The sequence below is a fragment of the Chironomus tepperi genome, unplaced genomic scaffold (genome assembly GCF_022539635.2).
Source record: "Chironomus tepperi strain 1889 unplaced genomic scaffold, CSIRO-AGI_Ctep_v1 contig_93, whole genome shotgun sequence".
NCBI lineage: Eukaryota > Metazoa > Arthropoda > Insecta > Diptera > Chironomidae > Chironomus > Chironomus tepperi.
In genome coordinates this window covers 1848-222947 of record NW_027226215.1, presented here as the reverse complement: position 1 = coordinate 222947, position 221100 = coordinate 1848, and the positions used below count along the sequence as shown (strand labels likewise).

General features: G+C 33.1%; 19 protein-coding genes and 1 pseudogene across 25 annotated transcripts; 11 read left to right on the top strand and 9 right to left on the bottom strand.

Moving 5' to 3' along the window:
• Nucleotides 1-7676: 7676 nt before the first annotated feature.
• On the top strand, nt 7677-10967 carry LOC139086902 (leucine-rich repeat-containing protein 15-like). The gene is made up of 3 exons (XM_070635537.1): nt 7677-7743; nt 8410-9010; nt 10409-10967. Exons 1-3 carry the CDS (start codon nt 7677-7679, stop codon nt 10965-10967), a joined length of 1227 nt encoding a protein of 408 aa, XP_070491638.1.
• Nucleotides 10968-19335: 8368 nt separating this feature from the next.
• LOC139086953 (uncharacterized) lies at nt 19336-20540 on the top strand. The gene is made up of 2 exons (XM_070635616.1): nt 19336-19431; nt 19501-20540. The coding sequence occupies exons 1-2, from the start codon at nt 19418-19420 to the stop codon at nt 20441-20443; spliced, it is 957 nt and encodes a 318-aa protein (XP_070491717.1). The 5' UTR covers nt 19336-19417; the 3' UTR covers nt 20444-20540.
• A 24903-nt stretch (nt 20541-45443) lies between these two features.
• Mct1 (Monocarboxylate transporter 1) lies at nt 45444-88342 on the top strand. The gene is made up of 8 exons (XM_070635672.1): nt 45444-45701; nt 66630-67669; nt 81622-81741; nt 86102-86232; nt 86340-86358; nt 86427-86501; nt 86560-87298; nt 87361-88342. Exons 2-8 carry the CDS (start codon nt 67546-67548, stop codon nt 87920-87922), a joined length of 1770 nt encoding a protein of 589 aa, XP_070491773.1. The 5' UTR covers nt 45444-45701; nt 66630-67545; the 3' UTR covers nt 87923-88342.
• On the top strand, nt 60288-61043 carry LOC139086901 (uncharacterized). The gene is made up of 2 exons (XM_070635536.1): nt 60288-60983; nt 61035-61043. Exons 1-2 carry the CDS (start codon nt 60288-60290, stop codon nt 61041-61043), a joined length of 705 nt encoding a protein of 234 aa, XP_070491637.1.
• A 266-nt stretch (nt 88343-88608) lies between the features above and the next one.
• LOC139087015 (fl(2)d-associated complex component-like) lies at nt 88609-92663 on the top strand. 3 transcript variants are annotated; one of them, XM_070635705.1, is made up of 5 exons: nt 88609-88735; nt 88923-89043; nt 89121-90774; nt 90917-91108; nt 91686-92663. In XM_070635705.1, exons 2-5 carry the CDS (start codon nt 88997-88999, stop codon nt 92538-92540), a joined length of 2748 nt encoding a protein of 915 aa, XP_070491806.1. In that variant the 5' UTR covers nt 88609-88735; nt 88923-88996; the 3' UTR covers nt 92541-92663. The 3 variants fall into 3 exon arrangements, with proteins under 3 accessions (XP_070491806.1, XP_070491804.1, XP_070491807.1); XM_070635703.1 differs by having other exon boundaries at nt 88725-88862; XM_070635706.1 differs by lacking the exon at nt 90917-91108 and having other exon boundaries at nt 88725-88862.
• Nucleotides 92664-93779: 1116 nt separating this feature from the next.
• On the bottom strand, nt 93780-105985 carry egh (beta-1,4-mannosyltransferase egh). Of its 2 annotated transcripts, none has more exons than XM_070635575.1 (3): nt 105793-105985; nt 99243-100370; nt 93780-98395 (listed from the first exon to the last, which is right to left on the bottom strand). In XM_070635575.1, exons 2-3 carry the CDS (start codon nt 100044-100046, stop codon nt 97790-97792), a joined length of 1410 nt encoding a protein of 469 aa, XP_070491676.1. In that variant the 5' UTR covers nt 100047-100370; nt 105793-105985; the 3' UTR covers nt 93780-97789. The 2 variants fall into 2 exon arrangements, with proteins under 2 accessions (XP_070491676.1, XP_070491677.1); XM_070635576.1 differs by lacking the exon at nt 105793-105985 and adding an exon at nt 101051-101446.
• A 465-nt stretch (nt 105986-106450) lies between these two features.
• On the top strand, nt 106451-107967 carry brn (beta-1,3-galactosyltransferase brn). Its single transcript, XM_070635671.1, has 2 exons — nt 106451-107080; nt 107136-107967. Exons 1-2 carry the CDS (start codon nt 106589-106591, stop codon nt 107826-107828), a joined length of 1185 nt encoding a protein of 394 aa, XP_070491772.1. The 5' UTR covers nt 106451-106588; the 3' UTR covers nt 107829-107967.
• Nucleotides 107968-108355: 388 nt separating this feature from the next.
• On the bottom strand, nt 108356-110959 carry Ddx1 (ATP-dependent RNA helicase Ddx1). The gene is made up of 5 exons (XM_070635755.1): nt 110695-110959; nt 109741-110636; nt 108921-109681; nt 108694-108865; nt 108356-108635 (listed from the first exon to the last, which is right to left on the bottom strand). Exons 1-5 carry the CDS (start codon nt 110807-110809, stop codon nt 108408-108410), a joined length of 2172 nt encoding a protein of 723 aa, XP_070491856.1. The 5' UTR covers nt 110810-110959; the 3' UTR covers nt 108356-108407.
• A 480-nt stretch (nt 110960-111439) lies between these two features.
• Nucleotides 111440-132063, bottom strand: gol (ring finger protein goliath). Its single transcript, XM_070635754.1, has 6 exons — nt 131540-132063; nt 118570-120037; nt 117349-117425; nt 117155-117251; nt 112224-112352; nt 111440-112130 (listed from the first exon to the last, which is right to left on the bottom strand). Exons 2-6 carry the CDS (start codon nt 119476-119478, stop codon nt 111798-111800), a joined length of 1545 nt encoding a protein of 514 aa, XP_070491855.1. The 5' UTR covers nt 119479-120037; nt 131540-132063; the 3' UTR covers nt 111440-111797.
• Nucleotides 132064-132392: 329 nt separating this feature from the next.
• LOC139087073 (serine-rich adhesin for platelets) lies at nt 132393-140574 on the top strand. 2 transcript variants are annotated; one of them, XM_070635769.1, is made up of 5 exons: nt 132393-132522; nt 132840-135208; nt 135671-137108; nt 137222-137366; nt 138190-140574. In XM_070635769.1, the coding sequence occupies exons 2-5, from the start codon at nt 132992-132994 to the stop codon at nt 138284-138286; spliced, it is 3897 nt and encodes a 1298-aa protein (XP_070491870.1). In that variant the 5' UTR covers nt 132393-132522; nt 132840-132991; the 3' UTR covers nt 138287-140574. The 2 variants fall into 2 exon arrangements, with proteins under 2 accessions (XP_070491870.1, XP_070491869.1); XM_070635768.1 differs by having other exon boundaries at nt 138187-140574.
• Nucleotides 140575-148229: 7655 nt separating this feature from the next.
• Nucleotides 148230-153859, top strand: LOC139086936 (uncharacterized). The gene is made up of 2 exons (XM_070635582.1): nt 148230-148779; nt 149031-153859. The coding sequence occupies exons 1-2, from the start codon at nt 148302-148304 to the stop codon at nt 153068-153070; spliced, it is 4518 nt and encodes a 1505-aa protein (XP_070491683.1). The 5' UTR covers nt 148230-148301; the 3' UTR covers nt 153071-153859.
• A 134-nt stretch (nt 153860-153993) lies between these two features.
• Nucleotides 153994-160483, top strand: LOC139086935 (uncharacterized). Its single transcript, XM_070635581.1, has 2 exons — nt 153994-154872; nt 155287-160483. Exons 1-2 carry the CDS (start codon nt 154380-154382, stop codon nt 159846-159848), a joined length of 5055 nt encoding a protein of 1684 aa, XP_070491682.1. The 5' UTR covers nt 153994-154379; the 3' UTR covers nt 159849-160483.
• A 1293-nt stretch (nt 160484-161776) lies between these two features.
• LOC139086937 (putative fatty acyl-CoA reductase CG5065) lies at nt 161777-167568 on the bottom strand. Of its 3 annotated transcripts, none has more exons than XM_070635583.1 (7): nt 167480-167568; nt 164291-164518; nt 163375-163957; nt 163185-163308; nt 162876-163115; nt 162166-162426; nt 161777-162104 (listed from the first exon to the last, which is right to left on the bottom strand). In XM_070635583.1, the coding sequence occupies exons 2-7, from the start codon at nt 164492-164494 to the stop codon at nt 161939-161941; spliced, it is 1578 nt and encodes a 525-aa protein (XP_070491684.1). In that variant the 5' UTR covers nt 164495-164518; nt 167480-167568; the 3' UTR covers nt 161777-161938. The 3 variants fall into 3 exon arrangements, with proteins under 3 accessions (XP_070491684.1, XP_070491685.1, XP_070491687.1); XM_070635584.1 differs by having other exon boundaries at nt 167471-167562; XM_070635586.1 differs by lacking the exon at nt 167480-167568 and adding an exon at nt 167459-167475.
• Nucleotides 167569-170185: 2617 nt separating this feature from the next.
• On the bottom strand, nt 170186-172654 carry LOC139086994 (putative fatty acyl-CoA reductase CG5065). The gene is made up of 6 exons (XM_070635675.1): nt 172423-172654; nt 171250-171959; nt 170949-171188; nt 170759-170890; nt 170576-170701; nt 170186-170515 (listed from the first exon to the last, which is right to left on the bottom strand). The coding sequence occupies exons 1-6, from the start codon at nt 172609-172611 to the stop codon at nt 170395-170397; spliced, it is 1518 nt and encodes a 505-aa protein (XP_070491776.1). The 5' UTR covers nt 172612-172654; the 3' UTR covers nt 170186-170394.
• Nucleotides 172655-173271: 617 nt separating this feature from the next.
• Nucleotides 173272-175855, bottom strand: LOC139086900 (putative fatty acyl-CoA reductase CG5065). The gene is made up of 6 exons (XM_070635535.1): nt 175661-175855; nt 175023-175129; nt 174421-174822; nt 173990-174229; nt 173491-173616; nt 173272-173434 (listed from the first exon to the last, which is right to left on the bottom strand). Exons 1-6 carry the CDS (start codon nt 175847-175849, stop codon nt 173272-173274), a joined length of 1227 nt encoding a protein of 408 aa, XP_070491636.1. The 5' UTR covers nt 175850-175855.
• Nucleotides 175856-176474: 619 nt separating this feature from the next.
• LOC139086899 (fatty acyl-CoA reductase 1-like) lies at nt 176475-180337 on the bottom strand. Its single transcript, XM_070635534.1, has 6 exons — nt 180134-180337; nt 177856-178565; nt 177560-177799; nt 177352-177483; nt 176675-176800; nt 176475-176613 (listed from the first exon to the last, which is right to left on the bottom strand). Exons 1-6 carry the CDS (start codon nt 180335-180337, stop codon nt 176475-176477), a joined length of 1551 nt encoding a protein of 516 aa, XP_070491635.1.
• A 2185-nt stretch (nt 180338-182522) lies between these two features.
• LOC139086970 (putative fatty acyl-CoA reductase CG5065) lies at nt 182523-187591 on the bottom strand. Its single transcript, XM_070635635.1, has 7 exons — nt 187485-187591; nt 185901-186061; nt 184520-185229; nt 184199-184438; nt 183980-184111; nt 182776-182901; nt 182523-182710 (listed from the first exon to the last, which is right to left on the bottom strand). Exons 1-7 carry the CDS (start codon nt 187519-187521, stop codon nt 182578-182580), a joined length of 1539 nt encoding a protein of 512 aa, XP_070491736.1. The 5' UTR covers nt 187522-187591; the 3' UTR covers nt 182523-182577.
• Nucleotides 187592-187633: 42 nt separating this feature from the next.
• LOC139086898 (putative fatty acyl-CoA reductase CG5065) lies at nt 187634-191924 on the bottom strand (annotated as a pseudogene).
• A 6912-nt stretch (nt 191925-198836) lies between these two features.
• On the top strand, nt 198837-200705 carry LOC139086967 (UDP-glycosyltransferase UGT4-like). The gene has a single exon (XM_070635632.1). It carries the CDS (start codon nt 198886-198888, stop codon nt 200479-200481), a length of 1596 nt encoding a protein of 531 aa, XP_070491733.1. The 5' UTR covers nt 198837-198885; the 3' UTR covers nt 200482-200705.
• A 186-nt stretch (nt 200706-200891) lies between these two features.
• Nucleotides 200892-201814, top strand: LOC139087069 (PSME3-interacting protein-like). Its single transcript, XM_070635764.1, has 4 exons — nt 200892-201005; nt 201057-201301; nt 201359-201526; nt 201744-201814. The coding sequence occupies exons 1-4, from the start codon at nt 200924-200926 to the stop codon at nt 201756-201758; spliced, it is 510 nt and encodes a 169-aa protein (XP_070491865.1). The 5' UTR covers nt 200892-200923; the 3' UTR covers nt 201759-201814.
• Nucleotides 201815-221100: the final 19286 nt, after the last annotated feature.

Below are 221100 nucleotides of genomic sequence, written 5' to 3'. Positions count from 1 at the left end.
AAATCTTTGAAAAGAAAACAGCAAAGAATCGTCTTTCATCAAACGGAATCAAATTAATTTAAGTTTTTTTTTTATGGGATTTCAAAAAGGAATTTCCCAATGGTGGCGGAGAGAAAAGTTTAGGGCCTTATACTTAGAACTAAGGGCCTTATACTTAGAACAAACGTAGAACTCAAGTACTAAATTTATAGAACAAAATGTTTGAATTTTTAAATACCGTTTTTTAATGAAATGAAAATATTAAATTAATGCTGTTTTTCCAATTATAAAAGTTGCAATCGAAATGGACACTGTTTATTTAGTCGTCACTGTCATCCAATTCATAAAAGAAATGAATTTGCGTCACGAAATAACTGAATTTATTTATCTTCAAAATAACGGTCAAAAATATTTTAAAATCCAAAAAATTTGATGTAAATTTGTAACAAGTTTCTTTTCAAAAAATATTTGTTGTAACGTTGACTTCTCTATCCGCCACCATTGGGGAATTTCAATTTCCTCATGAAAAAGTTTTCACCTATTTTTATACATGATGCTTTCTCTTTTTTATTTCATTTAGTACGTGGCAGCATTATGCATTCAAATTGTTCATTATAATGAGCTTATTGCATACATTACGTATTATGAATACATGAACAACTTTTCATTATTAATTTTTTATATTCACACCGTTTTCACGTGTGAATGTATTGAATTTGTTCAGATTGAAAAATCAGTTTTTTATATTTTTCAGCAAAACTAAGCATAATGGCAAGTTTTGTTCTATGGAAAAAAGTTTGTGCCTGGAATTCCTCACCATAATCAAAAAACAGATTTGAAATTGGTTGAGGCATTGCTGAAAAATTCGAAAAATTCGCTTTCTGTAAGCAAGCAAACAAACAAGTTAATCAGCAAGAAATCTCAATAACGAGACATCGTAGAGACTTCTAGTTTTTTGCAATCGATCCGTATTACTCTATAGAAGAGCTGATTAGTTTTTGGGCATGGCAGGAACAGCCGTTGCTTCTAAAAAAGCAAAAAACTTTCGTTTTCATACAAAATTTCAAAATCAATGTTTTCTATGATTTTTTGAAACTTTGAACATTGCATGAAAATTGATTCTGCAAATATGTGCCTACCCGCGTGAGCCTGATTCCTCAAACATTTGCCAAGCGAAGCTTGGCCTACCCGCTGGAGCCTGACTCCTCAAACATTAGTCAAGCGAAGCTTGGCCTACCCGCTGGAGCCTGATCCCTCAAACATGTGCCAAGCGAAGCTTGGCCTACCCGCTGCAGCTTGATCCCTCAAACATTAGCCAAGCGAAGCTTGGCCTACCCGCTGGAGCTTGATCCCTCAAACATTTGCCAAGCGAAGCTTGGCCTACCCGCTGCAGCTTGATCCCTCATACATTTGCCAAGCGAAGCTTGGCCTACCCGCTGGAGCCTGATCCCTCAAACATGTGCCAAGCGAAGCTTGGCCTACCCGCTGCAGCTTGATCCCTCAAACATTAGCCAAGCGAAGCTTGGCCTACCCGCTGGAGCTTGATCCCTCAAACATTAGCCAAGCGAAGCTTGGCCTACCCGCTGGAGCTTGATCCCTCAAACATTTGCCAAGCGAAGCTTGGCCTACCCGCTGGAGCTTGATCCCTCAAACATTAGCCAAGCGAAGCTTGGCCTACCCGCTGGAGCTTGATCCCTCAAACATTAGCCAAGCGAAGCTTGGCCTACCCGCTGGTTTTTTTCCCGCTGGAGCCTGATCCCTCAAACATGTGCCAAGCGAAGCTTACCTACCAAACTGCAGCTTGATCCCTCAAACATTTGCCAAGCGAAGCTTGGCCTGCCCGCTGGAGCTTGATCCCTCAAACATGTGCCAAGCGAAGCTTGGCCTACCCGCTGGAGCTTGATCCCTCAAACATTTGCCAAGCGAAGCTTGGCCTGCCCGCTGGAGCTTGATACCTCAAACATGTGCCAAGCGAAGCTTGGCCTACCCGCTGGAGCCTGACTCCTCAAACATTAGCCAAGCGAAGCTTGGCCTACCCGCTGGAGCCTGATCCCTCAAACATGTGCCAAGCGAAGCTTGGCCTACCCGCTGGAGCTTGATCCCTCAAACATTTGCCAAGCGAAGCTTGGCCTACCCGCTGGAGCTTGATCCCTCAAACATTTGTCAAGCGAAGCTTGGCCTACCCGCTGGAGCCTGATCCCTCAAACATGTGCCAAGCGAAGCTTGGCCTACCCGCTGGAGCCTGATCCCTCAAACATGTGCCAAGCGAAGCTTGGCCTACCCACTGGAGCCTGATCCATCAAACATTTGCCAAGCGAAGCTTGGCCTACCCGCTGGAGCCTGATCCCTCAAACATGTGCCAAGCGAAGCGGCCTACCCGCTGGAGCCTGATCCCTCAAACATGTGCCAAGCGAAGCTTGGCCTACCCGCTGGAGCCTGATCCCTCAAACATTTGCCAAGCGAAGCTTGGCCTACCCGCGAGACTTTTTATTGGACGGTGTGAATATATCCGCATTGGGTTTCTACCCGATACACTAGTTTATAAATTGTATTTTGCTTCTGCCTTCGTGTTTTTATTCCTTAGTTCCTGATATAATTGTTTTCATCCATGATGTTGTATTCATGCAGGCTTGATGCATATTGCAATCTTCGCATTTTAACTCAGTGGTGGGTAACATGTGTGTCACGGGAAACTATTATGTCGCCAATATTCTTGAAAATGTCATGAACCGTGTGTCGTCTGCGGTTTTGGTCGAGATTTACCATCAAGGGAAGGTGACTCATTCAAATACTTACTTCCTTACTTCGCTGGCCGTACAGATCAAGTGTGATCCATGCCCAATCGGCACATATTGAAATGTTGCCACAACGGCGACGAGTCGGTCGTATACTTAAAGCCAAGTGCCAAATCCGATTGTTTTCGCCAAGTGGCAGCCACTTGGCTTTAAGTATACGACCGACTCGTCGCCGCGGTGGCAAAATTTCAATTTGTGCCGATCGGGATGGCCTCCCTCAGTCGGCTTTTGAAGTTGGCTCTATCGCTGGCTACCGTTTGCCAATTACCAATTCCAAATGTGACACTTTCTCTATCGACAGCTTCTTTCCATGAGTTCTTTGATCTATTAAAATACAGGATTAATATAGATTAAATACAGTTCTTTAGGGATGCTGATGTTGTAAAGCGATTTAATATGAAAAGGCTGCGATGGGCTGGACATGATATTTGAAGACCTGTGGGAACTCCATAATTAAGGTCTTTAAAGCTGAGTTTCAAGATGGTAAAAGAGCTCATGGACAACCAAAGAACTCTTGAAAGAAAGCTGTCGATAGAGATAGTGTTGCACTTGATATTGGAAATTGGCAAGTGGGAGTCAGCTTCAGGCGACTCCTGTGGGAGAGGTTATGAATCACAACTGATCTGTACGGCCAGCAAAGGAAGGCGGGCAATCTATGTGTCGTGGCATTCTAGTCAATATTCTTGGAAATGCCGTCTGTAGTTTCAGTCGAGGCTTACCACCAAGGTGTGCCATGGCACAAAAAAGGTCGCCCATCACTGCTTCAACTCATTAATTTTAAAATTGTACTGAAAAAAATGAACAGATCGAGGCACAATGCCTTGCATGAACAATCACAATTTGATTCAATTTACCGTAATTTCATGTTTTGTAACTTAAACCACAACAGATTTTATGGTAAGTTGTTAGTAAATAGAAGTTTTATCCGCATCCACAAAAGTATATCTACTCAAGGCTGAATTTGTGGATGAAAATTGTTTTTTTTTTTCCTTCACGAAAACTTTTTTTCAGTCTTTTTCTTACAATTTACTTCACAAACTATGTAAGAACGATATTTCAAGTACGTAGCAAGTGAGATGGAATGGATGGGAAGATGCCACGATAAGAAAAACTTTTTTTGGCTCAATACACACACATGTACAAGATTCTTTTTTTTATTTTAGGATATGCATGCCACTACTTTGGAAAGATAGAGTTTTTCAATTTATTTTCCTTTCATACCATAACAACATCAACAGCATCTACAACAACAAAGTCCAACAGGAAAGGATGGGAAAAAAATTGCAATGAAAATGAGCACAAATAAGTTATTGCTTTTGCAACTTTTAGATGGTAAGAAATATTGCCAAGTTGTTTAACAGGTTTTATGCATAAAGGTAGATATGTTACAGCAGCTTGTTCAGTTTGGAATGGTTTTATTGGAAATAAATTTTTAATTGTTTCCCGAATAGCACAAGTCGATTAATAGACCCAAAATCTGACACTATGCTGGCACAATTGTGGCCTAAACGGAAATGGGTACCAAATCAGAGTCACGCCTACCAATGACCGGATTTTCGGTCGATTAATAGATTTGAGCTATTCAAGTTGGTTATTTAGGGTTGCAGTTTGAATAATCGATATAAAAATCCAGAAACTATACGAAGAGATAAACTGGAATCACTACTATCCTGATCATCAGTAGAATCAGTTTACTACCTACAGTAGACTACAGTAGACCTGCAGTTTATATTGGGATAATAGCCACTTTTTTGATGACACTGGGGAAAGCTGCGATTCATTCTTAATTTGATTCAAAAAAGGACAAGTAAAAAATTTCTCCTTTTGAGTCTCGAACCCATCACCACTTGATCGGGATCACAATAATCAGCAACCAAAGTACGAAGCCATTCCGCCACCGAGCCACCTCGACTCACATTAGATTACAGCTTAACTCTAGTAAAATGGGAACTTAGCTGATATTATAGTTAGGATTATAAACCTAGAATAAAACTAGGGTTCATTCAAAACTGCAGGCTTGGATGAATTATTCTGTAAGGCCGAAAAATGCAGAATTGCGGTCCACTACCAAATTCTAAATAAAAATAATCTTAACTCGACCAGGGAAGTAACTTAAAAAATTGATGAGGCATTGAGGTGCTAGAGGTAAAAAAAGGAATTTGTCTTCCATACGATCATGCCCATAAAAGATGGTGCCATATAAAGTCTCATATATGATAGATAAGTTCAACATTCACATGCGCTGTAGACAACTGATAACCCTCACTGCATCCTACCTAACTATTTACCTACCAAACTTACAATTTTGCTCTATGCATTTTTTACCCCTTTAACATGAAGTACAACAAGAATGAGAATTTCCGATATATTTTATTCAGAATATCACAGTACATCACGTCCCTACTTTATACTTGTTTACCTGCATCGGAATTGTCTGTACGAGATATGGTTTAAGAAAAAAAATAAGCACAAAAAAAGGAAAATATTAGAAATGAGATGGTAGAATTAAAAAACCCGAGAATAAAAAGGGGAATGGAAATAAAAGTTATGGATAAGAACTTTTTACGATGCTTTTGAAACTTTTCTCTATTTTTTTTGTATACAGTGGAATGGTATGCAGTATAAAATTTTAAATTTGAATAATTTTTATCTCTTATAATGACATCCTTGTGAATATAAATTTAAGATCAACATAAATTTTAAATGCTTTTTCAGGTAAAGTTTTTTTTTTGTGAAAATTAAGATTTATTGACAGTCACTGAAGCTGGATATGAATTTTTGTATAAATTAACCTCAAAAAACTATTAAATTTCAGCACTTAAATCTTTTTTGAGGGTTCAATAAATTATCCTGAGTGCTTATTATGCAGATTTGTTCCGTTGGATCAGTTGTGGGCAACATGTGTGCCATGGCATATTTTATGCCCAGACGAAACCTTAAGCATCACACCTTGTTGGTAAGCCTTGACAAAAAACCCCACACGGCATACAGCTTATAACAGCTTATAACATTTCCGAACAAATAGCGCGGACCGCTAAGGTGTCGCGGCACACAGGTTACCAACCCTTGCTTTAGACCAATGGTGTGCCATGCTACACCTTGTTTGTAATCCAAGACCCAGATCATCCACAACATACCATCCGCGCCATACAGGTTGCCCACCACTGCATAAGAGTCCCTCGACACACAGGTTGGCCTCTCCTGCATTTGAGTCCCACTCCACACAGGTTGCCCACCACTGCTTAAAACATTAATGATAATAATCCTTTATTACTTCTTTTCTACGATGGTTAATGTACTTACAGTCAAAGGTTGTTATTCCTTCTGAAGAGATAATAAAACCCTTCATAATGTATAGTAAATGGAAGGGTTCCTTTAATTTTTGACAAAAATTCTGATTAGTTAAAAAACTTTTTAATGTGATTAATTTAGGAGAAAATTTTGGGTTCTTTTAGTAGATTTTTAAATCTTGCTATTAGATGAGTAATTAGTCTTTGATATCTGCTCCTTATTTAAATTGACATAACTTGGTATTTGATGGGAGGATTATAAATGAACATGACATTTTCTTTCAAGGTTAAAAAGAGTTAAAGATTTGCTGCCATATAATGCGCGTACTTAGCTAAAATGCTTAAAAGCTTTGATAGAATTAAATATTTGTTGAATCAATTATTGTATAATGCGCGCACTATACAATAAAAATTGACTTACATGAAGAAGATTTTTACCTTGTGGTTGTATTTTAATTTGCCACATCGTTAACTTTGCAGATCAATTTTGATCCATGATCTTGCCTGAAGCTTTTTCAATAGATGGTTATCGATTGCTTATTGCTGGTTATTTGACCATAATACGCTTACTTTAGTACAATAAATTAGTTCATAATGCGCGCATTATGTGATATTCTGAACATAATACTCACACTTTATAATGCGTATTATATTAGAATACTCTCTATAATGCGCATATATTAGTACTGAAAAAGTATATTAGTACATATTTGTAAAATCTTAATTAAGTTAGGGTACGTTCGAAGTTACGTAATGCTTATGGGGAGTGGAAACTTTCTAACAAAACTTTACGTGATTTCCAAACGTTCCCTTAGTAGACTATGCTTACAGTTTCAATGGAAAAAGTAAACCGTCCACATTACAATCTATCCATATGAAACTACAAACATCTTCACTGACAACTGTAGTTTAATTGCTTTTCCATGAATTAAAATCAATGAATAGCTGTATAAGCAGTTAGATAAAATAATGTAAGAAAATCAATAGAATAATGTAGAAAAATGTATTGCAATTTGATTCAATCAATTCAATGCTGATATAAAATTTAATTAAAAACGTACAATAAAACCCCATCAATCATTGTAATTGGAATAGTTATGGAATGCATTGACAGGATGTAGATCCTTTTCATTACGTTGAAAAAAAAAAACAGTGTTGGATTACATGAATGAACATTATTCTTGGACGAAGTAGAGTTCAGGAAATTAGGGATAAATTATTGCAAGGGCATATCAATGGAGGGAGGAGTAGGCATTGCAGGACACGGGATATCCTTGGTTATCTTACAAATTATGTACATAAGATTCAAATCTTATCATGTAAAACGAAATAATGCATGTATTATTTGAAGACGTCATTGATTATCAAAAACGGTCAAAAAAATATTCAAAATTTTTAACCTTCTTGACCTTGATATTTTTTGGCAGATTAAAGTATATACAACTTATCAAAAAGTTAGAAATGTAATGTAATTTAATCATCAGTTTTGAAAATAATCCTTATCAATTTGTCTGTGATTTTGATTTTAATTTGATACTTTCAGTTATTAGCGTTATAATAATGTTAAGGGGTTGAAGGGACAAGAATAAGTCATTTTTGTTCGAACTTTGATATGTTTGAAATGTTGCCACCATGGCGCCGAGGAGACAGTACACTCAGGATACTATGGCGTCCAAGTGGTAATTTTCATGTTAACTGCCATAAAAATTGACACCGATGCCATGTGACCGCAACCTGACTGTCATGAAAAACTTGTGCCGATCGGGCAAGAGGCAGTCAATTAGTCTTTTTGGTTGTTTTGACAATTGGCTTGGACTAGGTTCTAACTTAAATAGTATGAATACTAAACTTAATTAAGCTCTAGTTTTGGTGCATATTGATGGTTTGCTCGCACAAGTGTGCCGCGGCGCACAGTTTGGACAACACTGCTGTAAAGATTAATCTTCTCCATTCCTAGTTTTGAAAGTATTTTCTCATCAAAAATTGTATAAAACGAGAAGATTTTGAGATTCCAAATTTATTTTTGGTTAATCAGTTGAATTAGTTATTTGCAAATTGCTTTGTTTAATCATGAAGTTGTACTTGTAAGTATTATAATCAAGTGAACTTTATTTTTGTGTATTTTTTCACAATTTTTGATATGATTGTCTTTTGACATTACTAATAAATAAACACTCTATTTCCTATGTTCAGCTTCATAATTCTAATGTTAATCCAGTTTTTTGGACAGCTAAATTCATTCAATATAGAATGCGAATTTAACTCAGTTAGGATGTACAAGATTTTAGGTCATATATATCGATGCCAACTTCAAAATAATCTTTACATAAATTCCATAAATTCAGCAACAATCACATCTGTTACTGGAGTTCACCAAAATGGAAAAACTAACGATGATGTTATTGGCTTTGATTCTCATTACGAAATTTTAAATTATTTCCCACAAGGATTGGATAAATTTTTCGGAAATTTAAAGTCCATCGTCATTTATTATGGACGCATCAAAGAGATCCATCAGTCTGATTTGAAACCTTTCCCAAATTTGGTGAACTTATATTTAGAAAATAACGAAATTGAGTATCTTGAACCTGGACTTTTCGAATTTAATCCTCATTTGCAAGGTGTTTCATTTTTGGATAATAAAGTCACTAAAATTGACCCAACTGTTTTTGACAGTTTGCCACAACTTCAAAACATCTGGCTTAATCAAAATCCGTGCATTAATTTGGAATCAACTGGTAGTCTAGAGGGAGCACAAACTGTTATAGCTGAAGCCAAAAAACTATGTTCAGGTCAAAAAGATATGGAAGATTCAGAGAAATGTTCAAATGATTGGCGAGTCACTTGTGAGGAACAAAAAGCATTAGAAAATTTAAAATGCCAGCTTAATTTTGATTACAAGATTGAGAGCCTTGCAAATCGTCTTGTTGAAAAAATGGAGAAAATGTTGGAAGAACACCTGAAAAAATTTATGAAAATTTTAAAAATTAATCACTAAATACAGCGCACCTTGATGCACTTTTGTGCCTAAAATTTGTTTCGAATTGATGTTAGGGTTAGGCTTGACACCAGATTAAATCAATAAAAGCAATTAATTGTTAAAAAATGTCAAATTGAGTCAAACAATTATTATTTCTTTTACACAATATCATTCGACATGGCTTTAATGTTAGAGCGCTGGCCTTATGTGCTAATGATCCTAGGCAAAGGGAATTTCAAATGTTTGAAGCCTTTTTTCCAGTTACGAAGCTAGATTAGAGTATTGTGTGCATTTTTGAGATATTTACCACATAATGAGTCTTCATTGCTATAAATAACCAAGAGGATATACTAGTACCTGGATAATTTTCTTTCCGAAATATTGTACACACGAATTGGAACTGGATACATTACAGAATACATCAGGTCTTATGAAGGACTCGTGTCCTTTCAATGCGAAGAGCTTAAAAATTGTTCAGATCCACTATAAACTGTAAGTCTAAAAGGTGTAATACAATAAATTATTAATTGTAGTGCATTGAACTCATTAGAACAGGACCTTGAAGTTTATATGAATATTCATCGGTATTCCTTATCAGTATGTCTGTGATTTTTGACTTAAATTAAACAATTGGAAGTAAAACTTTATTTAGAAAATAAATACTTTATTTAGTTATACATAGTTAAGAGGGTTAAGGGGTAATAAAAACTCTGATTAGTTTGTTGCTACTAAGGCACTAAAACAGCAAGGTACTCTAAACCACATGGCACTCAATTGGCAATTTTAGCTTGTTTTGTCAGTTAACTGTCACTTGGTTATAACTTATAAGTATAATGCAGGAGCGTATTCAAGGGGAGAAGGGGGAATGGAGTGTGATCGTTCAATTGGGGTATGTATAGTGACTATTCCTGGTGATTTTTAATGAATATAAAGCCGATACCATGCTGGATTTCAAAATCCTAAACTGAATATTGATTGTTTAAACTAAAAATTGGCATGTAGGTTACTTATAATAAAAAAGTTTTTAAAATGATACATGAAGGCACACTAATTTGAAATAATTTTTCTTGACTCTCTCTAAATAAATCATCAAAAATTGTATAAAAAGAGGAGATTTAAAGATTACAAATTTATTTTTGGTTTGTCTGTTGAGCCTTAAACATGAAGTTGTACTTGTAAGTATGAAACTTTAGCCTAAATTAGATTCAATCTTTCTTAAATTACTAATCAATTAATGTTATATTCCTTACCTTTAGCTTTATCATTCTAATAACCATCCAGTTATTTGGACAGCTTAATTCCATCAATGTAGACTGCAACTTTAACTTAAATTGGAATTACATGATTATACACAATATTTATAGATGTGAACTTGAAAATAACCTCAACATAACTTCACCGGATTCAGCAGCAATCACATCTGTTACTGGAAAGCATAATGATGAAAGAACTAATGATGATGTTGTTGGCTTTGACTCTCGTCATAAATGTATGAATCACTTCCCACAAGGACTGGATAAATATTTTAAAATGTTATTGTCAATTGTCATTTATTATGGAGGCATTAAAGAGATCCATCAATCTGATTTGAAGCCTTTTCCATACTTGGTGAATTTATATTTAGAAAATAACGAAATTGAGTATCTTGAAGCTGGACTTTTTGACTTCAATCCTCATTTACAAGGTGTTTCATTTTTGGACAATAAAATCACTAATATGGACGGTTCCGTTTTTGACAATTTGTATACGCTTAAAAACATCTGGCTTGACAATAATATGTGCATTAATTTGAATTCAACTGGTACACTAGAGGAAGCAAAGAAAGTCATTGACCAAGCCAAAACACTTTGCTCAGGTATTCCAATGTTAGGTGTGGATGTAATCTCGGATGAGGAAGATTTAATTGATTCTAATGAAGAATAAAATGCATCAGAAAATTGAAAGTGTTGGGACAAAACACCATTTTGACTTCTGTAGATAAAAAATATGAAGGCTGTTGAATGTCGTCTTTAGATGTGCTGGATGTTAGAAAATAGATGTAGGGTTCATAGATTTATAGGCATAAATTTTGTACTTGAAACTAGAAAATATTCAATAAAAAGCATATCCAAATGAACAAAAATACTTTTTATATTAACTAGACCACTGGTAGGAAACCTTTTTAAACCACGGCACATGTTGGTGTTAATCCAAGACCGACGATTACCCATGACATACAATTCATGACATTTACCCCCAAAAAATTGGTGATACTCTAGGTACGATTGTCTACCACTGAACTAGACATTGAATTGTCATTAGAGAGGAGAAGGGCAGGAAGAACAGGAAAGTCTGAAAGGACAGGTAGGGTAGAATGTGACAAGAAGGACAAAAAAAGCAGGAAGGGCAGAAAGGATTGGAAGGTTAGGAATGGCAGGAAGAGCAGGAAGGCAGAAAGGATAGAAAGAACAGGATGAACGGAAAGGGCAGGAAAGGCAGAAAAGACTGGAAGGTCGGGAACGGCAGGAATAACAGAATGGGCAGAATGTTCTGAAATGGCAGGAAAAGACGGACAGGTCAGGTGACAATTGACTAAAGAATCAAATTTTGTTGCTTGAGCTGTCCGCCCTCTATAATTAGTTAATGACCAGAACACCTAGTCTATTCCGGTACGGAAAAGTCCACTTAAGTCGATTTAACTTCTTCTTTCAAAACTTGTCGATTCTCATTCATATCCTACATTAATAAAACATTCTCATCAAATCACAATATTATGCAAGATTCAAAGGTTCTCTTCAGCAACAATTCTCGAAGCTCAAAACTTGTCGATTCTCATTCGTATGCTACATTAATAAAACATTCTCATCAAATCACAATATTATGCATAAACACTTTTGCATCTCAATAATTCATCATGTCAACTCTGCATCCAATAGATTCAATAGCATTCATATTGAGACATAGCTTCACAGCTTGTAAATATTTATGTCAACCTTTACAATAGAATCAAACTTAAATAAAAAAAAGAGAAGCATGCGAACGAATCATGGGATGAAAAAAAATGTTATTGATAGTCAAGCCATTTGATGCTGTCGATCAACGATGATGATAGAAAATATCAATATAATAAAAAATATGTGTTTTTTTGGTGTAGAAGCAAAAAAAAAGGAGTCGATAGATGGATGAGCTAAACAAGACATTAATATTTCATGAATGGAATCAACCATTGTAAAAAAAAGAGATTCCATCACGATATTTCGCATCTTTTACCACATTGATTTTTCCTTTCTTTTTTTTTCTTGAGCTTATAAACTTTTTTTTTCGTTCATGCTGAATTGTGGCTTGTCTCAATTTTTATTTTGTTCCATTCATATAGTTAGATCGCTTTTTTTGGGAGAGAAAGAACAAGTTGAAAAAAAATGGATGAAAGGAAAATACATGAACTGAATTTATAAAATCATTCTATGCTACATAATTCAGAATAACGGAAGCTGAGTAAGGCTGCAATATTGTGAATGAATATGACATAGAAGCGCATTTAACAACAGATTGGCAATAGACTGAACCAGTGGTGGGTATCCTGTGCGCCTCGGTTCCATGAATTCATTGAATCGTATGCCGTCACTGTTCTTTCGGACAAAGCCTTACCACCAAGGTGCATCGCGAAAAATAAAAGGATACCAACCACTGGACTAAACTGACTATCAGAATTAACGAGCTAAACTACCTGACAGACTAAATAAACTGATGGATTAAGCAGGCTGACGGACAACCGGATTAACCTAATTTACGGATATAGCTCGAATATCATACGATGGTAAAATGATCTAAAACATTCCACGTTCTGCAGGACTTAACTCCAAGATTGAATGGACTTAACAAAGTACTGACGGACTAATGGACCTAATTTATTGATGGATAAAACAGATTTATCAGGCCAACGAACAATGGGGACTGAATTGACTGGTGCACTTTACGGACTCAACTATATTACCCCGAAAGCACACGGCCAAGAAAATCTGGTACTATGCATTTACTATTTAGCATTTAGGCTGGCCTGTCTCTGATCTGTGATCAGATTTTATCGAATCTAGACTTGACTGGAATCATGCTTTCTTTGCGCCGGATTTTTTGACATCCATTCGCCAAGTGCCACTCCGATTACTGATTAAACGAATTAAAGGACTTAGTTAATTGGCAGTCAAAACAAACAAGCGAATTGAACTGGTCAATGAACCGACTAATGTACTGAACATACTGAACAGGCTCATCAACGTTACTGACTAAACTGAATGACGGATTATCGAAGTGGACTAATCTGATTAACAGTAAATTAACTGACTCAACATAATCTTAATCCTCTCCCTCCTTAAGAGCACTACGTGATAAGTGTACAGCCCTTAATTGAATGACTCACTAAAAAAACAGACTTACCGACATAGCACAGACAGAATCTCTTTTTTAAACAATACTTCACAAAAAACGAAAGGAAGAAGAACGTAAAAAATAAACAGAGAAAATGAAAATTAATGTGAATGTGAGAATCGTCGGGGTGGTTTTTGGAATGAATGCTGTTTCTGATGCTCCTGCTGCTGCTGCTTGTTTGGTTACACAATGCAATGCATCGATTTGTTTCAACTAAATGACCTCGATGATGTTTTTTTTATTCCTGTATAGGATTTTCTCATTGTCTTTTTTTTGTTTGCTTGTACAGCTGTAGATACTGCTGTAAAGTTCACCAAACCACTTTCATTATCCATACATATTTCTATTTCTCGTTGCTCACTTCCTTCCTATTTTTGTTTAAAAAAAAAAAAAAAACTTGCTACAAAATGTGATACGAGTGAGTTTGACATGTTAATTTAGACGAATGAAGTGCATTTATGATGCTAATTTAATGAATAACTGATTAGATATGACAGGTCAGGTATATGTTTGCGTGGAGTTATGAGTAGATTTTCTTCTTGTCAAACTGTGTGCTTGTCTCGTTAGAGAAAATCATCAAATGTGAAATTGGAATTTATGTGAAACTGGCAGCAAGCTAGTTGACTTGTGTATATAGCAGTATCCTTGTATCACACTTAGTTTAGGGATATCCCTAGATATTCTAGCATTCGCGTATTCTGAGAGGGAAGGAGGTTTTGGCGGTCAACCCAACTCCTCCCCTTTTGGACAAATTCTTCAATTTGCTAGGCTTTTCCGTTTTTATTGATCGACTTGTGTTCTACGAAAGATTCAAAGGACCTAGATACAATTTTCATGTTCCTCAAAATTTTACTTCCATTGCAACACCAGTCAAACTATTTTTCATCCAGCAAAATTAATTCCTTCTAGTAACTAGCTTGTTATTGTGGTTTATTCTGGATCTCGTGGGAAAAATTTACAATTGATGTCAGCTGGATGAATTTGAATTATGAATTGGATGTATTATTAGTCTCGTTAGACTGTGTGCTGTAAAAAATGGTAAGAATGGTTTGTTTTATTCTCCCGGACAACAGAAAAATGATATAATAGTATTGAAAGTTAGTAGCAGTGCTTAGTGAACATTCTGTATTTACAGTACTTTATTTATTGTCCTTATTGTACTTATTAAGTAAGTAATTTCAGTATTGTATTTTAATTTTGAAGAGCTTTGCCTTTACCTTTTTAAATTAAATGTGATTAAGAGCTGCACTAAAGTGTTTCGAGAATAATTATAGCATAACGAATGAGAGTTTGTCAAGTTAAAGTACTCAATCCTTAATCAACAGAATAAAGTGGAATCTGGAAATTTCAGTAGTGCTAATCAAACTACGTTTCGACACATTCTTATTTACTTACTTACTTTGCTGGTCGTAGAAATCAGTTGTGATATATGACCTCCCACAGGAGTCGTCTGAAGCTGGCTCCATCACTGGCTTTCAGTTGCCAATTTCCGATACCAAGTGCAATCCTATCTCTATCGACAGCTTCATTCCGAGAGTTCTTTGGACGTCCACGAGCTCTTTTATCGTTTGAGACATTACAGTCGGTTTATTTGCGACGTAGACAGGGAGTTTGCAGATTATTCATACTAGAATAATACAGACGTAGACAGAGTGTAGTGAGGTTTCCATTATACCCTAATCTCGTCTAAGTATAACTCAATGTGAGGATTTGGTAAGGATCGAAAATAAATTTCTTGTTGAGATTTGAGCCTACGTCTATAGAGAATCAACGATTTATATTTTTATACATACTTACCAAATCGGTTTTACAGACCTAACTTTAGATTTGGCGCAAGTCTGCCACACATGACTTGATGCATCAGACTCTACCCTACTTCAATATCCTATGCCTAATTAATCTCTTCTAAAACTACATATATCAATTAAAATTAGCATGACAAAATTAATTTAAGTACTAAATCTACAAAGGAACAAAAGACACTAAATTATTTGGAATCAGCTGGGCTATAAATGCATATAAAATAATAAATTTTTTTGGTTTGTTAGAGAGTAGTAAACATGTGTTATTCGTATGTTTTATAGTTAAATTAGTAACTAACATGAATCCACAATAAAAGGGGATTTTTTTTTTTATCTACATTTATAGCTATTATGAAATGAAATACATGCAATATACATTTAGAGCTCTAAAGTACACAACAGAGTATTTACATTAGGAATAACTAAAATAAAATACTAAATTAATATTGCACTCAATTATAAATGGAGATGCTTTGTGTGAGTATGAAAGCATCGCCATTATATCAAAATAACATTTTCAATTTTTGTGTATGTGAAATTCATTTTTTTTTGTAAAAACCCGTGCAAATTCTATGAATAAAAGGATATATATGAGCCCATATCCAATGTGTATGTGGATTGCATGGGGCGTATTTAGAAGCAGGTGGAAAGGGGGAGGGGGTGGTGAGTTTTTAAGCCAAACTCAGACCCTTGTTTTTGGTGAAAACTCTCAAAATTCTACAATTTTCAAGGGTTTTATAGACAAAAATCTCGGGGTAGAAGAGAGGGGGAGCAGAGGGGAAAGAGGGGCAGTTGACAAGGAGCGTGGGGCGGCGGATATAGTGATGTTCAGAGGTCAGCCCAACTTTACCTTTTTTTTTGAAAAATTCTACGAGTTTTGGAGACAAAAAACTCAAGATGGGGGTAAGGGGGGGCTAGGGTGTCAATCAGAGGTCACCCCCAAACATTCTTTTTGAAAAATCACACGGTTTTCAAGGATTTTGAAGACAAAGTCGAGAGTGAAGTGAGGAGGAAGGGAGTGAATCGTAGGTTAGGGGTCAACCCCTACCCAGGCTATGGATTTTTGGAGTTTTGTGACTCTTCTCAATTCTGAATACGCTCCTGGTGCATCGTACTTTCTAGATTGACCCTCTGACTTCCCTTAACATTCCTGACTACATTCCAAGTGCATCATACCTGAACTTTTATTATTGTATATCTATACAACATCCATTTTCAGATGAACTGTATTTTTAGGCACTAAACGAGACTTTTTTAATTGAATTTTTTCAAATCTCATGCCTCTTTATATCCTTTTGTTCTAAAAAACAGCACGTATACATATAGATTCTGACAATGAACAAATGGAGCTTTTTTAGTCTCTTTATTATGGATCGCTGCATATATACAACATAATCAGTTTATACTCGCGGCATAATTGCATTTTAGGATGTCTGTGCAGATGGAAAAAATAGGTATTTGTGCTTCAATTTAATGGGACTTATAGAATTGTTTTTTATTTAAATTTTATACGAATGTGTCATAAATAATATTATGTTTTAATCCTATTATTGGAACTAGCCACTCGAAAAATAACTGATTTTAATTTTAAAATTGACTCATCATTTTTAGATGTTATTCGACTTTTGCTTGGTTTTAATTAAATTAAATGTTTTTGGACGCAAATTTTCATTTATTTCGGAACTTAAAAAATTATAGTTTAGAGGATTTTTTGTGACAAATTTTCCATGGCAAAATCTCAATTCCCTAAACGCATTACACATTAAGGTTATAGTCATAGTAATTTCATAGTTTTAGACTTCATTTGTAAATAACTTCCTTCCTAAACGATATAATATGCCTTATTAGACGATCGTGCTTATGAGAATAATCCTGAATAAACTAAGCAGGACAATGGAGTCACAAGGGTATTATTATGACACCCTTAAGGCTGCTTTCATCCTTCTTAAGGTCAAAAACGTTGGGAATATTACTCGAAAAATGGCATTACTAAGGAAAGGTTTCTAGAGTTTATTCCTGTCATATATTCTTGTATATCCATGAAATCGGCCCTAATAGTAGATTCCTCAATAAATCTTAGTCAAGTGTGGAGTCTGATCAGAATGGAATCTTAGGTATCGAGTCATTTTTAGCCGAAACTACCAGTCATACAGTCAAAGCTTCTTGGGTCGAGTGTTTAAGCAATAGACCCAAAATTTGTATCATTCTTTTTGTGTGTAGGAAGGTTTGATTCTTTCCGGAAACTGGCCACCTTCTGAATCCATTCGTACCATAATTCTCAAAATAAGATTTCAGCTTTGAATTTCATTTCTCAAAAAACCTTCCTAATAATGAATATCCAGTTATAACCAAAAACCGACATCACGCTTATCTGCCTTCTTCAACACAAATAAAAACACAATCCAATTCCTCGACAATGATCAAGCATAGTTGGATTACAAAGCACAAACAAAAAGAAACAGTAATGATAATCAATATCCCTCGAAACTAGCCAATTTCCATTCACAATCAACAAAACAGCATTAGTCCCCGAAAAGAAGCAAATTCAATAGCCACAGCCAGCTAAAAATAAAAAAAGAGATTCCAAAATGAGAATTTCTTTGTTTTGTTTCTGACACATCAACATCATTTGGGTCAATTTATTGGGATACAAAGCGATTCGTATGTGAGGGCAGGGGAGGAGTGGGTAGGAAAGATAAAAAAAAAATTCAATTATTCCTTGCCATGTTTCATGATTCTCTCATTCTTTTCAATCCTCAATCTCATTTCATTGCTCTATTTTGTTCATTTATGTTGTTCCTGAAATTGATTTTTTTTTTGTTGCTGTTGCTGAGTTTTAAGTTAAATTGAAAAAAAAAAGAAATATTCATTGTAGGTATGCAAATTGAATTTAAAAATTGATGTTGTGCATTATACTGCATTGTTTTTAAGCTTAAATCATATAGAGTTGGCTGATTGTTGGAGGTGGTTTGTTTTTTATTTTACAAATTTAATTATTCATATCATGTTGGTTGTGATGTTTTGTGTTGGTTTCTGTTTTTATGGTTTGGAGCAGATATCAGCACATTGTATGAGATATGCAAAATTTTAAAGTGATTATAATGTTGATTATTTGCAGTTTGACTTTATGAAGTCAGACACCAGAGTTGCGTAGAGTCGATTTTAGTTACATAAAGTTTCTAATTCTTTGAATTCAGTTGAATATTGTGTAGGCATATATCAAAATTGACACTGCGTTCGATGATCTGTTACCGAACAACACAAATCAAGAAGGCTCCGACACTGAATTTTTAAGGCTCTTCTAAACTTCTTTTATTTATATCAAATGGAAGCAGCCTACGTTTGGCTTCCATTAGAATATGCAATTTAGACACTTCTTCATTTGTATCTACCGTCAGCACCATCCAAAAGTCTCTAAACAATGCCTATGTCCATGATAAAACCAACAATGTCCAAACATTGATGTTTGTCTTTGTAAATCCTCAATAACCGCAAAGTCTGTATCAAAATGCTTAACTCGTAGCAAATTTTAGAACCAAATTTTTAGATCAGTGATACCGGAATCCAAATATCCAAAAAGGCGTCTTAGAGGTTTAATCCTTTAATATCTGTGCCATGAGAAAAAAAAGTTTGCAAAAACCAGACCATCAAAAACATGAAAATGACAAAAAAACATTTTGAACAATTAATATTGCGTAACTCCTATTTATTATCGATCTACGCTACAATTCACTAAGAACAGATTTGTATTAGTGTTATTATACGGGTTTTAGCAAACTCAAATCAGAGCTCGAAGTAGACTCGAATTTTGTATGAAAAACTCGATTTGAGTCAACTCGGTTCCACAAAAGTTCAAGTCAACTTCCATCCCTGACTCAAATCGACTTCGACATCTGATTGTTTACAAATTATCAAAGAGTTGTGAATTTGAAGTTTCATCACAGCTTACTCATCATTTAACAAAACAATCCTTATCAATTTGCTCTACGACTTTTGACATTAATTGCTTGTTGATTAATTAATCCGTACATATTCGTAAATTTTTATATGTAAGTGATTTCTCTCGACTCTCTTAAAATGTCAGTAAAACTTGTATGAAAAGAGGAGATTTTGAGATTCTTGACTTATTTTTAGTGTGTCTGTTGAGTCAGAAGTAAGCAAATAAAGATGAAGCTGTACATGTAAGTATTAATTGATGAAGTACCAATTTAAAATTACTAATGGATTAATATTGTCCTCCTTACCTTTAGATTCATCATTCTTATGTCCATCCAACTATTTGGACAGCTTTATTCCTTCAATATAGACTGTGACTTCAACTCCAATTGGGATTACATGATTGTACACAAAATTTATAGATGTGAACTTGAAAATAATCTAGACATAACTTCACCGGATTCAGCAGCAATCACATCTGTTACTGGATATCACTATAACTGGAAATCCAACGATGATGTTGTTGGATTTGACTCTCGTCACAAAACTATGAATTACTTCCCACAAGGACTGGATAAATATTTTGGAAATCTAAAGTCCATCGTCATTTATTATGGACGTATTAAAGAGATCCATCAGTCTGATTTGAAGCCTTTCCCAAATTTGGTGAACTTCTACTTGGACAATAACGACATTGAGATTGTTGAAGCTGGACTTTTCGACTACAATCCTAATTTGCAAGGTGTTTCATTTTTGGAAAATAAAGTCACTAAAATTGACGCTTCCGTTTTTGACAATTTGCATCAGCTTCAAAACATTTGGCTTGGTAAAAATTTGTGCATTAATTTGGATTCAACTGATAGTGCGGCAGGTGCGAAGAACGTCATTAAGCAAGCCAAAGCTCTTTGCTCTGATGAACCTCCAGAAAAAGACTCAAAAAGCTGCATCGATCGCTGTGCTTTCCAGTATAGTGTAACTGATTCGTTAACTTCTGGCTTTAAAAACATAAAGACAAGTGTCGATGATCTTCATGCTTCGTTTGGAGAGCATAAAGCATCAGAAAGTGGAAAGTGTCAAATTAACTTTAATGATAAGATTGAGAACCTTGAAGAACGCATAGATGCAGGTCAAAGCTCCATTTTGTCATCTGTAGATGAAAAAATTAATGCTGTTGAAAGCCGTCTTGTTGTAAAAATTGAGGAGATTTTGGAGGAAAAACTGAAGAAAGTTTTTGATGCTTTGAATGCTACACATTAGGTGTGCTGTAAATGAAGGATCTTAAAGACTTCATTCTGATCTTGTACTTGACATCGAGAGAGAATCAATAAAAAGCATTGGAATTAATTGAATCAAATCCCATTTTTTAGTACATTAGAACATTTTGCATGCTTATTCTTACTTAGTTATTCCGATGGACATGCAGATCAGCTGTGATCTATGACTTCTCTCAGGTTAACATTTAAAACTGACTTTAAAGCTGGATGCACTTTGTCAATCACCAATACCAAGTGATACACTGTATTTATCAAGAACCTCCTTCCAAAAATTGTTTGGTGCTTATCCAGGAGGTTGTAAAGCCCTTGCTTACCTATTCATATTCATTTAGAAATCATCAACCTTTGCCTTAACTGTTCGTCCTAGAAAATTACTTCAAAATCAGATCAAAATTGACTGATAAGTTCAGCACCCTTGATGGAAATCAACATCCATAATGCTAATCCCCATTTAAATAATCAATAATGCTAATTATCTGTAAAAAGGAGTCTAGACAAACAGATTCAAACTTTCCCTAAAACCAAGTACCGTAAATTATTCAATTTAATGGAATATGGTTCGAAAATTTAATGTGTGGCTTATTGAAAAATTTAAGTTTTGTTTTTAAAATGTCACAAGCACATACACACACACAAGAAGCACAACATCCATTAAACACCACATGATAACCACGGGAAGACACATTTTACATATTTGAGTATGACATTTTTCTATGGTAAATTTAAATTAAACAAGTATGGAATGTAATATGAAGCAGGAATTTATTAGAGAGGTTTGGAAATTGGTGAGAATAACTTTATATAAATTATAGGTGATATATAGAGTTGTTCAATGTAGAGGTATCTGCACTGGAGTCTTAACTTTTGAAAATCCTCCATGTCCTATCTTTTTGAACTTTTGGAGTTCGGACTCACAAAGTGCTCTGGCCTCTGGACTACATGCATGCGTGCCATTGATCCAATTTGATCTTTCTCACAATTCTTCGCCTTATCTACAGCATGTGTCATTCGAGCGTTAGTCATCTGAATAGCACTAATCGGTTAATCTATCAAAAATAAGACCTCAGGTTGACGTGACTCTGATCCAACTTGATGTTGGATTTGGTTTAAATCACGCCAGTCTAGTGTCAGGTTTTAGGTCGATAACCTGCTTTGTGCTTTTTGGGTCTAATTAGTGTCCTTGACTTATTAAGAAAATAATGAACTTCAAGTCTCAACTCTTGCTAGTCACACATTTTATCTTAATTGATATATAACTGGAATGAAGCAAGTAGACTAGTACTTGTCAGACCAGACACTTTTTTCCTTACGTACATATCAATTGTGATTCATGACCCCCTTCAAAATCCTCCTGAAACTGGACTGGTTTCTGCTCGCAAATTTCACTAAACAGACCAGACACAATGCCATCACAGCACCAATTTCCCCAAATTTCAAGCATATCCCCAAAAAAATATATTTTTCCACATAGAAGAATATGTAAATAGAAGTAACAAACATGCATAAGGTATAAAAGTTTTTTTTGGTTAATTTGTCCAATGATGCTATAGCATACATATGCCTGATCACAGATAGAGCAGCAGCATAAGCTTATTTTATTTTTTCTACGAAGGAAGACAGCATAGAGGAAGTAAAAAAAAAAACAAAACTTTTATCATTTGTAATAGAAAGAGGAAGAAAAGGTAGGTAATAGCACACTTGGGTCAAACCACAGTAGAAAGCACTAAAACTTGTTTCCATCCACAACCATCCCTTCAATAACCCAGTATCTTTCTGTGTTTTTATGCATAAAATATTCAGATAAGCTCTAGTCTCGATGGCAGCAATAAATTTTCCAGCCCTTTTTTTTTACTTTCTTTTCATCTGACTTTAAAATAAGAAGGAAGGCTATCGCATTTGAAAGAAAGCAGTCTTTTTTTTCCAGATATCTATCCGATTTTAAGCTGCTTTTTCCTTCGTATGTGTAAAGAGAGAAAAATTATCGGAAATTTAATGACATTTGAAAAATTAATAGGGCTTACATGCTATCCGGAAATCATTGACATTTTGTGCTAATGCGACTGCCTCTCTTGACTGAAGTTTTTTAAAACTGACATGATGAAATGAGGGTGTTGTTAATGCTTGACGTCAATATGAAAATTGGGTTTTTAGACGACTACTACTATTGACGCGTAAAGCTTGGAGTCGATTTGTCTACACATCCGGAAGACACATGGCGTGGAAAAGGAACTGACTCACATAGGGAAGGGAAAGGGGAATTGGAGAAGTCGAAATCTGAATTCAATGCTGATCGAATGTCAAGTATATACCAGTATATATCTTCATGTGATATTCCCTGATATCGGTAAATACACTGCTGTCGAATTTCTAGCGACCTAGTTATGTACCGACATAAAGACGTTCAAGAATAGTGTAAAAGCTTATTCAAAGCACTTTGTAAAGTATGGCAGCACGTCAATCAGGCTAGGGATGGTAAGGCTTACAACCGATTATTTCCAAAATCAACTTGTACAAAGAAAGCAACTTAAAGTATGAAAGGACTAAAGTCAGCGTGTATTAGTCTGACGTGGATCCAGACTCGGAAAATCACTATCGATAAGTCGGAATTTTAGCCATTTCCATCCAATGTGATGTCCAAGTAGTATCACACTTGAAATAGGTAATTAGCAAGTGAAAGTTAGCGATAGAGCCAGCTTTAGGTGCCAACTGAGGGAGGTCATGGATCACATATGATATGTATGGCCAGCAAAGTAAGTAAGTAAGTAAGTGATGTCCGTGACACATATTTTGAGTCAATTTTCAGGCATAGTCAGAAGGTTTGTAGTTTTTTTGACTTAAAACCAAAGGGAATTCAAGAATTTTGCCCCTCCAACACTCTGAATATACCTTTCATACATCTATCCTTTATTCCTCAATTCCTATACATAATAAGTGAACGACCTCAATATATTCAAAATCGGTCTCGTCCCAGATATCCACAAAACTACTGAATCATCAAAGGGCTAACAAAAATCAATAAATTATAATGCATTTTCAATGCCATTCATCGTCACTCAAATTATTCCTGCATTTTCACTCCATTCACTCTATTTTATGGAATTTATTCCAATCTATTCACACATAATACATGATTTGTATCTAACAAAAGAATTTCACAGGATGGAATTCGAATAAAGCAAAATACTTTTTTTGAAGAATTTTAGCCACTGCATAATGTCATGTTGAGAGCAGCAAATGGAATTTCCAATAATTGAAATAAAAGAAAGCAACTTGATAAGTTTATTACAATGGATATTCAACCTTTGCAATTGCATTTGCAGTGAATGGAAAAAAACTTATTTTCATAAATATTTCAATTGAATATAAATTTATGTTAGGTTATAAAAATAAAGGAAGAAGGTTGTATGCAGGAATGTTTAATGTTGGTGCAGTCAGAGCAGTTTTCATAGCTTTTGAAAAGAATAACAATGAGCCAGGATTCAGAATAATTCAGTTAGTGTAGGTGAGGAATGTCAATGAGATCTGGATGCTCGGATCTGTAAAGTATCAATGTCTGGTATTAGTATTAATACCTGGTATTTGGAATTGCGAAAGAACAATCGGTAGCCAGTAGTAGAGCTAGTTTAAGCTTACCTCTATGGGAAGTCATGCATGAATCTTAATTGATCTATAGGGCCAACAAAATAAGCCTGGTTTAGTTACATATGAAATTCGAGTCGACACCGAAATATGGACTATTTTGATAATATCTAGGGCGGATTTGGCAAAAGCCGGGTTTTGACGTCTACCAGCCCGAACGACACAAGTGAAAAAGACTTCGCCACGGAGCTTTTAAGGCTCCTCTAAATCTCTTTTATTAGTACCAAACGGAAGCTCTCTACTTGTGGAAGCCATATGGCCGCTAAACGGTGGTGGAGCCTTAAATTCTGCATGGTGTAGCCTTAAAAGCTCCATGGTTGAGCCTTCTCCATTTGTGTCACTCGGGCAGTCCATCTTCTACCGATGACCCCTTCAGCAGTTTGCCACTTTCTGCCTGAGATTGTCATCTGCCGTCAGCTGGTACCTGCAGAAAGTTGGCATCACTACAATCTAGTCCTGCCAACTCTAAACCAACCCAAAAATTCAATTCCTAAGCCCATTCAAAAAATCCTCAATCCATTTTACCTGCCCAAAAATATCCATTCACTACGGTGAGAAAACTGTTCAAAACGTAATGTAGGTTATGCAACAACAATATCCAAAAGAGGTATGGATGATTTGAAAATTACTTTTATCCCACTTACTCAGAGTTAAAAATTATGTTATATGTGCATTAGCATTACCATCATGGTTTCTATAAATATGAATTTATTATTAATGGAAAGAGTGCCTTGACTAAGAAAATGTTATTTTTAACAATGAATGAGGTAGGTACGTATGTGCAATATGAATTTATTATGAATTGAGTTAAATTTGAAATGGGTTTAAAAAAAGAAAATTTAAATTTGAGAAAATTCATGTGAGAATTGTTTAAAAATATATGCGGAACCGTCATCCTAAATATTTATGTCTCTGTTATTTTTAAAACAGTCCACATGTCTAAATTCGTATTCCAATAGTCATTGCATCGGATGCTCATGATTCATCAATCAATTTACTCCAAAATAAACAATGATATATCCCCAATTGTAATAAAATATTTGCTGAAGGTTTAAGTGCCAAATGGTGCAGAAGACTTCAAACATTATGTTCCATTTCACCAATCTCTCAATGGAAAACTGAAAAAAAGTTCATTTGAGATTGTTCGTAAATGATGTACTCCATCAGAGTGTCCAATAAAGTTGACAAAAGCTCGTCCATCGGCGAAAGATGGCAACTTGCGGAAGAGGTCATCAGCAAAAGTTGACAGCCATCAAAAGGAGTCATCTGTGGAAACCGTTATTAGGTGGGCTTTCGTCCATTATTTCTACATGCATGTGTACTCTGTGTCACACTGTTAAAAGGATGTTGTTTGAAATGTTCGAAGTTATTGCCAAAAATAGGTCCATAGTTTCACTTTTTCATGGGTTCCCGGTTCCCGGGATGCGTCCAAACTTATCTTTTTACTCTACCAGCACTTCAGATCAATTGGGATCCATGACATCCCTTACTTGCCACCTAAAGCTAAATTCATCGTAGAGCTCAAAGCCGACTCAATTTTTTATGGTCGATTTTTCCATACAAAATCCGAGTCGACTTCGAGTTCTGCTTCATCGCTGACCAATTTCAGATATCAACTCAAAAACATTCCAGTCTCTGATAGACATCATTTATTCAAAACCCCAATGAACAGTCGATACTTTTTTTTGGTGTCGTTACAAAAGCACTTAGAAGTAATTTGGTGAAATAAATTCATTATTTATTCAACATTTAGTAATTGTGAAATGATCCTTAAAATTATTTTAATGACATTTACTTAACGCTCTAGGCGTAACGTTTCATTAGAAAAGAAAATCTTCTCAGTTAATGTTATAAATTTGAGAAATGTCATAAATTTAATGGAATTAGGTATCAACTTTTGGGGTTTGTTGAATATAATTTTTAATGGGCAATTGATGACGGTTTTTAATAATGATGTCATTGATTTGATGGAATTTATGAATTTAGGTACTTGAGATAGTTTGGGATTCGTAGATAATAACCGTTGTTTTCCTATATTCTTTACTAGGCAAGGCAAGGTTGATGCTTTCTCTTTTTATTGCATTAAAAAATTAACCTAAAAAGTATGAGCTAGTTTTATTAAAACTGTGCTTTTTATCGCATCTAACGCTGCTATCGCAGCATGATCACAGTTGTATCAGCGAAAAGCGTGTCAAGACAATTGAAAGAAGAGCTCGAAGTCGACATGAGTTGCTTGATTTAGAGTTTTGCTTGAAAGTTTTCGTGAGTTATATGCTTCGCTTACCGGACATATAAAAATAATTAAGGGCTTATCCATGACCTCCCTTAGATGCTGCTTAAAAACGGCTTTATCGTTGTTTACTGTCTACCGACTTCCAAAAATTTATAAATTCGTCGCAAATTTGGTGACTTGGTTGGCAAAACATTCAATAATTGTTCAATAAGCACTCAATAGTCAGGTTCAAAGGATGCATTAAGATTTTGCAAATTATTTTTTGGAAAGTTAGCAGTCAGACTTACCCATTAAGAAAGAATTTTAGCGCCAATCAGGAGGACTTCCTAGATCCGAACCTATAAAGCAGCGCATTGTAAGGCCAAAATTTTTTAGTTTCCCATTCTAGACTTACTGTACAAATTTTCTCAATGAAAAGTTTAAATGAGAACTTTTTGTTCTCAAAGCTTCAAATTTTGAGCTTTTACTCTCACTGGAAGTTCATTCTGTTGCTGTATTTTGAGTAAAATTGTGGAATGAGTATTGCAAAAATTGAATTTTTAAAGTCTAAATTTCATTTTCAATCAAACTCTTTATTAGTTCCTCAAGTTAATGATTACAAAGCATGAATCCTTGAAATTCCATAATTTAAATCCTTAATAACAATCATCATCCTTGAAGCTATCAAATTCTGCCTAAAAATCATCAAAATTTCATTCAAACAATTCTCGCGCGCTCAATTTTCCAACACAAAAGCTCAAATTCCTTCCAATATTGGAAGACCATGTGCGTTTCGGGAATATCGTCATCTCTTTCTGACATAGAAGTAAAAATCACACAGACAGAATAACAACCTGAATGAAGAAAAAAATCTATGAATATAGAAAGAAAAATAAATATTTTGTATGAGTTTTCTTTTCAGTTCCCAACCGTTGCGTTACTAAATAATTAGCAGTGGAAAAAGTCGAAAAGGAACGAAAAACTGAAAAAAATGTTTTTATTCGCTACTCTAGTTTGCTTTGAGTTTTTCGCGGAAGCAATTTAAGTCTGTGTAAATAAATAAAGTATTTAATTAAGACAAAAGAATGTCGATAATTTTGAGAATGATGAGGATAGCCTCAAAACTTTTAAAGCCAAGCAGGCATTAAGTGAAGAAGAACAGAAAGAATTTTCATTGGTTGTGGTGCGGTTGTAAGATTATACACGTGAAATTCTCGTGCGAGGAAAATTTGAGTGAATTACGAGTTGTCGTACATACTTATGAGGAAATTGTGTTTGTAGTGCATGTTAGGTATGTAAGTTGGAGTATTTGATATCGTGAGTACTTGTTGTTCATTCTGCTATGTCTAGTGCTGTTCAATTCTAAAGATTTAATTAACTTTATTATGTTTTTTATGTAATTTGCTAACTGTCTACTTACTTGGAATGCCTTAAAGTTATTTAGTAGTTCAGTTCTTCTGTTAAGTAATCAGCAAGACGCTAGATTCAAATTTGGTGGGTAACTAAAAGATTGTCGGCTTAAATCCAGGGTTTATCCAAAGTTGAGCACATTATGCTTAAATATTGAAGAATATTAATCGCTGAATTTATGAGATAAAGACAAAATTGGAGTTCTGGGCAGGTTAACCCTAGCAGGCAAGAAGCATGCTCTCAAGAGCAAAGTACGTTAAAAAGCAGTGCTCAAGAACGTGCTAAGATTTTACTAAAATTTCTTACAAAAACACCAAAATTCTATTTAAATCTTTGACACTAACTTAAAATATCATTCTGTGCATCCAAGAAAAACTTCAAATCATTCAAATACAATTCAAGAAGATTCAAAATGTATTTTTAAACATTCTAAAATGTTTCGATGTGTTGTGTATTTCCAGAACATCTCATGTTATTTTCGTATTGCTTTTATTTGTTTCTTTACATAATTCTAGCTTGTGTTTACACCCTGTTGAATATGAACAATTTCAATCAGAGTTGTCAAAAGTTGAATTTTTTCGCTTATCCATTTTCTGCTGGTTGCCACTAAGGGTTCTCACTTAAAAGTCCACCTTTCGCTGGTTGTAACTAAAGGTTCCCCATGCCGAGAATTTGTCAAAATTTTACCGAGACTGAAACTTCGGGAAACCTTAATTGCCACCTTTCAGTAAAAAGTTCATAATTATTACCTCGTTTTTCTTAACTTGCTTTCTTATCTGTTTGTTTGTCTTTCTGTTTGTCTTGTTCAAATCTTGCGATCGATTTTTCGACCACTTCTACTGTTCCTATCGAGCTGAAATTTTTCATGCATGTGTATTCTCGATGACAATGCAATATTCAAGCATTAGTTAATCACAATATTGCTTAGTTATGCTATAATTAATTAATTTTTAAAATACGCTTACGTATTACGTACATTTTACGTACGTAATTTTTACGTAGCCCTTAAAAAGATAATTTTTATAAAATTCCAAGCCGGTCAAGGGTTCAAGTCTCAAATTTTCCAACTTTCTTTGACGTACTATTTCAATTTATTTTCATATTGTTTTGATAATTTATAATGTTTTAAAATAGAATTTTTCCATTTTCAAACTTTTCTAAACTATTTCTAATGTTTTCTTGGATTTATATGCTTTTCATCACGCATTTTCACACAAAATTTTATTTTTTTGAAAAGTGTCGAAAAAAATAATCCTAATTATCAGAAGCTAATTTAAAGCTAATATATAAATTTCTTGATAATAATAATAATTATATCAAATAAATCCTTTTTGTTATTAGTATTATCCATTGCCTTTTGTTAAACATCAATAGTAAGTCGTGGTGGCGGAATGGTTTGACTAGAGAATGCAGAATGTCTCAAAAATGAGGCCATGAGTTCAAGCCTAGTCATGAGCAGTCTTTTTTTTAGAATTTACTTTTTCTTTTGATAATTTAAAGCGAAGCTTGGCCTATCGGTCTAGCTTAGTTCTTCAAACTTATGCCAAGCGAAGCTTGGCCTACCGGTCTAGCTTAGTTCTTCAAACTTATGCCAAGCGAAGCTTGGCCTACCGGTCTAGCTTAGTTCTTCAAACTTATGCCAAGCGAAGCTTTTCCTATCGGTCTAGCTTAGTTCTTCAAACTTATGCCAAGCGAAGCTTGGCCTACCGGTCTAGCTTAGTTCTTCAAACTTATGCCAAGCGAAGCTTGGCCTACCGGTCTAGCTTAGTTCTTCAAACTTATGCCAAGCGAAGCTTGGCCTACCGGTCTAGCTTAGTTCTTCAAACTTATGCCAAGCGAAGCTTTTCCTATCGGTCTAGCTTAGTTCTTCAAACTTATGCCAAGCGAAGCTTGGCCTACCGGTCTAGCTTAGTTCTTCAAACTTATGCCAAGCGAAGCTTTTCCTATCGGTCTAGCTTAGTTCTTCAAACTTATGCCAAGCGAAGCTTGGCCTACCGGTCTAGCTTAGTTCTTCAAACTTATGCCAAGCGAAGCTTGGCCTACCGGTCTAGCTTAGTTCTTCAAACTTATGCCAAGCGAAGCTTTTCCTATCGGTCTAGCTTAGTTCTTCAAACTTATGCCATGCGAAGCTTGGCCTACCGGTCTAGCTTAGTTCTTCAAACTTATGCCAAGCGAAGCTTGGCCTACCGGTCTAGCTTAGTTCTTCAAACTTATGCCAAGCGAAGCTTTTCCTATCGGTCTAGCTTAGTTCTTCAAACTTATGCCAAGCGAAGCTTGGCCTACCGGTCTAGCTTAGTTCTTCAAACTTATGCCAAGCGAAGCTTTTCCTATCGGTCTAGCTTAGTTCTTCAAACTTATGCCAAGCGAAGCTTGGCCTACCGGTCTAGCTTAGTTCTTCAAACTTATGCCAAGCGAAGCTTGGCCTACCGGTCTAGCTTAGTTCTTCAAACTTATGCCAAGCGAAGCTTTTCCTATCGGTCTAGCTTAGTTCTTCAAACTTATGCCAAGCGAAGCTTGGCCTACCGGTCTAGCTTAGTTCTTCAAACTTATGCCAAGCGAAGCTTTTCCTATCGGTCTAGCTTAGTTCTTCAAACTTATGCCAAGCGAAGCTTGGCCTACCGGTCTAGCTTAGTTCTTCAAACTTATGCCAAGCGAAGCTTGGCCTACCGGTCTAGCTTAGTTCTTCAAACTTATGCCAAGCGAAGCTTTTCCTATCGGTCTAGCTTAGTTCTTCAAACTTATGCCATGCGAAGCTTGGCCTACCGGTCTAGCTTAGTTCTTCAAACTTATGCCAAGCGAAGCTTGGCCTACCGGTCTAGCTTAGTTCTTCAAACTTATGCCAAGCGAAGCTTTTCCTATCGGTCTAGCTTAGTTCTTCAAACTTATGCCAAGCGAAGCTTGGCCTACCGGTCTAGCTTAGTTCTTCAAACTTATGCCAAGCGAAGCTTGGCCTACCGGTCTAGCTTAGTTCTTCAAACTTATGCCAAGCGAAGCTTGGCCTACCGGTCTAGCTTAGTTCTTCAAACTTATGCCAAGCGAAGCTTGGCCTACCGGTCTAGCTTAGTTCTTCAAACTTATGCCAAGCGAAGCTTGGCCTACCGGTCTAGCTTAGTTCTTCAAACTTATGCCAAGCGAAGCTTTTCCTATCGGTCTAGCTTAGTTCTTCAAACTTATGCCATGCGAAGCTTGGCCTACCGGTCTAGCTTAGTTCTTCAAACTTATGCCAAGCGAAGCTTGGCCTACCGGTCTAGCTTAGTTCTTCAAACTTATGCCAAGCGAAGCTTGGCCTACCGGTCTAGCTTAGTTCTTTAAACTTATGCCAAGCGAAGCTTTTCCTATCGGTCTAGCTTAGTTCTTCAAACTTATGCCAAGCGAAGCTTGGCCTACCGGTCTAGCTTAGTTCTTCAAACTTATGCCAAGCGAAGCTTGGCCTACCGGTCTAGCTTAGTTCTTCAAACTTATGCCAAGCGAAGCTTTTCCTATCGGTCTAGCTTAGTTCTTCAAACTTATGCCAAGCGAAGCTTGGCCTACCGGTCTAGCTTAGTTCTTCAAACTTATGCCAAGCGAAGCTTGGCCTACCGGTCTAGCTTAGTTCTTCAAACTTATGCCAAGCGAAGCTTTTCCTATCGGTCTAGCTTAGTTCTTCAAACTTATGCCAAGCGAAGCTTGGCCTACCGGTCTAGCTTAGTTCTTCAAACTTATGCCAAGCGAAGCTTGGCCTACCGGTCTAGCTTAGTTCTTCAAACTTATGCCAAGCGAAGCTTGGCCTACCGGTCTAGCTTAGTTCTTCAAACTTATGCCAAGCGAAGCTTGGCCTACCGGTCTTGCTTAGTTCTTCAAACTTATGCCAAGCGAAGCTTTTCCTATCGGTCTAGCTTAGTTCTTCAAACTTATGCCAAGCGAAGCTTGGCCTACCGGTCTAGCTTAGTTCTTCAAACTTATGCCAAGCGAAGCTTGGCCTACCGGTCTAGCTTAGTTCTTCAAACTTATGCCAAGCGAAGCTTGGCCTACCGGTCTAGCTTAGTTCTTCAAACTTATGCCAAGCGAAGCTTGGCCTACCGGTCTAGCTTAGTTCTTCAAACTTATGCCAAGCGAAGCTTGGCCTACCGGTCTAGCTTAGTTCTTTAAACTTATGCCAAGCGAAGCTTTTCCTATCGGTCTAGCTTAGTTCTTCAAACTTATGCCAAGCGAAGCTTGGCCTACCGGTCTAGCTTAGTTCTTCAAACTTATGCCAAGCGAAGCTTTTCCTATCGGTCTAGCTTAGTTCTTCAAACTTATGCCAAGCGAAGCTTGGCCTACCGGTCTAGCTTAGTTCTTCAAACTTATGCCAAGCGAAGCTTGGCCTACCGGTCTAGCTTAGTTCTTCAAACTTATGCCAAGCGAAGCTTTTCCTATCGGTCTAGCTTAGTTCTTCAAACTTATGCCATGCGAAGCTTGGCCTACCGGTCTAGCTTAGTTCTTCAAACTTATGCCAAGCGAAGCTTGGCCTACCGGTCTAGCTTAGTTCTTCAAACTTATGCCAAGCGAAGCTTGGCCTACCGGTCTAGCTTAGTTCTTTAAACTTATGCCAAGCGAAGCTTTTCCTATCGGTCTAGCTTAGTTCTTCAAACTTATGCCAAGCGAAGCTTGGCCTACCGGTCTAGCTTAGTTCTTCAAACTTATGCCAAGCGAAGCTTGGCCTACCGGTCTAGCTTAGTTCTTCAAACTTATGCCAAGCGAAGCTTTTCCTATCGGTCTAGCTTAGTTCTTCAAACTTATGCCAAGCGAAGCTTGGCCTACCGGTCTAGCTTAGTTCTTCAAACTTATGCCAAGCGAAGCTTGGCCTACCGGTCTAGCTTAGTTCTTCAAACTTATGCCAAGCGAAGCTTTTCCTATCGGTCTAGCTTAGTTCTTCAAACTTATGCCATGCGAAGCTTGGCCTCCCGGTCTAGCTTAGTTCTTCAAACTTATGCCAAGCGAAGCTTGGCCTACCGGTCTAGCTTAGTTCTTCAAACTTATGCCAAGCGAAGCTTGGCCTACCGGTCTAGCTTAGTTCTTCAAACTTATGCCAAGCGAAGCTTGGCCTATCGGTCTAGCTTAGTTCTTCAAACTTATGCCAAACGAAGCTTGGCCTACCGGTCTAGCTTAGTTCTTCAAACTAATGCCAAGCGAAGCTTGGCCTACCGGTCCAGCTTAGTTCTTCAAACTTATGCCAAGCGAAGCTTGGCCTATCGGTCCAGCTTAGTTCTTCAAACTTATGCCAAGCGAAGCTTGGCCTATCGGTCCAGCTTAGTTCTTCAAACTTATGCCAAGCGAAGCTTGGCCTACCGGTCTAGCTTAGTTCTTCAAACTTATGCCAAGCGAAGCTTTTCCTATCGGTCTAGCTTAGTTCTTCAAACTTATGCCAAGCGAAGCTTGGCCTATCGGTCCAGCTTAGTTCTTCAAACTTATGCCAAGCGAAGCTTGGCCTATCGGTCTAGCTTAGTTCTTGAAACTTATGCCAAACGAAGCTTGGCCTACCGGTCTAGCTTAGTTCTTCAAACTTATGCCAAGCGAAGCTTGGCCTATCGGTCCAGCTTAGTTCTTCAAACTTATGCCAAGCGAAGCTTGGCCTATCGGTCTAGCTTAGTTCTTCAAACTTATGCCAAACGAAGCTTGGCCTACCGGTCTAGCTTAGTTCTTCAAACTTATGCCAAGCGAAGCTTGGCCTACCGGTCTAGCTTAGTTCTTCAAACTTATGCCAAGCGAAGCTTTTCCTATCGGTCTAGCTTAGTTCTTCAAACTTATGCCAAGCGAAGCTTGGCCTACCGGTCTAGCTTAGTTCTTCAAACTTATGCCAAGCGAAGCTTGGCCTATCGGTCCAGCTTAGTTCTTCAAACTTATGCCAAGCGAAGCTTGGCCTATCGGTCCAGCTTAGTTCTTCAAACTTATGCCAAGCGAAGCTTGGCCTACCGGTCTAGCTTAGTTCTTCAAACTTATGCCAAGCGAAGCTTGGCCTACCGGTCCAGCTTAGTTCTTCAAACTTATGCCAAGCGAAGCTTGGCCTATCGGTCCAGCTTAGTTCTTCAAACTTATGCCAAGCGAAGCTTGGCCTATCGGTCTAGCTTAGTTCTTGAAACTTATGCCAAACGAAGCTTGGCCTACCGGTCTAGCTTAGTTCTTCAAACTTATGCCAAGCGAAGCTTGGCCTATCGGTCCAGCTTAGTTCTTCAAACTTATGCCAAGCGAAGCTTGGCCTATCGGTCTAGCTTAGTTCTTCAAACTTATGCCAAACGAAGCTTGGCCTACCGGTCTAGCTTAGTTCTTCAAACTTATGCCAAGCGAAGCTTGGCCTACCGGTCTAGCTTAGTTCTTCAAACTTATGCCAAGCGAAGCTTTTCCTATCGGTCTAGCTTAGTTCTTCAAACTTATGCCAAGCGAAGCTTGGCCTACCGGTCTAGCTTAGTTCTTCAAACTTATGCCAAGCGAAGCTTGGCCTACCGGTCTAGCTTAGTTCTTCAAACTTATGCCAAGCGAAGCTTGGCCTATCGGTCCAGCTTAGTTCTTCAAACTTATGCCAAGCGAAGCTTGGCCTATCGGTCTAGCTTAGTTCTTGAAACTTATGCCAAACGAAGCTTGGCCTACCGGTCTAGCTTAGTTCTTCAAACTTATGCCAAGCGAAGCTTGGCCTATCGGTCCAGCTTAGTTCTTCAAACTTATGCCAAGCGAAGCTTGGCCTATCGGTCCAGCTTAGTTCTTCAAACTTATGCCAAGCGAAGCTTGGCCTATCGGTCTAGCTTAGTTCTTGAAACTTATGCCAAACGAAGCTTGGCCTACCGGTCTAGCTTAGTTCTTCAAACTTATGCCAAGCGAAGCTTGGCCTATCGGTCCAGCTTAGTTCTTCAAACTTATGCCAAGCGAAGCTTGGCCTATCGGTCTAGCTTAGTTCTTGAAACTTATGCCAAACGAAGCTTGGCCTACCGGTCTAGCTTAGTTCTTCAAACTTATGCCAAGCGAAGCTTGGCCTATCGGTCCAGCTTAGTTCTTCAAACTTATGCCAAGCGAAGCTTGGCCTATCGGTCCAGCTTAGTTCTTCAAACTTATGCCAAGCGAAGCTTGGCCTATCGGTCTAGCTTAGTTCTTCAAACTTATGCCAAGCGAAGCTTGGCCTATCGGTCCAGCTTAGTTCTTCAAACTTATGCCAAGCGAAGCTTGGCCTATCGGTCCAGCTTAGTTCTTCAAACTTATGCCAAGCGAAGCTTGGCCTATCGGTCCAGCTTAGTTCTTCAAACTTATGCCAAGCGAAGCTTGGCCTATCGGTCTAGCTTAGTTCTTGAAACTTATGCCAAACGAAGCTTGGCCTACCGGTCTAGCTTAGTTCTTCAAACTTATGCCAAGCGAAGCTTGGCCTATCGGTCCAGCTTAGTTCTTCAAACTTATGCCATGCGAAGCTTGGCCTACCGGTCTAGCTTAGTTCTTCAAACTTATGCCAAGCGAAGCTTGGCCTACCGGTCCAGCTTAGTTCTTCAAACTTATGCCAAGCGAAGCTTGGCCTATCGGTCTAGCTTAGTTCTTGAAACTTATGCCAAACGAAGCTTGGCCTACCGGTCTAGCTTAGTTCTTCAAACTTATGCCAAGCGAAGCTTGGCCTATCGGTCCAGCTTAGTTCTTCAAACTTATGCCAAGCGAAGCTTGGCCTATCGGTCCAGCTTAGTTCTTCAAACTTATGCCAAGCGAAGCTTGGCCTATCGGTCCAGCTTAGTTCTTCAAACTTATGCCAAGCGAAGCTTGGCCTATCGGTCTAGCTTAGTTCTTGAAACTTATGCCAAACGAAGCTTGGCCTACCGGTCTAGCTTAGTTCTTCAAACTTATGCCAAGCGAAGCTTGGCCTATCGGTCTAGCTTAGTTCTTCAAACTTATGCCAAGCGAAGCTTGGCCTATCGGTCCAGCTTAGTTCTTCAAACTTATGCCAAGCGAAGCTTGGCCTATCGGTCCAGCTTAGTTCTTCAAACTTATGCCAAGCGAAGCTTGGCCTATCGGTCCAGCTTAGTTCTTCAAACTTATGCCAAGCGAAGCTTGGCCTATCGGTCTAGCTTAGTTCTTCAAACTTATGCCAAACGAAGCTTGGCCTACCGGTCTAGCTTAGTTCTTCAAACTTATGCAAACATGAGCCTAGCTTTCCAAATTATTAAATTAAATAATCATTTGACTAAAAAGTTGAAAATAAAATACTTTATAAAAAAAACTTTTTAAAAAAACCTCGTTTTTCGCGTGGACTAAAAAGTAAAAAATAAATTTTATTTTGTGTTGTAGAGAAATTGGTTTGAAAGTTGAGACGACTGATGAATTACATACAAGCATCTTAATCTTATCGTATAGTTCTACAACTTAAAACGAGGGCGCTTGTTAACAGAACTTCATCAAAGCTTTGCGCCCTCGTTTTAAGTTGTAGAACTATACGATAAGATTAAGATGCTTGTATGTAATTCATCAGTCGTCTCAACTTTCAAACCAATTTCTCTACAACACAAAATAAAATTTATTTTTTACTTTTTAGTCCACGCGAAAAACGAGGTTTTTTTAAAAAGTTTTTTTTATTTATAAGTTAGCGGATATCCGGCTTACAGGGGAAGAGGGCTATTGACGATCCGTGATTCAGAGGGCCTTTACCGATTAGTTCAACCTCATTCGCTCTGGATTCTGTTCGGAATCTTACTACTTCTAAGGTTTTATGGAAAGGTACAATTCATCATACCATAGCTCCAATAGGACTCGAACCAACGTCCTACGAATTCCGGTCACATGCTCCAACCACTGAGCTACCGGGGGTTGTTTAAATGCGTGGCACAAAGTATCTTTGACTTTATTTCTATATCCAGTGCTTAATGCACAGCTCATGTTTTGGTCCACAGCACAATTCCAACAATTTCAACATCATTATTAGACCCACAAGGAACAAAAAATACCTCAAAATAAAAATCATTTCATGCTTTATTCTACTTGAGATGGTAAACAGCTTAGACATCTGAATGACTGTCGAGTGTCGAAAATTATATAGTATCTAACTTAATGACATACAAACACTCACCATTATTGCTATGAACAGAGAATGTGATGAGGAAATAAAAGATGAAATTGTAAACAGAGCAAAAATTGTTTAAAGGAAAAATCAGTCTGACCTTGAACTCATTTTCTGACTTCACTGCACCATTTCCTACCGCACTGAGTCTATACAAAGTTGCTTGAATAGAAAAAAGAAATTATTTGCCGCCAGCACAATTTTTGTTTCATGAAGGAAGTTTATAGTTTGAACACTGAAATGTGAAAATCAACACAAATGACGTAGAGTATGCATGGCAAGCAGCACACACATACAAAAGTACGAATTTAGTATGAAAGGAAATTTTACGGCTTTTGTGAATAAAAAAAATTAATTTTCTTTTCATTCAATTTAATTATATTTAGGCTTCATGCTATTTTGGAAACGATTCATAACAATGCTGGATGGCTTAAATTCCTCATTAATATGTTTATGATAACAACACAGGGATGGGCATTTCGTTCCTAGATTTTATTGATTAAATTCATACGGGAAATTAGTTTGTTTAAGGTAAAGGACTTTGAAGCAGCCTTGAGACTTAATGGATTGATATTTTTGGGACTTTTTTTGTTCTTGTTGTTGCTTCAAGTCATTAGTTATGTCACAGTTCAGTTTATTGTGACAATTGATTTTTGAGACTTTTTGTTTTCATGTCTGTAAAAATTGTCAAACCTTTTTTTGTGCTTTGAAATGTTCCTCATCATTTTACAAAGTGTCGCATTTTCCACTTGATAATGCGGAAAAATTTAAGCATTGAGGAATTATTGAGAAAGCCTTTAAGAGTAAATAGAGTGTGAAAATTTAAATGTTCTATGAGATTCATGAGATTCTGTGATGTAAAGCATGATTGAAGTACAGAAATTGAATAATTTGATTAATTGCATTTTGTGCTAAAGACAGGCACGGAAAGCACACGATAGGAAAAGGACAATTTGGAAATGGTGTGGATTTGAGTCGAATTCAGGAATTTCAGAATAGGGTCACGTCTTGCTGAGGCTACACCTTTCGTCTTTTCTACGTCTTGTGGCTTCCGGAAAGAGATGTCTGTCCCAGTTTTTCCTTTATACCAGAAACGGAGCTTTGCTCAATTGGACGTAGGTCAAGTTAAAGATTTGTTGTATAGTTGTCTTTTTGTGTGTAATAAATAGCCTTTGGAACTTATATCTTAGACAAATTGCATTTTTGGACATGAAAAAGTTATGACTGTTTAGCCCTAACAGGCAAACAGACCGCTTTTAGGTACCGTAGTATGCTTTCTGTAGCATATAAAATCATTTCAACAGCTTCTGAAAGATTCTTAACTATAAATAGACTTCATATTACTCCACATCAAATAGAAATAGAGCTTTGAGAATTCAGCAAATTACCAGTCTAGACATAATGCACAACAGGTCCTATTTTTGCATTTAAAGCGAAATTCGTCAAAATTATCAGTACCAATAATTCCATAAAATTCCAAAAAATCCATTCATTCTATGAAAAATAATTAATTTCTGTCGCGTGGCCAGTCTTTATTGAAAACATTACCACACAACCTCATCATATTTTTACTAGTGCAACAGCTTTTTTCAATTCCTTGAGTGACCTCCACTGTATTTATGACGACAACTTAATTCAAAGAACCGAATAAAAACAGTAAATAGAGTTGTTTGCACAAAAACAAAAACGTATTAAAAACAGATGACAAGCATATGGCATGGACACGTTTCTATACTTAATATTATTTCAAAAGAAACAAGTTTTTAAATAATCATATTTCGGGATGTTTACAATAATCGATGGAAATGAAAAATATTTTGTTTTAGAATGATGAGTTAATGGATGTTATGTTGAGCAATACAGATGAAATTTCCGTATGATGCTTGAGGTTATACTTAATGGATATGGATGTTGCACAATCCAACAAAGAATTACAAATTATAGAAATTTCAGATTTAGAGCTGTGTGACTTAGGGACACTTAGATTCACACTAAGACCAAATACATAGAATCAACAATCTTTAGCCATAAGCTCACAAAATTGAGCATCCTTAATTATATAGATTGAGTATATTCATAAGCATGTTCATTTGGCACGAGTATGCTTATTATCTGTTAGGGATTATTGAGATCCAGAGCTGCGCTAGAGCTTTTTGTGTCCAATAACTGTCATTTAATGATTGAAGGCCTATCTGCCCATTGAACTCAGTTGATTCAAAATTTTTATCGATATCAGAAGCACTCCTTCGTTGACATTACTGACTGTATCTTGCAAATTAATGCTAGATCCATGTATTCAATCGTTATGGTTCGAAAAAGGACAATTGACAAATTTCTCTCCGCCGAGTCTCGAACTCATGATTATAGGATCGGTGTTACTAAAATAATAATTAGGAACGAAGTACTAACCCATTCCGCCACCAACCCACTTTCCCTCACAATTAAAATCACGTCAGAATCACCATAACTCCATTACAATAATTCCCATTTCTCGTTTCCATCACAAAATAAAGACAAAGAATGATGATTGTTTATCCACAGAAACTGTAATGGTTATTTTTGTACGACACTTCATTTATTTTTAGCGTCTGTAATTCCAATTATATCTCAATTCTGACGTAATACCCGGATCGTCTTGAGTACTTTCGTTTTTATTTGGCAATGAATATTAATTAATTGATGATTAACGAGTAATAATCATCAGATTTATGAATCCATAAAGTTTACAAAGGAAGACAGTTTTTATTGAGTTCGATGTTTACTTTTGAGAATCTGGGACGAAGAAGAAGTGCTGTAAAATGGGAATGAACTTGTTGTGGTTATGGCCAACTGATTGTTTTGAGAAAGTAATTGGATCTGTAGATATGTGGACGTAAAAATGATTGTTTATTGTCTTAAAAGTGCACAAATGTTCAAAATCCATCAATTTTTTCCCATTCTAGTCTGGTATCCAATTCTGGTCTGGTATTCAATTCTGGTTTGGTGTCCAATTCTAGTCTGGTATCCAATTCTGGTCTGGTATCCAACTCTGGTTCCAAGCAATAAGTGAACGACCCCGACCTACCCCTTCATATTCACATCCATAAATTACTCTTTTATCTATCAATAAACCAAATAGTCATCAAAATAAATTGATCTTAATTAAGAAATATATTTACTTACTTTAGTGATTATTGACCAAAAAACAGGTGGCTATGACAATTATGTATGGACATAAAAGTGGACACCCAACAATTTATTTGTGTCATAGCTTATCAATTTAATTGAAATGTTTACGAAGATTATTTTTATTAATTGACAATAATTGAAGATGTTGTGATAAATGAGATTATTTGTGCTCTATGGCTCAATTCTATTTTGGATATTTTATTGATTTTATGAGATTATTTATTTTGATTGACGGATTTATATTGGAGTTTTAAATTACGATTTTTAGAGACTATAGACAATGGTTGACCCCTTCCAAATGATGTAATCATGATTAAATGGTAGCATATTTAGAAGCAAGTGGCTATGAATGAACAAATATGGAATGTGTGTTTATCGGGTAAGGGAAAGCTGTATGCCTTATTCTCGTGCGTTAATCACTCTAAAATTATCCCTAACAAGCTGAGTGACCGCTTTCAGGTACCGTAGTGGTCTTTCTGTAATATGAAGGCATACTCTTTGCCTGCTAGGGATATTTAGAAGCCAGTGGCTATCAATTGAGAATTTTAGAATATGTGTCGATCGGGTACGGAGCTGCTGTTTGCTTTTTTTCAGTGTATTTCCCTTTTTAAGGATATATAATCATAGGGTTGTGGACTAAGCTCGTGTTTAGTCACTTAGACTTTTGAATACTTAATTTGAACTAATTTTGAGCTTTTGTTTACCTCCTGAATACATTTAAATATCGAATGAGATAGTTTTGCTTTTGGAATCGGGAATTGACAATCAGTAGCCAACGATAAAGCTACCTTTAAGCAACATCTATGTGAGATCATGTATTACATGTTTTACAATTTTAGATGACCTTCTGATAATGAATTACAATTATAGACGTGCATCTTAGCCTATGCAAATAGCGAGTATCTTGTTGTCTCATAGCGAGTAAAATGATAAATCTTGTGAAACTTCAAAATTTGTTAATGCAAGACTCGTTCATTCACAAAATCACTTTTTGACATTTTGCCAAATATCTCAAAATATGTTCGAATTATTCTTTGATTAATGAACCTTATTCTAGCTTGACGATAGCTTTAATTTCCACTTTTATTATTAAATCGACCTAAAAATCTTCAAAATTTGCTAAATCATTCTGCAGAATATGAAAATTTGCGCATTCGAGTGGAACAAAGAAGAAAAATTACACCTACATAGGGTCTACATAATATTGATTAAGCTACTGTCATTAATTCGACTCAAAATTCACATAATCCTGCTATAAAAACTCATAACATTATGTCCCACTGACGATTATCATCCGTGCATCCACAATAATAGTTTTTAAAAGGATGAGCAGCACGAGCAAGTCAAATAGTCTTAAAAAGTCCATCTATATTTATGAGATAAAAACTTTATTCCAAGATGCTGCACATTGCATGCTTTTTTTTATTGCACATCGAAGATCTCCTGACTCGTTTTATGTTTTCATTATTCTACTATATCCACAAATGAAACGGATGTTCAAGGATGAATGAATAAAAGATATCTTTATCAATGGACAGAAGGATTATACTTTTAGCATAGAAATGCTAGTTTAAATGCTGAACGTGAACATGAAAACATTTTATAGTTGTCACAATAAACATAGAGAAACTGGAAAGGTGAGGGAGACATGCTTAAATGACGTTGATAAGATTATTTGAATTTTAGTAAACTACTTACTTCGTTGGCAGTACAAATGTCTGTACAATAAACAATGTTTGTCTAATTTTAAGATGATTCAGTGAAATCATGGATGAGGAGAGTAAAACATACTTACCGGGACGATAAGAACAAGCGACCAAGAGACACTAAATTGAATAATTAATCGTGAAAAAAAGCAATGAGGGTTTTGTCACTTTTTAAGAGGGGCGAGACATTTTTAAACATATTTGTCACGTGGTGGTACTGCCTAGCGGTGTTTTACTGTCAATATGCTGATTATCGCATGTTTCTTTCTATATTCTTTAGCCGACGATGAGCATACTCACCTAATTGAGAAAGCACATGAGTATACTTGATTAATATAATTGAGAAATTGGTATTAGTAGTTATCAAAGGACAGCAAACGATAGAACCAGTTTTAGACACTAACAGAGTGAGAGGTCATATATCACAGATGATCTGTACGATCAGCGAAGTAAGTAAGTAATAACTCATCGACATGCCCCTTGTTTGTTTCGGTAAGCATCATCTTATTTTCTATGTGAGTCGATAAGATGGTGATGAGGACAACATCATAGTAAAGCTCAGATAATCATTAAAAATCCAGGAAGTCACAAGACCGTTAAAACGACAGAAATTAGTGTCCCCAAGCCTGTACAACTAATGTCGACTTACTCACGCCGTGTGCTCTTCAGGAAATTAAATCCACATTGACAATGCGACACTACTGTGTTATCTTAATAACTTGACAAATATTACCGTCCATAAGACTGTAATTCAGTTCAAAATCCCCATTTTCACTTCATATGTAAATGACATCACATGTGAATGACACAAAATTAAAAACAATGTCATTACACCAGTAAGAATTCTGAGTAATTTAACCGAAATAAAATTAATGCAATCCTTGAACTTGTTTTAAAAATATCAAAAAAAATTAAAAACGAAAACAGAGAAAATACAAAAAAGTTTGAAATAAACAGAGAGAAAAATGGAAATTTAAATCCACCCTCACACTCTCATTGTCTTCTCTCTGACTGCCGAAAAATAAAATAGAATTTGTGATCTCATTTGACATGCTTATGTAAAATACATTGACAAATCCGATGTATGTAAAATGTTTGTTGACAAAATAATCGAAATAAAATATTAGGCAAACACTTTTATTATTAGACGATGAATTTGCAACAAATATATTATATTTTGGGAACATAACAAACTTTTAGGAGGCTACCTACGCGTAAAATATATGTGAGCAACACGATCAGTATACATTTTGGAAGCAGAGTTATTTTCGGTTGTTGATTGGGAATGAGATTGTTTTAAGTAAAGAGGTATGAATTGCCAAAGTGATCTTCTCAGATGATATGGCTTAAGTGTTCCTTAGGAAACATCCCTGGATACATCTTCATACAAAGTGCATGATTGTGTATATGATAAGGATTTGAAGAATTACAAGACATTACCGTCGAAATTTCATATTGATAACTTGACGCTAGATTGTAACCCGATCGAGCCAAATCATTCATGGAAGTCAATTGTCTGACATATGGCATGCTAATGGCCATTTTTAATTGCCAATAAAATTCAAACGCGGAAGCCATGTGGCCGCCATAAAACTGTTTGCCCGCGTCCTACGATTTCCGTTCTCATGCTCTTACCACTAAGCTATCGGGGTTGTTTGAAGTGCTTGGCATATCGTTATGCTCTGAAGCGTATTGACAATTACCCTTGGTGCTACTTTACCTCTAATGAACAAAAACCTTTTAAGGTCAAAAATCCAATTCGTCACATTGTGCTGCTCGGGTTCATTACAATTATTATTTCCGTTTTCTTTTCTTTATGTGCCATGCCTCCATAAAGTGCAACGACTTGATGATTGCTGATGAATGTTGAACACATGGCCATCAAATAATAAGAACTTTCCAAATATTCATCATAAATCACAAATTTATTTATAAGCACAGCCGGAAATTAAAAACTTTTTAATTATTTTCTATGCTTCCAAAAATAGCACAAAATATTATGCGATCGACTATAATAATCTGCATTTTAACGTCTAGTCATGAATTTCAAAACATTTTCTCGAGGTCATGGATATTTAAAGCGCAAATTTTACAAGAGTACATGCATGAGTGGCAGCAATTTGTGGCTTTTACTTTAAAAAGCCTACGAGCAGTCGAAAATCATTTCTGTGATTGTTTCTCATCCTGTACAGCATGCATAAATTATGAGAACAGCCATAAAAATGAATTTTAATTGTGGCTTATGTGCTGAAATTGACATAAACAATTCAGGTCAGAAGATGAATAATTAAAATTTTTATGCCATTGCTGCAAAACTCAAATCATGCGTAAATATCATGTTAATTAATGCATATGCATCCATGCTTCATGTTTTATGTTATATCCAGCAATATATCTGTCAAAATATGAAAAACAGTGCAAATTTTTATTTCTGGTTGTTTCTTTTTTCTGATTCTTCTTTCAGTCTCTCATTCAATTGTTGGTCGTATTTCTCTGCTTTTTTTTCGCGACATGACTACTCCAAGCGTGAGTTTATTTTTAAACTGAATATTTTTTTGTTATTCTCTCTACACAGTTAGGGGTTCTAGACATGTTATTGCGAATTTTTGTGAGTTCATGGAAAGTCATTTACAGAAAATGTTTAGGGAACGCTACGTATGTAACATGAAATGTGTCAATCGTGTGTAGGAACTAAGAAGAAAATCATGTAAATATTGCCTGTTTTTATTCTGTTTTTTGGCTCAGATTTCCGAATGTTTTGACTTAAATAAGTTTGCTCTTATTTTTAAGAGTTTTTTGTTTACTAAGAGAAGATTGAAGCCACAATAGTGTCAAATGTCTGGCAAAAAGAGTGTTAATGAATAAGATGAACAAGTGTTGTTTTATAGTAGTTTTTAGCATGAACTATTAACATGAAACTGTAGTTTTTGTCCTAAAAATAGTAATTTTTCTCTATTTCCCTATATATAGTTCAACAAATGTAAAATTTGTAACAAGACATCATACGATTGATCGACCAATCGTTGCTAGTTCTACTCGGTGAAAGAGTGTTCGACTGCATTGTGTATCGACTTCGATAGCTCTGCTTTAAAGATTAGACGATTGGATTGTATAAGGAGCTAATTGAAAGAAGTTGTTGATAGAGACAGCATTTGGAACTAATCGGTTCACTTCGTCTCCTGAATTGCTGTAATATTGCCCTTGTAGTGTCGATGTTCAAGCACCAATGCTGATCTTTCCTGGTTCTGATAGCATCCGCAAGTTTCAACTGTTTAGGTTTAAATCGTTAGTCCTTTTCCATTTAGTTTGGGTAGTCGTTGTTTGTTCCAAATCGTCTGTTAGCGTTTGGTCTTAAGGATGGCGTTGTTTGGCCAATGCATCCTGTATTAACCAGAACCTTGTTTAACTTTCCACTATGTCGCTTAGGTTGACGGTCACCACCGCGAGAAGGTTAGGTTGGTATTCTTTGTCGTTAGGCTAAGAGCAGTACGTGATGTTCTGCATTCGCACACCTTACGGAGACCAAATCGATATCACAGTATTGCAAAACATATATCAATTTAATATAAATACATCAATTTTGGAACATAATAAAACACAGCAAACAAAATGACTGTAAAGCACACAATGAGCAAAAAAATCGAACCCCTCAATCCTTCGAGGAATCGCTAACTCAACTGTTTCTCCGCTTTTGCTATATTCTTTCTTCTCTTTGTGCCTTTCTTCAATAATTCTTATAAAGTTTTTCTTTTTTGAGCAATTTAAAGCAGTCGCTCTATAACGCGCGCATCGTTTACATTTATTTTATATTGTATGAAAGTACAAAGTTTTTTTATTTATTCCTCGTGCTGTGCTTGTTGCTTGCATGAAAAATTTTCCATATTTTATTAAAAAGATCAAATAAAAATGATGAAAAGGATGCAAAATGAAGTTATGATTTTTGGGTAGATGAGCATGAAAAAGTGTGTGAATTTACTAAAGTGAAATACGAGAGGAAGTAAAGTTTGCCGGCAGCAAAGAATAAACAAATGACTGCATGTGAGACGAAACATTTGAAATACGATCAAGGGTAAATGCCACTAAAAAGTTACTTAAACTTAATTTAAATCCTTGGAAATAATTTCATTAAAATGCAATTAATTAAGGCTGATAATTGAGTGCTGATACCATACAAAATAAATCTAGCAAGTGAGTAGCTATAGAGTTCAAGGTTTATGCGAGGATTCGTGCTAAATTATAAGAAATGAATGTAGGTGTAAAAATTAAATTTTCTCGTGCGGATAGTTTTGCCTCGATGTGATGATGTTGATGATGATGATAAATAAACTTGATGCAGGTTTACTTTATGAATATGGTTTTTAACCTCTGTTTGTTCATTTGTGGATGATGAGTTGATGATGAGGTGTATTGTAGAAATTAATGGCGTGGTCAATGGACGGTGATTAAGGACTGTGGTGACAATTGCAAGGTACATGCAATTAAGGCTATATGGTTAGTTACAATGCAGTTTAAATTGCCGAGCAACATTTATGGCCGGTGTATTTTTAAACGATCCAAAACAACACAACGCATAAGCAAGGGGAACCGGTACGTCGCCATGGCTACCGATAAGAAGCAAAAAGTCTTTTTAAGTTACACTAATGAAGATAGGTTCTGTACCAAAAGATGTTTCTGCCTGTTTGAAAACTGCCACTTGGGTATTATTCCAGAAAATCCTTTCACCGCTGCATTAAATGGAAGTACTGTAGTTATTTGCTTCTAGCAAGCAGCAGTAAATTTTATTCCTCTTGGCTGTCGGGATGCCTTCATGACACCGCTACGTCCCGCCGCTAGTGATTGTGTATTAAGTAACAATCAAATTCGGTTTTTGTAATAGTCGAGTCGACTCATGACTGACTTTTTCTTACAAAACCTGATTTGTCGACTCCGAGATCTATGATAATAACTAGAAGTGTCCTAAAATTAGAAATCCTATCTGATTAGAGGACTTCAGTTACAACTCTACTACTAGTCCATACTTAACGAGCTCCATTCTCTATTATCACTTTGCTTTAGTTTAAAACTTTTTAATCTGAAGTGACTTGTTGATATAAAATTCTGAATGGTTATTAAAGTTTTTCTAAAGCTTTTCTGCTTCCAATCTTTTCAAGCACTCAATTTTCATTATTGTTTCATCAGTTGAGTATTCGATTTCCATAAATTTGCATCTTGTTAGTCGCTCGCTTTAGTTTTATTCAAAATTATTCGCATCATAAGATAATTTTCGACTAATTTGATTTTTGTTATTATCGAGCTGCACATCTTTAGGTTTAGGATCTGAGTGGATCAGTCTGCGATTAGTCGATCGTATGTCTAATTACAAACTTGAATGGCAAGTTCACGAATTCCAATACAATTCCATTATAACCATACTAATCTCAGTATGTAATTATCATTACCGGTATGTAAACGAACAGCACATTAGCGGCGAATGCGTCAATTTTCCGTAAAATTGTTCGAAAACAGCCGTCATTGTGCCGTTTAGGCAACATCGCTTCTTAAAGTTAATACGACGACGTACCGGTGCCCAAGCAAACCCGCTGTGCTGTTCGGGGTAATTTCCAATAAACATGTGTCACCCGGGACGACTGAACAAGTAATCCTACGAGAAAATGCTAAAATTTTCATCAGCATTTGGATGATTATCATAATAATTTTTTTTCGGCAATTATCCATGAATTATCCAGCAAGTGAAAGTTTTTACAAGCTTCAGATTTGTCTTGAGCATCCAATGACTGCAAAAGCAGCTGTTAATTCCTTTTTAATTTATTATAAGAAATAATGAAATTTTTTTGTGCATTGCTGCAAAATCTGTAGCTTAATCTAAAGATTGCGTTGGTTCGTTTGCTTTTTAGTTAACGACTTTTCACAATTGGCTATGCCATTAGTTCCATAACGATATCTGAAAATTGCTTTAATTCTAAATTCAACTTCAATATCCATTTTTGTGCAGTCTTAATATCCAGCATGAAAATAAATTCTCAAAATCAGAAAGAAAATTGGAATGTCAGTAGTATGTAAAATAGAAAATAAGGATCTACATACATTTAGCATGCATGTTTAAGCATGCATGCATTCACTAAGGAAACCAATACGATGTATCTATAGGAACCAATATCGTGCTTAAATCCTTAAAGATCTAGATATTTATAAATCAATGTCTGAGAGTTTTATGGAAACTTTTGGAAAGTTTCAATCTTTTGCTGATGTAAATGGTCTTCTTGCTGATTTTCTGATGATGATGTAAGGTTGATGGGGACTTTAACAGTAATGTTTGAGTTTGAGGATTGACAGAATTAGGATTCGTCCAAATTTGCAGGATGCAGACAAAAACTGCAGGTTTGTTGCTTTGTACGACCTAAGATGCATCGCATCTACTATGCAGGAAATGCAGCGTTGTTGTGCAGCCCTGCCGAAACCAAGTGTTATGTAATTTCCACGAGAAGCACAATTGTCAGATACTTGAAACCAGACTGACATGAGGTTTGGCTGCACCTGGATTCATCGCAAAACTGCCAACAATACTGCCTCAACGCCCTAACTCTAGCTTGTCTAAACAATCAGCCTCAAACCTCTATTTCCTCATCATCTTCCTTCACAGTATTCTAAGTTCTCGAGACAAAATTTCATCATCTATGTAGGCACTTAAAACATCATGCTGCAATTGCACTCCTCTTTTTTAGAATAATTTCATTAAAATAATCAACATGAAGTTGGCTGTGGTGGGTGAACATCGTTGAATAATTAAAGAGCGAATACTTCACTGTCTACAAGACTTTAAATAGAAATTCTTTTATTGAAATTACATTAAATGAATTAAGTAAAGTACTTATACATAATAGGGCAGGAAGTCATTAAACTTGTTGCAAACTGTTGTTAAGGCAGAGTTGGAAATTGGGGATTTTGGAGATGAAGAGTGGTTTGTGGGTTTAGTGGAAGGGACTAGAGAGCAGAATTGTCAAGAGGTATGTCAAATAGAGATTGTCGGATATGCTCTAAAGTCTCGTTTTGAGGACATAGCAAGCATTTTTGGCATCTGAGGCAACTTTGTTGAATTTGACACCTATTTTAAAGTATGCTTGAGTCTCTTTTAACGGTTCCATTGCCTCTAACCAGTACGGATGGTATCAAAAAGTTCAAAACTGTGGCGTTAGGACAGCGTCATGCAGACTTGGTGTCAAGTTCACACCTAATGTGACTTTACGAGAACCTAAAGTCTGTTTAATGCTGGATCATTTACACTTGTATTTTCCGGGAAATTCCGAGACTTTTAGCAATTTTGCCTTAACAGGCAAAGAGCATGCTTTTGAGAATTTATTCATCTTTGCTCGTGAGCGTTGTTCTCACGCTTACTCTGCTTTTGATAGCAGGCTCTTTGCTTGCTAGGGAGGGTAGTTTAGTAAAAACAAGCATAGACAAAGCTCAAAGTCGACTATAGTCAACTGTTTCATATACATTTGAGTCTTCATGGATCTCTGATGCTTAAGTCCATCATAATATTTACTAAGAATTGAAGAAGACTCTCATGAACCATTTACAGAACTTCTCCAGAAGCACTCTGTGAAAATTCCATCAAACACTTGAAACCATTACAATTGCATCACTCGATCATTACAGCATAGCAACTAACATTTAAAGCCATAACTACAACAACTCTGCTATTATCTAACAGTAATTCCTCAAAATGTATTTACAGTTGACATTTCTCATTGAGACTGTTTTTAAGAATAAGAGATAACAAAATGCAAAAAAAAGAGACAATTGCTATTGCTGCACATCATGTACACAAGACGAAGAATTTCAAAGTTCATTGAAATTTAAAGACACAAAGACAGATAAAAATATAACGAAGACAAAGAGATGAGCTGTGCTGTTCATTTCGTTGAAAAAAAAATAAAGTCATTTACAATTTAATTCATTTGCTGTTTGATTTTTCATCGATTCCTCACGTCTTGTTTAACAGTTTCAGTACTTAAACAATAAACTTTGATGACCTGAATAATGAACTCCTTGGCAGTTGCCACATTTCTTAATTCCGACAATTTTATTGTGAACAAAAGACCTCCTTTGCGTGTCTTTAATGACTACATTGTTGACATATTCAGCGACAGACTGCAAATTCATGAATGTCGATTCTCTGTTAATGAAAAAAATACTCGCTGCTATGGGATTTTTTTTTGGGTTTTGTCTTACTGACTTCCTCTGAAAATGCTCACATTTAATTTGAAAGATATTGGAGCATCTGCGTGTCGAATCACATTTGGTTGTCATATTTTATGACAATTTTTTTCAGATGTGCGATATGTGTATAGCTTAGGTTGTCTGGTATAAACATTTATTGGCAAGATTCATGAAATTAATTTTGGTAGTAGACATTCGAGCGTTGATCTTTAAAGGGGGCTGTTGATCTTTATGGGTATATTCTGTAAGCTGAGATAAGGGAGGGTTCGGAATTACGTATTGCTAAAAATAGCTGTTTTAGATCCCTCCTCTTCCCATCGTAACGCATTGTAACAAAATCATGTACCGAAATTCATGCTCCATAGCAACCTAAGAACCACCTTTCCCGCTCCTAAGCGTTACGTAATTTCCAAACGTTCCCTAAAATCAATCATTTTACTAAGGATATGGTTAATGGTCGTTGACTTATTATGAGTTTTGAGGCGTAATAAAATCCCTCGAAAATAATTGGCACAAGACATAAATCTACAAAGTAAACATTAATACTGTATTTCTCACAATTTCCCGATTTCTGTTCCCGACAAGTTCCCGATGTCATTAAAGTCAAGGTCCAAAGTGCATCTTTGCAAAAAGAGACGAATTAAAATAGTCAATTTAGGTCAATTTATTCATTAACAGTCAAACGTCTACTTGACAGTCAAATAAGCAAAACCAAATGACGTCCGTAAAGCAGCGACAGTCAGTCGGTAGCCACTAGTCTACTTCCCACTATTTAAATGCGTATTAATTGGGTAATTATTGATTCCAAGGATTCAAATTTATTTGAATTCGAACTCCATGTGATCTTCAAATTAAGCGTATTAATAGCTCTGATTACATACATAGGAAGTCGTTTACCAATGACATCATTCTACATCCTTTAAACATTAAAAATCACTTGACAACTTTGTATTAAAAATCATTTTCTATTCAAATCAAATTAAATTAAGTCATGGACAGATTAATGTCTCATTATTATCCTTCAATTGTGATTATTCGACTTCCATTAATCAGATCCTGTCCCCATGAAAACCAACCAGATGGACACTTCATTGGGATTATAAAATATTTACACGATCTTGACTGCTTAATTAACTTAATGCTTTTAATTTTCATTGCTATATTCTGAACAGCACTTTATTTGAATGCAATAAATTGGATTTATTTTACAAACACAAAATATCCAATAATTCAGTTCTATTCTTGAATTTCAAGTAATAAATATTACAAAAAGACTCAAAACAAAGCCATTAAGTAGCCGGCAATGAAATAATTGTTTCAATAGGAAAATCACACAATTAATTTTTTCGCGATCTAAATCCGCAAATAAGCGCAATAATGCACACGTTCCGAACAGTACAGTCTTGTAAGGTTACCTCTACGTCGTCGTATTAAGGGTAGGACATGAAGTTGTCCTGACGACTCAGTGAAGACTGATTTCGACGGCTGATTTCACCGCTAAGTCGCCGAATTAAGACGTGAAATTGCCCTGACGGTACTGTCAAGGCCGATTTCGACAACTGATTACAATGTCATATTGACGGTAACCTGCTTGGACTGCACCCTGACGACTGACATTGACCCTTTTGTTCCGTCAAAAATGCAGTTCACCGCATTCTGCTTCTCGGGCAACAAATGCAACTATGAAGAAGGAAACAGAATTTTCTATTCTTTTATGAATATTAATACAGTCATATCAAGCATGTAAATAAACTCTGAGAGGTATAAAAATAGAAAGGCCATTGGAATAAATCGTACGTAAATATTATTAAGAGTATTTTTGTTATTGTTTATACATGCATAAGACTAATAAACGAAAGTTTGTGAACTATTGCATACGTGTCGGAGACCTCGCAAAAAAGAAATAAGGAAATGAATGTGCACCAGATGTGACTTTTTTGTGTGGCTTGTTCTATTGAGAATGGAAAGTATAATAAAATGGGTTGATGACTTAAGACTGAATTTATTGTGGATTTTATTGAGCTAGGATTATTGTGGATTGTTTAAAGTAGCTAAGGATGTAGAAATGACGGAATTGAGTTGTAACTTCCTGAATAGCAACTTACTTGCTTGCATTCTTGATTATGGTGCATATGTGCTATGGTTCGGATCCCACTTTAAACGGTTGGTCCAAAGGGTGTGGCACAACAGATTAATAATTGCAGTGCCTCCAGCTTATAAGGCTGAGCCCTTCTTCTGTCGCATATGTCGCTTATTGGTAAGTTTAGAACGTCTGAAGCCGACTTTTCATTCCAAACTATCTACAAATTCGATATATTAAGGACTTGTCTATTTTCACACATCAGAAATTAAGATTCAGACTTCAGGACATCCACACGTGTGAGCATTAAGCACTAAGATGTCTAAAATATAATTTTCCCTTTGGGAGTTCAATCAGCTGCCGTCTGCTTACTGCATTATCTTATTAAATTTTGATTACAGCCACAGTTCATTGACAAACATTATAGTCTAGCCAATAGACCACCCATTAAGTCTAGCATCCTTCAAACTTCATAACAAACTAACCTAATAGCTTCATGCACTTCACATTCACTTCCACATGTCTGCAAAAGAAAATTTCACTCTTTAAAATCTCTTAAAGGCATCACCTCCGTTGCCAACGACATTAATACATTCATGTGTAAGTGAATATAATGCGAAAAGCGTGCACGTGTTTCAAAGATGAAAGTAACTAAGATAGAGCGATAGTCGGAGGAGAAAAGAATCGACCTGACATACGAGTCGAAAGCCCATGAGTATCATGTCTATTTTTGTGTTGAGTAAAATAATGTCATAAGGAAGTGTCTTGATTTTCATTTTCATCGAAGACGAGATCTCGTTCGTAAATTCAAATATAAAGGCGACAACAACTCAATTGAGATGCGTTGAAAAATTAATTGAATGTCAATAACATTTACAATTGAATGGCATTTATTAGTATCTAGTTCAGTGCTGTCTAAGCTGTTTTTGGGGTCATGGGACAAATTGGTGGTATGGCAGGACTGAAGCTGCACACAGCAAGCGGTTCAATGGCATTTATTACTATCTATTCTAGAATTGTCCAAGCTTGGTCCATGCTTTTTGGGGTACGGCACATTTTGGAGATAAGCCATGACTGTAGCTTCACACGGCTTGCTGGCAAACCAGGACTGTAGCCACAGGCGGTTTGCTGGCAAATCACAGCTGTAGCTGAACTCGGTTTTCTTTCAAATTAGGTCTGTAGTCACACACGGTATGCTGGTAAGCCACGACTATAGCCGCACACGGATTGCTGACAAGCCTCGACTGTAGTTGCACATGACCTGCTGACAAGCCACGACTGTTGCCGAAACTGGTTTGCGATTCAGGCATTTCGTCGTCACATTTGACATTTTGATGTACCGCGGCACACAGTTTGTGCAGCACTGATCTATTCGATTGCTATTCGATTAAGTTAACCCATTTTTAAGTGTTTAGTTGCTTATAGCCGCAACACAATCACTTCTAGTTCTTTGTTTTTGTTTACATCTTTTACGACTTATTCATATTAATAGGAACCAATTCTTTTATTTACATAGATCGAGTTCTACAAGGCTAAATCCAAAACCCGATACACTTGACCCAAAAAATAAATTATTTGTTATTTTGGCGTCGTACACAATTAATGACTCGCATTTACTCGGTTCCATTCTGATATCGAGTGCAAGCACATGGCAAAAACAGCTGAATAAACTTTCATTACGACTGTATTTTTTTGTTCCGCGCTCTTTTTTCTCACTGCTCGACAAATGAGAGAGACACTTGCTTTTCATTGTATTGACTGTGGATCTCTCTTCGTTATTATTTTGAGATCTGTTCATTAGCACTGCACTTTTAATGATATTAATTTTATTAAAATTAAAAAAATTGCGTGATTTCATTTGATGTTCTTTGTTTAGAGGCTGCATACTGTATGAGATTCTGTGGTTGATAAATGATCGGAAAAGTCAAATTTTAGCTGTTTGTTGTGAAAAAAATACAGAAATAAATTTTGTTTACGAAATATTAAGCATGATGTTGTTGAGATTAAGAATGGCAAGATGCGCAGTTTTAATAAAATATTTTGGGGTGCTTATTTTGATCAAATAGCTTGTTATTATTGTTGAAAGACTCGGGATGATGGGTTTCCCGAAATCTCAGCTTCAACGATTTCTCGTTACCGAAACCGAGAACGAGGTCGGGATGGTGACCAAGACCGCACCAGTAAGCTCAAGTTAATCGATACAAAATCTAGAAACAGGCCAACGTGACTCTTGCATGATGCCGGGATTACGCCAAATCTGGAACCAAGACTTAGACATGCTGATCTGGAACCGGGCAGGGTGGGGAGAGTTTTGTGAAATAAATCAAAACTCAAAACTCAAAATGAGAGTTTGATTTAAATTCATTGAAAAAATGAGTTTGAATTTGAATTTGAGTTTTTTTCATTTCGAAAATGAGTTTGAGTTTTTTTTTAAACTCAAAACTCAAGTTGAGTTGAGTTTTGAGTTTGAGTTTAAACTCAAATCCAAACTCACCTTGAATAAAAAATTCTCTTATGGAGATTTCTTTAGATTTTTCATAAATTAAATTGAATATTGCAATATGATCGGAATTGCACCTGGCTTTAAATTTGTTCCTGGATCTTTTGGTTCCAAAATATTTGAAATAAAAATTACAGCAACCAATGACTTTCTGAACTTTCGTGAGAAAAATATTATTTGTTGATTCTTCTGTTGTTTGTGACTTATTGCTTGCAAGAAATGACTGAATATTATGGATTATTGCTGGATATGACCGCAAATGAGGAACTGGCCACTTCCAGTGCTGAAAAATCTTTTTTCATGCAGTTTTCGCCAAGCAAATATGACAAGTTGTTTGTTATCACTCAGAGTACTGAAAGGGCACTGGAACTGCCTGGTTCCTCTACATCCACAAAAAAATTTTTTGTTCCTTTTTCATCAAGGAATCACCTCTGAAAGTTTGAAAATTTTTGTTGGAACTGACCGGTTCCTTTGGTACCTGATAGTTCCATACATCTGAAAATAATTCTGTATGATTTTGGAACTTCATAAAAGTTGCCAATGTACAGCAGGTACCAAAGGAACCGGTCAGTTCCAACAAAAATTTTCAAACTTTCAGAGGTGATTCCTTGATGAAAAAGGAAAAAAAAATTTTTTTGTGGATGTAGAGGAACCAGGCAGTTCCAGCGCCCTCTCAGTACTCTGAGTGACTAAATCCAATTCAGAACACTTTGCACAATCAAATGGAGTAAAAAATATTTTCTAGCATTGGAAGTGATCTGTTTCTCACATTCAGCTACTTCCAACCATCTTAGATCAAGCTCATCCATGAAAGCTCCATTTTATGCAAGCAATAAGCCACAAATCACGAAAGAATTAACAAATTTTATTTTCCTCGTGAAAGTTCAGAAAGTCATTGGTTGCTGTAATTTTTATTTCAGTTGGAACTCCAGAAAACCAATTTGTTGGACATGAAATGCATAAACTAACCAGGAACAGATGAAATGTTCAGCAAATCATATTAATTCACAGAAAAAGTGAACATCTCTCAAAATTCTTTAGGAATTCAATTAATGAATTATTTACTCAAGGTGAATTTGATTTGAGTTTAAATTCAAACTCAAAACTCAACTCATTTGTATTGAGTTTGAATTTTTTTAAAAAACTCAAACTCATCTTCGAAGAAAAAAAAACTCAAATTCAAATTCAATTCAATGAAAAATGAGTTTATTTTTGAGTTTTGATTTAACTCACCCACCCTGGAACCGGGTTTTCCATAAGTTAACAGATTTCAGTTTTTAGGACCGAACCGAGACTACAAACTGAGACAAGAGGATTCTTCGAGGTCTTAGTCTCGACAAATCCCGAAACTGGAAAGTCTTCGTCTTCCTCTCGATCTCAAGAACTGGTCAAGAACCCTTATCGCGGAATAGCTAGTGACTTATTCTTGTATCACATTGTATCACACGCATTTAACCTTGTATAAGACTCAAAGCCATCATCCTTAGCTGAACTAAATTCATTTTCGATTATACGGTTGAGTATGGTTATTTAAAGTTTTAAATATAACTTTTAATCAAAAACATTGAAAAACACAAGTCTAATTTATATGCTAATATGCTAACTTGTCTGTAAAAATAATATCGTATATCCACATATGTTAATTAAACTAGTAATTATCACTGTATTGAAAAATAGTTTCATATTATCAAGCATCAATATTCACTTCTGAACATCATGTACGGTGTTATCTTTGATGCGGCTTTACTTACGAACCTCCGACGATTTTAACGTGTGCCGATCGGTCAAGCAAATTTACTGTCTGAAAATCATCCAAGACATATTTTTCTAGATCATTGCCAACAAACTGAATAATAAACAACTAGAAGTCATTATTTATGTTTAATAAATTTCTCAAAAAACATACAGAACTAATTTCAAGTGAGCATCAATATTCCGAAATATTCTAGAAGCTAATGAAACATGAGACCTATTAAGGTCTAATAATCTTGTAATTTATGAAATTTGATTTCAAATTAAGCATGAAATTTGAAGAAGTCTGCAAAACAAATAAATTTGGTGCCTCGACGTGATTTTGAATATTTTTTTATAATTCTCATCCATTACTGTTGTTTGTGTGCATTTTATACTACTTGGAAGTGAATTTTGTTTAAATAGCATAAATCTTTTTGGTACTTTTGAAAACAAATTGCTTGTCTTTGAGTTTTGAGATCTTTTGGGCGACATTTAAAATTTGAGTGAGCATATCCCGAGCCATACAAATGAAAATGTTCCTTCTTAAGCTGACTTTTTGACAACCTAATGGATGCCGACTCAATAAGGCACTTACTTACTTCGTTTATCGTAAAGATAAATTACAATATATGATATTCCTTAGATGACTTTTAAAGCTGCCTATATCACTGGCTACCATCTGTCAACTACCGATACTCTTAATGAGTTCGTGAGCTTACCTAATGTTCAACAACATTTGATTTACAGACCTAGTTGAATATAGCTTACGGTGGTCTTCTAACAACATGTCATACTCATCTGCAAATGTCAAATTCTATGATCTGATCTATATAGCGCTACAGGACATGTAAGCATTTTATACAGAGCCTTAGATGCTATGTATACTGCGGAGACTTCTTCATCTGCGTCCCTCGGGATACAAGAAATGCATGGATACAGGTTCAACTCTTCCATAAATTCACTTACACTAGATAACTGCCTTCATAATTGTTGAATATTATGATCATAGAAAACATATTATTATTATCGAAAAGTTATCTGTAGAGAAAAGTTTATCGTGAAATTACATTTTTGTTATTTTAAATATTAAATAAAGCATTTACTATTTATACATTATTAAGAGGTTATGGGCCTTATCGCTATGAATTTTGAAGAAAAAGGATACGCAATGTGTGATCGACTGAGCTGTGGAAATTATCGTGTTTGGGCGTTTCGAATGAAGATGATTTTGATCAAGGAGGATCTATGGGATGTCATCAGTTCAAGAAGCGTGAAGCCAGAGGATGCAGCAAGAAGTTTGAAGGCATTGGCGTATATTTCATTGATGGTTGAAGACGATCAATTAGTGCATATTGCAGATGCAAAAGATGGTAGAGAAGCGTGGATTGCTTTGAAGAATTTTCATCATAATGAATCAGTTGGGCATAAGATGAGACTGTATAAGAAGTTGTTCAAGACTGAGTTACAGATTGGTGGAAATATGCAAAATCATTTGCAAAGCATCCTTGGAATAGCACAGAATATCAAGGATTGTGGTGACAAATTGGATGATGCTTTGATTGTTAGTGCAATTCTCTCAAGTTTAAATGCAGAATATGATAATTTGGTAACCGGCTTGGAATCATGGAAGGAAAAAGAGCTCACTGTGCATAATGTCAAACTGAAACTTATTAATGAATGGGAAAGACGAAGTGATAAATCACAAAAGCAGTGTAAAGCTACTTATGAAGACAGTATAATGTTGACTGAACCTTATTCTAACACTAAGTGCTTTGAATGTAAGAAAAGAGGACACATTAAGCGGAACTGTCCAATGTTGAATCATAGAGCAGAAGGAGAACATAGAGATGAAAGTGCTCAGATGGCGAAATTCAGAGGAAAGCACCAGGGTTGTTTTGATCCTAAGGATCTTATGTGGTACATTGACTCCGGAGCTTCGTCTCACATGACCTACAGTAAGTCCTTCTTTAGTAGATTAGATGAAAATTTTCATGGAAATGTAACTGTAGCTAATGGTGAGAAGGTCGAGTACATTGGAAAAGGGGATATTAATTTGAATGTGTTTGTAGGGAATGAAAGCTTTTCTGTAAATCTGACTGATGTACTTCTGGTGCCATGCATTGACAGTAATTTGATCTCTGTGTCAAAACTCTGCAGCAGGGGTTATAAAACTATTTTTACCCCATCCGGTTGCTTTCTCGGAAAAGAAGGTCTTGATCATTTGCAGATTGCTGAGAAATCAGGCGATATGTATATTGTGAAGGCTAAAGCTGAGAGGACATATTTAATTAATAACAGAGTGGATAGATGCTGTGTACATGAATGGCATCGAAAACTTGCTCATAGAAATTTGCATGATATACTTGCGATGAAGGACATAGGGTTGAAAATTATTGATTGTGATTGCACTGATACGTGCGAATCATGTATTGTTGAGAAAATCTCTCGTAACCCGTTTCCAAAAAAGGCAACGCCTGTAGAAAATACACTTGATTGTATAGTCAGTGATATTTGTGGCCCAATGCCAATTACGTCAATTGGCGGATATCGTTATTTTGTAACGTTTACAGATGTCCATTCGAAATTTTGTGCAGTATATCTTTTGAAAGCAAAGAGCGAAGTACAATCAAAAGTCATTGAGTATTTGGAACTGTTGAAAAATACGTTCGATAAGAAAGTGAAACTGTTCCGGACAGATCGAGGAACTGAGTATTTAAGTGAGGTAGTTCAGAGTTACTTACGTAGAGAAGGCATTAGGTTTCAGTGTACTGTAGCCTACTCACCGGAGCAAAACGGTATTTCTGAGAGAAAGAATAGGACATTGGTAGAAGCATGTAGAACGATGCTTACTGAGTCGGGTATGCCAAGAGAGTACTGGGATGAAGCAATAATGAGTGCTAATTTTACGCTGAATCGTGTTTTGAGCAAAGGTGATCTTAAAACTCCTTTTGAGAAATTTTTCAACAAAAAGACAGATTTTTCAAATTTCAAAGAATTTGGAGTTTCCGCTTATATGATGATTCCTTATCAGAAGAGAAAGAAGTTAGATCATAAGGCTGAGAAACTTGCTTTTGTGGGTTATGACGGTTGGTCTAAAGGGTATCGACTTGCAAATGTGAATCTTCGAAAAATTGTTGTGTCGCGTGATGTTGTGTTTCTAAAAGAGAAGTTTATGAAGGTGAACCAGATTTCGCATTGTGACAAAGAAAATAATAGTGGTGATTTTGTGTTGTTCCCGTATTCATCTGATTCTGATAGAGAGACTCGAAGACCTAATGTGATTAGAAATCACAATGATTCTGATTTGTTTTATGATGCTGAAGATGAGGAAAATGAAAATGTTGAAAGCGAAGACGCTTATGATGAGAATATTGAACAAGATGATGAACATGAAATTTTTGAAGATGATTCAAGTCAAGATCAAAGAATTAATGAGAATTCAATAAATGTACAAGGTGATCAGATTCAGGAGGAGCACGAAGAACATGATCAGATAAGAGTGTCAAGTAGAGGAAATAAAGGTCAAAAGCCAGAACGGTTTGGTGATTTTGTGGCATATACTTCAAAAGTTGATTTTGAGCCTAAGACATTTAAACAGGCTGTGAGTTGTTCTGATGCTAATAAATGGAAGATGGCTATGGAAGAAGAGATTAAATCAATTAATCATAATAAAACATGGGATCTTGTCAAGCTACCTTCAAATAAACGAGCAATTGGCTGTAAATGGGTTTACAAACTTAAGCATGATGAGAATGGCAAGGTTTGCTCTTATAAAGCAAGATTAGTTGCTCAAGGTTTTTCGCAGAAGTATGGAGAAGATTATGATGAAGTGTTCGCTCCAGTAGCAAGATCGGCAACTTTTAGAATATTGATGTCAGTTGCAGGTGTTAATAATTATGATGTAAAGCAATTTGATATAAAGACGGCATTTTTGAATGGTGATATTGAGGAGGAGATTTATATGAGACAGCCCCTGGATTTGAAAAGGAAATCAAGTATGCAAATTAAGAAAAAGTTTGTATGGACTAAAGCAGGCAGCAAGAGCTTGGAATAAAGTGTATAATGAAGCGGTGATTAGCTTTGGATTTAGTCAAAGTGAGGTTGACAAATGCCTGTATAGCATGAAGAGAGGAACTGATGTGTGCTATATGATTGTTCATGTTGATGACATTCTGGTTGCTTCAAATAATCCGGAATTGATAGAAAATTTCAAGGATCATATTGGAAAATTGTTTGAAGTTAAAGATATGGGTAATGTGAAGCATTTTCTTGGAATTGATGTAAAGCGTGATGAAGACGGAAATTTTCATATAAGTCAAAGACATTATATCGAAAAGGTTGTTGAAGAAGCAGGATTAAATGATGGAAAAGTTTCAAAGTATCCTTTAATGACTGGATACTTTAGGCATCATGATGAGAACCATTTAGAATCGAATAATGAGTACAGAAAACTCATTGGGAAATTATTGTACATTAGTACGAATACGAGACCGGATATAGCTGCTTCTGTTGGAATTTTAAGTCAAAAGATTTCAAAACCAACAAAGACCGATTTGATTGAAGTAAGAAGAATAATTCGGTATCTTAATGGAACAAAGAATTTGAGTTTGAAGCTGAGTGACAAGAACGAAGTTGGAAATCTGGAAGTTTATTCGGATGCTAGTTGGGCTGAAGATTCTGTAGACCGTAAATCAACAAGCGGCTTCATATGTCAAATTAATGGTGGAACAGTTTCATGGTCGAGCAGAAAACAAGACATTGTTGCATTATCATCAATGGAGGCTGAATATATTGCACTTTCAGAAAGTTGCAAGGAGGTAAAGTGGGTAAAAATGCTAACGCATTCTTTTTTGAATTTGTCATTCCAGATAAAGTGACTTTGCACACCGATAGCCAAAGCAGTATGAAGTTGATATCCAATCAGAAGTTTAGTAATAGAAGTAAACACATTGATACCAAATATCATTATGTGAAGCAGTTGGTCGATTTAGGAGAAATTGAGCTGAAGTATTGCAGCACTGATGCCAATATTGCTGATATGATGACTAAACCGCTGGGATCTATTAAATTGAAGAAATTCACCTCAGACTGTGGATTAAAATAGTAATATTAACAAGAACCATGTTAATATTAAGGAGGAGTGTTGAATATAATGATCATAGCAAACATATTATTATTATCGAAAAGTTATCTGTAGAGAAAAGTTTATCGTGAAATTACATTTTTGTTATTTTAAATATTAAATAAAGCATTTACTATTTATACATTATTAAGAATAATCTTTTTCATAATAATGTTCCTAAGCTCAATATGCGTGACTATCCCCATAAATATGCAACATAACAATCTTAAGTGTGAAGCTTATCTACTCAATTCCACTACCTGTAGATTCAATAAAACTCGATAATTATTATTTTAATAAATTAAACTGCAAGTTATTCCACAAGTCTATATAAATAATACTCAATTTGTCGATCTTGAGACAGTGAGTGGGAGTAATAAAATATAATCGGATTAAAAAGATAGCAACGCAAGGTGCATGGATGTATTTACACTCTGTAGGAATAAACATCTTTAATGACGTTTATTATCTGTAATCTGATTTCCACCTTGATGCTATCTAATCTAGGATATTTTTACTGATGCAAAGTCATAAAGCATCTAAAAAGGTTAGCAAACATGTCCTTATCGTTTAATCTTATCTAAAGGCAAACCAAAATCGGATATGTGCTTTGTTAAACCTTAAACATCAGATTTCATAATCATATTTAAGGTTAAATGCCTTCAATTTCTATTCTGACTTGCTTAGTCAGCATTAATGAACGTTGAATATTTAAACTGTAAACTTTGCAAATTCTCTGTACTCAAATTCAATATTTTAAACAACGTTTTTCAAGGAGAAAGATGATGATTTTCAGATCAGCTGTTTAAATACGAGAGAAAATCCTCTCTCTCATGGGATATTTGAAGTTACGCGGATATTTTTTATGTCTGTTTATTTCTTATAAATAATGAAAATGAAAATTTTTACTTGAGAGCCGTGCGGTAATAAATTTTGCTGAATATACAGATTAATTGATGTCAATGGCCTCTGTAATGGAATATGGAGGTGACTTGATCGTTAGGCTGTAGTTGTTAAGACACTAGTTTCTGGTACAATGCTGTCGCTTTAAAACAATGGTGCGGAACCTTTTTGAGCTATGGTAAACTAATGTATACCTGTATATCTGCTCAACATTGGTTTTATTGCTATAAAGATCTTCTGTAGTCATGAAACTCAAGAAATTGGCAATAGATTTAAAAATTTACCCTTCTTTGAAACATTTTCTATTCATGTCTGAAATCGCCATGCCGCGGTACACAAGTTAGGCACTACCACATGGTAGCCAATTGGACATAATAGTTAGAAACCAGACGATTTTCCCTAGACAGTGACATTCAAAAGGTTCCTAACTAGAGGGACATAATTGAAGAAGGCTTGGCAACGAAGCTGTGTATGAAGCCTTCACCAAAGTTCTTTTCTTGGCACCAAATGGACATTGTTTCTTTTTAGCAGCCATATGGTTGTTGCGGAGCCTTCTTTTTGTCGCTCGGGATAGAGAGAAATGGAAGATCCTGATCCAAATATTTGGTCTGATTTGCATACATGTGGACAGCACTGCAATGTATGCCGATTGGTTCATAAATTAAGTTTCTAGAGTAGGAAGTTTGAAATTTTATCCCAGAAGAGCAGCAGGAAAATTTAAAAAGTTTGTTTATTCAGACCTATTTTTTGAGAGAAGTTAATGAATCAGCTGCTCAGTCATTTCATGAGAAATGGAGAAAATCTATTTAGAAATCATCAAACTTCCCACAAAACAAAACGTAAATTGTGACGAAAATTGAGGAAAGCACTCTAAAAATTAAACAGACTGTCAGTCTAAGCATTTAATAGTTTTATAATTAACAATACTTACTTAATTAAATGAATCAAACTAATCCAAGAGATCAACTGCATTATGACAATGCCTTCACGTCACTCAGATCAGTTCCATTTGAGAAGGAACTTCCTCTTCAAAAAGTATAAATTTGCTTTTATTTAAAACATAAAACTTTATCATTAAACTCATAACAAATGACAGAAAGGAAACAATTTCTAGGAAATTATAGTAAACGTGATAATTGGCATGACTTTATTTTGTATATTCCAAAATGAAATATGAGTTCATAAGTGGAAGAAGAGATACGAAAAAAGCAAATTTTATGACAAATGTTTGACTTGAAAATTCTTAAATACTTAAAAGAATACAAAATTATTTTTAAATGAGAATTCTAGAATATGCGAGTGGAATGAGGGAAACAAGGAGAACTGAAGCACGTAGGCTGATGTGTGATGAAATTGTGGTTGATGTGGTGGGTCTGCCTTTTCATGCTTGTTTGGTGTTGTGTTTGGAATAAAGTTCTAAGTTAGCACGAATTTCATGATTAATACAAAATCCGGCATTAAATAGGTGTGCTTCTTGCTTGGTTCTGGATCTGCCATGCCGGTCTGGTACTAGATTTTTGATCGATTAACCGTCTTATGCTGTTCAAGAAATGAACCTGACATGACTTGACCTTGCAAAATATAGAAATATTAAGTCGGTTTCCAATTCTAGCTCAAATGTTTCAAAAAGTTAAAGACTTCGCAAGTTATCACTAGTGACACAAAGGAGACAAAGTCCATGGAGTTCATTTGGGTTCATAATGGATTCCAAACTCTATGTGGCTTTCAAATGACTGTTGAATTGAGTGTTATGTCGTCCGTGTAACAAAATCAGACATGAACTTGCCAACTACTTGATTACTACTAACTACTTGATTACTATCTTCGCTGGCCGTAAAGATCAACTGTGAACCATGGCCTCTCTCAGATGTCGTATATAACTGATTCTATCACCGGCTTTCGCCTGCCAATTGTCAATACCAAATGTAATGCTGTCTCTATCGACAGCTTTCTATAACTTCTTATAACGTATTTTTGTCCATTTTTGTCCATTCGTGAATAATTTGAATTTTGTCGGAAAATTCCGAGAAAATCCTTAAAGTCTTCTTAAACTAGACTTTGCAGTCAAACTTCTTGCACTCTTTATCAAGCAAACGATACACATCCAAGCAGAAACATGAATTAAATATCAAGTTATTCTTTTACTTTCTGCATTAAAGTGTTTGTTTTCATTGTTCATTATTCAATGAACTTGAGAAGAACAAGAAAAAAAAATCTTTCCCGCTTGTTATTTTATTAAAATTGAGAAATGAGAAATTTTTACTTTATGAATTTGAGGAAATTCATTACCGAGGAATGAAAAGAATTTTCTTTGCTTCCAGCAAACGAAAGTGAATGATTTTGATGAATTTTGAGGAATGAATCTAATTTTATGAAAAATTCCATGACTTTTCTTGTTTAACAAAACTGAATAATTCTTATATTGCTTCCTCATAACTTGCTGCTTTTGTGCTTTGCAATCATTAGATGGTAATAATCCATTCAGAGCGAAATGTATAATTTGGTCAAAATCAGCCATCACGATGCCGACAGGACAATTTTGCATGTTACTGTTAACGCGACGGCCTATAGGTTCCTAAGAGGTTTCTGTATATCAAAGACTCAATTTTGGTTTTAGATTGACATGCAATATTTAAGAATTGTCCCATCAATATTTTCAAAATGCTTTGTTCATGTCACCTACAGTTGACTGACATGTTTCGATGAATTTGATGGGATCGGCCTAATAAATTTGATTAATTAAGAACACTTATTACTCCTATTACTGTATTCAAACTGTATAATTCGAGGAGGGTCTAAAAAAATTTGAAAACTTACAAAAATGTTTTAGGAATTTTAGACATGATAAGAATTCTAAGCCGTAATATTGAATTTACTTCTAAGTAATGACTGATAACCTTAACCTTCAAATTTGTCACTATTTCACAATTAATTTGTCATTACATTCCTGAACGCTTTAAAATTGTGTCATCTTTAGTTTTAGTGATCTGGTTGATGATTTAATTATTAAAGGTTTAATAAATAATCCTGAGCAGCCAGAATACATCCGCGTAACTTTGTTGACAGCAAAACATCCAAATTGACATGAAAGTACGCTGACATTGTCAATCAGGCTTTCATCCTAGCTCAACCTTTCATTTATGTTACAGCACTCAATATCCTATTTACATGCGATGCCATGTTGATCAAAACATTCAATCATCAATATTATGTACAGCATATTTACCTTACAAATTCAAAATCTTAACAAACAAGCCCCAAAAAGCATTCAATTCCAATTTTATTTACATAAAATTTTCAAATTGTCGCGTAAATTCATTGATATTGAAATATTTCTGCCTTACAAAATCTTCAATGTAATTTAATCAGTCTTCAGTCAAATGACATAATGCGAAATCAGCATTTATGAGCGTAAACAAGACCGTAATAGCTAACTATAAATGTCGTATTTTGCTTCCGAGCTCCTGTAAGAATCAATGGGGTCTATTCGGGTATAATGTATTGCTGTTAGTAACTTTGCATATTTCTTTGGCTGTTCGGTAATCGAAGGTACCGAAATTAATTGTAATTGAAGGTCTTCCTGAGTTTGAAGATGGCTTTATCGCTGGATATCACTTGATAATTACCAATATTATAAACACCCAATTCCTTTGCTGATACAAGAACGGAAGCCATGTGAAGCCGAAAATTGATGGGTATCAGGGGGAATGTGGGTGTAATGTGATGCCACATGAAGCTATGTGAAGCTGAAAATTCTGAAGATGGGACGCCACGGGCGCTTCCGATACTCTAGTTAGCAATATTAATTGCAATTCTGTCACTATGACAGTAACGTACTGTTCGGAACTCGCGTAACGCTTTTGGGAGTGGGATATTTTGCTATGATGTCAAATAGTTACGTTGGGGAGGAGAACATTCCTTTGCATCTCTAAGTAACAATCCCAGAAGGCAAAAGGTGGAAATTGTCCAAAAACTCCGGTCTAAGACTGCCTTAACTGTTGGCTGAGACTGGATTTCATCGAATCAGGCCTGGAGGTCAGAGTCACGCTGGCTTGAACTCAAATTTTTGTGCATTTCTACGCCGTGTGCTTTCTAGGAACTTTTGAGCAACATTTTGCTAGATTTTACAATAAATTCGACTTCAAAAATGCACAATAGTAAGCTAGGCAAGCAACTTGATTTCCAACTATCAATTCATAACTCTCAAACGCCCCCTTTAATTGATAATAGATAGAATCAATTTGTAAATATTTATATCATGCACTCAATCTCCAATCAATCAATCAAACACATTATATTGTATTTAATGAATCATAGAGAGTCGCTAAACTTTACAGACTCTCGACTGACGGAGATGAAAAGATTGTTTAATAATTAAAAATAAAATTCAAAGCAACAAATTTAATTAACTTATCAAATATTGTCAATTTCATTTCAGATCATTAACTCGACTATAAAATATGAAAATCATCATCAATCTGTCAAGATCAGCAGGACTAAATGTGAGACTGAAATTGAATTGAATATTGAGACGTTTTGTGAGCTAGCAGATAAGTTTTTCGTTATCAACAAATAACCTAGTGAAAGATATCGAGTCTCTCTCTGACTCTCTCACCGTACTAGTGTCTCTCATTCAACAGTACAGCACATGTGTGTATTATTTGAGTACGAACAGAAAATATTGCACAGAAGAAAAATGTGCGAAGAGAAACGAAAAGAAAAATGAAATAAAATTGTTCATTGATAATCGTTCCGTTCAGTTGTAATTATAATTTCATGAGGAACAGTTCGTATAGGCGAGGAACTAAATTAAAATATAAAAACCTTGTGTTCTTTGTGTACTTAAAACAGAAACAGAAACAAAAAAAGTTTAATGAATTGTACAAAGACTTTTAGAATTATGTAAAGTGTAAGGAGGATATAAAGGAACAATATCAAGACTTAAAAGACACTAGAAGTGATTCTATGTGGAATAAATCCACAAGTAAAGTCAAAAAATCAGTGATGAATATTAGATAGAATCAAGCGCAAGAACCTTTTATTTTTTTTTTGTTTTTATTCCTCAGTTTTATGCTTATTTTGCCTTATAATCTTCTTACTTATTGTGCCTATTCATCCTTTATTTACAACTTAATCTCGAGGGGTATTTACGATCGGTGTGAGTGTTAGTGTGATCAACAAAATAAGAAAAAAAATACTTTTTGTTATTATATTTATAAAGTCATCAGTTCTTCTATGATTTTCGGCACTGATAGTCAGCATAAGAAGTAAATAATTCAGTTGTTAATTAAGCATTTGCTGGTGAAAATTATTGTATATCCATACGAAGTAATTAGTTTATTGAAAGTGACAAAATGACACATGCACCGGCAGCAAAGCGTAAGGATGGTGAGGAGGCAGAGAGGCCTAAACATCCTGATATTGATGGCGGTTGGGGTTGGTACGTTGTATTTGCCAGCTTCATGATCCACATAGTCAGTAAGTATATTCAGTGAAATCTTATGTATTATATTTGGACACATCTGTGAATGTGTATTACAACTGTGCTTAGGAAGTTGTTTGATCGGTACATGTTTAGTGATGGATATAGGGTGACAAATAGGGTATCCGTTCTTGCAAGTTTGTAGGACGTGAATCTCAAATTTAAAGTGGATCCAAAATTTAAACTTAATAAACATAGAAATCCTTAGAAAATCAGTGATTGACTAGATATGTGAGTAAGGGTTCCCAAGATCAAGATCAAGATTTCTTGGTCTCGGTCTCAAGAATTGTCTCGAACGAGACTTAGAACAATTCCTTTTGTTCTTGGTTCCGGTTCCAATCTTGGCTTCGGTCTCGAATATTTGTTGATTCCGAGACTTCGGCAAACCTATATAAAGTGTTTAAATTACGTCAAGTTTCCACAAGTTTGATAAGACCGGGAAATCGTGAATGCATATGACAGTGATGGCAACCTTTGTGCCGTGGCACATAAGAGTGAATTTTTTAGAAAATGCCATGAACTATATTTTGTGTGCGATTATGGTCGAGGCTTACTAAAAAGATGTGCCGCGAAAATAAAAGGTTGTCCATCACTGACCTATGGCAATCATGTACATAACTTGTAAATCGGACATCAAATAGTAGTCAAGCTTCGACAATTCACAAATTGTGTACTTATCAAGTTTGATTCCACATCCTTAGGGCATGATTCATTCTTGTGTGAACCAGATGTAGACTCGACTTCCACATAAAATCGAGTCAAATAATGCATAAAAAAATCAAAGTCCAAGTCCATCATTAATGAGTAAATATCGGATGATTCAAAATATTGTACTCTATTCCTAAAAAATATTATTGAGTGTCGTACGCTTATCTTTGACCAGAGAGCATTGACGTTATCGTAAAGCTTATCGCTCCCAATATTACTTATTGCTAAACTCAAGCATGTCTATCGACTGTGAATATTCTCACACGACTGTATTGTAAAAAATAAAATATACTCAATTAATTTTTGATAAGAAAAAAAGGGAAAAAAAATACACAATTTTTGTGTTGATGAAAAATTGCTGTCGACAAGAAGAAAAATGGCATTTTTTATTTGATACGAAGTTCAAGTGCGTTGGATTATCGTCATAATTTCGACATTTATACTATGTTGTTATCGAACCTTATCACGTGAAGATACTACGAAATAATTAATCATGTTATTGTTGGAATTTTTTCTGTGAATTAATTTATGAAGATGGATTGAAGGGAGTCTATTTTGTGGAAGCTAGATTAGGAAGCTACTGTTCATACTTCATACCCGAGCGACACATAGTATGTGAAGGAATCCATATAGAGTCCTTCTTCTTTCAATAGATTTATAGCATCGTGTGGCTGCAATATAGATCTTTGTGTCGCTTCCAATTAAACCATTGTATCGCTTGGGGTAGCTTGTAGTTCATGCTTATTTGGATTAGACATTAAATGAATCCGAGAAGGGTAAATTTAATGAATGCAGGGGAAATTTAAGGGTAAATACAAATAAGTCCACAATTTTCTTACCTAGAATGGAAATAATGCCGATCAATCCAATGAAAGCTTCCTCTATTTGACAGCCATATAGATGATCACTGTCGGTGCCTTCTTGACTTGTGTCGCTCGGAATCCCTTCCCCTCAAATTAATTCCCCAATTTTTTAACCATTTTTTCTTAGAAAGAAAATTTTTATTATTTTTCCACTGTTGAGCCTTTAAAACTAATTTTCAATCCCTAAACCTTGAATCAATATTCAAAATTACGTCAATTGATGATCATAACAATGTTGTTGATCAAATTATATCCTATCATTCCATTCAATAAAATCATGACCATACAATGTTAAATAATCAAATTATATCTCTGCTATCATAACATTTCTAAATTGCTCACATGTCGTCCATGTCCTGACTAAAGTGCATATAATGTAAAACATCCGGGGAACGAGAAAGGATGGATTTTATATCCATCTAAAGAAAGGATGTTTATAAAAACACGTGATTGTTGTCTAAGTAACAAAAGCTGTATTAATATTTGATTGACACAGCTTGATTTTTAATTGGACTTAAATGATGAGAAGATTCTTGGATTAATGGATGAAAGAGTTCCATTGAAATGATTTTACATTAATTGTTGGCAACAGAGCTCTAAATTGACATGAATTCTGCATATTTTTTGACGCATTCCATACAAAATCTTAGATGTTTCAAGGCTAAGAGTTTCCGATGCCGAAACTGAGACTGATGGGAAGTCGAGAATTTGTTGAGGCCGGAAAACCCAATTTCAAGGTCTGATCATTAATTCTGCTTTGTTTTGAGTTTGTTTATCGTTGCCATAAAGCTTATCTTAAAATATTATGGACTAAAGTCAATACGAAATTGCTGGATTTAAAAAAGATAAAGATTAAGGAATTGAATGTAAACAGCAAATTCTTATCATATTCTGAATAATCTCTACTGCAATGTAAACATAACGTCATATTTGACTTGATGAATATGCGGAAACTTCGGGTCAAGCTGATCTGACGTCAAGATCAGAGTACGAAGTTGGATTGGATTTTGAATGGAAAATCGAGTCGATTAGAGTCGAAAAGTTTGAATTAAGTAAGAATTCCTTCAAATCTCTAACAGGATCAATACTCATCATGATACATGTGTTCGCATGTTAAGGAGTCTTAATCGGCTTCAACCTCTAAGGAGCATTAAACTCTCATGAGAAATTACATATATTCGATTTAATATGACAGGTTCCATCCTTGACCTAGAGAATCAGTGACGAGAAGAAATAAATATTTATATATACGTGTCGTGCATCTTCATGATCATAATCAGCTGAAGATGTTTATTTAGGTAACATTATCTTTTCTTTTGTTCCTACATACTCTCACTTTTCAAGTAAATTCACAGAATAATGTTTATGACATCTTTCAATAATTTATTACAAACTATTTCCCGAACAGCACAATCTGTTCGATAAGGCACCGATGTCGTGGTTGATTTAATGAGCGGTATTGACGGAAAGACGCAAAGTTGTCGTATTGGAACGTGGCAGCGGATTTCGATTCTTTTTTACGACGGAAATGTGATACTCCTAATTGTGCTGATCGGGCTTTGCACTCCACCTGAAAATTCAATTTATTCTTAATGTGCAATCTCCTCTCTAATCAGGATCTAAATATCAAACCAAAAGCATAGCAACAAACAAAAAATAAAGGTTCATATCTTTTAGGACTTTGACTCTTCTGATAAAAGAAAAATTTCATAAAAATAAAATTCCCCCAAGATCAAGTTAAGCACGACTCTAATTTACGATATCACATTTGAGGAAAGTGTGAGAAATGACGAACAAATTATTCGACATTTGGCATCAAGTTCTACTTACTTTATTTGAAAATCAAAAACTGATTCACTTGCCAGATTTTATTTTATTTCTTTTATTTTTATCTATTTTAATCAGAGTTGTGAAAATTTTTAGTATTGTTGCCGATCGGCACAATGCGCCTTACTTAAATGCTGGTCTTACAATCAGTTGTGATTCATGACCTTCCATAGGTAGTCACCTGTAGAAAATCTATCGCTGGTTTTACTTGAGAAGATACCAAGTGCAATACTATTCTATTCTATTATTCTAAGAGTTCGTTGGACGTCACTAGCCTCAGGGACTCAGTCAGAGGTACTTCTAACTACTGGCTGGATATTAGCCATATTAGCCATATTAGCGAAACTAATCCTTAATAATGCATAAGTATTTCATAAAAGCTTTTAAGCTGTCTTTAACGCGTGTCTGATAAATCTGTTCTAGATAGTCTCTAAGCCTTCTTATTCTATTATCTTATCTAATCGGTAAATCTAATAATTTGCCGGTTTTGCTTCATATTTGAAACAATTGCAGATTCTAGCGACATGAATGAAAAAGATTCCGCCACGGAGATTTAAATGATCCGTCAAAGCTTTTTCATTAACACCAAATGGAAGCCGACTTAACTTGGTAGCCATATGGATGCTACACTGAGTCATAGTAAGACTTCAGGCTATTCATAGCTAAAACTAGAAATTTGCACAATTCTTGATTCTTGACAATGAGCCCTGGTGCGCCCCTAGCCAAGGAAGTAAGTAAGTAAGTCTAGATAATGACTTACTTTCTTACTTCCTTGGCTGGGACGAACGAGGACTCATTGCCATGCGTATGGATTGTCTAAAGACAGCTCTATCTAGAAAATGACTAACGCGATAAACTAAATGACCAACTCTGTCATCAATGCGAAAATATATTGAAATACGTAGAAATGTGATCGACCCGCGAAAGAAATTAAAAACTTTGTTATTATATCTACAAGTCGTGATCGCTGAGTGATATTAAATCGAATTTTTTGATATTTTTTGTTGATTATTTTAAAGCCTCGGCATTCGTAACTATGTAGAACAGTGTTATAATTAGTTGCTAACGAGAAGTTCACAGGTGGAAAGCTGCACAGCTCTTGAAATTTTCAATGTCAATGCTACATTTTAAGCACGAATAGGGAATAGTTTTTTCATGCGATGCTTAAAATATATTTTGTAATTATTAAACAAGTTGATATTTGAAGTTGTTGAATATTTTAACAGCTTGTAACAATGTGTCTGGATATTGAAATATTTCATCACATCCAAAAACACTTTTTTGTGGACAGAAAAATTTGAATAATTTTGTTTTGATTCCAAAAATTCAAATGTGTGACACTTTTGAGTCTTTATTGACAGTAAATTATCAGTGAATCCGTAAATGCCGCAAAATTAAGAGTGTGAAATGATTGGAGATTGTTTACTATCGTCACATTCCAAAAAAGGAAATAAACTTCTGTAATATTGTTTACAGACAATGACAAGGTTGGTAGTTAACGTATGATAATGAAGATAGGTTGGTAATCATCTAGAAAAAGAAAGGTTGAAGTAATGAAATTGATGAAATGTCAATGTAATAAAAAATTATGGTGATTGGCTGTATCTTCCTTAAAAGGAATGAAATAATTCAGTGAAAAGATCTACAGATTTCCAAGATTCATTATGAAAATTGACTTCTACCATTCAATCCATTAAGTGCTTCAGATACTCTCTCGATCGATACATATTGAAATGTGTTATCACTTCGACGAGGTGGCAGTATACCTAGAACCATGTGGCAGTCACTTAAGCCAGAAGGCAAATTTGGTTGCCAAGTTGATTCTGAGTATAGTGCCGCCTCGTTGTTGTGGTGTCAATATTCCAATATGTGTCAATCGGGTCTGAACTATTGAAATACATATCAGTTTCACAACTTCTAACACTAGCTTAGAAATCAGAGTTGTGATTGCCGATGTCGGCGACCGAGAGAATCGGCCATTTCATCGATTTTATCGGCTATTGTTTTATCGCTCGCCGTTTTTTATCGGCGCCGTTTTCCTTTTAATATCTATTTCTATTTTAATCCTGTTGTATTCCAAGTTTCAAAAATATCTCCTTAACCCGGCTTTAAGACGCAAAGTTATCCTATGGACAACGTGAAGACTGATTTAAACTATCTGAGTAATCTGTGTATTTACTCGTTCAATATACAATTGTACCAAAAATAGACTTAGAAGCTGCCATAATTATTATTCATCATCGACCTTATTAAAATTCATAGAAACAAACTCCAATCATAAACAAGCTACGCACTTGATACGCACTTATAAATTTATACGCAGCATAAATATGAAGCCTAATATTTTCATTAGCATAGATTCCTTATTTTCATATTTGTTCAAGCATACATAAATAGCATCCTCATATTTACGTCGAAAAATAAATTGGCGGAAAACAGGAAATTAACTTTATTGAACTTTTACTTCTAATTTCTATTGGAAGCAGTTCAATAAAAAAAAAGTTAAAAGTTCCACCCAACATTTAATTTATTTACTTTCCTAATGTTTCCGGTAACTCATTTAATTAGCTTAAATTAACTTCATAACTAATATTTTAAGAACCGCAAAAATATCGCCCGAAGTTCAGAAAAATTTAATGGAACTTTTTGGCTACCAAACATAAATATTGAATTTTTGGAACTTTTAAAAAGCCTTTTCAAGGTCATGAAATTAAATTGGAATTATTCTTATGTTACGTAGCTTAGTTGCTTTTTCACATGATTATCCGTTAGCTACACAAGCAACAATACATATAAGAAGAGTACGGAATGAAGTCAGTGCTTCAAACAACTGCTAACAACTTGTTGCTACATGCAGAGATACAAAGTAGCTCTTTCATGTATAACATAACATCCTAACGTTCCTAATTGAATGCTGATACATAAAAGGGATGATAGAAACAAGATAATCGAGAGAAAAACATGAACTTAATACGAAGTCATGGGAATTGAGTTGTTATAGAGTTCTTGTAGCTCTTGAGATCTGATTATTAATTGAGTAGCTTTACCCGGAAGATACACGGAGTAGAAAAGGCTGAGAATCCGGGACTTGGCTAGAGTGACTCTGGCTTTAGGGTAGATTCAAATAGGTCCTTCCTCAGGTTCTCAGGTGAGTCGGAGTCAAGAACTCTTAGAAAGAGGCTGTTGATAGCGATAGTATTATACTTAGTATTGGTAATTGAGAAGCAAGCAATTGAGCCAGCTTTAGGCGCCTACTTGACTCTAGCCTGTGGCTAGACTTTCATCCATTTCTTTATCGTATGCTTTCTGGGATACTTGATTATTTTTCCCTCGGTATGAAAACTAGATTAAAAGATACAATTCACGCTGATATTGTTTTCATGAAGACATTGTTGAGTAATAAATATATTATGAAATACATTGTATTGGATGTAATAGTTTATGAAGAAAATATTGCAAGGTTTATTGAATCAAACAGGAATGAGACATGGAAAAACCAGGAATAATTGCTTGAAAATTGAAAATAATATCAAAGATTTACCCGTTTTTCATGACAAAGTGGCACTTTCCAATAGCTGCCACATGGCATCCGAGGTTGCAATTTTTATGGCAGTCAACATGAACATAAACCTCTGACATGTGGACTGTTTCTATTGACCTGTCACAAATTGCAACTCTGATTACCAATCGCTGCCATGAATAATTTGTACTGATCGGCTTAAAATCTCTTTCCATTAACGAAAACACACAAAACCTGCAAATCAAAGCTCAAACTAAAGTCAACAATTCCACCACTCTGCTCCCTAATGCTACAAAACAAGTTCTAGTTACAATCAGCAACACGTTAACAACATATTAAGTTGATTAGTAAGAGTAAACTAAATTTGCATAAAATTTACATTCTACATGACAAAAAAGTCGAGATCAATGACATTAAATTTTTGTTGTTCAAGTTAAATCATTTTGTGTAACTTGACAGTGGAATTAAACATTTATGTCATGTCTCACTAGAATGTTGTTCCATTATTCCCACAGTAAATTTTTACTGTTGCTGTTTTTCAATACATTTTCCTCAATAAACGATTCAAATGCACTTTAAAAATGTCATAAATATCTTGCTTGAGTGGATAATGAGTTGCTAATTGAAGTAATTGGCAGTTGAGTTAGATCTTTAATTTCTAGATTAAGTTGTTTGAATTTTTCAAGAGAATGTAATTAATAAGAGTTTACAATGAAATATTCAAATTTAAAGTTAAATAGCCATAAATAGCAGAGATCGAAGCCGCTGATTTTTTAGTCGACGATCGGTTAAGCCGGCTAGAAACGACTTAGCTAAGCCGATTTTTAGCCGCCGACTTAAGCGACTTCGATCTCTGATAAATAGTAAACTCTCATGAAATTCTAGTGTTATGATGCTTTCAGTTATATAGTTGCAGAAAGGACATAACGTACAAATGGTAAAATTCGACACTAGATCGACTTGACTCTAACTTGAAGCCGGATTGCATCGAATCTGGCCCAAGCAGACACGCGAGAAACCTGGGGACAGATTTTTGATCTTTTGTACACCTTATGCTTTCCGGGAATATAATCTACCAATGATAAGGATCACAGTAATTTTGGCTCATTGAATGGTATGGAAAATCGAGGAAAATCATTGGTATACTTGAACTCTTCACAAGCAGAGTTTTCTTATCCGTAACTAAAGTGATAATCCTTAATCCCAAGAGAGTTATTCATGATATGAAAAGTGGGTTTAAGGAAAATATTCTAAGCTCATTATGTTTACATAGTAGCTTAGTTACCTTACAATTTATAGAAATTTTAATAAAGAAAGATCTATTCCGGGCGACACAAATGAAGAAGGTTACGCCACGGAAGCTTTAAAGGCTCCTCTGAAGCTCCATTTCGTTAGATCACATGCAGGTGTCTTCGAATTTTGTGTTTAATAACACCCGACCGATAAAATGAGGGACCCGACTCCAAATTCTGGCAGTTTTATGGACGCTGAACGGAGACGGCTTCAATTAGTTGGTTAGAATAGAGTATGCTTTCTCGATATCGGGACTGAAAATCCCGGGACTGTCCCGTCCTGAGTCCCAAAATCTTCCTGAACCGGGATTTTGGAAAAGCATAGAATAGTGCTTTAGCGGAGTCTTAATTGCTCTGTGGCGAAGACTTCTCCATTTGTGTCACTCGGACATAAATTTTCCAAAATTCTTTCGTAACTTCCATCAACAACCATAATAATATTTACAAAACAAATCTGTTCCAATCCATAAACAACAAAAAAAGCTCTCACAACAGTGTAGCAAATCCCAATTATAATCAAATGACTGCCAATAAAATTTGACAAAATATTTATTTTTTGTTCATAAATTCAAAGCAGATTATTAAATTAAAAAACAAAATAATAATAATTTTGGTCACACACAATCCATAAGGCAATGACATCACAGCCAACAACTTCCTGTCAATCAAAATAGAAAGAAATTTTCGGCAGTTGTATATCATTAGTATCAGATCATTGTTCACGATAATGACTTTAAAAGCCAGTTTAAGTTCAAAATGACAAAAAAGCAGTCCTCGTACCCAAAATGCTTCAGTGCTGGAAATAAATAATTCAGTCGACGTATTTGTTGTAAACAAATACATGTTTTTTATCGACAAATTATAGTATTTTGCAAAAAATTTAAACTGATGTCACTGGAAATACAGAAGTTTTATTTTTCAATGACGTGAATTTGTATTTGTTCAAACTTACTACCGACAATCTTGGTCTTCACACCCCTCATGGCGTATTTTATTTCATATTGATAAGAAATTAAGTTGTTGTTATCTGTGTTGGCATTTATTTTGGATCATCGACAAGAGTCTCAATATGAAAGAAGAACTTTTTTCGTGACACTAACTCAACCATGAATATAAAGTCATAAATCTTTTACATAATCTATTTTTAGTGATGAATTATTAACGAGTCATTGCTGATAATAAACTGAAACTTTATTTCATATTTTTATATTATTTCTTATCAAATTAAGACGGTGTTGAAGTATGAAGTTAAATGGCAGATACGGAGAAAAATTCACGTTTTTATATTTCGTCGTCATTTTTCAGTACATTGTAAGCGAATGTGCCTTTGCCATGTGGATTGAATGTTGACTGATTTGGATCAGAAAAACGTTTTATGAAATGGAATTGAGATTATGTGTTTTAGGATGAGATTGGATGGTATTCTGTTTGAGAACAAGAAGTTGAAGACTTGAGTAGCTTTAAACATTAACAGACAAAGAGCATCCTTTCATGATACAATAATATCTTTACGATACATAAAAGCATTCTCTTTGTTAGTTAGGGAAATTAGTAGTTCTTAAATGTCAGAAGTCGTCAAGATCCAACACAAGATACTAGCATGAGCAATTAGTGGCTTTTTAGTATAATCCGAACAAAACAGTCATTAATTCCCGTAAGGTCCAACCTATTTAGCATATTTGATTCGAGATATGCTTATTTATTTATCTTTCCTCCCTTAATTTGTGCGATGATACTGGAATCATGGTGGTTTTTCCTACAAAACCATACAGATTATCGATAATTTGAACGGTTTTTGCCTGTAACAGGCACCTGTTTTGTAACTCTGACTGGAACCTTTAAAGTCTATGATTTTGATTAAACATTAATTATTAAATCCTCGTCTGATTCTTTATTATGTTGTATAAGCTCAGGCAGTGCATAATCTTTTCTAAACATTTCATGTACAGCAGCCAATTATAAACTCTGTAAATCTCAAAACCAATGTATACTTATCAGCTTTTGTTCCAATTATTCAATAGATTTTTGTATATCCTGTTCTAATATGTATGTATATCCTGGTATGCTCAAGTGAAAGTCCATGTTGAATTTACAACATACAGGACTAAAGCATTTGATCTCAATATTGATTCAAACAAATCCCCGAACAGCACAACATGCTCGTTAGGTCAGGTGCGAAGCTGCCCTGATAGCTGATTTTGATCCATTTTAAGGCAAAACATTTGGTTCACTGGATTGGGCCCTTCAGGCTTAATATTGACTAGAGCAAGTTCTCGTAATGCAAAATGTGTTCGCTAGGACTCCGTGTCGTTGTCGTATTAACTATAATACACAAAGTTAGCATGACTGCTGTTCTTGATCCATTTTTAATTTGATTTGCAGCAGTGCGCCGCTCGGAATCACGACAATTTAATTATTCTTCAACAAAACCTGTTAATTACATATTTACGATTTCTCGATAATTTTCGGGTTTTTCTCACATGATCAATAATTCTCCTAAAGAAAGTCGGCAAATAAATAACAAGACAAATTAAACAATTTTACGGGTTTTTACTGAAACTGTCACCTGATTTGCATTAAATTATCAACAAACTTTCATAATTAATTAATTATGTTTGCTGTGAAAATTATCACTTTTCTAGTCAAATTTCTATTGATTTGCTGATTCAAACACCCTCGTGCGGCACACTTAACAGAAGTAGGATAGAAATCTTACGTGAGAATCAACAGGTTGTAGCTCAATGTAACGAATATATTGTAAAATTGCCCCAAAAATTAACAATTAAGCAAAATTAGTTCCGCCGATATGTAAGTCGAACTAATTAAGCTAATTCCCAAAATAAATATTTACTAAATGACCGGGATCACATGAGTTAAATTAAATCAATCGAAAAAACAGCAAACAATATTGATAAAATTGAGCATTAAAATCACGTTTTTAAAAACAAAAAATCTTGTGACACAGAAATGTGTCTCCGCAATTGATATGATAAGGTTGTGCTTAATAATAGAACTACCAAAACATGAATATTCATTATTTATTTTTGGCTTTGCAAAACTGTCTATAAATGGAAAGTCATGACTAAAAAAAAGCCAATATTTATGGAACCAAACTGATGTGTTTGTAATGAAATATGATTGATTTATTGCCAAAGTTACAGGCTAGATTTAATGTTGCACAATAACATTTTATGACAAATTGTCGATAAATGCTTTTTAATAAATTTTAAGCCTATTAGACCTGATTAAATTGAAGCCGATAAGACGTCACTATCATTGTTTCCTTAGAAACTGAACAATGCTTTGACTTTTTTTCATCATAAAATGTTGCATGCTTTATGAATCTCGGTGTGGGATGAATGAAAACGTGAAAGCGACTGTCAAGACTGTTAATGAATTTTTCAAAAAGCTTTAGAGAATAGAGATTCATAGCTGACTGAGCATCAACATCAATTATGGATAAATGGAGCTTTTAGTGGATGAGGATTATCAATTTGAGTCATTTTATCCTGTAGAAGTGGTGTGGGAAGGGACGACAATATCTCAAAGAGTCTAATTATTAGTGTAGGATGTCGTTAACTTATGACGTCCATGGACAATTAGATTCTAAATCAGAAATCTAATTTTAAGCGACAAATTGAAATAAATGCTTAAATTCCTCTAAAATGACGAATATAATCTCAATTAAATTCAGTTAATTACCCTCCAATCTCACCGCAAAACTCAATACTTAAAGCAGTGGTGGACAACCTGTGTTCCGCGGCACTCTAATAAGTTTTAACATGCCATGAACCGTATACCGTTCAATTTCAGTCAAGGTTTACTCCCAAGCTGTTCCTCTTAAAAAATAAAAGGTTCCCCACCACTGCCTCAAAGTGACGTGTAATCAAAATGCAAGATAAATAACTGTACTACATTTCCTATCATAAAATACCTATACTTAAATTCGTACCATTCCTTATCACAAGAATAAATGAGAAATGATTTTAACCTTGGCAAAAATTCCGCGCTCTTTCTCTTGCACTTTTATTTTCAAGAGCAGACTATTATAAGTAACCGGAAGAGAAACATGAACTGTTGGTAAACATTTACAAACTCGTAAACAGTTGTAATGACCGTGAACTTGTTTCTGATTTAGTTATTAATTAATTAATTGAAATATTATGCGTTTGATTCTGGTTTGATCAAGTGTTTTGGATAAGTTTCCTGGTAGCTAATCAGCTATGAAGGCTTATTGAGGAATGTCGATAGCTACAGGTAGTTTTTCATGATTCTAAACCAGATTTTGAGGAAATACTCAATGAAAATCACTATGGAAGTATGTCAAAGCGAATGCTAAGTTACAGGACCGAATAATCGAATCTATGTATCAGTAGTTAAGTAATTAAAATTTTAGTAATCTTTAAAAATATTTCTTGAAATTAGAAGGCATTTTAATTCAATATTGACACAATTTACAGCAAAAAACCTTAATCATTTTAATTCAATATTGCTTAATTTAATTCTGATTGGTCAATTTTGTAAACATTACTAATACATAAGCAACAGTATTTCTCAAGTAGTTTCGACAGCAGCACACGATACTACTTATCTAGTGTGAATCTGGTTTGTAATGATTAGTTTTGTAACACACTTGAAAGTTGATTGATGATTCAGTATTTTAGAGAGCATGAATTCGACTCAGATTTCTTCAGACTCTCTTAAATCAAGTGACAGTGTTACTAGAACGTTAAAGCACTACGATTTTTATCCTTAACAATTAATCTCAAATCTATGTTATGTATATATAAGCTCATGTTTACAGCGCATAATGTGTTTTCTGTTATTGATGTGCAGCAGCTAATTTCAAACATTTGGGTCTCAGATTTTGTATGGAAAAGCCGACTCGACTTCATACAAAATTCAAGTATAGTTCGGGTTCATGTATTTTGCTTTAGAGTGCTGTTTCCGAACATGCTCATGATTATGCTCACAATATTGAAAATTCTCAATTCTATTGATGGAGTATGAGCATCCTCATTATCTAATAGGAGTTTAAGTAGCATTGGTGCACAACTTAAAATCAACAGTCCAAAGTCTCTCATCTTCCAATTATTTTTCAGAGCACTGCAAACCAAACTTTTAATTGAAAAAGCCGACATCAATCTTCATGCCTGTCGCTTAGTTACTCATCAACTTTTGTTTTTCCCTCTTTATCATCCAACAATACCAAAAAGTCATAATGTGCGTTTTGTCACATAACAAGATTTACAAATACTGATAAGTCATGGTTGAATGACAAAATGTTCCTTTGTTGTCATTTCAAGATGCGACTAGTTGTAACTAGAAATTGGGGGCACTGATGATAAAAACACATAAAATAGAGTATACAAACCTAAATGCAACTGATAGTGACTGAAGGCTTTCTTGAAAGGGAATTTCTAAAATCCATGTCGACTTTACAACAGTAATGAAAGCTTCAATGGGATATGGAAGTTCAATTGATAAGAAAAAATACCAAATTATGATAGCTCTCGAATCGATTTGATAAGACTACAGGCTCTTGCCTTCATACGACAAATATTTCAATTAGACTTAAACTTTCTTTATCTACAGATAAAGAAGTAAATGATGCCAATGATAAATATAAAATGTGGGATATTACTCATTAAATGTTTGAAGTACTGACAAGCTTATTAAGCACTAAATTCCACAAATAATAAATTAATTTACCTATTTTTTCTCATTTTCTTCTTTAGCCGATGGAGTCACTTATACACTTGGAATTTTCTATGTTGAATGGCTGGAGTATTTTCATTCAGGAAAAGCAGAAACATCATGGATTGCATCAATTCTTGTTGGAGTCACATTATGCTCGGGTAATTGAATTTAGTTATGTTCTAAAATTTAAATTTCAGCGTGACTTTTTACTGTCGTTTCGAGAAACATAGCAGGAACAGGACACAGCATGTAAATGATAGAAAATTCTGGTTTCTTTAGACTGACTTGACTGAAAATTCCAAGTTCTGAGGCCAGATTTCGTCGAATACAGCTTGGTTCAATAGTCATGGTGGTCTGGGGCATTTTTGACCATTTTTATGCCATGTACCTTTGGAACACTGGAACTGCTTTGTGATTGCTTTACCATTTTGGCAGTGTAACACACCAGAGTTGGCGCGACTTTGTAGTCTGAACTCCTTAAAAGTCCAAAAAGGCACTCAGTAAGTCTCGACTCCAAAAAAGTGTAGTCCAAACTTCAGTAGAGTCTTTTCCACATTGTAAGTCCTGCAAACTCTGTTAACATACTTTCATTTCAACCAGATAATCTTCCAATAGCAACAGCATGCCATAATCTCACAACAATGTGTTCAACTCGAATATTCCATTCAATGGAAATGCCATAAATATTTTCTATTTTTTCTAAGTTTTGAATATTTAATGAAACGTGCGTAAAGTGGAAATTAGCTTACATTTGTCATTAGGGATGTGCTTATAATCGTATTTTTAGGACGATTTAGAATTGATTTGACATATTTTGACATGACACGAACTAACTTTCTAGTTATATTTCTGTATGAAAAGTTTTGCTTCGAAAGTTTAATTTAGAAATGTTTTCTAAAACTTTACGGATACACATTAAGTTGGAATGTAAAACTTTTTGATTTTTAAGGAAAAAGTTATTTAAAGTAAAAAAATTATTTATGCAAGTAAACTTTTGGAATATGTGACGTTGTGATTCTGAAGTTCATACTAAGTTATGGATTCAATTTCTGATGTTTTCTTTAACTTCATGAGAAACTTTGGATGGAGTTTGCAGTAAAACTTTATATTGTAGTATCAGAATCAAAGATAACTTTTGAATTCATTTAAAATGTCTGCAATTTAAATAAAACTAACTTTTGCAGAGTTTAGAGCATATTAGATGATAAGCTATTATTATTGAAAGACTTTAAGGGCTCTTCAGATTTATAAACCCGAAAGATCAACTTGACACAATGTGCATTTAGTAACTAGACTAGTTAGTTGATCCTAGGACTGCTTAGTTCACCCTAGGACTTCTTCATTGACCCTAGAGCAGCTTAGTCGACTCTAGGACTGTTTAGTTGACTCTAGGTCTGCTTAATTGACTTTAGGACTAGTTAGTCGTCCCTAAGACTGCTTATTTGATCTTAGGACTGCTTAGTCGACCCACGGACTGCCTAATCGACCTAAGATCTAGTTATTAATTAGACATCATGTTAAGTTGCTAGGCTCACTCGAGAAATTTGAGTTCCAGTTGAAAGAACTGCGATAAAATCCCGATTTAAACCCCACAAACCCACCTAGCAACAGATTTACTTTCTCCACAGTGACAAATTTCAAGTTCAAAATATCAATCTTATCACATACGATAATCACTCAGTTAGTGAATGTCTTAAAGTGAAAATAAACAAATAATGAGCCTTATCTAATCCTCTTAATTATTTTATTATCCAAATTATTTTATCAGATAATAAAATCTAATTAAATTTCCATCAAAGCTTAAGTTTTCAAATCGTTGCATGGATTCATTTTTATGATTCACTCTTATCAGTTTTACGACATCAGAGATTCAAAGTTCCTTCAATTGCGCAACACCATGTGCTTTTTGCAAAAAAATATTTATTATAATTATGCATGCTGTGTGGCGATAGTAGTATTTAATTGATAAGGCGGTTTTACTATGTCTAAAAATAAATAATTTAATTAGACGCCTAATAGTATCAAAATAATAACATGGGTATCCTCGGGAGTTCCTTAATGAGGTTATTAATTAAGAATATATTTTGTTTATTCTAGCCTGTCGCTTTAGGCGAAGAATGAGGAAATATATTCAGAACTTTCAAAGTTATCAAATTATAAATTAATTAAAGATGATTAGATTTGGCATTTTTTGGTGCCATAGGAAATAAAACAAAATTTGAGTGTTGTGCTATATTTTCGGAAATTTTAAAAATGTCAGAGATTAATCTTATGACTTTTACGGTTGGAAAGTTTGTATTATATCTCCCTGACCGGTAAATAGCATGATTTCACGATACAGAAATACCACTATGGTACCTAAAAGTACTCTCTTTGCCTGTTAGGGTCTGTATCTCAAAAGACATGTGTTCATATCTCAGTAGAAATACATTTGCATCCCGATTAAACTGTATATCTTAATACGTAGCAACAAAGAGGTGAATGTACTTTGAATATTTTAAGACAGGCTTCGTTGCATTATTTTCATTTGTTTAATTGATATTAATATAAAAACGAAATTTCTTGGATGTCCTGTTAATGGACAATCCTCATTGAATATGCATGCCCTAACAGATAATAAGGGTACTCATCTCTTTGAGCGTGCTCATGAGAATACTTACTAACTTCCTTGGCTGGGGCGCAGGGGGGTCCACTACCGCATATAAAAACGTCAGTAGACAGCTGTATCCTTGATAACTTCTGCCAATTAGTGATATTTAGAACTCTAGCGTCCTTATCAACACAATCAATCCTAGGACATTTTCGGTCTTGAGAATACTTAATCAATATAAATGAGATATACCGCATACTCAATTGTGTGAATATACTCAATAGTATGATTCTTGTCTGTTCGGGATGCATTTGCAGATCCGACATAAAATTCTGATAAATCTTCAAATTAAGTACAAATCAAGATTAAGTATCAACTCTCACTAGAAATAGCACATATCTCTATCACAAATCGATTAATTGATCAAAAATCCGGTCCAAATCCAATTTGACTCTGACTTGGTGATGGATTCGACTTAAATCTGGAATCACGATATATTTCCGCCGACCTGGTGTCGGGTTTTAGATCGATATGCCGACCTATGCAATTTAATAGCAAACATCTTTGTAAAGAATCAATTGATGACAAATTCCTCATCCTCATTGCATAAACATTGAATTCTTTAAATGAAATTCTGATAAACTATGCATTTATTAGTCATACTAGTTTATTCTAATTCAAATTGACTCAGTTCTTCCTTGTTTTTTATATCACACTTGCACTACATGAGTCAACATGAAGCTTCAAATAATTAAAAATACAATGAACTCAGTTCTAGATTTTCCGAGTAATTAAAATTTACTCTGACTAGATAAAGATCTGGATGTGACTAGATTGGAAAATCAAATAATGTGAGATGAAACTTTCACTTTTACTGACCGAGCCACAATCAACAGAGGTCATAAAATTTTATTAAAACTGATTGATTTATGAGTCCTGACAGATATGCAGCACTCATGAAGAAGCTTGACAATTTCAATAAATCATCACATACATGAGATTTTGGCAGCATATAAAGATAATGTTCAAAGTTCATCATGTCAAAATTTGTCACTTATTTGTCTAGGATACCCACAAACGTGCCGCAGAAAAAAAATTCATTAGCAATTCTTTGTTATAAAGTCATCAGCATGCATGCATACTCAAAATATTCAATTTTCTTACTCATTTGTGTACCAAAAAATTCTATTTCTTTATTTTTTACTCAATCGTCTGTTAGTCTTCATTCCAATTGCACATCACGTTTTTGTTGTAATCTTATAAAAAAGCACATTTCACACAATAACTTTGCATATTATTCTGAGACATTTGAATTAGACAGAGGTGGTTTGGGAGTTTAAGGATGTTAATGATTCCCGGAAAGCACTTACTAACTTACTTATTTCGATGGCCGTATAGATCAACTGTGATCCATGGCCTCCGTCAGATGTTGCCTAAAGATCGTTGTATCGCCGGTTTCCGCCTGCCAATTGCCAATACCAAATTGTAGAAAGCACATAGGCACAAAAATGGTCGACGGCCTTAAGTTGATTGAATCTGTCCTAGGGTAGGAGAAACGGGGTCCTGGGGTAGGATTTTTAGACATTTCTGCAATGTGCTGTTCAATTTGTCAATTAGTGTTGATCGTCTTTCTTCAATATGTTACCGATAGTTTCCTCATATTCTGAGTCATATTCACCGAGTATTATTAGCTACATTTCATAAAAGAAGACCCAATTTTGCCAATAACCCAACCAAAAAATACTCCCTTTGCTTCTAAATCAGCCAATAACAATTAATCATCTCCAGACAATCAACTCCATTTACCACCTCTGCATCTTCACACCATATCAAATGACGCATTTTTTTCCAAATGAAAAGCACGTGTTTTTCCCACAACAAAATAAACTCATTTATATCTTATTCTTTTTGGATTCTCTTTTAAATAGGTCCCATTTCATCTGGTTTTGTTAACAAATATGGATGTCGTGCGGTAACAATTGCTGGTACGATAATTGCTGGCGTGTGTCTATTACTTAGCGTATTTGCAAAGAATGTTTTTACGCTGTATATTACAATTGTAAGTAGATTAATTAGTTCCAATTAATTGGAGTGAATTTTCATGCTAATTAACTAATTTTTGTTCCTTTTTTCAACCGTGCAATTGGATCCAATTATGATAATTAGGGTTTTGGTGTAGGATTTGGTAAGTTCTTAATAAAGTCAATAATTTAGCCATGATGTCCATTAATCTTGTATTATTTATCATTCTAGGTTTCGGTATGATTTATCTTCCAGCCATTGTTAGTGTAACTATGTACTTTGAAAGACTGAGATCATTGGCAACAGGTATAATTGTTATTGACATTATCAATGACATTCAATAAATTCTATTAATTCCATTCAGGTATTGCTGTATGCGGTTCAGGCTTTGGTACTGTAATCTTTGCTCCACTTACACAATTCTTAATTGCTCGATATCAATGGCAAGGAACACTCATCTTTATTGCTTTTGTTACATTCTGTTGTGCTATTTTCGGATGGATGTTTAGACCACTTGATTTAGATGAATATGGAAATCCAGAAATTCTTGAACCAGAAAGTCCTGTATCAAATAACAACAACAACAATAACATCAAATATAACAAGACAGAAAGTATCCAGGAGGAAAATAAGAATTTACTTGCACCACCGCCTTACAATCAAATTGTTCGATCACTTAGCTTTGGTAATGAGACATTTGCAGCTAAGACTAATGGAAAATCACAAAATGGACATGCCAATAAGAACGGTGATGAAAAGGGACGATTAGCAATCAGTCTTAGTCAGCCATTATTGAATGATCCAAATACGATTGGATGGCACATTAAGAAGTCACACAGTGGAACTTTAGATCGACCTGATGCATTCTATATGGGATCTATTCACAATATTGCAAGACAACGTTCACAATTATCACTACATGCAACTGATCGTTATGGTTCGATGAGAAGACGCTCAAATAATGAAGAAATTGATCAAGTACAAGTTTGTGGCTGCATACCATGTTCTGAAGAGACACATGATACTATCAAGAAAATGATGAGCTTTTCACTTTTAAAGGATCCAGTGTTCTTACTCTTTGTTGCTTCCAATTTCCTTACAAGGTAATTATTAAATTTGATTCTTTTAAGTTTGTGCATTAATATGATCTCAAATTCACTTACAGTATCGGATTCAACATGCCTTACGTCTATTTAGCAGCTCAAGCTGAGACGTTGAAAATTGATAAACAATATGCTAGTTTCCTTATTTCAGCAATTGGTGCTGCAAATACACTCGGACGTATCATTTTGGGCTACATATCCGATAAGCCATGGATTAATAGACTTCACGTGTACAATATTTGCCTTACAATTTGCGGTGTTGCAACTGCATTATCAGCACTGTGCGTTGAATTTTGGGGACTTTTAGTTTATTCAACTGTCTTTGGATTCACAATTGGTGCCTATGTTGGACTTACATCCGTTATTTTAGTTGACTTATTAGGACTTGATAATCTTACAAATGCCTTTGGCCTGTTACTTATGTTCCAAGGAATTGCATCATTTGTTGGACCACCAATTGGTGGATGGTTATATGATATATCAGGAAAATATGAGCCTGCATTTGTACTTGCAGGTGTTGCTATTGCTGTTAGTGGATTAATTTTATACTTTATACCAGCACTACAACGATATGTTGCTAGAAAAGAAGAAAATCGTACAACTTTGGCGTTGAGAGAGTTATAGAAGTTATTGCATTATATAGATAATAATATTATCTTTTATATACACAAATACACACACATACACTAGTGTGCATATCATTGCTCATAAAACAATTTACGGTCCAAATTAAAAAAAGTCTTCATCATCTTATCAAATAAATAATAATAATTTTAAAACGAAAAACTGATATCAAGGTGCTCAGATTTAAGGAAAAAAAATAAATAAACATATTTAATGATGAAAATTAGACAAAAAATTTATCTATTGTTGAGAAACGTTATGTAGAAAAGAAATTCTATTGATGTTTTTAATTTGTAATATAACTAACTAAAAAATTCAATGTGATCGAAAAAAAAAGAAGTAAAAAATTGCTTGTATTTTGCCATTAAATAATTTTGTACTGAACCATATTAGATAGGATAAACAAAAAACTATTTTAAAACTATGAATTAATTTTGTACATTTAATTTAATTAAATTCTGTTCTAAAAGTTATCCAAGGCGAAGAAAAAAATAAAGTTAAGAGACATTTGAAAAATATTTCGTAACGGTTTTTTGAGATTTGAATATTTCAGTATACTTTTACGTAGAGGTTGTTTACGTTTGCGGTAGGTAGATAGTGGAAAACTACCGAATCAAAGTTTTGTAAGTTTCTTAATTTTACAGGATTCTATAAATAGTTGTACAAAAGGAAATGCATTGTTCTACAATCTAGTCATTATACAATTAGCCTTTACAGACTATCAACTAGTATTTCATAAAATAATCATAATATTCCCCGAACATCATTTACTCCGGATCGTATATTTTTCTTCAAAAAGTAGTTTTCAGAAAGGTAAATTTTTTCAAAACAAGTTTTAATAGTGAAAATAAGAATTTTAGATACTAAAATTGAGTAAATCTAATAATATAAGTGATAAATTATAAGTAAACAATAAAATATCTCGAAAAATATCAAGAAAGTAATGCGAAAAAATGAAAACTAAGCAAATGCAATTATTTTACAATTTTGTTAATTTTAGACTGATTTTATTGCCAAACGAGGCAAGTGCATCTCTGAAGACCGGTTAAATTAATTAAATCTGATACTTTAAAGATGGAAACTAAAAAGAAAATTCGAAAACATGCTCCAACATCAAGCAGGTAAATTCTTTATTCCGGCATATTTACTGGATTTAATAAAATAAGTCAATACTAATTATTCAATCATAATATTATAGTAGTTCGGATGACGACGATTCATCTTCAAGTAGTTCAAGCTCTTCCGATAATCATCACAAAAAGCACAGAAGTTCAAAGAAACAACGCGATTCAAGCAGTTCCAGTGATGGAGAATTTGTTCGCAAAGCCCATAAGCATCAACATAAAAAATCTGCCGTACGAAAACACTCACATTCAGCTAAAATTAGAGCAAAAATGGTACAAACGAGTGTGAAAAAAGCAAGAAGTATGTCTCCAGCTACAAGAGCTGCTCATAAGCATCATTTAAAATTAAAATTGGCTAAGAAAGCAAAAATTTTGGAGGAGCAAGAAAGGCATAGTGCGAGAAGATCCAGAACTCCAGTTCGAAGGGATGTTAAAAAAGAAAGAACACCAGAACATCGAATCAATTCACCAACAACAAGGATTCGAGTTAGTGTTCCAAATAATCGTGTTCAAGATCGTGCAGCTCTGAGATCTGCTAAGGATTCTCCATCAACAAGTCGACGATATGTGAGAGAAGCCATCGATGAAAGAGGAGATAGAGGCGATGTAATGTTACGACAAAAAGAACATGAAAAAATGAGGAGGATTCAGGATGATGAGCATTATAAATACTCGGCTAAAGTTCCTGAACGTTCGTCCAGAGTAATACCACCAACTCGAATGACTCCTGACAAATATCATCGTGAAAGAAGTCGATCCCATGGACGAATTCCAATCCGTGAGCGATTAGATAAAGATTTTGAATATCGTAGGTCTGATTCCCGTGAACGTGATGATTATCCAATAGCAAGAAATAGTGGAAATAATACAAGGGATCAACACATGGATAGACCATATGAATATCGTCAAGATGATAGACGAATTCCAAATCATGAATATGGACAGTCGTCAAGGCCTTATGAGGATCGTCATCATAGATGGGAAGACAATCGTGGAAATGAGCCAGAAACTAGAGGCAATAGAATATATGAAGGAGGTAATAGTGGCAATAAAAATTGGGAACCTCCAATACACGATCGAAAAAGAATCCCTGATGATGTCCCGTACAAAGAAAGACAATGGAATGAAAATAGTGGACCACCGCCTCATGATAAATGGGCACATAAAGATAAAGAGCCTCAAGACTGGAAGCGAGGAGGTTGGAAAGATCAACAATCTCCACAAGTTGCTCCCACAATGCCACATCCAAGACGTTGGCCTGGACCAAATCAAATGTCTTCTGATAGTTGGAACTCGCCAAGAGGTCCACCACCCCATAAAATGGACTCTCATCCATCATCTGGACCACCATTTAAACCACGCGGAAGTACGCCATATTTTGGATTTAAACGATTTCCTTACAAAAGGTTTCCAAATCAATATTCAAAAATTAACTTTCCATCAAAAAGAGTCTTACCAAGTGCTGCTGCAACATCACAAGGTCATGAGAAACAAGACGACTCATCGAGGATGAGTGATTCATTAGACAATAGCATGAAATTCTCAGGAGATCAACAACAAGGTGATAATCTTGGCAATGAGAGTGGTGAATTAACGACAGAAACTGAAGAGGAGAAAATTGCTCAGCCAGACACAACATTTAGCGGAACAATTGATGCACAAGAGGAGTGTGAAGGAAATTTGAGCGAATTCAGTGATGTCGATGATGAAATATTAAACCGCGAAGAAGTAAGTCGATAAAATCAGTATAATTTTGAATGTACTTAATGTCATTTAGTATGAAATGAAGGTGCTTTTTTGGGGAAGAAAAAAAAATATTCAGAAAACAAAAAAAACTATTTTTCATTCCTTAATTACTATATTTTTAAAGATCGGAGAGAACTCCTCATCTCATTTGGATGTTCAGATACAGTCTCAATCTAGTTGTACTACATCCACTGCAAGTCGAGCACATAATCGCATTGCCTATGTAAATAATCGAATTTTTAGTCCATTTTCAAGTGATTATTATTGTATTTATGGTTTATTACCACGACATGCAGATGATGATGTTGGGAAATGCGTAAGACAAAGATAAATTGAATACTTTTTAACATAACAAATATTTTATGCATATTATTGATGTCGTTTTTTTCGGAAGATGAAAATTGCTGGATTTTATTTGTTATTTTTGAAGATTTTTCGATTTTCTGGGAAATTTTTGGAAGTTCAGCAATAATTTCCCAAATCAAAAATTTTCATATCCAACAATTTTTCATTTTCCCTCCTTTTTTTTCTTAATTTTTTTATTGCTGCTGCTTATCATTCTCCTTTCTTGGGTTTATTTTTTAATGCGAAATCAGAATCTGCTTAAATTAATGACAGACTTAATGTTTTTTATACATGCTTTCCTCCTTTCTAGTTGTGACTATGATTTAATTGTTATTATTCTTATTAATGCTCATTTCCAAAAAATTTTAGGTTTCTGTCCTATTAACACAAAATTTTCATGTTGCCAAAATTCCATCCTCAATTCCCTGTTTTTGTAAAAACCTCATTTTTTTGTGCATGAAAACCGCATGAAATTGCTTTTGATGTTAAATTCCTATAGCTTTACTTTCCATTCAACTAAATTCATTTATCTTTTTGAAACATTTTAGGAACTCGCGAGGGCGTCAGCACAAGAGAATCAGCAACAATCATCGGAATCAAATCAACAAATACAGAATGACCAATTTCAGGAGGAGTCGACACAAGATCCGAATGCACAGAAAATGATAAGTAAAATTCATGCGAATAAGGAATTAAAGAAGGAAATGGACCTTGACTTTGAAGAGATATCGGACGGTGAATTTGAGCAAGAGTCAGCATTAAAAGGATTTGGTGATGCATTAGGTGTCGATTGGGCTAGTTTGGCAAAAGAAACACAACGTCCAATGAACAAATCATCTGAGGACTTTTATAATACAACAAAATCACGATGGTCAGCACATCGTATACTTTGGGATATCGGGATTAGTGTCAAGTTTTCTGGTGAGGATTTTGCACGACGAACTATGGAAGAGGCAAGAGATCATTTGCGTGAAGAGAAGCACGAATGGCGCTTAAAGAAGAATCAACAGATGAAGGACGAAAAAATGTCAATGAACGGTGACATAAAGAAGGAAAAAGTCGATGGAATTAAAGTAGAACCTGAGGATGACGATGAGGAAGTTCAAAATTTCGAAATTGATGACCAAGAAGATTTTGAACTGGACAATGATGTTCTAAACCATCCATTGGCACAAGTACAAGTACTCATGAGGAAGCTCGCTATTAAACGCAGAAATCTAATCCTTAATTCAACTGGAAAATATGGACGTGCATTATCATCCAGAAAGGATTTAAAACTACGAAGACAATTGTGTAATTTGCCAACAAAAGACTTTCATATTGACAGGAACTGCACATCAAATTCTGAAATTAACAAACATGCTGACGAAATTTATCGGAAACTTGTTGAGGGAATTAATTAGATGATTAGAAGAAAATGGCAACAATATCATGAATAGTTACGTGTTATACACATGATGATCATGTTCTTTATGATAATAATAGTAAATTAATAAAAAAGAAAAATCTTCAATTTTGCATAGAAATGGATAGAATTATTTAGTCAATCTTTGGACCTTGATTTGATACTCTTATTTACCTATTGCTCGAAATTTGGTGATTTATGCGACTTTAAATGACATTTTTGAGGAGCTTTTACAAATTGATCTTCTGATTTTCAAGATATTCTCAGAGTTCGAGTTCGATCGAAGACTTTTTTCAGCTTAGGAGCTCCTTACTACGTTTGCTTTTTAGGAGAATGGGCGGGGTGTCTACGACCCTATATTTACTTTTTGCAGGATATAATCATTTTCAATATTGTGTTTAAATCGTTACAGCAACATAACTGCATATCAACGTAAGTACTACACATTGTCTTGTTTACTAGTGATTTAGTAGTCAAAAAGTCAAGCAATTCATAGCAGAGTTGGCAGAACTCCAATGTGGAAGCGACTCCATTGTAGTTTGGACTCCCTTAAAAAAAGTGAAGCCTGACTCCATAGAGTTCGAAATTTTTGGTCATATGGAGTCCGGATTTTCGGACGTTTGGCGTCCGGACTCTAAAGAACTGCCAACTCTGATTCATAGTTTACGATTGAGTCTTCAGTTTTGAAAAGGCTGCTTACAATTTGTGGACTATGCAGTTTGACTCCAAACTTCCTAAGAAAGTTAGTAAAACCCGAATACAGTGTTCGTTAAGGCATCGTCGTTCGTTTTAACGGAAAGGTGTCCTGACGGCACCTTAATGCCACATTTCGATCCATCTTTATAGCATTCTTCACATTGTGCTGCTCGGGAGTGATACGTGTAAAAATGAACTGGACATATTTAATAGGTCATTTACCTGTTGGCCTGCCATGAACTTACAGTATTAAATCTACATAAATAGAACTCAATCGAAACGTCAATAAACCAATTAATTAAAAATTAACAAACCAATTCTACGGAAACTGTCAACTAGCCTAATTAGATATAAAACGGTCAATGATTAATGGTGACATCAATTAATATTTTACAAGCTTTATCGAGTTAATTTTAATTTAGAAAATCATGCATTTCAAAATAAATTTTATGGAGATCAGCAGAGATTAAAATCGCAAAACTTTCATTTTCATCTGTACAAAAACAAGTTTGCATGCGAAAATCGAATTAACACAATTGAGTTTAATTATTTATGCCATTTTTTATTTACTTCTTCTTCATTCAGAGTTTTACTTTTTTTTTTGATAGATTGTTTTAAACTTTCTGCTTTCAAATAAATAAAGTAGAAATTATTTTACATTTTCTGCATCAAAAATCGAGCGCGTGCTGTCTACATTTTGTTTTTATTTGCTAGAGTTTGGGAAGCTTTTTGTGGATTTGGTGGTGTTGAGGGTTGGAAAAATTTGCTTTTGATGTACAGCGATGGAAAAGCTTTCTTCATTAAGGAAGAAGTAGCGTGTTTAAGGTAGAGAAAGGATGGAAATTGATTCAAAAAATCTCAAATTCACAGCTCGAAGTCGACTTGAATTTTTGAATGGAGTCGAGTCGATCTGAGTCGACTTTTCCATACAAAATCCAAGTCGACTTCGAGCTCTACTTAAATCTAACCTCAAATATGATTTAAATCAGTATAAATTGGATTATAATCTATTTACAAATTTAAATAACAGTTTACTGAGCAAAATTTGATCAGTTGAGGTATTATACCCGAACAGACAAGGTACATGCTCATGAATATGCCTATTGTCTGTTAGGGTTTCTAGCATAGACTGTCACTAGTCAAACTACAGAAGGTCCACACCAAATAAGCTCTTAGTATGTCAATTGTCACGCTACATTCGACTCTAATCCAACAAAAAATACTATTTCCTTACTTAAAAATCACTTCCCATTTTCTCTAGAAATTTTTTTATCATTATTCGTGCAAATCTACAAAATATTTAAATTTTTTTCACATTTTTTTTATTTCTCATCTAGTAATTAATTTTTATTCTTTTGTTATTCATTTTTAAACAAAGCTAATTGCAAAACTTTTTTTTTACAAATAAATTAAGAATTTTGTTCAACATTCTAAACTTCCACGCGCTAAGCGGGTTTGATTAACATTTTTTAATTTTTTTTTTTATAGAACGGAATTTCGTATTAACTTTTTGAAAGCAGATTTTTTTTACATATTTTGATACAAAATTAATTTTTAAAAAAGTCTTTGAACTTAAAAAATCTGATTTGAATGAAGTGGATTTAAATGACGTTTTTGAGAGATTTTTAAGGACTCAAAATGAGGTTTTAATGTCAAAATGTTTGTTCTTGTTACCAGAGCTCGAAGTCAACTCTAATTTCAAACAGAGTCGAGTCAACTCTTGTCGATTTTCTATACAAAATCAAAGTCGGCTTCGGCCTCTGCTTGTTACTAGTAAGCCTGACAGAGAAGTTCAAACTCTGCAAACAGACAATCCACTTCACTCATATCAGTTCCTTACTGTTAAGCTTTAAATAGCCTCAAATATACAAACTGAAAGTTCAAGAGAAAAAAATCTTTGTTGCATTATAAATTTTAAAAATCATTGAACTGAAATCTTTAACTGATTTAAAGTCACATATCCGCAAGACACAAAGCCAGAGCTCGAGGTCGACCCTAATTTTATATGGAATCGAATCAACTTGAGTTGACTCTTCCGATAGAAAATCCAAGTCTACTTCTAACTCGTCTCATTGTGCCACTCGGGATACAAAGATTATGTGAACTTCTCATGAATTTATGTTGATGATAAAAAAAAATAATCGTTTGACTTGAAACATGGCTTGATGCTAAGTTTATCTCAAATGTCGAGACACTGACATGTGACTCATAAAGCATAGAGCTTCAAGGTTGTCTGTGTCTGATAAACTAAACTATCAAATTGAGAGGCTGATTATGATACAAAATCTAATATTTTATGGACATCGTAAATGTAAATGACCATCATTTACATTCATAACCAAAAGTATCAAAAAATCTCTAACATCAAGCCAGTCCAAGCAAGATCTTCGTTTTGGAAGTAATTTTGTCGTTTTCAACTTAAAGTCTATTTTTTTCTGTTTATTAAGTTTTAATCGCACCGGCATTATTTGATCATTATTTCAGCTTTCATTTTTATTTGTGAATATAAAAATTTTGAAATTGCAGCAAAAAGTTACCAAGTTTATTGTGGGTAAGGAAATATTGATCCATTGAACTTTAAAGCTTGAATGAAGTAGCAATGAACGATTTCAAGGTCAACTTTGTTTACACTTTTTTGTGTGGAATATAAAAGAAAACGTGAATTTATGCATTTTAAGTAGTCATTGAGACATAAAGAAACTTGAGTCATTTTATCAAGATTTAATGGTTGAATTCTCGATATTTTCTTAAGATTCTTTGACTAGCCGTTTCCAGTATTACTTTATGGTTTTTTAATGTTCATGAGAAATTAGCTTTTTAATTCTGTTCCTTAATATTTAGTAACTTTTCCTACAATTTCTCTTTTGATTTCATTTAAAATATGGTAAGTTCTCGTAGTATTTAATTTTAGACATTCTGCATACAAAGCATATCCATTCTTTATCATAAGAGTTCACAAGAGTCAAATTTAAATCCAAGGTTTGTTTATTCGGAAAATTCTTAATTATTTTTCGTATTTTCTTATCAAATTATCTCACGTTAAAACTGCGATTAATTGGACTTTCGGAACCATGAATTAGTCCTTAACCGTTCTTAACTGCCTTTTGGAGTTGAATTAGATTCGTTAGACATAAAAATTGAATTCAATCTTTTCTTTTCATTCCATAATTTTCGAATTAATCGATAAAACTTAATTTCATATAAAAATCGTCATTTACAGTTGGATTTTTGCCTGTTTGCCTGCCCTAAGCGCACGCACACCTTGCTATTCTTATCAAACATTCATTTTGATACAAAAAAATGAAAATAAAAAAGATATTTTATGGTGGGCTATTTAAGTGTAAGTTACATTTAATTACAAAGTTTATGCACCGATATAAAAAATGCATGAATATTTCACATGTTATCAAAAACTTTTCATACTTTTCTAGTTACAAATTTTTTAATTTTTTTATTTTGTTCATCATCATCGTCTTAATTATATTATTTAATCAGAGACAAACTCATTTGGTATCAATTTAAATATTTTTTTAATCGTTTTTGTCTACAAGCATTACATTTTTTCTGTCTTAATTCATACTTTTTTTTGCATTTCATTTCCTTTTTTTTATCACATTTTTGTTGTTACTTAGAAGAGAAAAAAAAAATCATTTTTTATGTGATTATTTGTTTTATGATGTCGTTTTCATAGATGTTAATTGTTATTGCTTTCATCATGACTTAACAATAATTTTCTATGTAAATATTTATTGTGATTTAAGATGATGAATGAGGAGGGGCGGGGGGATGTTGAATGATTTAATTAATTACTTTTACTGTTATGATTCCTTTTTTTGTGCAATAATAAAATAATAAATTGTTCTGACTAATGGGATGGAATTGAAAATGTCGTAATTTAATCAAAATTATTATGCAATGCAAAAATTCACTTCAAGGCTGAATTAATTTCTTTAAATTTGTTCTTTTTGTTGAATTGTTTTGATGGAATTTTTGAATATTGATAGCTTTTTAACCATTGACACGATAGAATGTGCTCGTGACTTTACGCAAAAATAGCGAAAACTTACGTAAATTTCATAAAAACGTACGCATTTATATTACGTACGTGAATGAAGACGTACGTATTTACACTTACGTACGTATTACCATTTACGTACGTAAATCTAAACGTGCGTAATTTAATTTGCGAATGCAATAACCTACGTATTTTCAATTTTACGTAAGAATTCCCACGTTTACGTAAATTCCAATCAATCTAATTCAAATATCCACCAAAATTAATTCCAAATCAGCCATACAAAGTACAATTAAGTGAAAAACGAGCGAAATAAAATATATGCGCACAATTATACAGTTAAATATGCTATTTTTAATATTAATAAACCTTACGTAAATTTACATTTTTAATTTTTTTCATCAAATATTTCATTACATTTCTAAGGTGTACGAAGTAGAAACTGTTTCCTATATAAATTAATTAATAATTCTTTAAATATATATTCTTATATTTGATTTTTTTGACTACAATGCAATAGGATTTTTTTTAGCAATTTAAACATCCATCATTAAAGGACGTTCCTCAAGTGTTGTTGTTGTTGTTTTAGTTATTTCCTTTTGTACAACGTAAAATCTATGTTTATTGCTTAACATACCCCAAATCACAGCAACATTTTCAATAACTAAATTTACGGGTATTGTTCCGAGTGCTCCAATAATGCATAAGATTGACTTCAATACACCAAATCGATATAATGAAAAGGATTTGAGAACACCAAAAATGTACATGTACACGCTAATGCCACCAAGAAAGGCGCAACATACATCCAAAATGAATGGACATGGTATAGGCATTAAAACTGCCAAAAATATATTTGATGTTGATAAAGGCATTGTCACCCAACTGTAAACGCTTAGCGCAAGGAAAATTTTATGCTTAATTGGAATGACTTTTGAATGAACAACAAGGAGGATTCCTTGTAGCCAACGCTTACGTTGCTGTAGGAAGTCGAGTAGTGTGAATGGTGATTTCTCGTACATTTCGCCCTCAATAAAATCAAATGAGTATCCTTTACTGTACGCTTTCATTGCAAAAAAGCAATCCTCAGCAACAGATCCATCGACGCCATTGTCAAATGATACATCTTTCTCGGCATTTAACTGAAAGTAAATATAATGATGAAAGTGAGCAATTAAGAAGTCATTACAGAGAAAGTAAAAGTATAATGATCTATTAAGTCATTAATGTAACTAGAGATCGATATTTTTTTGCTACTGACTAGACTGATTATCTGATCTAATTTAGGAAATGAGTTTGCCCTTTAGGCCTAAATGCTAACCGGGTTTTAATTCTCAACCATAACACTCATAGCTATCAAAATTGTTTCGTATCTCTTTTTTTCCAGGAAGCAATTAAGTCTAAAGCAATCAACTTTTTATGAACTTATCAATTCGTAAATATGCATGATAAAATAAAATCTGAAGGCTGAGTGGATTCAAATACTGTTATTAATAAGATAACAATTTCGTCGAGTCACTTCACATAATTAGCTTGTATATTGCTAAATTCGTGATATAAAGCACTTCCATGCATTCTAATAAAAGTTTATGATTTGGCTTCTGAGGAATTAAATTTCATTATGACTTAACTGTGCCATTAAGCAAGAAAAACATTTAAATTTTGCAAAATATTGTACTTAATTATGGATTATTCTAGCATTACTTAAAGCTTATACGTAACGTAAGGTTTATACGTAACGTAAGGTTTATACGTAACGTAAGGTTTATACGTAACGTAAGGTTTATACGTAACGTAAGGCTTATACGTAACGTAGAAGATATTTCAAAATGAAATTCGAGATATTTTCTAATTTATGCGCCAGTCATGCGACCAAAACAAACTTTTTCTCCATCAAAATTAGCAAAAACTGCATTACAGCAGCAACATCGAGCTAATCATGAAACATTTTCTAAAGAGAAAGTTATGCAATGAGCAATAAAAACTCACCTGTGTCACAACATAGCTTCCTTTCCAACTGAATGGCGGCTTATGGAAGAATTTAAATTGGAATCTCAATTTTCCCATATCGTCACTAACACGAAAAGAGTCTGCAAGCGTCGTCAGCCAATTAACAACATTTTCATTTGCATAAGTAATTAGTCCCTGACCGAATGGATGTTTACCATCTAATACAAAATTTGTTATTCCACGTACACTATTTTCAGTAAGAATTGTTTCCTCATCAAGATGTACAATCCAATCGTTTGGATTTAATACATTAACATTATCCTCTAAGCAATGTTGTAGAGCGCGAGACTTAAATAATGCACCAGTTTTTGTCTGATAATCTTTTGGTACGACAATCTCTCTTATTCGTCTATGTTTCGGAAGATTTAATGCCTTATCGGTAACAACTTCAATGAGGAAATTCTCGAGACCCGTATCAAGACATGTATTCATATTTCTCATAACATTACGTTTCACTAAATCAGGAAAATCTCCACGCGTGACTACACGTATGCATATAAATGGCGCTAAAAGTGGTGAACCTTTCAGCACAACTTTATCAGGAAATGCGTTATAACAAACAAGTCCAAAGAAATTGCAAAGCATTTGTGGCAGTGTCATAAGGGCACAACATCTTATTACATATAAGAAAATTGTCCATGCTGTTCCATATTCTGTCCATGGATCAATTGCTATATAATCATCATCATCTGTTTTGATTGCTCCCGATCCAAATAATAGTCCAATAATCATAGAACAGAGAAGCAGGCAGTGTAAAACATGTTTTGTTGTTGATGTCAACATTTTCACGACTACTTAATTTTCACCAAAATATTATTGATTTTCCTTTTCGTATTATATATTTTACACTATCCGATCGAAGTATTGCAGTTAAATAGATTTCTTGAAATAAATTTTTTATGTCACGATAAATACTGGAACCGATTTAAAACCACATGATTTTCTTCTGTAGTTGTGTTATCTCTTTCTCTTTTCATATAATCATAAAAAAAACTATGTTAGCTTGCGTGAAGCATTAAAAATGTCTCTCAACTAAATAATTGTAGTTATTATGACTCTTTCTCTCTCTTGCTATGTATATGATTACCCGGTTCACTGTTAATGGATCTAAAATATGCATAAGAATGAAAAAAATAAAAAAAAATTAGTAATCGATCTAATGGAAACTTAATTAATGTTCTGTTGAATATTTTCTCATGTATGGACAGTAATTGATAAAGCATGGTGATTGTTGTTTGAGATTCATGATAGTCTGATAATAATATATAAACTGGTGGAAGGCTTTTATCGTCGTATTAGTTTGATTTGTCTTAATATTCATGTTGAATTGAGTCTAAAATATTTTTATGAGCTAATCAATATGTGAATTGATTGTTAATAAAGCTAAAAGTCGGAGATATTAAATTGATAACATTGGTATTTGATAAAAAGTCATATAAACTTAAGAATTTTGGTAATGAACTTGAAATATGTAAGATAATTTACGTACGTAAATAACTTACGTAAAGCGAATACGTACGTAAAATAATATACGTAACCCTAATACGTACGTAAATTTAAACGAAAAACGTACGTGAAAGTATCCGTTTTACAGAATACGTAATCAAATTTTACGTAAGCCAAATTATACACGAAATCCCAATACGTAAAAGCAGATTTCTCATAATGCATTATACAAAGTCCAATAAAACGAGAAGTAAACTAAAAGCATTTATACAACTGATCGCTGAATGCGCATTTTTAATTCATTTATACATTTTATATAAAATAATATCGATAATGCTTACTTGATGTTCATGAATATTAAATAAAGTTTAAGCAGGTTCAAACTTTCTAATGACATTGCAACTTTATTTTCATTTAATAGTTTGTAGTTAGGTGTGTAGTGATTTAGAGGAATATCGTAAGCATTAACACTGATATTCAATACCTGCTTAATAAAGTCTTAAATTGAATGTTCGAAAGTTTAATTAAACCCCAGGAAATTTGCGTTGACTTACTGAATGACAACTAACTGAAGCAACAACTTTTATGGCTTTATTTCCCGTTTTCGACTATTAACATATTAATAGGGCATAAGAATATGTTTATGGCATAATTTTGACATAAAAATCAAAACGACAAAATATCTTGTTTTAGATGTTAAGGTAGTTCTTAATGACAGCTGTTGTCTATATTTCACCATGAAGGGATTTCATCATAGAGGCACAAAGAGATTTTACGTAAATTTATCAGTGATAAGCAAAGATAAAAACAGTTGACATTTGAATAGAAATTGTTGAAAAATATTTGAAAATTAACGGTCAATTTTTTTTTGAACATTGCAAAAAATTATATTAAAATTTAACGGCTTAAAATAATTAAATACGAGCAAAGATCAAAATAACCAGATTAAAAAACCCCAACCACTTATTAAAATATGCTTCAAAAAATCCCCAAATTAAAATTCATCGCATAGTCAATGAGCCACTCCCAAAGAAGATTCTCATTCTCACATTTTGACGTTGTATATTCGACCTTTGTACTTTTAACTTGAGACTGTTCCGAGCGCTTAATACGTAGACACAAATTTAGTAATCTATGAATAAATCACTGTGTATTAACGTAGAAAATGACTCACAAATACAGCAACTTAATCATGATACATTCTAGACACATTTTACACGCGCTTATCGTTATCGTACATACCTTAACACATGTTTGATAAAAAGTTTAAAAAAAGTGGTAATTTTAGGAATAAAGTTCAACCAATACAATGATTTATTACGCCATAAAGTGGAAACGACTAATTAATCAACACGCAAATATCCATGAAAAATAATTAGAACTGTGAGCATTTTTTCGTATGTAGAATGAATGAATATGAGATGACCTACATGAAGCCAGTGTTACTTCTTTTTTTGTGTGCTAGTAAATATTTGTGAACGAAATGTACACACTTGACTGAAATCGATGAAAACTAGGCACGAATAATATTGTGGAAAACCGTTCCTTACATGATACAGAAAATAGACGCTATACTTCCTATCAATGCAACTATCAATAAGCTTATAATATAAAGGAACTAATACAAAATGTATTACAATAAGACATACAGCCTTCAAGCTTTAAAATTTACTACAAATATTTACTCAATCCATCAAATTACCGCGATTTTATATAAATAAATATTAAATTCGACGCCTATGGATGAAGAAAAAGAACTGAGGCTTGATCGTCTTGCGAATATTTTTTGTGTTGGGAAGAAAGAAACTCATTTTTTTTAGCACATTTTATCATAATGGAACATCCACTTTGTACAATATTAACTCAAATGGAGTCAATTTATTAATTGGCATGTGTCAAATTGCAAAAAATATTAAGCTTCAAGCAGTAAATATTCATACTTTCAACATCTGTCAATCAACTGACTTTCACTTGCTGTTTATACTTTTCATCTTAATTTTCTGTTCATAAATATTGAGAATGCTGAGATTATGTGTAGGTGGAGATTTTCATGAACTACTTTGTATAAATTTATTGCATAATTTTTCTGAGAATAGCTAATGAGTGGAAAAAGGTGTTTTCAATGTCAGCTTTATTTATATTATAGATTAATTCAGGTTGATGGATGCTTTATCTAAACAAGTGCATAAATCTAGGAAACTAGAGCATTTGTGATTTTTATAGATCAGAGAAAATTTTAAATTTAGAAAATGGTTGTGGAAATTTTAAAAAATTATAACGGTTATTTGGTTTTTGAATGCCTACGTAGAATAATGCGTAACGAAAGGCTTACGTTAAATAATACGTACGTAAAACATTACGTAACGTAAGGCTTACGTAGGATAAATCGTACGTAAAACAATACGTAACAAAAGGATAACGTAGCTTTGAACTTACGTAAACAATACGTAACGTAATTTATACTTAGTCAAAACGTAACGTAAGGTTTACTTATACGTATACGTAAGCATTTACGTAGAAGTTTATCCGTAAATTAGTTAGAAACTAAGTATCAAAAGTCATTAAAACGTGCTAAAATATCAACTCGACTCAATATTAAATATCCATTCAAACTCACTACAGAACAGGTAAGTAACAATCGATTACGAAGCTACAAAAATAAACTGTGATCACTTGCATTCCATTCATTTACAGTAATTTGCATGCCTGTAACCTGTATCATTTTCCCCAGCACAAGCTAATGATTAAACTTAATGCAATATTCTTTATGAATTAACAACAATTAACTCCTAGTAATTTAATATTGTAATTACAAAATGCGTCTCACAATCTCATGTCTCACTGTCACTTGATATACATTGTTTTTCGCTTATTAATAAGCTCGGGATTTTTGTTTTTTATCTATCACGTCACTGATATTATTTCACATTGAATTATGTACGCTGAGGAAATATGACACGGACCGTACACTTGAAATGTAGAACAATGAGTAACAATTTTTTTTGGCAGTTTACAAGTGAAACAAAAACATTATTTGTATATTTGATATCAACAAACAACATTTTCTCTCTGCTCGTTCCTATGCCGGTTGTTTAAGTCAAGTGACAAAAACTTTAAGACTCTTTAAATATTTTTATTGACACAATCTATTAATACTTGGGAATTTTTTAGAAGTGAATTAGGCAATGAATGCAAACATTGGTTGGGAAATTGATAATTTTGGAGATGTGGTCGGTTGTGGGCTGACGGAAGCGCATTTTTGAAAAGTTGAAAAAATAACGTTCGAAAAATATTTGAAAAAAACAGCCAAAAATTATTTAAAATTTTGAAGAAATAACGGTTGAAAATTTGCAATCCCATGCACCAAAATTTACGCAACGAATGACTCACGCATGCGAATTCTAAAAGCTTAACATTTAGTTCCAGTAATTATTCTGGATCTCCACAGATGACATCACACATTCGGACAGACAAACAACCTGTGAGGCCATTTCGATAGCGTCACTTTAAAGTACATAATAAAGGCAATGACACATTAAACCGAATCATGTAGAATGAGATACGACACTTCAATGGATGAATAATTTACTACTTGGAAATCGACTGTCTTCTTTTTATATTTGACCTACAGAAGTCAATGCTGTATGAAAAAAGTATGAAGAGTTTTTCGTGGCATGGAACGACTATGTAATGTTGATGTGTAATCTTCAATGAGCAGTTTTGTTCACATTAAATCAATAAACATATGGCATTGAAGCCAAACATAAACTTTTAATGTGAATATATTTTGAGGAATTTTTATTTGGTTTTTCTTTGAGGAATTTTTTTTTGCCTATAAATTTTTATTGTCTTCGCTAGCTGACTGCTGCTACACATTTGCTTCCTATCACGCATCTTCACATACTTTTGGGAAACTCTCCGTGTATAATAATTGGCAATTAAAGTCTGTCGAATAATTGCCCGTATTTTCATTGTTAGATATACAAGAGAAAATTTATTTCGCTTTCATTCATGGCCATTAACCGCCTGCAAATGCAGACTTCTTCTTTTTAGTGACGTCGACAATCTTTTGTGCATGATTCAACCGGTTTCTCAGAAAATAATTATTTTATGTGATGATTAATTCAGTTTGAAAACGTCAAAACATTCCATTGAGGGTTTATTAGCTTCATATGCTGTTTATTTTGATAAGAATTGGAATTACGCGGAGTGAGTCACAGCTGCAATTATTTAATAATTTGTTATACTGACAGATAACGGATCAAATTTTAACCTCGTGATACAGAAAAAGTCTGTCTATTGACTGACTATCAATGGGTCGTACAATTACACCATATGAAGCAAGTCTGAAGATACGCGTTTCTCTCAATGTGCTCTATAACTTTTGATATACTTAATATTTCTTTTTGTAACAGTTTAGTGAAATCAGCATTGATTGACGTGCTCAAATGAACAATTTTTAAGCGCATTTTCCTAACTTTTGGTTTGAAAGGCACTAATGTCTTCACTTTGTCCGTAATATACGCTGTAGCTCATGGAATCGATTGATTTTTGAGCTGAATTATGCCGTTTTTCGTTTAAGCTTTGCTGATTTTCTGGTCGAAAAATCGATCGATCTCAAAAAGCACATCCAATTTGTAGTTATAATGTATAGAACCAAAGTCATTAACGCATTTAAGAGGTTCTATATGCTAATTTTGAATATCGATGGATTATAATTTTGAATACCGAGTGCACCAGGGTGTGTAACGGAAAATGCGCTTCTTTTCCATTTTTATAATGACGAAATTTGTTCCTTGCTTTTCTTATGCAGAGTTAATTTATTACATTTTATTTATAAGTTAAGCTGAGCATTTTCATCACTCAAATATATATTTTTTCCCACATTATGCTTCACCGACTTTTAGCTTTTATTAATTAACATTATAAATATTTGACTCACTGCACTTTTTCATGAATCTTATCACTTTTATTGTATTACCAATATAGATAAAAGCCTTTTAATTGCACAATTTGTGATTTTTATACGAAATGAGAAAAAATTTTCCGCTATCAAAATTAATTTTTTTTTTTCTTCACTCACTTTTTAAAATTATTAAAATTTAAGCACTTTTATGGTGAAATCCAAATCCACAATACTTTTGGTTCCTCTGGTTCTATCTTCCTTACCGAATTATACTATTTCTAAGCGTTTTTACTGTCTATTAATCCATTATTTAATTAATTTTCTTGAGAAGCGAAATTTTTTTTTCATTCCACTAAAAATTAATGGTGTTGTCACGTATGTTCGGTTTTGACGGAATGTCCAATAATTTTGAATTTTAAGTGTTCGTTTATTCTTTCAGGGCACTGTTTGTAGCAAAATTAAGAAATTAATAAATTTAGCTAAACTGAGGTTCTGTAATTAAACTTTATGTTAAAAATAGATTACTAGATCAAAACTTCATCTCATTAGGTCTTCAGCATCAAACAAAGGTTTGTAATTGTTGAGAAAAATATAATTTTACACTATTAACCAGCATATTGGGTAGAAGCCCAATGCGAATAGATTCACACCGTACCATAGAAAGTTTCGTGGATAGACTAAGCTTCGCTTTTGCTATTTGAGGGTTTCAACCTAGATGCAATCAAAGTAAACTTTGAATTTTAAATTTTTTATTGAAAATCAAGTTTTTTGTATTTTATTGAACCGGCACCTGTTCCAGCAAAATCAATACGGTCCAACTTAAATACGGTGTGAATACATCAATCACCAGTTCTGTTTTTATTTTGTGTCAAATTAGTCATGAGTTAGACAAGAAAAAATTGAAATCTCTTATTTATTTAAGTATCAAAGCTGAATTCTCAATTTTGTTAAGCAATTCCTAGACTTTAAAGGAATGTTTCCCCGCAATCGTCGACTATATGTTAAGCTACTCAAGTTTACGTGCCTATTTTTAACAATTCTATTTCTTTTGGACTTTTTTGGTGTTTTTCTTCACATTTTTGAAGTCAAATTTGAAAAGTTTGAGTACGAATTAAATGGAAACATCAATGCAATATGCTATAAAGTAAGAAAAGGAGAGAAGCCAGACGTTGAGCCAATTAATAATGCTGTATATACATATCGGCACAACAATGAAAACAAGTGCAAAGATGAGTTACAGAAAGGACTTGTGCCACACCTGTTAATTATAGTCAAGTCTAGAAATGACCACTTTGAAAGGCGGAATGCAATAAGGAACAGTTGGGGATTTGAGAAGAGATTCTCGGATGTGATAATTAGGACGGTATTCTCATTGGGCATCGATCAACAAACTCATAATGATCAGCTATCAGAGATACAGAAACTTGTTGACATTGAGTCGGAGAGATACAAAGATATTATTCAGGTAATGGACATGGCGGTATATAACAAAGTAATGCTCACTATTAATTCCATTTTAGTTTAATTTCATCGATGAATATTACAATAACACTCTGAAGACTATGCATGGGATGAAATGGTGCAAAGAGAACTGCATAAGAAGTAAATTCTACCTGTTTGTCGATGATGACTATTACGTATCGATTAAGAATATTCTGGCATTTTTGAGAAATCCTGTAAATTATCCTGAATACCTTGAAGCATACAAAGAACAATTAAGAAAATTAAACCAAAGGAAATTACAAGAAGCAAAGATAATTAATGGAACTAATCATACAGAGATGACAAATAGGAACTTATTAAGCTTCAATGTAGAGCTACCGCCAAATGTCAAATTATTTGCTGGATATGTATTTAATTCAAGACCTCATCGTCATCGGAGTAGTAAATGGTATATTTCCCTTGATGAATATAAATACGATCGATGGCCAACATATGTAACTGCTGGATGTTTCCTACTGTCAAGAGAAGCACTTCAAGAAATGTTCTGTACAAGTCAGTATACAAAATATTTCAGATTTGATGATATCTTTTTGGGGATTGTTGCATTAAAAGCCAACATTGAGCCTTTACATTCAGAAGAGTTTTATTATTATAAAGCAGCATATTCAGGTCCTGCAAGTTATCGTTATGTCCTTGCAACACACGGCTATGATAACTCTGATGAAATGCTTAAAGTTTGGAATGAAGTTCGAGCTAGTGGATATGCGTAATTTATTTAGAAATTTTTGAGTAGACGAATTGTAAGCGTAGACATTGTAGATTGACTACTAAGTAGTTATGTTAAAGATATTAATGATCTCGAATTTTAATAACGATTTGAATTTCAATTAAAAAAATCTCGAAACTCATGTAGGTATTTAATCAATTTTTCATTTACTTGAAATAAAAAATTACAAAAGTAGTCGGTGCTTGCTCATTGTTGTCCTAGCTGTCAGGTTCTAGTAAAGTATAAGTCTCTTATCGATACATAAAACAAGATCCAGTGAGGTTTAAGTCGCGTGCCTGACCTACAAAACAAGATCCAGTGTGGTCTAAGTCACTTCTTCGACCTACAAAACAAGATCCAGTGTGGTCTAAGTCACTTCTTCGACCTACAAAACAAGATCCAGTAAGGACTAAATCACTTCCCCGATCTACAAAACAAGATCCAGTGAGGTCTTAATCACTTTCTCGACCTACGAAACGAAATCCAGTAGAATCTTTTGCAGGAACAAAATAGAAAATGAAACAAAGGAAGTTCATCAATCCATTCGTTATATTTTTTATTCAATTAAATTCGAATAAGAGATTTATAAAAGAAGACGTCGCATGAATATTGATTGAGCTTTCAATTCTAAGTCTGCAAGTTCATCAACAATTGGTTTTAATTGTTTGACGTGATCTTGGTAATTAGAGCCTGTATTACTACGTTTCTGTCCATAAACAACTTTTCCATCAAATTCGTTAAGTGGAACTTTCATGTCTGTTTCAACTTGCTGAATTGTACATCCTAAATGCTCTTCAATATCTCCCAAATACTAAAAGGATATAAATGTCAATTTTATAGGATAATTAGACAGGAATCAGTAAGCTTACTTGTGGCTCGTTATACCACATACAGCAGCCTTTTTGCTCAACAAGATTCGTATTCCAGCAGTTTTTTCCGCGTGAATGACACCATTGACCGTGATACCATACCTTCTCAGGAACAGTCGATACTAAGGAAATAGCAAGCCCCATCCTTTCAGCACGTCCGACACGACCAATTCTATGGGAAAAAGTCATTGATTTTTGTGGATTAAATAATTAAAGCTCAATTATACCTATGGACATAGTTAGACTTCTCGTCAGGCAGAGTAATATTTATCATAAATGGAAGTCCAGAAATGTCAATACCGCGAGCAGCAACATCAGTACAGATTAGGAACTTGACATGTTTGTCTTTAAATTTCTGTAAATTAGCCTTTCTTTCATTTGGTGGACGATCACCATGCAAGCATACACATGAGAATTCAGTTCCTCCCACTTGACGTAAATAATTCTCCAAATTATCGCAGTCTATCTTCGTACGACAAAATATGATGGCTCTATCCATTTTATGTTCACGTATTGCACGAACACAATATTCTCCTTTAAGCATTTTTACTGCCTCTGAAAGAGTTTCTGCTGAATTTATTCCTGGTCTGACATTGTCCTTTGCATGCACACCATCAGTCTGAACATGTTGTCTTAAATTCTTCCATGATGAATCCTTTTGTGGATCAATCATGACGACACAATGATGAACTGTTTCGGGTACAGCATCTTCACCTTTTAAGTCAACCCATGTCGGGAAATGCATCAATCTTTCGGACATTTTCTTAACATCAAAGTCATGGAGAGTAGCACTGCATACGATCATTTGAAGTCTGTTTCCATCTGATGTGATTTTCGGAATTTGCTTATGAATTCGATCAATTAGACCTCCATAGCCTTGCTTTAGTAGACCATCAGCCTCATCCAATACAAAGAATCTACAATGAGTAAGAAGTACGTAACCTTGTGACAGCAAATCCTCTAAACGACCTGGGGTAGCAACAATAATCTAAAATAGAAATAAGGCATGAAAAATGGGACATAAAGTAATTAACTTAAATGTATTACATCAACTCCTCTTTGTAGCTCATTAATTTGCTCTTTGCTACTTTGACCTCCAATCAAGAGATATTCACGAATTGATGGATCTTTAAGAAATTTCTTAAACTTTTCGAGTTGCTGGAATGTCTGTTCAGCCAGTTCACGTGATGGTTCAATGATAATAGCTTTTGGTGCATTTGGTTTTGATTTCATTTCTTCTGCGGACGATGATTGAGCATTTGGATTATTTTTGACATTGGCACTGTCTGCTCTAAATAAAGCAATATAGCTGTCAGGAATTTTATGCTTGAAATCAGATTCGCCAAAATTAAATTCCATCTCTGCATTTTTTAAGACTACGGCTGGATAAAATGTCTCATTTTTTAAATTATCAGCAATTCTAAATGCTATTCCGAGATTCTTTCCATTCTTAGTGTATGAAATTTCTCCTTTACCGAGATCCAGTAAACATCCAATCACGTCATTTATACCAAAAGATTCTCCATAGTCATCAAACTGTTTGTTATTTGACTTTTTACCGGTTCCACCAAATCCATAAGAGAATCTGTCCGTTCCCAAATCTAAACTTGCTTTGTCAGTTGCCCATCCAACACGACATAATCCTTCGTCAGTGACTGTAGCCTCAAAATAGTAACGTCCAGTTCCTTTGACACCAGTGGTGCCTCTACATCCATGCCATTCTCTCTGTTCTCGAGATTGACATCTTAGTCCACCTGGAGCAACGGCAAGAGCATTTCCTCTGTCAAAAAATGACATTCGCCAAGGAACAGTTGAATGTGAATGATGAGTTTTCTTTCCATCCTGTAAATCCTTTATAGTTTCCCATACAATTTGCAAAATTGGAAGACAGAAAGCACCAGTTTTACCACTTCCAGTTTCTGCAGCCATTAGGACATCACCACCTATTGAATGACATTCATAACATTAAATTGTGAAATCAAAACATGACGTATAAATCACCTCCTAGAATTAAAGGAATTGCTTCTGCTTGGACGTCTGTTGGCAGTAACCATTCCATTTCGTCCACTGCTTTTCCAAGCTCAGGAATTAACCCAAATTCCTCAAACGCTGTCATAGTTCCTAATTAATGATTTTTCACAGACTTTTGTATTTCTTTCCGGCTTACTACTTGAACTGTCTGTTGTTGCAAAACACAATTTTGTACTACTTTTGAATATATTTTGGTCGTTATTTTAACACATGTTATGTGTTTTTGTATTTCACTAAAACTGAAATCAGTTTGTAGGAGATGAAAAAAATATTAAAAAGTGAAGCTCAACTTTCAGCGTAATTTTGTCGCAGTAATCAGCTTTTGATCAATCATTAGGCGTATTTTTTGGTGCAAATCAATTTTACGTACGTTTTTGGACGTAACTCAGTTTGCGTACGTTTGTTGACGTAACTCACTTTTATGTACGTATTTTTACGTAATTCAATTTTACGTATGTTTTTGACGTAACTCGTTATTACGTACGTTTTTACCCCAATTTAGTTTTACGTACGTTGCTTGACGTAACATAACAGCATTAAGAAGATGAACAATATCTAATATTAAAAACAGCTGATGGTAGATGATTCAATGAACAATCTTAAAGTTGTGAAAAGCTCCCAATCATTCCAAATCCCCACTGAAATACAGAAACACAAAACTGGAATTCAAAAAATTAAAAGTCAGTAATTTTTTCTGTGTAGTTTAATATCACTTTATTTATTTAAATCTCATATAGTCAATTGAATTTAAAGACAGGGGTTTAGTAAGAATTTAATTTTGCATTTAAATCGACTTACGGAATTTTCATTTCTTTTTACAATTTTCATTATTTTTTTTTTGATACTAGATATTTTCATTTTCATTACTTAACTCCTGAATACGAAGTGGTAATATTATTCTATGAAGACGGTAGTAATTACATTAGGTAGAGAAAAAGTTCTGTTTTTTTTTTTTTCATTTTTCTTTAATTTATTTAAAATTCGATTTAAGGAAAAAATTGCTTTAAAAAGTAAAATCTCATTTTTTGGAATTAAGAAGACTGCAAAAAAAATAATATTTCTTAAATTTTTGGTCAATTTTTGACCCCAGAATTATCAAAATTATCTGGATTCTGATCACAGTCACTGTCTGACATTAATATCGTTGGACGTTTTGAGTATTTTTTCGTTTTTGGAAAATCCAATGTTTGATGAGTATTTTGTGAATTATTTTCATCACATGAGCATTTACTGCCATTTTTACGTGAAACGGGATAAGTTGCATAACCATCCATTGTTATTTTTTTGTCGCTAACCAACGAACTGCAGCTACACTCGTTATTATTCACTTTGTGAATAAGAATGACGTCAATTTGTGGTTGGGTAATGTCTTCATTCGGAACCTCAGGTGATGATCTACCGGATGTCTAGAAATTATGCAAACAAGAAAATTTTCAAAAATAAATATAAATATTCATGAATCATGTGCTGTTAATGAGATGTGAAATGTTAAAATTTACCTGTGATTCACTTGAGCGGATCTGAGGCATCGGTGAGACACTATAGCGACGTCTTTGATGAGGCGTTTCATTTTCTTCATCATCATCATCCAATTCCAATTGTATTATACTTTCTTGACTTGTTGTTATCTGATTTTTTCCAATAATTCGTTATTTGTGACGAGGCGTGAAATAAAAATAAGGTCATAAAAAATTGATAATTCATGGAAACTTGACGATGATTGCCCGAAACAACTCTCGAAAAAACAGTGTTTAATCAGTCACCATATGATTGACTCTTGTCGCAAAATTAATTGTTCTATTTATTATTATATTAAAGCTTTATCACTTAATTGCTTTGAAGCTGTTTACCACTTTTGAACTTCATGATACTGGAAAGAACGTCATATGTGTTCTGAAGAGTTAGTGCTTTGTAAATATTATTGTGTTTTTGACATAGCCCGAAGTTTTTGAAAGGAGAATGAATTTTTAAATAGTCAACAAAAAAGCAGCAATTGCGTTGTGGCTAGAATGTAACCCTACCGAAAATGACCCGGGTACAATCACAAGGAAAGTTTAGAAGAGTCTGGATTCGGATGATTTTTCACTGCATTAGTCACAAATTATGGCTAGGTATATTGCATTGATATATCCTGGACCATGCATCATCGACCAATCCATCAATATAAGTGTGAATATTTCGTATTCCTAATTGCAAAACCCCTTGACTTTTGGATCTGTTAAAAATCCTGTGATATACAATGTTTATCAACTAGTCACACCTAGTAGATATCATAATCAATCTTATCTTTCTATAACACTTCATATTTTAATCCTAAATCTATATATTTCTGTTGCACGGGGAGTTTGCAGTCGTTCAATTATTACGTTACGCAAAATAGCAGTTTTGAACAGCACAGAATCACAGATCATTTCCCCGTTAAAAGCGAAAGTAATAAGTGAATGACTGCTTATGACGTAAAGCAATTAGCAACTTTATATTCACAAACTAAATAGAATTCTTTAACAATTTGTTGTCTATCTCTTTTACTCCACTGTCCTAAATATAGTTAATAAGTTATCGACCTCTAACCTCATTTCCCATAACATAAGGATCCATATTATCAATTATCATAATAGCTTCCTGATAATTCCAAATGTAACCCTTAATAGCGACAACTCAAAGTCTACCAAATTTATTTCACCTTTGAAAACCACACGGTAACTGAATAAATGTCAATATTATCATTCTCGAGCGACACAAATGAAGAAAACGATTGTAGAACCCGTCAATGCTCTGTTATCAAGAGTAAATAGAAGCCATATGGACGCCATTTGGATGCAGTTTCTAATTGGCGTAAATAAAAGAGGGAACGTTCGGAAATTAGGTAACGCTTAGGGTTACGCTTATACAATTTTGCTACTGAGTCCAGTTTTTATAAAAGTTACGTAATTCCCGAAATGTTTTCGAACTTTAGATTCTGTTTTTGATGAATTCTTAATTTGTGTCGCATCGGGGTTATCTAGAGCTGTCTAGGCAAAATAAATAAATAAATATATGTAGATTAAAAACACAAAAAATTGCTTCAAAATAATTCTTTTTTTTTCTTCTTTAATTAAAACTTAAAATAAAACATTAAAACTAATAATTTACATTGCACTAAATAGGTAAAAAATAATAAAAATTATAAAAAAATGTAATCTACAAAACAGAATCAATATAAAATCACTGTGTCTGTTGAATGACTTTTTTTTTGCAAGCATGACTGAAATATTCATTAATGATCATAAAAATTTATTTTTGTAAATAAGGTTAAAAGGGCAGTTGTATTTCATTCAGCTTCTTTTAAATGCAACATTAAACTTATTAAGTTATTATTCTTTTGATTATGAGCACAGAAAATCCTTCATTCAATCACTGACCCTTCCTACTTAACATAAATAGCTATTTAGCACATCATAACTATTTGTGGTATTTTTGTGATTACAGATTGTAAACTTAAAATATGTAACAGTCATTAAATACGACTGTTGGATTCTTTATAAACGTGTAAGGAATTGAAAATGCGATTAAATTCAATTTATTTGTGAATTTAGATCCAATTAGATATATTTACTACAAAAGCGTCTTAAATGTTGGCTATTACAGTCATGAAACAGCGCTTAGTAATGTTATGAATGGAATATTAAGGTAATTTTCTTTTAAGTACCGTTATGACACTATTCTTTGAATGCTTAAGTTATTAAAAGAACGTGTTGTATCTTGATTTATTTCTGATTGTATAAACAATGGAAGGATTTTAAATTCTTTTGTATTTTCTGTATCTTTAAATAGAAAATTTTGAAATTTTGTTGATTTTAGTTTTAATTGTTGGAACATTGACATTTCATGATGTCTACTCAGACTAAAATAAAGATTTTGAGATCTCCTACAAGAAAATCTCTTAATTCTTCAACAAATCCTTAAAGACCTCGGTAAAATTAGATCAATTCAAATAATTCTAAAAAGATGCAGAAAATATGACGCAAAAGATTCAAATTCTTTCGTTAAAATTATAAATCAACATTAAAAGCTTCCGCATTGATAAGAAAAAGTCATAAAACCTTAGAAGAATTTTGTAATTTTGTAGCATAATGAACATTACCCTTGAATCGACAATGTCAATCGCATTTTCTTGGTTTCCAATTACTTTGATTTTTTTACATTCCGAGCGACACAAATTAGGAAGGTTCTGCTACGGCAGGAGTATGGAGGCTAAGTGGAAGCATTGGCGGCTTCCATTTGGTATCAATAAAAGAACTTTGGTAAGTCTCTACTAGAGCTCGAAGTCTACTTGACTTTCAAACATCCAGACTTTGAAGTCTAATCAAGTCGTCTCAAATCGTGTTCAAGTTTGTCTACTTCAAGCTCTAGTCTCTACCAAAGGGGTACTTCGTGCCTTTTCATTTGTGTCGCTCGGGATAATTGTCCCTTTATTCTTCACCACAATAATAAGTATTGTAAATTAATTAATAGCTCGATAATGGATTGAAGAAAACATACAAGGAAAAGAAATATAAAGCAATTGTTTTTCATTATCACATTTTATGATTTAAACCCACGTCTTATCAATTCTTATTTGTGGACAAATTGTGAAGTCATAAATTCATCTGATTTCACAATCCATTTAATCATGACAAATCCTCAGTCTGATATATTTTGATTGATATCAAAAAAGTCCTTACAATGTGGGGTAAGGAAACCAGAAACAAAGCTACATCGTATCCATTTATCGTTGAGAAACTCGCTAATCAAAATAAGTTTTCAATTTTTTTTATTATCTTATCACAGATTCTTAACTCAACTTGCTTTTGCGAATCTAATGTTATAAAAATAAACTCGATTTTATATTTTTCGATACTCGTTGAGTTTAAGGAAATCGTTTGTCAATAAACATGTTTTGTATACAGTTCTATATGTGTTAAGTACGAACGCAATCGAGTCAGTTATATTGTGTTTTATCACTTTTTTAAAAATTAAATTGACCATGATTTGGCTAATTGCTTGTGCTTATATGTAAAAAATGAAATTTTGCTGTACAGACTGTCTCGCTAAATATTTGTTCACTCATTAACTCGTGCGACATAAAAATTTTTGAATGCTATTTAGACGGCCATGTGGTGTTGTGATGAGGCAATGTGAATGAAATGGGGTAACTGGTGTGTTAAGTGGAGCGGTTTGAGTCTTGCATATCGTTTAAGTAATTGCCGTTTTTGGGTAGTTGTAATCAAATGATGTTTGAAAGTTTGTCAGCTACCAGACTAACCAGTTAAAGGCAAGTAGATGCCTAGTTAGTGACAAGTTATATAGGATTAGTTACTGAACTTCCTCCGAAGTATTACCAGAATAAGATCTTCATAGGAACATGAACATATCAAAGAACAAGACATTCTGCTTATATAGACTTCCGCGTGGAACACGCGTTGAACACGGAAGGTATTTAAATGCCTTATTTACATAAGAAGCCACAAATTGTTGAATTATAAATGCGTAAGATTCGGGTTTATTGGCATCTAAGCCCAAAATGTATTGGCAGGTCACTGTTCTAAATTAAATAAGTAGTTTAGCAAATTATGACATCTAACTTAAGATCTAAATCATTTTTATCAATATCCTGGGCGACAAAATGTGGTGAACTGGATTATTCGCCATAAAAATGATTTGAAATCAGCAATTAGGTCTGCTTTACGTCTTTCCGTTATTACGGCTACATAGAAGTGTCCTAGAGTTACGCTCAGACACATTATGCTCCTCGGGTATCCAGCTCACAACAAAATCCCACGCTATCAAAAAATCCCCCCAAAAAAAGTACTCACAAAGTCATGACCACAATCGATCAAAAGTTCTTAACAGTCTTTGTCAATATTGTCTGTACGTTAACCAAATATTTGGTAAAAAAAAGTTCGATGAACGCTCCAAAAAGCCATGAGCACGATATGGTCATATGCTAGACACGAACATTCATGATCAGAATATGATTATCCGATTAAATTTTCTTGATAAGTGTCTTCAAACTCTTCGTATCGCATCCAAAAAGTGAACAAATATTGATATGATTATAATACATGTGCACGTGTAATACTTCAAAAATTATACAAAATTAAGGTAAAACTTAGCTACTAATAATAATAATAATAAAATTAAGTAGGATTTTAAAAAGCTAATAAACTCATTCATTATCAACAAAAGTCAGACTCGTCTTTTTTTACGCGAATAAGAATTTTATCAACAAACAGAAAAAGCTTAACGAAATCTTGTTTGCCTTTAGAGTTTATCAGGAAATTATTATTGGCATTTTTTTTATCTTTTTTCGTATTTTTTCAATTTCAACGTTTATTTTTATTGATAATGAATGGAACTAAGGTTTATTTTAAGCATTTGTGGATGTTCCACTCTCATTTGATCGACTCACAACGAAGCCATATTGTTTCAAGACTCGACACTTGCACAATGGACATGTGTAATTCTGCAGAAGCCATGGATCTATACAATTTCGATGAAACTCGTGCCTGTTTGAGGTTAGGATGAAAATAAACAAAGAGAATTTAATTAATTTTATTATTATTTTGTGTTTGGCGGATTAAAATAACCGCGACATCAACTCACTTGCATGGCAAACACCTCAAAACATCGTTAAGACGGTAAGCTTCGATGCACACGGCACAACAATCACTTTCAATTTCCTGAAAAACATTTTTTTTTTCGTGTTAAAATAGAAAAAATAAATTTTGTGTGAAAATTGGGTTTTTTTTGCTCCATTAAAATGTGGGAAAGTTTAGTCTCGATGAGAGTTTGGTAGTGCATTTCTGTCGTTTTGTCATTTATTATTGTTCTTATAACCTCAAAATTTCCACCTTCTTTTTGCGGTACGAAACACTTAACTCTCAATCTAACAACTTAGCAAAACAAATTAAAATCTTGGGAAACTAAAATCGATTGAAAATGCATAAAATGCAGTGTTGTTAAGGAGGTGAATGCTTGCTCGAGCGGATCACATTGAAATGTTGTCATCAAGGCGGCGAGACAATAGTATTCTTGGAACCAAGCAAGAGCTTATAGGCAAAATTGGTTGTTCAAACCAATTTGGTACAACTTGGTTCTATACTTAGAATTGTTGCTTTTGTGGCAATATTTCAATGTATGGTCAGGTTGGTTAGATTGAATATAATTAGTCTATTAGTAAAGTCAGGATGACAATCATAAAACTTGCCTATACAAAAATAAGGTCTAATCTCAAATACTTTTTGGTTGAGATAGATATCTAACCCAAATTTCGAGTGGATTAAGCTGCGATAAGTCGACTATAAGTCTAGTTATAAACTCAACATTTGTAATTGCAAGTTTCATAAATGCTTGACAAATTCAAAGCACAAAGTAGTCTCGAATATTTTTCATGCAAAATCCAAGTCAACTACGAGCTCTGCACAAATATCAAGTATATATGTAACTAGACATTTTGTCGACTAATCAGAAAACTAGATTTGATAAAAACTTGGTTAAAATCTCTCAAATTAATTTAATTGATCTTTGTCATCAAGTCTAGACATTAACACCATGTCTAAATCAAAAATGACTTGACATACACATACGTCGTTCTTCCTCTATGCATGAAAATGCTTGAAGTATACACGAGTTAAGTTGAAATGTAAACACTACTCCTGTACATACTGACAATTTTACCACAGACCTTACAGTTGACTAAAGTTCAAATCATATCCCGAATCATAACTTCAAAGCTATGCCATCATATTAAATATGGTTTAACTTGACTCAAGCATCCATGTTAACAACACTGCAGCCTAAACATAACTAAAACTTTATCCTCACCTTTGAAAGAGTTTTGATAGTTTTTGTTGGAATTTTCCTAAGTGCCTCTTTGGCTTTATTTGTATCCATTTTCTGTTCATTCTCTTTAGTTTGAAGATATCTAAATCGTTGATAATAGTAAACTATTAGCCATAACATGGATATAACCATCACAATGATGAACGATATTGTCACAAAAAGGACTGAACTTCGATGATTCAGGCTTGACTTTTTATCAAATCTCATTCCTTGTTTTATCGATATTTTGACAGGATTATGCTCGCCATGATTCTTTATAATATCAGCTAGCTGGTTACCCTTATACATTGGCGTAAAAACGGATGTTATGTTACCTTCAAGTAACTCTTTATTTGTTATTTTCATATAATTTAATTCACTGCCACTATTATTGTTAAAGATAATGGCACCAATTGCTCGGTATGAATAAACATGCAAGATCTTTTTCTCAAAGTCACAGCCACCGCGTTTTATAAGTGCGATCCATGGCGTATTATGATACATACTTAACGATCGACCAAAACTATCACGGAGTGTTGAATTGCATGCTGAATGATCGGTTTCATTCTCAGAATCAGTCACATAAACTAATTTACCCTCAACATCCATAACACGTCCCATTCCATATTTACTACGTTCATGTTCATCTTCCTTAAATTTTTCAATTCCATCAAACCACGACACATTAAGGAACGCAAGTGTTATAAATCGATTTGCATCGGATATTTCTAATAATGTTTCTAATTTTGGCTCTGTTTTGACAGTTCCTGCAACGGGTAATCCAGCAAATGTATTGACCACACCATTATTTATAAATTCTTTTTGTTTCTCATCTGACTGTGAGTCACGTGTATCAATACTTCCACCCGTTTTAGCAATGCTCAAAATACAGAAGATAATAAAAGGTTTCATCTTTTCACACGCGCTGTTATGCTATTTTATACTCTATAATTGAATTAATTCCTCTTTTTTTATTGTATTTCCTCTAAAAATATATTTTTTTTAAGTAATTCCTTCAGATTCTTCTGAAAAATTAAATTAAAAAGTTTTTTTCTTCTTTGGCCTGTTTTTTGCCCCTTTTTTCCGTGATTGAAATACCAAAAGTTAAAAAACTGTTTGAGGTTTTATGATATGATCAAAATTTGTCTCTCTTCTTATCTTCCAGTCGTCACTCTTTACTTTTATTACTTTTATCATTGTTGTTTATTTGACCAAAGGGAGTATTGATGAGCCTTTCATAAGCTGATTTTTATTTATACACGTAGTTAACCTTTATAGACACTGTCACAAACAATTTTGATTTTTTGTTATTATATCCCTTACAGTTTTATATCTTTTTGCGTGTAATTTCATAAATTCTTATTGAATTGATATTTATTTTCGTTTGTTTTGTTATTTTCGTGTTGTTGATGCTTTCACTTCTGATCTCTTAAAGAATTATGATATCTTTTTGTTTCGATGCTGATTAAACCTGTAATCAAATGGAAAAAGAAGTGTAAGTTAATGTGATAAGGAACTTTAAATGAGTTTTTTCTATAAATAAGAGCTGTGATTTATTGCTTTCAACGAATTTTTGACGACTTATGATGAATAATGGAATGAAGTATACAGGAAAGGAGCTAGAATTGTTTTGAGGTTTGGGATATAAAAAAACATAGACTTGATCTCAAAGTATCAGAATCAGAACATTTGGGGTTTATGTGTATTTTCGACTAACAAAAGCAGGGTTAATCAAACGAAAAATCGAATTCGATACCAAGTCAGAGTCACGCCAACCTGGTGTCGGATGTCGAGTTATTCGTGCTACTAAGCTAATTAATTCTGATTAAGAATGCTAGGATGAACAAGTTTGGAATATGCATGTAGATGAGAGGATGTTTAGTCTGCAATCTTAATGGTGAACAATGTGTGAGTTTAAACATTGATAATCAATTAAGGCAGCCGAGAGACACACTGATTGATAAAGGTCATTTCAGAAGAAAATGATTTGAGTTAAGTTTGAAGTCAGAATTCTCCAAATCCAACCTTAGTCCAGAATTAGGCCAGATTTTCGACCTTTCAACGTCATAAACCTTCCTGGTAATGATTTAGAATCGAACTCAAATTCTAATTAATCAGCAAGAGTTTACGGCAAATTTCCGTTGCCAAATTACTCAACTGCAGTAATCATACTGTGTAATGATTCTACTCTCAAAATGTAGATAATATTATATTTGCCTAGATACCCTTTAACTTCCGACTTTTACGCAACTTTTACGTCAACAAAAATATCTTAGCTACCAAAAAATCGACAGCACTTCCTAGTCAAATTGTGTTATATACCCGATGAAAAAACAAAAAAAATTTTGCGCAATTAATGTGAATCACAAAAAAGTCAACTTTAAAATGAACTCATTCAATAGCAAAGAAAAAAAAATATTTTTGCGATAAAATAATAAGCTTTTGACAAAAAAAATGTCGTCATGCTCTTGATAGGAACAGCAATGAACGTGTTCTTCTGATAAAGAGGTCGTTAAGATATCATTCATTATTGACATTATCATTAATAAAAATTTTATTTCCATGCGACACATACAACAATCCTTACGATAAACAAGAAGAGAATGAAGACGTTCTTTAAAAGGTGCGACAAACCAGGAAAGACTAAAAAAAAGTTATGGAATGAGAGCCTTGACGAGACGACTATAATCACATCATATGCCACATGAATTAATAAATAAATGGCAATCGTATGTGAATAAAAAATGTATATACATTCTTCATGAGAGTAATAAACTCTCTAATAGGTTTGCACTCAAAATAAAAGAAGAAAAAAAAAAAATCATTTCTATGGACTGTATCTGTGTCATGTACACAAAAAAAAAATTGTAACGATTGTAAAATGCCGGGATGTGCTAAATTGAACTATATTACGCAAAAATCAAATAATTGTAAATTTAGTCAAACATTGCAAAAGTCTCGTTGATTTATTATGACAGTTTGATGCACACATAATTAAGTGGAGGATGAATAATTGGAATGATAATGAATGACAGGGATGTATTGTATATAATTAGGAGCTTTTGTGGACGGGATTCGGAATGGCTCGGTGGTGGATTGATCCAGTATTTTGGTATCTGATTATTGTAATACTGAGCCTGTGATCTTGGGCTTGAGAATAGGCAGGAGATCTTGGTCATGTAGGTTACATGTAGTAATGTCATCAAGGAAGTGGATCTGATCCCACTGTTAACTATTTGCAGGTAAACGGCTCATAAATACACATTTTTGAAAATTTGGGTAATTTAGATATCGATACTAGTATTGAGTACCATAGATAGGTAGGATTAGTCAATTGATCCCCTAGTCACCACACTTAGTTTCCCAAATCACATCTCTAATGCCTACAATAATCACAATATCTAAAGATAATATTCTACACACTCATCATTACTAGCAGTTGCCACAGATCTCTTAACACAAAATGACTTGCTCTCTCACTCTTAAATGACTGAATTTGATTAAGCACATGTGTGCGAGTTGAAAAATGTTATTTATCAGCCAAATCTCCATGGAGAATTAAACTAATTGGAAAAATTTTATTGACATCCGAGAAATATTAAAATTTCAACACATATTTCGTATACGCTTTCTGACGCATGGAACAATCTCTTAGCAGAAAAATTTATAAACATACACATCAACTCGCTTAAATATTTCAGTAAACATCCACACATTTATCATTTGCACAAAAATTTTTCTGTTGAAGATTCGTTCATGCCCGAACTTTAAGAACGAGGAAGATAAGCTGAATCAATATTTTTTCGGTGTTCTTGCTTCTTCTTTGCTGCGTTTGCAAACGAGTATGTAAATTCGATTCCAAAACAATATTTTTTTTATTGTTTTCTTCTTATAAGAGTAATAAGACAGCAGATGAATGTATCAGCTCGTTGAATAACTGTTAGATGCTAATGTGATAAAAATGAGTAAGGAAGATATAAGGCACTGGGGTTGCCGCGTTCTATATTTTTGTCGGCATCATATAATTCATTTTTTAAAACACTTATCTAGACTTTTTATGAAATGTAGAGCTGAATCATGACCTTCTCATTTCACAGAATGTTATGACTGTCCAGATTACAGATTTATATGTTAAAATGAGTCTCATAGAACAATTTTAATAGTCAAATCCATAACGATTTGATTACAGTCGTAAATTCAATACGATCAGCTGACTTCTTTCTTGTTATTGCTTTATTTGATTGTGTTTTTAACATTTGCTGACGTCTATATAAGATATAAGGAATTGATTTTTAGAATAGGAAATGAAAAAGGCAGAGAAGTTTGCATAAAAAGTATTGATTTAGTTGATTTTCTGTCAAGAAATAAACTATACCGGAATTTCGCAATGATTTATCATTCTACTAGCTTTATGAAACCTTAAAAAGTGTAGCTGGTATAGAATTAAGTCCCGCTTAATGAATACAAAACCATATTCTAGCTTAAGAATTTCTTTTCAAGTCAAGCACCGTTTATGGAAGATTTTTGATGCGAAACTTGCTTCAATTGTTCTAATTCTATAGTAACTCTTGATTATACTGTTACGACCATACTGTTTGTTAATTATCTAACCGTGAAATTTAGTTTAGTAGGCAAGAAATAATTTGGCAGATTTTTTTCGGGTTTTGGTGAAGAACCGAATGAATTTTTTATAGACATTATAGTGCGTTAATGAGGAATTACTTAGGTTGATTACATTTTTATCAATTTTTATGGTTTTTATCTGTAATTTTTGAAATTGTTTTGATGATTTGAGGCAGTTTATGAACTTCATTATTTAATGCGTAGGGTAGTTCTTGTGTTTTGTGATCTCTATTCTAACTACATCTAATTCTGAGATTGTCCGAATATAGCAAGCCTGTTTATTGATCCAAAATTCAGTTCTGCTTAACTCTGGCATGATGACGGATTCAAACCAAAATTTGTTAAATTTGTAAAGAATTCTTAGAGTCAATTTTGGTACTAAGAAGAATGAATACATTATTTTTTAAGGATTGCTGATAATTTAGATGTCGAATCAAATTATTCAGAATTAGATGTGCTGGATATGTCATTAGGAGACTTGAGAGAACTCTTTTAATCAATGGTTCAAATCTGAAACTTTAGATGTCGTGAGTGACCTAAGAACTCTTGGAAGGATGCTGTCGATAGAGATAGTATTTCACTTGACATTGGACATTTGAAATTGGAAGTCAGGGATAGAGTCAGTTTCTATGCGAGGTCATGGATCACAATTGAGCTGACATATCTAACACCTAGTTGATTAAACAACGCTTTATAGCGGAAAAAATAGAATATTAAACTAAAAATTTGAATTAAGCAGACAATTGATCAGCAGATGGTTCAACTGACATGTTAAAACCCTTAAAAAAATTATGTGAAATTTAATACTTCTTCAATTCTAATAAAACCGCATTTTTTCATCCTGATATAAATATCATGTCAATTTAAATTTAAACCTTCGTGCTCGCGTGCTCCAAATAACAATTTTTTGACACAAGAATAATGTATAACATGTGTACATCCACCTGGTCCCATATTTAATCGATCCATCAAAGTGAAAATTTAACCAAAAAAACCTCACAAAAATTAAGCTAATATTTTTAAAATGTAACAGACCCACTGCATGTCAATATCATAAAGAAAACGAGAATAATGAAATTGAAACAAAAAAATAAAGTAATAAGAAGCTAAACCGGCACGTGAATAATGTTAAACAACAAAATCCTTTTTGACAAAGGTTGCTAAACCACTACGCAGTTGTGGGTTACTAAGCTATTAGTTATTTTAATGCGCAACACGATTAAATGCTATAGCAAAGCTTTTGTTTTGACTTAAATTGAATGTGTGCGGCTATTTGCAAATTTAATTTTACTCTTTTTTATGAATCAAATGCTATAATTAATGATTTCTTGCTTCAACTGTTTAAATGAGGGGTTTTTCATGTAAATATTTAAGCACCTCTTTTATATATGCAAATTTTCATCCTTGAAAGTAAGAGGAATGCGAGTGGAAATGAACGATGAAAAATGAATTTATTTCGGGTAATTTAATAATTATGTCTCACGGAAAATGAGGTTTGTAGACGTTCTTTTTTTTGTCTGGGTTCAATTTCAGGTCATGTCTGACAATGGAGGGTATACTAGGTCTTATGATGTAGCTGTGTCCTTGTAATGTGCAAAGCTTGCATGTGATTCGGATCCTATTATAAACTGAAGATTTAAATGAATTGGTTCAATAGATTATTGATCGCAGTACCTCTAGCTCAGTAATGCGCAACCTGTGTGCTGCTACACAATTTTTTTTGGTAAAGGCTGACACCAATGTGTATCGCGAAAAATTAACGGTTGCTCATAATGCTGATCCCTTCAACATGTATATGTCATACTGCACTGTCTTAAAGCTTGGCATCTTCTTTCTTCAATCTAAAATAATCAGCATGACATTGGGCGTAATAAGGGGGATCGATTGGCCTTCTTTACAATTTCGTTACGGGTTCCTAATTCTGGTCCATGGTTTTTTTTTACAAAGTTTTACAGTACTTCACACGCAGAAGGGTGAAGAGGATCTATATTCGCTATTTTTAGCGTTCCGTAACTTCCAAAAATTATCCATTCTACCAAAAAAGAATATTTTTTTGACAAATTTTCCATTTCAACGAACAGCTCGCACTGTTATTCGTTTATAAAGCTTCCTCATTCACATAATTGAATACGCACGCGATAGAAAACATACAGGAGAACCTCTTCTTTTTTCTGTCATGACATTGATAGTGAAACAAAAAAGAAGAATACAAAAAAACGTTTGGTATTAGAATGTGACTATCATATTATTGGAAACATCGTCAGCTGATTAATAAATATGAGTATTATTTACAAGTGGTTTTTTCATACATCTGCAATGCGTGTCTATGTTTATATTTATTTATTCATTCACACGGGTCAGTGTTGTCTAGTCGGTGCGTCGCGGATGATAATGATTATGTTTAACACATTTTTATTTTTGTGTTGGATTTAGAATCATGGACTTTTTGATAAGTTTTATCATTTCGGAAAGTGAAATTGATTTTGTCAGTTTTTGTATTTCTCATGTGTGGCTGTTCGCTAATTACGTAACGCACCTAAATGTTCGTGTTGAGACTTTGCTATGCTTTATACAATCCAGCATTTCTAGCTAGATCCAAGATCCAGAAGATCCATTTTTCACTTTACTTAACAGATGCACGGTTTCATGGCAAAATGGTTATGAATGGACTTAAAATGAAGCTCTGACTGATGCTTCATAATCATCAGCTTTAGGGCTTTTTTGTTTTATTTTATTGTATGTAAGTGACATGAAACTAATTTTAAAAATTACGCAGCGTTCTTAACTGCTCGTGGCTTGTACAGTTCATGACACTTTTTGTTGATAAACTTAAAGGTTGGATTTACGCTTTAGAATTGAATTTTAATAATAGTGTGGCGAAGAAGTAGATTGAAATCTGAGTCATGTGTAGGCGAATTTGTGAATGCAATAGTAAGACCGCTATTCCCACAAAAGACTGAATACTCAATCATTGTATTGACTAGTGGTGAGCAACCTTTTTTATATCAGGCCACACCTTCGTGGTTAGCCACGTCCGAGTATAAAACGCATACGATTCATTGCATTAGTAGTGTGGCATGACTACACACGGCATCTGGTTCATTGAATTACCTGCGTACCGCGACATACATTTTGCACAACACTGACATAAAGTGTTAGCCATATGACAAGGATTCACACAATGCTCACGACATTAGAATCAAATAAAGTAGTAAATCAATGTTAGTCTTCCTAAAATATCGACAAATCAGCTTTTCTAAAGTAAAACTTTTATAGATCCTTCCAAGAAGATGCCATAATAAATTTACAAATGCTTAGTATTACTTTGTATCTCAGATCAATCAATTCAATTGATTTCTACTAAACGTCTTATAAAATCACTCCTCACGTGTTTTCGGTAAATAGACAACGATCTGACACAACTGACACTCAGAACTACGGCTTCATTATAAATTATTTCTTGTAGATTATTTTTAAGGCGATTAACATCCACCTGCATTCCACCTGTTCACCTTTCAATAATTCTACAGTTCATCTTAAAGACATACTCCACGTGAATCTAACTATGAACACTGTTTTACAGCTGTAAATACACACGGATTTCCATCAAAACAACAACAACAATTAAATCGATAAAATATTTATGAATTCAAAAAAAAAAAAGTATTCTTTTTTCCACTTAATTATTTATTACTTTATGAGCGACTTCCTGAATATTTTTTTGTATGTTCTCGCCTCTCCCAATATTTAGCGCTGAATATTCACATCAGAAACAAATTATAATAAGCAGCTGGTATTTGTATGAAAGTAATCAAGCAAGTTTTAGACTGAATTCTAAATAAAATATCGAATCACACAATCTTATTGATGAGGAAATGAGAGAGAATGTGGAGAATGAAAGGAGCTCAAGCAGCTCTGTTAGTTTTCTTTACGCAAATTAATGACTAGTAATGAGCTTGAACGAAGCGTCGAGGCCAAAGGCACCAGATTGTAATTGAACAAACAATAATGAACATTGATGGAGGATTCATAAATGCAAAAAAAAAGAAGAGAAAAGATCTTTAACGGTATAATGTCTCTGTAAGTCTTAAAGAGTCGTTTCTAAGTGCTTTAACTACAACCACATGCAAAATGATTTCTTAAACACAGATATAATTGAATGCGGTTGAAACTTTTTTTTTGCTTTTGCTGTGATTTACCTTTTTGAGTTTGTTTCTCCGTCGATAAAGTGAAATTGAGAACAAACTGCTTTGGGGGTCTTTGGTTTGAATAATTCAGTTTTTTGAATAATTCTCTTTGAATTAAAATTTAAATCTGAAATTTCCGTTACAAAATACTTCAAAAATCAATTTTCTTTATAACCAACTTCATCAAAACCGAAGACCCCCTCCACTATAAATTTTCTAGTGCTTCATACAAAAACTTTATGTGGTGACTTGACAAAATGCTTTCTTCCTAATGTCAAGGTGCTGTGATATGAATCACAAATTAGCTTCATGTCTGCTAACAACTAATTTTCTCTTTATCTAATCCAAATTAAATTACTATAATCTAATCTAAGTGAGAATTTGTGTTCATATAAGTATATTGAAGAGCTATGATTGAATTCTCACAAGGTTGTTGAAACTATTCTGAATTTAATGAAGATTAAGATTTGAATTTCTTGAGTTTACCTTTGTGCGAACCTTGCTCTTGAATTTTTATAACAGCCGTGTATCATTGAAAGATCTAATTACTGAAAGATCGCATATGTGTAGCGAATATTTTGTTGAAGATTACTTTTGACTACTTGTGAATGTTTTCGTAAACAATCTAGATTGAAACTTAAGTGAGGAGATTTTCAAGAACTTCTAAGGAGTCGTGCACTTATTTGTCTTGTTTAATATTTAAATAGTTAGGGAGACAAGGTAAGCTTAAGTGTATTTGTGGTGATTTGACTTTAAAAGCTGATTCTAGAAAAAGTTAGTTTTAAGCCTACCTTTTTAGCAGGAATGCTATCTAATAGCAAGCTACCTGATACCAAATAAGGTTATCTGATCTAATGAAACTGGAATGCTAATGTCGTACAAGTAGCCAAAAATCCAGCCCCATCCCAACTTGACTGTGGCCTGGTGCCAGAATTAATCTACACTGGCTTAGTGCCAGACTCGCGATAGCCTTGCACTGGATTTCCAGCCATTTATACACCATGTGCTTTCCGTGATACTCTTGGACATATTTAACAATAATAACTCATTAGAGACTAGCAGAACTTGTTTAATGATAGATCCAGTTTTCGATAATTTATGAATGAGGCAATAGACTCACATGACCTTTCATCAAAGATTTGAATATTTAAGTAAGATGACTTGTATTGAGCAGTTTTGAGAATGGCAAAAGATCACGTGCACATTCAAAGAACTTATAGAGGTAGGATTATACTTGGAATAGGGAATTGGCAAGGTGTAGCAAGCGATAGAGTTAGTTTTAGGCGACATCTATGAGAGGTCATTTATATGTACGGCCAGCGTTGTATGTAAATTTATTGAGCAATATTAACATAAACCATAAATCGATACATTAAATCTAAAACAAAAAGGTTTAAACCAGAGTGGACAACTATATGATTTAAGGGCACATCTGAATGATAACTGAACATCAACTAGACAAATCAGCAAATTATCGACCTAGACAAATTGTCTCCTCGGCAGAGATAAACAAGGAAAACACTAAATATCCAATTTCCATTAGACATACTTTTTTAACCGACTCAAAAAAGTTATTTTGAAAATAATTTGACCTCAAACATTATCGATGTGACGAGATAATTGGGAATAATTCAATTAGCTTTTTGATATTTCTCTTGAAAATCGCATGTATTTGAATATTCCCTAAAGTTTTTCAAGGTTTAGGTGTGCTGTGATTTTTAATTGATTGCAGATTTTTGAAAATACCCATTGGAAATATTTATTCTTGCTCAAAAAGTACAGTACATTCTGATTCAACGGTTGCAACTGTTTGCATAAGATTCGACAGTCGCCACTTAAAAGTATCTTTGTTATTCATTGTCTGCACACTGTGTCTCTTCAAATAGTTCACAAAAAAACATAAGATTGTGCAATTCTTTCATGTTTTTTATTTGAATATTTTCGAACTTTGATATTCCCAACAATCACATATGTATTCTAGAGCAAATCTATGCTGTTCATTCATGTAAGCAGTATGCATCGCCAACACAACAGGATGTCTTCAAAGTTTTCTATTTTCTTTCATTCAATCGAAACTTCTGAGACGTATGTGCTTTGTTGGTGCTTTACCGTTTTTATGTAACACGACAACATCAACAATGATTTATTATCCAAAAAGGTGTTCTTTTTACCTAGATATGAATCTCATTCTGTCATGAATAGTTTTTTTTTGTTGTGTGACTAGAAATTGGATTATATGATGAATTATTTGAAAATCATGGATATTAGTGTAACTTTTTTGGACATGAAGCTTATGGGACTGTTCAATTATAATTGTCTAGATTTAAGATGGGTTTTGGGAGGTGTCTGAAGATGTGTGACCGTTATTAGACAGTAATTGGTTGTGAAGGAATCCCGAGCAGCATAATATGGTTGCAATACTTGAGGATTGGGCATTAGAGGGCAAAAATTGAGTGTAGGCTAGGTGACATGATGAATTGAGGGTATACTATGTGAAGCATGATGTAAAAGTTGGATTAGTAACAGCTACACTTGAGGATAGGCTGTCACATGAGGGTAGGATATGCAACAGCAAGATTTGAGGTTGAAGTAGGTGACAATTTGTCTTGAGGGTAGCAAGACTTGAGGGTAGTGTAGGTTACAGCATGACGTGAGGATAGAGTAGATGACAGCAAGATATGAGGATAGGGTGGACGTGAGGGTATGGTAAGTGACAACAAGAATTAAGGGTGGCATGAGGATACTTAAGGCTATGATATATGAAAGCAAGGCGTAGAGCTACCTTGAAGTGACCTTGACGGCAGTATGACAAATGTTTTCATTCCCATATTAACGGTGAAAATTGAAATTTCAAATCCACCTCATTGTACATTGTTGTAAGAATAGAAAGGCTGTGATTTGCTGGAATTACGTAATAAGCAAACAATCCTAATACAGAATAAACATTGTCGCTGCACTTAATACGAATCAGAATCGACAAATTAGCAATTAATTAGTCAAACATAATGTCACAAGCTTTTTTAAGTATACTAATTTTTAAATCACAGCTTAATCTCATCAACCGAGATTCATCCGCTTATCTCACAACATTATCCTCATTCCGAAATTCTCATTTTTTACTATAATAGCAATGATTTCTGATGAATGCACAATGTAGTACACAAACACGATAGCTTAAAAATGAGCGATAATTTACAGACAATTCTTTATATTTTCTCGTCTCATTTTCACTGTGTGTGAAGAGAATTTCATTCATTTTTAATGATCTGAAGATAATCAGAAAATTTATACGAAATGGCAATAAAAATGAATATGAGAGCCATAGTGAGATGGGGGTGAAAATTCTTCATCTTTTTTCATCACTGTCATCATCATCGTCCTTTATCATATATTTTTATTTTTTCTCCTCAATAATGCGGAAAATATCGCCAATAACCCACCCTGGTCGTTTTTTTCCTCCAATTTCAATCCCATTCTACAAACATAATATTGAAGTGCAAGCGATTCTGCTTCTTTTTTGTGTGTATATGCTATTGTTGGGTGTACGAAATATACATTATCCCTAGCCCTGACACTTCCACAATCTGACCTACATTTTAACTTATGGGTGCACATTTTTTTGTTCACACTACTTCTTTTTTTTTTACATTTTATATACTTTCAATTTAATTCTGCAGGAGATAGAATCATGTGCACACAGAAGTATTTTTAGGGCATTTGCGATTATTTGGATTGATTTTTTTTTCCTTGATTCTTGCGTAATTTTGAGGGTTAATTTGAGCTTTTTTTTCGGTTCTCCTTCCCACCCACAAAAACATTTTTTTTTTCGCTTCTATTGCTTAGTATGTCAAAAAATTTTAATGCAGAGGTAATCAAATGCGGAAATGCTACAATTTTTTTTTCTTCATCGTAAAACAGGCAGAACAAAAAAATTTTTTTCTGTGTTTCGAGGCAGCCAATAATAAAAATTCGGAATTTGTACTTGATGGTGGCAACAGAAACATACAGAATGAAAATTCACAGTTTAAACAAAGAAATAAACCAATTCTAGAGTCTTATGCTGAATACGAGTAGTCAAAAAAATTCGTGATGTGAAAGCTAAAATTTATCGAGCGAGTAGAACAGCAGCAAGAAAAAAAAAAATTATCGATTATGAGTCTTACCCACTATTTAGTAGTTTATATGCTAATAATTCCTATATTATATCGCAGGAAGGCAATTTTCATTCATCGAACAGAAAAAGAAACGGCTGATTGCTATTAATAATGTCTCATTAGTTTTGCAGGTGTGAGAATTAATTCTAATTGGTATTTTGCCGTAATTAGCTTCACTTCTCACTTCTTTCTAAGACTTTTTTATATAATTTAATTTGAATCTTTTAAGATTATCACTTTTTTTTGTCACTAACAAAAAATTATTTTGCTCTAAGCTACTTCCTTCTTTCACTACTTTTTCTCTATTTAGCTTAGCCAAAAAATAATTTTTTTTCTTCTCTTTTCCTTTTTTTCCACTATTTTCTGATGATATTCTTACATACTTTTTTTTTCGACACAATTCTTCGATTGAATTATGTCCCACAAAAAATTAATTTGTGGTTTTTTTCTTTAAGCAACAGAAATGATTTGAGTGCACGACAACGATTGACTAAAATTGAACTACACCACTAAGCACTAACAAATTGGACTTTTTTTTTGTGTTGTTTTTGTTTTTTTTACGTCTTCTTTTCACTCTCGTATGAATTTGTGCGGTTCGTATCGGTTATTGTTGGATGAAGTTTTAGTACTGTTGGTGAGATTTCGGTTGATTCCGGTGTTTCACATGCTTCAAAGTTTCATAATTAATTGAACTAATTTAGAATCTTTAAATTCCAATATTATTCAAAAGTTTCTAAAATTCATCAGGTAATTTCCAAAAATTAAAAATCATGATGACGTCATAAATTTCTTATAAGACAATCCATGACAGTACGCACAAACACAATCAGCTGGAATGACAGTCAGGTACTAAAACAACAAGAGAGTTTCCAATCAGATATATTTTTAGAACAATAAATTTCTTATTAGTGTCTTGTGTTTTGCAATTTTTATTTTAGATGGAAAAAATGTTAACAATTGAAAAATTAATTAATTAAAAGGCATCTAAGGAGGTAATTAATGGATGGACATAATTATCATCATAAAAAATAAAAAGATTTGTATAAAATTAACGAGATAAAACAATTTCATTCGACCACAAAAGATTTCTATGACCTCGAATGACTAATATTTTTCCCAAAGAACAGTAAATCCGATGGAATGTGTGTAAAATATAAATAAAAGTTCTCTTCACCATATTCGTGTTTATAAAGAGTTTTCTCATATAAGGAATAAACAAGACTCGACTATTTTTTTTATATCTCCTCGACGCACCCATCCAGATATTCATCTTTTAATCATATTTCCTAATCAATACTTTTTTTTGCAGCCAAAAACGCTTTTTTAAATGCTTTTTTATTTTCGATGCGAGACGTGAGGGAGGCCCTTAGTTGATAGCAATAACAAAGAGCAAATTGCAAAATAAAATACAAAAAGTTAAGTTAATTCGACAAAAAGATACTAATTAAGTAATTTTAAACGATGGATGCCGATAAAAAAGTGTGCAATACATTTTACGAAACTGCAAAACCAACGAATTTAGAGAGTAACTTAATTAAGAGTGAATGCTTAAAGCGAACATTAGATGGTCTTGTAACGCATCATAGTGAATTATCATCCAAAGATGAACCAAAGAGTTCACATGACGAGAAGGCAGATATATCGCCTGAGATAATTAATAAGAAAAGTAACGACACATCACCAATGACTGACTCAAATTGTTCAAATGGTGGATGTGTTGGGGGAGTTGGTAATATAACAAAAATGAACAAAAGCTTTTCAATTCATACATTTGAAAATTCACATTCACATCAAAAATTTCATGATCATCATAATCAGCATAATCAACATAGTCTTCATCATAAACATATGGTGAATAAAGATCATCATGATAAAGATGATGATGAGAAAGATGAGCGTGCTGAAGTTAACAAAAATATGGCATTCACAATAGATTTTGGGAATAAAGGCACAGTTGATGAGCAGCGACATAAAAAATTATTGGAACGATTCCAGAGTCGACATCGTCGTGGCGTCTCGTTGTCTAAAGTTGAAGATGAAATGTGTGATAGTAACTCGAGTTCACAATTGGCCGCAAAACTTCGTTCACCAGCAAGTGCAAAATTACCAAGGAAAAATTCTCGTGATGTAATCGAGTTACCGCAAAAACCCACATCGGCAGGCGGTGTAAAGTTACGCGATAAATCAAAAGCAACTCAATTAAAAGATGCAAGTAAGCGACACAGCTGGAGTCCACGATCAAGTATGGTAGAACCGACACAAAATCAACCACAAAAATCAGCAAAAGCTACGCCAAATCGTCAAATTAGTAATCCATTGGAGCGACCATTAAAGCTTCATGCATTAACAAAAGCTGATGTAAAACCAATGCCACCAACAACATTAAATATATCATGCCTTCAACCACCATTAGAGAATAAAGAATCTCATTTGAATGATGATCAAGTCTCTGAGGCAGGAACGTACACACTCGATGGTGACAATTATACGGAGGAACAGAAGGAGAAAATGAATATTGATAAAATGAATAGTGAAGCACATGAAGCAGAATTATTGGGTAGGAAACTTGAGATAAATGAATCCGATAGCAATATTGAAACGGATCTTGAAGTAATTGATCTTGATGCTTTACCAGAACCAGAACAACCACATCACGAACGACCTAAAGCACCAGTTATTAAGCGTGCATCCATGGAGAATCGTAAAAATATTCTCGAAGTGTCCTTCTATCATCAAGATCCACCGCAAATTACACAAACATCTTCCCCATCATCTGGCAATAATAGCAATAGTAAAAGCAAAGTTTCTTATCTCGAGAAATTAAAGTCTAGAGTTAAGAATATTGGCGATAAGAAGTTCAATAAAACTAAGTCTGGTGATGTTGATCTCGGTACATTTACGAGCGTTACAACAAGTGGAGTATTAAGCATTAAACCAACATTAGACCATAATCCACATCTAAAAAGAAAGAATTCATTAACAAAATCTCAAATAGATTCATCCGAATATGTCCAGGGATTACAGCGAAATGAAAAGCTTCCAATAACTGACAATGATAAGACACTTGCTGCCGCTGCTGCAGCGGCTGCTGGATATCAAGAAAGTATTTATCCAAAGACGTCGCCTGGTAAAAGTCGAAAAGAGTCTGTAGGCAGTAGTAGTACATCAATATCAACAGCAGCTACAAAAGATGACTGGATCCAAGAATGGGCAAGAAATGCCCGTGAATATTCTCGTCATAAACGAACCCCAATTACTCCAAACATGTCAAATAGTTATAATTTTGAAAGCTCTCTAGAGAAAAGTGATCAATTTGGTTATTTTAGTGATGACATTATGTCCCGAAGTGATTGTAAACCACAATATGAAGAGTTTGGCGATAATTTAGAGAAATATAATCAAAAGAATCATTTACATAAGAAGCCACCAACACCAGAGAACAATGAAGACCGTTCAATAAATAATTTGAGTGATCATGAGCCGATCTCAATATCATCAGCACGCAGTAGACGTGTCTTGAGAGATTTTGATATGAACAAACAGGAATCACCGAGAGTTTCGTCCGGTTTTAATATTAAACCACCAATAAGTCCGTGCCGTATTCCTTCACCAATAGGATCTGTTAGTAGTCGCCAGAAGAGATACGGTTCCAATAAAATGTTATACGGAAGTGATACTGTAAGTATTGGGGTATGAGTTTGGGTGGGGGTTGAGCCTTTTTGTGACACAAAAATGTTGCTCTAGATTCGGCAAATATTTATATTTGTTTTGTACTTCCTATTCATTCCCAAACTTCAAAAACAAATATTTTGTTTATTCTTAAAGATCTGAACAGATTCCTAGAAGAGCTTTGTACAGAACAGATCTGTTTATTATAATGCAGAGTCATGCACTATAAATAAAAATCGTCGTACATTTTCTGGCATATTTTGTACATTATTCTTTCATGAAAAAAATTCTTATAAGAGTTTAAAATCCTCAAGAGTCTTCTTATATATGAATCGATATTTTCGAGTTAAATCTTCTTAGTCCCGCAAGAATCTGTGTTAATTGCCTTCTCATTTTTTACTCCATTTGCGTCAACGGTAAAAATTAAATTGATATCGATTTTTTTAAAACATTTTTTTCGTTTCATTTTAGGATTTAACCAATGATACGGAACTGTATCTACAGCGTACAGCAGCTGCAATATCAACATTGCAAAATCTACAACGTAAAAATTCTTTACGTAATTCATCTCTTCAAAATTCACCCATGTCTCCACTCTCTCCATCACGTACAATTGTGCAATCGACAAAAACACCAATGGCAATGACAACAACAACAACAACATCAAATGCAATGCCAGGAGCTTACCTGCCACCACATTCACGAGCGCAGTCTGTCAATAGACCTACGGTTCATAAACGGAATTCATCACTTGATTCATCACGTTATAATCCAACAACAGTTATGTCCACAAGCTTACAAACTAATCAGTTAAATAATTACCTTATTGATAATAATAATAAAATGCAACAGAAACAGCAACAACAGCACTCTAGACACAATAGTTATGATGGAATGTTAACGCAAAGACCCACAACTACTAACAATAATAATATGAAATATTCTCATTTCGATCAAACAGATGATGAATATGAGTCAATGCCGAGTCGTGGAACGACGTTACCAGAACGACAACATTTATCGATTAAACAGCAACATCAACAACATAATATGAAACAACAACAATCGCCCATAAAGCGCTCAAGTTCATTTAACATAAAGGCGCAAGAGATTCAATCGCCAGCACGAATTACATCAGGTACACCAAAAATGCACAATAAATTTGTTAAGACTGTCTCCGCACCAGCGCAGACAATAAAAATCCAAAAATCAGCGAGTAGTTCATGCTTTAAGCAAATGACAAGGGCAATTGATGATGATGATGATGGTGATGATTATGAAAATGAATTTTATATAAATCCTGATGATGATTTACATGCGAATCAATTTACTCCGTCAGACGAGAGTGAAGAGGAACAAAAGTATTCATTGACAATGGTTAATGATCCACCAATCACCAATACACGTTATAATAAGACATTTTTAATGCGCTGTGAACAAAGTAAGAATAAAACGGGAGTTGGTAAGCAATTGGGCGTAATTGCATGTCCAAATACACCAGAGATGCCTCGACGTGATCTTGCTGCACGCTCATCAGCTAGAGATCGTGTATCAATGCCAAGAGATTCAAGTTTAGGTAGAGTTTTAGATAGAAAGCCCCTTTCAGCGGGTGCTATACCATCCTCAGTTAAATCCACTAATAATAGTAATAATAACAGTAATGCAAATACAAACAGTGCCGGCAAAGTGACTTCAAAGTATTTAGATATCTCAAAATATAAGTCCGAACGAGGCAATAATTTTCTTAAACGTGATGAAAGTAAAAGTTATTTAAACAGGGAAGTAAAGAAAAGTTCATCAAGTGCATGTCTACAAAATTTTCAACGTGATGTGGCGCGTGCTAGTAGCCGGAGTTCAGGTGGTGGTAGTTCAAGACCGTCTAGTGCAACAGCCACGAAAAAGAAAGATGGTATGTGACATCTTAAACCGTTAAAAAGCATTAACATGCATCGATGATTATAAGTGAAACTCACATATCATTAATTCATCTTCTCTTTATTCCATTTCTGGGTATGATTTTAGTTAAAAATACGAAAGAAATCGAATTAGCGATGTGGAAACGACGAGCGAGTTATGATCCATTAAAAGCAGCTGCTGAGGGAAAAAGAAAAGCTGAAGAAGCTAAAAGAATTGCACAACATCAACAAATGGTGTTGTCGTCTGAAGGGTGAGTGATTGTTTTGAACTTTAAGACGATGATGTTGTTGACTTAGGTCAGTGCTTTTTTAAATTTGTATGAATTATCTTGAGAGGCTTTTACGACAAATTTAATATTTTACCGACGGACAATCATTATGGTATTGTCAGCGTAAATTATATTCCGGGATAGATAATCGATTGATTATTAAGTACTCGAGTATTGAGTATCGATAAACTCGAATATTAAGCATTTATGGCTTAAGTATCAAGTTTCTGCTGACGTCATTGTGGCCTTTTGATATTGAGACAATGGAGTGACGGCATCCTGACAGTTAAGGTGTGATGATTGTGCACATATTAGTCAGGGAATGTACGTAAATTAGGGAGTGCTATAAAGAGCGTTTTTAGGCTTCTTTATCTCATAGAATCGATTTTTAACAAAACTATGTATCATAATTTGGAATTTCTTACAAAATTGAAACTCTTCTTCTCTCTCTAAGCATTCCTTAATTTCCAAACGTTTCCTATGCTGAAGATTTAGTTGTGATTCTTGATTTTGACACTATTGCCTGGGAGGGAGTATAGGGGATAGTAATGCCAATATTAGTTAGGTTTTTGGAGTTGTTGATGCTTCGGCATAGAAATTAGACTGTTTATTAACACCCAGTTCTCAAAGATAATGTCTCAGAAATTCATTACATGCATCTTCATTTAAATTACTAAGGCTGTACCAAGATACACAGTTTGAAAAGCACTGATTAATCTTTTCTGAGTCAAACCCAAATGAATTTTACTCTAAATAACGTAGAAACATTCCTGAAACTATAAAATTCCACTTTATTTTCCAGCAGCTCTTCAGCAATGCGTTCTTCAAAGTCCTACCACAGCGGTCCAGCTGGTGAATGGCTCGATGATAGCGAGGATAGCGAATTTGATGACGAAAATTAATTTCGACATGAAAATGAAAAATAATTGTGATTTCTATTTGAAATTTTTAGCTATTAGGAACATTTTTTTTTGTTCGTTAAAGTAAGTGACTTGTTAAGGGTCACGAGAATGTGTCCAAAAAAAAAAACTGAAAGTAAGGGTGAACTGAGATAATGAAAACAAAAAATTTAGGGTATTTTCGCAAAAAAAAAAAAAAAGTTAAAAAGTTGGTTGTTAAGGATGACGTGAAGATTTTTTTTAAAATAATATTTCTAATCACATTTTTTTCTAGAAATGCAGAATTTTTGAACGGTAGTCAAAAAAAAAAACTTAAAGAAAATTTCAATCAAAAATTTAAGACTAGAATATTAAGAATTATGTTGAATAATATGAATAATCTAATGATTCATTAGAAATGTATACCTAGCAAGAACAAAAACCAATTTCCAAATATCAACACCCTGATAAGATTTATTCTAAATTTCTTTGCTTCCCTTATGTTCAATTTCTTTGTAAAATGTTAGTTAGTTAATTACTTTTATCATGTCAATTCCCCCCCAACACTCTATTTTATCATTATCACATCATTGTTAGTCTTTCGATGTAGTCAAAAATGAACTCATTTTTATAGCCTTACTAAGATATTACTAATGTATTCCTATTATTTATGCACTTTTCATTATTATTTTTACTTTAAAGAAGAAGGAAGTTTTTGAGTTTGTGACTCAATTGAATTTATGCACGCGAAAGTGTTTATAGACTAGTCGTAAAGTGACGTGTTCAGGAAGTGTACCGATGTGTGTTATTACAATTTACATTTATTAGCTATTTATGAGCAACTTTTATGGATTTAATTTATTAGTTAGTGTAGTTTTCATGAAAGTCTTTTGATCATTTAGAATGTTAATGCTCAAATGTAGTAGAATTGCCTGGGCAGCACATGATAATATTGGGAGCTGTATGACAGCTCTGTGAACAGTATTGCAAGTAGCACAATATGGTGAGCTGCATTTTTCGCCGAAAAATGGGTTGAAATTCGCCGTCATGATGAATTAAAGGCAACTTTGCCTCTTATTGTAAATACGGCAACGAAGTGATCCCGTAGAGATCTCAGCGTGCTATTCTGATACAGAACAGAACTCGAAGAAGACCTTTCTATTTTAGAGTCGACGGCAATATTGTCAGCCAACAATTTAAATGCATTAGAATGCATATAAGCAATACTACTTCCATGATCATAACGTTCACTCCCACATAACACTCCTGTGCTGCTCGGGTTACTCCATATTAAATTATACAATATCTAAGCAGCTTCCAAAACCAGAAAGTATCTTAGGAGAATCAAAATATACAACACAATGAGAAGGCATCTATTAATCTGGTTAATAAATAAGCAGCTAAACATCCAAATAGTCAAACAATTACCAAATTTGTATAATTTTTTTTTCTACGTCTTCCGATTTTCATGTCCATATATGTATTCACAGAGTCTAGACAATAGCATTGTATTGAGCGCGTGTTTACAAAACAGCTAGCTCAACCTCCATATTTGTAGTATCAAATTTGACAAACCAATTTGCAAGTGATTTATTTAAGTAGTCTATAAATCACAAATTGAATTATTTTTGAAGCCATAAAATTTATTGAGTTACAAATACTTCCTTCTTCTTAGTTTTTTATTGTTCAATGCTCTTGAATTTTTTGAAAATTCATTTTTTAATTTTATTTTATTTTATTTTGTGTTTATCTTTTCAAACGATCGAAGATCGATAAAATGTGCAATTGAAATTTTATTGTATTGTGTAGGTGGAAATGGAATGAATTGTGTGATTTTTATTGGATTGTGAATTTTTGGGAATCATATGAGATTATACCGAGTGACACATGACTATTTTTTTTTATAGGCCGCTACATAGAGTCTTTAATGAATTTGGAGAGCGAAAAGATGCCGTTTTCTAACAGGCAATGAGCATTCTCAATTTTGAAGCATCCTCGTGGGCATGCTCCATTTTGTAAGCATACACTTATCGTCCAGATAATTGAGATCCATGACATTCTTTAGATGTTACCTGAAACTAGCTCTATCGACATCTAATGTTTGACAATTTCCGATACCAAGCGCAATACTATCTCTTTAGAAAAATCAATTTCATAAGTTTTTTGAATGCAAATGTGATCTATTTGGTATGAGAAGTTATCAAGATGTCCTTGAAATTTAGTAATTCTGAGGAATTTCTAACATTTCCAGAAATTGCATCTAGAATATAATAAATACTCTTGTAAGGTGTATTATGAGCTAGTAAATTATCAAAAAAGCGTTTAGATGACGTATGCATTTTACTCAAACAGTAGAATATTGAATCATTCCTGAACGTATAGTCAAATGGAGAATCCAGACAACCTGGGATTCCCTGGCTATACTCACAATTAGATGATGATCAAGACAACCTAATTCAATCCAATTCTATCTACACAAAAGACAATTTCCCAAGCACAGCAGCTTCATAATTTAAAAATTCGTTTATCATAGTTCTTAAATCCTCGCAATTATTATGTACTGTGTATTATTGCAATATTTTTTCTGTCAATTTTCATGGAAAATGCAGGAAAATCTACTTGAAAAAGAAAAAAACATACAAAGCGATTCAAAGTCTTCATAACAATATTAGTGATTTAATCAGATATGTTAATTATAATATACGACATAGACATTTTTTTTCTTCCTTTTTTATCCACCATTTCAATAGATAAAAACTATTATTATACAGAGATTAATTATTTTATATTGTATTGTATTTTCCGTACAGTTATTATATGCAAAAAAATGAATTATTATGATAAATTATTATGTATTAAAATTTTAGTCATCATCATGGCATTATTGCACACATAATTGGTTGTTTTTATCGAGATTTTTTTTTTTATTTGATCATTTTTGAGTTGCAATTTATCACCATTTTGACACTTCATTCGATTAACTTTTAATTTTCATTTTATGCCTTGAAGCCTTTTTTTTAATTTGTTGATGACAAAATGATTGAAATTATTATCAGTAAGAGCCAATGAGTTTTATTTAATTGGATTGGAAGTGGAATTTTTTATGGATGGTTTGCAATTAAAATATTAAACTTGAGGCTTAAATCTTTAATTTGTGTCAATGATAATCAGATATTGTTGATAGTGTGAGTATCTAAAAGTCAATATTGATGCAACAATTGAAATTTCATTGACTTTAAAGCTTAGTTTGGATTCAACATCTAAATGCAGCGAATAATTGCATCATTTGGCCATTTATCGACATGCATCACCTTAGCTTGCTCTTTAAGGATTTAACTGATTTTGGAATATTCCAATGCAATCTTTATCAACTTTAAGTTTTAAAATGTCATGCAATATAGTCATCAAATTTGCATACAAAAATGCAATCATTACATGCAAAATTCCAAATCTTTCAATTCAAACTTATTGTCGAACTTTTGGATTAAATTAAAAAAAATGTTTTTGTTCAAATAATTTAAATAAAAATTTAAAAGTTTTTCGTTAATTAATTTTTATTTTGATTCTGAATGATTAAGAGGTAAAGTTTAAAAAATACATAAATTAATTTTATTTGTAGACTTTGTGCAAAAGCAAATTTTTTACATCAAATATTTGAATTTTAAATTTGGGATTTGAAAATTGTATTTCGGGATTTTGAAATCCTCTCAAGAAATTCTTCAAACTGATACCGAAGAAACAGCGGTAACAAAGGAATTTCCCAAACTTTTAGTCCCGAGAGTTGTTGAGAAGTTTTGATATAAGGCTCACTCCGAGCGACACAAATGAAGAATGTTTCGCCACGGAAATTTAAGTACTAAATCTCTTTTATTTACATCGAATGGAAGCCTATTAATTTAAACATCCATCCATTTGGTGTTAATAAAAGAGGTTTAACGGGCATTTGTGTCGCTCGGGAAATACTCTAACAGAAAGTTATAAAATTGTACGATTTCCTAAATTTAAATGAAAAAAGTTGTGACAATTTCAAAATTTGCTAAATTTTCTGAGCTATGAGCCTTGTCTTGGTCATATATCCCCTCACATACATTTTTCTATATTAAAAGATTCAAAACTCAATAATTTTGAAACTGAAGCAGCAATTTGAAATAATAAATTGAAATCTCATTTAACCTTAATTTCCCCCAATTCTTACATTGTTTCATCCTACATTCTTTTTTAATCCTTGATAATTTTTCCTTGATCAATGTCAGAAACACACGAGAGGAAGTTGTATTACACAAAAAAAAAAAAAAAACTGTGTTCATTAATAAATTTTTTTAGTTTCTTAATTTGTATGAAAAATATTTCTAAAATATCACAGCTACACGAAAAAAACTTGTTGTGTTTGGCAGTTAATCTCATGTAATTTATTTCCTTCTTTTTCATTAAAAATGACACAATTTTTTCTCATTTTGTTTATTATTTTTTCAAATTCATGAGCTTTGATATTCAAAAAAAATCAAAATAAATGAAAAAAATTCAAAAATAAAAATTTTTGTGTGGATTATTTTCTAATTTTTCAGGATAAACTTCGACTGTGTACGAGAAACTTTTCTCCTACCGCTCTATCTAGACAAAAATTTCGAAAAATTAATTAAATCATCCATCTCCTAAAAATCTCTCTCATCAACAAATCAAAAGTCGTAAATACACATCCCTCAATTTGATTTCATGATTGATAATGAAAAATTCACAAAGTTTGAAAATTGAATTTGCATCAACAGCAATTCATCGTACGTATACCTAAAACCCAAAAAAAATTACTCATTCTCATCGATAAATATTCAAATAACTGATGCGGTTAACATATTATGATGGGGAGATGTATTGTACTTCCATCAATTACTGCTTGCTGTTGCAGTCGCTACTTCTGTTCTTGTTTGTTGTTGCTCAGCATATTAAATTAATTTTTTGGTTGAGGTTTTTTGGAAAATGAAAAATTGAGTTGTAAATGGTGTTTTATGGATTGGATTAGAGCTTGAACACATATGAATGTTTGAAAGCTTTTGTCCTGAGTTATGACAGGAAATTAGGAAGTAGACCAATGTGGATCAAATGGTTTACTTTAGTAAGTAGATGCCAAACCTGCAAGAGTCCGAAATCCGGACAAAATCAAAAAGGCATATGAGATGGAATTCTGACAACTTTGTTTTACTTACCTACTAACTTCCTTGGCAGGAAACGAGCCAATCGCGTGTTAACTTGTGAGAATTATTAAAAATCCGGTGCCTGATCGACTTGACACTTGACTAATGTCAGATTTTATCTAATCTGGCCTAGGGTCAGAGAAACTCTAGTCTGTGACTGGATTTTTAATCATTTCAGTGCCGTGTGCCTTTCATTATTGTTGATTTTAGAGAATATTTTTGAAACCAGCCCTATCCCTGAATACCTTCCATCAGCTCGATTTTCTTTGTGATTATAGAAACTGTATTTAGCAGACAAAGAGCACAATTTCTCGAGATCATGCTCATTACCAAGTGATTCCTTAATTGAGTTTCATTTATATTCGAGTATAATGCCTAGAAAGAAATCTCTTAGTAACACGCCTAAAGGGCTACTCGAGAGGACACATATAGTTATAAATATAGACAAAACAACCAAAATCAGCTCACATTTCCCAATAATTTGCATCACAAAAAAATGGAAGCAAAATGTTCCATCACAATAACGTCAACAGTAGCTCAATTCAAGCCACGTATTTTGAGAACACTTTTTGTTGAGTTATTAATTTCCAATTAGGGGAATTTTGTGGCTCTTTTCTCGCATTTCATATATTTTTTTTATTCATTCGTCTCTGCCGAAATGTCATAAATTTCCATTCCGATGGATAAAAAAAAAGCACAAGCAAAAAAAGTTTTTCCAATTGTGAACGAGAGAGATTTATGGTTTCATTGAATTAAAAAAGGAATTTTTTTTATTGTTGATATTTCCATACAATTTCAAATAAATTTTTAATTAATCTCAAGTGCATTTGCCAAAATGATTTTCATTTTGTTTCGTCTCTCTCCGTCGTATGTTTTTCCAATTTTCTGTTTTATTTGTCATGACTACAGAATGCAATAAGACATAAACTTTTCCCATTTTGTGTGTATTTTGCAATAAAAATTCGCAATTAGCTTCAATTAATTGAAATGAAATGCTTTATAATTGTGCATATTTGTTGTTTTTTTCTGAGATATGTGGATGCAAGGGGTGGGAAATGTCATTGGATTGGGTTCGGAATTCATCGACCATCCTCAACTGCTTAGTTTGCAATCCGACGAACTCTGAATTTACAATCTTTAAAATCTCACATCCTTGGTTACATCCAAAGCGTTACTTTAGAGGTCATTACGTAATTGCCAAACGCTCCCCAAAACACATTCTCATCCCAAATTTGACTCCCTTATTCCTCACCTTGCAAAACAAAAAAATATTTCTCAATCCGAAAATGAAAAACTTTCTCATTGAAACCTAATCTAATAATAATTATAATTAAATCAGCATTTCATGACTGCTTCATGTTGAACAATCTCAAATAGGGGGTAAAATTCGCAAATACTTGCTGTTCATGCAGACAGTAAAATTATTTATTTATCTATTTTAATTTGTTTCATTGCAATGAATTTTCATTTTTTTTTTGACTGAATCGTTTTTCTTGCAATTTTCCTTAAGGAGCGAACAAGTTATGTTAATTAAAAGTGCACTTAGTGCTTCTTCCTTTCTTCCTGTACAGATCGTTGTGCATGAAATATTTCTGTGCTCTTCCGGCATTTAATTTTAAATCTTGCTTTCAGTTATCAGTGAAAAATGGGATTCGGTGTTAGTTTTGTAAGAAATGTTGGAAGATGAAACGCATTTTATAGCTGTGTTAACTGAAAGATGAGGATAAGCCCTGAGGCTACATGATGCTTACTTCGAAAAATGCTTTCATTGATGAAGAATATTTGTTAAACCAGGGCTAGTGCGGGTTTCAAAGTAAAATGACATTAAATCCTTTTTTTGCAGCAATTTAGAACGAATCGAAACGAATTTGTGAAAAAATTGCCGAATAATGTTTATAACTATTCGAAAATTGCATTAAATTGTTGTAATATTCTGGGTCTAGATTTACCTCAGTATAAGCCTTTTAGTCTGACTTAGGCTTCCACAACTTCCCGGTCTTACAAAATTTGTCAGTTACCAATCGGGACGAGAATCAGCAACCTAAAACAATCAAATATCCGTTTGTAAATGTAAATGATACTTAGTCAGTAGGCAGACTAGGACAAATCATTAGTAAATACCAAATAAACACGAAGAATTTGACAAAAACCCAAAGTGATTCTAAATGTCCTTAAAAACATTAAATCATGCACTTCCAGTACAAGAATTTCCTCCTCTTTAAAATTTATTACTAAAAATTGTTGCAAACATAAGCTGAGCACATGAAAAAATTCCTTTCCATTTCTCCTGCGATGTGCACAAAGTAAAAAATTAATTTTCATTAAGTAGAAAACTTTTGCATACAACAAGATTTTTAGTCTCTATCAAAAGTTTACATATTTCTATCCTCACACCAGTCAAAAAAAAAGGAAAAATCCTTCACAATTTACCCCATGCGCATCTCGCTTTCATAGCTTTTTTTCCATGAGAATGCGTTAATTAATTAAATACAAATTTTCTTCCTTTTTGCTTCTTTTCATCTCATCAACACAAGAGAGAGATTGAATACATGTATGAAAAGTTAGACGTAGATGTACATATGAATAAGTGAGGAAATGAATCTTTTTTTTTTCGCTATCATAAACATCATATCATCATCATGCATGAATAAGATGTGAAGAAGATTTTTTTTTACATGATGAAATTTTTATCGCTACGATTGAGCTTCCTTCATCTGTACAAACATATGTCGATTAAGTGTTAATCAGATTCTAATTATCTCATCGTTGAATAATCAAAATCACGTTAGAATCATCGGACGAGAACGTTAGTACCGATAAAAAGAAGTTTCTTCCATTTTCTCGTGTACATTGAATCGAAAATAATTGACATCTGGTAAAAATCTCAGATTAGATACGGAAAAATAGGAAGAAATTAATTTCATCCGTGATTAAGTTTGTGTGTTGAGATTATTAATCATATGTTCATTTAGTGATTAGTTTTGGTTGAGATTTTTGATGTTTCATTGGTTAAATAGTTATCTATAAACGTTAAAGAATTTTATCATAACGGTTTAATAGAATTTAAACTTTTTAACGGTTTTTTATAATTTAAAATTTCTAACGGCTACTAAAAATTTAAAATTAATAAAAGCAACGCTTTAAAAGTGAATTTCTTTTGTTTATGAAATGAAAAATCATTAATTACCGTGCACTGTTAAGCTCGTTTCCAACTATAAATTAGAAAGATCTTTTGCATCTCTTAAGAGTCAAATTTGTGCACAGTTAGCTTTTTGAACATTTTTTCAAATCTGGATCATTGTTCGCACGGAAGTTGGCTGCTATATTTTAAAGAAATTTTATAAAATAGTTTTATATTGTGATTTGAGTGTCATTATTGTGAATATTCGGTGAGTCAAAGTTCAATAATCATTTATGTGCATAGTTGATGTCAAGTTTAGTTAAATTAGTGTCTAATTCTAGTGATTTTCTGTTTTTAGTGAAATGTGATTTTTTTTCTATCAATGTGTTAGTGTGACAACCTGGATTTTAATTTTCGATCAAAATAATTATTCTAGTGCCTCATTTTTACTGTAATTCATGTTTTTATTTTGTTTATTTACTGTACATCAAGCAAAAGTACTCATTCTGTTTAATTAAGGCTCAATCATTATTTACATTTTTCAATTAATTTTTTTGCTCAGTGTTGCTCATTTTATGTTTTTCATATGAAATTTAAATCTAAAGTGTTCGTTATTTTCCAGTAAAATGAAATGTTTGTGCTTTTATTATTTTGTATGTTTTTAATCAGTCAAATATTCAAATAAATTTTCAGCAAGCTTCGAATTCTCAGTCTTCAACCGCTTTTAATATGTTATCCAATAGTGATGCTGATCACAATGTTAAACAGTGCCTGAGCTCGTCAAGTAGCTTGAGACCTTACCAACTTTCAAATAAAAAGGATTCAGCGCCAACTCTACTTGCCTCAAAATGAATCAAAAAATGAAACATTTAATGATAAACATCTAAACAATTTTCGATTTAGTGTGAACACATTCCCATTTGGTTTATCCGATTTTTCTGAGTTAAAAACGCTTCCCAACACTCAGTTCTAAATTGATTGAAGATGTTTTATTATGCTGTCAGACGTAGTACCCCCAAATAATATACATGTATAAGATATGGGATGTGGGTAATTTCATTCTTAACTTCAATAAAATTACTGCGCAAGATGAGATCTTTGATTCGAGATTCTGTTTTTGTTATTTTCATTTTAAGTTGATCAGTTATCATAATAGCGTTGGTATCAATTAAATTTTGATATTGAGAACGGATGATCATGAATGTTGTTTTAACTTTTTTCAAAGCAAGTCCTCTCAAAATTCAAGAACTTGTTTACAGACTGGACATGATTTGTTGACAATTTCATAAATCCGACATTTTTTTTTATCATGAGCTTTAAGTATTAATGCATAATCTGCACACAAATAAAGGGTTCCGGAAAATTTCAATAATAAAAATTCTATTCCTCCTTGAATTATGCCATTTTGAACTAATTCTGATGTGCTAAAGTGAGATGAATTTATATTTTAATCTCTTTTGAAATTTGTAAAAATCAGCAAATTAAACAAGTCAAACTTATAGAATAAAAATTCAACGAAATTCAGCTAACTTTCGCAGAGTAAATGAATTCATTAAGATATAGAACCTTCAAGGTCATTCAAACTTGTTTCCCATTGCGTTGTTCAAATTTTATTTTATCATTTCTTCTGGATATAAAAGCCTTTTCAATGTCAAAACCATATTCAAAGTCAATATAAACTGCAAATTGAAAGCATCTCAAAGATTTTTGTTAACTGAAACGTGTGCAAATGTTTGACTCCGTTAAGCTTCAAGATGTAAGTAATACATCTTTAAAAGTTGAAAACCAGCTAAAAATTTCTGAAAATTTAGTTAGTAAAAATGTTAATAAGAATAGTTTATTGTGGAAGCAAAGTGTTGATAAATTAGAATTTAAAAGGATTGTGGAGTTTTTGGAAAATTCAACTAAAAAAGAAGAATTTGTGGAAATAAAAAGTGTTTCAATCGCTAAGTATTTGCTAGACGGAAGTTTGAGTGATAGAAAGTCTGAAATTTTACATAAAATCAGTGAAAAATGGATGAATCGAACAATGATTGTGATTTTTTCATCAAATGATAAGGAACAGTGTATTATTTATTGGAAAACAAAGGAATTACATAACTTTTTAACTTTCAAGTTTCATAATGATGAGCCTTTAAAGTTTGACAAAGATTTAAGAAAATTCATTATTGAATTTTTGATAATTTCTTTGCACAATGGACATTCAGGTAAGAATTTGAGTAGAACACATACAAGTTGTTTGTGTTAGCGATTGTTCATAAATGACGGCAACATTTTGAGTTAAATTTGATTTTAGACAACTACCTATGAAAAACCAAAAACCGTAAGTCATGTGCGATTTTGGCATAGACTTACCACCAAGGTGAAACAAATCTATTTAATAGACATCATTTATGAACATCACACGATTATGAACAATGAATTAACAAAATTTAATATTTTTTGACATTCCCCAAAGGTCTTCATCGATGCTGTACTTTAAGCTACGGAAGAAATCAAATCGAGCTAAATTATTTGGCTGATTCTCGTGATTATAATTTACTGTTCATTGCTTCTGAGCAAGGATATGCAAATGTAGTTAACAGTTTGTTGGATTTTGGAATATCATCTGAAATTCCTGGTGTCGATGTTAATCCACAAAGTCTAGCATGGAATAATCGTCATTTTGATGTTCTTCTGGTTTTGCTTCATGCAAACATGACATATCCAGCTTCATTTAATACAATTGAGTGCTCAGAAGAATTGAAAGAGTTTGTAGAAGTTGCTAATGATCTTCATAAATACATCATTGAACAAGACGAAGAAGAAATCAAGAAAATTATTCAACAATATCCAAATCTTCGTTATTTTTACAATACCAATAACGAATCCGCTCCAAAAATTGCATTGATGCATAACTTAATCGACATCTACGTCATCTTAATCACAAATAAAATTTTTTTCGGCACACATGAGGATACAGAGGAAATAATGAACCAATTAACTTACGATGATCGCAGAAAAATCCGAGAAATTCACTTCAAAGAACTTCAAGATCTTCCTGAAAAGCATATCAATATCCTTGTCGCCCATTCATTTGTTGGACATGACAGTCATGATGTGAAGACGAAACTTGATTTGGTCATCAATGCATTCAGAGTTCTCAATAAAATTCCTGGAATAAGAGAAATTTTAATCGTCACATCAGCATCAAAAAAGTTTAACATCATTTTCGACTTTAACAGAGATTCTGTTCAGTTGATGGATCCAACAGTTAGTTCTGACACTTCAGGCTTATTTTATCTGTCAGGCAGAATTTATATTGGAGCAAAGCAGCTTCTAGATTCTAAGACAGAAGCTTTAACCTTTGCAACTTTAGCACATGAACTTTCTCACTATGCGATGTACCTAACGTATCATAATGATGCAAAACCTTATAAGGAAAAAAATATCGAAACCAAAAATGAAGTGGAGGAAATCTTAGCTTTATGTAAGAACCAAAAAGAAAAAGAAGACGTAATTTTAATGGTGTATAATATGTATTCGAAAGAAGAACAACATGCTGAGTTAATTGTACGAATTCCTCATTTATTAGCACTTTATCATGATAATCCAGAAAAGATTAAGTCGTTAAGAATTATATTTGATAAACTATTTAAATTTTATGAGAATAAGATAGTCCCAGAAATGATTGAATCAGTTCCCGAAATCGAATCAATAATTGAAAAAGAAATTGAAAAAAAGAATCGAAAAATCTCGAAACTGCAGAGATTTTTTATTTGTTTTGCAGTTTTTGGAGTTTTAGTGACTGGTTTTCTGGGATTCCTACTTTATTATCATTATATTACTACAAACTATAAATTCAATGATCTATCCGAATCAAAACAAATTTTGATTAAAAATTCATTGGTTAGTTACAGTAACGTAACAGTGAAATTTAGTGATATATTTCATGATAAAGAGGCTTATACTAATTTAACATCCGTTAATATTGCACAAATGCTTCATGGCAAAACTTCAAATTTGAATGACCGACATTTATTTTATTTGGATTCATATATAAAATTTAATTGGACAAATCTGGCGAAAAAATTAAAATATAAATTTTTAAAATCTATTGTTACATTCCAAAATGAAATCATAATGTTTTTAGAATTGTATCAAGAAGTTCCTGAAATATTTGCATTTCTCAATTCCTCACAGATCAAAACAGTCTTAGATAAAAATGATTTATCGATCGGAAAAATGATTAAAAATTCAATGAAGTTTTATGTTGAGAGAAAATTTATTTATGAAGATATGAATGTAATTCATTCAGAGTATAGAGCAAGCGGTGGCAATATACCATTTAAAGCATTTGTGAGCAAGTTTCTAAACAGATCTGTTGACGATATTCTTCAAGATAAACAATCTTCAAAAACTGTTTTATCCGCAATCGATCCACTTGATTATAGTAATCCTGATGTGCAATCATACTTCAAGGATTCCGATAAAATTATTAATGAGACAGAAAAGTCGAAATTCTTTATTTTATCATCAGAAGCTGGATCGGGTAAATCATTTACATTTGTCCAACTCGCTTTGATTATTAAGAAAAAGTTTCCAACTCGATGGGTTTCATATATTCATTTCTCAGAGTACGAAAATATTTATGAAAAACTGAGAGGTAAAAACATGAGTTTAGATAGTGTACAAGAGTTGCTACAAGAACTTCTAGACGTTGATACTAAAAATGCGTTCGAGTATCAGTTGTTTAAAGAACGTTTTAAGATGGGGAAAATGGTTTTAATTTGGGATGGATTCGATAAAATTGCTTTAAAATATGATCAGTTTATCATAGACGTTCTTAAATTTATTAAATTAAACACTAACATTACACAATATATATCGACTAGAACTACATATTCGACAGTTTTGAGGAGAAATTTTACTGCAAAATCTCATGTTTTAGTGCCATTTTACAAAGACACGCAACATAAATTTTTGCGAAAATATCTTTCATCAAAAAGTTCCAATGACACTTACATAAATCAAACAATTGAGCAAATTACAAAAGTTTTTGAACCAATTGTTAGCAGTAAGAATACACTTGATCGAACCTCTCGAGATTTTAACACTCCAATGATGCTGATTTTAACTACTGAAATCAACGAGGATAATGATTTTAAGGACAATCCAAATATCTACTATATCTATGAGAAATTCATGCAAAAGAAAATTAATGCAGCAAAATCCGAACTAACAGGAGAAAGTACATTTGTTTTGGCTCAATATTTCCAAAAGTTTGCGCTTAATAGTATTTTTTTGTTTTTGACTTTAAGAAGGAAATTAGTCAGATTACAAATCATGAAAATGAGTCTTCCTAGAAAAGTACAATACAATGACATTTCAAAAATTGGAATTTTATATTTGACCGATGAGACTGAATATGAATTTGCCCATAAAAGTTTTGCCGAATTTTTCTTTGCTCAGTACATTATTGATAATATTTATAATTCAAAGAACATAGATGTCATTAATGAAGCAGAAGTATTTTTAAGAGTAGAATTATTTTTTACATATTTGCTAAGTCGAAATGAGCGAGGTGAATACATTACATCATTTTTGAAACATTCTTTACTCGAACATGACAAAAATAAGAAGGGAAACTTTGATTATAAAATATCAGATTTGTTAAAAACTAAATTTAAAAGCAGATTTTTAAAGTTGTTGAGAAAGCCAAATGAAGTTCTTGTTAAGTTTATGATTGACTTTTTCAAAAAAGACCATGACCTGCTAATAGATTTACTGGGGATTTATCAAATTGAGACATTTTACACCTCACAATTCAAACCAAGTTTTGAATCCTGTAGATCTAAACCAGATTATATCAAGAACTTGATGCACATGCCTGGCTACTTGACACATGATGAATATACAAGCTTCATCAATGGAGTTGATCAAAATGGAACCATATTATTTGGAAAGTTCTACTGTCATAAATTAGGAAAATGGAAAATTGGTGCTGAATTATCTGATGATGAAATATTTAATCAAACTTCCTTCATCAATTTTTTTGATGCTCTTAATGAAACATTAAATCAGAATGAGCAAATAGAAATGTATAAAACTGCTGTTGATCCATCTTTATACTTTGTTAACCTACATAACAACGAAATTTTTACAACTTTTTCGATGCCAGAGTATGAGTATTTGTGGGAAAAGTTTCAAAACCTAGCAATCAATAACACGATAGTCCTTAGAAGTGCATTAGGTAATTCAATTGCTAAATGTGTTGATATAGATATCGAAATATTCAACACCGATGAGTTATTGCCAATATTGCTTAACAAAACAAAAGAATTTTTAGATTCCAAGAATATCATTGCAATGTTTAATGAAAGAAAACTGTTGTTTAGAGCCATTACAATGTTCGAGGAATTCAAGATTCTTTGGAATTTTATTACCGAAAATTTGAATAATGATGAGCAAAGGGAAATTCTTCAAAACATATATGACGAGGATAATGAAGATTCATGATGTGATTTTAAAATTAGCTCATTTTATATTTACTCGTATTGCTTTACCGGATTTAAAGTTTTTCACTTTTCATTGCTTGTAGAACAGCAGGAAATATTTAATTATGTTAGAAATATATACGAGGCTAATTTTGACAAGAAACAACGACAAATTATAGCATTAAGCTCTATTGATATTTATCTTTACATGATTGTACATGAAAGTGTTGAATCTTGCTGTTATTTTATATTATACTTAAGGAACTTATTTGAAGGAAACTATAAAACACTTCGTGAATTTCTAACAGGGAAAAATCGGCAAACAAGCATCAATCTGATAGAGTATATCGAAAATTTTAAACCTGTTAACATTCAAAAACTTCAAGCATTTAAAAGTTTAAAGAATGCTACTGAAAGTAAAGATAGTTCAAGATATGATTACTGTGACAATTTGTTGAAAAACGTTTCTCAAGAGAATGCTTCTAGTGGCCGTAAAAGGGCTCTGAAAAAGAGAGTGAATTATAGTGAAAATCCTTTCTTGCAAAAATTTTATTTCTAATATCGACTGGAATTAAAAGGACGCTGGGCAAATTATCTAGATGGATCGAAGGGTTTCTGAAAATTACTCTTTAAACCTTTTCCTTTAGATGTCTTTTTCTTGTGTGCTAAAATTCGACTGACTTTTTTCTTCCAAAATTCATTTTATTATTTAATTTTAATTTTTTTTTAAGTATTGAAAAATTTCAGGTTTTATGGAAGGCAAAATTTGTGATTTATGTATGAATTAATAAATAAATAGTTTAAGCATCTACGTGCTTTTAATATATTTAATTCTCTGTGAAATTACAGCACAACGATTTATGTATGGAATAGAGTTGATAAGAGTCGAATTCTTCATATAAATGCATTTAGAGTTAAGTCGAATTCAAGCTCTGTTTGATATTTTTACATACAAATAAGACGTCATTGCAAATGTAGCGAACGACATTTTCTGCACTTTTCTTGCGTATTGGCATCAGAATCAGATCTTTTGGTTTCGGATATTGAAAAAATGGTTCCAATACAGTCATTAACACAATGTGACAGCTTTGCATTCGGACAAGTACAACAAACTTCTTCTTAAGCATGTACTAATTGCTGCTAAAAATTTATTAAGGTTTTTTCCATCAATTCAAATATATATTTGGGTTTTCAAAGATCATTCAAACTTGTTTCTAATTTTATTATTCTTATTGGACATATTTAAACATCTTTTTAAATTCACATTCACAGTCAAAATAAACTTCGAAATGTGAACACTTCAAACGTTTTCGTCAACCAAAAGTGTAAAAATGTATAAGAAAAATACAAAAATTGACAGAGACGCAATAAACCTTCAAAATGCAAAAATTAAATTTGTTAAGGCTGAAAGTCAACTAAAATTTTCAGAAGACTTAATTAATAAAAATGTTAGTACACTGTGGAGGCAGAGTGTTGATAAATTAGAAGTAAAAAGAATTGTGGAAACTTTGGAAAATTCAATTGAAAAAGAAGAATTTGTGGAATTGAAAAGTGTTTCAATCGCAAAATTTTTGCTAGACGAAAGTTTGACTGATGAAAAGTGTGAAATTTTATATAAAATCAGTGAAAAATGGACTGATCGATCAATAGTTGTGATTTTTTCATCAAATGATAAGGAACAGTGTATGATTTATTGGAAGACAAAGGAATTGCATAACTTTTTAACTTTCAAGTTTCACAATGATGAGCCTTTAAAGTTTGGCAAAGATTTAAGAAAATTCATTGCTGAATTTTTAATAATTTCTTTGGACAATGGACATTCAGGTAAGAACTGGAAATAACTTGATGGACAGAAATTCCCACAGAAATGAAACTTGTTTGTGTCAGGGATCGTACACAAATAGAGTAAAAGTAAAAATTTAAGTGGAGAAAAAGTAAAATTCCCGATATTGAAGCTGATCATATTAGAGTTCTCAGAAATCTCAGCATCGATGAATTTTCGAGAACAAGATAAAAGCCAGGTCTTAATTACCTTTAATGATAAAAAAAAATTCAATTATTTACAAATACCGAGTTAAAAAGACTCCCCTGATTCAATAAGTCTAACATCCACTTTATTTAATTAACATCATTTTTAAGATTTCAATATTTACTTCTACGTCGCAGGCTAAAATAAATGATTCACACGTTTATGGTTGTTAAACTAATTTAATTTTATATTTTTCATATTTCTAAAAGGTCTTCATCGATGCTGTACTTTAAGCTACGGAAGAAATCAAATTGAGCTAAATTATTTGGCTGATTCTCGTGATTATAATTTACTGTTTATTGCTTCTGAGCAAGGATATGCAAGTGTAGTTAACAGTTTGTTGGATTTTGGAATATCATCTGAAATTCCTGGTATCGATGTGAATCCACAAAGTCTAGCATGGAATAATCGTCATTTTGATGTTCTTCTAGTTTTGCTTCATGCAAACATGACATATCCAGCTTCATTTAATACAGTTGAGTGCTCAGAGGAATTGAAAGAGTTTGTAGAAGTTGCTAATGATCTTCATAAATACATCATTGAGCAAGACGAAGAAAAAATCAAGAAAATTATTCAACAATATCCAAATCTTCGTTATTTTTACAATACTAATAATGAATCCGCTCCAAAAATTGCGTTGATGCATAACTTAATTGACATCTACGTCATCTTAATCACAAATAAAATCTTTTTCGGCACACATGAGGATACAGAGGAAATAATGAATCGTTTAACTTACGATGATCGCAGAAAAATCCGAGAAATCCACTTCAAAGAACTTCAAGATCTTCCTGAAAAGCACATTAATATTCTGGTCGCCCATGCCTTTGTTGGACATGACAGTCATGATGTGAAAACGAAACTTGATTTGGTCATCAATGCTTTTAGAGTTCTCAATAAGATACCAGGAATAAGAGAGATTTTAATCGTCACATCAGCATCAAAAAAGTTTAACATCATTTTCGACTTTAACAGAGATTCTGTTCAATTGATGGATCCAACAGTTAGTTCTGACACTTCAGGCTTATTTTATCTGTCAGGCAGAATTTATATTGGAGCAAAGCAGCTTCTGGATTCTAAGACAGAAGCTATTACATTTGGTACTTTAGCACATGAACTTTCTCACTATGCAATGTACCTAACGTATCATAACGATGCAAAACCTTATAAGGAAAAAGACATCGAAACCAAAAATGAAGTTGAGGAAATATCAGCATTGTGTGAAAAACAAAAGGAAGTGGATGACGTAATTTTAATGGTGTATAATATGTATTCGAAAGAACAAGAACATGCTGAGTTAATTGTAAGAATTCCTCATTTACTAGCACTATATCATGATAATCCAGAAAAGATTAAGTCGTTAAGAATTATATTTGATAAACTATTTAAATTTTATGAGAATAAGATAGTCCCAGAAATGATTGAATCAGTTCCAGAAATTGAATCAAAAATTGAAAAAGAAATTGAGAAAAAGGATAGAAAAATCTCGAAATTGCAGAGATATTTTATTTGTTTTGCAGTTCTTGGAGTTTTAGTCACTGGTCTTTTCGGATTCCTACTTTATTATCATTATAGTACAAACTATAAATTCGATGAACTTTCGGAATCAGATCAAACTTTGGTTAAAAATTCATTAGTTAATTACAGAAACGTAACAATTAAATTTAGTGATATGTTTAATGATAAAGAGGCTTATAATAATTTAGAATCTAATCATATTGCACAAATGCTTGATGGTGATACTTTAAATTTGAATGATCTACATTTATTTTATTTAGATTCATATATAAAATTCAATTGGACAAATTTAGCGCCAAAATTAAAAGATGAATTTTTAAAATCGAATGCTACATTCCAAAATGAAAGTTTATCGCTTATGAAGGTTTATCAAGAAGTTCCTGAGATATTTGCATTCCTCAATTCCTCACAGATCAAAACAGTCTTAGACAAAAATGATTTATCCATCGGAAAAATGATTAAAAATTCAACGAAATTTTGTGTTGAGAGAAAATTTATTTATGAAGATATGAATGTAATCTATTCAAATTATACTGCAAATAGTGGCAATATACCATTTAAAACATTTATGGATAACTTCCTGAACAGATCTGTTGATGATATTATTCATGATGTTAAACATTATATAAATGTATCAACTGTAATTGATCCACTTGATTATAGTAATCTTGATGTGCAATCATACTTCAAGGATTCCAATACAGTTATTAATGAGACAGATAAGTCGAAATTCTTTATTTTATCATCAGAAGCTGGATCGGGTAAATCATATACATTTGTCCAATTTGCTTTAACCATTAAGAAAAAGTTTCCAACTCGATGGGTTTCATATATTCATCTTCGAAAGTATGTAGATGTTTATGAAAAATTGAGAAGTAAAAATATGAGTTTAGATAGTGTACAAGAGTTGCTACAAGAGCTACTAGGTGTAAATACTAGAAATGCATTCGAGTATCAGTTGTTTAAAGAACGATTTAAGTTGGGAAAAATGGTATTGATCTGGGATGGTTTTGATGAAATTGCTTCAGAATATGATCAGTTTATTATAGACGTTCTTAAATTTATTAAATTAAACACCAACATTACACAATATATATCGACTAGAACTACATATTCGACAGTTTTGAGGAGAAATTTTAAAACAATTTCATTTATTTTGGTGCCATTTGACAAAACTAAGCAACATGAATTTTTACAGAAACTTCTTTCATCAGAGAATTTTAATGAAACATTTATAAATCAGAAAATTGAGCGTATTACAAAAATTTTCAAACCAATTGTAAGCAGTAAGAATCCAATTAATCGAGCATCTCGAGAACTCAACACTCCTCTGATGCTGATTTTAACTACTGAGATCAGTGAAGATAATGACTTTGAGGATAATCCAAATATCTTTTACATCTACAAGAAGTTCATACAGAAGAAAATTAATGCAAAATATTCAGCGCAATCCAATCTATTAGGAGATAGTAAATTTGTTTTAGCTCAGTACTTCCAAAAGTTTGCACTTAAAGATATTTTTTTGTTTGTATCTTTCAAAATGAAACTCAACAGATTACAAATCATGAAAATGAAACTTCCCAATGAAGTAAAAAACAATGACATTTCTCAAATCGGAATTTTATATTTGACCGATGAGACTGAATATGAATTTGCCCATAAAAGTTTTGCTGAATTTTTCTTCGCGCAATATATTATTGATAATATTTATGACTCAAATGATATAGATAATGAAGCAGAACTGTCTTTAAGGCTAGAATTATTTTTTACTTATTTGTTTAGTCGAAATGAGCGCGGTGAATACATTACATCATTTTTGAAACATTCTTTACTTGAATATGACAAAACTAAGCAAGAAAATTTCAATTATAAAATATCAGATTTGTTAAAAACTAAATTTAAAAGCAGATTTTTAAAGTTATTGAGAAAGCCAAATGAAGTTCTTGTTAAGTTTATGATTGACTTTTTCAAAAAAGACCATGACCTACTCATAGATTTACTGGGGATTAATCAAATTGAGACATTTTACACTTCACAATTAAAACCAAGTTTTGAATCCTGTAGATCAAAACCAGATTATCTTAAGAACTTGATGCACATGCCTGGTTACTTAACACATGATGAATATACAAGCTTCATCAATGGAGTTGATCAAAATGGAACCATATTATTTGGAAAGTTCTACTGTCATAAATTGGGAAAATGGAAAATTGGTGCGGAATTATCCGATGATGAAATATTTAATCATACTTCTTTCATCAATTTTTTTGATGCTCTTAATGAAACATTAAATCAAAATGAGCAAATAGAAATGTATAAAACTGCTGTTGATCCGTCATTATACTTTGTTAACCTTCATAACAACAAAATTTTTACAACTTTTTCGATTTCTAACTATCAATATTTGTGGGAAAAGTTTCAAAACCTAGCAATTTATAACACGATAGTCCTTAGAAGTGCATTAGGAAATGCCATTGCTAAATGTGTTGATATAGATATCGAAATGTTCAACACCGATGAGTTATTATCGATTTTGCTTAACAAAACAAAAGAACTTTTAGATTCAGAAAGTATTCTTGCAATATTTAATGAGAAAAAATTACTGTTTAAAGCTATTAGACAGTTCAAGCAATTTAAGATCTTTTGGAACTTTATAATCGAAAATTTGAACAAAGACCAGCAAAGAGAAATTCTTCAAAACATATATGATGAGGATAATGAAGAATCTGGATGTTATTTTAAAATTTTCTCCTTTAATACATTCACGTTTTGCTTTAGTGGATTTAAAGTTTTTCACTTTTCATTGCTTGTAGAACAGCAGGAAATATTCAATTATGTTAGAAATATATATGAGGTTAATTTTGGTAAAGAGCAACTTCAAACTATAGCATTAAGCTCTGTCGATATTTATCTTTACATGATTGCATATGAAAGTGTAGAGTCTTGCTGTTATTTTGCCTTATACTTAAAGAACTTATTTGAAGGAAACTATAAAACTCTTCATAAATTCTTAATAGGAAAATATCAGCAAACAAGCATCAATCTGATTGAATATTTTCAAAATTACAGACCTATTAAATCTCTACAACTAAAAGCATTTGAAAGTTTAAAAAATATTACTGAAAGTATGGACAGCTCTAGGTATGATTATTGTGACAGTTTGCTAAAAAACATTTCTCGAACGAATCCTACTTTTGGCAACGAAAGGGCTCTTAAAGAGAAAATTAAATCTAAAAATCCTTTTTTGCCATAATAAAATTTGTTATTTTATTCGAATGGAACTAACGTGGCCTAAAAATGCACTGACAACTTCATCGTCACGATGAGTTGCACGGATAGTGTGAATAGACTTTTGATATTATGTGTGGCCTCATTACATATAAAAAGTTAATAAATTCAAAAAATATCATTAAGGTTTATTATGTAAACATCTTAAAGGGATAAATGCAGGAAATTATCTTTCAGCAGTGGTCTTTTGACCGCAAAAAGACGAATAAATTTTAAAAACGAAACTGATATTTTATGACTAACTTGAAGTAATAATTTCTTTTAAGTATTCTTGAAATATTTCAGGTCTTCATGGAAAAGTCCTTCAGGCAAAAGTTGTGTCTTATGTATGAATAAATAAATAAATAATTTGAGCAACTCCATGCCTTTATTACTTTTCTGTGAAATTGCAACATAAAAAGTATGAAAAATTTCTCTTCTCGCCATTTGTGCATATCGATATTTAACACGATAAATGAACTCTTTATGGGCAGATAATGGTTACACATTCAATAAGGTCGATTCAGTGTCCATTTATTATAATGATTAATTGATGATATTGATATTTTTCACTCATCAATGTCAATTTTCGTAATAAAAACAAGAAAAATTTGCAATTGATTTTTAGGAGGTGTCTTAATAAAGTTTCATAATATATACTTAGTCATGAGGAGTTAATTAACCTTGACCGAAGTCGACAATCGGCATCTTGATCTTGGTGAAAAGCTGGTCTGTAGAGAAAAATGCATTGTTAGCTTATAGTTGGAGAAGTGGAGGGTAGGATTGAGCTGCATATTGATCGTAAAATTTCATACATACTAAGATAGGTCGACAACTAGTTTGAGTTTTGAGATGCTCACTCTCATTTTGCAAAATATCAAATTTCGATACCGATAACTCTTCGCAATGATAATTTCGTCCAAATGCAGCTGTGCGCCATCAGCCATCCATACTCAACAACAATTTATTTCTTACAAACTGACTTATTATGACAAAAAACTTGCCAATATAGATTAATAATCTAAATGTGCAAATAATTATAGCTTTATTTAATATACATTGATTGAGATTATTAATTTGTTATGCACGATACAATATTAAAAGATTAAGCTTTATTTATGCTTATAAATCATTTTTACAGCAACATAAGATTTATTGGCATCAACACGAGATAAAATGCAAATTTTATGTAGTTTGAATAATTTCATAAATTTCCTTTTATAGAGCAATTAGTATCAAGTATAATAATTATTATAATCCATATAATCTAGCAAGATTAAATCATTTAAATTGATGTAAATTGATGGAAATAGTAAAGATTAATGCATGATCATCTAACAAAAGTCACAGCTAAAGAAATGAATTTTAATGAGACAGTAAGTCACAAAGTGTGTTTGCTGAAAGCTAATTAAAAATTTAAATGATCCAAAAAAAGAAGTGAAAACACAATTAAATCAGTTTTACGTCTAAAAATCTTTTGCGTCTCGCGACAAGTCATGTTAATTCACTGTTATGCTTCGTGCGTTTCTAGGTTAAATATAATTATAATTTGCGGCTTGTTGTAGGTGCAAACGTGAGATAAGAAAGACAATAGTGACTGAACATTTGATTGGAATTTTTTTTGGTTGATAAATTTATGTGATTTTGTGGCACTCTGAAAATTAAATTAATAATTTTTGGATGTTTCATTAAACACTATGTGCTTGTTATGGTTTTGTGGAGGTAAATATCACTTAATGGATTGTGTATCTCTTTATTTATTTAAATATTTTATGACATCTTGGTCTATTTTAAAGTAATTTAAATTCATGGAAAGATGTTTGAATTGGTTAACAATTGTCTGTATGTTTTGGACACATTACGCGGCTTATTATGCATGGATGCTGGTGTGTAATCAATATAGAATCGTTTCAATTGGAAAACGTTCTTTATATTGGTTACTTTCAGGATAAAATTCTTAATCAATGAAATTTATAGCTTTTTAAATTGAAATATTTCATGTCATTTCTTAATTTTAAGTTACACTATAATAAAATTCCATACAAAAGTTTTCAATCTAAATTCTAATAATTCAGTTTACATTGTGTTCAACGTGACTACTGATGACTTATTTCTACTAATTGCTGATGTCAAGGAATCGACGAAATCACTTACTGGATCCATAAGTCCTGTCATTCTTAGTAGGAATGAGATGATGAAATACCAGACCAGCAATTTGACTGTGACATGCAATACGTATTGACTGTATAGGAATAAATTTCAATTTAATTAAAAAATTCACATGAATTAAATTCTAAACTTACATTTTGTTCTGCAATCTAGCTCTTGGCAGCGTTGATAACGGTTCTTTGACACAATACTGCCTAGCACCAAGCATTGAATTTTTCAAATATTCCCAATCATCTCCAACATACTGCGAATCAAACAAAAACATATCATATTCATCCGGCATTTGTAGTGCGATGAGTCCGTTGAAATTGTCTGATTTAAAATTCCATTTTCGCATTGTGAAAAATTGTAATACTTCCAGTCCGATTGCGATTCTCTTTTGTACATAGACCATGCTGAGAAAATAGAGACAAAAATTTTTTGTTTTATTTAATTTACACCTTTCTGTGCTTGCGATGAGTAAAAGTGACATAAAATATTGGGTCACTCTTACACAATCAGTGTTGTTAGATATTGTTTTGGTGATATTTGTGAAGTTAGCAGTGATTTTTGGGTATAATGAATTAGTTTCTGTCTATTCTCTAATTTAGATTCGAGATGTCGAGATTTGTGCATTTCCAGATATGTAAAATAGATAAAATTATCCCTAAAAGACACAGAGCATGCATTCATGGTACAGTAATACCACTACGGTATCTAAAAGTGGTCCTTTTGCCTGTTATAGTGTCAAAATCGGGATATTTTTCGACATTTCTCGAATGCTGGACATCAAATTAAATGATCAATCATTCAATACAAAATTCACTTGCTACCTCCACAAAACTAAACCTAGCCCACAACTTACAATCTCTTCTGTCCTAAGCAAAGTAGCATAAAGTCTATAAAGTAAGCTGGCAGCCATTGAAAGAAGAAGGTTTTCACTTTATGCACATAAACGTTCTGTGTAATGCTTCCATCCGGATACCACAAGCCACCACTCACGGGGTATAAATCACCTAGTTCCTTTGCATAATGAAACAATTGTTCATTCGTTATTCTTCTAGATTCGTGAATTGTTGCGTTAAATACTGGAATTTCTACTGATCTGTAAGGTTAAATTAATTTTAATTAATAGTATGATGTAAGCAATTAATCTTTACAGGTCAGGTCATACCTCTTCTCTGTTGCAACGTGTTTCGTAAGAGTTAATATTCCATTAATGCATGCATCTACTGGAATCGCTTCAATTAATCCTTCTGGATTGATTAACATACTTCTTAAGACACCTTTGCCTGCAGCTAATATTGGAATATTGATCAATGTTAATCAATTTTTATGGAGTTTTAAGGTGTATAAATACAAACCTAACAAAATGCCTGGAGGTCCATTGAGTGAATCAACCCATCCAGGTACTGGTTCCTTAAATGATGGTGATACGATGCTCGGCCTGACAATCAAGACTGGAAGTTTTTCATTACTGTATTGATCACGAACCAAAACTTCCGATAATCTTTTCGTGTATGTATAAGTATTAGGCTGAGATCCGAGAATTTCAGGCTGCATAGCTGCCATTGCTTCCTCACTCATCCATTCAGCACAACGAATCAAATCATATGGATTGTGTGGATGATCATAAACTCTTTCTTCAAGCACTTCAATATCTTCACAGCAAAATGCCGTTGACAAATGAACCATTTGGACGAGATTTTTCATCTCTCTTGCCAATTTCAACACATGTTTTGTTCCTGTTAAGTTTATTAGCACATTTTGCTTTAATGTTGCCTCAAGTTTTAACGAAGCGGCAAAGTGGAAAACAATTTGTGTGTTTTTAACCACATGATTTAAGTGCTCATCGTTAAGGCCTAAGTCTTCTTGTGTTATTTCACCCCAGACCGGAACGATCTTGCTCATCACTTCTGGCTTTTCTTCCAAGATCCTTTTGAACAACTGTAATGAAATTGTTTTCAGTTCAGTGAGTTTATTTTTGTGAGCTTTTATTGGATTTTATGGGATTGGCTGGCTTTGGTAGAAGACAGTTAGTTTATGAGCTTTGATTTTGAGGATTTGGGATCGTACATAAATGATGTCGAAAATTGGGTTTTTAGCATTTTTGTCATAGATTTTCTTGTAAAAAGTCAAATAAACACTATATTAGGCACTTAGATATCACTTATGAACGACCCCTTGAATGTCCATAAATTTGTCATCTTTTATTCACTTCAAACTTAGTCCATAATCATCACTGACTCATCTATAAACTGTCTTATCTTTAATACTTACAGCCAACTTTGCAAAATCCTCAACTCTTTGTAATGCCGTCTTTCCACGTTTTGGTCTCATCAGGACAATTACTTCTTTTACATCCGAGCATGAATATAATAATTTTTCTATCAAAACTTTTCCCATAAATCCACTACCGCCAGTAATGAAGACGGTCTTATCTTTATAAAACTCTTGCACTGAATTTAACTTTTTCACTGTCATATTTTTTAATTAATTTTATTACACCTAAAAAAATTGAAAAATTAAAATAATTGTTACTTTAGATAATAAATATGACGGAACGTCAAGCACTCAAAAGTGTCAAGACACGACTAAGCACTCAAAATGTGCTGAAGTTTCTTTTATAAACATTTTTTTTTCATTCATATCGCATTGTGTACCAACATTGTAGAGTAAAGACATCGTGTTGTGTGCATTTGTCGAGTAAATTCGTCATTATGCTCAATTTTTATCACGTTTTCTTGAGCAAACAAGTGGTTAATTATTTGGTATGTATGGAATGTATAACAGATGACTAGTGGATGAAGGAGATAGGTTGACTTGATTGTTATTAATTAGGACGTACAGGGAGAAATAATTAATTAATTTTGGAAAATTTATTTGGACTTTACCAGGATTCAGTCTAAATTTAGAACATATGGTAATTACTCTGGATCGATTAACCAACTTGTGCTATTTGGGTTAGAGTTATCTCCTGAATATGTGATGGGTGCTCTGCCATCTTACTTCCTACATTTTTGTTAAACAGTTCTAATTTAGATATGAAACTGAAAGGCTCCATCTGGATTTCTATGCTCATATGGAGTAATAATGGATTCCATGTAAATTCCTTCGTATATTTTTTGATGCTCGGAACTGACCCTAGTAACAAAATGCTGTAATTTCCTTTTTTCTTCAAAATGAGTGGAATTCAGTCATGACGTAGTATCCAGGTCTTCCTATCATTGTGCCAAGTCAACGCGACACCGTTGTGTCGCTCTAGGAACTACATTGTCTTACTTGGGCTAAATTTCAACCTAAAGTCGATTTTCAGGATCGACTTGTAAAAAAGAATCGATTTGTAAAACCAGCAAGGAACGTAAAATTGCCCAACAAAATTAAATTTAATAAATAAAAATTCGAACAAAATAGCCTTAAAATTTCGCAACATTTAAAATATATTTAATGCACCACGCATAAATTGCATGTTCTTAATGCTACTCGTACTGAACTTATTTTCCATTACAAAAAAACTCAAAATTGCAACATCAGCTTTCCTTGAGCATCAATTCTCATGCGTGAACCAACACACGATTTGTTTAACATCGTGCCGCATAATTGTGATAAAAACAGACCTTATTGAACTCGTTCATACATTTAGCACTTCTGATTAAAATACCTAGACGAAATGGCATTGATTTAAAGTTTCTCCAATATTTTATTTTTCGGATACGACAGACAATAAGACTAATTAAGAGATACAAAGAGAGTAAAGAAGCCGTGTAAATTGCATGTTAAGTGAAATTGCAGTTGACCGCTTAATGCTGACATAACATGCAGCATGTTTACAAGTTTAAGGTCATTTTCTTCAGTTGATCATTTAAAGATCACGAAAATTGCACCGTTGACCATGAAAATATGCAAGAAAGAAAAGACCACGACTGCAATAATTTGCATTTGAATAGAATTGCACATATGTACATATTAGATCAATTTAATCACAAATAGTGGGGTATAATAATTATGAATTGATCTATAATTAAGTAGTTGATTATTGCCTGCACGAAATCCATAAAATTTACTTTAAAATACATTCTTGTAATATTTTGCCTTGAGTGGTTCTTAAGATTAAGAATTGTTAGTCGATTATAATTTAGCTCTTGGTGAACTTAAACGTTTTGCAACTCTAGAGTTAATAGAATAATAATGCAATTTTTATTGAAAATTCAAAAATATAAGTTTTAAAATAGATAAGAGTTGATATTGAAACAGCAATAAAATGCCAAGTCAAGCCATAAAGGAGAACAAGGCTTATCTATGAGAAATGCGAGAAATGGTAAAAGTTACGTAAGTTATGTGAAGAATTATCTGCAAAATATGAGAATGTATTCACAATACGATTCAGTTTTAATTTCGCAGTAAATAACTTGAATGAAAATGAGAAGAAAGCGAAAAATTGGATGCAATGTCTGCCGATGGATGGGCAGTGCTGACATTTTGGTAATTGAAATGATTATTAATCCGAATTTTAAAGCTTACGGGTGCTAGTAACTAGAGCAGTGATGGGCCACCGTTTGTTTTTCGCGTACACCTTGAAAGTAAGTCTCAACTGACACCGATCACTGCATTAAGTTCATAGCACTTTTAAGAAATTTTGACTGCATCACATAGGTTGCCTATTCTTGAACTAGAGCCTAATCACAATAAACAACAGAAAATCTATAAAGACAGTCATAAAAAAGTGAAGCTCAAACTCTTTTAAGTTTCAACAAGAAGCCACATATCTAATTTTAATTCGGTATGACCCTGACACACCTGGAAGATTTGGCGATACACTGGTTAGTCCAAAGGCATAGTTCAAGAAGTATTAATGATGGATTTGAATATGATTTCTGAATATAATAAATAGGCTTTCATTGATCGGACTAGTCTGGCTACTGACTTTAACAGAGAGCACACAATTCAGATAGTCCTTTAGTGTATCTTCGATTAAAAGCTTTAAGCTGCTTCCAAACTGCTTTATAGCATAATTGTCATGAACATTCCATCTATAAAATTACCAACTCTTGGATGCATTAACTTGGCATTAACTTTCAAATTGATTAATTATAGTTCATGAAGGGTTAACTAAATTGCATTTTTATGACTTCTGTTTTGCAACATTATTACAACCTTTAACTTGATGTTGTGTAAATTAATGCAGAAATGCATTTTCTAATTATAATTAAGGTTGATTATTTCACATTAGTAATTTTCAGAATTACTTATGCATAGCTAATAGGAGTCAGCAATAGGACTTGAAAGTATTTAAATAAATTTTTCACGAAACATCAGAAATGAATCAAGTGTGAAGGTCATGATCACAATGAATTGGCAAAGCACATTTTTTGTGATATTGAAGGAAAGAATAAAGACTGGAAAAACCAGATGGAACTTGATGTCTCGCCAAATTTCGCAATGATTTACAAGGAAATTTACTTTACGCACTTATTGAACTTTAACTTCCACTTTTACTGAGAAACTTTTTATCAGCTTTTTAACAATAACCGCAAAATTAAGACTGAAGATGATTTGCATCAAACCTTAACATCCTCTAAATCAGGAAGATCCCCACTTTTTTTTTCAAAAACGAGTCTTCAACCAGTTTATTTGCGAATTTCGACATTGGCGCGATATTTTTTTGATAAAATATTTTGCAGATATTCCAAAACAGGAAATCACATTTCCAAAGTCAAATAAAGCAGTCGAATGACATATACAAGCGAGAGTTTTAGGAATTACTAAGGTCTCAGCGAAAATGGATTTTCATGACAAACAAAGTAATTTAATTAAAATAATAAAAATTGTTTTTTAATTTTGAAGGAATTTCTAATCAGACTATAAAATCTCAATTCTAGAATTAACTCGCAAGAACATGAAAAATTACATTTCTGTCAAGGGTTTTCTTTACAATTCAAAAGAATATATGCAAACATGATGGCGTGATTGAGCACATAAAGCTTTTAATAATAATAATATCTTAATTCACAATAATACCAAATTAAATTTATTGCAATTCATTTATTTATCTTTTGTGTATTGTATTAAAATATCCAATAGCAATTTAACAATTCAACTTTCAGCAACTCGCCGCAAATTGCAATTTTGTGCATGCAAACTGTAATTGATTATTGTAAATTTCATAATTTGTCTCATTCAAGTTTCAGCACAATAGTAAGGTTTGAAAGGAATACTTAAGAATAGATTATTGAGTCCATTTAAGCAACAACCGCTGGCATCATAAGAATTGGTCGAGCAATTGTGTGGATTTTATCAGAATCTCGTGAATCTGGCATGGTGCCAGAACAAAAACAAGTCCGTAATCAAGTCAGAGTCACACCAGCTTGAGGCTGGAGTCTTGATCGATTAATCGATTCTGGTTAGGTAGTGGCTGAAACTGACTTTATTGTTGGCTTCAATTTTAAATTATTAAAACTAACCAGGAAAGAACAAACTTGACATTAAGTCTGCAACATATCAATTCTATGGCATATTCGGCATTAATTTATATATGATAAGCCGAGGCGACGCTGCCTTTATGCCACATTCTTGACTTTCTTTGCATCATGTGCCATCTAAATATATTCAGCAGCACCCAAAACCAGCAATCTGTCAGTATTCACTGAAGGTTTCCTCATAATAGCACAATTGTGTATATAGTCCACTAGCAATAAAGCTGATTGAAGTTTTATTCACTGCAAATTGAATGGAAACTGTTTAGGTTAATGATAGAATTAGAGGGCTGAAAAGATTGAGACCATAAACAACAAAATTATAATTTTTCCATGCAACAGATATGAATTACAATAACTTGAACACACATTCTTACTATTCACATAATGAGTCTGAAGATTTTGGTCAACAGATTGCTAAAAAAATGTTTACATGCTGAAGAGCTGCTAATTTTTTTAGATATCCGTCATTTAATTACATAGTATGCTGCAAGTTTAAGGTTGATAATGTTTTTTTTTCCTAACAATGATCATGAAGACATGGCTGGTAGCATTGGACTTGAAATTAATGCATTCAAACATGCGGTCTAATCTAGTGCATATTATCTCTCAAGTGTGAAACATTATGATTAAAATAGCAACGTGTGCCACAAAATTGATGTATTGACTCAATGCAGATCAAAGAATGTACTTGATTGAGTGGTAGACGTGCTGAATTGTAAATGATTATGACATTGATTTATTCAAGTTTAAGACAGAAGTTCGTAAAAGTTGACGATTTCTTTGGATTTCAAAGAATTCTGGCTGGTTTTCTTTGAATTTTGAATGAAAATTGACTTCTGGTCAGGAATAGCTTAGAATTGACCAAAATACGTTACGTCTAGTTAATGACTAATTGTCGGGTCACTAGTGTCGCTGTTTAAAGCTTGACCATTCCTAGTTCAAGCCTATTTTTTAAACTCTTTATCAATAAGTCATAGTCAATCATAGCTGATATGAATTAATAATTTTTTATTTTTTATTAAGTCAATTATGATTTAATAGTTTGTAATGAGCAAAGTACATTATTGCAATAACGATTAAGAACTTTATGTGCAACTTATTATTCAGCATGTGCTCGGAAAACATGATTCTTGTTGTGTAATGATTCTTGTACAAACTTGTAATTGATTATGTGACGTTTATTATAAATGAGTAAAGATAATAATGCTTGAAATTATATTGATATCATTAGAACTCGAAGTTGATGTGGTTTTTAACTTGAAATAGTCTGCTCAAGTAGACTTGAATTTGTATAAAATTTGAATTGATTTTGAGCTTCTCAGAACGGCCATGAGTCGCATTTTTCGCCGTAAAAATTTGTCAAAATCAATTTATCTGTCTAGCTTGTCAGCCAGGGTGACCATGCTGAACTGTTCTAGTCTAAGTGTTAAGGTGCTCCAATTTGAAGTGACAGTCATTTGAATGCCACTTCTTCATTTGTGTCGCTCGGGTCAATATCAATGACTAAATTCCAATATTTTTTTTTCCAAAACTTGTTTTCTATCGGAAGTGATCGGAAGGATAATTTGTAAAATTTAAATATGACCTTGTAAGATGAATAGACTTGATAAAAAGATAGCTATAATTTATGACTCTACTAAATTGTATGCAAACTTTGCATAATTTTTTTAAAAATAGAAATTTAAACAAAATTTGACCATACAACAAAATTATTTATTCCGCCTAGATTAGCTTATCATATGCGAAAATTTATCCTCATCACCATCAAATATCATTTACATTTTATTGAATTAATTTAAAGTTTTATGCATCATTTTAGCTATTCATATCCAATTCAAATGGTTTTTCCATAAATTAAGAATGTTTTGGATCACAAAACTGTCAACTTTAGATGCAATTTGTAAAATTTTAGCCTTTCACTTGGGATAAAAAGTTTGAAACAGGTTCCATTAGTCCAGTTATCACCAAAAATTTCTTGAATAGCCAATAGTAGATGAATGTCAAAGCAATCAAATGAAGCACGTATTGACTGTAAAATATAGAAAATATTTTAACTAAAATTTAAATTTTAGAATTTCAATCATTTTACATTTTGATAAAGATTCTAGCTCGAGGTAAGGTTGATTCTGGATCTTTTCCTAAAAATTCTCTTCCACCAATAATTGTCCCTTGGAAAAGTTTTTTAGTGTCGATTTTCTTTGTGTCAATAAAGAATCTGGAATGAAAATTTAATTTTAAAATGCTTTATTGCCTTAAAATCCTCTCTAATCACCTATTGTACTCATCCGGTGATTGAATCTTCAATAAACTCTCAAAATTCTCCGTCCTAAACTTAAAATTGTACTTCAAAAAGCATTGCACAACATCCATGCCATTGCTAAGTTTCTGTTGAATTTTGATCATGCTAAAAAAATTAAATTTTATCAATTTTCATTTCAGACTTTTTATGCATGCATACTTACAATCGCCTTTGTCCAAACAGCATCAAAAGAAAATCAATTAATAGTGCCGGTATCCATTGAAAAAGTACAACATTGATGTAGTAATAAAATTCATTTGTTGTTATGGCTACATTTGGATACCATAATCCAGCTGAGAATGGATACTCATATTTCAAATCTATGCAGATTTTAAAGTATTCGCCCATAGACATTGTGTTGGATTCATTTGCTGTGAGATTGTAGACTGGAACTTCTTTGGGTCTGGAATTTGAGGTAAATCATTAAATTCTTGTAATTAAAATTATATTAACAGCCTGACTACCTTTCTTTTAGATCAGCGATTTGTTTAGCTATCAAAATATATCCATTCATGCATGTATCGACAGGAATGTAATTTTTTGTGGTATTTACGTCCATAAGCAAAGTTCTAAGCACACCACGTCCAATCGCTACAATAAACCCTGGAGCACCATTGAGACTGTCAACCCATCCGTAAATAGGCTCTTTGTAAGCTGAAGAAACCATACTAGGTCGAACGAAGCATACTGGTAGATTGCTTCTCTTAAACTCATCACGAATTAGGACTTCCGAAAGTCGTTTGGTGTATGTATATGTGTTGAGATGCTTTCCTAACATTTTCTTCTGAACAGCTGACAATTCTTTCTCGGACATGACTCTTGCTTTTTCAATGACGTCAAGAGGATCGATATCAACTTCATAAACTCTTTCCTCAACATTCTCATGCTCGACGATACAAAATGCAGTCGATGTGTGGATCATCGCGACAAGATTTTTCATCTTTTTAGCCAAGTCACAAATTTGCTTGACTGACGTCAAGTTCATAATAATATTTGTCTTAAGCGGAGCTTCAAGTTTCAAAGATGCAGCCAGATGAAAGACAATTTGTGTGTTATCAGTTATGTACTTTGTATCCTCATCACTTAATCCGAAATTTGGCTCTGAAATGTCTCCCCAAATTGGATGTATTTTATTCATCATTTCTGGCTTCTCATTCATGATTCTTTCAAAAACCTATAGAATATAAAAACAATTTTAAGAGTCTGGGTCGTGATTAGGAGCAACCAAGTGGTTGCCAAGTTACATCTCTGCTAAGTCAAATGCTGCTTAAGTCCAAACAATTCGAAGAAATCAAATTTTGGTGTTTGATTTATTCAAAATCTCGTAACATTTGTATCGCGTTTTACTAATTTCGACTGTACATGTGGAGAAAGTCATGTGAAATCGGCAAATGACTCATGTTTAACATACTTAATCTTCTCTCACCAAAAGAGAAAGAGATCACAACAAAAACATTTCACGTTCACCGAAAATATCTGAATAATAATATAACAGGTTTAGAACAGTTCAAGAATTTGATATGAAAAGTCTAGACTACAACAACACCTGGTATTTTTTAGGAATTTCCAGAATAAATAACAACTTTGTGAGTCGTCGGTTCATAAATTATTAATATATAATCCACACTTTTACTTACCCGAATTTTCTTGTAATCATCAACACGCATTTTTGCAGTTTTTCCATGCTTTTCACGCATCAACACAATTATTTCCTTCAAATCTGAACATGAATACAACAACTTCTCAATCAGCACTTTTCCCATAAATCCACTTCCGCCCGTAATAAAGATAGTCTTATCTTTATAAAACTCTTGTACCGAACTCATCTTTATCGACTGAATCGTTCAACGACTTAAAGAGAAATGAGATGATCAAAATGTTGTTATACTGCCGAAAATCGGAATGAATATATTTTAATTTGAAGCAGCATAAGGTGATAGAAATGCTGTAGTGAGTGCTGCAGCGCATTTTTAAAGTAGCGAAAGCGGCAGTTGTTAAAGTGTCGATCAATCGCTCCTAACGACCTGGGATCAATCCCCAGGAATTCAAGTTGAATTAGTTTGACTTTTCGCAGTTCTGGCTAGAGTTGCAGCACATGTGCCTGTAAGTATGTTTTTTTATAAAGCATACAAATTATCAATAAATTGTACGGTTCTTGACTGTCAATTGTCTTCAAAAAGGTCGTTAGAAAATCAAACTGAATGAGCATCTTATTCACATGATTGATATTTTGGTTTTCATATTCATTTCTCCAAACCAGTTTCTCTTTTTTAAGTATCTATAAAATATTAAGAGTGTGTTAGATATTGCATAGTAATCATCAAAAATCTCTCAAGTTCACTGATTCATTGAAGAATTCGGCTATTAGGCTATAAGTCATTAGCATTTTTATATGAAATTTATTTATTGTTTATAGAATTAATTAACAGCATCCAATATTCATGTTACAACCGATTCCATTGACATGTCATAAATTAAGAAAATTTTCAGGAAATTCGATTTTGCGTAAATTTCAAATTGTCCTTCACAAAATGTCCAGTTGTCAATGCAAAGTTTGAAACAGGTTCCATAAATCCAGAAATCTCTAAAACTTTCCTAAATAGCCAGTAATAGATAACAGCTTGTAGGATCAAATGAAGCGCATATTGACTGCAAAATTTGAGAAATTAATTTTTAAAAGTCTAAAATAAAGTTTGACAACTTACAATTTGACGAAGATTCTAGCTTGTGGTATTGTTGATTTTGGATCCTTGCCTAAAAATTCTCTGCCTCCAATTACGGTTCCTCGAAATAGTCTCACTGTGTCGATCTTTTTCGTATCAATGAAGAATCTGAAATTTAATTTGAATTATCTTGAATTTGAATATCAGAGCCGTCGGAGTCACACTTCACGTTTTGCCGTTAACACGGTGACGTAGTGATGCCCTATGTCAAAGATAGAATCAGGCAAATGACATAATCTGTCCATGTTCTAACTCAGACATCCTTAACCAAACCACATCAGCTTAAAGCCCTTACCTGTTATAATCATACATCGACTGTGATTTCAATAAACTCTCAAAATTCTCAGTTTTAAACTTAAAATTGTACAGCAGAAAGCACTTCACAACATTCATGCCGGTGTGCAGCTTCTTCTGAATTTTGATCATGCTGAAATTAAATTTTATCAATTTTTTTTTTTTTCATAAAAGTCTATGTACATACAATCTCTTTTGTCCAAGCAGCATCAATACCAAATCTATGAATAATGCCGGTATCCATTGAAATAAGAAAGCATTGATGTAGTAATAAAATTCATTTGTTGTTATAGCTACATTTGGATACCATAATCCAGCTGAGAATGGATAGACGAATTTTAAATCAATGCAGATTTTAAAATATTCTTTCATGGATAGTGTGTTTGACTCATGTGCTGTGATATTGTAGACTAGAACTTCCTTCGGCCTGGAATTTGAATTTAGCATTAAAATCTAGTAAATAAAATATGCGAAGATAGAAATGACCGAAAATTCAGCCCTAGGAAAGTAAGACTCTGATTCTAGACCAGATTGGATGAAATTCAGGCTTATGCCAGAGTCAAGTTGACCTAGACCAGGTTTTCACCCATTGCATCGCCATATGCTTTCCGAGCCTACCTTTCTCTAAGACAAGCTATTTGTTTTGCTATCAAAATATATCCATTTATGCATGTATCCACTGGAATATAATTTTTTGTTGTATTTACATCCATAAGCATTGTTCTGAGCACACCACGTCCAATGGCTACTGCAAATCCTGGTGCTCCATTGAGACTATCAACCCATCCATAAATAGGTTCATTGTAGGCTGCACTGACCATACTCGGTCGAACAAAGCACACTGGCAGATTACTTCTATTGAATTCATCACGAATCAGAACTTCCGATAATCGTTTTGTGTATGTATAAGTGTTGAGATGCTTTCCTAGCATTTTCTTTTGAACAGCAGACAATTCGTCTTCGGACATGACTTTTGCTTTTTCAATGACTTCAAGAGGATCGACATCAACTTCGTAAACTCTTTCTTCTACATTTTCATGCTCAACGATACAAAATGCAGTCGATGTGTGGATCATCGCGATCAAATTTTCATCTTCTTAGCCAAGTCACAAATTTGCTTGACTGACGTCAAGTTCATAATAATATTTGTCTTAAGCGGAGCTTCAAGTTTAAGAGATGCAGCCAGATGGAAGACAATCTGTGTGTTTTCAGTTATGTACTTCGTGTCTTCATCACTCAATCCAAAATTAGGCTCTGAAATGTCTCCCCATATTGGATGAATTTTATCCATCATTTCAGGCTTCTCGTTGAGTATCCTCTCAAAAATCTACGAAAGCATTTCGCAAACAATAAAGAAGAAGATTAAAGTGGATGGTGAAATATCATTAGTATTACATAAATGAGCTGTTGATGGCAATAAAATTTGGTCAACTTTCTGTTACAAAATCTTGCGATAAAAACATTTTTGGATGTAAATAAAATTTGCATTTTATTTTGAGGTGTGAAACTGAAATTACTGTAATAGTCCATAAGACTTTTCAAGATTTTTCGGTTAATTTTGCAATCTTTATCCACTTCATAACACAAAATTCAATTCTGTAGCTTATTGTTACACTTAAATAGGGTTCGTCCAAAATTGCAAGTTTGAAGACAAAGAACGCAGGCGTACAGGCTTGGAAGAACTATAAGGTTCAACTGCAGGCTTGCCGTTCTAAGTCTATCTCTCCTTTTAGAGCTCGAAGTTGACTAGGATTTTGTACGGAAAAGTCGACTCAAGTTAACTAAACTCCGTTTAAAATTCGAGTTGACCTCGAGTTCTTCCTCCTTTTAAATAATATTCTAATCACAAAATACTCACCCGAATTTTCTTAAATTCATTAACACGTATTTTTGCAGTTTTTCCATTCTTTTCACGCATCAACACAATTATTTCCTTCAAATCTGAGCATGAATACAACAACTTCTCAATCAACACTTTTCCCATAAATCCACTTCCGCCCGTAATAAAGATCGTCTTATCTTTATAAAACTCTTGGACCGAGTTCATCTTTATCGACTGAATCATTCAACTTTTGAAATTAAAATGAGCCTACCAAATTTTTGTATGGCCGATGAAACTTATTGCGAATATATTTTTTATTTTTGGCAATGAACAAATTTTGTTTGTTTATGCTAATGATAGCACATGTTCATAGATGGTGGCTTAGTGTAATATGAAAAATGTAACATTGATGGACAAAGTTCCAGAAAATAATAAAATTAGCCATGGCTATACAGTAGTGATAAAACTTTTTATTGAGAGACCTGATAACAATAAAATTAAAGTTATTTGATTTTCTATCCCGAGCGACACAAATGAGGAATGCTTCTCCATGGAGATTTGAAGTCTCCGCTAAATGAAGACTGCCTCCTCGTCCGTTACAGACAATGAGCCCACTCATTCAATTTGTGAGCATGCTCATTCAACATGCTTCTTGTCTATTGGCATGTTGCTCTCAAATGGCTGCCAAATGGTGCTTTAAGACGGCGTCCATTAAAAGCTCCTAGAAAAGTCTTCTTCATTTCAGTCGCTCAAGTATAAGTATAACCTGAGTAAAACTTATGCTCGTCCACAACCAGATAACAATATCAACATAAATTTAGAATATTAACAATATAAAGCTACAAAAAATTTAAAACTTGCTCGCAACAAGTCCTTTTGCGTTATTCACAAATCCCATGACAGGATCCAACAAATTTGTGAATATAAGAAACTTCTTTGCTATCCAATAGAAAAACAGTGCATGTGCCAGTAAATGGATTACGTATTGTCTGAAATTACAAAGTAAAGTTCCTCAAAATTTGAAATTTATCCAAGTTTATATTTACTTACATTTTGTAGAGAATTCTAGCTCTTGGAATGGTTGATATTGGATCTTTTCCAAGATACACTCGACCACCGATGACACAAGACTCAAAGAAGCGTTTTGGTTCAATTTTCTTGGTGTCAATGAAAAATCTAGATAAAAATTAGCAAGTTATGCATGAGAACAAATGAAAATTTGATTTTTCGTCGTAATAAGCAGGGTTGTTACAACATATTCTGTTTTACAGAATGTGTACACATATGTCATATATTTCATGTGTGACAGGGAAAAATGTGCGGATTTGTGTGGAAATGTGTCACGAAACCAATCTGCTTCTAGCAACACAATAAGGATCAAAATCAGCTGTCACATAGCAGTCATGGAACTCTCATGTCTTATTGTCTACGAAGCAATCACGAGCGACACAAATGGCGTCTATATGGTTGCCAAATGGTGGCCTTACATGGAGACGGCTTCCATTGGTATTAGTAAAAGAGGTTTAGCGGAGCCTTTAAAGCTCCGGTGCGAAGTCTTCTTCATTTGTGTCGCTCGGGAATGTTGCCGCCCTCAGACGACTGCTGAGTAAAGCCAAAGTACAAAATTTACTCTGTAACTCTGATTTTGTGCCGAATTCGATTTAAATTGATGTTTACTGGCTATTTGGGACTGTCAACGAAAATTGATGTAACGATCATAAACTTACGTTTTATATTCTTCATCTGACTGTGTTTTCAGCAAATTATCAAAATTTGATGTCTTAAATATCCAGTTGTACAATAAAAAGCATTTCAACACTTCCATACCAGTAAATAACTTTTTCTGAACTTTTATCATGCTGTAAAATAAAATTTAAGTCAAAAATCATCAAAAGTAGTATCAAAAATAGGTCAAAATGCATAAGCAACACTTACAATCTCTTTTGTCCAAAAATCATCAAAAGGAAGTCAATAAGCAATGCTGGAATCCATTGAAACAGAATAATGCTGAAGTAGTAAAGCAGCTTGTTTTGTGTGATCGTAACCTTTGGATACCAAATACCAAAGGATAATGGACAATGTTTCTTCATATTATCAACGACTTCAAAGAATTTACCAAGTGTGATTGTATTGGATTCATGAGTTGTGAGATTATACACTTTAATGTCCTCAGGCCTAAAATCATTCAAAATATTAATCATTTGAATATTTGGCATAGAAAATTCACGGACCTTTCTTTTGCACTTCCAAGATCTTTGGCGGCTAAAATATATCCATTCATGCAAAGATCAACAGGAATGAAGTTCTTAGTAGCTGTCATATCCATCAACATACATCTCAAAACTCCACGTCCAGCTGCAATAATTACACCAGGTGATCCATTCAAGCTATCAACCCATCCCGGAAGTGGTTCAGCAAGTGCTGGACAAACCATACTTGGACGGACAATGCAGACTGGTAAATTACTTCTTTTGAACTCATCGCGGACTAAAACTTCCGAAAGACGTTTGGTATAAGTATAAGTGTTAAGATGCTGTCCTAGTCTCTGTTTTTGTATTGCTGCTAGATCCTTCGATGACATTTGTTTTGTACTTTCAATGACATTAAGTGGATCTTCATTAACATCATAAACCTTTTCCTCAATAACATCATGCTCAACAATACAAAAAGCAGTCGATGAATGAATCATAATCAAAAGATTTTTCATCTGTTTGGCAATGTCACACATTTGCTTAACTGATTCCAAATTCATGGTTACATTTATCTTGAGTGGAGCTTCAAGCTTCAACGAAGCCGCCAAATGGAAAATTATGTTTGTATTATCAATAACATGCTTCATATGTTCAGCATTCAATCCAAAATTTGGCTCTGATATGTCTCCCCATACTGGATATATTTTATTCATCACTGCTGGCTTCTCATTCATTATTCTCTCGAACATCTACAAAAATTGAGAGAGAGAATTAGACATGCTGATTGGATTTTTAGGTTTCGTTTGTTATTGATTCATAAAAACTTTTCGGAAGTGAAAACCGGTCGGAGTGCGTGACAGAAGAAAATTAGGCATCAGATTTAGTTGTGACTTAATTTTATAGATATTTAAATTTTTGAATAGAAGAAACGAAACATGCCTTTTTTTCAGATTGAATTTCGAAAATGCAACATGTTGTCTGTAGCCTCTTATATGGGATTAAATGCATTGTTACGTAAGTGTTTACCAATTAAGCTAGTGATTTTTTGAATTTTTTGTGTAGTTTCCTTGACTTAAATTATTGATTGAAAGATTCGCTGATGTTATGTAAGAATCAGAGATGTTAATATCATGCTAGTCTAGAGAAATTGGAGTTACATGTCCTTACAAAAGAAAGAGTTTTTAGATTAACTTTCTGTTACTAAAATAACTTAATTTACTCCTACAGATTCCCGAGTTGGACAGGTTTCTATTTGACCAATTGTGTGCCTAGTTTTAAGGACGACTAATTACATCACGACAGCAATAGTCATCTTTTGAGTTAGAACATAAATCGAATTTGAATAATTGTTCTTTGAACTAGAATGCAAAAGCTCCGTTAAATGGATCTTTTAATTCGTAGATGGTAAAAAATCACTTCCAAAGAACTCTTAAAATGAGGATGTTGATAGAGGCAATTTAATATTTAATATGCATTGTAAATTGGCGGACATTAACCAGTGATATAGCCAATTTTAGGAGTTATTTTGACTTTTATATACAGAACAGAGTCGATTTCGAGCTCTGGTCATTTAAGGGAGTTCATGATCCACAATTAATCTTTCCGGCTAGCGAAGAAAAACAACTGGACTTACAAATAATCAACCATAAAAATTCGAATCAGTCATGATTCGTTTACAGAATATTAAACAATGTAGTTTAAATCAGCTAAGTGGCATTCGTGAAACATCTGTTTGAATCTGAATTACGCATTCTAATAAAAGAATTTGAATTAGAGACTTGTGGCGCTTTAGACAAGCTCGAGATACGGATCAACACCTCTTCTTTGTCATTATGAATTAAAAATTTACGACAACCACAGAAAATTAAGCGTGTTGTTTTCAATATTTCACATAGTTCCAAACGTTTCTTCAAATTTGCATAAAGTAACAAATCAAAGGGTTTATAGAAGATGTAAACTGTTTAGCTCACAAAAATGTAAGCTGTTATTGATTCTAAAATCAAGTTTTAGAATATTTAACACTATGTTCCTGTTGTAAACGTTAAATTTATTCAATTTTGCTTATCCAGTCGAGCAACATAAATTTTAAAAGTCTATTTAACAAAGTCCTTTATTATTTGACATTGATAACAGCAACAGCGACTGAGACTTGAGGGATACTGATTCATCTGTGTTGCTCGGAGCATGTATGACCCGCATGTATCACTTCACATATTTTCAAACTTGATGCAAATACAACTTAGGACTTGCCCTACAAACTTTCTTTATCACATAACATCACCAAATTGCACCTCAATTTTCTATTCTTTATACTCACAGGCAATGCTTCAAATTCATAAATACGCATTTGGGCTGTTTTGCCTCTTTTATTACGCATCAGCATGATTATTTGCTTAAGATCTGAACATGAGTACAACAATTTTTCAATTAGCACTTTTCCCATAAATCCACTACCACCCGTAATGAAAATTGTCTTGTCCTTATAGAACTCTTGCACTGAATTTAACTTTTTACCCGACATCTTTCGGAACTGCGTAAAGTTACGTCTTTAACTGAAGGAAGTCCAACGATTGAATGATGTGACTGAAGATGATTTTTTGTGTGAAATTTCGAGTATATTTTGTATATTTTTAAAATAGATTTTACCTATAACTAGTTGGTCCATCACTATTCAAGTTTGATTGAAACCAGTTTTAGCCCTTTAAAGGTATCGATGGAATTTTAAATAAGCTATAAAATGCGACAAATAAAAATAACTTTTACGAGACTACGAAGAAGGAATGGAAGAGAATTGCGTAAGGTAAGCATGCATAAATGTGTGATCAGTTGATGCATTTTTACATAAACATTGGTCCAGCATAGCCAACGCTTTTTACAGTATTTAAAAAAACAAACAAAAAAGAAGAAGACACTAACAAATTGTAGGACACATGCTTGCATCTTCCATCTTTTACTTCAACATCTTCGTACATTTGATGATTCACATGCCGGTGAATAAAAGACATAAGATTTGAAACGTGATTTTTGCATGTATCGTGTTACATTCAATTAAGTAATAGCTTACAATGTTGCAAATTAATTATAAAGCAATATCAATCTAAGCAATAAATCAAGTTAGGTCATTTAAATTGTAATTAATATTGACATTGATTATTAGCGGTGATCTGATGGAGGTGTGTTAGCATATTTTATGCAGAAATAATCAATAAATGGCAATAAATGACGAGTGGATGTAATTTGTTACAAAGTGTTAAAAACTACTGCTACTGCTTTATTAGCTTTTATAGAGTAATATATTATTATATTTTATTATATTATCATATATTAATCAAGCTAATAGAATTAAAAGATGAATTAATTGATGAATATTGATCAAGATTCAATGAATTTTACTTACTCAATGTTGAGAATGTATCAACTGTCATATAATATTCAAAAAGTATTTGCAATTAGAGTTAGTTGATTTTCCCCTATTAAAGTTGTTGACCCCTTCATGTAAACATTTAGTCTGTTTTCAATTTTCAAACAATAAAGATCTGATTAATTTATATTTTCGTCCAGTTATTATATTTAATCGTAAAGTTCCTTCAATTGCATCATAGGTTCACTCAATTGCTAATTATAGAAGTGAGACTTTAACAGTTAAAGGTCATTTATCTATTGAATAATTGAAATTTTTGCAAACATTGTTAGAAATTTAAATTGTTTACTTCTCGAGCGACACAAAGTTTTTAGAAGAATCCATATGAAGTCAGTCATCCAAAATACTATAGTGAATAGGTTGTAGGATCTGGTTCGTAGATTTGCATTCTTTAAAGATTGAGATTAAGGCGTATTTTTAGTTGCTCATTTATTTATTGTGGCTTTATTTCTTATATCCTCGAGCGACACAAATGAAAAAGTCTCGTCACGTCCATATGACAGCAGATTTATGTATTTGCACTGCCTTTACACTTAAACAAGACTTTGAACTGCCTTTCAATTCATATTCAAATTAGATAAATATCGAAATTCTTGTTTCATACATATATATTTTAGAACAGGAAATGCATCAATTAAATTTATCCAGATCAAAACGTTTCAATGAATTAAATCAATAAATTTCAATCATACCTGTAATTATGACTGGATACAACCAATAATTAATTAATTCATTCACAAATTGTTTTTTTTTTGATTTTTATTATAATTTTTAGATACAATTCAAATTTTTTCCTCACAAATCTATAAACTCAACTTCACCGTCTTAATATTACATGTTTATCAAATACGTGCTTATGATTCTTTAAATTGATTGCACTTTTGCAAGCCTTCGGTACTTAAAAATTATAAAATTCAAGCCCATTATGAAATATCACAACATTTTTTTCATTACATTATTGTTAGCTGTTGCGAAATTATTGATGAGCTTTTATATCAAAAATGGTAATGTTAATGTACATATTGACTTATTAATTAATTGTTTGATGCCCTTTTCAATTATTGACGTCTTTTAAAAATGCATTTGTATAAAATTTTTGTTTTAATGTTTGAAGTGAGCTTCGATGACTATTTTTTATTATAGAAAAAAATTGTGGCCAATGGTGAGGAATAGATCAATCACATTTTTATCAATTTTGTCAATTTCAGATTGACGACGAACGACGAATTTTTGATAGTCTCGGATCGAGACTACAACTTGAGACTGACAAGTCTTGGATTCTGCCTCGAGAACCCCACATCCATTGGTCATGACTGCTAAAGTTTGACTGAATAATATCATTAATTGTGGAAAATTCCACTAACGATGTCTAAAACACCATAATTAGGATCCCAGATTCCTGAATAAACTAAAATCTTTTTGAACACCCAATAGAAGAAAAGATATTTGACAAGTTTATCAATTACGTATTGTCTAAAATATAAGAAATAGAAATTATTAGTATTGGAGTATAAATTTATGAATTTTGATAAACTTACATTTTTAACAATCTTTTAGCTTTTGGGACAGTTGAGAGAGGATCTTTGAGACAATAAACACGTCCTCCGATAATTGCTTGACGAACCATTTGCTCACTATCGATTTGTCGGGAATCCACAAAGAACCTAGAAATGCAACAAATATTTTAGTTATGTTTTATTCCCGGAAGGTACGCGGCGTAGAATTGACTGGAAATAAGGATTCAGACCTACATTAGGCTTCAGGCTTTAGACTAGATTTAATAAAATTCTGGCACATACTGGCACTAAAATTTTCGGCCACTACTACACCGTGTTCTTCTCAGGATTGTAAAATCAACTAGATTCCCGGAAGCACACGACAAAGAAATGGTCAAAAATCCGAGTGTGAATCTAACCCAGTCAGATTCAATGAAATTCGGCCTCAGACCAGAGTCAAATCGGTCTTAGCGACAGATTTTCAGTCATTTATACGCAGAATGCTTTTTGGGAATATTTTATCATAAAAAATTTATATTCATTTGCTTATTTTGTGCCAGACAAGCGCATCGCATCAGCAGTCAAAACACTTTCTCCGTCAATGAAACTGTTGTGCATGATCGCAATCGCAAAAAATAACTTGCATAAATTAACATTTTTATAGAAGATTTACATTTTTCTTGAGTTGCGCGTCGTTTTATTGGCCATTAGGTCAACATTTGCTCTGAATGAATAGAAAAGCACATTATTGTCTGAATTGTTACTTTGAGACTTGTGCTTGGTAATTTTATGGGTATTTTAGTTAAAATAATTTCAGAAATTCGAGATGCTTAAGTATCTTCTTAATTGCAAATCTGAGATTATCTTAGCTTTTGTTTTGTAACTCTTGAAAAATATCATGTGAAGAATTATTAAGCTAATTATCATTACATTGGACACGAAGCAATTTAAATTTTATAAAGACTATTAGCATTAATTCAATATTTTGATATTCGTGCTAGCTTTATGTAAGCTAAATTATGGCATAGTACCAGAGCTGGAAGTCGACTCGAATTGTGTCTGAAGTTGAGTCGTCTTACGTTGAATTTTCGATATCAAATCCGAAACGACTTCGAGTTCTGGTTCAGACGAACAATCCATACTTCTAATAATCATCTCATAAAAGACAATTCAACAGTTCAATTCCATACAGCATGCCCATAATGCCAATTCTAAGTTGTACATTCAAGATCAAAGCTCTACTTACATATCATACTCTTCCTTTGACTGTATTTCCACAAGATCTCTAAAATTATTCGATCTAAAGTTCCAATTGTTCATTGTGAAACACTTAAGGACATCCATTCCAATCGCAATCTTCTTTTGCACATGTATCATGCTAAAATTAAAGTGACAAAGATATAAAAATAGCATTAACCTTCACACATTCCTTATTGATAATTTTGATATAAAGTTGTCAACCTACAATCTTTTCTGTCCAAAAATTAACAGCAGAAAGTCAATGAATATAGCTGGTATCCATTGAAATAGAATGATATTTATCAGATAATAGAATTTATTCAACGTCAATGTCACATTTGGATACCACAAGCTGACTGAACATGGAGTTTCATCTTTCATTGCAACCGACAGATCGAAAAACCTTCCGTAAGTCATTCTCACGAGTTCATGCATTGTCACATTAAAAACTGGAATTTCTTTCGACCTTAATTGTGGTATAAAATAAAAGAAAAAAGAAAGGGAAAAATGAAATTTAAGTGCTGATTGCATAACAGACGTTGTTTACTTCGTCGGCTGTGTACAGAGCTTCTTAACAATCATGATAAGTCCATTTATTGCAAGGTCGACAGGTATTGATTCGAAATTGGCTTCCTTATTCAACAAAATGCATCTTAGTGCGCCTTTTCCACTTGCCATAATAACACCAGGAGGTCCATTAAGTGAGTCAACCCATCCAGGTATTGGTTCTTGATATGATGGGGTTACAATGCTTGGTCGGACTATGCAGGCTGGTAAATTACTCTTTTCAAACTCATTTCGGACTAAAATTTCTGCAAGACGCTTTGTGTATGTGTATGTGTTGGGATGTACTCCTAGAAGATCTTTTTGGATTGTTGCCATTGCATCCTCTGACAACCATCCAGCTAGATTTATCAAGTCAAGTGGCTCATGTGGAAAATCATTGACTTTCTCCTCTAAAACATCAAACTCAACATTACAAAATGCTGTTGATGTGTGAACCATTTGGATGAGATTCTTAATTCTTTTAGAAACATCCACTACATTTTTAGTTCCAGTTAAATTCATGATAATATTCGGTTTCAATGTTGCTTCAAGCTTGAGTGAAGCTGCTAAATGGAAGACTATTTCTGTATTTTCAAGTATATGATTTAAATGTTCGTCACTCAATCCTAAATTTGGTTGTGTTATTTCACCCCAAACTGGGAAGATCTTTTGCAATATATCGGGGTTTGTGTCCATGATTCTTTTGAATAGCTGTTTGAAGGATATTGATAAAGATTTATTATTAGAGATTGTAATAAAATTTTGAATTAAATTTAATTATGTCAATATCAGAGTTGGCAGAACTTTGACAGTCCGGCCTCCACAATGGAGTCTTGTGCAGGACAGACTCTACTATGAAGGTCGAGCAGTCAAAGTCCTGCCAAATCATATCAACACATAAGATGATCAATTGATGAATCAAGATATTTCAGAAGTTCTTTCGGGATGTTTATTAGGAATCATAATGTAAGTGTTGGGGAATTGTATGGTATGTCAGTCTAACTCATATGAGCACGGTTACATGGTATTGCAATGTGATCACCACTCCATATGAGTATACTTATTTTCTTTTAGGGCCACTTGATTTTACTTTAGACGACAGTTAAGTAATTATAGAAATGTTGCATCAAATTTGAGTCACATAAAACATTCATTTATAGCCATTTTGAAACCACAAGTCTCTAAGTCTATGAGAACTACGAATGGATTCTTTCCCTAACTTGTGTTACTAGGCTGCTTCATTACTTTCATATATGCTCAATCCCGAGTATTTACATTTGTTCACTTGTATCATCCTTAATATCCGAAAAACTTTGAATAATTTCGTCATTTTATCACCAAGAAAACATTCCAATTTAATTCACGAAAATTCAATTACTTACAGGCAATTTTGAGAACTCATCAACCCTTTCTTTTCCAGTCTTCCCGCGCTTCGGACGCATCAAAATAATTATTTCCTTTAGATCCGAACATGAGTACAGCAACTTCTCAATCAACACTTTACCCATAAATCCACTTGCACCCGTAATAAAGATTGTCTTATCTTTATAAAATTTTTGAACTGAATTTAATTCCTTCATCTTGAACAGACAATCAAGTTAACAGTTTCGCGACTAAAAGTATAATGTACAAAGCTTTTGTCTTGTAAAAGAGTTTAAGTGATGGAAATAATTTTTTTTTTCGTATAAAAATTCAATCTTTTGTTTACTAGAGAGAAGGCTTATGAAACGTGTTTCTATTTGTGGTAGCGAGCTTGAATGTAAGTACACATGAAGTTTATTTTGGTAATGTATTTTGAACGAAATTAAATACAGTGAGGGAGGGAAAGTAGTTTGGATTAGTTTCTGTCTTTAGCGCATTTTTTTAATGAAATTGGTGTTGAATGGGCTTGGAATTGTGTGGAAACTGGATTTTTTTAATTTCTACCAAAAATACATACAAAGAATACCTGAATAATTTTTGGAATTCTCATAGAGAATCACACAGCTTTGACCTTCTTCCCAAACAGTACAAAAATGTGGTAAGGCATCATCACATCGCCATATTGCGACGCAAATTAAAGGTAAGACGCAAAGGATCTGACGGCACCGTGACAGCTAAATGCGATTCGCCGCATAGTGCTGCTAAGGCTCGTCCCCATTTTACATAACCAAATGACTCATTAATGATGAACTTTGCAACCATTTCAATCAAAAACCTCATCAACTCCTTAATTTTGTGTCAATTTTCACGGTCAATAAAGTCATTCACATAACATCCTCAAGAGAAAGCCTTACTAAGTTAGTTTCATTGACAAAGTTCATTCACAAAAGACTATGCAAATTTGTAAAAATTAATGCAAATTCCTAACATCTTCCTAAATAGGAGGCTTGACCGTTCAAACTATTCAATGTCAATATTAACAATCATCAGCCAGGCCATTCAGTCCGACAAAATAAAATCAATAAATGTTTATGAATATATTGGATTGATCACATAAGAAGAAAGAAAGTAAAAATAAGTAATATTGTGTACGTAATATTGTTGGAATTACAGCACGCGATTGCTGAGAGTGGATTTGAAAAGTACATACAGACATGAAATGGAGAGACAACTGTTGGAAAGTAAGAGTTGTAATTCAATTGCGTCACGGAAATAGTAAATAATGTTATTGTAGTTGTCAGGCTGATTTGATGTTTTGATTTGTTGGGTTGACTGGATTTTTGAATTTTAGTATAGGATTTAACGTCTGTTGATGTGGAATTGGGATAAGTTTTGATGGAATGCATTACGAAATGACTAACCGGCAAATCCAGAAAAAGCCAGCAGTGATTGAAAATAAAGATTGATTGAGGATGAAAGTGAAGTTTGGTAACATTGTCGACTGGTATTTCTTGAATTAAAGCTAAGTTGTCCCGAGCAGTACAGAAGTCGCTAAGATATCGCATTGTTTTCACGTTAACGGCAGAATGTGATGGTAGGCTTACGGGACCGTGACAGCTGCTTTTGGTTTTTATACACCATTCTTTACATTTCCGACAAAATTAGCGAATTTTGCAGATTTTCACTATGTTTATTGAATATTATCACCAAAATGCAGCAGTTCATAAAGCACAACACAACAAATTCATCTAAATAGTCTTCACGTAATTAAAATTTCATCTTTATTAACTTTTTAATTAAATACAAAATAATTAACGCAATCTACAAATACATAAGATAAGATAAAGTGTTAAACTTTTGTGATGAAATAGAAAATAAATAACAAAGCAAAAGTTAAAATTAAGAAGACGCTAATAAAAGAAAATTGTAATTTCAAGATCACAACACCATGGTAAGTAATTACGTCATGACAAAATGAGACTACAGTTGGACTATAGTAAATGTGGGAAAATACTAAAATAAGTCCAACTTGTTTACGTTGTTGTAAATTTGGTTGTAAAATGATCATTAACTCTATGTATGAATACAGTCGCGTGATCCAGCAGACCGGAATATGTAAGAATTGTCTTTATCACCCAGTAGAAGAAGAAGATTTTGCACATGGAATCGATCACCCACAAACTGGAGGAATTTTTGTAGATGTCATGAAAAATAAAAGATGGGTATGGTTAATAATGAATTATGCTAAGAACAATTTAAAATGCAGAGCTCTATTGAGTCCGTACTACTCGGAATTTGGAGTCCGAATCTGGTCAGACGAATTTGGTCTGAATCTCAGATTCTGCCAAACCTGGTTGATATCGAACTCTGATTTCAATATTTACTTACGTGTACATAGTAATTTTTGCGCTACGAAGAGTTTTTATTGAATCTCTGGCACAATAACGTCGAATTCCCATCGACGAATCCAACATGTATTTATCATTGTTTCCGACATTTCTTCCGTCGACGAGGAACCTAATGTTGAAAATTAAAGTTTATAGTATTTTAATTAGATTTGTACATATTTTAACAGTTTTGCAAACTTTACGCAAAAATGAAAATATTCAAATTTTAATTAACTTTCTTTAATTATACTAAAGTGCTTCACATTAAACTACTCAACTAGGAAGCATCTAAAAACAACAGTATAACCAATTATGAATCTTGAAATGAAAAATAGCTTGTGCTAGCGATTAAAAGCTAACAGAAGGCCACTTGTTTTTGAAGATGAAGGTATGAAATATTTTTGGACATATTTTCCATAAATTGCACCAATTTCCAAATTAACAGTTGATATTGAATTTATTTTTATCATTGAATCATCTAACGTTGACTATCTTCATGGTTAATGCGTCATTTCATAGAAATGAAATTAGCGATCACTGTCTGATTACAGAACAACGAACATCTTTCGCAAATGAACAATTGAATTTCTATTGTTTAAATCGCATTTACCATTCCTTTCCTCTTCCTTAACGTAATAAGTGAACGACTAATTTGAAAAATTATTGCCAATTCCAAAATTTCTCGAATATACGAATATTTTGTTCCGTTGAATGAACTCAAAGCACATAACAAAACTTATCATCAATTCATTAGATTGTTTATACATAAACTGACCTATCCTAACAATTTACTTGAAGCAAACGATTTTGATATGCACTATAAACTTTTTTCAAAAGCAAATTTAAATTCATTCAGTATCTTGATTTTTTATTGCGGATTAATGAGACTTTTTATGCGGTTGTAAAATCTACGAAAACAAACATTCAAGTTAATAGGTTTTAGATCTGTATCATTCAACTTGAATGAATGAAAAATAAACTTTGATCGAACGATTTAATACTGTCGATAGATTTATTTTTAAGTCTGACGATTTGGATTTATATTTAGAGATTTATTTCTAAGTCGGTGGAATTTATTTTTAAAGTTTTGAGCTTAGTGCAATGAATGAAAAAGTTTTTTGAATGATTTTTGTTTGAATTTTCAAGACAAAATGAAAATTTAACTTAAACAAGAGTTTGATTGTGATTTTTACAAATCTTTCAAATCCAAAGTCGTAAAATTGCGATTTTTTAATTTAAATTTAAATTTTGAAAATGTTACAAAATTTAAACCGGAATCAATTTTTCTTGGAAACCATTAATGAACAATTCAAAGAGATTTTACATTGTTTAATAACTAAGACTTTAATTTAATAATAAAGGTAATTAAATAAGTCCATTAATGATTAAAATTCAATAAATGTGAAAATTTTTGCAAAAATTGCCTAATTTCTTCAATTAATTGTCCATTTATTTTTTAGCAATTTGCATCTTATTTATAAACTTAGTCAAATGATTACTCAATGATTTGAAAGTAAAAATACATTTGCATGTAAGGCATGTTAAAAATTCACAACCTCCATGAAATGAAACACTTAAGAAGATGCATCAGTTGCATCACTTTCCAAAAATCGGCTAAGACGTGTGTATCATTCAATTCAATAAGAAGAAATGAATTTCAGGTAATGTCGCAAAAATTGTAAATGTTAAAATTATCATCCTTGCAAGGTCTTGTGTCAATAATTTTGAATAAACTGTTTTAAATTAGAATACTGTTTCAATTTTGACAAAGGCAAAGCTTGAAGATATTTCATTTCATCCACTATTAATCTAAATGACTAGATTGACTTTTGATACATTTTAAGTTCTTAATTTGTCAAGTAATTTTTTAAAATTAATAATTAAGTCTCTATTACTTACATTTCCCATTCTTCTCTATCCTGTATTCCTACTAGTCCAATATAATTCTTAGACTTAAAATGCCAATCGTTCATTGTGAAAAATTCCAAAGCATCCATTCCTTGAGATATTTTCTTCTGAACTTTAACCATACTAAAAGTTACAAATTAATCAAAATCAAGTTTCAGGACATTTAACAGAAACATTTGACTTACAATCGAGGTTGCCGAAATATAAACATCAAAAAGTCAATAAAGTACGCAGGAATCCATTGGAACAGAAAGACATTGATAGCATAATACAGTTTACTTTGTGTAATTCTTGTATTAGGATACCACATAACTTGCGAGAATGGAATGTCAAATTTTAGTTTCTCTCCTTGCTCAAAGATGTAGCCATATGTGACTTTGGAGCTCTCGTGAGCCGTGATGTTACAAACTGGAATTTCTTTTGGTCTACAAAGAAAAGATAAAAAATTGTTTATTTTTATTGATGAACCGGTTTTATCACGCTTACTTTTCAGTGTCTGTTCCGAGTTTTTTGGCGAACATTAATAATCCATTGCATGCCATATCCACAGGTATTGCCTCAAAATGTGCATCAGGATTAACTAGAATTGTTCTTAAGAACACCTTTTCCTGCAGCAACTGTAATGCCTGGTGGTCCATTCAATGAATCAACCCATCCTATAGAAAAATCCATGAAATCAAGGTTGCAAACATAAAAACATATCAAAACTCACCAATAACTGGTTCCCAGAAGCTCGGGGTCACAATACTAGGTCGAACAATACAGAGTGGTAGCTTGCTTTCATTAAACTCATCGCGGACTAAAATCTCAGCTAATCTTTTGGTATAAGTGTAAGTATTTGGATGGAAAGAAAGAATTTCAGGCTGAACTTTTGCCATTGCTGATTCACTCATCCATTCAGCCATTCTTATAATGTCCTTTGGACGATGTGGAAAATCATAAACCTTTTCATCAACAACAGCATGATCGACATTACAGAAAGCTGTTGATGTGTGAACCATTAATAACAGATTCTTCGTCATTTTAGCTACGTCAATGACGTTCTGTGTTCCTGTAAGATTCATAAGTACATTTGGACGGAGAGTAGCTTCAAGTTTTAAAGATGCAGCCAAATGGAAAATTATCTCAGATCGCTCAATGACGTATTTTAAGTCTTCTTCACTGAGTCCTAAGTGTGGCAATGATATCTCGCCATTGACTATGGTAATCTTGTTCATCATCTCTGGTTTCTCCTCGACTGTTCGACGGAAACACTAGAATTAAGGTTATAGAGAAATGTTAAGGTTTAAATTCAATTGAAGGCAATTTATGCTGTGCACTAATCAAGGATTGATCCAGCAGTCGAAGTCAAATTGAGTTTGACCTATTATGTTGACTTCGACTTCTGGATTAAGCTTGTTTTGCTAGGCAAAATGCTTCGTAGCTTAGTTCGTTCTCAAGTTTTTAACAAAATTGAAGATTTAAGTCTCTTATCACAAATCACTTACTGGCAACTTAGCAAAATCATCTCTTCTTTGGTTCACTGACTTTCCCCGCTTTGGTCTCATAAGGACAATTATTTCCTTCACTTCCGAACATGAATACAGCAACTTCTCAATCAACACTTTTCCCATAAATCCACTTCCTCCCGTAATAAAGATCGTCTTGTCCTTATAAAACCTTTGGACCGAATTGAGCTCTGACATTTTCCTATCTGGATTATTATTTTTTTGTCAAATATTAAAACTTGCGAATCGTTCAAGTGTTAAATGTCTAATGATGCTTCAAAGACATCTTCTAAGATGAGAGAGAAATGAGACAAACTTTTTTGTGGATCAAAACAAACAAAACCGGTTGAACTTGATAATTTGCATGATTTGAGAGATGTTACAGCATGAAAAGTGAGTCTGTTTTTTTACGAGCTTAAGTCTAGCAATCAAATGTTTTTTATCTCAGAAGACAACGACCTTTGTGTGAACCGGAAAAGTCACTTTATTTGCATACAAAAGCAAGAGTGTTTCACAACTTATGCAGGCTTAAGAAATGGTTATTGAGGTCACTAAAGAGATCAAAAGTTCGTTTAATCTGCAATCTTATTCCACGCATAAGTTATACAATTTGTGAAAGCAGCATTGTTTAGAATAGAGAATAGAATGAATTGTTGGGTTTGCTAGATAGCAAAGAAGCACTGCGATCATCGATCTGTTGTACTATCCCATTGTTGCTAGTTTAAAATTCCAGTGTCCTTGATAAAGCCAACTATATCTACATAGCGTTGTTTACATATCATCTCAATACCGATTTGCTCGTAATTAAAATGCTTAACTCTTTGCCGACGTAGTGTCCTACATTTACATAGAATATGAACAATGCTTTCCTCGTCTTTACTGCAAAACCTGCAAGATTTATCATTAGTTAAATTCATCTTAAAAAGAAAACTGTTGATACTCATGTGTCCTGTTAGAGCACCTATTAAGATGCTTAAGTCTTTCCTTGACAGTATAAGGGCATCTGATATTTTGTTTTTATTCTTTGGACCAATTAGACTTTTTGCTGTATTTGCCCCTTCGTGTGTGTTCCATATCCTAAAGTGCTGTCTTGACAGCCATTCCTGAATTTCCATTTTTAGGATTTTAAATCGATAGTGTACTGTCAGATCATGTGACTCCTTCATAGCAGCTTCCTTAGCCAATCGATCAGCCTCCTCATTGCCTACTACTCCACTGTGACCCGGTATCCATCTAAGGATTACCTCATTTTCAATACCTAAAGCTGATAAACTGGACATGCAGTTCAGTATCGTTTTTGATTTCACTTCTTGTTTACTTAAAGACATTAGAGCAGACTGACTGTCTGTAAGAAAACATAGCCTTTTACCTTTTAACTTCAAATCTAGACAGTACTTAGCACAAACACCAATTGCTAGTACTTCTGCCTGAAAGACAGAAGCATGATCTTGCAATTTGTAGGATAACGTAAAGTTTAGATCTTTGCTGAACAACCCAATTCCAACCCCATTCCCCGATTTTGATGCATCGGTAAACACAAATTGGTAGTTTTCGTCAGTCAAGTCATTAGATGTATTCTCAATAAAGTCTGATTCCATCACCTTAAATGATTTGTTAAAAACAAAATTGGACGCTAAATGATCAGATTCTAGCGTATACAAGTTTACTCCTCTAAGAAAATGATTTAGCTCCATGTGACCTGTGAAAATCCAGTTATACACCCATAAATTGTTAATCACGAGTTTACTTGCGCTTGTCTGAGCTTTGGCCTCAATTCTAAAACGTAGAGGTGGAAGCTCAAGCATTCTGTCTAGAGCCACCTTAGGCGTAGTCTTCCATGCGCCAGTAATTGCTATTTCCGCTATTCTTTGCAGTTTCTCAATTTTCTGAGAAGCTGTTATCTGTTTCATTTTGTGCCACCAGACAACACATCCATATGATATTCTTGGTAGTATGATTTGCTCATATAACCAATACATCATGTTAGGCTTTAAACCCCAATTTTTTCCAACTATAGTTCTACATGCCCAAAAAGATTTCATAACCTTGTTAACAATAAAATCAACATGCAAGTTCCAGGTTAACTTCCAGTCCAAATAAATACCTAGATATTTAGCCTCATAACTGAATTCAATTCTTTGCCCATACATTGTTGGACAACTTAAATCAAGTTTACGCTTTGTGGTGAATGGTATCACCGTGGTTTTTGCTGGATTAACAGACAGTCCAACCTTGTCACAAAAATTTTGTACAATATTTAGAGACCTTTGAAAAATATCCAGCACCGTGCTGGTAAATTTTCCTTTGACTAGAATAAAAATATCGTCTGCATAACCTTGAGCAAAGATACCACCAGACTCATTAAGTTCTACTAATAAATCATCTATGACTAATGACCACAAGATGCAAGACAGGTTGCCACCTTGCGGTGTACCACGACCAACTCTTATAAAAACTACTTCTCCATTAAGAGATGCCTGCACAATTCTGTTTCTTAGCATGTTGTCGATCCAATTTATAACAGTGTCGGGGACACCCCTTCTATGTAGGGCTCTGGTAATAATATCAAAGCGAGTGTTATCAAAAGCTCCTTCAATGTCGACCAGCCCCCCTAACATGAAATCCTTGTCAATGAATCCCTTCTCAATTCTTGACACTATACTATGTAAAGCAGCATCCGTTGATTTTCCCGGTTGATAAGCGTATTGATATTTTGATAAAGGATAATTAGTCAAAATTTCATCCCTTATATAACGATCAACGATCTTTTCTAAAACTTTCAAAAGAAAGGACATGAGACTGATGGGCCTAAACGACTTAGCTTCCGCGTAAGTATTTTTGCCTGGCTTAGGAATAAAAACGACCTTAACTTTTCTCCATAATTTGGGAATGTATCCTGTTTCTAAGCTAAACCTGAATAAATTGACCATGAAGGTCATCAATTGAGCCAAACCTTTCTGTAATAAAACTGGGAAAATGCCATCCTCCCCCGCAGATTTAAAAGGCTTCAGAGACCCTACTGCCCATCCTATCTTTTCCTCTGTGATAATATTGCTCGGCAGAAAATCATCATTCGACCAATTTATTTTTTCTTCATTGGCATTTTCTGAACTATCAATAATAACAGAGCCCGGAAAATGCGTATTCAATAACAACTGAAGACTTTCACTGCTACTGTGTGTGAAAGAACCGTCAGTCTTTTTTAGAGCCCCAATTGTTGTGCTTAGATTTCTTTTAGCCATTAATTTATGAATTCTCGCACATTCTTCATAACTTTCAATTTCGTCACATTTATTTTTCCAGGAGTTGAAAGCTGCTTCCTTTACAGCTTTGCTGTAGTTATTTAAAAGCTCTTTGTAACCAGACTTTAAAGAAGCAGACTCTATACTCATACCTAGCCTAACTAGTTTCCTACTTTGATTCCATTTTTTCCTTACTAATTTCCTCATTTTACTTAATTCTTCATTATACCAGTTGTTTTTTCCAAACTTAAAAGGCTTACTAATTTTACAATTATTCTCGTATGCTTTAATTATGGCTTCATTTAGTTTGCAAGAGAGAATCTCAGCTTCTCTTTGAGTTGAAATTCTCGGTTCTAAACTTTGCAAATTGCTGATTAAGCTGCCCTTATAACCTATCCAGTCCGTGTTTCTCGGATTACGAAAAATCTCTCCTTCACCCACGAATGATTCCACTTCAAAGTTAATATACCTATGATCTGAAAGAGATGGCTCTTCCGAGACCTTCCAATTTCTGATTAAATTACTTGCCGCCCTGTTTGAGAAAGTGATGTCAATCACTTCTTCTCTGATACTATTTCCAAAGGTGGGAGCATTACCTTCATTTAAAATAATTAGTTCTTTAACAAGAACAAAGTCCAGGATGCTATCACCCCTCTTAATAGTGTCACTACTACCCCATATTACATTGTGTGCATTGGCGTCACATCCAACAATAAAATTCAACCTATTTGTGCAGCAAAAATCAACTAAATTGACAATATTGGGACTAGGAGGATCTGAGGTCGCATCGTATGGGAAATACCCGCTACAAAAAACGATATCCGCTTCACCCCCTTCTTGTCTTTATAAGTTATCTTTACTGCAACTTCGTCATTTGTCGTAAACTGATGTAACATGAAAAACTTTAAGTTCTTACTAAGCAAAATGCAGGATCTCACCTTGCCGTTATTCTGATTATAAAGAACCTTGCCATTTTGAGTGTGAAAATTGACAGTATTGTCCTTCATGTAAGGCTCTTGAATGAGTACTATATCAAAAAGGCCCTTATCAAAGTTCTTACTTAATTCTAAAGTGGCAGCTTTTGAGTGCTGCAGATTAGCTTGGCATACTTTCATTAATAATTAAACCAATAAATTAAATATGCGGGACCTTCACCATGTAATGTCATAAATATCTGAAATAACAATTTAAAATTATGTTTTTTTGAACTAAAAATTTCCGTTGTATATTCCATGCTTATTTTTATTCAGAAATGCTATAAAACAGCAAATTCAGATTGCAAGGTATTGGCAAAGCCGCCCTAGCAACTGGAATCATCTTCATTAGTTAATTCTTCTACTACTTCAAAGTCAAAGCATTGTTTAACTTATGAGCTTGTAAATTTCTCATAAAAGTTACATGCTGTCCACAAAGTATTTTTGTTTTGTTTCGGTAGATTTAAAGCACTTTTGTTTACGTCAATAAAGCGGTATGAAGTCTTGTCTACCCACAACTTAATAAGACAACTGCTGAGACATTTATCTGCACTACATTCTTGTAATATTGACACTAATATGTTGACAAGTCAAGAATCTAGAAAACAATACAATTAATCCACTTCTCAGCATGTTCAATTTAAAAGGCGCCAATTTGTCAAAAATGTTTGTTCTGTCTATAATGATTGATTTAATTTGTGCATTAACATGGCATTAATTGATCAATTTTAATCAAGTCTGCGATTTTTGTTTACTAATTGACTCACGAAAAATGAGTAATTAATTTTTAAATGGAAAATCAACAAGGATCGTAAAATGCTGACTTGCAATAACGTTGGAAATCAATCAATGAGTTTACTCTTTTTCGTGAAAATTATTTTATGAATAGAGTTCAATTAACATGGTGTAGCAGGTAGTGTGGTGTCTGAGCAGAATGGAATCTGGGGTATCAAGTCATATATAAGTAGACGAATCTGCTAATGCGAGAATGAGGCCTATGTGACCGAGTGGTTAGGTAACATATCCGATATCTGTATCAATTTTCTTTGAGTACCTTGGTTTGATTCCTACCGAAGATCGAACTCTCAATCTATTATATATAGAGTGTGTTCGGTATGACAAGGGTTCACACAACATAATGCATGGAAACCACTGACATGATTGATTGCTCCTCAATATCTGCTCATACTAACCAATAAAACCATTCATTATATCCATCCCACAACAAACTTATTCACAATCACGACTTCCAGTTACTTCCCTTCTAAACATAATCTCAAATCATCATCGATCGAAAAACCAATAAATTGCATTATTTTTATTATTTAAATAAAAATCATTCGATAACAATAGAGTGGTATAAATTCTTTATTATTGCTGCTTGCCTGCCTACAAAACTCAATTTCATCGCTCAAAAGTGTAGGCGCGAGCGTGCCGAAACGCATAATTGAGCATCTCAATCACGTATAATGATTGATTTAATAATTAAATTTACTGAATGAGTTTCATAAAAATTGAACGGCAACACAACCTTCGGTCAGAATTATGTAAATCCTCAATTGAGAGTCATGGCATGAATGCATTTAAAGGTATTAGCTTCCTGATAAAATTTAAGTTGTCATAAAAGTACCTCATGAATAAATTTCATTATTAATGTACATTAACGAACGTATATACATGATGTGGATTAAATGGCTTGACTAATGTGATGATATATTGAATGACAGATATGCCAAGTAATTAGTAGGGTAAATATAAATATGTGTGTAGGAGATGCATAGCAAGCAACATAATTGCATTTGAACAATACCTTTTTTTCAGCATTAAACAACCATCAACAGATTATTGTAGATTTTTAATGCACCCTTTTCTCATAATAAATTGTCATTCAGCCTGACATACACAAAATTAATTCCTCTATTATTATTGGAAATGTGAAATGGGTTGGAAGAACTATCGGTGATGAATTTTGGTTTTGAGGCGCTTTTTTTGAGTTTAAAATGAATTTTGTTAATAATATTAATTTTAGAAGTTTATCTTTTGGGTTTAAATGATCCTATCTAGATCCAGTTCTTAATAGCAGTTCTTTAATAGCTAATTCTAGGTCTATAGTTTGAAATTTACTATGAATTTTAAATTAAACATAGTCAACTTTGAGTTTTTCTGCTAGTAACTTTATTTACTCGTCAAAATTAGTATAGAACGATAATCAAGCAGCTTAGTTTGGCTCTTGAAATTGTGAAATTGTAATTTAGAACTTCTTACGGATTTTATTTCTTTTCAATAATGTTTATTCTTTCGAGTTCAAAAACAGACTGAACATAAAATGAACCTTTGTTTGAAAAGGGGTTTTCAACTATGTCTAAATCAAACTAACCATTCAGACAGCCTGTCTCTTTGCCAATATTAAAACGAACTCGACAAACATCTTCAAAATCTTCAGTCCATGCAAAACTAGAGTAGAGCACAAGAGAAACAGAACCAAAATGAAAAATATCAATTTTCGAGTGAAAGTAATTTATTGAAAATATTTTTGTGCAGGTGCAACATGTTTCCCTATTGTTATATTCAAATGTATGAAATATAGTCATTGGTGCACTTTTGCACTGAATATAATGGAATATAAAATGAAGTTGATAATAATAGAGAAGAACTGAAAATAATAAAAATGATTTGTCGTCCTACACATGTCTTGTCATGCATTCAGTTTTCAGATGATTTCATTTGATATTTTATTTATGGTTTCATTCATTCTGTTTGTATGACTGGGATTAATATTTATGAAGGTTTTTGTGTTGTGGATGTTGCATATGCTGCATAAATACACACATATTTTGATGAAGTTGACAATTCAATTTAATAAAAAATCAAAAATAAAAATTAAGTAGCATTTTATTGATAACGATAAGCTTATCAAATGCTGATATTGATTCTACTAACACGTACGGAATATATTATTGATAAATGTTCAGTTTAGAAGGAAACGTGGAAGAATTAAAAAGTTGTGATGTGGAAATTTTTATTAATTTATCTCCTGTCAACTGCAAATATCATCAATGGAGCTAATATCCTTGCAATATTTCCAGTTCCAACACTATGGCATCAAAAAGTATACAGAACATTAACAGAAGCACTTGAAGATCGTGGACATAAATTGACAATTGTATCGACAGATCCACAACTTGGTCGGGATCATAGAAACACAACAGAAATTGACATGCATTTTTCCCATGAACTTCTCAAGAAAGCAATCTTCTCGATGAGCACAAAGGAAGTAAAAACTGAATTAGATTCACTGTCTGAATGGTACAACTTTGAGTTTGAGATACTCGAAAAGCAATTTCAAAGTGAAGATGTTCAATATCTTTTAAGAAATAGCGATGAGAAATTCGATGCAGTAATTGTGGAACATGTTGGACATACTCCATGGTATGCACTTGCTGAATATTTTAATGCACCACTTATTGGCATTTCAGCAACAGAAGTTACATTAGAATATCATGAAGCAATGGGAAATAATGCAAATCCAATAAGAGATCCGGATGTTTTACTTCCTACGACAAATCAATTGACGTTCCAAGAGAGATTTAATGCATGGCATTTCTATATATTTTACAATTTCTACTACAAGAATAAATTCCATACGAAATTTGATGAATTAATTAAGAAATTTATGCCAAACATTAAATCAAGTTCACAAGAATTGAAAGAGAAGACTGACTTGTTATTAATCAATACTCATCCAGCCATGCAATATGTACGTCCAATGGTACCGACAACAATTCAAATAGGATTTATGCATGTTCAGCCACCGAAAGAAATTGAAGATGGAGCATTAAAAACATTCCTTGATCAATCTGATAAGTCTATAATTTACATGAGTTTTGGATCAGCTATTAAGTCATCAGATTTACAAGAGTCATTTGTTCGTACGTTCAAAAATGTATTCAAATCTCTACCGTATAATGTAATTTGGATATGGGAATTGGACGAGATGACAGATAAACCAGATAATGTATTCATTACACCATGGGTGCCTCAAGCCGATTTGTTAGCACATCCCAAAATCAAATTATTCATTACACATGGTGGACAGCTTTCTGTTGAAGAATCTATTGATAGAGGCGTACCAATGGTTGTTATTCCATTTTTTGGTGATCAAGGTGCAAATGGTATAAGGATACAAAATTTAAATGTTGGGGTTTTGTTGAATATTCAATTTTTGGATGAAAAGAACTTACGGCAAGCTATTGACGAAGCTATGCATGGACATTGTAAGGATAATGTTTTGAATTTACAAAGCTTCATTCAGGACGAGCCAATGAGACCTGTTGATAAGGCTGTTTGGTGGGTCGAGTATGTAATTAAGCACAATGGAACAAAACATTTGGAATACAATGGAAAGAAAATTCCATTTTGGACTAAATACATGCTTGATTTTGTGTTAATCGGTATTGTTATACTCCATTGTATTATATGGATTATTAAATTGTTGCTTGGAGCTGCTTTTGAGAAAATTAAGGCTCCTGTTATGAAGAGAATAATGAGAAAGAATGAAAATCCAATAGCCAAGAAGATAAAAAAGAAAAAGAAGGAAAATTAAGTAATAACTGTTGTCGACATTTATTGCTTATCAGTTATTATGAGATAACTTATCAAATTAAGGTGTTACTAAATGTTACTGACCTTTCTCAATTGTTTTGATGAGCAACTACAGTTATTTCTCGATTTGAACAATGTAAACGACTTTTTTGATTTTGAATTTTCAAAGCTGCTGAGTAACCACTGATCCGCTGAATAAAGAAATTTAATTTTTATACTTTTTAACTCATTTGACTTTACTTTCTTATAGAATTTTGATAAATTTCAGGCTAATAGTGTTTAATATCCTCAATCAACGACAATGTAGGCTCGATTTCTGCTTAAAAAATGATAAAATCTGCAATATAAAATTTAACGAACTTAAGAAATTTAAATTTTCCGCTGAATATTTATTGAGTGAAAAAAATTTTCATGCAAATTTTCACATTTAATTAATTATCAAAATGAGCTTTACTAAAAGAGATATAGAGAAGTTAATACGTGAAGATGATTGGAAGAAAGCCTTAAATGTCAATAAGTTTGAAGGTAAGCAGTTATACATTGAATTGATCAAAATTTTTAAAGGAATTTTTTCAGAAACCAAATCTGAAGATTTAAGGCCACTGAAGTTGCGACTTAAAGAACAACAAGAAATTAAGGCACAAGCATGGAAGGAATCATTTAAATCAATAGTCGGTATTGATGAAGAAGATGCAGATCATTTGAAAAACGTGTCAGAAATGAAATTGATGATTGAAAAGCAAATAAAGGAACAAGATTCTCTAGAAATTGAGAATTTCAGACGTCAATCAGCAAAAATAAAGGAAGAAGAAACAGCAGTAGTAAGCAGTTAGATATTTAAGAAGAGAATTCCATTTAAATATTTACACAATTTACAGAAACGCCATGAATTGTTTACGAAGCAGAAAGTAAATTCAAAGGATTCAAATTCAGTCAATAAACAGAAGTCGCTTTTACTGGCAGGAATAAAAAGGAAATCCGATGAATATAAACTGAATGCAAAACATTCAAAAGGTCCACAAGCTGATAAGTCGCAAGATAAGACGGTAAATAAATAAAATGTAGATTTTGTTGACAAAATTTGAATTAAATTGTAGTAAAGGTAATTAAATGACCTTAATTAATGAATTATAAATGACAGTTATATTCCTATAATAGTCTATAAATTACGTGAAAATACTGACCATTACATTATTATACTTTCCACTCGACTGAATCATAAAGTCATGCGAATGTCAGCTAAATCACAAATTTATTCCCCAGGATACTATTGCTTAGTAGCTGACATTCCGAAAATTATTAACAACATAAAATTTACCATAATCAAAAGCCCATAACACAAATTGCCACAATAAAAGTCAAATTGGCATGAATAAGTTGTCAAATATAACTTTCTCAATGAATGTCTTAGTGAATTTATTGCCGCAATATTCAGAGTCGTAGCATCCAATTTATGGACATAAAATTAATTTTATGGCATAATCGATGAAATAATTTTAACTATTAAACTGAATTATTAAATTATTATTTGATGCCACTGAGGTCTTCACAGTAGGATGTACAATTGTACTGTAATAACAATAAGGAACGGATAAACACAACATCAAGAATAACAAATTCAATCGACTTATAACATAAATTTCATTATTTGATTCATAATTTAGTATAACTGGATATGCTCAATGCAAAAAAGAATAATAAATGTATTTATTATAATGAGCTTATGAGCTGCACTTAAAAGATTAGTTAACAATTAGCAAAAAATGGAATTTATCTCGGTAATATCAATTCTTTATGGAAATTACTTGTTTATTTTTCGATTGTATGGAAGTGAACAAGATACAGTGAGTATCAGTTGTAAACCAGCGCTTGGTAATGGAAACCACAAATTACAGTAAAACCAAATCCGCGCTGTTGTAATCCTTAAATGAAATACTTTTAGACCATTTATGGATAACAAAGAAATGTTGAACGTTATGCAGCACTATGCATTTAAGGAACAGAGGTGATTAGTTACATGTTGACACTAGACGATGTGCTGCGTGATGGACCTAAAATCGTAAGAATTCGGAACTTCCCACCAACTAAACATAACGTATTTATGCTGGATAAAAGCATTTGGAAGTCTTCTTCACTGTACCATACAAACTAAATGTACCACGTGTGTGTGAAGTACGTCGGTCCATGTTCGAATTTCGAACTGAAACTTCGCATGTTTAAAGACACTTTTACGACACTTTTCGACAACAAATTAGTTTTTTTCGACACCCCGTAGTTTTCGAGATATGGAGTGGTCAATTTTGGGCAAAAAGGCAGGCGTACTTCACGTTTTAAGTCGGTCTTTTTTCTAAATAACAATTATTACTGACATGTTATATATCAAAATAATAGTAAATTTTACGACTATTTTCGACACGTAAACAGAATTTTAATAGGATGTCCTATTGCAGAGTTATGGCCTGTCAAGTGACTAGGCAGACTCACAAGGTCCACTCAGAACATTTTTTATCGACACTTTTCGACACAATTTTTAATTAACTTCTGTTATTACTTTTCTATTGTAATTTGATCTAATAAATCCAAATCCGAAGAGATCTTTTCAATCGGACCATTGGTCGATGAGTTATAGCCTGTCAAGTGACTAGGCAGACTAAGAAGGTCCACTCAGAACATTTTTTATCGACACTTTTCGACACAATTTTTAATTAACTTCTGTTATTACTTTTCTATTGTAATTTGATCTAATAAATCCAAATCCGAAGAGATCTTTTCAATCGGACCATTGGTCGATGAGTTATAGCCTGTCAAGTGACTAGGCAGACTCACAAGGTCCACTCAGAACATTTTTTATCGACACTTTTCGACACAATTTTTAATTAACTTCTGTTATTACTTTTCTATTGTAGTTTTGTTTAATTAACTCAAATCCGAAGAGATTTTCAAAATTCGATTATTAGTTGTCGAGATATGGCTTAGTAAGTTCTGATTACTACATCACACCGACGTACCAAGAAATTTTTAAGAAGCTTTTTTTTTGAGCTACCGCTCAAAAATCTTAATTCAAAAGTTTTTCAATAATTTATATGATTAAGGATATTAAAATATATTTATGACTAAGCGGTGTAAGTCAAATTTCGGAAAATTTTGTTTTAGGGAGCCCCCCTTCTGGGTACGCCCCTAGGCTTAGACACTAATTTTTAAGTGTTATTTTACATAAGTATTTTAAATTTTTCGATTTATAATTTTTCTGTTCAAAATTAATTTTCTAAAATTTTTCAAAATAATTTGTTGAAAATTGAGATTTGAATCTCAGTTGTTATTGTTATTTTTAGGCAATATTTGAAAAAATTTCTAAGGAAAAAAAAATTTTATTCATTATTACAAAAACGAAAAATAATTAACAAATCAATCCTAATTTGACAATCTTCAAAACTTTGCTTTTTTTTAAACAAAATAATATTTAGAAAAAATGGAATTATAGTTTTGATTTTTCTTGTAAAAGTTTGAAAACAAGAATTACCTGAGATAATTTTTGCCAATTTTGCCCAAAAATAACAATAACAACTGAGATTCAAATCTCAATTTTCAACAAATTATTTTGAAAAATTTTAGAAAATTAATTTTGAACAGAAAAATTATAAATCGGAAAATTTAAAATACTTATGTAAAATAACACTTAAAAATTAGTGTCTAAGTCTAGGGGCGTACCCAGAAGGGGGTCTTTAGAGGTATAGGGCTCCCTAAAACAAAATTTTCCGAAATTTGACTTACACCGCTTAGTCATAAATATATTTTAATATTCTTAATCATATAAATTATTGAAAAACTTTTGAATTAAGATTTTTGAGCGGCAGCTCAAAAAAAAGCTTCTTAAAAATTTCTTGGTACGTCGGTGTGATGTAGTAATCAGAACTTACTAAGCCATATCTCGACAACTAATAATCGAATTTTGAAAATCTCTTCGGATTTGAGTTAATTAAACAAAACTACAATAGAAAAGTAATAACAGAAGTTAATTAAAAATTGTGTCGAAAAGTGTCGATAAAAAATGTTCTGAGTGGACCTTGTGAGTCTGCCTAGTCACTTGACAGGCTATAACTCATCGACCAATGGTCCGATTGAAAAGATCTCTTCGGATTTGGATTTATTAGATCAAATTACAATAGAAAAGTAATAACAGAAGTTAATTAAAAATTGTGTCGAAAAGTGTCGATAAAAAATGTTCTGAGTGGACCTTCTTAGTCTGCCTAGTCACTTGACAGGCTATATCTCGACAACTAATAATCGAATTTTGAAAATCTCTTCAAATTTGAATTTATCAGATCAAATTACAATAGAAAAGTAATAACAGAAGTTAATTAAAAATTGTGTCGAAAAGTGTCGATAAAAAATGTTCTGAGTGGACCTTGTGAGTCTGCCTAGTCACTTGACAGGCCATAACTCTGCAATAGGACATCCTATTAAAATTCTGTTTACGTGTCGAAAATAGTCGTAAAATTTACTATTATTTTGATATATAACATGTCAGTAATAATTGTTATTTAGAAAAAAGACCGACTTAAAACGTGAAGTACGCCTGCCTTTTTGCCCAAAATTGACCACTCCATATCTCGAAAACTACGGGGTGTCGAAAAAACTAATTTGTTGTCGAAAAGTGTCGTAAAAGTGTCTTTAAACATGCGAAGTTTCAGTTCGAAATTCAAACATGGACCGACGTACTTCACACACACATGTACCACAGTTACTGAATCTGTTAGCCAACATTGTAACAGAAAACGATGTCATTCCTAGTCCAAAAGTTATCATCCTCAAGCATAAATCCCAAATACTTCATCCAAAACTCAACACTTCCTCAGGATATATAAAGTAATAGCCAAATCTGCACTTAATATCACAACATCACATAAAATATGCGCCACAAAGGAAGGATGCAAGTAGATACGAAAAGCATGGAGCCTTAACATGATTATAGTCTCATTCATTGTGCATTCATTATGGCATTCAAAAGCGAAGAAATTACAGCTCACGATGAGCATAAAATTCATATATTCCGAAAAAAAAGAAGTCATTAATGAATAGTCCCAGTGAGAATTTTCAGCAATGCATTATAATGGCATATCTTTTAAAAGCGGATTTCCATTTCACATCATGAAAAACTGAAATATGTTGCTCATATTATCATTTCCACAAGTGAGAAAGACTACATATTTGCATATTACATTTTTTTCATCCTGGCAATGCTTAACACTAGCTTGACGTTTCATAAGGGAAGGAAGAAAATGAGTTGAGGGAATGGAAAAATGACTATGAGCTGCCATATTGAAGTGCAAATCTATTTTTTACTTTACTGTACAATATCATCCATGCGACATTCATTTTTTATGATTATAGTTCATACTACATGCTACATATGTACAAACTACAGGTAGAAGCGATGCAGTACAAAAAACTACCAATAAATATTGAACAAATGATTCTCTTTATGCAGAGCGAAATAAATTGTGAATGTGCATAATGTAAAAAAAGGGAAGAAATGGAGAAATGAGACGACTAAGTGGACGATGCAATTTCAATTGAATCATAATTTATGTTCAATTCATATGCAATTTTTACTGCCGATTCTCTTGACTCTTTTTTTGTGAGTTTCCTCTGGAGAGTTGGGTTGGTTTATGTGTGATGTCATGTCAGTTTGATTCAGGATGATAAAGGGGATTATGATTATGAATTAGGAAGATTGATGACTGTTTTCTTCCTCTTCTTCTTCTTTGCTGGCCTTACAGATCAAGTGTGATCCATGGCCATCCTCAGTCGGCACCTGAAGCTGGCTCTATCGCTTGCTACCGCTTGCCAATTACCAATTCCAAATGTGACACTATCTCTATCGACAGTTTCTTTCCATGAGTTCTTTGGCCTATCACGTGATCTCTTGCCATCTAAAAATGACTAATGATATAGAATTTGTCAATATGCTGGGTGTGCTCCAATAAAATTTAAGATTTCAGTTTGACACTAGGTAACAACTGTGTGTCCGAGTGAAAAACTGTTGTCCCCGTAGTATGGGAGCACAGACCCATCATTTGAGTTTATGCTCATGCTTGAATTGTTCAAACTGCGTTCCATTCAATTCAAGACACTCGAATCACAAACTATCTCTCATCCTATATACAACAGATTGTACCCTAATGTTAATCATTAAACGTCTCCAAAAACCCATAAAAACACCCAAAAATAATAAATAGAGCAAACAAAACATTAACAGTACATTATCATTAAATCAACAAAATAGCCATAACGTATGTACAGTCCCAAGTGCTTTTTAATACAAGCATTGTCAAACCTAACGATTGCTATCATGCAAAAAGATAATCCAATTTTTCCTTCATCTTCTTACATTTTATAGGAAGAATTTCTTTATTGTTATGTCTCATACATGAATTCATGAGATCTATAAAACTAAGTAATTCGTGATGTCTTTTTAAATAGATTCTCAAGATAATGATCATAAAAATTAATGTAATAATCATTATGAATATCAAAATTTAACATCCTGACTTCATTAAAACATTAATTACAATGGAAACTAAATTCTATAATTATTGTTAAACAAAATTACATCAATTAGGCATTCATTCATAAAACTATCGTGCAGAATAAGTCAAATGATGTATAAATTTCCATTAAATAACTTCCAAGTACATTGTAGATGGTCGTTTGTTCAATAGATAGCTTAAAATTTTCACTAAAAGTCCATTTAAAAGGATTTATTGCATGAACGCCTCTTCGATTATTCAAATGGATTACCATACCCAGTAAGAAAATTTAGTCTTAAAGCTACTGGACATTTTCACGCGCATTACTCGCGGAATCATCAACAGCTTAAGTAAAACATTTGTATGGTTTTTACGATCATAGTAAGTGTGTTACTTAACTTCTTTTCATCACATTTTCTCTCATCGCGCACATTCAGATTAATTCCCAATTGGGACATACGAGACACTCATGTAACGCACTAAATCAAAAATGATTATCTTTAACACATTTTCGAGAAGAGCTGTGAATCAAAATAAGGAGAGGATCGGAGCGTGTTAGAAGTTTTCGTTCATATCTAGGATAATAATCAGAACATCACAACCCTCGCATTACTTATTCCATAAAAATATAAAGAGTCAAGCTTCAACTACGATTTATGACCATCGTCGACAATTTCATCTCCATTTTTTTTTTTTGTGTTCTCGGACGAGAAAATATTTTTTTTTCTCTTCCTTTCCTCAGTTCTGTTATATTTATGACTTTTGATAGGAAAAAAATTATTGACTTTATGATAAACTATCGGTATTTGTAGTCATTTATTACGTGCGATGAAAAAAAAAAGGCAAACTGAATATGATGGTAAATGAGAAGGGTTGCTGCATCACTGCGGTCGTCTAGCATATCTCAATTTTCTTGGTTGGTAGCTCATATTTGAGGGTTTTTATTTATGGATTGACTTTTTGGTATGAAATGTTGAGTGTAATTTTGAGCTGTGTTTTCTGGAACTGAATGGTTTGATGATTCTAGACTAAATGATTTGCATTACCTAAGTTCAACCCGAATAGGAAAAGCCAGCACCAGGCCTGATTCTGGCATGGTACCAGATTTAAACCGGTTTCGTCACCAAGTCAGACTCACGCCGACCTGGAATCGAATAGACTTCGAGGGCTTAGCAATAGGCTAGTCAAACTGCCATAAATGATAACCCTAACGTCTAAAAGTATAAATTCTGTATCATTCTTCTCATTTATGCTTAATCACGTACTCCACTAACAAAGACATTTCATACTCGACACAGCTTCATTTTCGCGTGAAATAACTAAAATACTGTGAACAAATCAGATATCATAACCGCATTCAACTATTTTCATTCCTCTCTGTTGCTCCTCTAACGAGTTGGAAGTTGTAACGAGACCGAGATTTTTTTTTCGCTTAGAAATTCTGAAATTATTATTGTTACTGCTCCCCGTCTTACTGTCTATTTTCATGAGCATCATAAAAAAACTTTTTATTATTCATTTTTTGATATCTTTGTTCTATTGTTCTGTTGCGTCGCATTCCAGTTAAGCCATTTAGGCACTAAATATGAATGTGATATTAATAGAGACGTGATGCTGATGTTTCCGTTTTGTATTTTTTTGGACCATTTATTTGAGATTGTCAGATGTGCTGGACACATAATTAACTTATCATTCTTCTTCCTTTTTTTGGTTCTCTCGTATAAATATTATGTATTATTTTTCATGCATCTTAGCAACTCCCTAAATAATAATCTTATTCTTTTCGTCTGCGTTTAATGATTAATGATCAAAAGATTGATTCGCAAAGCGTTGCAAATTTATCTTATAATTCAAACTGACAGAAGGTAGCCCATAAAAATTTGCATTTTATTTCTTTCTTAGGTTATTATTTTCGATTTTAGCTTTTTTCTACTTTCCGATTTATGGCGGGTTAATAGACAAAAGAAGATATGATGCGGAAAAAATTGCCTTAATTATGCAAAAAATTTAATATTTCTGAAATTTTTTTGTTGTTTGAAATTTTTTAAACATTTTTATGGATTTCTAGTCAAAATATGTTTTAAATTCTGATGAATAAACAAATCTGACATGCAAATGGCATCTTTGAAGAAGCAGATAAGAGAAGGTTGATGCTAATGATTCCTAATCTGCATATTTTGCCATTAGGATTGACTGCTCTTTTTCTTCTCATTAAAAATGCCAAAAATTCTGCATAATTTGAAGTAAAAAGTGGCGGAGATGACTATCAACCGTCTTCTGTCATTTTATGTCTAATAAATTTAGTGAGGCTGACTGCAGGTGACTGCCTTCCTCAGACGGCGTCTGAAACTGATACTTTCTTTGCCCACATACCTATTCCATTTGATAATCGCAAAACTAGCATAAACAAGTTCATTTGCGACTGAAAAAAGCCACAGTTTAGTTACACCTCATTTAAATTAATATTTTAACAACACTGCCATATATTGTGTCATATACAACTTGCAAACTTAATCTCTTATTGACGCTATCCATAAAATTTTTTACTCAAACATAAGTGAATCATTTCATTCATTAATTTGTAAAATTTTAATGATCGTCATATATTTTATTTTTATCATATACTCAACAGACCATATTTTCTATAAAGAAGACCTTTCATGCCATTGTCCCATAAGGCATTAAGTTATAAAAGCTACAAAAAGGAAAGCAATTTTGGCAGTAAAGCGAAAATAAATAAAAAAATTTCCCTCATGTGATTTACAGTGAATTAACATCTCATCTTTCATTTATGTATTTAAAAACACATTTATGTGTATGTGCTACTGCCTTTCATGAAACCTCCTTTTTTCTCTCTCATTTTATTATTCATCTACATGTGATGGATATAAACATTAAAGAAATGAGAGAAAATATTATTTATGGTCTCATGGAGTTATGTGCCTTAGCCATTTCACAGAAGTCTTCTTCTTTCTTCTTTCAATCTTCACATCTTTTATCATGTCAACAGCTTGATGCTTCTTGAATTATCAACAAAGCGATGGCAAGCGTATGGACAAGTGATGTTAACTTGTTGATATTGAGTGTTTAGATACTTAAATGCTGGAATATCTTGTGGTAAATTTTGGAACTTAGGCTTGCTGGGGTTGTGTCGTCCTTGGGCTAATGTCCTTTGGTTTGCCAAACTGTTAAATTGAATTTAAATGCTTAGTCTTCTAAAATCATGCATTTTTTGTTAATAATTGAAATAAGGACCTAACTCGAGTATTTTTTTGCAATATTGACCCGTCAAGGCACATTTACGTCTAACCGTCGACGCTACGTGATAACGGGGTTCAAGCAACAACATTGTGCTTTTCAGACAATTTCATCCTTTAGAACAGATCAAGTTCCCACCTCTAGATCCCCAATGCACAAAGGTACATAAATGATGATAAATTTTTAAAATCATTAAAATGATTTGGTTGAAGTAAAGGAGGAGATATAAAAGGAAACAAAATATGTGAACGAGTGCTTTACATGATTTCCTCTTATGCATGATGATGATGATGAGTGCCACTTGAGAGGCAGTTCAAATGAAAAATCTTCTGTTTATTTTATGCAATAAATATTGAACATTTTTTTTTTCTGTTCTCCAAATGCATTCGACATGCATCGATGTAATTCGAGATCGTGTTTACGTGCTCGCATCACTTCCTTAAATAAATTTTTAATTAAATTTATTTGATTATTCATTAACATGAATTTCTTTTGATGTCAATAAATATATGTGTTTTTATGCTTGTTACGATGAAAGATGTGACCATAAACATTGAGGGTCACGCATAAATCATAAAAAAAATCAATTGACAGGTATTTTATGTCATCGACCATTCACTTTATGATTGATTATTTTGTGCATTAATGATTATTACATAAAAACCATGAAGATAAAAATAAACGTCAGGGTTGGGGATGTGCTGCAGTTGACTTTTTAATTGAAAATTGTGTGGGCAAATATTTAGGTCACTGGATTTTAATCCCATAAATCTCAGAGTATCCAATTATTTGATTTATGGTATGAAGCTCCTTAAATAACTACAAAAACTCCACTTTCAAATCTATTTAGGAAAACAGTTACAAAATCGATGATCTAGACTTACGAAAACAAACAAATCGGACATTTCTGTCAATCAACTTCACAGGCCACACATAAATCCATCATCAACTCTGCCACAAGTTGCAATTGAGCATATGAAAATTATAGTTTTACATTTCTGTTGCTCGAACTTTTATGGAAATATATCGTGTTACCAATCAATTCTTTTCTGCCAATCGACGATCAACTCGAATAATAATAAAAAAAGTCGTCGAAAGTCATTGATCATTCAGACTCCATATTCGTTTTGTGCGTTTATGTTGATTTTGATTATTTTTTCCTCTCCTTCTGCTGTTTCTGTGTTTCATCAGAACTTATGCTTGTAAGACTAGATGATGTATGTCGATTATTATCTCACATTGTGAATTGAGAATAATGGCAGGTGATGGAAACTTGTTGGTATATTTTTAGTCGTAGAAGAGCAAAGCATATAAATTATACTAATTTTTAAAAGGTGCACTATAAAATCTGAATTGATTAATATAATTCAATTAGTCAAAGAATTCTGCCGGATTAGCATTGAAATGTGTATTTTTAGGAGTTACCTTATTTGGCAATATAAATGTCAATTTTATTTTTAATGCTTTTTAGACTCTATTGACAAATAAGTCAGACTTGAAATCGATATGACAATATTTAATTACTTTTATGGCTGTAAAATGAGTTTATTAGACAAGGACGACTGCTAAGTCTATAAATTAGCTTTGAGCTAAAGTAAAGCTATATCCTGAAAATTCAGGATAAAATCTTAATTTCTACAGGATCACATGCAAAATCGAGAAAATTATTAATGAGCATTGTCAACTCGACAACAATCCACATGAAAATTAAGAGATAATTGGTCACTAGAGGGAATCGAGCCTGGGTTTTTACACAGTTTTATACGAATATCGGTCTGTTGCCTAACCTCTCGGCCACAGAGCTCTCATTTTCGCAATGGCAGAATTACTCTATTATCTGAAAAAATGTAAGTCTCAACTCCTTGCATTTTCACAAATTTAGCATTCAACTTAGAATAATAAAAAGTTAAATAGTTTTATTTTCTCTTCATAAATATCTATCACACAAGTGGCATCATTACATGTCAAAAAAAGAAATATTAGAAAAAACTGTTCTCTCATTGCCGCTCTTTCAATCGAAACATAGATACATGTAATTGAAATTTATTAACATCAATACATTATTGCTATTATTATTGGTATTATTTTGGGGGAAATGAGACAGCAACTTTCAAAACATTACACAATTTCTTTTCAGCCTCCAATTTTGTATTTTATTTCATTTTCTGAAGTCATAAAACATTCATTTTTTTTTTTTTTGTTTCTCTTGTCTGTTTCAATTTTTATTTCTGTTTTTCTTCTTTTTTTTCTCCCTCTCATCGACTATCAAACGAAAACATGAATAAGATTATGGATTGTCCATGAATATGTTGACCATTGTCCAAAATATCTGGTTTAAAATTGACATCAAACAATGAAATTGTTGATTTCATAAATTCGATTAAAACCGTTACGATTTTACAGAAAAAAAAATCAAAAAAATTTGTCGTGTTTAAGGAAATCGAAATACACCTCCATGCATACACATTAAATGAATTCATTCTCTCTCTCGTTTACATGTTACATATTGATAAATTGCGGTTGCATCAATGTATAATAAAATAAAATAAAAACTTTATTTATCGATGCACAATAATTTCTCTTTTTGAACGAATCCCGTTTTTTTTAAACAGAAAATGAAATAAAAATGAAAATTATTGTCGCAACTTATTTACTTTACGATAAGTTGGATGATACGTGTGCATTTCGGACTGCTTAAAAAGCGCATTCTTTTAGAAAATAATGGTTTAGAGAACATATGAACTCAGAATAGTTGCAAAAGATGGCAAAATCACGAGTGACTGTGTCAAACCTAAATTAAGAGTAGACATACTTATAATTAGAATCAAGCTGGTCTTAGAAATTGTACAAATATACTCCCAAAAGATCATGCAACATCCTGAACGATCTTATAATTCTTGTAATTTATAAAAAGTATCGCAGATATGGTTCAGGTCTAGCAAATCTCGCTTAAATCGAGTAAAATATTTGACTAGACTGTGTTTGATCATATGTATTTCCGTGGAAATGGCGACTTCCTGTTAATGAGCACTTGCATTAGCCGTCTACAAACGACATGAGCACCTTCATCTTACAGAAATATTTTTGATAAAAATTTCCTATTGTAGTTTCAAAAAACGAATCTACTTGACCAATTGCTTACCTCATAAACTTTAAACCTTATGGCCCAAAATGAAAGATTCACAAAAAATTTCCGATAAACAATTTCAACATATTTTATTTTTATTTTTATATTTATTGCGCGAGGAGGAGAAAAGATGTAATTCAATTGTATGCAAATTTTTATATCATCTCATCGAGTAAACCTGTTTTAAATGTAATATTTATGGAATGAGATGAACGAAATTTTCCAAAAAAAAAAAATACCTCAATGGATACAAATATTTATTACGATTTCAGATTTATTAATTGCATTTCATGGGATTGTTCCAGGCTACGTGAAATCGTAATTTAATTTATTGCGTTAAATTGATATCAACTTCCGAGTTTAAGCCTCAGAAATTCCACAGAAAATAAAAAAAAATCAATTCCGATTTCGTAAGTCGATAAAAATAATCACTTAAAATCAGAAGCATCTCATCTTACTCTACACAAATATTAAATTTCATTAGCAAGTCAGCTTCAACAAGACGTAGAGAACAGTCGTCATGATCAATTTGATGGTTGAAGCATCCCATATGGAAATTGTTAATAAAGAACTTGTTAACATCATCACTTCCAATAAATGTAAATAGTTATCGTGCTGTGCGAGTGAGCACAACCGTCAAGTGCCGTCAGACACACACAAAAAAAATATCTACTTGGTGCGTGGATGTACAGTCGAAATAGTTTAAAATTAATCAATCTAATTAAGTCTGAATTGTGTTAATTGAGAAACGGTTAAAGATGAAAAGAAATTAAGTGGATGAAAAGTCAGAGAGATTTTTTTGTTTATATGGCAGTGTCGGTACTTCATCATCGTCAATGATTGTGAAATATTTAGATCAATTTCTCAGTTCATCTTCTTACACAGTCTTTTTTACGTTAAAATTTTAAAGGAAGGAAACATGTTTCACGTCTTTAATCTCATTGAAATATAAAATTAGGTTGGATGAATGTCTTGAATGTCTTTTAAAACAAAATATCGATGTCAAGTTTAAAGTACTTTCTATGTGGATGGATGATTTTGAATTTTAAATAAGTTAGGAAGGTTTTGTGGTAGAGATATCAATTCTGAACGCAACCAATAACATAAATGATTGGTTTTAAGGTGACGGATTCTTTAGTTTATAACAGACGTTTCTGCAGTAATGATAAGATGAAGCACCGATCCTAAGTTTTAAGTTTTCAATTGGCTACTACACAACAATCATTGAAAGAAGAATTGACGCTGTATACCTTAACTTACATTTATATTATATGGATTGAAGAATTTAATAATAATAATATTAATTAGTTTGTTTGAAATCAAACAAAAACATACTCAGACAGAACCACAGAATCATCATCCAAACTCGCATATTGATTTTTTTGTCACATTAAAATCTGATAACATGAAATTATTGCCCAGACACAGGAATCTGTCTTAACATCCTTGAATTTGAAGGAATCGACTCAATTCAATTGAGTGTATATAAGACGGATTTTGTGGAGATTAAAGCTAAATCCAAAGTCACAAGATATTGCCGTAAACTATTTAGTATCTATTTCCTTACTACATATTAGTTTGTTGACATCTAGGATTATTAAAGAGCTATAAAAACTTCCATTAAGTATAAGTTTCAGTCAAAATGAAGTTATTAAAATGATTTCCTAACAATACATGCTAACATGCCAAGTACCCAAGTAATGTGAAGAAGAAGTTCAAGATCAAAAATTTTCATACGTTCTACAATAAAAAAGTATATCCACATCAATAACAACATTCATACAAACAAATCCCGAAAAAAAAATGAATATTATTTTTTTACGATTTCATCATGTTAAACCCGTTAAAGGAGGGATTAAGAGAGTAGCAGTCAGCAATAAAAATACGAGAAGAAGAATTTTTTTAATAGTCAAAATATCGATTTTTTTTTCTTCTCTTTTTATGGACATTCTTACAAATACAAAGCAGTAAAAAAAAATGCAAAAAGGGTCATCCTCATAAATGGCTCATTGTACTGTATATGATGATGGCTTAATGTCATGAAAGTTTATCACAAATGCAAAACTTTTTGCCATTATCAACATTTCTTCTTCCATCTCATGGGTCATATAAATAATATTTTATTCTCTTTTTATTCTGTGCAATTGCTCTGCAAAAAAATTTTACTCCGTTCTGTTTGCTTTTACCATCTACTGTTGCTGATGGCAATGTATTTTTCAAAGACATGCAGCATTTGGCCCGAAGAATGCGAAATGAAAATTTATGAAAAAGTTACTTAAAATACATAAACTAAACTCAAATTGAACTTGTGCCATTAAAAAAGTCCATTTGGAAAATTTTTGTGTGAAGTTGGGTGGGAATTTTTGAATCAGGAAGTTGAGTTCTTGTGGCTTTAATTCACTGCGGAACTGAGATGACATTATTTTGGAGAATATAGTGTGAATATTCACAAAATGTTCTTGGAAAAGCTTAATACCGACTAATCAACTTACTCACTTCGCTGGAAGTACAGATCAATTATGATTCACGGACTTCATTAGTGCTGATCTAATAGAAAAAGTATAATTTTGAATAACGGATACCGAATAAGATTCGAACCCACGTTTTACGATTTCCGTATGCTCATAACATTGAGCTATTGGAGTTTTTCGACTAAATGACAAAGACTACTAATTGCCGTATTTAAAGTGATGTTCCTGACTATACTTTACTCAAAATATCATCTTGATCTCAAATTTCAATCCAACTTCATCAAAGTTTCCCTCATTTCTCACTCAATTCTGTATCAATGCAGTTTCAAAAAAAGAAAAAAGAAACTTTTATGCGCTAAATTATTGTCAATTTACTCACTTTGTTCCTTCTTCTTCTTTGTTCAATATCGAGAGAACCTCAAAGATAAAAAAATTGCAATGTGTACAACAATTTAAAGTGCCACACTTTTTACTCCACTCATTTCTTTTAAATTACCAACTTATCGTAATCGAGAGCGAGAAGCTTAAGAGCTTTACATTTATTTTTACAACAATGATAGAGGATCAATTTCCAGTCTTTTTTTTTTACTTAAAGTGAGTTACCAACCGATTAGCAATTTTTTTATTTCCCAAATATTTCCATGAAGAACCATCAAATCTATCAAGTGTTGTACATTTTTGGATAGGTAATTTAGTTTCCTATACTTTGTCAGGAAAATTTTTGGAAGATTTTCAAGTAAAGTAGTCATTTTGGGTATAAAACGCATTTGACTTATGTAAAGTTTCAATATTTTTGTGATTTCTCAACAATGGAACTATGAGAAGCCTTGAAACTTTGCAAATATATTGCTTATATAAATGTCAATAAACTGTAAAAAATTCAGATTTTTCCAATGAGCTTTTCACGACTTTTCCTAATCTGAATTTTTCGCTATATAAGTTCAATTATTTTGATAACAAGGAATTATAAATTATAATTGTTTATGCAGTTTGATTCCATTTTTAATAAGCTTTCTATTGATATATTACAATCAAGGATAAAGCATAGGAATAAAGAGGAATCAATGGAAAAGTTCCAAAATTTATGAATTTTTTGCAACTTTTCCGCCATCTTGAATTTTTTACTGCCTTTTCTGGTTAAACTACTTAATTTTTTTGTAATATTCATACCTTTTTAGAATTGTATTTATTAGTATTATAAACCACTGGAAACCGCATGGTTCTGAAATGAACACAACTAAAACTAGAAGAGCTCAAAGTTGATGTCAAATGAAATATTCATATGGCAAAAAAGTAAAAGTTAGATTTTTTGAGTTTTAATGAAGAATATTATATTTTTTTTTTTTTTTTTTTTTTTTTTTTTTTTAAAAAAAAACGTTATATTTTATTTCTGTATTTCATGAGTTACATTTCAATTTTAAGAGAACTAGCCACAGGCTATTACAACTTAATTCTGATTTTTTACATAATGATTATTGATTTCGATGCGATGAACATTGAAGATGGTGATTTTTGTCGTGAAGACGGTTTTTTGTCGTGATGACTGGTTTTGTCCGTATGGACGTTTTTGCTTTCCCCAACTCTGCACGCTGCATGACCCAGGATCAATGCAACGTACCTAGCCACAATTTGTGTGTCGCGAATCACACAAATCGAGTCGGTGTGACTAGAACAGCGAAAAAGCATCCGAATCCAACTAGACTTCCCCTGGGATTGAACCCGGGTCGTTAGAACGGTAGTCCGACGCTCTAACCACTTGACCATTGCCGCTTTTTCGCTGCTTGAAGAATATTATATGTTTTGATTGAAATTGTAATAATATTGCATAAGGCCATATCTACAGAAAAAGGGAACTGCAAAAAATCGACTTAAAATTTTTCTCAACTTGTTTTTTTTCAAATTTTTTTCTAACTGCAAAAAATTCTATAATTTGATTTGGTTTTATGAATTCAAATACTAATAAAACTATAAATTTGGATGTAAAAAACATCACAAAGATGTAATATCTCAAAAACGTGCTGTAAAATGTCTTTTTGGGTTGGAAAAATTAAAACAAATGATTTTTTGGAGAATTAATCTAACGGAAATTTAGATTTCAAATATTTTGTATACTTTTTTTTGCTTTGAAAATTTGGAGAATTTTAACTCAGAAACGCTATTTTTGTTAAATATCTTCTTAATTAGGCACTAATTTAAATCATAAATAGCAAAAATATAGTTATCCAATGAGGGAAAATGTTATGGTATCATTTAAATTTTTTAAAAATGCTCGGGTTTATTGAAAAAATTAAGTTCAAAAGTTTCGAATTTCGTAAATTTAACTCAGAAACACTCTCCAAGGCTAATAACTTTTTAAAGGAAGCAGCTGTGTTGATCAGTTTGATATAATAACGTAGCGGAAAGTAGCCTTTATCATAAAAAAACCAAAAATTGCGACGTGCTCAATAAATTTTTAGTTTTTTTCTTAAAAAATTAAAATGTCAAAAAAAAACCTTAAAAAGATTTGCCCATAATTCATCATTTCATTACATTAAAACATAAGTAGAAGTCGAATTAAGAGTTTTTGAAAAATTTGATTTCGAAAATTTGGAATATTTCATTTGACCTCAACTTTAAGCTCTTCTAGTTTTAGTTGTGTTCATTTCAGAACCATGCGGTTTCAGTAGTTTATAGTACTAATAAAAACAATTCTAAAAACGTATGAATATCACAAAAAAGTTAATTAGTTTAACCAGAAAAAGGCATTAAAAATTTCAAGATGGCGGAAAAGTTGCAAAAATTTCATAGATTTTTGAACTTTTTCATTGATTTCTCTTTATTCCTATGCTTCATCCTTGATTGTTATATATCAATGGAAAGCTTATTAAAAATGGAATCAAACTGCATAAACAGTTATAATTTAAAATTCCTTGTTATCAAAATAATTGAACTTATATAGTGAAAATTTCAGGTTAGGAAAAGTCGTGAAAAGCTCATTGGAAAATTCTGAATTTTTTACAGTTTATTGACAATTATATAAGCAATATATTTGCAAAGTTACAAGGCTTTTCATAATTCCATTGTTGAGAAATCACAAAAATATTGAAACTTCACATAAATCAAATGCGTTTTATACCCAAAATGACTTTATAACTTGAAAATTTTCCAAAAATTTTCCTGACAAAATATAGAAACTAAATTACCTATCCAAAAATGTATCACACTTGATAGATTTGATGGTTCTTCATGGAAATATTTGGGAAATAAAAAAATTGCTAATCGGTTGGTAACTCACTTTACTTTGAAATAAATTCTCAATTCGTGTGAATAAGAGAAGAAAAAGTTTTCATTTTTTTTTTTGTACAACTTCGACTCTTACTTGACTTGAGCAGTTCAAAATGTCTCATGAACGGCAATAAATGGTGCAAAAAAGTCAATTCGATTAAGTTTTATTGCTTATTTATGACCCAGTGGGATTAAATATGATTTTTATTATTTTTAGTCTAGCTGATGATTTTAGATATTTTTATTTTAATGACATGGATGGGGTTTTTAAAGATAAAGACGAGTTTGTGGCTCTTTGTGACTGTATTTTTGAATTAAATGAATTTTATGTGCTGCAAATTTGCGATGTGGGTTCTTTTTGAATTGCAAATTTTGGTTGGCACCTTAGTCAACATAATTTAAGGTTCAGCTAAGTCTGAGAACTGAATATAAGTCGTATTTTGGTTTAATATTAAGCAATGAGCTGCATTGAATCACAAAAATACTATTACTGTAGCACGGTACCTTAATTAACTCAACCTGAAGCCAAACAAGCCCTGAAAACTAAATTAAAACTACATAAACTATCCCAGAACCTCAAAATATCAAAAATAATCAAAAGATTCATCCCATTAAAATTAAAAATTCATAATATGTATATTTTTAACAAATTATTCCCAGTATAATTAATATAAATAATTTATCAACTTCATGCATTTTAATTAACTGGGATAATTCATTACTTGGTGAAATATATTCTCATTTTAATTACAATAAGGAAAAAGAGTACAAAAGAAAGAAAAAAAAATATAAATTAAGTTTAAACTTTTCAACATTTATTTTCGATACTCATGATTCCGCATCCAATTATCAACACTTTATTTTTATTGCCATTAATTGCACGGCAAGAAAAATGCAAACATTTGACTGTAAAATGATTTTTTTATGAATTCACTGGGTAAACCTCGTTTATTCTGTTTTATTTGTTTATTTTTTTAGCATCATTCAGTAAGTGAAAATAAAAATGCAAGAGGAAGAAGATTTTTGAGGAATTTAAATTAGTTTTGAGATAAAAGCGCATTTTTTGGTTTACGGTAGGTCAGTGGATGTAATTAATTTTGAGATCTCAGTCAGAGAATCAAGTTGACTTGAATTTTTTATGAAGAAGTTGGATTTAGTCGACTAGAGTTCATGCAAAATTAATGTCTTATTACGATTATTAAGAAGCTATTACGATTATGTTGAACTGCTCAAATTTCATTAGTTTTTTGACTTAAAGTACGAATAAACAGTCAAGTTGAGTTCAAGTTCAAGAGAAATACTCAAAACATGTGTCGTAAAATATGATTTAGTTCTTTAACATCTGTTTTGAAAAATCTTAAAGATTTGTATTTTCAATATTTTTTATAATCCCTAATTTCATTCGCAGAAGTAGAAATGATGACATATGTATGTATAATGTAGTAATCTCAATAATCCCACAGAGTGCAGTAATGGTTTTTGTACGGAAATTAAGAATTAAATGCTCGCTAATATTTCTGAGAATTGTCATTAATTTCTATGAATCATTCAAATTTAAGGGTTCCCTCCTTAATTAAAATGTCATTGATTCTCCATACTTTAATCAAGCGATACCACAATGTTCTGTAATGCTCTTTATCAATAGAGAATACTTGACAACTATTTCTAGATTTTTCTCAATCCATCTTTCCAAAAATTGCTTCAAGTGAGAATCGAACTTTCGTCTTACGATATTTTACCGTGAATTCTTAACATTAAGCTATCGACGCTTCATATCAAGGCTAGCAGAATGCAAATTCAAACTATCAGTCTATTTTGATAGCCTCCAGTCTCTCTGTCGAGACATCAATTAAAATTTAATCCACAATTTTATTCAAATAATAATTCTAAATCACTTGACTAGCCCACGATCAATCTGACAAACCATCCACACAAACTCACCAGCTATAACAAACAAGTGTCAAGAAAAG

Coding starts and splice junctions, on each gene's coding strand:
- LOC139086902 (XM_070635537.1), top strand. CDS start 7,677: ATGTTTGAAATGTTGCCACCATGGCGCCGAGGAGACAGTACACTCAGG. Junction 7,744..8,409: donor GATACTATGGCGTCCAAGTG/GTAATTTTCATG, acceptor CCATAAATTCAG/CAACAATCACATCTGTTACT. Junction 9,011..10,408: donor GTTGAAAAAATGGAGAAAAT/GTTGGAAGAACA, acceptor CAATATTTATAG/ATGTGAACTTGAAAATAACC.
- LOC139086901 (XM_070635536.1), top strand. CDS start 60,288: ATGAAGAGAGGAACTGATGTGTGCTATATGATTGTTCATGTTGATGAC.
- Mct1 (XM_070635672.1), top strand. CDS start 67,546: ATGACACATGCACCGGCAGCAAAGCGTAAGGATGGTGAGGAGGCAGAG. Junction 67,670..81,621: donor CTTCATGATCCACATAGTCA/GTAAGTATATTC, acceptor TTTCTTCTTTAG/CCGATGGAGTCACTTATACA. Junction 81,742..86,101: donor TGGAGTCACATTATGCTCGG/GTAATTGAATTT, acceptor TCTTTTAAATAG/GTCCCATTTCATCTGGTTTT.
- LOC139087015 (XM_070635705.1), top strand. CDS start 88,997: ATGGAAACTAAAAAGAAAATTCGAAAACATGCTCCAACATCAAGCAG. Junction 89,044..89,120: donor CATGCTCCAACATCAAGCAG/GTAAATTCTTTA, acceptor ATAATATTATAG/TAGTTCGGATGACGACGATT. Junction 90,775..90,916: donor AAATATTAAACCGCGAAGAA/GTAAGTCGATAA, acceptor ATATTTTTAAAG/ATCGGAGAGAACTCCTCATC.
- egh (XM_070635575.1), bottom strand. CDS start 100,046: ATGTTGACATCAACAACAAAACATGTTTTACACTGCCTGCTTCTCTGT. Junction 98,396..99,242: donor GAAGCTATGTTGTGACACAG/GTGAGTTTTTAT, acceptor ATTTACTTTCAG/TTAAATGCCGAGAAAGATGT.
- brn (XM_070635671.1), top strand. CDS start 106,589: ATGTTTCCCCGCAATCGTCGACTATATGTTAAGCTACTCAAGTTTACG. Junction 107,081..107,135: donor GATACAAAGATATTATTCAG/GTAATGGACATG, acceptor ATTCCATTTTAG/TTTAATTTCATCGATGAATA.
- Ddx1 (XM_070635755.1), bottom strand. CDS start 110,809: ATGACAGCGTTTGAGGAATTTGGGTTAATTCCTGAGCTTGGAAAAGCA. Junction 109,682..109,740: donor AGCTACAAAGAGGAGTTGAT/GTAATACATTTA, acceptor TTTCTATTTTAG/ATTATTGTTGCTACCCCAGG. Junction 108,636..108,693: donor TGTGGTATAACGAGCCACAA/GTAAGCTTACTG, acceptor ATATCCTTTTAG/TATTTGGGAGATATTGAAGA.
- gol (XM_070635754.1), bottom strand. CDS start 119,478: ATGAAACCTTTTATTATCTTCTGTATTTTGAGCATTGCTAAAACGGGT. Junction 117,252..117,348: donor TTGAGGTGTTTGCCATGCAA/GTGAGTTGATGT, acceptor AACCTCAAACAG/GCACGAGTTTCATCGAAATT. Junction 112,131..112,223: donor TCCGCTCAAGTGAATCACAG/GTAAATTTTAAC, acceptor CATAATTTCTAG/ACATCCGGTAGATCATCACC.
- LOC139087073 (XM_070635768.1), top strand. CDS start 132,992: ATGGATGCCGATAAAAAAGTGTGCAATACATTTTACGAAACTGCAAAA. Junction 137,109..137,221: donor AGCCACGAAAAAGAAAGATG/GTATGTGACATC, acceptor GTATGATTTTAG/TTAAAAATACGAAAGAAATC. Junction 137,367..138,186: donor ATGGTGTTGTCGTCTGAAGG/GTGAGTGATTGT, acceptor TTTATTTTCCAG/CAGCTCTTCAGCAATGCGTT.
- LOC139086936 (XM_070635582.1), top strand. CDS start 148,302: ATGTTTGACTCCGTTAAGCTTCAAGATGTAAGTAATACATCTTTAAAA. Junction 148,780..149,030: donor TTTGCACAATGGACATTCAG/GTAAGAATTTGA, acceptor CATTCCCCAAAG/GTCTTCATCGATGCTGTACT.
- LOC139086935 (XM_070635581.1), top strand. CDS start 154,380: ATGTATAAGAAAAATACAAAAATTGACAGAGACGCAATAAACCTTCAA. Junction 154,873..155,286: donor TTTGGACAATGGACATTCAG/GTAAGAACTGGA, acceptor TATTTCTAAAAG/GTCTTCATCGATGCTGTACT.
- LOC139086937 (XM_070635583.1), bottom strand. CDS start 164,494: ATGACAGTGAAAAAGTTAAATTCAGTGCAAGAGTTTTATAAAGATAAG. Junction 163,958..164,290: donor AGGATTTTGCAAAGTTGGCT/GTAAGTATTAAA, acceptor ATTTCATTACAG/TTGTTCAAAAGGATCTTGGA. Junction 163,309..163,374: donor ACCTCCAGGCATTTTGTTAG/GTTTGTATTTAT, acceptor TTCCAATATTAG/CTGCAGGCAAAGGTGTCTTA.
- LOC139086994 (XM_070635675.1), bottom strand. CDS start 172,611: ATGAGTTCGGTACAAGAGTTTTATAAAGATAAGACTATCTTTATTACG. Junction 171,189..171,249: donor ATCGCTGATCTAAAAGAAAG/GTAGTCAGGCTG, acceptor CTCAAATTCCAG/ACCCAAAGAAGTTCCAGTCT. Junction 170,891..170,948: donor CTGTTTGGACAAAGGCGATT/GTAAGTATGCAT, acceptor TAATTTTTTTAG/CATGATCAAAATTCAACAGA.
- LOC139086900 (XM_070635535.1), bottom strand. CDS start 175,849: ATGAACTCGGTCCAAGAGTTTTATAAAGATAAGACGATCTTTATTACG. Junction 175,130..175,660: donor ATGAATTTAAGAAAATTCGG/GTGAGTATTTTG, acceptor ATGCTTTCGTAG/ATTTTTGAGAGGATACTCAA. Junction 173,617..173,989: donor CTGCTTGGACAAAAGAGATT/GTATGTACATAG, acceptor ATTAAATTTCAG/ATTCTTCATTGATACGAAAA.
- LOC139086899 (XM_070635534.1), bottom strand. CDS start 180,337: ATGTCGGGTAAAAAGTTAAATTCAGTGCAAGAGTTCTATAAGGACAAG. Junction 177,484..177,559: donor ATTTTTGGACAAAAGAGATT/GTAAGTGTTGCT, acceptor TTTATTTTACAG/CATGATAAAAGTTCAGAAAA. Junction 176,801..177,351: donor TCAGATGAAGAATATAAAAC/GTAAGTTTATGA, acceptor ATTTTTATCTAG/ATTTTTCATTGACACCAAGA.
- LOC139086970 (XM_070635635.1), bottom strand. CDS start 187,521: ATGGTGTATAAAAACCAAAAGCAGCTGTCACGGTCCC. Junction 186,062..187,484: donor AAAGCAGCTGTCACGGTCCC/GTAAGCCTACCA, acceptor AATTTTATAAAG/ATAAGACAATCTTTATTACG. Junction 182,711..182,775: donor GCTAAAAGATTGTTAAAAAT/GTAAGTTTATCA, acceptor CTTATATTTTAG/ACAATACGTAATTGATAAAC.
- LOC139086967 (XM_070635632.1), top strand. CDS start 198,886: ATGTGGAAATTTTTATTAATTTATCTCCTGTCAACTGCAAATATCATC.
- LOC139087069 (XM_070635764.1), top strand. CDS start 200,924: ATGAGCTTTACTAAAAGAGATATAGAGAAGTTAATACGTGAAGATGAT. Junction 201,006..201,056: donor AAATGTCAATAAGTTTGAAG/GTAAGCAGTTAT, acceptor GAATTTTTTCAG/AAACCAAATCTGAAGATTTA. Junction 201,302..201,358: donor AGGAAGAAGAAACAGCAGTA/GTAAGCAGTTAG, acceptor CACAATTTACAG/AAACGCCATGAATTGTTTAC.